The following is a 288,358-nucleotide window of genomic DNA, read 5'->3' as shown; positions in this document are numbered from 1 at the left end:
CTGTGAATAGGTCAAGGATTAAATATTATCAGCGTATTAATAGACTTGCCTGGAGAGAACAAGAAGAGTAAATGCATCATCAGTAAATGCAACTCATGGAATAAAAAAATGTTGAATTTCTAAAGCCTATTGCAAAGTACTTTGAGTACTCTCAGCTCTCAGCATAGCATACCTCTGGAAAAAAAGAAGCATAGATCTCCAGAGACTCCTCAGGTGAAATTATAGTGTGAGTTGAGACAACAAGCAGTCCATGAGAAGCCCTTTCTGCAGGTGAGTCTGCAGGCAGTGGGGGGCTGAAGCATCTTTGTTCCGTGGGAGGGTAGCAGTGAGTGCCCATGTGACTAGAAAGGCAAAAGGGAGGGTAAGAGAGAAGTCAGTGCCAGAGTCTATTTGCTTCTGGGATGTTTCTGGGTTTTGGTGGCAATAAATTAAACAGGGAGGCTCAGGGAAGGCCCTGTGGGAGGATTTCCACCAAAGCTGCATGGCCATTGATATCTCTGTGGCTTAAGAAATGATTTATATTGTACTATTTAGCCTTCCATGCTTTGTCACAAAAGAATGAAGGCAGCTCCAGCAAGTCACTGCCTGGTATCTGGTGACTGCAGAGCAGAGCACACATGGTTAACATCTGCAACCACCCTTGTTTGCATTCCAGATCCTAGGGGATGACTATGGTCAAAGCGTACTAAAGTTGCTGCTTTTATGTGTGACAACAACCTGTGCTTTCTTTTACAACTATATCATAAATTGGTTAATTGCTGCAATCAGCTAAACATGGAGAGTAGAGGGATGGGTTAACATTCAGGCATGCTGATCAGACACATGGCATTACATCTATCTACACAAATCCTCATGTCTTGCTCACCAGGTACAAATAGGTATTTGAAAGCTAAGCTTTATTCCACACTTGAAAATTGAGAATTTCAAGAAAAAATACTTGTTTAACCTGAATAGTGTCGCTTAATGCTGACACCAGAAAGTCAGAAACCTGCACATCAGCAGGTTTCTTTTGTAATCTCTTGAGGTTCTACTTCAGCTGTTCTCAGCCCAGCTTGAATGTCTATTTGTCTCATCACAAATGATTGCCGATTTACTGTCAAGGGTAAAATTACCTACTCTAAATCTCTGGTAATTACCTCACTTACAAAAAATGATGATGAAAAAGGCTAGTTTGGCTGTTGGGTTTTTTGTTTTTTTTTTTTTGTTCCTCCAGGATTTTACTGGGCTAACATCCCTCCATCCTAAATTGAGGTTAAGGCAAATTATATAAAGTAAAGCTGCATTAGTATAATGCTAAGAATTTGAACTGAGGTTGTGAAAGGGAAGAAATTCATTGGTAAATCTGGAATTCACACCTACCAGCCTTTTCTTACCACATTCTGTAAAAATAGAGACTTTACATAATAAAAATGCACTGTCCATAGGCTGGAGAACCATGAGCTATATCAGTACAAGAATACTGAAGTGTCATGGCCTATTCTTAAATCCTGAAATAATTCAGGTTCATATCTAGTAGCACACTGCCAGACAGTGTTCATGGTCCAGAAGCAGCACAGAGTTGTGGCTGCTCCCATTCAGCAGCATGGACATGGCCACTCAACCCATGGAGAAGAAAATGCAGCAGCGTGGGAGCAGGTGGTGCCACCTGACATCCCTCAGTGTGAAAGAACTTGCTCCTGTTTGCTTTACTTTCTAGAATAAACATATCTATTTAATATTGCCCAAGACAATACTTCATTTTTTGCACCAAATTTCACTTTCCTCCCTTCTGGTTTTTTTTTTTCCTTTGGATCAAGTCACATCTTCAGTGCACTCTTCTATTCTCCTTGTTAGGTCAAGAAACTTAACCAAGTCTAACTGTGCACAGATCAAGCACAGTTCCTCAAGGGAAAAGTACAATCTTTTAAAATTAAATGTAGGATTATGATGAAGGATTTGATTAACACAATCAATTAACACAAGTCTTCCTGCATGGAGTGAGACCTACCGCACCATGGAAAATTCTGATTAAGTTAGTCCTTTTATCATGGATGATCATACAGATGACCTATTGAGTTGATTTTTGTATGACAGCCCCTGCCTGTCAGCTGCTTTCTGTAGCGAAACATTTTGGCTACATAAAAATACAGTGATAGCACCTAAAATTGATGCCAGTCCCAGAGTTATTCACAGGGTTGGCCATAAATATCTCAGTGAACTGTGAACTGTGAACTGACTGAATTAGGAAATACCATAACTACACATGTTCACAGAGCAAGTCTGTTCAAAACGATTAAAGGGAGGAGAAAGCCAGGTAAACACTCTTTTATGAAAACTTAGAAAGATATCAAAGGGAGATGCGGTTGTTTTTCTGCTCCTTTTGTTTGAACAAAATGTGTTTGGCATCTATATTGCATGCGTTGGTTTGTTTGACGATTGTCTGCCATATGGCTCTCCTCTTTTTTTCCTGACTGCAGGATCCATGTTCTCCGAGCAGCATAAATCAGAATGACAGGTAAAGTAACAAGACTTTTGTCAAAAATATATGAACTGGTAGTGTTTTAAGATGTAGCATGTGTACTTTGTGGTTTGAAGAGAGACAAATTCATTTCCACCCTTTTCATTGCATTTCTGTGATCCATCCCTGCGTGGCAAACACTATTCTGCACCCAGGTCCAGATTTCAGGTTTTTTACTCCCACTCCTTCCAAAATGTGGGTCTTTTAGACACATGTCCAAAACCTCAACTTTCTACTCCATGTGAAAAAAGAGTGTGCAGTATTCACCAAAATCACACTCCTTCCTTCCCAGGTGAGGTTGGTTGTTTGTTTTTATCTGTGCATTTCCCACAGAATAAGCCAATTTTGCAGTTGCAGCCATTCCTCCTTAAGACAACAGCTTAAAATATTTACCTTAATGAAATCTGAACACCTGCCTTCAAGAACCTCAGTGCTTTATCTGAAGGAGATGCCTTCAGTCAGACCAATGGGAATTGCTCTGTTTCTAGTCATTTTTATCATCCAGATTCTCCCTTAAATAAAATGCCCTTCACAGTTTATCACCAGGTCTTGAGAAGGCTTACAAAAGGCCTCTGAAAAGAAACTAGAGCGCAACATCTGGAGGCTGCAGGGTCTGTTGTGCCCAGTCTCCTCCCTGGGCTGGAGGCAGCTGTGCAATGTGCTGACTCAGACCCACCATGCTTTCAAACGAGTAAAATATGACTAAAAAGTGCTAAAGTCAGTGTTCATTTATAATTAAAATTTGCCAGCTATATCTAAATGAGTTCAAAATACTGTTTCCACAGAACTCTATTTCTATAAACTGTGAATTTTTTTTCCAGCCCAGGAATGGTTTTAATAAACCATTTAATAAAAGAATAAAATTATTTGTCACAGTATTTCTTACAAAAGAAAATGATTAAATTGCTTCAGTACCTGACCTGATGCTTTTGACTTCTGAGTTCTTCCTGCACATCTGCCCCTTGCGTGATTTCCCTGTTGTATATAGACCATGGGGACCAATCTTCTATGCCCAGCACAGCTCCATTGCAATAAAAACTCTTCCCAACAGTCACCCTGCTCGTAGAGCTGCACAGTGACAGTGACAGCCCAGCACAGAAGGTTTGGTCCATGGGCTGTGCATAGCATCAGTGCAGCAATCAAAAACCAGATTTCAAGCTGAGAAATATTTCTGGGAAGATTCCAAAGAGGCTGCTGGCTACTATGCAAGGCAACAAATAGGCCTCGACGGTGTGACTGTCCTAGCCAGATGGTTTGTTGGCCACGTTCTGTAAAACTATTGGACTTCCTATTGACCTCCAGCAATACAAATCATTTTCTCTGTCTCATCATATTTACCATGTGCTAAATAGCATCAAAAGCACCAAAATGATTACAGAGGGAATCTCTATACTTTTGGTGTCACTTTATCACAGTTGGATGAAAATCCCAATGTAAACGTTTTCTTATGTGTCCGTGAATCTATGTTAAGAATATGGCTTTGGAGGAATAAAAATCATAATTCTGTTTTCTTTCAAGTGTGACAGACTTTTCTATAATTGTTCTTACTGCTAATACTGACCCAAAATTCGGGCCAGAGAAAAATATCAAGAGACTGGCCCATATGGTAAACATTTGCAGTTATGCTAGGCATTAAATGGATGGATGAGCAGATGAGAAAAGGATATCTGCAGATCCTGAACTGAAGAAGGCATAAAGCATGCCCTCTGAGTTGAGAGGAGGGAGAAACGCTACAACATGTGTGACTTGGGAGTGGGAGGCAAGGGCTGAAGTGGGACTTTCTCATCTACCTTTTGTTGTTCTGATGAAGAAGAGGGATCTAAGGGAGTATATGTGCAAGGAGGCAGGGCATCTGCATAGAAGAGCCATATCCTAGCTCTGCCTTCCAGAGTCCCTCCCTGTGTAGCAAGCCAGTAGGTTTTGAAGACACAAAAATGCTCCTGGGAGCCAAGTAGGCTTTCAGCTTCAGCTTCTCGTCTACTAGCTACTCTAATGGCCTTCCTAGCCTCCCCAGCTCCTGATTTGCTCCATTGTCCTCACAGACTCCCTTTGCCAGTTGTGAGATACCCACCCATTCTTATGAAACCATCACCGTATTTGCTTATATGATAGCTTGTAAAGATAACATAATGGAATAATAAATTCCCCTCTCCCATCACCTTTGTTTTTCTGATGTTAAATCATATGGTGAGTTGTGGCAGTGCACAATTTACCCTTTTAGGATATGAATCACAATCAAAGTAATTCAGTCCCTGAGCCCTGATTAGAGTGGGACCATTGCAGTGCTTGGCACCCAGCCCATGAATGTCTGAATCTCCCACATGTGCTTCCTCTATAAAGCTTCATATTTCTACACTCCTTCCAGAAGTCATATATTATTTACATCATCAGTGTTGCAAACGTACCAGAAGTGCACTACAGTTTTCTCTGGAGTTCAGCTTGCTTTTCATGTTCCCCAAGCCTTAAAGTACATTAAACATTCCTGCTTTGTCTTCTATCTCCATTTTACCAATTACACAGCCTCTTTATGCAGAGCAGTTCTCCTGCAAGCAGGTGAAGGTTTGTTTACTCACATAATGCAGGACAGCTTGTAAGCTAATAATTATGATTTTTAAAAAGCAGCTGTAATGGGACTGAAAAACAACAGAAGGGACTGTGTAGCAGTGTTTCCTTCTCCGAGCATTTGGGTGGGCCCACCTAGAAGTGAAGAACTGATAAAAAGGTGTGACCATAGGGAAGGAAAGCTGAAATGACTGTGTAGTTACGGCAGCTGGTAGAAGAAGTAGGGAGGAAGAGGAGAAGGAGGAAGACCACCTCACAGTATTCCCACCTGGACGTTTAGGCTGCAAACTGATCCTCCTGGAGCCACCTGGAGCCCTGGGAAATCACTTGCATGTCTTTTTAAGTCTTTGCTCTCAATTGGGTCCTTGGGTTGCTTCAGATATTGATCTGCTTTCAAGCTATGCTGGGCAAACATAAGTGGAAAAATATCGTTTGGGAGAAGAGTGGAATATTGCAGCAAGTAACATTTCTAGAGAGCGCATTAGAAACAGATGTTCCACTCAAAAGTATTTGTGGTCAGGGACTATGCCGAGAAACTAACTGCTATAAAGGGAAAAGCACAGAATTGCAGCACAATGGATACAAGAAAAAGTTACAGCAAGAGAGGAAAGGGGAAGGGAAAAAAAAAAGAAGATTGAAGAAGGATATATTGGGTCTCTTGCAATGACAGCTGTAATTTCAAGTTAGTTTCCAAGTCAGAAAAGGGCGGTATCCAGCTCCCATCTCTTCCACAAACGTGCTGCTGGACTTTGACCAAACCACGCAGGCTTCTGCTCGGTATTGACTAAGAACTTTAGGGCACTGCCACAGTGAGGGTTTTGTTTTCCTCTCTCACTGTACCTTGCGGAGGTAGCCCAGGCATGGTCAGCTCTAGGGTGGCTGGCAGAGAGTTGGGCAGAGCCATCTCTGCAGGACAGTACAGGGAATGAGAAGGAGGAGGAATGCGGTTCTCAGTCCCTCAAGTTCCTTCCCAGATCATCAGATTCTTCCCAATTTGAGGACTCCTTGCAAATGGCTGCTTCTCTGCCATTTTGAGGAGCTATAGGGGATGAATTCACTGATTGGCTTAGGTCATTCGCATAGCATGGTGATATAAGAGATGGAAAAGCATATGAATAGAAATGTACAAATACAGCAGCCAAAAATGGTAATGGCAGAAGAGCACAACAGAAATAACAGCCATACTGTCCTCATACAGATGTTCACGTGGCTCGATCCCCTGAGTGTGGTGAAGTAAAGCCTACGAGAAATGATGCAGACACTGAGCAGTCCCTCCCTGTTTCCAGCTTCTGGTTCTAGAGATAGAACGACTTCTGAGCAAGAGAGGGCCTCATTCTGGACATCATTTCAAACAGAAACCCCATTCTCTCTGAATTTACCCCCATCAGATTTTAAGTCTATTCATTATTTTGGTCTCTGTAATATCCTACGGCCGAGTTACACAACTTTGCCACAAGCTGGGTGATGAAGTGCTCATTTTTTAAACACCCAACTGATTATTTCATTAGCCCTTATTCCTACATTGTCAGGAATGATAATTAATCTCTTTCCTCAACTACTTATTACTATTCATGCTGTTATCAGGCTTCATCTCTTCCTCAAGCTGAAAATACTTGGCATATTTCACCTTTGCTCACACAAAAGCCCTCCATTCAGTGAGCCTGCTTATTCTTTTATCTGGTCCACATTCAGTTCTCCAGCTGTGGTGATGAGGTCACTGCAATAATATTCTGGGTGCAGATACATCATGAATTTATACAGCTTTTTCTTGGCTGTTTTCTCCCTATTCTTCTCATAGTACTTCCTAATAATCTCTTTGACCACCACTGAGCAATGAACTGATTTTCACAGGGACTTATCAGTAATGACTCCCAAATCTCTTTCCTGAACACCAGAAGCTAATTTAAAAACTGTCAGTCCATATGTGCTGCGAGGGTGCTATTTCCCCATATGCATCACTTTGCATTTATTGACATTGAATTTCTTCTGCCATTCCATTGCCCAATCACTAAACTTTGTGAGATCCTTCTGCAAAGGTGAAACTGAGAAAATTGATGGTGAAATCTGCCCAATTTCATGTTAAGCATATTTGTAATTTCATGAGAAGCAAAGTCTATATGTGAAGCATACAACTCAGAGAAAAACATACCTCTGACTGCCAGAAAGTCACGAGAAGTTCATCTTGTAGAGGATCTAATTTCTAGAAAAAAAAATTCTTCATTTAAATATGGCTCAGAGAGGTGTAGTTTTCCAGTTCAAACACCAAGTCTAAAAGACCTGTGATGTGACGTGAGAAAAGCTGGAGATTTTGCCATCAGGCGGTCAGCATCTGCTCATTGTCCCAGGGGGACAAACTATGCCTCTGCAACTCAGAGTGTATTGGCATCCCAGTCAGGATAGCTACATCCTGACAACACCAGGTCTGATAAGACTGAATTTGTACTTTACAGTGTGCTAACAATCTGACGTAGGGAGCACCGTATGTTTCATGGCTGGCATCCCCTCCTATGTAGGTGGCCGCTGCTCACATACAGCATTCCCCTGAAAATAGACATTGGTGATTATTTTCATTATTAGCATTCTGTAGTAGTATGCGAGCCAGCTGCACAGGCAGTCCACACCTTCAAGCAGTCAGCTGTGTCAGCAGAAGTCACTATTCACTTGCAAAAGGAGGAAAATATTCTCTCTGTGCAGCAAGAGAACTTAAGAGAACTTATTACCATTATAACAAGTGATTTTAAGTGTTCAAGGGGCAAAGCAGACCAGGGTACCAAGAAGTAACTTTAGAGCTATGGATCTCCCTTGGAAAAAGCTGGGATGTAAAAGTACAGAAAGATCTGTGAGAGATTTCATGACATCTCCTGTCCATCCCAGGCAAAATCATAGAATCATTAATGCTGGAAAAGATCTCTAAGATCATCTAATCTGACTGCCAGCCCAACCTTACCATGCCCACTGCCCATGTCCCTCATTCACATGGTTCTTCAACACCTCCGGGAATGGTGACTCCACCATCTCTGTGGGCAGCCTGTGCCACTGCCTTACCACTTTTTCTGGGAAGAAATGTTTCCTAATATACAAACTGAACCTCTCCTAGTGCAAAACAGACAAGTCCAATTGCCTTGACTTCAGGGAATTTAATTAAGCAAATGCAGAGCTGTGCTTCACACACACCATCTTTCTTATATCCTTATAAAATGTGACTTTGCTGCAGCCAGTATCATCACAATTCTGAAATCCCATGTGGAGCACTTTCCATGGAACTGCATGCAATTATTTATCCAGGTCTTCTTCTGCCACTGCAGAATGCAAGAGCACTGCCTTCGGCAGGAACAGTAGCAGGCATATACCAGGGAAGAGAAAAAAAAATGTGAATTAAATGCCACTCAATCTCAATCATATTTCCATCCCTCGTTGCCCATTGGAAAAAAAAAAAAAAAATGAGGAAAGAAATAAACTGCCTGAAAAGGAAAACCATTAACTAAGTTTCAAAGTCAAGCCAACTACTATTATCTATTTCAGGACTTCCTGCCTTGCTTATCTCCTTTTAATTAACCTACTTCTGACCTGGACCGTGTGTTTGCCTGGCACACGGAGTCCTGTTTTGCAGTTGCTATCAGTTAAATAAAAGAATCTGTAGTAGTGTTTGTGATCAGTGCCATTGCTACTGCATGTTTCCTGCAGGTAAGCTGAGGGTGCACACGAGTGAGGAGAGGGAGCAGATGTGGAACCAGAGAAATGCAGTGGGGAGCGGGTGGTATTACCAAAAATAATATGCATTGAAGAGGTTGATGAAAACAAAGTGGCTGATCAGCTTTCTGTCTCCTTGTTTGTACAGCTCAGATGTCTGGACACAATCCTGAAGCCAAAGGGAGCACAATCAGCAGTACTTCTATTTGTTCTTATCTTCTAAAGCACAGATTTGAAATCCTCTTGTGCACAGCGACAGACAGGCCACTGCCGGGTAACAATAAACTTGCTTCCTAAACTTAGTCCGTTCCTCGATTAAAAATCTGAAAATAAATCTGATAAAATTCTTGAACTCCAAGTAACACCTACTGGTCTCAAATGTTTGTTGTGCAAAATGCAGCATCCCACAGAAATATGTAGCTTGAACTGCCAAAGATTTTATCTCTGATGATTTCAGTAACAATTTGATGGTGGCCTGCACAACAAAAAGAGAGGAGTTAATCCACTTAGCCGACAAATCCCATTGTCCTGAAAGCACAGAGGATTGGGTTAGGGCAAAACTGAGCTTGAACAGTTCCCCTTCCAAAGCAGTAAATTACAACAAGAATGCTGTATAAATAGAAGAGTTGAAAGGTGGAAGGAAAACTGGATTCTGATGCCAGAAAACAAACAGGAACGGGGAGGATGAAATGCCTAAATCTAGACAAGAGGTTTGCCTTAGAAATTCTTATAGAAGTAAAAACCTTGTTAACAGAGGAAGGTTTAGATAAACAAACAGATAATTTCAAACCTGACTCTTCCCTAATTGTTTTCCTTTTTGTGTTCCAATAATTAATAAAAATGGTGGCTATTCAGTACAGGAACTCTATAGCAATATGAACTGAACACAGTCAAGTATGGACAGCTGCAGCAGTGATTCAGGAAGAGAAAAAAAAAAGATTAAAAAACAGGCAGTTTAGAAAAAAGACTTCCATGGAAGGTAACTCATGACTGAAAGAAGTCTCCCACTCTAGAAAAGAGTGATCCCAAGCAGCTTCTGAGGTGATGCTCTTGTACTGTTCCTCTTCTATCATAGATCTGCTGAAATACATTGTAGTCCCAAGCAGAGATTATCTGAGATTCTGTTGCCATCCTGTCACTTACTGTCAGATGGCAAATGCTGGCAAGTCTTCATCTTTTTCCTTGTGGCTGCTGAAAATGTTTTTCAGAGTTTCTCTGCCAGGTTGTACAGTACACTGCCCCATGTCTCAGCCCACAGTGAGGCTGGGCACCTAGCCCTGCAGGCACTCTCACAGGCACCTACACAGTGCATCTATGAATGTATACATGTATATGCACATCTGGCCACATGGGACAGGCACACCAATCACTCACACAAACAAACACAACCAGCACCACTGATCCCATAATGTCTAATCCTAAAGGAATCTTTCTCTGCATCTCATAGTGTCCTATACACAATGGGTATACCCCTAGGTATGCAAGATGCTTCAGAGACGGGTCAAAGGGGAAGAGTTTAAAACTAAAAGAGGAGAGATTTAGGTTAGATATTAGGGGTAAATTCTTTTTTTAAAGAGCAGTGATGCCCTGACCCAGGTTGCCCAGAGAAGCTGTGGTGCCCCATCCCTGGAGGCGCTCAAGGCCAAATTGTATGGGGCCCTGGGCAGCCTGAGCTGGTGGCGGGCAGCCCTGCCCACAGCAGGGGTTGGGGTGGGTGGGTTTGGAGGTCCCTTTCAACCCCAACCAGTTTTTCTCAGATCTGAAAGATGACGAATATAAGTTCCCAAGAGCAAGACATGGAAGACACCATACAGCACCACTAAAGATCTTTTAATCAAGCGCTTCCCTCCAGCACTGGTCATTTGCTTCTCAGAGTACTCTTTTGTCTCTATCTCTTCTAGGAAGGAATTTCTGCTTGTTGTCTTTTCCTGACCCACATCAGCCCCTGCCTGAAGTGGGCAAAACATCTGTGAGAACTAATAAATTTGTTGCCAAAAAAAAAAAAAAAGCTTAAAAATTACTGGGAGTGTTACATCCAAACAGTGTGTTTAGAAACATTTCACTTAGAAAATGACACCATTTCTAAATAAATAAATAAAAAAAAAAAATCTGAAGCATGAAAGATTAAAAGGATTAAACAGTCCCAAAATGACGTTGAAAAAATCTCCTTTCAGTACAAAAAAAAAAAAAAAAAAAAAAAAAAAAAAAAAAAAGTTGTTTCACGAAAGGATCCTTAGAAATACTTTTTTTGTCTCAGCATTGTGCAAGTGCTCTTCCATTCTCTTATTCCATTGCTATTCTGAAAAAGCTAATATTCACCTCTCTCTTCCATAGCACAAATTCAAAGCAGAGTACCTCTGCCTTCCCAGACAATACTGCACTCTTCCCTAAAAAGAATTTCTTTTAAATCTGAGTTGTCATGAATATGAAATCTATAAATAGGCAGTGAGGAAGGTGACTTGGGACAGCTGTGAGTTGTATAAAGGGTGATTTCCCTACTCCATGAGAATAACAAAATTGGTTTCCATTTATTTCACTCACAGCCATGAATCCAGATGTCTTTAATTTTTCAGAAAAGGAGCTGAAAAACATCCTTCAACAACAGGGAGGCAGGATTTCTTGGAGATAGTTATGCAGCCCTGTCTGGGGTACTCAACTGCAGATCAGAATGGAGAAGGGTGGGGAGAAGAGCAGACAGGAGCACAGACCAGTACTCCTAGACCTTGCTCAAATCATGAGAGCTGCAGCACAAACCCTCTGTCACAACCAGTGCCAGAATTAGCCACGTTAATAGAGATAACAAAGGTCAAGACGTGCATCTTGATGGAATTACCTTCCTACAACCAGCACAAAAGGTAGTTCAAGTCAAAATATAGAAAGCAGAAGGAAAGTATCGCTGCCACAGTGGTAGATATATCATTACCACTGGGTTATTTGTGATAATTCTGTTTGAATACCCAGATATGAGAGAAAGTGACAGATTTTGGGGGACCTGATAAACAAAAACCTGGACGTGTGCCAGCAGTGTGTGCTTGCAGCCCAGAAGGCCAACAGTATTCTGGGATGCAGCAAAATAGGGGCAGATATCAGGGAGAGGAAGGATTGTGATAGGGCTAGGGGGAATGGTTTTAAACTAGAAGAAAGAAGATTTAGGTTAGATGTTAGGCAGAAATTATTTCCCCAGAGGGCAGTAAGGCACTGGCACAGCTGCCCAGAGAAGCTGTGGTGCCCTATCTCTGGAGGCACTCAAGGCCAGGTTGGATGGGGCCCTGGGCAGCCTGAGCTGGTGGGGGGCAGCCCTGCCCATGGCAGGGGATTGGGGCTGGGTGGGCTTTGAGATCCCTCCAATTCAAACCATCAAACCCCCCCCCCCCCCCCTCCCACTTACCGTCAGCTGCAAAAGGAGGTTTAATTTGCATACATACAGAGCTTCCACTCAGACATCATATCCTCACTGTAATTCCAAATAAACATAACTTAAAACTGCAGCTAACAAGACTTTATGTTAAAAGCCTGATGAGTAATCCGTCACTTCACCTGTCTTCCCAAATTATGCATGTTTAGCCAAATAAAGTATTAACGTTCTACATTTTACATACAGCACTGCTGGATAAAATAATCCACTGTGACAAATGTTTCCAGAGGGAGGAAACAAAAAAAGACGTGTAAACTGTTAAGAAAGCTGATGTAATGCACAAGAAGTTCTCAGAGATTTCCCAGGCAGAAGGCTGAGATTTCTGAACACCTTGCTCATATTTTGTGAACACATTCATGAAGTGCATGAATTACTGAATTACATTACTGTTCACTTGTGGCAAAAAAGTGGCAGTGAGGGCCTCTGAAGTGTCCTCTGCACCCTTTCCTATTACAATGGGTTTCACACCACACTGAAAGAAGTGGCCAGAGATAGGGGAGAGCAACGTGGATAGAGCTGGAAACTGTGCTCCCACGAGAAGTATGGCGTGGAGCTGAAATAAGCTGCCTCGTGTAACTGCGACTTCTCACAAAAGCAGCCAGAGAATAAGCAGAACAACTGATTCAGAACAGACCAGCAGTGAGCACATTAAAAAGCAATGCCAGCTTGTGAAATACAACCAGAATAGCACTGAACGCTGTGACACAGTCAGGGAAACAGGCTCATTACCTAACGCATATGTTTGGAAACTGTTTCAGTAGATTTTCTGGTGATAGGTACAGTTTGTTCCTCCGACTCATTTAGCTAAGTATTTTCACTGATAAAGGAAACACATAAACCGGTTGGAGCAAAATGGTGACACGTTAGGCTGAAACTGTCACCAGATCTGTGAGCTCCTCCTGAGTTTGGCAGCCTGATTGCCCACTGAAGACCCAAAATGATCGTTGACTAGAGAAGTATTTTTCATATACTTCGACAGCGTCTTGCCCTTCTGTCACCTTTCAAGCTACGGCAGGGGAGATTCAGGCTGGACATTAGGAAGTATTACTTTTCAGAAAGGGTGGTCAGGCACTGCCCAGGGAGGTGGTGGAGTCACCGAGCCTGGGGGTGTTCAAGGAAAGGCTGGATGTTGTGTTGAGGGACATGGTTTAGTGGGAGCTATTGGGAATAGGTGAACGGTTGGACTGGATGATCTTTTAGGTCTTTTCCAACCTTGGTGATTCTATGATTCTATGATTCTATGATATTTACATATGAAATCTAAAAGCCTGTGAGAAACTATTTACAAGTGCCTGACAGCAAGGCACCAAGGGGAAGAGGGAGGCTCCTTGGGCAGGCTGTGCGTTTGTAAGTCCGCCTTAACCCTGGTTATGCCTTTTGCTTCCTGCCATGATGTAAGAGCTCATGCTCCATTGATTTTCCTCCAATGGTACCACCCATCCGTGTCCTGTCAGTAATCTCTGTCACTGTCTTGCTAACATGCCTGCAGGCAGTGCCTCAGGGTGTGCCATGCTCTGACTGCTCCTCGCTTCATCTTGGTAGACATGATGGACATTAACTTCTTACAAGCAAACTCTAGCTGACCACTAGGAACTCAGTGTTAAAAAGTCTGGTAAAATAAAAATCCGTGGAAAGTCAATGTACCCCTCATCCATTTTTCCAGTTTATTCTGACATGGTTACTGAGCCAGATCTAGTGATTTTGGAGTTTAACTTTTAGTTCCAAAGTCATCTAGAGCTAATTCTGTAGACTAAGCAATTTCTCTTCTTGTATTTCAGTGCTTTTGATGAATTTTTCTCCATTCATTTATTCAAGCTCCAGATAGGATTTCAGCATCCTGCAGCAAGGTAGCTCTGCTGTTCAGGTACAGATTGGAAAGACTACTGCTTTTCATCTGTTGTTCCCCACCTTTTGCACTAGAGGAACAATGTCTTCTAAGCAGCTATGAAAGTCTCCATTCCACTTCTCCACACCACTTATAAATCTACACTTATCAAAACTCGGTTGGTCCCCTCCCTTTCAGGTCAGAGAGTCTCCATTGGGCTCAAATTGGACAACCCCCCCCCCCCCGTAAAGCAGAAGTGACAGCTGTCCCTGAGGAGCAGGGTCATGGAGCAAGGTGCTGTGCCCTGCTCTCCTCTGCCTTGTGCACTCCGGAGCTAGTGCAGGCACTCTTTTAGACACCCAGATGTCCCTGACGCATTGCCAGAAGAAGTCAGTAGGTGGTCACCTGGTCTTTGCCCAAGGTCTACACCTTTCAATGCACAGTGATGGTGGCAGCCATTACCCAACCAGTCCGTTCCGAAACTTCAGTCATCCTCAGACATGTTTGTTTTGACTCCTCCAAAGTTTCCTCTCCCTTTAATAGACGGCAAATACGTTAACCAGCACAAACAGGGAGCGCATACCATCGGGTGGAGGGACAAAACAGATGGCACATGAGTCACTCCCATTTGCAAAGTCAGTGATGAAAAGCATTCTTTCTTTAGCATCCCACTGGATTCTTTTTTCAGAGGACAACTGAAGAGCTTCACTTGGTTCCGACAACATTCCAGGTGAGAAAAGCATCCACTCTCAAATCCTTTCTTTGTACATCAAAATTGGTTTCAGGAGAGGGCTTGGGACTGCAGCAAGACCCACATAAAAGTGCTGCTTAGCTGGAGCTGAATGATGCCTCAAAGACTCCAATTGCTGTGCTTTTCCCCTTGGCCACAAGCTCTCAGTACTCCTTTTGTATATTAAGCTTCCTTGTCAGCTTTTTCCCCCTGCTTTGCTATTTGCTTTTAATTCCCTGTGCCTTGCAGCACTAGGCATGTTCTTTGCTTTCTTTTTTCTTCTTTTTTTCCCCTCCCACCATCCTTCTTTGGGTGATGGATTTTTTATGCTAATCCACATCACTGAAATATCATGAATGGCACAAGTAGGAGTAGAAGGCATTGGTTGCGTTCTTTCCAGGAAAGATCCTCGGCCTATTGAAAATAATGATTATTTACACTGTATAAATTGGATTTCTGCCATGAACAATATTAGAAAGAAAAGGCAATGAGCAGTATTGCTCTGCTGCTGAGTGTTCATTGTGTTAAAACAAAAATAAACATAATATCAGATAGCTACCACCTGGAAACTACATTCCGTATTTGGGTGACAATACAGTCCCAATCTGCAAACACAGTTGCACATGATTACTTTTACACATTGCAAGAAATTTCCTTGGAATTCAGTGAGTGTAGCATTAATAGCTTTTACTCATGTTTGCAGATGACAGTCTTGATTGATGGGAATTAGCACAAGGTAATGATTATGAAAAAAGGAACTCAATTAATTTTCTCATAATTTGAGGAGGGGGTTTAGTTGTAAGCAAAGACATTCAATCAATTATTACGTTATTTTTAATTCAGCTGTCCAAATTTAGCATTCTCTAGATAACAAAAGAACTTTCAGTTCATATCTAGCAGGGATTTGCTATTTAAAAACAAACAAACAAAACAACAACAACAAAAACATAGATCAAAAATTACAATTTGGATTTCAAAGCAAAATTGCAGTTACTGCAAACCAAGATATTTCACAGTGATTTTCAAGTGTGATGCCTGCCAAAGTCCAGACATGCACAGAGAGACTTTCTGATTTTGTTCTTTCCTTTCTGCACTGACACAGTAAAATAGATAATATCCAAATTGTTTTCACTGAATTGCCTTCAATGATGTTGAAATTCCCTCATCTTCAAGAAAGAAAAATGAAACAATCCCTCCTTTGTGTCACTTTTTAAGCACTGGAAAAGTTTGTCAAAGTTTCAATGGCAACCAGCAGGAGAAACACTCAAACAATGTGAAGAAAAAAAAGAAAAAAAAAAGCTGCCTGTGTGGGCAGGGGTGACTGCTCAGCTCTCCTTTAACAGTCCCCGGTTGCAAACCAATATTTGGTGCTGTTAAAATGTCAGAGCAGTCAACGTTTGCTGGTTTTTAAGTTTACAAGAATTTCTTTGGAATAACTACGTAGTCAGAGCAACATTCAGGCAAATCCTGACTTCGGGGATTCTGATTCTTTGCATTGGAGCACCAATAATAATGAGGATCAGAAAACAAACAAACAAACAGTGCTTCCAGAATGCTCTAAGCAGCTTTAATAAAGAAAAATGCCTTTACCTTTACCTGAATTTCATAAATGCAAATACCGAATTGCACAAGCTCCACAGTTTGTCTTATAGTGACTGCAAATGAGACTGCAAATGCTTGAGACGTTACTGTCTCAAGCAGCTCTAGTGGAGGAGGCTTGGGATGGAGAAATCCTTTTTTTCTTTTAAAGCAATCGCTAATTCTGTGTGCCCCCATCTTTCCCCATCTCATATGTGGGATTTTGCAGGGATCTGATTTTCACACATTGCGCAAGCTTAAGCCGTTTGACTTGTTTCATGTTCAGAGTCTTCCACCACCATATTTCTTGGCATATGCAGCGTAGTGTATGGAAACCACACTGTATGTATGTCATGCATACAGATACTACGTACCAACAGGCAGAATGAAGGGGAAAAAAAAAAAAAAAGAAAAAAAAAGCACAAGAATTCAGTATGTTAATGAAGAAATAGTATAAATGTAGTCTCAATAAATAAATAAATAAATAAATAAATAAACAAATAAATAAATAAATAAATAAACCCATGCCGTTTCTTTATTTCTAGTGATGCAATCCAGCTCTTCATCTCCACAAAGCGGTATTTTCATGCCAACTTTGCTCTGGTAAATTGGCTTTGATCCTTGTCTCTGTTATCCTCTGGTGCACACAAACACAGTAGCTGGTTTCTATTGTGATCACAGTTCTCCACTGTGAGAGGAAGGGATTCATGGCCTCTGAGGCCTGGGCTGCTGCCAGGCCATGGATCTGTTGCCAGGAGCTTTGTAAGCTCTGTGTGGCCACCTTAGTGTCCTGCACTCACGTCAGCAGGCTCAGGCTAGGCTCATCTCAGAACAGCACTACAATTGCTAGATCGGAGGAAGGTTTTTCCGTGTGAAAATCCATGGTGCAGGAATAAAATTTTACCTGGATGACTTACAGATAGGTAACTACCAGTGCAGCTGTACCCTAAGCTCACTGGGAGTCTCTGCAGTGCTCTGGCACAGACAGACAGCTTTAATATACTTGTTCCAGTATATGCACCAAAGGCATTAACCAGACTGAACATATTGATATCAGCTATATGGTCTTTTCCCTAGACCACAAAAAAAGAAGTGTGACCACATGGTGAACATCTGTACTGCCTCTTTTGATGACTTTTCCTTCTAGATTCTTGAATGGGAAAAACTTAGTATTCATATTATCATTTGCATTTCCTCCATATGACCTAAGTATTAAAGAATCACGAGTTGCCACGTTACTCATTTTTTTCCACGGAGAATGATTTTAGACAATAAACCTTACCTCATCAGTAAGCATGAGAGGAATATTTGGACTTGGGCTGTTGGTAGATACACCCTGGGACAAAGATACAGCTCAGCATGGTTGATTCATGAGTGCATCTCTGTGTTTTGTCTCCTCACTCTATCACATCCTAGCTGCCCTAAATCACCATAATTAGCCCGTGACTGGAACACCTCTTAGCCCACATCTGCATAGCATCCTTTGGTTTCCAAGTTCCTCCCATGGCTCTGGGACAGCATTTTCTTGAAAAGAAGCTCTGGTTATGGACACCACCCTACTTTCCTGCTGACATCCCCTCTTGGATGTGTTTCATGTGGCCCCATGGTAACAGCTAGGCTTGTCCATACACAAATCCCCTGATCACCCTCAGCACTGAGGTCAGAGAGGTTTAAAGTTCACATAAATTTCAGCTGCAAAAGATTCATTTATTATTCAACAAATGCCTCCCATTGATAGGCTAATGCAGCATTCAGTTTACATATCCAATTCTTGTATTAGCTTTACAGTTCATTTTCAGTGTGAAATCAGGATCCACATCAAACATTTTAACTTGGAAAAAAAGTCTGTTGTTATCAGGATTTATTTCATTCTCTTAAGCTATGCAATGTGATGCAATACAGAACAGATCAAAGGATCACTGAACCCAGGACAAGACTATTACTGATTTAAACCACCTGGTAAAAATATTTGCTTCAATCCAAGGATTGCATCCCACAGATTGCTATAATAAAAATGTACAGCCTACAGGAACACAATGAAATATAACAGCAAACTCAAGCTGTTGAATGAACAGTATAGCCAACAGCTCCCAGAATGCTTCGTTGATTAGTCAACACCAATGCAGAAAAGCTTCATGTGGATTATTTATGGTTCACATAAAGATCAGATTATTATAACATTTTCCTATTCAGCCAGAGATAATAAAACACGTACTCCAAATCAATATTTATTATTTTAGTTTTCCTTCCTCCCTGCTGTTAAGCTTGACATCTTTCTCCTCCCCACTTATAGTCTGCCATTGTTAACTGAACCCCTTCACAACCTCTGAGATAAGTATCTGTAAGAGATCTATATATCACGATAGTAATAAACCAGTCCCTTGAGACACATTTAAACACAATTGAATATTGTCATGCTCTGAAGACAAGTTGTTCCCTTAGGAGTAAAACTACTGAACCTTGATTTCCTGCTCTTCAAACGTGCCCAGCTTTTCTATTCCACTCCAAACAATACCTCTCTGCTTCCAATACAGTAAGTTCACCACATGTCCCCTAAGCCATTTTACAGTATCCTTCATATCCTTGTAACATCTTGCCTTGCAGTACCTCCAGCAGCCTTCACATCTTTCAGGCTTTCTGTTGATCCCACTTGTTTCTCCTTAATGCCCATCTTGCCACTGGGGCAGGAGACAACCAACACAAGGTGAAGAATGGAAATATGTATTGGAGAGTTGGTCAGTCAGAAGGTGCCTGCTTCCTGGACGGTTAGGGGTGGCCAAAAATGACACAGAGCACTTAGTTGTCTAGACAAGTCATGAAGACAGCCTCTGTCATTTGCTCACCTTATAGGCTTTGTTCAAAACTTGAATGATAAATCAGGATTGCTAAAAACACTACTTTTATGTATACAATTTCCTTGATAAAAAAAAAAAAAGAAAAGAATAGAGAAATTATCTGGAGTATAGGAAAAGTCTAAGAATTAGACATCTAAGCCAAACAAGGCTGCAGTATGCACAGTTTCTTGTACTGCTCCTATAAACAAAGTTTAGCTGCCTAAATCTTACTGATTTATACTCTTTAGGCAAATATTGAACTAATATCGTGATTCATGTCCCTAGTCATTCTCCAAAGCAGCACTGTGTTCCTTCCACTGTGTTTTAGATTTGTGCAACAGAATGTTACTGCTTGATCCAAAACATGTTTTATGACTTGCTTCCTTTTTCTTTGGAGTAGTAGCAGAGGTTCTGGCAAGCCTGACTCCTTTTCAAAGGCTATCAGAACTCATATCCCTCTGTGAGTCAAAAGTAATGTCCTATACACATACTTTGGCCCTATCCTTTCTTTCACAACAGAATTTTCATCTTTGAGTTTTGGCATTCAGAAGGAAAAAGTGAGAAGATATCCTTAAAGTGACTTTGCTACTTATTGATCATTTTCCCTAGTTAACTCCATAATTTATATGCTAACAGCATGTTCAAGGCTGCCATTCAGATGCCTTCTAGCCTCTAGGTGAGCGCTGAAATTTTCCTCTGCACGTAGCAGTGCCTCAAATCCGCAAGGGCTCTGGCTGTTGTCAGGGGTCCTGAGTGTTGAAATGCAGACTGGTCTCACCACCCAAATCCAGGACAGCAACCCAGCCTGGAGAACGATGGCTTTCTGCCACCCCAGGAGAGCCACACCTCTGAATCGCATCATCTGATACACAGATAGATCTGCTTTAGCTTACTCTTTACTTCCATCTTGCCCAGAAGAGGTGTTCTTTATCAGTCAGCATGCCCACTGCATGGCCGTTCCCCTTCATGAGGAGGTTTCTCCATGCCTTCACACAGGAATATGTTTAAGTTGCCCAGAGTTCATAATCCTGCACCATCATCATTTCATTTCAGCTTCTGAGCTGGGGGATACATAGAGTATGTGCATACTCATCAGCAAAATAAAGGATGGAGGAAGAAAAAAGGCTGGACCAGATCGAAGCTTGCCTGCTCTGCAGCTTTCCTCAGTAAATCTCCATTATTTGGATAGAGACGATCCTTAGTTATTTGCATCTCCTATCATGGCATTAGTGTATGGCACATGTTTGGCTACTTATTTATTTATTTATTGAGCAAACTACAAGCTGCTTGCATTTGTCTGTCACTTCCTCTTTGCTAAGAAAATATGCTTACGTTACCAAGAAGAGAAAACGAAGAAACTGCACTTAACTTGACAGTGCATTTGAACAGTGAACCTCCCCCAAAAATCCTACAAGGAGTTTTTAAGTGATTTTTTCCAGTTACTGAAAATCCTATAAATTTCTTTCTTTACCTTCCAATACAAACAAATCCAAGCTTCATGCTCTGCAAGAACAAAATGTGAGAACACATATTGTGCAGACACATTGTACAATACTGCTAACATCTGTTGCTGTAATAAAAGAGAACAACATTCTAAGCAATAATAGAAATTATAAGAAAATGTTGAAAATGTGATTCTTTGTTGATTTCATTGTAACAGGCAACCTCCCATAACATACCTGAGATGTAAAAGGCCATTCCTTATCTTGAAGTACTGAAGTTCTAGCATCCTGAGCTCAGCAACAATTCTTATCTTCTTCATCTTCACTTTCACTATCCTTTATGTGTTTTAGAAATAGATTAAATTACTATCACAGAAGTATGCCCTTTTTTTTTTTTTTAGTAATAATACAGCGCTGCCTCAAAACTAGATAATACTTATTGCTCATGCAGGCCAGTAGGCTTTTCTTCTTTTATATCAGATTTGAGGAAAAAAACCCACTTTTTTTTATCTATTGCATGAATAGGTTGACTAGGTTTGTCAGAATAAAACAACAGCACTTGGATTAACAACCAAAAGATGTAAAAAGTCCTCAGAGGCAGTTGGTTAAGACACTAATAGTGGATATTTTCCTGAATTGGAATTATATTAGAATTTGCACTACTACTCCATTAGTTAATGCACTTAAATGCACTTCAATATGCCTAGAAAGCAAATTTGCATTCTGAATTTCTCATTCAATCTAAATTCAGAAATTGATATGTTCAGTCACTGTTTATGGGATACAAAGTCCCATTGGTCTGAATTACAAATAACAGTTATAAAAATCTTTGTCCTGAGGAATTTGCAGTTTACCAAATGAGGAAAATTTAAAAAAAATATTTTTTTTAATAAAAAAAAAAATATTTCATCTTACAAAAGATGAAATAATGCAAACAACAATATTTTTTCCTATTAATTGCATTTTACCAACAAAATATCACCACATTTCTAACGGGAACTTTCTAAATTACCATCACTACCATTCAAAAAAAAATGAAAATAAAACAAACAAAAAAAAAAACTCTCTGGTAATCAAAGACCATCATTAGCCCAGAAAGGTGAATTTGGCAGAGTCAGTCAGCTCTGCCTGGATTTAAGCTGACTCATTTTAGATGCCCCATTTTTCAAATGGAATGAGCTCAGTTACCAAGGGATAATAGACTCTTCATTGAAAACATTCTCAAATTCTCCCACCTGGGAGCTCTAAATGAATTCATACACAGTTTGTACTTCATATATATCAGCCAATGTGCATTATTCAACAAGAACGAAAAGCAATTTTCCAATGTCTGCGAGTTAAGAAGACTTAACGTGTCAATTTTTCTAACTCAGTACTTTACAATACAATTCCACTGCTGTATAAATCACTGATAAATAATAACCTCCTTGATAGTATCTTCACCTTCTATTAACCAAAATGTTCTTAACTTCAAATTGCAAAATTAGATAAAGAACTATTGCTCTGTCGTGTATTACATGCACTGTTCATCACTATTATTCAATAGTGATAGAAAACAACCTGACTGTTAGAGAATTTTCATCAACCTCTATACTGTACAATTTCAATGGGAAACAGAAGCAGATGAAGGTCTACAGATAAAGTTTATATTTAAAAAAAAATCCAGATACAACTACAACCTTTTTAGGCTAATAATTTGGAAAATAAGTTACTATTTAGAAGTGTAAATCAGTGGTAAGTATCTTTTTATACTATTACTGTTTACATTTCCATTACTGTTAGTAACTCTACATTTATTTCACATATGCTAACTATATATAGTGTAGGTATATTTGCAACAAACTGTGCTAAAAATGCCATATGCCAACCTAGAAAAAATAAGGCAAATAACACAGCTCCAACAACCCAAGTGCACAGTGAGTCTCTCAAATAGGCCTCTCACAAAAAAGCAATGGATAGTGTTTGCAGTCCTCCTCAAAGACCAGCAAATTCTTTGACTACAGAGGTGACAGAATACTTATTCACAACCTAGAGTGAGAATCGTCAGCCACAGTCACTGTCTTAGAGGACAAATTATAGCAATGCTTTCTAATGGTAATTTTCCCTATAGAACTCATCTAAGTAGTGGTCTACTAATAGTGATAATATGCTGAATGGCAGCACTCTTTCATTTGGCAGTTTTGGGTTTCTTTTTCAGTTTTAAAATATATAATTCTAAAGAAAATTTTAACATATGTAAGAAAGTATCACATAAAATTTGTCACTTACTTACATATACACAAAAAAATTCTTTTGATTCCTACTCATTCATTTTTCCTTTTTTACCAGTGAAATTATTCTGAGTTCAATCTTGCTCTTCATAATTCGTCTTTCAATTTGTGTCTCCAGCTTTGTAGCTTCTGTATTTTTTTCATCTTGGGTCACTATGAAGGCACACTGAGTCCCTGCTTTGGCAGAAAAAAAGTATTTCACAACAGTATTTCATTTCATATTCATATTCCATGGCCATTGTGGATGCCTATACTTGTTGACTCTATTCTATTTGGCATAATTTATCCAGCCATTCAATGTTAAGACCAGGCACAGTAGCACACCGATTGCCAAGATTATTTCCAAACTTGTGTTTCAAAGAGTAACCTCGGAGTACTCCAGCAAAATCTTTGTATGGCAGAAGTTAACTAGAATCCATTTCATCCCATTTGTCACAACAAAGTTGCTAACAGTGGTAGTTGGTACCTGTTGCAAATTCAGGGACTGACTCAAGAATTCCTACAATTTTTGAAAATTACAATGAAAGCTACTATGTTTGCCCAAGCTCAGCAAAATTCTGCTAGAATTCTGCTACCTTTGCAAGGGTTTGAAGTTCCCAGAATTCCTCTGTCTTAAAAAACAGAAATATTATTGCTCCCATAGAATACAGACAATCCATGCTTTGTATATGGAAGTTTCAAGGTAATATAAATATATACTCCATTATTCTAAATGGATCTTTCCCTGGTTTACATTCCAGTTTTCTAGTAAACTGCCAAGAACTCAGATGGACTCAGGAAAGATCACTGTTTTTCAGCAGTGATTATGACTGCTTTTAACCATAATTTGAGCACTGGAGGACAAGCAAAATAACATTTTCATTTGCCTCCTTATTACGCAATTTCAGAACCTGAGTTCCTTGCAGTGGTTGCTGGTTAGCTTCAAGTAGAGATGTGTCCACGCTCTAGAGAATTATGTCATATAACTTGTCCTCACAATACATCTTTGACTGAGAACTGGAGGGGATACTCATTCAATTTTTCTCCACTGATGCATCTTGCAAACAGTATCTATACAAACTGCATACTTAAATGGATGTGCTACAGCATTTCTCACAAGCTTCAGTGCTTCTGGCATTACACATGTTTAAGATGGTGCTAGCAGGTGGTAGATCTTTCTTGCACAACAATTTATCCTACAAAGTTCAGATAATTGTGATACTGAAGGAATTTAAACATCACAACCAGTTTTCTCTGTACAACTAATTCCAACATGAAGTCAATGACAGAAACATAGGAAACACAAAATGCACCTTGTTTTCATTTTCAGCACCTTTTAGATGTTTGAGTTATACTTTAAATGAATACGTGACATAAAAATGAGTAATTGTAAGGGACTTAATAAAAATTATCTTGGCAGATGTTATCACAAACATTACTGGTGCATTTAAGCATCTCATCCAAGTGGGCAACATCTTAAGGTGCTTCATCTCTAACTTTATCAAGCTTATCAGCACAGGTATTATGTTATCCCTTCATTAGTCATTGGATAAAGCCTCAAGCTATGGTGCCAAATTCTACACATATTTCTCAGAAACATGCCTCTTGGAAACATTTTCCAATAGTGAATAGAAGATTGCAACTGTCTTTGAAGTCACCAACCTAGGAATGTTTCCATGTAGCCTGTGCATTCATGCATGTTGCATGTGTTGAATCAAAAACACATTTGGCAGCTCCAATATTTACAGTTATTGGGACCTAATGTTTCTGTCTATTGCAAGGGAAACAGCAGAGGGCAGGTAGTTTGCACAGCAGTGGCTTCCCGAAACATCTATCCAAACTGCTATGCTTTGTACTGCTGGATTGCTTTTGATAATGATAGCAAAGAAGTGTACATGTCAAGTGATGTGTGTGTACTCTATGAGCTGCATCCCCAGTGTGCTCTGCCATGATGAAAGTTCAATTGCTACAAACACAAAGCAAGGGGGGCTGATGAGGGACAGGGAGATAGTATAATGTGGAGAAACCTGGACTGCCCAACCATTGCAAAGGGAGTACCTAGACCTGGCTGCCACAAGAGCTATCAGCAGAGGATTTCCCTGGGACAATCCAGGTGCTGGAAGAGTCCATGGGAGGTGCTATCACCAAATGTCCTTGCAGACAGAGCAAGGTGCAGGGGTATTATCAAAATGTATGTGAGAATGAGTGCAGTAGTGAGAGTCAGACTGTGGGCAGAGGGCTTGTGTGTTTGGAATAGCAGCAGCTGAAGGTACCAATACATATATATATATGTATATATATATATGTATAATATTTGGATTGGTATACGTGCAAGTGCATGTCCGTCTAGGGAACACCAATCCCAAGTCAGTGCATTTATGTTTAATTCACTAGCAAATGTCAAATGACATCTGTTGATAAGTAGAACACGGGGTCTGGGAAGCAGCTAGGAAGGAGACTTAGATCGGTCACATGCTGGATGCCAGAGACAGAGCTTTGAGATCTGGAATGACCACGAGTCTGGATAAGCTCTCAGAGAGACCAATATATGTGTGCATACCTAAGAGGAAGTCTGAGTGCCAGCAATTGGATTGGAGTAGCAGATCCATCTCTGCAACCACAGGAATGTCTTGCTCCCCAGGTTAGCAGTCAGAAAGAAATCAATGGCAGAGAGGCAAAGGCTGGACAGAGAACAGGATGCTGCAGTGAGCTCACATCCACCCATTCCCAGTCATCAGGCTGGAGCTCAGCACTCAGCAGTGCAAGGCCAAGGAGGCTGCAGGGAGGTGAGTCAGCAAGCCTACATGCACAGGGTTGTCCAGGTCCAGGTCACAAAGAGCACAACCTCAGCCTACGCAAACCTTCTTGTTCCAGTTACACCACATTCACAGATTTGCATGTATGCATAGCCCAGACTCTGGTACTGATTTCTTAATAAAATAGACTTTCACAGGTGACAACAAAGATGCAGATAACCTAAGTCTTCAAGTGCAGCTGATGTAAGAGGCTGACACAAGGAGCCAGAAAACAATTCTCCTTACAGTGCGTTGAGTCAGGGTGGTTTCAGGCTGTGGCAAGCAGCCTTGCTGAAGGCATTGCACCTCCGCACCTCTGCAGGTTGAGACACAGGACTCTTCCAGAAGCACCACAAGCTGCAAAATGGAACCAAGGGAGGAAGAATCACTTTATTTAATAATTGGCCTCCTTCCAAAACTGCAATCTGATGGAAGGACTCTGCTTCTAACTCAGGAGCAAAGAATCATAGAATCATAGAATACCCTGAGTTACAAAGGGCACACAAAGACCATCAAGTCCAACTTCAAACTCCACACAGGACCACCCAAATTCAAACCCTATGTCTGAGAGCACTGTTCAGACACTCCCAGAACTCCAGCACTGGTGGCCGTGCCCACAGCCCTGTGCAGCCCATCCCATGCCCACCACCCTGTGGTGCAGCCCCTTTCCCTGACCCCCAGCTGCCCTCCCCTGACGCAGCTCCATGCCGTTCCCTCGGGCCCTGTCGCTGTCACACAGAGCAGAGCTCAGCGCTGCCCTTCCACTCCCTGTGGGGAGCTGCAGCCACCATCAGGCCTCCCCTCAGCTCCTCTGCTCTGTGCTGAGCACAGCAAGGGACCTCAGCCGCTCCTAAGTCTTTCAGATTGTAACAGCCCTGACCTCTGTATTAGAGCACATTACAGTATCCAACGCACATCTAAGTCTAGGCATTAAAAAAAACTTAAACTGTACAAATATAATGAAGGATGTTAGGCTTTGAAATTCCAATTACGAGCGCTCAGGAGACAACAGAGCTGTGCTAGAAACATGCAATTTGTAATTGATTTGATTTGTTAGCTTCTTTTTCTGCTCTATGAGTATCTACAGACCTGCTGCAACTGTTCCATGAAATTTTTTTATTCAGATGAGTTTGATTAACACTGTTCCAAATTTTTGACAAAGTGAAATGATCATAAACAATGAAAATCTGAGTCGTGCCACTTAGCTGCAATTTGTCGGGGAATAATAAATCGTTTAACAGACTAGCAAAGCACTTACACATAGAGGTTGATTTCTACATCTATTTGTCTTTGCAGCTTGGAAATTGACTCTCACCCAATATTCACTCCAGTCTAACCATTGTTTGTATAGGCACAGCACGCAGACTAGTATTGAAATTTGTAAGCGTGTTCGCTCAGGCTGAATTCATTTAAAAACTCAGCGGCTGCTTGTGTACTTTTAATTGCATACTAAGAACTGGTAATGCAAGCAACAGAACAAAATCCGAAGAGAGTAGTCAGGCAGGTCATAAAAATTACTCTCCTTGTTCCAGCTCCAACAGACTAGATCAGGGCTGTCCCTGAGGGGATAAAAAATAAAAATAAAAAAAGAATAGAAAAAGAAAAACAGAAAAACTGTTCTCATTTACCCAACTTTTGAAGTCTCGACCAGTGAAACTTCTTTGCTTCACTCCCACTTTGTGCAGACCACTACTGAGTAAGTGGAACCATTTTCTTCCCCCAGAAAATGACAATACTTGAAAAGCAAGTGAAGGATGGCAGGGAGAAGTACTGCAGCAGAGATTTCTCTGAAGCTCACTGCAACGTGTCCCTTTTTATTCCTGAAGACTTGCTGCAGAGGAGAAGAGCAGTCAGGCTCCTTTACATATAATACTCCCCTTTCCTTCTGTCCCGTGTCAAGTGGAGGCTGAAAGGGGAATTTTTTTCCCTCAGGGTTCCTTAGGGTACCTGCTTCTTGTTCTCAGGAGCTCTGTGTTCTATGGGGTCAGGGTAGGCGTAGGATTTCTGTCCTAACATAGCAGAAGCAAAGAGAGACAGGTCCCCAGGTCTCCTCTCTACCTTAGGGTAGAGAGATAAATGGTGACTCACATCCAAATACAAAACTTCCTTGTTGAATTAGCTTTTTCCAATCCCAGCTTATCTCCCCAAAACGGTCTTCCTTTTTAAAATCAATTTCTATCCGATCAGACAGCTAAAATAGCTTCTTACAGTAGGTGTCTCTAGTCAATGACTGATTTGCATTAAGAAAGATTTGACAGCCAAGTGTGAGCAGGGAAGAATGACAGTTTAATTTTAGAAAAATTCCACATTCATCTGAGAAATGATTACTAAGCACTGAGTATATTCATACATAAATTATTTCTAAAAATGTGCACAGATATTGAAATGCTAAATGTTTTCTTGCAGTGGGAGCAGGAAAACTCTGATCAGACACCCTACATGGCTTAGGAAATCCTGGGGCAGTGGCCTTGTGTGGGATGGAAGCAGTCATTGAGAGGAGGTTCCTTTGCTCAGGATGCATAGACACGGCCCCGTCCTCTCGTTTGGGAGCAGCAAGCAGAAGTGATTATGGAAATAAATATTCACACTCCCAAGCAGGCAGGCTGTAACTTCTGCAGTGCCAAGAGCAGCTTCAGGGAGCACGGCATGGCCGTCACGGGGATGTGCCAGAGCACCAGGTGCCAGCTCCTGAAATACGTCCCACAGCTTGTCAGTAGAGCTCTGTCATCTCTATCCAGAAAAAGACTAATAGTGGGCTGAGGTTGGCGCTGACATATCACCATTTGCTGAAATAAGGATTTGGATTCATTGCTGAAGTTTGGCTTTATTTTCTACAGATATCTTTGTTTTCCTATAGAAAGTTCTTTTAACTGTCTTCTCATGGTCCAAGATGGGAAAAAGGAGTCTGAAATGTCCACACCCTACCAGGTCCAGTGTGCAAGGACCTGGCTGCACACTAAAATTGAATGCTCAGAGCCATGAGTGAAGGGGGAGAACAAGTCCAGAGGTTAGCAAGGTGTGTGAAGAAGCAGAAAGATGTTGTGGTCAAAGCAAGACCATTAGAGCATATACTTTTTTAATGTATCTCATTTTTCTGTGTCGAGAGGAGGATGTGTACATGCTGTTTATCCCACCATAACACACTCTGGATAATCAAACATCAGTCACTGGCTGTTACTTGTATTATATTAGCTAAATTTTATAGAAACTTTCCTCCAAGTAGGGAATAACTCCATACATCACTGCTCAGATTTGACAGAAACATTAAAGGCAATGTGTACTTGGATATATTGGTCCCAAATCATAGGAAGCAGAGGTCAGAAGATGTAAGCAATTGTTAACATTATTGCTTATGAAAAAATGAATTTTATGGCCTTGTAATGAAGATCTTACTGTCTTACATAAAGATCTGTCTCAAACAATCTAAACTTGTGTTATCTGACATTTTAATTAGCTCATTGCCTTGGAAACATCCTGTCTCCATGCATTATAAGTCCTGGAGCATTTGACACTCTAATGAACAAGACTGTTTTAGAAAGACAGAAAACTTTCATCAGTGTTGACTTCATTGCTGTACACAGAACTCCACTATTTGACATATTCATTCTGCACACTGCCTAATTCCTCCTACGTATAATAGGAAGCTCCATCCTGACTTTATTCTGAAAGAAGAAGGTTATTGTATAAGAAAACTACATCACAAACAGGATCAGATCTTTTTAGGGACTTCACTTCCTAGGAGACAATACAGAACACAAAATTGACTTTCCAGGGTGCTCCTATGAACACCAGCTGAATGACCACAAGTACTTTCACATGAGTTTCTCAATGGTCTTTGTACCCAATAATAAAGCAATGTTTTTCATGTACAGACTGGTCCAAAGTCTGAAAGATAATGATAATCTCAGCAGACTTTAAAGAGAGCAGATATCTCCAGCTCTATAAACACCTACTAATCTTCACCCTTCAGTGAAGTCCCCTTCACAGTCTCAGGAAGAACTTGGGAAAAGCAAAATGCCAAAAATCTGCCTTTTTTTTTTTAACTTAATTGACAATATTTTCAATGACTACGCATTGTCATAGCAGAGATACCATCCCTTGTTGCCCACTGCTGATGTGTTATTAAAAAGTCAGTTGTTATTGTGTACTGACCTGGACCAAACTCCAGAGCAGTGTGCTTCCATGATCTCAGTATGAGGCAAGTATGCCAATCATCCCTTTGCAAACATAGCACTGTCGCTGTTAGGGATTTCTTTGTCTGATGAAAGTAATCTAGCTAGCCCATTAGAAATTACACCACTGTAGTATGACACTGAACCATTTCGGTGCCCTCAAAAGTGCTTTGAAACTATGCAGGACTCAAGCATTTTCCACTCAGGAAAATAAGTTGTTTTATTCTGCCTCAGAGTAGGCAAATACTGTCAATTTTAAGGTATGTAATTTAAAGAGCAATTACACACAGATGTTCTTGTACATACACATACACAGTGGGGTCAAAATACTATAACAAAACATTTCAATAATGAAAGGATCATGTTGGCTTACACTGAAAGATGTATCTTTAATTTAGTAGTTACACATAAAGGAAAAAGATGATTAGAAATTTTATTCCTCACCTGAGCATATAAAAACAAGATAAGACTAGCTCAAGTCTAAGACCTACCAGTGAGTCTCACGATAAATCACAATGAAGTCTGGTCAGCAGAGGTAGACCAGGACTCCTTAGCAATTGATGGAGGTAGAGTCAGATGCATCATCCTTAACCCTAGCAGGACTGCCTGCAGCCACAGAGAGGACATTTCTAACTTCCTTACTGGAAATATAACACATCTCCAGCTCTGGTTCGAATTCTGATGGCCAGGAACAAGCAAGCCAAACACCCTCACATTCTATTACCAAGTCCCCAGCAGCATGGCAGTTTCACTTGGGCTACCCACTTACACATTGCATGGGCTACAAATCTAGTCCTGAACACTGTTTGTGGGCACCCCTTTAAATGATTGGCATTGTTGAACAAATCTTTCTTTTCTAGGCATGTCTGAGCAAAGCTACGTATTTTTCCAGTGCAAGGTGACATTCTGCTATTTGTATGTGACTCCTGGAGCCAGACCTGCAGGAGTCCCCACTGTGAGCATGAATGGCACCTGGCTGCATGGCAGCTGGGAAGAGAGCAGTGCTGCTCTCTCAATTACCCAGCTAAAACTCAAATATTTACTCCCAAGCTGAGCTGAGTTGCAGCTACTCTATACCAGCTGGTTATACCATTGAGCAAAGAAAGGAGGGAAATGGATTTCTTCCTGTTTTCCTTACTGGTCAAAAGATTAAAAGCAATATAGTGGTGTTGGTCCCTAGGTATCATCTGATTAATATCCTGTTAGCGAGCTGGCAAATCTCCAGATTCACTTCTTAGATGACAATGAGACTATTCTGCGAGCTTGAATGGACTTTATTAGCATAGCACAAATAATTCAGCACTTAGAATCCAAAGAGATTATAAGTAAATCTAGACATGTGCTGCTTATCACAGTTCCTTTTTGCTTTCCTTCTGGGTAGGCACAGAAGTGCGACACATCATATATTTCACTGCTGCCGTTAGGTCAGAAGAGCCTAACTTTTATAAGAAATGCATAATAAGGCAAAAAGCCCAGAAACTCAAAGAAATGCCTCTCTCCTAGCAACATCTGGGAATTTGTCCCTACTGCTTCTTGGTAAGGTAAGATGCGACACCAAGAAGTCTTTTCTGGAGATGCTGTGGTGCCCCATCCCTGGAGGTGCTCAAGGCCAGGTTGGATGGGGCCCTGGGCAGCCTGAGCCAGTGGGGGGCAGCTCTGCCTGTGTGTCAAGGGTTGGGGCTGGGTAATCTTTAAAATCCCTTCCAATCCAAACCATTCTGTGGTTTGATGATTCTATGATCCCCTTCCCAGGACTCTTGTCTCCTTATTAGCTGGGACTTCTTCAGCTGAAGGCTGTCAGCAGACCTCCTCCCTTGCCTGACTCTTCCACCTCATTTTACTTTAGTAACCACTCTGAATTCTCCAGCATCTCTTCTCCTTTGCTCTTCCAGATGTTTATGGCCAAGTTCACTTTAGAAACCAGCAGTATGAGGCTGGAGTAGGCTGTCCCAAAGGTATGTGAGATCACTTCGTTCATCCAAGGTTATTCATGTGTTTAGGAGCACAAGTACAACATGCATATCTTTTGCCTACTGTCTGTATCAGCCGCTGGTGTCAGCAGGGATTCTAAATGAGATAACTCCTCTCTGTCACCTCAAGCAGCAGTTGGTCCCCAAATAGTGCTCCCTGAGGGACCAATATGTCATAGAAGAAGATAAATGTTCTGAGGATGCTCACTAAAAATACCATGTGTTAATTCCCCAATTAAAAGTCTCAGGAGGAGAATAATGAGTGATCTGTTAGTAATTCTGGATGTTCACAGTTGTCTGATATTCCACATCTGGGAGCTAACTGCCCTTAGGTAGGAGCTAATTGGCCCCAGTTACCATAGTGCCTCACGGTCCTTAATGTATGTACCCTCACTCCTGCTCTTTAAAGCAAATAAGGACAGATTTCAATTTAGCAGAGTGGGAGCTGAGACTTTGAGAAGGCAGAGAGCTTATTTTACAGCATTACATTCTGCGAACTACAGGTTGAGGAAAAAATGAGTTTCCAGCAAGAGATCTATTTTGTAAGGCCCGATCTGGAGTACTGTGTCCACTGACCCCTAGTGCAAGCAAGATGAGTCCACAGGAGACCATAAAAATGCTTAGAGGCCTGGAGCACCTCTCTTACAGAGACAGGTTGAGGGAGCTGGTCTTGTACAGCCTGGAGAAAAGAGGGCTCTGGGGACACCTCATTTCAGCCTTCTAGAATGTGAGGGGAGCTTACAAGGATTGAGGATTGAGTTTTTGTGTGGGCGTATAGTGATAGGACAAGGGGGAATGTATTTAAACTAAAAGAAGGGAGATTTAGGTCAGATGTTAGGAGGAAATTCTTTCCCCGGAGGTCAGTGATGCCACAGGCTGCCCAGAGAAGCTCTGGTGCCCCATCCCTGGAGGCTCAAGGCCAGGTTGGATGGGGCTCTGGGCAGCTGAGCTGGTGGGGGGCAGCCCTGCCCACGGCAAGGGTTGGGGTGGGTGTGAGTCCACTCCAGCTCAAATCATTCTGTGATTCTGTGCTTCAATCTGCACAAAGGAGACTGGCCACAGAGAAAGGTACTTGTTTGGGTCACATCTGTTTATTTCCAAGGACAGTGAAAGTGCTGTCACAACTCAACAACATGCAGATCTCTGTCTGGCCCCTTTCAGCCAGCTCTGTACCCAAAATGTCTGTTGTGAGAGCCTTTTCTAGAGTGACAACCCAGTGATTCTTCTGTCTGCTCAGCTTTGCATTACTGCAGAATTCCTGCTGTCTCCCACACAAGTACTCAGGCACTCAGGACTCATTACCTCTCCCTCCAGGGCTTGCTCTTTTACTCTCACAGCCCGGTGTAATTCAGCTTTTGCAGGAGCATAAGAACTCTTTCTTATGGCTTTGGAGGCTTGGTGCCACCAGGGAGCTCTATTACTTGTAAGGCTTATCTTCAACAAAGCGTTCACCACTCACCCCCTAAAATGCAGCCAGGCTGTAACAGCACTGAGAAACCTAAGGTTTGTGGGCTTTTCTTTTCATATGCTCTCCTAGAATTGATTTCAGTGGGAGCTGGGTGCCTAATCTGCTTACGCATTTCTGAAAATCCTATTAAGTGCCTCTTAACTTTTTTAGGTGCCTAAATATACTCTTCTTAATTTGGCTGGAAGGGAGGTTTGCATTCATCATCAAGGTCTCCAGCAACCACCGCTCAGGAGGAGCCACCCCATCTCCTCCAGGAGCACAAATGGCATCTAAGCCACTGTGGAGATGCTGCAATAGTGTGAATGTGTCAGTTAAGCTGTGAATGTTGCTCATGCTGTTTTCTACGGGTCTTGTTATGACCTAGAAAAGCCCACTTGGCCTTTGCTGCTTAATTCTGTCTGTGCTAATTCTGCCTGCTAATCACAGTGCTCACAACAACCCCAGAATGTGCAAGATCTGGCCTGTGAGCATCCGTCAGCAACTCCCGTGTTCTCAGGGCTTCCCCTGCAAAGTGTCAGCTTGAACTTGCCATGCAACACATCCATGCTTCAGTCCCCTGCCTGTAATGTGGTAGTAATGGCAGTGGCCCTGTGCAATCCTTACAGATTAATTAATTACTATTTGCACAGGATGTTGACAGTTAAATTGTACTACTGATAAATCACTGGTATGGAAGGGAGTGAATGAATTCCCATACGAAATTCTGAGCAAGGTACAATTTGCTGATGCATATGAGTAGGGAGACAACCCAAATCCAGAAAAAAAGGAAAAGGGGGAAGATTTTGCTCGTCTTCCCATTGCTTTTGCCCCAGCAGGATTACATTTGTTCCTGGCAGGAGTGATGAGAATATTCCCACCTTGGGTCTGACGGACTTGTAAGGAAGATCCCCAAGCTGAATGGCCTCAGGGAGCAAATACTAACTAACAAACAGAGCTGGATGGGCTCTCTTCCTTGGGAGAGGAGCAGAGATTCCCTCAACACCACTTGGAAAAAAGAACTTGCATGAGGCCTAGGGCCAGAATATAACCTAATTAGGCCAGAAAGGGTGATTAGCTGTTTATTTTGAAGATGTTCAAGCCATGCATTCACATCATGCACTGCCCTAAGAGAATAAGGATGCTGTTTATAGTCCCAGATCTAAGGGATCAGCAGAGTTTATTTTCTCTTACAAATGAAGGCCTGTTGTACTCACATTCTTTCAAATGAGATCGGGTCTGTTTATTTTCACTCATCTGCAGGAAATGGGAATTTTTAAGTCTATTATTCTAAATCGTGGAAAGCAGTTTGTATTGCTTAACCCCAGACAAAGGCAAATTAGCCACAGCCTTCACACACTACCTCAAAATATTTAATATTCATACCATTAAGTGGCAAATGGATTTACAAAAACCCCGAGTGTAAATTCTTCTTCTTGAACCTTGCCCAGAAGGCATGAGAAACTTGATCACACCTCCCAGATGACCAGTATGGGATATCCCTGTATGGGATATGGAGCTGGTCAAGCCCGTCCTCTGACCTCTTGGTACTGATGCTGAGCCAAAGGGTTTGACACAATATTTGAAAGCTCACTGCCTCAACTGTATTGAATTAGCTGCTGATTTTTGAGGCCATCTGGGAGTGTGGTACTGGAAAAAGAAAATGCTGGTTGAAGAGTGGTGCCATGAAAAACCCTACATGCTGTGTCCATTCTTATCAATGACAAGACAAAGATGTCTTCACAATACTCACTGCACACTCTGCCAAAACCTACAGTGGGATCCTACTTCAGTGTTTTCAAATATTTGTTTTAGTTGGCTTCATATTTAATTAAATAACAGTCCCATTTTGCTGAAGGTTATTAACACGATTTGTTTGCACACTTTGATCTTTTATTTTTAATTCTCTCGCGTGTTCAGGAAGCCTTTGATAAGATTCTTCGCTGATAAAAGTGCTCAAGTTATAGCAAATGGACTATGAAGTGACAGTATGTCATAGAGTGGGTTTTAATTCCTTTGAAGTTAAGATTTTTAATGGTCAATTAAGTTATATTAATTGCATCTTCCTTATTTTAAACTTAAATCCAGACTGTTTTCTAACTACTTGAACTCAAAAACTCTACAGAACTGAGACAACTGCAATCACTGTGAATGTAAATTTTATATGTTGACTGTTTTTGTACTGGTGCACGAATGCAACACACATCAAATACTGTGATGAAGACAGAAATTACTTGCAACCAATTATAAAGATATGGAGGAGCAGAAGGTACAATGTGTTACATACGTTATGGGGCTGCCAGAAAAGGCTACTTAGGGATGTACAATAATAATTTAGTTTGTTGATCATCATAATCTCATGCTGGTCGTAACTGTCTGGCTGTTATTTTATGCTTCCCCAGCCTGTTTACTGAATCCATTCGCTGGTTTCCGTATTTGCTTATCGTTCACAAATTGTTTGAGGCAAAGTGAATTTTGCTGTTTGTCTTTAAAGAAGTGTTCCACGGTACATTTGGATCTGAGAGACAGGATGTCTCAGGAGCAGAGGCAAACAAACTGCGCACTTAGAGCAGCACAGAGGGTTATGAGTTTTATTCAACATACACACACGGGCATCCATTTTAGATAATCCCAGTAAGTGGAAAACAGAAACTCCCTAAGCAAGTGCACTATTACTTACTGACCCTTGAGAGATGGTGAACAATCAGAAAGGAGAGAGAAGGAACATGGTGGCGGTGGATTCAATAGGCAGTGCCAGCAGTGCATCCTCTGCTTCATCCCCTTCAGTGTTCTTTTCATCTCTCAGCCACCACAGCCTCTCTTCTTCTTTTATTCTCCCCAGAGTCTGCAGGTTTTTTTTGCATTTCCACACTGTACTCACGTGGCCGACATGTGATAAAGAGCCCAAGTGGAACACCTGCTTGCAAAACAAGTCTTTGAAAAAACAAGATAAACTACCAAGGTCAGCCCTCTCTACAAAACAATTTGTGGCTGTAGCCACAAATATCAGTTCCCTTAAATCTGTCAGAATACTTTGTTCCATCCCAGGATCATAATTTAGTCAGGGGCCTTTAGGTCCGCTACACAAGAAGGGGATGGGAAACTGTTCACCAAAAATAATTTCCAAGTCCCTCATGGACACAGCAAAAATTCTTCTTCAGGAAAAACAAACTCAGCTGAACTCTAGCTAAATTAACTGATATCCCTCATGATCCGCCAATTTTCATGATGGATTATGTGGAGGCTTTATGAAGTTCAAAAATAGCACTGTGCTCCTCCCTCCTCCCTGTCTGAGGGTCTGCCTGCTATCAGAAGATTGATCAGCCACAGGCAGAACTTCCCCACTACAATGAACATAATCCTCCAGTTCACTGGTTTAAGTGAGTCTTGAAGGATTACTTTTCAGTGTAATGAGGGGTTAGATGCTTCCCAAGATAGCTGGATGGCCTTAGTGAGTTTTAATGTAAGCCAGTGCACAAGACGTTACAGCACCATAGTCTTGTCACTTAGATATTTTTCACTTTTCTCATAAAAAAAGACCTCCTCGTTCCTAGGATCTGCTTTCTCAAACAGATCACAGAGAAAAGAGCTCTTAAGGAGTGGAAGTTTCTCTTGTTTGCTTTTTTCCAAATAACATCAATTGCTTTCTTCTTAAAAAAAAAAAAAATTGTGTTCCATTATCAAACATTCCCCACGATTGCTGGTGTGATTAAAGGTACCAAGGTATCATTTTCTCCGCAGGGTTTTCTTGGAGTGGAGAAGTGGCATTCCACAACTCATTTGCACGGCATACCTATGCATCCTGATGGCACCCTCTTACCTTCTCTCCATGTTTGAACAGTAAGAGAATTCATTCCACAACATGCCTCAAAAGAATTTTCACTGTCCAAATTCACATCCAGGTGAGACCTACCTAGTTTCCTTGCTCTCATGTTCTCATGGCCAGCCACCACCTTGTGTGGCACCCATGCTAGCAAAAATGAACAGTCATGGAAATAGAAGAGCAACTACCCAAGTTCTTGATAGCTGCATCTTCTGACATGGGAATGCCACTAACAGCCACTGCTTTTGGAGAAGCTGAGGACAAGCAATCCCCCATCACCCCCCCATCAAAAGCAGCTCCCTCATCCCCACCAACCACCTTATGGGAGAAGACCATGATGGAGTGGCATCAACATTCTGATCTCCTCCTCAAGTGATAATCTGCCTTTCACCTAAGGGATGAAAACAGGTGTTGGTTAAATAAACCAACACCTTTCCTGTAAAATATTGGCTGCTTCTGATGTCCCTTTTACAAGTCATCAGGGAGTCCAATAAAGTATTTTTCCCCTTTTCTCATAGGGGAAAAAAAAAGAAGAAAAAGAAAAAAAAAGGTGGCTAGTAGCCCACAAGGATAAGCATTCTTAATACCTACCTGAGATTATTAATTTCTAGCCTCACTCAAATCAGATACATCTCTATGGAATTTTCCTGTAGGCTTTTTGTGACATTTTGGAAAAATCCATGGGAGTATAGATTATTTCCCTCTTAATGCCCATAGGAATCTGTGTTAATTTGGCTATCAAAGCTGCTTGGATTTGAAAACAAATTAAACTACCCAGTCATTTATAAAATGCCCAAAAGAAATGGAAAAATAAAAAGCTTTTTTTACAGTTTATTTCTGTAAGAGAGAATGTAGCATTCTTCACTCCAGAGATTTCCCAATTCCCGCTCCCATCTTCTGTGTTTTATCTTCACTCCTCAGATTCACATTTTGAGGATCAAAATGAACCAATTTTATGGGAGGAGGTGACAATGGCAAGAGGGCACACTGTCAAGCAAGCACCAAGTCCTGCCATAGGCACAATTCAGGATGAAATGCTTACCACCATCGGATGGCCTGTCCAGAGGCTGCTAGGGAAGAGTGCTCTGCATGCACATCCCCCACAGCACTGATATCGACAGCATGGCAAGGAATCCCAAAGCCTCCTTATAACTGATGGCAGTCTAACTAATATAGCATAGGAGCCTACGCTGCTGTCCATCCCAGCCAAAAATAAAGGCTTAAAAGCAGGCCTTTCTCCCCAGTGACGTAGACTTCTTGCTCACATGAAAGTACTCACACTTGAAAAAATGAATCACCATCCTTTCTCAAGGCTGCTTTCATTTCTCAAGTTATTCCTTCCTTTCTTTGCACTTCAGCTGAGGTGATGCTCAACCTCTGGTTTGCAGGAGCAGTCCCCTCGATGACCATGGAGGCAAATGTTTATCACAGAATCATAGAATCATGGAATAATGAAGATTGGAAAGATCACTATAGTCCATATAGGATCATATAGTCCAACCAGCAGCCCATCACACCATGCCCACTGCTCACATCCCTCAGTGCCACTTCCACACAGTTCCTGAACACCTCCAGGGAACGGTGACTCCACCACCTCCATGAGCAGCCTGTGACACTGCCTCACTGTTCTTTCTGAGAAGAAATGTTCCGTAATATCCAACCTGAACTTCCCGTGGCACAGCTTCCCTGTATGACCACCTCCCTGGTCCTGCTGGGATGAAAGGGGAAGAAGCCATGCCTGTTGGCATCAGGAGGTACTAACAGAGTCCAATGGTCTTCTTACACAGAAGCTGAAGAAATTCACCCAAGGGGAAATCCTTTGCTATATTTTGTCTGCAAAGAAAATCCTTTAGCTCTGTGTAGTGGAAGTACCTGACAATGAAATCTGCCCAGCAAAGTTGATCCAGACCTGCTAGCTTTTCAGAAAGGGGCAGAAGTATATTTGATGCAACATTCATCTATTTGCACTTTGAAAATCCAGTTCCTAGGGAGTTACTTTCTCATTCTGTTTTATTAGTTTTCACTGTCTCCCAAGACCTATGCAGTTCAGCTCCATGGTAACTCAGGAACTTGCTCAGTTGCCTTACATATTGATGTATACAAGTAAAGTGGAGAACAAACACAGTGTTTGAGCATCCCTAAGATATATTTAAAATGTCTAAGAAGTGTGGCAAAGCAAGATTTATAGAAGATATAGAATAGTGCTGCCTTGTCTTATCAGTTGTTTCTTAGGAAATTCTACAAAGCCACTCCCGGCTTTACAACAACTAGGGTTGTGCTAAACTTTTGCCCATATTATCAAGCATCATGCATTTTACAGCAGTACCCAGCAGCCCAAAAGGAGATCCTGAAGTCCTACAGCTGGTGAGTACTGTACAGAGTAAAAGGAGGCAACACAGAATTGTAGGAGCTGGAATGGACCTCTAGAGATCATTGAGTCCTCCGTCCCTGTAAAGCAGGTTCACTGCAGCGGGCTGCAAAAGGTAGGCATTCCTGTCCTACAGAGGTCACAAAAACCAAGCAAAAAAACAAAACAAAACAAAACAATACAAACATGGTTAAAGGGGAGAAGAAAACAGAGGAAAAGGGACTTGCTCCACAGTGATGAGCTGAAGTCAGACCCCAGGCTCTCATTCTGATGCCCACACACTGTCTGGCAAGCACCATACATAACATAAACTACTCAGTAACTCAATGTATTTCTTTTTGGGATACACGATGTAATGTAGACGATATAGTGCTTAGCACAAGCTGTCGTTATGGAAGCGTTGTGAGGATTCATCAGTTAATGCCACAAAGACATGGTGTAGAGCACCTAAAACCATGACAGACTTCCGCTGCTTCTCAGTGTTGTTAGCTCAAAATATCACTGGGATTAATTTACTCAATCCCTCAGTGAAAATGACAGGAAAAATAGGAGAGACTATTGGAAAAGATATTCTCCCCTGTATTTTAGAACAGGAAATGAAGCTGCACGTTACCCTTTTAATATCTGCATGCAAACTTCCGAAGAGTAGAAAAGGAATCAGCTTCTACTCTTTAGGATGCACTGAGAGTCCTCCATGCTTTGAGAAGGGAGAAAGAAAAATCTCCCAGCGCAATAGCAGGAGGCTGAACACTTGCAGCAACATCTTCTGAGATCTTCTGACCTGGTTAATTTTCATACAACGGGCCTACTGTGAAAAGCCTACCTCTGAAAATTGCTAATGAGGAATCAACAATATCATGACACAGTAGCTGTTGTGCCAGAAAGATTTCCACCTTCTGTCATTTGGATTTAATGAACCCCTTATGTGTTTCAGTGCAAAACAACTCATACCACAAACAAGTTTAACAGTTGCCTTTTAACTTACAGGATAAGCCCTCACAGAAGCACATCTCCCCAAGGCAGCTGGCAAAACAGATGAGGTGAAGTACCTAACATCCAAACAGTGAGAATAAACACCAAAGAGCTTCTGAGGCCCATGAAAGCATTTTAATTGAAAATACCTACATCTGCCTCCAAGCACAAAACCTCTTCCAGTAGTGCTAAAGGATCAGCAATGTGTCAGGAAGAAAAATAAAAGACCATTGTGGCTGGCCACGCTACTGAACACAGTAAACACAGTGTCCCAGCTCCCACTGCTAGCAGAGGTCAGGCAAATGGAAATGTCTGACGCTGGTTTCAGGTCTGGAGGTGAGCATCTTCATTTGGCAGTTTCAGAGATCCCAGACAAGCTACATCTTTATCCTATTCTGACACTTCAGGGTTATTTAGGATCAGTTTTAACCCACAGTATGCAACTTCCTGGTATACATTCATGTATAATCCCAATGTAATTCTTGAAGTGAAAATGTTTGTCTCCTAATCATGCTTTAAAGTCTGTGTGGACCTCTAAGATGAAATTCTTTGGGCTTGCTGTTACTGTTCTGTATTGTGTTTGTTGTTGTTTTTCATTTTTAAGCATCGGAAGACAGTAAAAAGAAACAGGATTTCAAAATCAGCAGGATTACAAGAAAAGAAATTCACCTGAATGTGTATATTATATCCTTACACAAAATGTATAACTATACCTGCTAATACAGAAAATACGTTTAGTCAGGATCCAGACCCATCCTTCTATCTCATGCTTATAGCACTGATGAAGGAAAGGGTTCTTACTTCAGGAGACATCTGTTTTCTTCTTCTAAGTAGGAAACTAATTTTTAATTGGATATAGCTTACATAAAATGTTTGGCATTATTTAAAGCATTCTGAATTCTGCTTCTTGTTTTAGCTACCTGACTCATCAATATTTTGGTTTTGTAGCTAAGGAGAGCTACATTATGCAAAGGTGAAAATAAACAGTCATCTGATCTGTAAGTAAATAATTATACGGTAACGGTAGTGATCCATTATTTAAGGTTCCAAAACAATTTTCCCTTTAAACTCAATTTCATTAGAACACCTCAACACTTTCTCTGCACTACTCCATGGTTCGTTTCCAGTCAGAGGAAAATATTTGGAAGTGGTGGGTTTTTAGGAGGAGCTGCTTTTACAGAACATAAAATTAGCGATTTCTGGCATTTTATACCAAAGGTTTTGGCTATGTGTAGTTCATAAAACAGGCAAAAACAAACAGTTTTCCCACTGGCCATGCTGGCAATGAAGACAGGCAATATTTTTTTTGCCAAGAGGCTGAGGGAGGGTTTGTTACTAAAGTGATCTCTGCCCTTGGTTTTACTATATGAGAATTTTGGAAAAGGGTGTATCTACTGTACTATTGCTAATTCCATCGTGCTTTGATGGCTAGAGATATTATATATATCTGGGGACTTAAATGAATCAAATTTACATAGAAGTCTCCTATCTCTGTCCTTGTATCTCTCTAATGGAAAGTGAAGTCTTCAGCCTCCAACTATCACCCTGTAAACTGCCTCTAGCCTTTCCCCTTCTATGAATATTCTTGGCAGATGTTGGCGATGAATGCACTCAAGCAGGCTTTCAAATTCTGCTCCTTTTTTGGGAACTTGATATAAATTATGTTTGGTACCCTCTACTAATTCATTCAGTCTCCTTCAAATGATCTTCTGATCCCAAGTGTATTCAGGTAAAAAAAAGCCTTCCCTTTAAACATTAAGAATTCAGGACTTGGTTTGGTTTTGATTCAGAACAAAGCTAAAATACACAAACCTTTTCCTCCCAGAAGTTGCTTAAATACGAAAGCTGTAACCATCTATCATGGTGAAAATATTTGAATTGTATATTGTTTTGTTGTCTTTTATTTAAATTGAACAGCACAGTCTTACGAAACATTTATGTATCAATTAAATTATATACTTTCCACTGGAAAAAAATCCACTAGGACATCAGACTTTTTCCACACTATTTATGGAAGCATCTTGTTCCTGTATCTGCTTTTCCTGAGGTTTCTCTGCAGTCCAGACAAGAGCATTTCACAGATAGCACCAATCAGCTCTTTACCATGCAAATAAATTTGAGTTTTCTCTACATCAAATCATAGGCATGAGAGATTCAAGATAAGGTCTTGGATTCCAAGTGAGAGAGCATTTTAAGTGTGCTTAACTTCATTGTTAATGTGTATTTAAATGCTTCTCTGGGCTGGAGTTGTTATCAGTTTAGACCACAAATTAAACTCATTGAACAGTAAATTTCTGTAAAAATACCATCATGCAAAAAGCAAATGTACACACTCTGGAGTGTCATTTCCTATGACAGCTAGTTAGGATCTTCAGCTGATGGATAGTGAGCACATATGGACACAGGGGTAAAACTAGGGATGTTGTAGACTTTGCACTGCCTGCTTCCTGGATTTTCAGTACTAGTTTCACCATTATTAAGCAGTCTCATTGTCTTGAAGAGCAATAAATGTTCACAATTAAATCTGCTTTGCACTTATCTTGTTTGGGAAGTTCTTTACGGACCACAGTTTTTCTTCAGAAATGTTCCTGTGCAAATAGTGTTACCTGCAAGGTGAAATTATGGCTAGTGAGTAAACCAAATATATGTGCAAATAAATACATGACCTTCACTGAATAACTTATTTCTGAATAGTTTGGGACTTATCCATAGATTTGACCTTCTGCTGGCACAGAACCATAATTCATCACCTCAGTAACACAATGGCGAGTGAACAAGAGCATAGTCTCTTTTTTTTTTGCTGCTGAATGACATTTAACTACAAGGCCACAGCATGAGATCACAGTTCTGGCAAAGACCTAAAGATCCTATTCTTTGAAATCAGTGATGGCCAACTTTGAAGTTTGCTTTGTAACAGCATTTTTCAGACTTCATTTCTCCCATGCCAAGCAGAATATTAAGGAGATATTATTTGCACCTGTATTGACTCAAAGGATGAATGTTTCCTTCAAATTTCTACCTCTATATATTATCCTGGGTTCATTTCAGCATACCTCAAGATATCTAACTGAGACATCTTTTTCAGAAACTCACCTCCCAAGACATGTCCTCCGCCCTTCAAAACTCACTGTAGTCACAAACTCTCCTCTCCCTCTGCAGAGACCCGTTTTCAGTCTGTGACCTGCAGAGCCAGAGGCACTGTGAGCTAATTCTCAAGGAGTTTTTGAAAGATAAATGGAAAGAACAATTCCATAGTCAGTGGCTGAAATTCATTGTAGAAATGTTCCACCTTGCATTGGCAAGCTGAAAGAAAAGCCAACCAAAAAGGCCTGGGAAGACTTCACCTGATCACAGTCACTCTGATGGCTGAACACATGCATTTTGTTGTGACTTTAATGAGTTGTTAGCCAATTCTGGGCATTCTGAAGGCCAGAATACTTCAGCAGTCCTTAGTGAAATAGTGGCCTTTCTAGTAGTACCTTCTAAGCAAAACTCTCATCACAGTCAATTGCACTCGATTACTCAGAAATATCCACATGGCTTGTGTCTTATAAATAGGGTAAATCAAATAATAAAAATCATGAATACTTACATTTTGCCTCTGCTGAATTCTTCAAATTACTTAACTGCAAAGCTATTTACAAAATGAAGATGGAGAAAGGTGAAGACATTTAGAAATAACTCTCAAGCCAACATGGGCAGAAACAAGGTGGCAGGTGTCAGATCAGATAAATTAAATTATGATTGTATATTGTAGTGTTCATCATTAAAAATACAAACAATTTTAAGCTTAGGGTTATGCATTTGACCTTAATTTTTCTTTGACATCTAAAACTTCCAGAAAATGATGGCAGAAAATGAAATTAAAGACAACGCAGCAAAAAAGTTCTATTTTTATTACAACATAATAAAAATTGAAATACACCTTCGGCTGAAAAGCAGAAGTGCAATCAGTCTTCTAGTATGCAGGTAAAAATTAATACTTGTTACTTTGAGCTTGAAAGCAAAAATAATTAATTGTGTGAAGAAACACACATTACCTGTTATCTGATGCATTCAGATAGCTATATTTTCAGAGGTATCTATGTTTTTTATGTGAATCATGTCATTAAGGGAAAATCCTTACTTCTAAGCAAAAGCTGGTCAAGGAGCAAGTGAAACCAGAAGTGGCCTTCTGATCATCCATACCACTAAACTACTAGGTCATGCCTTGCAGGCTCTGTTGTGTATTGTTTCGATCTATTTCCAGCACAGATCCGCTGCTAAGGGACTATCTCCAAACATCATAAATACAGGCTGTTCCACAGAACTACACTGAGTGCTTCTTTGGTTTTCATTTACTAAACAATACAGACACAACACAGGCAACTTGCTTTTGCTTGCCTCAGTGAACTGCCCTTAGTTCTCTACTGTAGCATCACGTTACACCTTTGCTGTAGTGTTTTTTTAAGGACACATCAAGGAGTTTTCTTTAAAAAGCACCCAGAACTTAAGCTTGCAGACTTTGCTAATCCAGGTAACCCAGTAAAGATCATACAGTATAAGAGTGCTGTTAAACTCAGCGTGGATATGAATTCTGAAGGAGTGGTTAATTTTGTTTGGGAACAAAGAGACTCAGGAAAGCTTACAGTGGTTCTTGTTCTGTTTTGTTCTGTCCTATTTTGTTGTAAGCAAATGAAACTACAATAGCAACTAACTCCAACTAGCATCAAGAATGGAATGTCTTCAGCCCATTTCCTATGTTTGCACCATGCCACCCTTTAACTAACATGGTTTGGGAAGAGAAGATTTTTCTCTCTGATATCTAGAAAGCTGGCTTCTTTCTCAATCAAATTCTGCACATCTGAATACAAAGATCATTTTAATATAGTTTCAGAGATGAGGCTTCAATATTAAACATTACCAAGGTATTTTATCTCAGCATCTGACAAACAAGGAATATTAGAAAAGATCAAGCGGAGTATCTGAGCAGCAGAAGGGACTAGAAAGTTCATTAGATAAAAAGTCAACAGAAATTTAACTCCTAGTTCCAAAAAGTAGTAGGAAATTGCTTGCGTTTGTATTCCAGAAAGATTTTTCTCCAAATTTCTCTCCAGGTTAAGAAAAATAGACTTGGAAACAGCAACTTCTAAACCAAACTGAAAAAAGATTTATGTCCTTTTGCTGAAGTATTAGTTCTCAGTGGATATGTATGCATTCAATATTTTCTATAATATTACATAGTTTGCTGTTGCCGGAGTCTGTTCAGCTACTCTAAATATTTTTTGCTTAAGGATATATTTTATTTTCGTTGATGTGAAAACCTGAGCTGTGCAGCTTTCCAGGCTACAAATTCATGAGTGACAGTCAGGCATGACCGGAATTTCTCTCTCTCTTCAGTACACCTGGTAAGCAGAAATATGGGCACAGTGTCTTAAGTATAAGCAGAACGTGTGGATGTTAAAGTGTCATTTCAAAGACTACCAGCAAGTAGTACTACAATGGAATTTGTAAGTAGTTAAAAAAAAAACAAAACTTTGATGAGAAAATGAATTAATTTATTTTCAGCCAGTGAATGTGACACATTAAGAGGCCAGCAAAGCCAAGTTCATGAAATAGGATTCCTCTAGATGGAACTCTTGAATTTGAGAGATGACAGTCGTGTAACAAATGCATGGAAACATTCAGCAAAGATGAAATGCCACTTAGGAAATTATTCTCTTCCTCAGCCGATTATTTCTCCCACTGAAACACCTTCTCACAGGAAAATGGGCTTATCTCACCTACTCAGCCCATGGCACAATGAAACATGGCTCTTATGTGTAGAAGACTTGAATTTAAAGGACATGAATAATATAGTAAAATAAATAAAATGATGACTACAGTAGAGGTTTTGACAGGAGCAGAGAGATATCTGTGTAGTCCCTTCTAGAATAGGATTAAAGTTGCTAATCAAGAATTTTAGATTTTTCTCACCTCCTGTTATTGAACTTCCTGCCAACATTTGCAAACCTGCCTGGATTAGAAATAGGGTTTTTTTAATAAACTTTTTGCAATCTTTTAATCATTCTGTGACTGAAACATCTCCATAAAAAAACTTGAGAAGTGAAAGGGCAACAGAAAAACAAGTTCACTTAAACATATTCTTTGCAAAATACTATCAACTACAGACACAACAATAGAAGAGACAATATAATATTACTCAGCAGTTTTATCAGCAGCATCAAAAACAAATATGATACCTTCAAAAATAATTGCTAAAAATATATGGAAGAAAAAGAAAACATATATTTCCACATTGCTAAGTGGTATTCTTCAGCTTCTGAAAAACACAGAGAGACCAGCAGCAACACCTGGGCACCACCAATGTGTTCAACGAGAGCACAAAAGTAGATGCTAAGATGACAAAGAGCTTTGCAGGTTAAGATACTAGAGTCAAAGAACTTGCATGGCAAAATATAATGTGGGTCAATGGCTCCTCGCTACTCATACTGAAGAGCCAGGTATTGTCTGGATCTCAGGCCCTAGAACCCTCCATCAACACTGCAGCAAAACTAACCCTCATAACTGAGGTATCTACTGTTAAGCACAGCACATGGTGTGGAAATAACAGAGACACATTGGAAAGCAATGCAATACCAGGCATTAAATCTTGACTTCTACTGGTGATTGTGCAGTTCTTTGCATTTTTAGCTTCTCGTCTTGACTGCTTAAAAATGCTTTTCTTGGGGCTATCTTTGAAACATATTGAGAAATCTCGAGAAGGCAGAAAGCATAACATGCATGCCTTGCTGTGGGGTACACACAAGCATGTACTGTGCTCTCACAGCTATCTGCATTCTGCTGGCTGTTATTAGAGGCACCGGTTACCCTCTTAAACTTGTACTGCATGCGTAACACTTCTATTTTCCAAACATCACTTTTCCCATTGAATCTGTCACAGCAAGAGTTATGCTTTGCTTTGTTGTTTCTCTGATTACCCAGCACTGCACCTGCACGTGCCAGTAGCCAGACATCCTCTATGCATGGACCCTGCTCCCTGAGCTGCCTTTCCCCCTCTTCGGAGGGAGATAAAAAGGATCCCAAATCCTGCAGTCAATGACGCTCAATGTAACTACTGTTACTGCTACTGGGGAGCATGATCACAGACCCTGTCTTGCATCTTGGCACAGCAATTGATTCCAGTCCCAGCACAGCCTGCATCTGAACCACAGTGTGGGGTAGGCCTTGGGCAAAACAGGTCTGGCCCTGGGTGCTCCCTGGGTGCACCAAACCTGCAAGACCCACAAGCCCTCATTGCCATCCCACCTGCAGTACCAGATGATGGGAGTGGTGATAGTTTTCCTGAAGACGTTTTATAATTGCAATGTGTGTCTCATATACAGCAGTCAGAGGCCACAGTCAGGGGAAAGAGCTATAAATCTGTGAATAAGTAATGGAGGTTGGGCTATGAAATCCATAAATTAACACTGGAGCAATTCTCCTGGTGACAGCATTAACACCAGCACAGCACTCAGCTGTTTATCACTGTGAAATGGCTCCTGCTTCCTGCCACAAAGGCAATGCAGGGCTTGCTTGGACTCCTGTGTACTTTTCTTGCATTCACCTCTGGCTAATAAATAATTCATCACAGAGATTGTACAGTCGGAATATTGGGGCTCACTAATGCTTGCTTAAATGATATGACACCTCCTCATCTACCACTGACAACTCTGGTCACTCAGTCGGGCCTTCATCCTCACTGCATATCTGTGAAGTGCTGGAGAATAAAAGGCAAAAGGGACCACCTCAAGTCCAACTTTGCTTTCACAGAGGAAGCCCATACTTGCACATCAGGGAGCACAAGATCTGAGCAATATCCTGTACACCTGAGACTATCCCTGGAAGTGTTCAAGAAACATAGAGATGTGGTACTTTAAGGACATAGTTTTTTGGGCAGTATTTGTGGTAGGTGAATGGTTGGACTAGATGATCTCAGAGGTCTTTTCCAACCTTAATGATTCTGTGATTCTGCTCTATAAGTCTGTGAAGGGATTTATTGGTCTCAGTTAATGCCATGAGCATCTCCTGGCTGTTAAACAAGGACTAATTCAAATCTACAGAAGCCCTTCCAAACATCGTCTTCAGGGACTAACTTAAACACCCTTAAACACAGAAGCACTCAGCCACACTGCCCTAACTGTGCAAGCTCAGAACCCCACTGTGCAAGCTCAGAAGGTGCTGATACCAGATCTGTTGGGGAGTTGCCACCACATCCTGCTGGCACTGATGGAGTCACATCTAAAGTGGTAGTCACTATCTCACAGTCTCCCCTATCTCACAGCCTCACACCCAGAAACTGCTCACTGTGGCAATGGCTCCAAGCCTGTTCCCAACCCCTCTCTCCCAGGGACAACACATTTAATCTCACACAACTGCCCAGCTTGGCACAAAGGATTTCCTCAGGTTTTCCTGCCAAGGAGAAGCCCCAAGCACAGCATGGAGCAGAGGCCCCTGCACAGCTATTGGATCATAGAACCATAGAATCATTAAGATTGGAAAAGACCACTAAATCAACTAGTCCAACCATCCACCTACCACCAATGAACCATGTCCCTCAGTGTCACATCACACGGTTCTTGAACACTTCCAGGGATGGTGACTCCACCACCTCCCTGGGCAGCCTGTGCCACTGCCTCAATGCTATTTTGGAGTTTTTCCTGATATCCAACCTGAACTTACTCACCAGCACTTCCAAATTACAGCTTCTCTCCATCTGTATTTAGCTGTCCCTTGTGCATTTTATAGTACTTATCCTGATTATTGTGGAAATATGACACACTTTGCAGTTAGACACTTTGTTCCTGTGCCAAGGATGCTCTCAAGCTCATGTTGCTAGTAGCACCATTTTCTCTTCATGGCATAGATCCTTAAATGCAATAGTTACACATTACTTGAGCAGCACATATTTCTTCCTAAAATAACACATGTGTCTCTATAGACCTTCACTAAGCCTTTGATGCACTCCAGGCATCCTGCTTTTCAGTCTGTTATTCAAGAACACAACTAAAATAATTGGGCTTTCATACTTCCTAAGTTTTCACCTTTTTTTCCTGACTTCTAACAGGGTGAGTGGTCAGGTGAGATACAGAACTCAGAGGAAGCTGGAAGAAAAGAGAATACATCAGTATGCTAGGAATTAAGCTAGCTCTTTTTGCTTGCCTATGGAGAAGTGTGTGAAGCCTGCAGAGCAGTTGATCATAGATGATAGTACAATTCTGAAAATGAAAAGAAGGTGAATGAATGGAAAAAATAAGCCAAAGGGCACAGAGAAGTATAGTGCTCCTGAAGCAGAATTTCATTCTCCTGAAAAGAACAGGCAAAATCCCTGGAGATTCCTATCTTGAGCATACCAGAAGGGAAATCCACATCTACGGCAGGAGTGAAATGAAGATCCTTCACTGGGTGCTGCCTGGGCTCAGACAGATGCATCCTGGAAGGATGCACAACGTGCCCAGAGATGACCACTGAGATTTCAGTGGTGTCCACATGGAGCACTTCCTGTCTTCTTCCAAAATTCCTGTTGCTCACAGTGCACAAGTTAATCTACATCAAATCTTTGCTACATAATTAATTAGTTTGCTTGTCAGGGATATCTGAGTACAAGTGAGAGGCAATAGTGCTGACTGACCCCTCAGAACACATACATGGTCCATGTGGTGCCTTTGGCCTGGTCCAGTCCTCCAAGGGTACACCAGCAAGGCCCTCATCCAGCCATAGCCCCCAATATCCACATACTGTGCTGCTGAAATATGGTAAGAGCAGGCTGCAAACCAACCTTCCAGATTTGCTTCCAGATTTTCTGCTTATACATGTGGCACATGCACACTGTTTGAGGTCAAGGTCTAGGGAAGATGGGAACCTGCTCCTTTGACGGTACTACATTTATGCACATGTATTTGTAGGTGGGAAAAGCTACTCTGGAAAATCACAGATATCCTGAACTTGCAGTATGACATTTGTTAGGGCCCAGGAATGTCCTCCATGTGGGCAATGGGGTCCCAGGATAGGAGAAAGAAATACATCTTGTGATACAGACATTCTCATAATTTTGAAATGTTTTTCCACTGCTACCAGGGCTTAAGTGTCTCGAGGTTAAATGTTTATTAACCAAATAGAATAAAATCATTATATACGCTTTTAATGAAGTCAACATTTGAAGTATCATAACCTAAAGAGACAAAATTATTAAAGAATAAAAACACAAAATATCCACTAAACAATATCCAGGGTCTGAAATAAGATGTGCTAGTTGTAAGCAAATTGCATTGTGTAGCTGCACCAAACTCTCCATGCAAGTAGCCATGGGATATGCTCCCTACATAGTAAACTCCAGAAGAACATTTTTGCAGTATGTACGCTTGCAAGCCAATGGTAAGGGCAGCTGCCTAGACTTACCCTGAAGTGACCTTGTATGTGACCCATATAAAATTAGTAGGGTTGAACAGGTTTTTAAACCAGGAGAGCAGAACGTCTGCTTCTAGCTGTCAAAATGGCAAACTAAATCTAATGATCCTGTTTTGCCCTTCTCTGTAAGATAATCGAAGTGAGGAACTCATTTTGCTGAAGTCAGATTCGTTGGGTGTGGGGACCTTGGTGAGGCTATAGAATGATTCTTTGAGCAAAGACCTGAAGTGGAAAACGCTCCGTCCTAAAAAAAATAAGAGAATGACTCTAGAGACAGAGATTTGTTACATTAGGTGTAAATCAGATGTGATATTAAATCCATATGGTAAAGGTTAACGTGTAAGAAATATTGCATATTGATTGCAGCGTTTTAGAATTGGCCCATTTTTCATTAGCGTTTTTTGGCTTTGCTATAAGCACCAGAAATGATACAGAATGCCTAAGAATTACCTGTAGCTGTAAATGATAGTGCAAGTTTGACAAAGATAATAATGCTTTCCTTATTCTTGTAACAATAGTAAACAGCAGAGATCCTTAATAGCAGCATCAATTCCATCTCACAAGCAAGGAAAAATTAACATGAGTGAAAGAAACCGTGCAGATCTCCCAATAAAACCATAAAGTTGGTAGTAAAATGATCCAGCAGCAAAGGAAAAAGCAAAATCAATAGCAAAAAAAATGTGTTAATTAGTACCTTCTCCATTCTGCAGGATATATATCGGGCTCCAGTGCTTGCAAAAGCAGGAAAGCTTACGGTATCAGGGCAGCAGTCACTGAAACTCATCTCTCTATGACTGAGCAATTGTCCCCGATGGCCACTAAATTAAATAGTGGGAGACAGAGCTGATAATTTTTTTTTCCCCTGAGGACAGAAAGAGATTGTGAAATCAGATGTTTCCCTGGCACTGCTCTTGACAGAACTGTGACACCCCAGTTCCCCCTTATCTCTGTACAGTAACATCCCAAACTCTGCAAAACACATCCCCGATGAACAGCCCAGAGCTGGCTGAGACACCATACGCTCCCAGTCCCTGGGACTGCTGCAGGCTGGGCTTCCAACTGCTCTCAGCTTTTTGACATCAGTGCCTCCACATCCAGGAGCAGTGGCCCCCAGCTCTGGGAATTATTGCACTGGATTGTCCTCAGGCTCATACAGAAATGTCTCTGCTGATTTATGTCTGATTTGTGTTTTGCAGGCATGCCTGTTCACATGCCTGCAAATAGGACTATGATGGCAAAGCACACACAGCAAGGAAACACAGCGTGGTTGAGGCCAGAAGGCTCCATCTGGCTCAACCTCTACTCCAGCAGGGACACCCAGAGCAGAGTGCCAAGGACCAAATCCAGGTGGCTTTGTGTAGATCTCCAAGGAGGAGATCCCGCAGACTCTCCGGGTAGCCTGTGATCTGCACAGGGCAGAAGTGCTTCCTGCTATTTAAAAGTTATCAGTGAGTGAAACCACAACCTGCAGGTCCACCTGACCTGGACTTGTGCACAATGCTGTTAGCTGAATCCATGCACAAAACCAAAATCCAGTTGGCATTCAACAGGTAGTTCAAATGAGGATTTAAGTCACAGCACAACAGTGATCTCTCTTTTGTTCTTTATGTCTCTGCCAGCAACTCCAGTCAGACATTTTTACTTTATCCCGCTCCTGAACAATGCAGTTTTTATAAAACTGTTACATCCCAAGCTCTTTCCTTGGAGCTGGAAGAAAGTTTGCATCTGTGCTGCTGTCTGTCCATCAGCACTGAATTTCACCTGCTGGGTTTTGTTTTTTTTTTTTACCATTCTGATCACTGTGTGTCCTGAAGCCCTTCCATATCTCCCTGGACATCTTTCATTTGTACCACAATCATAAAATAGTGCCATCAGCCAGAGATGAAGTTATTTTGGCAAGTCATCCAAAATGTCTTCTCCTCACAAAAATCATTCTATCTAGCAGTCCCTCCTCTGTGAGCACACCACTCCAATTAATGGAGGTTAATTGTGTATGACAAGCAACCATTCATTGTATTCATCAAACTAATGAGGTTTCCTTTTTAGAGAATTTATTACTTGAAAAATACAATTTTGTTCACTCGGCTTTTAAATGCAGCAATGATGTGCACTTGAATTTGGGGAACTCGTTCATTCCAAGAGAAAATTACAAACTGTTCTTCAAAGAAAATGAGTATTTGTCCATTAGTTGAAATTTTAGATTTCTCTGAGCGAAAGAACAATGCAGCTACTTTCAAAGACATTAATTTACTAAGTGTTTTGTAGCATGGAGGTGATACTGCTATTGCACCGACTTGTTACAATGATTACACCATTTTTGTAAAAAGTATCCTAAGAAAGATCCCAAGAAAGCAATCTCTCTTCTCAAATCACCCTCAGTTTGGTATCATAGCACTAAAATTTAACTACTTCAAACAGCAAAGTGCTGTAAAACCAGTGGTGAGTACTTGTCAAGTTTCTTCTTAAAGTTTTCACAGTGAAAGTAAGTTGACTGATTAAACACTGTCCATTGAAATTAAGAGACTTACAGAACCACAAAATCATTTGAGTTGAAGGGATCTTTAAAGGCTATCTAGTCCATCTCTCTGCAATGAACAGGGACACCTACAGCTACATAAGGTTGCTCAGAGCCCCATCCAGCATGACCTGGAGTGTCTAAAGGGTCAGAGCATCCACCTCCTCTTTGGGAAACCTGTGCCAGCGCCTCACCACTAACAGCCAATCTAAATGTCCCCTCTTTCATTTCCCCTTGTCCTATCACAATAGACCTTGCTAAACAGTCTGTCCTCTTCTTTCTTACAGCCCCCTTTTAGATACTGACAGGCCATTCTCAGGTCTTCCCAGAGCCTTCTCTACCTCAGCCTGAACAGCCCTAGTTTTTTCTTTCAGCCTGATCTCATAGAATAGTTATTCCATGCCATGGATCATTTTTGTGGCCCTCCTCTGCATGCTCTCCAACAGGTCCACTTTTCTCCTGTACTGAGTGCTCCCCACCTGCTTGCACAAATGTTTGTGCTGATTGCTGTCTATTTACTGTCTGCCAAACAACCAAGCTACTCCCATTACTGAGGCTTTGTCTACCCAGGTATTATGCAAAGGCCTATAAAGACATTTCATCCCAGCAAATCCATAGTTTAAAAATAAGAAATAAAAAGGGAACACATTGGGAATAACTTTAATTCTTATGCACATGGTTTTATGGCATTTTCCTGCCACTTGTTCAGATTGCACTTGGTCTCACATCCAGGTCAAACTGTACCTGGTAGGTAAAATGCTCTAAGAAGTGAGGTTGTCCACAAGCATGTGAATGGAGCCCTCTGACAGCAGTCATAATTTTCTATAGATATGTTAAACTTACATGATGTCTTATGAGGGAATTACTGTATTACTTAGAGCAGTTTCAACCTGATGATAAAAGGAGATGCATGCAGCATGATGAAGTGAGAGAAATAGGAAAGACAATGGAAGAGGTCCAGCAGAAGACAGATAAAAGGCCCCAGATCCTCTGCTGTGCCAACAAACATTTGGAGTCACCTCCACAGGGCCAGACTCAATTTTCCAAGTAGTATGTCTTTAGCTTTTGGAAGGGTTTGTCTGTAAGAGATAATAACAAAGCAAGGAGGGGTAAAAGAATGGTAAATGAACCTTTATAAGAGCATCTCTTTTAAAGTCAGCAGTCACTTTTATCTGCAGGTTAATTTCTCACTTCAGCTGCATGTGAAGAAAAGATCACCAATAGCACAGGCATAAGTTATGAAACTATTTTACTGCATCTAATAAACTGAATGAGAAGGATTCAGAAACACATTTTGACTGAAGAAAGCAAATACTAGATTCAATTTAATCATTTTACTCCAGCAAAAACAACCATGGCCTTTTTCATCCTCTCTAATGTCTTCATGTCCCACATTTAGCTCCTTACTGTGAACAGGCAGAAGAGCCAGAATGTGTAACACACATGGGCAGATGCACTCTGTCAATTGAATGATACCACAGCACTTTTACCATGAAAGAAAAGTTCCAGTGTGCTGTTCCAGACTATTCCATTGCAGAATTAGCTCTAGATAGGATTCACTTCTCCCAGTTCCCTTCCTAAAGGACTGCCAGATAGTCACATATGCAGCCAGTAAAATGAACACACATTACTCCATCAGAATTTGCATTAACAGATTACATCCTGAAGGGACTACTTCCACACTGGGTAGTTTCTCAAAGCTAGCACTTCTGAACCAAACCTTTGTCAAGCACCTTGAATATGAAGTACCTTCTGGGTGGGTGGGATTGTGAGCATCTTATTAAGGTAAATTAAACAGCAAGAGTAGGAGAAACGTAAAATGTTCCCAAAATAGAAATATTTAGTAGAAGCAAATAAAAAGAAATGCTAAACAGAAAAAAGGAGAACTCTCAATCTCACTTGACGAGGTGATACTGCTTTAATCAGTAAATTGCAATCTTATTTCAGTACTGAAGATTGTAGTCATGAAGAGCATGAGAACAAACTGAATCATCGAACACTTGTTTAAAATGCTGCAACACCAGCAGGCTTATTGTAATATAATAGAGTAGCAGAGCAATTATACTGAGATTAATATTTATAGAACATAATCAGGTTTTCCATATTTAAAATATTATTCAATAATTTACAGTTCTGGAAAGCATCTTCAAAACTGAGCTATAGTTTGATATCAGTCTATGCTGAGAAGCACCAAAATCGTGACAGTAACTGGAACAATACCCATTGCCTCTCAGAGACCATGCATGGAGCAGTCTGCCCAAATCCCACACGTCAGCATTGAGGATTCTCCTTTCTGCTTTTAAGGTATAAAGGTGTTTTGAAAGGGGTTTGTAATACTGTCTGGGCAAGAAACACGTGTAATCAACAGAGGTCAAATGATAGAGAAATTCTCACCAAGAGAAGGCAGAGGGGGATATTTTTTCACAGACAACCCAAGAAGTTGTGATACTGACATGCTGACAATCCCTCTGAGGAAAATTAAGTGTGAATCTTCAGGGTGACAGGTCAGTGACACAAGGACACAGGGACACAAGGCTCCAGGTTCACTTCATTTTGAATGGCAAACTCTCTCAAGCTTTTACTTGACTGTAAAAAGCCCAACTGTACAAAGCCCAACAATGACCAGTCTGGGTCAAGATCCTATGGGATACTCCCCCATGAATTGTGTATAATAATGAATATTATTTCTGGCATGTATAGTATTAGCTTTAGAGCACTTTAAATGTAAGAAAGATATATGCCATGACTTCCTACCTGAGTCAAAACAAGAACAGAGTCCATGTCACAGAAGAAACACAGAGTTACAAGGCAGTAAATCCCTAACACTCACATTATACTGAATCAATGTCTTCTTTCTATCCATAGGGATTTATAGTATTATAGGGTGTTATTTGTTTGTACTGACAATTCTTTGTACCACATCTTCTGCTTTAATGAGCCCTGATTCAAATAGCTAAATATATGTATTTAATACTACTAACCAAGGTATTATTTTGCCTTATAAACATGTGGGAGAGTTTTCTGGTCTCCCTGTTTTCACGGTACATCCTGCTTATAGGCACTGCAGATCTGCTACCTGAATCTGCAGCACTCAGCACCTAGTCTCTCTGGTATTAGTAGAATCACAGAATCATAGAATCATTTGAGTTGGAAGGGGCTCTTAAAGGCCATCTGGTCCAACTCCCCTGCAATGAACAGGGACATTTACAGCTATATCAAGTTGCTCAGAGCCCCATCCAGCCTGAGCTTGAGTGTCCTTAGGGACAGAGCATCCATCACCTCTCTGGGCAACCTGTGCAGTGCCTCACCACCCTTCTTGTAAAAAAACTTGTTCTTTTTGTCCAATCTCCCCTCTTTCAGTTTGAAGCCATTTCTCCTTGTCCTATCACCATATACCCTGGTAAAGAGTCTGTCCCCTTCTTTCTTACAGCCCCCTTTAGATACTGAGAGGCCCTCTCAGGTCTCCCCAGAGCTTTCTCTTCTCCAGGCTGAACAGTCCCAGCTCTTTTAGCCTGTCCTTGTAGGAGAGGTGTTCCATCCCTTGGATCATTTTTGTGGCCCTCCTCTGGACACACCCCAACAGGTCCACATCTCTCCTGTACTGAGTGCTCCTCATCTGGACACAGTATTCCAAGTGAGTCCTCACCAGCACAGAGTAGAGGGACAGGATCACCTCTTTCACCCTGCTGGCCATGCATCTCTGGATGCAGCCCAGAATATGGTTGGCTTTCTGGGCTGTGAGGTCACATTGCTGGCTCAGGCCCAGCTTCCCATCCACCAGATAGAGATTCACAGACCGTGCACCTGGGACAACTCATCCTCCCACAGCACACAAAATCTACTTGGCACCACCCATGGGAGTCCAGGTTCAATCAGCATCTCTGCCCTCTGGCTAAGTTGGGAAAAAACATCAAGCCTCTCCTCCCTGGGCATGGTCTGTGGCGGCAGCAGCAGAGTAGAAGGCAGCCGAGCCTATTCATTGAGAATAACGACAGGCTGCAGCAAACACACAAATGGAGAAAACAGAATATTTGAGGTTGGATGAATTAAGTGCTTTGCATATACATCTTCTGGTTGCAGGAAATGTGAGTTTTCACATCTCAACAAACACACAGCTTTCTGCATCCATTTCTTGGTGTTCAAATTGTAATAAGGCCAAATTTCTTCCTTGTTCATTCATATCATCTGATGAGCTTCTTGGCAGTAGCTACCAGCATTGGACTTGATGTCATTTCATTAATGGGGACAACTTGCTGTATCAGTTCAAAACATAGCAAAAAAATATTCTAGATTTCATTTTAGAACAGAATACAGCATCTACCTTCTAATTCCCTTGTACAGTCTCTGTCAACTGCTCAGTGGTTTTGTGAAATCCTTGAAATAAAAGAGCATTTCCCTATGGTGACTTCGCCCAGACACACTGCTCTGCCAAGCCGACTGGGGTTGCTGCTGGAAAACATTTTTACCCTCTGCCTTTCCAAAACCAGCAGCCAACTATGTCAGTCCCATTTTGTATATGGCACAAGTAGAAGCTACAACCTGAACACTCTCAGTGTCATTTTTGTAAATTTCCTCCCAGTATCTTATTTCTCTTCACATTCATGGCCTTGCTGACAAGCTAGTAATTTGCAAAAGTACATTTTTCGTACCTTTAGCAAAGGGATTCTCATAAAAGTATTACCATAAGTGAATACTGCTAAAATATACTTCTAAGCATAATCCTGAATTGAAGATAAAGAGTTTATTTGATATTTGCAGTTTATTTGGTCATATTTTTGATAAATATTCATTCAAAATTGGGAGTTTTTGTTTGTTTGTTTATTGTTCCTCTATGTGGTGCAACTAATAATTAGTGAACATAGTGGTGATGGGTTGATGGTTGGATCAGATGATCTTAATGGTCTGTTCCAACCTTAATGATTCTATGATTCAATGAATTGTCAGTTCATGTGAAAGCACAGACATTTTTATAAAAGATGAACACATAGTAATCTAATTACAGGTCAAAACAAATGGGATTCAAGTGGTTATTTCAGCATCAGAAATAATAAAGAACAAATGGATGACAACATCATTTTTACCATGTGCAGAGGAATAAAAATATAGCTTGCACTCATCTCAGCTGTTATAGTAACCCATATTTCACATGTATTGTGAGTTTGGTTGTTTAAAGAAACAGCCTGATTTCTCCATTTTATAGCAGCTAGTTTGAAAAGAGAAGGTTCCTAATTTTCTTATGGGTGAAACTAGAGAAGAAATGGTAATTCTCTTGTCAGCAAAGGGACTGATTTGTGCCAGATCAGTGATCCGGTAATAGACATCAGCACTTACTCACATACATCGCTTGGCACACTTTTTAATTTTTAGATTTAATTCTTTCCCTTCTTTATTGTTTTGTGGGTTTGTTTTTTTTTCCTGTCTGAAAGAATCAGTCACATTTTGCATGTGAAGCTGGAGGGTACCTCAGCTGAAGGATATTTGTTTAGCAGCTCAGCTGGAAAATACATTCTCAAACGTAGACCCGTAACAAAAGATCAGCTCTTTGTGCCTTGTTGGAAGTAGTGCAAACCTCTACACACCTTTTGACTTGTATCTTGAAGAGAAATTGCCTGCAGTGCCTGATACTCTTTTGCACACATTATAAAGATGTATGAGGATGCAGAACCGAGAAAGCCCTGAACTTTATTTCTTCACATGAGGTATATGATGTAGGCAAGAAAAACAGCACTCCATGGAAATTCTGTGCAGAAAAAGTCTGTGTGCTCACAGTGGCTGTTTTCTTTCTTCCCTCCATCGCCACAGCTCAGTGATTAGCTGGTTTCTTTAAAAGTGCAAGACAGGATGGATTTGCAAAATTCCTGTGTATGACATACTTTATAGACAGTACTTTTGGCAGGGAGCAGCTTCCGTGCACTCCAAGGCTTCCTTTTCTCCTTTCTATGGGAATTTTTAATTTTAACATGAGAATACTGGCTATTCCAAGCATGAGAAAATTACATGGTGTCAGTCCTGGATATGATACAGAACGAATTTTTATGGAAAAGATTGCAGGCGAGTTAATGCATGCTGTCAGTCTGAATTCACTGTTGCCAGGTATTCACACCCTTTATCTAAATTGTATTAATTTTTGACTGTCCGCACTGCCAGCCTAGCAGATGACTGGCTTCATATAATAATCATATTCTCTTCTCATTAAAAGCACAATGGAAGTACCTTTAAGTAAACATACAAGTCACATGACAAGAAAGTGGTGTTCTTCCAGCAGCCTTCATTCTGCATGTTTCTGGCAGGTTTGTTCACCACGTTCCACCTCAAGTAATGCAGCAGCAACCACAAGGCCATGCAGGCATTTAATCTGCGAGTGCTGAGGGCACACAGCTTCCAGCTGTGAGCTCTGCACACATTCTCAGTCATCTGCTTCCACTACAAAGAGCTGTCATCTGAGACTCCTCAAAATCTAAGCTAGATTCATTATCAAGAACAGTGCTTTTTGACACTAAATAAAACAAACTCTTCACTTTATTGAATTACATGAAATACTGTGCGATAAAAAAAGAAGAATGATAATGGCTTTAAAACATATTCTCATCTCATCTGAAAACAACTACCAGGAGCAGACAAAAACTTCCAAACTATGGCATGTAAAAGTGCCCTCTGTCCAATGTATAATTTGTATGTATCTACATACAATGTATATATATATATATGTATACATTATACTATACTGGTATACATACTATACTAATGTATATATATCATCTCTCTTAGCACATGCAAGAGTGTCAAGGCCAGCAGGAGAGAAGGGGCAACAAGAACCAGTGTGAAGAAAGTGAGCAGTGCTATGAAGTGAAGTGTCAAAGACAGACAGACTCTGTATGTACTCTCACCCAGTGAGAATTGAGGAATACCTTTTGCTATTCAGTATGTTTTAATGATGCAAAATGACACATTCATAGAATCATAGAACAGCCTGGGTTGAAAACGACCTCGAAGATCATCCAGTTTCAACCCCCCTGTTATGTGCAGGGTCACCAACCAGCAGACCAGGCTGCCCAGAGCCACATCCAGCCTGGCCTTGAATACCTCCAGGGATGGGGCATCCACAGCCTCCTTGGGCAGCCTGCTCCAGTGCGTCATCACCCTCTGTGTGAAAAACTTCTACCTAATATCTAACCTAAACCTCCCTTACCTTAGTTTTAAACCATTCACCCTTGTCCTATCACTATCAATCCATGTAAACAGTTGTTTACAAGCTGTTCCCCTTCCTCTTCCCTTCAAGTATTGGAAGGCCTTCTCTTCTCCAAGCTAAACAAGCCCAATTCCCTCAATCTTTGTTCATAAACATAATCTTTGTTCATAAACATACATAAAAATACAAACCATCTTCTCCAGTGGTGTCTTCCAGACAAAGACAGACAAAGGTGCTTTGTTTGACTTTGCCATTGAATTTGTGATTGTTCACCTCATTAGATTCACACACAAATATGGAAAGCAATCATTTTTGTGAAATGTGCTCAGTGTGGTGATGTAAGAAGAAGTAATTAAAAATAAAAACGTAGTGAATAATATAAATGCTCCTGACACCAAATCTTAGGTAAATTTTGGTCCACAGAAGCACCCTACTGGAAGCATTGTTGTGCAGCTGCAAGAGAGCTACAGCCCCTGGTTTTGCTTCATAGTCCCAGGGGTATAGGTAAAAATAGACTTTTCAGAGGGAGCCAGGACAGGAAAGCTCTGAGGATAAGGAACTAAGCTGCCTTCACCTCTTCCCTTTTGCAGTGTTACAGTAATTTGTTCCTGCTGTTATCCTAAGGATGTGTCTATTGCCACTGTATGGTCCTTGACACAGCACAGTTTGAAAAAAGACACTGCAGTTACCAGGGGGAAAAGATGCCGAGTAATGAAGCAAAAGGATAGTCCTTGCTACCCATATACGTCCTTGTGCTTTATCTGCAGTATTTCTGGAACATCCAAGAACTTAGTCCTTTTGTGTTCCTTGAAAATTAAATAAAAATATATATAAACACTAAACACACAGGAAGCGTTCCTGGAAAGAAAGAGAGCTGCTAATAGATGGGCCCTGAATTAAGTGACAAAGCCACGGTAGGAGGAAGGCCTGTGGCAGTGCTGCAGCCACTACTGTACAGCAACACAGACCTTACTCTGTGCTAATTGCTTCTTGGGTGGGTTTGGCAGCCCAGGCTGATCTTGGAGCTGCTACCACTGAGCTGCAGGCAGTTGTGAGATGTAATTTAAGACTTACTGGAGCATCCTTCCAGTTCAGTGCTACAGTGGCTCTGACCTCAGTGCATGGTTTGGACAGGGCTGAATAATTACAGGAAGCATGTAATATTCTGTATTCTATATATTCTATATATATTTTTTCTATATATATATATATTCCATATTCTATATTCGTAATTGCTCTTAACATCACTTTCTAAATGGTTAGGCACAGGCTGCCATCAGAAATCACCAGCACAGTGGCATGGAAGAGTTCCTGATATGGGATGTGATACAGGGTGTGCTAATGATGCTGAGAAGCAAGAATTCCTCAGACACACAGCACGTCTGTAGGTACTGCCTGTGAACATAGCTCTTCTTTTGTCCTGAGATGTTAAACAGTGATATACTCAACAGCTCACTTTTCCACTGTATTGTTTTTATGGTCCTTAAAGGTCTGAATATGCCTTTCCATCTTTCCAGCAGTGTTTTTTCTTTATTGCTTGTATGAACTGTTCCATTTCATTATCCACTGGCATAGTAAATCTTGCTTGTTTTGACAGGGGCTGTTCTGTTACAATTACCTGCTGCCACTGCGGTTCAAGCAGAGGTTCTGCCAGCTGGACAGAGCTATAAAGCAACATGAGCAAATTCCCCAATGTTCAAGTTTTTGAAAATACAGGAAGCAATTATCTTTTTCCATATTTAGAAGAGTGCTTGTATTGTAATGAGACACTGCTAGCCTGAGGTCGAGGGCAGAAGGAGCCCTGAAGCTTCCAAAACTTCAGAGTTTGAATGTTTGACACTCTCCTTTTAAAACCCCTCTTAAAACCTCTTCATCTCATCTGGAAAATTCATAACATATAAGAACATGTGATGTTCAACCACAAAATAACATGGGGATAAACCGTACAAAACTTTTCAAGAGCAACGTTCCACATCACCAATACAAGGGGGGACTAAAAGTTCAAACACACATCACAGGCTGCAGAATTCACAGAATCAGGTGCCTGATATGCTGAGCACCTGTTCATCTCAGTAGGAATCAGGAAGGAAGAGAAATCAGGACTTAGTCAAACTACAGGTCTCGGTCCAAACACAGAGAGAAGAAAGGGGAAGAATACAGGAGATGATAGTCACCTGCAAACCACCAACAGGTGGACAAGGAGCTCCCTCACCTATTTGCACACTTGCTAGAAGGACACTGTGTAGCTGATGGTTGCTGCCAGATCTGTCCTGCCAGAGGAAAGATTCAGGTCATATGGGACATCTGGCATCTCCCTGGAGATTTGTTTGCACATTGTAATTATGGAAAAAATTATTATGGTCTCATTTTAAGAAATTGATAAATACAGCATAATATTTCAGAAAGCTATTTGACTCATTTGGAAGCCATCATAACTCCAAAAGACACCACCATTATGTGCCATTTCATCCAGAAAAATACATATACCTGTGGGACACTGCTCAAAATCAATAAAAGATCATCAAACAAACCAGAAAATGACTTTGAATTTCTTCACAGAAACTTGTCTGTTCTGTCTGGTATTGAAAGAGTCTGCTCAGGGAGGTGGTGGAGTCACCGTCCCTGGAGGTGTTGAAGAACCGTGTGGATGTGGCACTGAGGGACGTGGGCAGTGGGCATGGTGGGGATGAGTTGATGGTTGAACTTGGTGATCTCCATGATTTTTTCCAACCTTAATGATTCTATGGTTCTGTGATTACACCAGACTTCGTAACCAGGAGAGGCCACACTCTCACATGTGAGACAGTAGATTTGTAAAGGAAATTCAATTACAACATGATAACTAGAGCTGACCAAAATTTGATATATTTGGCATAGCATTTTTTTTGACAAATTTATCTTGTTTTCGTAAATTATCTTGTTTTCATAAATTATCCTTATCCAACTAAGCTTCTGGGTAGTAGGAATGTTTTTTGACTTTATTTGTAACTAGTTTCAAGTGAGCTAGTAGGTCTAGGAATAACCACCAGTGGTTGGGAAAAAAAAAAATCAAACAAAATTAACTCTTACAAGCTTATTCCCTCTAAAAGGTTATTTGTGGATCATAACTGCAACATCCTTTTTGCAATCACTACAATACAAATAGAAACATTTTCCTTCTCCAAAGACATGTCTGCTTCACAGAAACCTAGAGAAATTCCTGTAATTTTCCAACTATTACAGTTACAAAACACCTTAGTCTTGAAGATTATCATTAGATCCACCAGTTTTCTCTTGCATCTATACAATCTTAATAGTCAAGCTGTTTTTGTATCTTCTCACAAACTTTCAAATTAAACTCCTACATGCTTTCCTGCTTCACAATTGGGTGCTTTGGGACATCACTGCCATTTGCTCATTTAAGAGCATAACCATTATTCACATGAGGGAGAAATGCTTTGTCTTCAAACAGTAAACTCTACCTTATAAAACAAATTTCCATTACGCTCAATATTTAGTTTAAGCATTCAGTGCCACACAGTGAAATCTCAGACACACTCAATTTAATGGAAGAAATGATTTCCAGAAAGGAAAAGTGAAATTTCCAAGAGAAGTATGGGGTAATCTTTTGTTAATTAAAATGTTTTTGATGGTTCTTTTGTAGTCACGTACATCACTAACTGCCCCTTGCATCACTGACAAGTGAATACGGCTAACTGTTCTTAGGAGTAGTATATAATTACCACTTTATACAGAATAAATAATTGTTCAGGCAGAAAAAAAATAGCAAACTGTTCATTCTACAGACATTAAACTAAATTACCACTTTTTTCAATCTAGAGAGATGTCTTTTAGCTTCTCACGTATGGAACGTATGGAGCAATAATGAGAAATGAGACATAAGCATAAAGAGGCAACTTAATCCATATCTCCTGAAGGCAGTTAGCACCTATGGGTACTAATTGCCAGCATGCCTTTAGCAGTGTTCTAGTGACGCTCCACAGTTAGCAGATTCAATAATAACCAGTGCTACCTCTTTGAAAGGTACAGAGTATGCTCCAGCTCAAAGTTACCAGCCCACTTAGGTGGTCCTTACAGGGCAGCAAGATTGTGCAGGGGCAGACCAAACCTTCCTGCTTCCCTAGCACCACATGCTTGTTAACTGTAGTCAGTAATTGGCCTAAAATATTTAGATGTATTTTCTATCTAATACTTTCATGATGATAGTAATCTTCATAGAGCAGGCTACAATTTCCAAATGTATACATGCAATAACTGTCAACACTGCAGCAGCTGCTGCCCTTCCAGAGGGATTGATGCATGTGGTGGAGGGAAAGGCTTTTAGAAAGAAGGCTCAGTCCTTCTTCTTCCACATCTCTTTCTTGGAGATAAGGCCAGCATGGGTCTGCATGGTTCAGAGACTGAACTCAATCATCTGGTGGTAAGGATGAGAGATTAAATTAAGGACCCATATAGCTAATCCAATCACTATGCAAATTAGATCTGATCTAAATAAAGACTCTGTTTATACAAGAAAAACCACAACCAAAATCTTAGGCACTCCATTATTAGAACCTTTTCTTTTCAGCGTATGCCTGTGATCCAGAAATCCAAGTCCCCAAGCTTGAGTCCTGTCTGTGGATTTTTGGAGAATAAATATTTCTGATGGCTGATGAACCTTGTCTGATTCCTAACATAAGCAACATCCATAACCCCGAGTTCACAAAGGTCAGAGCAATGCTAGACTGCTGAAAGGAGTAAGGTAATGAAAGCAACAAGAAAAAAATCCACAAAATCGTAGCACTCGTAGCATACTCCGAAGATAAAAAATGGATTTTCTATTGTAGCATAAGAACTCTCATTATAATTTTCCTCTTTTTGTTTCTAATACTTATTAGTCGGAATATAGGAAGTTACACAAAGGTCTTTGTAAATCAAACAGTGCTGCATTTATGAGAGCTTATGATGCAGTGATGTCATTTTAATAATAATAAAAATGATTATAGTTTTACTTTGGAAAATTTTATATCTCAGTGTAAATTTGTAACTCTATAAGTAAATCTCTTTCCTAGAATGCAATTTGGTTTTCAAAAGAAATTACCAATTATTTTAGAATTCGAATCAGTTGCTGCTGAAATATTTGCAGTTTTTAAGTGCATGACTGTACACAGGATTTAATTTCATATGAGCATGTATCATAGGGAAACAATGCTCTACAGCCTGTTTTGTCTCTTTGGACTGCACTGTTAGGTATGGCTCCCTGCATCTCCATCCATGGTGAATGTGGATGGTGAAACCATGTAATCAAATCGCTGTACCAGGAGGGGTCCAGGTTCTCAACCAAGTCGACAATGTCATCACAAAATTAATTTGCCATCAAAACAATTCCCTTTGCATGAAATACAGCATTATCAATCAATTTCCCTGAAAAGTTAAACATATCTGGGAAACTGCATTCACTCTGGTATCTATAAGACGTACATCTCCTTGCCCTGGCTTAACTTCTATCACTTGAGCTCCAGGTGATACACCTTCCACTCATCTCTGAATTAACAATCCACAAGATGGATATTGGTTTCTGTTTTCTTATTGGCTTCTATCTCTTCTTCCTGGGATGAAAATTTATGATCTCTAAGTATTCTCTTTGATATTAGCCTTGAGAAGGGTAAGCACTCAAAGCCTGAATGAAGTCTGGCATGTGGGATTCTTTCCTCAGTCTGATACCTTTCCCATGATGTGGTTTTCCTTTACTGTTCTCTTCTGATTTAGCCCCTGGATAAGTTAATGGTAAATAAATAACTTGCAAGGCTTCCAATATTGTAAAGATACTGTAAATACTAATTGCACTTTCCTCACACTGTCCATCATTATTTCTTCATATGATAGCATACACATAAGACATCACCAAACGCACTAGACAAGGAAATCCCCAAATTTTGCAGATAAATGAGAAAAATAAAAACACTACCAACTTCCATAATTTCTACAAGCTTTCAGTGCTGCCAGGAATAGATTTGGAGATGATGTCACAACACATACATCACAAATATCCTTGTAAGCAAGGCTTGTAGCAATCTTCCTATCAAATAGCCAGACAGCATACATATACGAATATTTTTTTGACAGTATTTGGGCTGGAGGAAGAAAACAACATTTTTCTCATGCTTATCAAAAAGCAATTGGATTTTTAAGCATGAAGTTTCACCCACAAGGGCTTATTTGGGAGGTTTGATTCGTTCAGCTATTGCCACTGATACAAACAATTTATTCTGTGCATATTTCAGATTTTGTCTTTTCTCACTGTGAAATTAGATAGCCTAATATGAAATTTTAAATGATATGTTTTTATTTCTATTTAAACAGGGTCTCCCAGTGAAGTAACCTGTAATGCAGTTATGAAAAAAATTATTTCAGAAATGGCAATTCTCGGTTGAATTGATCTGCTCCCTTTATAGGCTGAGACACCAAGTGTTAGCCTTTAGTACTTCTTGCTTTCACAAGTACTGCATACACCTTTGGGAGACTAAACTGGAATGTCTTTATGAATCATTAGACTTCCAGAATTACAAGAAAACATATTAAGTGCATCCTAAATTCAAAATTTCTGCTGCTGATCATCCATAAGCTACAGGGAACACGCTCTTAATATGCAAGATGTATTTGCTAAGCTGGCATCTGACAAAGCAATATGTTTGACATAAAAATGCAGAGAAGCCCTCTGGTCACAGATTTTACAGTCTTCTGTCAGTTCAGATCTGGCAGTGTCCTAGCAGTAATTTTGACCAGAGGTTTCTTAAATATACATGAAGTTGATAGTGTCCATCAGTTTGGATCACAAGAGCCAAACTAACAAACTACTAACCCAAAAGTAGAATCATAGACTCTGCCAGTAGTGATTCCATCACCTCCCTGAGCAGCCTGCTCCAGTGCCTTATTACTCTTTCTGAGAAAAAAATGTTTCCTAACATCCAACATGAACCTCCCCTGGTGTAACTTGAGGCCATTCCCTCTCATCCTACCTCCATTACATGGGAGAAGAGGCCAATCCTCACCTTACCAAAAACTCCTTTCAGGTTGTAGAGTAATTATAGAGAGTGATAAGGTCTCCTCTGAGCCTCTTCTCCAGACTGAACAATCCCAGTACCCTTAGCTGCACTCCCTAAGACTTGTGCTCCAAGCGCTGCACTGCCTTTCTCTGGACACGCTCCAGGGCCTCAGTGTCTTTCTTGTACTGAAGGGCCAAAAACAGAATGCAGCACTTCAGCACTCAAGGTGCTGCCTCACCAGAGCAGAGTACAGGATGATCACCTCCCTGATCCTGATAGCTGCACTATTTCTGATACAAGCCAGGATGCCATTGGCCTTCTTAGCCACCTGGGCACACTGCTGGCTCATGTTCAGTCGAGTGGCCACCAACACCCCCAGATCCTTTCCCTCCATGCAGAACTGTGAACTGAATCTCCCAAACCCCTTTTCAATCAACTGGACCTCTGGGAGGAGAACATCTTAAGTCAATATAGCCAAATAGAAAATCCTCCCTCCAGACTGGGAGATGATGCTGTGCTCCATAATGGACCTGATTTAGTCAGAGCAGGTAAGCACCATTCTCTAATCACTGTAATGTAAATACTTTGTGGCATCACCTTAGAATGACTACTGAGAGAAAGGTAAAGGATTCAGGGCAACAAACTGTACAGTTCTTCCTACACTCTCATGCCAGATGACTGTCTAATCACCTTGGCCTGTGACCTCTTGTAGCATTTATCTCTACTGCTAACTAGCTGAACTAGACCACAACAACTATCCAAGCTTGCAGGTAGAAATGTAATTGCAAACACCCTGCTGCCACCTTGAAAAAACTCATAAACTGTATGTTGGTGCACTTCTAGGCCTCCAGCCAGTGCCTCACTAACAATGCTTCTTATGTTTAGAAACTACTCTCTTTTAATAGCCAAGTTAAGGTTGTATATATTACTCCTATAGCTTTCATTCTGTGACTTTTTAATGACTTGCCTGTTAAAATCTATAGACTTTAAATGCAACAAAGCCGTAGCTTACAAAAAAAAAATAATAATAAATAAATCCCCAAAGCCCTACTATTGTTACATTGTAATGGCTGAGTCAAAAAGAGTGATATTTCTTCCTAAAAGACTTCTCAAAAGGAAATGAGAAAACTCTGGAAACTTGAACTGCCCATTAAATATAAGTCCCAGTATTGGAAGCCCAGTTATCAGGAGAGACACTTACATAGTTTCTTGCAGATTGCAAGGTAAACTGAACAGTGAAAGAAATGAGAAGTAGGTATTAGAAGAAAGTAAGAAATGAGTTAAAGGTCAGAATGAGACATGCAGAATAAGATGTGAATATTGTATAGAAAGGATTTTAAAGTTCAAAGTTGTACCTTTGGTCAGCACTGAAACAGAGACACAGACTCAGAAATTGAGAGAAGCATTTTATATTTATGGGCCTAAGTAGAGAATAATGCTACACAATTTGGGACTGAAAAGAGGACAGAGAAAGTTAGAAATACTAAAAACCTGAAATTAAAGTCTGAAAGGCTGTAAATACTGCCATTAAAACACAGAACCAAAAAATGGCTCAATATAAATACAAGACTCGTTTGCATAATGGAAGACCAAGCTCTCCAATCCGAATCTCTTCATATTGCCAACTCTCACAAACTTCCAATCAACTTCAGGTCTTTAGAGCAAGAGCCATAACATGCAATAGAGGATGAAGATGTTTCTAAATGAAGTATAACACTTGACAAGGTCTGGAATGACATTTTGATGCCTCCAGAGATGCTGCAGAAATAACTGACTGGGCTTTTGGCAGAGGTAGAGTGCTCTTACCCAATGCAGCTCCATCATATAGAGTAGCAAATGGCTACAGATAATCATACTTGTGCTTTCTCTTCTTCCTAGCATGTCTTGCTTTACATTTTTCAGAGGAAAGGAAAATCCTGGATATAAAATTGAATTGAAGAGTTAGAGCAAGCCACTTAAATGCAAGGTCTTAAAGTAATAGTTAATCTGTGTTTTAAACTCTGTATTGTTTTTCACTGTGAGAAAAATATAAATGCCACCACACAGAATGGTCCCTACAAATGGCTCTCCACGGATCAGTATATGACCCTGTTATGCCAGAAACTAACTCTCTCAACAGAGGCAACACAATTCCTTTTAACAGGGTGTTTAAATTACAGAAAGGAAAGGTTTCTATAACAACCAGATTAAGAAAGCTGTGTTATTTATACCTGGTTACACTGAGCTAGAGGCAGAGGCAGCCACTTCTGTATGATGGTACAACCTGAGGTGCTGCTAGCTTGCACATTACTAAGAGTACACAAGTTGCCACATCAGTCCCCTTAGTCATGTACTTTACATGTCCAGCATCCCCAGTACGTGACTCTTTCTAATAGGAGTGTGTGCCAAAATAGGTTTTCAAACTGAACCATATAATTGACTTCCTTTCATGGTCTGTACTGTTTAACCATCGCTTTCGCTCAGATTACGTCACAAAAGTGAAAGTTGTTTTCTAGGATACTTCTTTCCTTTATGTCACTTTGGACTGAGTCCATCAAAATATAAAATCAGCTGATGAGACACAGATCATGAGAGGTTTTAGTTTTTAAACATTCTCACTATTAGGCAAATCGAAAGGACAAACTCAGCAGCCTGAGAGGACTAGATCATGAGTTTCAAAGATCTCATGTGCTTTTGTTTGGGATGGGAAAGCTAGTCATTTAAACAGAACACAGAATCACAGAATCATGGGGGTTGGAAGGGAACTCAAGACATCACCAAGTCCAACCCCCTGCTAAAGCAGGTACCCTACAATAGGTCACACAGGCAGGCATCTAGCTGGGTCTTGAATACCTCCATGGAAGGAGACTCCACAACCTCTCTGGGCAACCTGTTCCAGTACTCAATCATCTTTACATAAAGAAGTTCTTCTGCATGTCAGTAAGGAACTTCCTACTTTCAAGTTTTAGGCTATTACTGTCTGCCCCATCACATAACAGCAAGAAGAACCTGGCCTTCCACCTCCCTTTAGATATTTATAAATATTTATCAGATCTCCTCTCAGTCTTCTTTTCCCCAAGCTGAGCAGATACAGGTTACTCAGTTTTTCCTCACATGAGAGATGCTTCAGGCCCTTAAATATCTTTATGGCCTTCTTCTGGAGTCCTTCTAGGAGATCCCTGACTTTTTTGAACAGAGGAGTCCAGAACTAGACAGAGTAGTCTAAATGTGGCCTTACCAGGGCAGAGTAGAGGGGAAGGATCACCTCTCTCAACCTGCTGTCATGTTCTTTTTCATGCACCCCAGGATACCACTGGCCTTTCTGGCCACAAGGACACACTGCTGGCTCATAGCCAACCTGTTGTCCACCAGGACATCCAGGTCCTTCTTTGCAGAGCTTCTCTCCATCAGGTCAGCCCCTAACCTGCACTGATGCATGTGATTATTCCTCCCCAGGTGCTAGACTCTGCACTTGCTCCTGTTAAGCCTCATCACGTTCCTATCTGCCTAATTCTCCTGTCTGTCCAGGTCTGATTGAATGGCATCACAGTCTTCAAGTGTGTCAGACACTCCTCCCAGCTTTGTATCATCATCAAACTTTCTGAGAGTGGACTCTACCTCTTCATCCAGGTTGCTGATGAAGATGCTGAACAAGACTGGTCCCAGCACCAATCCTTGGGGAACACCACTAGTTACAGGCCCAAAAATTCAATCACAGAATCATAGAATCATAGAATGGTTTGGGTTGGAAGGGACCTTGAAGATCATCTGGTTCCAACCCCCCTGCTATAGGCAGGGACAGGTCACGTGCTCTTCAACATGTACAAAGGAACCTCTCCATGCCTATATGTTTTCTGTTTCCTACTGATTAAGGCTGAGAATAACTATAAAAGTGTTCAATATAAACTGAAATATCAACACATAAGGATAAGTATGTTGCCTAAACCAATAATTATGTTCTGTTTTATATAATCCCTGTGAAAAATAAACTTTCTGATTCAACAAAATGAAGCATCTGATTATCCAAATACATTGGTGACACAATCTGTTGGGTTTGTCTCTATTGTTTATACCCCCATGATCTTGATTCCTCTAATTAGCACCTTTGATTTCCAAATGGGTAGACCGTCTAATCTACCATCTAATCAATGATCATGTCAGCAGCTATTGACCATCCCAGATGCTGTAGTCAAGGAAGACAAAATCCTCTTCTTTGTGTGAAGATGAAATACCTTGTCCCTCTCCTTATTTTAATGCTTTTTCTTTTTTAAGTCCCTGAACTGTGCTCCTTTTTACTATACTCATCTTCAGTCCTGTTCTTATCAGAACATTCTTTTGGAATGTATCATTGTTTTTATAATATAATTACAAAGAACCTTTTATTGTACACTTCTACAGTTCTACAGTTCTCTATGCACTACTTTTCTAGATACTCCCTCAAGTTTATGGAGAAAATTTTCCATGTCACTCTTTCCAGTTGCTTCTAAATTCTTTTCTGCTATTCATTCTTTTTCATATAATAACCAGAGCTAAAATTTTCCAAATAAACTTACCACAGATTTATTTAGCATACCTTAATAAATCCATACCTTCTTCCACGCCACTCCTAGATTTGCAATTAAGCATTCACTCAAAACTTCATTTTTACTGATTAACTTTGAGCTCTGACATCTGTATAAGCAGTTCAGGCAATTCTTCCAAAATGTGATACCCAGCACCATTTTCATCTGATGCTAGGTGACCTAGCTTAGTTGCCTCAGTAGAGCTCTTCAGTCTCTTCCTGTGTTAAGTACCCCAAATAATCTGGTCATATTTCAAATGTTCTCACCTTACTGCTCATTCTTTTACAGACTCTGAATTATTTTAATCACTGAATACCTGTACTCAGCCTCAGGACAACCCCAATGTTCTCTGCCCAGTAAAAACAGCCTCCTTGTGTAATATTTCCTTATCTGTCTCACTATGTTTCTGTAATAACTTTCTCTTCCTCCATGACAAATAGCTTTTTTCACAGGTTCTTACAGATAACTTCTTCAGAAACATTTTTTTATTCATTTTTGTGGAAAATCTTGCATTTTCTATAATGCAAAAAAAAAAAAGAAAAAAAAACGCTTTTTTTTTTTTACCATAGTATGGCCTCTTAGATATCTCACACCTATTCATAATTATTTAATCCAATTTACCCAGCAGTGAAGCAAAGCTCACAAGGGCTGTAATCTCAAGATTGTCCAGAGCACTTACAATCTGTTCAGCTGTCTAATACCTTTCCAGTGTCTCATTTCACATTTGCACCGTGCTTCCCTTGAATAAAAGACAGCCTAGTGATGCAAGCAGAAGACTTGGAGTCAGCACTGGATTCTTGCTCCGGCTCTTTCCACTACTGGCAGTGTAATCTTAAGTAAGTTTTCCAGTCTTTCTGAATTTCCCTCCTTTCTTAAATGCAGATGGTACTTAGCAATGTCGCAGGAGTACAATCAACAGTTCTCTGTCTGAGTGCAGATTTCTGGGGGTTTGTTAGGTGTCTCAATCAGAGTATTAGAAGTCTGGGTACATGAGTACAGAGCGGGCAGGATGCCCTCCTCCTCTCTATGTTTCTGAATACTCCATCAGCTTTCCAATGTTTTCCTTTCTGGACTGGACAGAGAACACTCTGTGAGAAATGAGAACAGACTGGTTCTGCAGGGATAGAATGTAGGGTTTCAGACTGTCTGCATATGGAAGCAGACACATCTGGAAAAGCTACACATGAATTTTTATGAAGCTTGATTATTAACGTTTTGTAAAATGCTTTGAGATCTTTGGAAGGAAAATTTTACCACCTGCTAAGCATTAGTCTTCTATAAATATTTCCAAGCAGGGCAGAGTTGCCAAATGTTTTGGTTCGAGTTTAACCGTTCTAGTGCTGGGCCAGGATAATTCAAATCTTCTTACTGAACAAATGTCCTATACTACTGATTTTTTCTCTTTTCTGCCTCAGTAGTGTCCACTGTTTCCTGCCCTACGCTGTCCTTTAAATGGTCCTTGTAAACATAGGTATAAACACTTTTTTGTCAAAAGTGTATCTTCTTTCTCAAAGCCAGAACTATTACAGTCGTAATACTAACAGACTGGTATGCTGCAGATATTAGTTTCAAGGTCTTAACGTTCATAATAGCTGCACTGAGTGACATGGTCCAGGACAGTCACAGGCATGGTTGATGGTTGAACTAGATTATCTTACTGGTCTTTCCAACCTTAGTGATGGACCTATGATCCTATGATTCTATGGTAACATAATTACAGAGTCTGGATTTGTTCCTGTATTGTCATTTTAACACTACACTGTTTTTCAGCTTCATAAAATATTACATAGCACCCTAACCGCAGAAAATCAGAGACAAAACACAATTTGAATTTTGAATTTGTTTACTCAGTCAGTAGTTTGTAACAAAGCTCAAAGCAATAATTCTATTGGGTAAATTGTGGTTATAACTTTTTGACAGCTTCATTTAAAATACTAGTGGCCGGCACCAAAATTTGTGAAGCAATTTAGTCCCATTCAAATTGATGCAAGATCAATACGTAAATAGAAGTGAAAGACAGAGCTGTAGAAATGTGGAACTATTACTATATGAATACACATATATTTAAATTCATGTTTAAATAAATACACTGCAAAGGCACCAGCCAATGCCAGTCAGTTGTCCTACAGTGTAGAATGGCTTTGATCTCCATGGTCTACATACATATTTCCTTATTTCAGTACAACTCTCAACTTTCTTTCAGCCAAAGAAACATCTGAATGGCTGAGAACAAAGTTTTTCTCTCCTTTTCCACATGTTGGCACTTGAATCAGAAAATATTATTCTGATCTTGCGCTATATTTGCCTAGGACACAATTTTTCCTTCTCTCAATATGTCATGTGAAGGAATGAATTTGAAAGACTAAAAATTTTTTGGTCATTCGTGCTAAATTCCTGGCAACAATCTGTCAAACTATAAAGATCTCGATGGGTCGCTTTTCCATAAGTGTGCTAAGAAGAAAGGGATAAAAGATACAGAGAACTGGGTTAGGAAGCACTGCTATCTTCATGTTGCATGTCCCGTCCATTTGATTTGTAGTTCTATTCCATAGGCTTGCCAATGTGAAACAAGAAGCAGCAGCAAAGAAGCAGCTATCCAGAGCAAGCTATGAGTTGAATCTGATAGGGCAATCCCTCGCTAGTGCCTCTCCTGTGTCAGCTTCCCCTTGGAGGAAGGTCTTTTTTTTTTTCTTTCTGTTTTTTTTACTGAAGGAGTTGAAAATGAGCCAGGTATGCTTGCTGAGAGTACTCCTTTGGTATCACCATACAGAAAGCTGATTCATTTAAAGAGATGAAACAAAAGTTTTGTCAGATGATTAAACATGTACATAATCTTAGGTTTGAGATATTCCAACCTCAGAAAATAAATTATAGTTGTGATCTTTCAGTGTGTAGCACAATTCAGTTTTGTGTGCTTAAGATTTTGTAGGAGCAAGGCTTTTTCTGTGCTATCTCTCCTGCTCAAAATGTTTTCCAAAATATTTTGTCTATCCACCAGTAGAAGAATGACAAAGATACTTAAAATTGACCTTCAGTCAAAGAAAGAGAAAGGAGAAGATTAAATTTTTAGTCAATAATTAAGTTTAATCAATTCTTTTTATAAGATAAATTTAAAGAGTGATCTTCATGAGCAATGTTCAGCTATATTTAGGGCTACTGTGCCATTCATGCAATACAAAAAATCAAAGCATACTAGAGTAAAAGGTGAAATGAAAAATCAGAAAAGTGCATAACATAGTATTTAAGAAACAGCATTTAACAGTATTTAAGATGTTACCAGCTTCCTCTTATTTGAAGTGAGATGTTAAAAGAAAACAAACAGCAGAAGTTCTTTTGAAAATCTTATGACTTTAAACATAATTCTAATAAAACAAGGGTATGCTAAGTAGCAGCATAAGTGTCTGCTGAGGCTAACAGGTCTGCTGAGACCTATTTCATTTTCACATTTAAGATGGAATTCCCTAGTGCTGAAATGAATTTTATTACGATTTAATACAATTTTTTGCCTGCCCACAGAAAATTATTTCTGTAAATACTTTCAAAACTGGGGAACATGTTTCAGAGAAGAGTGATTATTACAAGTGCAATCCATAAACTTCGAAGTATGAGATCTGAGAACACTTTCTGCACCATAGCTGCTCGTAGCTGATAGTATCAGCTATAGGGCTCTTCACTGTGCCAGACTGAAACTTCCAGGAGCTCTGGAAAACAAGCAATAGCTGCTACAGAGAGCCAGGTTAAGCCATGGTGGTCAGTGAGAAATCAATCAGGGAATGAATCAGATTTCATTCGAAGTTCTTGGCTCTGCATGCTTTCAGAACAAAGCCCAAGACCAAAATGAAATGAACTAAGGATATAACTGCATCAAAGACTGCAACAGATAGTACAAATATCTGAGCCAAATTTAATTTGGCAACCTTTAAGCATAGTAAATCAACCAATGCGAAGCTTCAAGCCATCACATGCAACTAGTTTAGCACAGGTGCACACTCTCTGAAATTTGGTCATAGCTGCTTTAGTTTATCAGGTGCAAATTAAGGCATATAATCTTGCAACTGGGACATGCTGGGTGCTTAGGGACAAATAGACATCCATCCTCATTCCATCAATCCTGGTAGAAGCTCGTGTATCCAGTTGAAATTATCTGGGTGGCTTCAGCAATTGAAATAATAAGTCTTCATTAATCCACCTCATTTTCCATAATAGGTTAGGAAATGAGGGAGGTTGGTGTTATCATTAGTACATCCCGTCTGACAGACAAGAAAAGGTATAAAGATTCCTTGGAGAGATTAATGTTGTAGGCAAATTTGTGCCTGGCCTAGCTGCCAGAACCAGCTTTCTAAGACTGTCATCCTGGAAAAGAAAGGACACAACAAAGTGTTTGAGAAACTGGTGTCAACCCTACTGACAACACTTTCGAGAAAAGGAAGGAGTCGAAGAGGCCTACAAAAGTAACAAAACTTGAGATGTCTGTCCCTGACTGAAGAAGGGCAGTGGCAGGAGTGCTCTGCAAAGGGGGCAAACTATTGCTGCCCAGCTACCAGCAAAATGCTAGTGTGCTTTGAAAGAGAGCACATGGAGGCAGTGGACCCAGCAGATAAAAAGTTTTAAATGAAACCTATTTGTCAGCTGCAGGGATATGGGAAAGAGTACTTTAGTGTAATGGGGGACACTTGGCTACAGATAAGGGATTTGCAAGCTAGGCATAAACCTAGAAAAGTCTTGGTGGTTGAAGACATGCTTTCCAGAAGATTTAACAGCAGGGCAATGGCTTAACATCCAGGTTTAGGTTTTTCTATGAAACAGGCAGATAAAATCTGTTCTAACAAAAAAGTTGCTTAAAACTGTAATGAAAACTATTTACATACTGCACCCAGCGCATTATATTGCCTTTAATGATTATCACTGTAGAACTGGGGGAATCTCTTAGTATCAGATTGATACTTTAAGACATAAGAGCAGTCATTTTTAAGATGTTATTGAAAAATGATAAAATTGACAGAATAAACTCATTTAGGGATTGAAATTCTAAGCGGGTGACTAGAGATTTGCCCTGATCCTACATTATAATGATATTAAGGAAGTGGTTAGACTTGTCATGTGGTATAACAAAAATTTATTCCCAATGCAAAGGAGAAACAAATTTGCATGTCCTGACTGGAAACAGAAAATAGTTAGTCAACAGTCTCTTAACCCTCGATATGCACTTATATTCTCATTTTCCTGAGATAGTGTTGCTCAGAAACACAACAGCTTAGAAAGATTACATCCCAAGCTTGATTTGATATGGTGGGCCAGGTATACCTGATGTAGTAGTAGCTGACATTTATCAGGACTGTGTTCAACTGTTGGTTCAGTCTGAAATACTAAGTTTAGTCATATAACTGTGAACTCCCTTACCTTCAGACTCTGAAGACTAGCAGAAAATATGATAAAGAATATATAGAAATGGATGCCAATTCTGACACTGTTAAATAGCAGAGCAGTGACACAGCTTGTCACCTGCTAATATTTTTTTCTAACAGAAAACAAGAGTGCCTGCTCTATTAAGAACTCTTATCAAAGTCATGGCAACCAGCAGATACACTGCAAAATAGACAAAGGCTGGGAAATTAAAAGGAAAACAATCTAGAGTCCTAGGATCTATCACCATTTTGTAAAAACAAACAAACAAACAACTGTGAAGAATATCCAGAATGAAAAGAAATTATTGCAAAAAGCAATACTGTCACATGAATTATGGTGTGGTCAGATGAAGCTGACACACCAGGTGGATATGTGAGAGGACTAAGTGACACTTTCTCTAAAGGAGAACTACCAACATAACCTGTCTGAGAAATGTTGACAGCCAACAGCTGCAGCAGGTTGAGATGGTCTGGTTTCAGGACAAGGCACAGCTAGATCTAACAGACCTGCTGCTACCTCACAATGAGGATATTGATACTCTGGGAGAGATTTCCAGTTCCACGAATCAATGCGGAGTAACTTGGAGGTTAATTGAACATGCGTTTGTTCATTAAGTTATGTATCTGAAGTTCCCTATTATGTTAATGTTCAATTTCAGAATGCAGAGGGAAGTTGCAGAGAAACACATTTTCAAGAGGTTCTGGCTTGAACCTGTTTCTACATACAAGCCTGCAAAGTGCAGTGCTCTTGTTAAGAGAGCATTCTCTGAGTGAGGCAGATCCCTGTGAAATTCCTTGGTTCCTGCTCATCACAGAACAACCCAGACATGTGATAGATCTTTTTCATTTCTGTGAAAGGTGGAAGCCAGATCACAAAATAAACAAAACAAAACAAAAAAAAGCCTTTTCCCGTCACTTTTTAGAAAGCTACTCATTTTCTCTGTTCTTGTATATTTTACTACTCTAATGGAAAAGTTTGAAGTATCCTCTCTGAAAGATCATATGCAAACTGGCTGAACTTTTCAAAAGGGAAACCTAAGAACTTTCCTGGAGCTACTCACTGCCTCTCCAGTGCACCAGAGAGCATGTAATACCTCCTGTCCCAAGCCCAGCTGACCATCCAGTCTTGGCAGCAATAGCGTCAAACAGCCACATCCAACAGAGGTGTTTGATTTATTTGGCCGGCAAAGCACTGGCTGTAGCTACAGCAGAGACAACACTGTGTTTCCCTGTATGTATTCCTTTGCTGGTGTGTGTGCCCCTCACATTTGTGAGTTGTTATTCTTCTGCCTGAAGACCAGTACTCTGTGCCACATCTGCTCTGTGATTATCTTCACACCTCCAACCAAAGGCACAAAAGAACAAATAACACAACCACCATTCTACCCAGGAATATGAGTCAGAGCTTTTCCACTCATAGAATGACTTACCTGTTGTTCTGTCATTTACTGTAAATAAGTACTGCAGAGTTATTAGATACCAGTGCTTAGGTAGAATTTGTTTTTAGATAGCATCTCCTTGCCTTGAAAGCGAGAAAATACACTTAATATTTTTGCTCTTATTTGAAAGAATCAGTTGTTATGACTGAACTCGACGTTCCTGTCTACGAACTGCCTTCTGCCTTTTATCCAAGGCCAGAATGCCTTAGCACGAGCATACCCAAGGCCTGTGGGTCCAGAGCACAAAATGAACAACATGATATTTGTAAAGAGAACCTAAACAGCAAGGGAGACAAAAAGTGACAGCATGATAAGGACATCGGTGCATTTTCCTGTTCTGTGCTGGCCATGAAGATGCTTCCCTGTTCCTGAGCCCCAGCTTCAAACAGCACAGACACGGATGTCAGCAACAGTGATGGCCTTAATTAACCTAAAAAAAATCCACTCTAAGTGGGTAATTCAGACTCTGAGTGACAGGCAACACAACTAGCTGTTCACAAGGCTAGGGAAGACAAGAGATGTTAACTCTTTACCCATCATCAGAGCTTTAATTTTCCTTAAGTTCCTTTTGAAGAGGAGAATACACCCATCTAGAGTCCTTCTCTAAGGTGATCAAAGCATAAATTATACAGTTTTGTAAAAAAAAAAAAGCATAACCCTTGGCTCTTTCCCTCACTGAAAACATAATGACTCCCAAAGCTTTGTATTCATTAATTTACAGTAAAAATACAAAATCCAGAATTTAGATCTCCTAGACGCTGTTGTTTCAGGTGCGCAAAAGACACCACAAGCATCAGACAGTACTTCTGATTAGAAGTCATCATATGTAAAATACATAATAAGTAGGAGTAGGTATTCATTCTGACAGCAGTTCTTTAGAAAGCATTTACACATTTCTATGATCCTCATTTTTTCTCTGCTTCTATGACAACACATGGATCTTACACTGGTGAAGGAGCAGAGATGTGTTTGATGTTGCTGTACATTTGAAACTCAGAGGAAACTCGGGGCAAAGTCTTTTCTCCAGATGAGCACTGATAGCCAAAAAACCCAAAGCTGATCATACTGAACTCATGTATAAACATGGATAAACAATGAGCAAAGCATCAGCAGTGACAACATTTTAGTATAAGGTAATAGCAATTTGTTCACCTGTATGTCAGGCTCCGAACATCAGGATCATTGTTCCACTTCTTCCCACCTTCTGTTACATTCTCTATTAACATTTCAGTAGTTGAATCAAACAGGAGAGCAGTTCTAATAATAATTTCACACACAGCACACGAATACCTTTTGACATAGAAAAAGCATTTTATCTTTGTTAAAGTACTTTCACCTCCCAAACAAAAAGGCCCCAAGCTACACATAAAAATCTCTGATGATATTTAAACCACACGTAGCAGATTATCAGGGGAGGGTGGCTCAAATTTCTCTAAAATCAGGGAGCTCTTCCGCCCGTAATGGAAGAGGTCAGAGATGCCATGTGCTGGATTTAGAGAGGTGTCACAGAGATGGCTTGTTTTAGTTTCTTTGGTTTTGCAAAGCTTCACTTTCACTATGATCATTCAGCTATAGCCCAGATGTTCTAGGTTCTCAGCACAATGCTGTTGCAGTAGGTGCTTTCCCAGGTGAGAATGCTCAGGTTGGGTTTGCTCAGCAGGCTGCTGGAATTGCGCTCACAAATTAAGCCATAAGGAAATAGGGATACTTCTCCACCGTTTTTCTCCCTCTGTCAAACCTGAATAGAATTTCACAGGACACAGAAAGTCCACAACTTTGCCCACCAGGACTTCTCCGCTAAATTTCAAATATCTGTTGTGAAACGATCTGTGAATTGTATTTCTACAGAGAAAGATTTGCAAGAAACTTTCTGAATTGTAACTTGGTCAGGAAAATCAGGAAGTCATTACTAACTCCTTTCTTTACAGGTGGTTTTGTTCTTGAAACAGCCTGTATGTTTTTGAGTGAATAATCACACAACACTGGAACATGTCAGCAAGAGAAAGCATAGGAAAAAGAGAAGCATGTGGGAAGTAGCTAAGTGACCAGGCAGAACAGTGATTGTTCTCTGCAGCTGTACCCCGCATAAAAGGAATGCAGGCAGAGAGAACCAGAAGAAAATGGGGGAAAAAAAAGGGAAGATGAGGAAGATGGAACACTTGGCAAATAACTATTTACAGAATTAGTGTTCTTTTCTAAAGTATAAAATGTGGTAAGTTTGGCTTACCCTGAGGCTATAGGATAAGAAGTAAAGCTCTAACAGTGTCTTAGAAGTCTTCAACTGTAAGACTTGTCAACTGCTGGATTGTATTACTGCACATTAATAGAAATAGTGATTTGGGGAATGCAGTGAGAAAAAAATAGGCATCTCAAATCTAATAAATAGGGTTGGAAAAGAAAATGCTGGCAGAATGAGGACAAAATAAAGGAGAAAGCTGGAAATGAAAAATGAAACATGGAGAAGAAACTAGAAGGCTGGGAATATATATAAGAAATGCCCTAATGGGTTCATCCAGCTGTACTTACCTGGCAAGGGACAGACTGAGATCAAAAACAAAGTCTTTCTTACTGGGTAAGACTTATTCTTCACATTCCAGGTATGCTGACTTGCATTTCCCCAAATGTTGAGAAGTTGACTACAGAATTTGTAATGAATGACTGCATTTACACCTTTAAAATACAGAGCAAACAGGGCAGTGGTAGAGGGAGATACAGATTAGGAAGCGTGTGAAAGCCTGATCACTATTGCAGTCATTTCCCCTTCCACAGCCTCAGCACCTACATTTTGTGCTCTTTAGAGACTGGAGGGGCTGGGACAGCTCAAACCTACACTCTGGGTGCGCCAGAGTTTCATACAGTGGCAAAATGACACATCCTGCCTTGTTTTCTTGCCTGTCCTAATGTTGTCTAGTATTTTAGCAGCTTTTATCAGCTGTCACTGCACCCTGCAGCAATGGCTTCAGAGAACTGTCAGGGTGACTCTAAGGGCTCTTCCTGGAACTGTAACTGCCAGTTCCAAATCAGTTCAGCATCATGCACAGATGCCATACATTAGGATCTCCTTTACATGCAGTATTCCTTTCTTCTTACCAACACCAAGGATCCTATTGGCTCTCTCCTTCATGAGTCCCTTCTGGAGTTCTATTAGGAGACGTGTAAGCCTAAAGAGCTTAATACATTGTATACAGTGTAGTGGGAGGGTGAGAAATGCAAGAGAAAAGAAAAGATGGTAGGAAAACATTAGGTTTTATTATTATTATCTATTTCCATGTTAGTATGTGGCATTCTGAGATTGTCTGCATAATGTGAATTGAACTCATTTATCAGTGTATAGGTGCACAACTCTACCATATAGTCTCAAGTTACTGTTTGTGGTAATAATGCAAAGATAGAAAGCATTCTGACTTGCTTCCATTACTTGTTTTTATCCCTCGTATACCCTGTAAGAACTTTTTAATTTGAAAAAGTTGCTGTAAAAGGATCAGGAGATTTCCTTCATAATTCATATTACTTAATCCACACCTGCCAATAAGAAAAGGCTGCAACTCTAGAGAAAAAAATTAAGCGTGTGTCCTTAAGCTCTCCACTAATCCAATCAGTATTGTTCACAGGTACACAGTATACAATGAACAGAAAAATGGAATGGCAAGGAACAGCTAAAAAAGAGACCCTCTTAAAGAAGGCTTTATGTCATTTCAAAGTTTGTCTCTCTCTTTTGAAGCTGCCAGTTGCTCTTACATCCATCTGTTTCACCACTAGAAATTGATTTTGAAGGGCGACTAGTCAATTATGAGTATAGTCTAATTACAGGTAAGGAACATGACTTCTTTCCTTACCGTTCCTTGACCAAGACCTGCCTGATTACTTGACCTGGCATTCTCTACCAGCTGGGTCAGTAAAGGTGCAGTGTTCATCATGTTTGAAAACCAATGAAAAAGAATGCCTCATTCTAAAAGAAATGTTAGTTCATAGCTGGTTGCCTGAGGAAATGATGTTTATGCTCTGCCATGTTCACATACAAGTACACACATCTGTATCTCTTCCGAGAACTTTTGAACCTGGGGGCCAATTTCAATGGAACTAGATAGGGGCAAGATACAGAGGAAAGCTCAAACTGTTTTTTGAAGATCGGGGGCTGCTGAAAAGAGAGCTCTGATTACATCTTCAGTACAGAAGGAAAGGAACAAAAATCCACTTCTCTTTAAACAGTGAAGAGTTCACACAGTGGAGAAACTTTAAAAAAAATGCAGTTGGAGATTGATCTTCATAGACAAACAAAATTCACCTACTTTCATGTGAAACCCATCCTCTTTCATTCAGGTGTGCAAACACTGTTCTGTGTGCTACACCTGAATTTTGCAAATACAGAGTGCTCTAGCATACGCGAGATTTCTATGCTGATTTAATATAGAGTGCTGTAAGTTTTCAGACTTCTTCAAGGTTGGCTAATGACCTTGTACAGTACTTTTGGAAAATACTTTTTTACAGTGATTCAAACTGTGCAAGTCTGTCTTGATCCAAACATCGCTGCTTTTTACTGCAACCAAAATACACTTTTATTGCCCCAAATATGGACTATTTTCAGGCCGTAGAATTTGCACACCTTCACAACACGGTACAGGTTGTCAGAAATCTGGTAGGCCTCTAACATTCTGTTTTATGACCTAAGAACAGTTCATACTCATCTTCTGCATCAGTATTATCCTCCAGTTCAGAATGTGACTGACAAGCAGCCCAAACATGCAGTGGATTGGGGAGGGCTAGTGGGATCTGCAAAACATTTCCTTCCTTCACATAGGCAGTGTCTTTTTTTTTCTTACAAAGTCCTTTTCCTACCCCTGAAACAGCTGATGATCTAAACTGTTTTCAGACCAACAATAATCCTTACAAATGAATCATTCCACATCACAAGTGTAAATATTTCTCTATTTGTATTTCGGATATTATTTTGTTATGAGATCTTAGACATGCCAATTTCAAAATTTAACCTGTGACTTTTAAATTAAACCCAGAATCTACCAAGGAGATGTATTGAGCATATAGGTGAAAATTAATAATGCCTGCCTGTGAAAGGAAAGACTACTTCCAGACTTGTGGATGAAATTCATCCTCACAAACATATCTGCATATATATTGCTTGATGGTTATGCTGTTGGGAATTGGCTGCTGATAAACCTGGCAAACTAACGCTCATATTTTTTCAAGCTCATTCAATCTGAACATGAGATTAGTCACAACATAGTTCTCAAAAGTTTTAGCAATTTTTGACTTATGGGTGTATACTCTCTGCTTCTGTTTGTTCTGGTACAACTTTTGACAATGCAGATCTGCATATAGATCCTAGTTCAGACAAATTCTTGTTGTGCAACATAAATGGATGGCAACATTCATTTCACTCCTCCTTGCACTGAATGTGGACAACAGATACATTTGTAAGCTTTGGTGTTCACTTCTTGCCAGCCTAAGCAACGAATGCTACAGCTACAGCTGTTGAAAGAAGTGTTTGAACTTTACTCCAGAATGTAAGAAGGAAGGAAGGAAGGAAGGAAGGAAGGAAGGAAGGAAGGAAGGAAGGAAGGAAGGAAGGAAGGAAGGAAGGAAGGAAGGAAGGAAGGAAGGAAGGAAGGAAGGAAGGAAGGAAGGAAGGAAGGAAGGAAGGAAGGAAGGAAGGAAGGAAGGAAGGAAGGAATTGGAAGTTAGGCCCATCAGATAAAAAAAGAAACTACTATGCTCCATCCTGGAAGGTAGGAGAACCCTGTAAGCAGGCTTGATGCTAGAGAATGAAGCACTTCTCCTAAAGAAAGTTAATTCTTTGTTCGTTGACTTCTAAGAAACTGCCTTCTCCTGATGGCAGCTTAAACTCACTTTCTTCTCCCTGTTCACTGAGACTGATTGTTAACAGAAAAATTGTTTACAGGCAGGTCCCCCCAAAACACAGCCAACTGCCTTCCGAATTTCTCAAAGTGTTTGTTCCATAAGAATATTTCAGTGCAAAGCTGCCCGTGCTCTGTATTCCTTGGTTTTGGCTTCATCTGTCACATCCAGATGTGATGTCCAGCACCTGGCATTCAAAGGGAGGTGAGACACTGTGAAGCGACACTGCTAGAGTGGGGAAAGCATTTGCCTCAGTGATGGAATGTATCTGGTACAGTCGTTTTTCTTCCTTGTGTGTCTTTGTATCAGTTTTTCCCGCTAGCTTCTAATGATGAATCTGCGTGTTATCAGATGACAATTAATTTTCCATACATAGGTGAATACTCACCCACATTCGGAAACTTATTACTGAGAGGCCTGAGTGGTACTCAGCCTGCTCATCTCACAAAAGGAAAAAAAATGGCTGCTCAGGTTACCCTGCGTGAAATTTATAGAACTGCAGAACCATAGAATATCCTGAGCTGGAAGGAAGCCACAACAATCATCAAGTCCAACTACCAGCTCCATATAGGACCACTGAAAATCAAACCCTATGTCTGAGAGCACTGCTCCCAGAACTCCAGCGCTGGTGGCCGTGCCCACAGCCCTGTGCAGCCCGTTCCATGGTGAGACCCCGTGGTGCAGCCCCTTTCCCTGACCCCCAGCTGCCCTCCCCTGACGCAGCTCCATGCCGTTCCCTTGGCCCTGTCGCTGTCACACAGAGCAGAGCTCAGCGCTGCCCCTCCGCTCCCTGTGAGGAGCTGCAGCCGCCATCAGGCCTCCCCTCAGCTCCTCTGCTCTGCGCTGAGCGCACCCATGGAACAGACGATCTAACCGTGTTGGCTTTTTATTGGCATTCCAAAGTGATGCTGTTTCAATGTTTTTAAACGCTTGCATGGCACAGAGTGTAACCTCATGGGAACATCTCTCACCTTACACGTTACCACTGCGCAGATTATAGGCTTAATTATTTTTGACAATTTTCTTCATTTTTTCCTTCTCAATTTGTACGGAGATAGGAACAGGACATTCTTGACAAAGTGTCCATCAGACAATTCTGCTTTGACAGGCTCTTCTTTCTTTTTTTTTTTTTTTCTGTGTTTAAGGAACAACTGTGTAACTTACCTTTGTGTTGACGAGTTTTAAGAAGTTGTGTGTGTGTATGAAACTACTACAGCAGAAATGAGGGATGCTCTGAAAGTAATGCCTCCTATTTTATTACATTGGCCCACAGCGTCAGAGGCAGATGCTGTGGTATGGCAGGAGATGTCAAACCTTCCCACCGACATTCCGTTCCATGTTGTTGCCATACGACAGATAGCAGCAGAAGGGCAGTCCTGACACAGTGGCATCTGATGTGGAAGAGCATACGAAGCAAAGGTGTGTCACTGAATTCCTCCTGCGGAAAAAATGGCACCTACTGACATTCATTGATGCTGAATGTTGATGGAGACCAAGCAGTAGATGTGAGCACAGTGAGGTGGTGAGTGGTGCGTTTCAGCAGTGCTGACAGCAACAGAGGCACCTCTGCAGATTGTTACAAGCGTGGCATGCAGGCTCATGTCTATGTCTGTTGAAAACGCATAGCTAGTGGTGTTGAAAAACAGTGTTTTGTAGCTGAGAATTCGCTCTATTAAGTAGTGCCGTTGTGTTCTTGGTATATGTAGTAGTTTCCATGCAAATAAATGAGACATGACCTTTGCAGAAACCTGCATACTTTGGAAACTGCAACAGTTCCCAGCTAATTCCTACAGGACACAACACTCTTCCACAAGGCTTCTAACTCAAAGCTCAAAAAGCACACCCGTGTGACTCGCAGCTATCTTCTGCGGGTAGTTTTGCGTGTGTGTGTAACGTAAAAAGCACAGAATGAAACCTGGCAGGTTAAGCACTCGATGTTTTGACATTCATGGGATGTCTCAGACATTCCTTTGAGTGGTTTTACGAGGAAACGACCCGTCACCTGCCCAACTGGATGCGCATCAGAGCACTCTCAGAAGGCTCCTTTAATTGGCTGTGGGAGTGCTGTTTCACCAGCAACAAAGCTGTTTCAAACACCGCTCCAGATACAACAGCCTCTCAAAGCCAACATCCTGCTAGGAGAAAATTCACTCTACCCGCTCCCAGACAAAGCTGCGGAGCTTGGGCACAGGGACCGTCGCCGCAGGTAGGGCTGCAGGCACCAGACAGCAGCGTGCAGCTGACTGAGGAGAAAACCTCCCCTCCCGCGTCTGCCCACGCACCGCCCGGAGGAGCCGCGGGACGCTCCCAACACCTGCGCCCGGCTCAGCCCGCCCCACCGCGGGCGCTCGCAACCACCCCGCGGAGCCCCCTCCCCGCGCCATGACGTCATCGCACGCCGCGCCTGCGCACAGCGCGCCGACCGACCCTCCCCGACCCCTCGGCGGGGGAGGGGGCGTGGCCCCGCGAGCGGCGCGGGCGGGGAGAAAGGGAGCGGAAACCAACGCGGGCCCCCCGCGTGCGTGCGTGTGTGCGTGCCGCGCCTGCTCGGCCGCGCGCTCGCACCCGGGGCGCCCGCCCCCGCCGCGGCCTTTGCGTGACGGCGGCGGGGAGCGCGCGCGCGCGCGCCCCCGCCCTCCCGTGCGGCCAGCGCCTATCGCGGCCGCCGCCGCCGCCTCTCCTCCTCGCGGCTGGGAGCGGAACCGACGGCCGCGCCGGCACCTCCCCGCCCCTCCCCCTCCTACTATTATCCTCCCGCACGGTGCGCGCTCCCCTAGCCAACCCCCTCTCCTCCCGCTCCCCCCCCCTCCCCGGTGCCTCGGGAGCGCGCCCGCTCGGCGAGGGAGGGATCGAGCCGGCGCTGCCGCCCGCCGCCGCCGCCTATCCCCTCCATGGAGCTCGCGCCGCCCCGCTGAGCCGGAGCCGCCCGCCAGCCCGCCGCTGCCGCCGGGGAGTAACCGGGGGAGGGAGGGGGGGGTGGGGGGAGGAAGGTGGGGTCGCGGGGTGCGTGACACGCGCGGCGGCCCGAGAAGCGGAGAGCCCCGGCGGTGGTAGCGGCCGTCGGTTGCGGCCGTCGGTTGCGGCTGTTGGCGCTGAGCGGCGGGGGAGCGCGCCGCGCGGTGGGGAGCGTGCCCGCGGCCCCCCCGCTTCCTTCTCCTCCTCCTCCTCCTCCTCCCCCCGCAACCGGGGCCGCCGCCTGACGGGCGGACCATGGCCGACGACGACGTGCTGTTCGAGGACGTGTACGAGCTGTGCGAGGTGATCGGCAAGTGAGTCCCGCGGGGAGGGGGAGGGGGGAGGGAAAGGAGAAGGGAAGGGGGGGAGAGCAGAGCCCCCCAACCCCAACGCGGGGATGCTGTGCTCGGCACCCACCTGAGTCGCGGTGCGGGCGGTCCCGGCGCGCTGCCCGCCGCCCTGAGCTTGGGGATAGGGGGTTGAGAGGGGGGAGGGGGGAGCAGCTCCGGTGCTTCCTCAGCCACCATGATCCCCGCCCGGCCGCCGCGCAGCCTGGCGCTGCCCAGCCCTCCTGTTCTCCTCCCCATCCCCGGCACACCCATCGTTGGTTGCCTACTGGGGAAGGATCGCCGTGGATCCACCTATCGCTCGGGTGGCCGTACCAGGTGTTGGCTCTTCCCGAGCCTTGGCGCACAATGAGCGGCGTGTTACTGGCGGTGCCCCTGGCACCCCGTGCTCGCGCGGATCTCTGCCTTTCCTCCGCTCTCCGGCGGTGCGTGAGGCTGGGGGAGAACTTGGCTTCTCCGGTGTCCTTATGCAACTGTTACTGCGTGCTCGTGTCAAACCTCGGAGGTCGCCGGCATTCCCCGTCTGCCTGTTTTGGGCCACGCTCCTGTAGGCTGCACGGAGATGACAGCTCTGTGCGTTACCACACCAAGAAAACGCAGAGCATCCCCCAAATCAGATGGCGCTGAGCGGGAGCTGAGCTCCCCGCTTTGTATTTTCGTGACTGCCCGGTTTCAAAATCCTTTTTTGTTTATTCGTTGTGTTCCACACGCCTCCTATGGTTGTGCTTGGCTTGCGTGAAAGATGTAGCAGTGTTGCTGCTTCCCAATTGTCTGTGTGTGTCTGACTGAGCAGCTGAGATTGCTGTGGGAGCCTTAGCGTGGCACTGCTCTGGGTGCCTGCAGCTCTTTCTTCCTGAGGATGAATTCTACAAGAGCGGCGTTCCCTGTGTTTTGATTATAAACAAAGAGTTTATCCGCATGTATTCTCCCTCCCGCCCCCCACCAGTGTGCTTTTCAGTCTCTATCTGCTGCTGCCCGCTTTCAGAGCTCAGGCTAAAAATATTCTGGAATTAATCTTTCCTGAGGATTATACTAAAATGCTTGTCTTGGACTTAGCAGGTTACTTTGTTGTCAGCTGAAGTTTCAGTACTCTGCTCTGTCATTTCACATGGTATTACCACCTTTCCCCAGCCACAAACAACTTTTAAAAATAGGAAGCTTAGAGGGCCTTGCTTGCTGTCATAAGCTGAAAGCTCTTGTCGGTTGTTCATGAGGAGCTTATGTAGCTGAGAAACAAAACTGTGATGAAACGTGTTTTGAAGATGATTTTTGGCATGCTCCTTTCATAAGTGGTTTTATGCTAACCGCTGCAGTTCACACACTGCTTCCTCAGAGCTGGGTACCTTTAGAAAGAAGGTGAAGTGCTTCTGCTTGGCAGGACTGCGTGTGCCTTTAGAGGATGGCTCATTCACAGCCATCCAGATGTTGGTGCAGCTCCGATGACTTTTGGTGTTGTGATATGAGAATTTTGAAGGGATCCAAGGTTCAAAACCTGTGAATTGTGAAGCTTCCTTAGCTGGTACCTGAGATTTAATTATTCTGGATGTGTTGTGATGTAACTTGATCTAACAGACAAAGCGTTGGGTTGTAGGAGCATGGTGCTGCTAAGAGCACTGTAACAGAACAGGGTGGATCACTGAAGATAGCAGTGGTGGTGGGAAAGGGTTTGTATGCGGATGTTGTGTCCCTCCTCTAAACAATAAACTGTACAGTTGTATAAGTAGCATTCCTGTTTCTTTGCAGTGCTACACAGGTGAATTCTGAGGAATCGGGGATGCAGCATCTTTATTTAGCTTTCAGATTTTTGATAGCACCTCGCTCATCTTCAGGCAACCTGGAGAAAGACTCTGTAAATCTGCTTTGAATTGCTACGTATGCATCTGGCTAAACGTCTTTCAGTGAAACATCAACTAAACGCCTGCACCTTCCTGTGATTTATTATTGATTGATTGAGTAATCTGGTTCTAGCAAATAGCACATCCGGCCCTGATTTGTGTTTTAGGTTCATGAAATATTAAAGTATATGATTTATCTTTCCTAAATGGGTAGTTACCACTGTCGTTTAAAGTAGTAAAAGGTATTTCCAGAAAAGGTGTGGGAAAGAGATTTTTGAACTGTAAAATAACTGAATATTTTGTCTGACTTTGTAAGAGAAATCTCAAAGTTCCCATACAGTCTACTTGAGAAGTAAGTCCTCTGTGGGAGTTTCCTTACTGGTAGTATGTGTTCCTATTTGTTGAAGCTTACTCTGAACTTTTGAATAAACTTTAAACAATTTTAAATATGATAAACTGATAAGACTTATTTTGTATAAACACAGTGATAATAGCTTTTTGCTGGAGTGTGGAACAGTAGCTGTAATAGTATATGAAAGAATTGATTGGAATGACAGAGTGATGAATTGTTTATTATGTGGCATTTAATGTGTTTGAGTTCTGCAAGCATACATTTTTCATTCTGAATAGATAGAGGATAAAAGAAAAGCCAGGAGGGATTGAGAGAATTTCTAATCCGTGTTTCCTTTAGAAAAAAATTGAGGGCAATTTACATTTGCATACCCTTCCAGTATTCCAATTTCTTTGCTGAATGCTGTGGAGAGATAAAAATTGAGTAATAAATCCAATGTCTTGTTAAACTTTTTAAAGTGGCATCTGTGACGCTAATGTTAGTCATGTGGTTTTACTTTACCAAATGTGTGATGTTCTGGGTTGCTGTCTTATATTCAGAGTTGGCTGGCACAAGCATGCTTCAGTGCAAGAATTCACTGGGGGCTTCTAGCTTGGCCTTCAAAAACACAGTAGTATATCTGGGAGTAAAAGACACAAGCCTGCCTTGTTTATTTTTTATTCAAACTTGTTTCCAGTTAGCTTTGAAGGGATTTTCCCTGCGTTGATGAGAAGTACATAAGCTAAAATATTTAAGGCTTCCATTGTGTTGATCAGAGCATGCATTTGATTAACAGGCTGCAGATAGTGGTGACAGGTGTACTTCTTTTTCATTGAAATTTGCATTCAGAGAACATTGAGTGGTTCTCAAAACTCTGTGTTGGTGTAGGGCTGAAGCACCTTGGGTGAGAATTGTTCTTATAACTGAAGCTCTGTGTAAATGTAACAGAAGTCTTCATTATACTGAAGACAATGTCTGTCTTTAAGCTAGAACAGACAAAGTTGATATTGAACTTAGAAGTCCAAAACATGACTTTTATGACAGATACCTGCTTCTGAGAGGACTTTATCTCACATTGATGGGTTTTGCTTACTGCACCTATTAAGACTCACGTTGGTTAATGTTAGCTTTAGAGGGGTGCTGTAAAAACTGTCTGATCTGCCTAATAATAGGATTGTGTGTTGCTTCAGTATAGTTTCCTACGTTTATATGTATCTCCAAATTTTGAAGTTAGAAATACAATGTGATAATGTTGATAAGAGTTTCTGTTTATGTATGTGTGCATTGGTCACAACTGAAATCCTTAAGTCTTCATCTTGATAGTCACGTGAATTAGTTTTTTATCTAGCACAAGTGGGCTGTAAATTTGTACAGTTATTGTGTGTAGTAGTGGTACAGTTGCTGGCATTTTTAGTACCCAAAAATAATGTAATAGTTGATGCTAGTGCTGCGGTAGTTTCAGGATGTTCTCTGCAGTATGTCTAGGTTCAAGTTAGTTGTTCTCTGCATTACATGCTGAGGATTTCAGTTTTTCATCCCTCCCTCTTCTGTGCTGGGCTTCTCTGCTTGGGCTCTTCTCTCTGGTGAGGAGGAGGAGTTTTGAGTGTCTACGGTCTGAAGGAGTTCCTCTCTTCTCCATACTGGCAGTGCTGGAACATGGATGATGTGAGGGAAGGGAGGGTGGGATGACGATGTCTTGAGGCAAGTGGTGGGATTTTAATACAGGGTTGGTTTTTTTTGTTTTTTTGGTGTTTGTTTTTTTTTTGCATTAAATTATGGGGGCCTGTTTCCCATTCTGAGGGGATGGGAGGAGAGTGATTGTGGTTTATCTTGAGCTGTTATCTTGAAATGGACATGCTTTAAACTTATATCCCAGTCAGGATGATTAAGAAAGTGAGGAGAGATCTCATGGACTCCGTGTCCAAGAAATGGAAGTATGGTGACAGCAAAACTCTCTCGAATGATTCTTATTGCTTCAGTGATACAGTACATCAGCATTGCCTCTGTTTTCTCTGCATGGCAGTGAGAATAATACTTTTGTCTCAAATGTGCTTTTTCTCTAGTGCACTGTTGAGGTTTTGCATCTTGTGTAAAACCAAAGGATGTAACTGCTGAGCATAATTTTGACAAAGCAAAGAAAAGCATGAAACAATTGCAGTGTGTTCTCACTGTTCAGAAAGAGGGAGAAGGAAGGGAACTTTTCAGAGTTATGGAATGCTGTCCGATTTAGCTTTTTAATTCCTTAGTGCTGTTTGATGGAGTGGCGGCATTGGTGGACAAGGGAAAGGACGACTGATGTCATTTGCCTGGACTTGAGCAAGGCCTTTGACGTGGTCCCCCACCACATCCTTATCTCCAAATTGGAGGGATATGGATTTGATGGGTGGACTACTCAATGGATAAGAAATTTGTTAAAAGGCTGCAGATAGAGAGTGGTCATCAATGGCTCTATGTCCTGGTGGAGGCCAGTAATGACCAGTGTCCCTCAGGGGTCTGTCTTGTGACTGGTGCTCTTTAACATCTTTATCAATGACATCGACGCTGGAATTGAGTGCACCCTCAGCAAGTTTGGCAGCACCAAGCTGAGTGGTACAGTTGACACGATAGAAGGAAGGGATGCCATTCAGAGGGACCTCAACAGGCTTGAAAGGTGGGCCCCGGTGAACCTGATGAGGTTCAACACAGCAAAGCACAAGGTTTTGCACTTGGGCCAGAGGAATCCCAGGCATCTGTACAGACTGGTCCTTGAGAGCAGTCCTGCAGAGAAAGACCTGGGTGTCCTCATGGATGAAAAGCTTAACATGAGCCAGCAGTGTGCCCTTGCAGCTCAGAAAGTAAATGGTATCCTGGGCTCCATCAGAAGAGGGGTGGCCAGCAGGGACAGGGAGGTGATTTTCCCTCTCTGCTCTGGTCTTGTGAGGCCCTGTCTGGAATAGTGCATCCAAGTGTGGAGCCCCCAGTACAAGAAGGACAGAAAGCTGTTGGAGAGGGTCCAGAAGAGAGCTATGAAGGTGATCAGGGGGCTGGAGCACCTCCCCTACGAAAACAGACTGGGGGAGCTGGGCTTGTTCAGCCTGGAGAAGAGAAGGCTGCAGGGTGACCTCATTGCAGCCTTCCAGTACCTATAGGGAGCCTACAAACAAAAAAGGAGAAGGAATCAACTCTTTGAAAGGGTAGATAACAGCAGGACAAGGGGAAATGGTTTTAAGTTGAGGGAGGGGAGATTTAGGTTGGATGTCAGGGGGAAGTTCTTTACTATGAGAGTGGTGAGGTGCTGGCACAGGCTGCCCAAGGAAGTGGTGGATGCCCCGTCCCTGCAGGTGTTCAAGGCCAGATTGGATGGGGCCCTGGGCAGCCTGGTCTAGTATTGAATGGGGAGGTTGGTGGCCCTGCATGTGGCAGGGGGGTTGGAGATTCATGATCCTTGAGGTCCCTTCCAACCCTGGCCATTCTGTGATTCTGTTTGAAATACTGGTGTTCTAATATATGTCCAGCTGTTTTCTGTGTTAAAGTGTTAAACAGGTTAAAATGAATGTGTGGTTTAAGTGCGAGGTTATAATGTGTGTTGCTCTAGAAAACTACCATACACAGTTGCTGAACTATCTACTTACCTAAGGTATTGTGCTACAGATTTTAACTGTAATACTGACCTGGTTCTGCTTATGAAAGTCTATCCAACTGTAGCTGAACACAGGGTGGAATTAAAATATGTGGTTGCAGAGTTAAGCATTTGAATTGGTACTCTCGTCCATTTTCTGGTGTTGTTTTGATAAGCAGCTTCTTTCCTCACATGCATCCTTATGGTGTAGACAAGCTGTGATAACTGGGAAGTAGAGTCGTTTTTAGGAGGGGAATTTCGTAAAGGAAAGTATACTGAGATTGTGCAGGGGCTTTGCAGATATGTTTTTGTGCTTTAACACCCAAGAGGTGGAAGCTTTGAATGTAGGAGCAGAGGAGCAACAGCGTGCAGAGTAGTCCTGAGTAATTTTAGGCGGTGAGTTACTTGACATATGACTTACTGGCTCCCAAAATTCTGTAGAAGCTGTCTTGGAGAAGTCATGGGACAAGAAACTGTCTTGATTTGGAGATCTGCTCAGTTAATTGCTTAGTCTTTTTATTAGCATAGCTCTGTTGCCTTCTAGAATGGGGCCTAGCTTTTAGAATCCTAGCAATCCCCGACTGTCTTTTCAGTTAAAATGCAATGGTTTGTTTTAATGAGTGATAGAGAAATACTAGGAGAGGAAAAATCTGTATTTTATGTCAACAGCCACTTATGTACTTAGTCCTCTGTTTGATACACTGGCCTTTTTATAGTCTCTTATGTAGATGTCATGACAATGAATGGTAATTGAGCAGTATTAACTGCTTATTATGTATTAACTGCTTATTATATTGTGGTGTTTTCAAAGATCACTTTTCAGAAGGCTGTAGTCATATTAAATATGTCATCTAAGGAATGGTGACTTCAGAATTGAAAGGGGTTAGTGTTAAAACTAGGTATTTCGTTCCAAATTATATAGTTAATTTTAAAAGTAAATCTTAGGAATTCTCCTGAGAGTGAATCTGTTTTTTAATAAACAGTGTGAAGATGTAGATACACTACGTATGGTGTATGCATGGATAAAGTTCACGGCCCTAGTAATTTCAGAAGTTGGCCTGATCTTTTAAGATACTGTACAAGTCAGATAATATAGCCACCTACAGAACCCCAAGAAACACTTTGTTTTTCTTTGTCTTTATCAGGTAAGTATATAAAAAAATACCTAGGTAAGGACACCCTAAGCACAGGACAGGAAAGCCTTCCTTTCAAAGTCGCTGTAAACTGAAATGTGTTTCAGAGTGTAGGATCACTGACTTGTTTTAATAAACTTCCGCTGTATTTGTAGCAAAGCGTTGCTTCCTGGGAGATGCCCAGTGGTGTCCCATTCTGTCTCCCCTGTCAAAAACAGGAAGGCACAGCAGGTTTGTCATGATAGTGCAAGCCCCATTTTTATCCACAACTTCAGTTTTTATTATAAACATGGCCAAATGAGGTTTGAAATAATTGTTGGAGCTTGACAATGAAGATGTTTGAATTATAATGAGGGTTTAACTTTTTTTTTCCTTCAATTTATACAAGAAGCAGATGTATCCTTTCAGAGAAGCAGCTAGAAAACCATTGCAGGATCAATGCAGGACTGAGAGAATCAAGGACTACTTCCTAATGTAGTTTCACATGACAGAGGTGACCCCCACCCCCACTTGGTTAAGATATGCCTTGTTTTACTTTCACATCTTTGTGCTGGAATAGGGTAGGAAGGTGTAGCTAGTGATTTACTACACACCTCCTGTCTTTTACTGCAGTGTTCCAGGTACAAGTAGGACTGTACTTTTTTTCCAGGCAGAGGACCTGTCAGTATTTTTGTCGTCAATGCTTTGTCAGTTTTGTATTTTGACTCAGTCTTTTCAGAAACTAGTAGTTGAAATTTTGCCATGTGAAGGCATTTGATGCATGATTCTTACGCACTCAGAACAGTCACTGTATGTGCCTTAAGTTCTGAAGAAATCATAGTCTTCTAAATAGCATTAGGTTAGTTTTTCACATGGCTCCTGCACCTGTTTCTTTGGCTTTTTGATGGCATGTTAACTGAAGGTAATCCAGTTTCCTTTTTGACAGCCATCCCTCTGTTCTTTGAATAGTGTGCCTGTAGGCAATTGCTCCTCACTTTTAACATTGAGAAAATTTCTAAGACTATTTGAATTAATACAACTCTGAAGAGTTTGCCTCTGAACAGAATGTTCAGAAGTGAAATACCAGGTATATGAGTACCTATTCTGGCTTAATAGGTGTTCTGTGTTTCAGTTCAGTATTTTAGGAAGTGCTTAGAGCTAAGCTGAAAAACTGCTTGTCTCATCAGTATCAGTTCTAATGTAGCTGAGATTGAGTAACTCTTGTTGTTTTAAAGTGTGTCTTCCTAGGGAACATGTGGTTCTTCATTGTTAATTCATGGTTAATGGTTCTTCATGTGGTTAATTTGGAACTTTGCTTAAACTCACTGTTGCCAGGGTTTGGAAGGTAGTTCACATTTGGATATTTTTGACCCAAAGAGCTCTAGAGGTAAAGAAAAAAACTGTTTGTGTTGTGAGGCTGAGGCTTCTCAAGTGCAGTGGCTTTTAAGATATTCACTGAGTACCTTTGTATGTGAAATCTGCCTTTAGTCATGTATCTTCTTACATGGGTATGTAAAGCATCCATTTTTATTTTGCGCCTTCAGGATTTAGTATGGGCTCTATCAGTATTTAAGCTGTTGTAATGAGGAGGGGAAAAAATGCTTTTACAAAGGTGGTCCCCAGTTGATAACATTCTGTCATCACATTTGGATGTTCTAGCTAAAAAGAATGTAGGTTATTCTATCATTTTCATCCTCCTCTAAGATAATTCTGCAGTTGCAGCTGCAAATTGAACTGTTAGCTGGCTTCTTATCTTGGGATGATTTTTTGTTTGTTTTGGCCTCAAATGTTGTTCCTTATTCTGAATGGAGGGAAATAGTTCTGAACAGCAGAAAAGCACTGACTTGTTTTAGTGATCCTTACAAGTGTGTATGTGAAGAACCATTATCTCTCTCCCCCACAGCATAGATAAGGGAAAGATGATACAGAAGGTGGGAGTGAGGATAGCTTAGGAAGAAGACAAATGTAGGGAGTGCTATCTTTTAGAGATAGAATCTTTCCTGAATTGGTACTGATCTGACCTAGTAACTTTTCTTGGAATGGAGGTTTGCCAGGGATAAACTTGAATCCGACAGAACCAGATAGGAAGAGTTTGGATGGGTTTACAGCAAACATCTTTGGGCCCTTGGGTGAGGCACTGTAGGAGTATATGAGTGCGATTTCTCTGATGCGAGTTGGATTAAATTTCCTGTTGCTGGGAGTCTTGCTCTCTTCATGTGCTTCCATTCCCTGCTGCATGATCCCCTCTTCCTCTGTGCCAGCTTTAGCACCCGTCTGATCTGTATAAGCCAGATGTACTATGAAGTTAGGTCATTTGTTGGGTGAGTTATTTTTCTGTCGGCTTTACTTGCTCAAACTGACCCACAGTGCAGTAGCTCAAGGTAGAAGATGTAGGAACAGGTGTGCAGCATTTCTTCCTTCCCCCCACCCTTGACATCAGTGAATACTAAGTTAGGCCACATCATTAAATACTTCAGTGTACATCTCATATTTTTGTTTTTTGAATACTTGAATTAACTCCTTGATGCATATTAGCTTATGATATGGGTAGTTTTATAGATGCTCTTCAAGTGTTGTGTTTTGTTGGGTCCTTTAGGACTGAAGTATTAGCAGTTAGAGACATAACTTGCACTCTGAACCCTAAGTGTGCCCAGTGTTTGCAATTCCTTTTAATTTTATTTAGAAAAACAAACAAACAAACAAACCTGTTGTTTCTGGTTCTGATATGCTTATGTTTGAAAGAACTCATAACATGGGTAGAAAAAATCAAGGAATTTAAAACTAAGTTTTCTTGACCTACCTTTTTTCAGATTTGGTTTTGCTATAAAGCTAAACTTAAAATATATTGTATTGAACAAAAACTTGGTCTGATTAAAATACTTGCCTGCAAGGGAGGGAATTCTGTGTTACAACATCTAGATCAAATTTAGATTGAAAAGTACCAACTTCTGCTTACAGAAAACATTGTTTTCCCTTCTTTGTACCCCAAACTTTACTTTGTTCCTGCAAGCATCCTCATTCCAAAGCTTTGGTGCTTATAGAAATGAAAGCAACAAAGGGGGCTTTGAAAACTGAAGGTCAGACAGAGTTGTTCTGCTCAGTTACAGCTATTAGATTGTTTTGCTTTTTCCTTCTTGGAAGGAATGGTTATCTTTTGGCAGGATTTCAGGGCTCTTCAGCTCTTAAGGTTCAACTGTCTTTAAAAGCATAAAGTAAACAGGGTGCTTAAAAATGTCAGGAGCTTTTTCTCTAATCTTAGATCTCAAGTGTGTCAGGTTTTTTATCAGTTGCAGGCACTTCTGATTGGAAAGTATTCAATACTTCCTAGCTGCCATTGAGACAGAGTACTTTCTGAACTCTTGCAGATATATTTTCTTTTTCAGTTTCTTGATTTCTTACTTGCTTGAAGTTTTCAGAGATCTTAATTATCTGTTGCTCTGCCCATTAGGAATGTTTTGAAGTAGATTGTTGGCTGTAAAGTTGGCTTCCATGTGTTATGTTCAAAATACAGTTCTCTTAGAGTAGGAACTGGGAATCAGATTTCTTCCCTTTTTTGCCTAGTGAGCGTGATTGTGATGGATGTTCCTTTTCCTTTCTCAGTGATCTGGTGAATTTAAAATTATTCCATAGTAAGTCATCTGGGAGTGCTGATAATGTCTTTGTCTCCCACATCTTCAAGCCTGGCGAATGCTTCTTCAGGCACTGTGTTGGAGGGAAGGATTTTTCAGTGGTGCAGTCTGGTTGGAGGCCCATAGCTAGCAGTGTTCCCCAGGGATCGGTACTGGGTCTGGTCCTATTCAGTGTCTTCATCTGTTACTTGAATGAAGGGATAGAGTGCACCCTCAGCAAGCTTGCTGATGTTAGAAAGCTGCAGGCCAGGCTGGAGGGTTGGGCAAAGAGGAACCTTATGAGGAAAGGCTGAGAGATCTGGGACTGTTCTGCTTGGAGGAGACTGAGAGGGAATCTTATCAATGCTTATAAATACCTGAAGGGTGGGAGGCAAGCGGTTGGGGCCAGGCTCTCTTCAGTGGTGCTCAGTGATGGAGCAAAGGGCAATGGGCACAGACTGGAATGCAGGAAGTTCCACGTGAACGTGAGCAAGAAGCTGTTTACTGTGCGGATGGCAGAGCACTGGAACAGGCTGCCCTGTGGAGGCTCCTTCTTTGGGGATATTCGAAACCTGTCTGGACTCCTTCCTGTGTAACCTACAGTAGGGAACCTGCTTGAGCAGGAGGGTGGAGCAGGAGGGTCCAACCCCTTGGATTCTGTGATTCTTTGACTTGAATGTGTACCTCCCAATTTCCAAGTGAATTTTCTAACCATTTTTGATATGTTTTTTTAATATGCTTGGCTCCTTATGTCTTAGAATTAAATAGCAAACTCGGATGCATGGAGTTCAGCAGAGAGATGAGATCAGGAAACTTCTGTGATTCTTTTCCTGGTTGTGTGGTTTTTTTTTTTTTTTTTGTTTTTTTTTGTTTGTTTGTTTTTGTTTGTTTTTTTTTTTTTTTTAAGAATAGATCTTAATTTCCTATATTGCTTATGTGTTTTTCGAAAGCTTCAGATCTTGCAGAAAGCTTTGAGTTGAGAACTCTCTTCCTGATGCTGACCTGCCAGTCTGTCAGCAGTTGTTACTGTTGCAAAGCCAAGGAAAAACGCAATTATACCTCCCTGCACTGTGGTTCGGATACATTACATGGCTGGAGCATTCAGAGATGGGTGGTGACTTCTGGGATTATTGATGCATCGTAGACTTAAGTGTGAATATTTTTGTCGAAGCTATTTAAAAATGCTTTTTCTGTTACTTGCTAAAAACTGCTCTAAGATGTTGCATTTAAGGAGAGGGAAGGAAATCCTAACTGTAGCTTATAATTGTACTTTCTAATGGATTTTCCAATTTTTTGTCAACTGGAAAAAAAAGAAGTAACCTAAAATATTTGAACAAGGCTGTAAGAATTATTCAGAAGTTTTCTTTTTCATTTAACTTCTCTTCCCCTCAGTTGGTAGCTTGAGACTTTGCTGCCATCTCTAGTTTCTTGAGGAAATTCATCTTGATTGCTCTTCACTCCTACATTTTGATCAGTACTCGTAAAGTAAGAAACTTAAGCCGGTTTTCATGAGTGACCATTGTTGGAAAAGATTATTTTTTTCCTTTAGAAAATTGGAAGGGGTTTCTCTAATGAGAAATATCTTGTGCTCTTCCCTGCCTTGTCTTCATATACAACAGTAGTTACTGAGCAAAATTTTAGCTCTTTAAAGATATCTGCTAAAAATTCATGTCTTAATCCTGTTCTATACCTTAACTTTTTAATTGTAGTCTATTTTCTGTATCTTTAGTTTGCTTTTGGACATGAACATATTATCTAGTGCTGACTTTTAAATGTATTTTTATTTTAAAAATCTGGTTTGTTCTTCTTTCCCCTACTCCTTTGAGTGCTATCAGAATATTTGGGAGACAGAGACTGTATAAAACAGAATTTTACTTATAATTTGAGTGTCATTATACCTTAATGTTTTAATAGTGTCTCTGCCTGTTTTCATTTGTTTAGCAATTCATGTTTTTATTACAAAACTCTTTGTTAGCTGTTAAGGGTTCTTTCAGTTTGTTGGCTTGTTTGTTTTCCCTCTACTTTGCCTTATATCTCTTTGCATCAATCCTTTTATATGTTATTTCAGTGTATGTGCTGGGAGACACTAAGATCCTGTTTAGTTTTCTTCAGACCTGCTGGCTTCCTAGCAGACTGTAGGATGTCTGCCAATCAAAATGTTGCTCCCATGGAAACTGCAGTTTGCTGCAAAACTGAACTGCAAACTTAGCTTCAGTTTTAAATTTCTTGCATCAAGACTAAAAAGAAACAGATTTTAAAGAATTGCAATTACTTATTGGAATGCTGTAATAGAAGTACTATCTTAGCATATAGCTGAATCACACTCGGGAAGTGAGCCTTCTGCTAAGAAAGCCAGAAGAAATGAGGACACTGGAAAACATGAAATTATACAACTGTACATACTTTGTAATGCTGTAATTCTTCATTGCTGCTGTTCTTTTCCTTCACTGTCATCTTTGTTTGTTCATCACATCTTTCTTCCCTTTATCTTCTCTTCAGTGTTTGTGCTTTGCAGCCTGTTCATGATGTGGCTAGGCCAGTGAGGGTAAATATGAGTAAGGTATGAATTTCAGAATCCATCAACAACTTTTCATGCTGAGTAGTCTAACATCTTTATTCCTTCCTGCAATGCAAGACTGATAGATTCCTTTCTGTGTGTTCAAGCAGCAGCATCCTTTCTCATCCAGTCAGGTAATAGCAGTCATCTGCTCTTGTTATCCCATGCAATCAGTTAGTTGAATGCAGTTTGTTGGTAATTACCTCAAGTGATCATTCTCTGGTAGCTGAAAACAAATTATTAAATGCAAAATCTAGAAAAACAAAAGCCCAGAACTGCCTATTAGTCTGTTAATCATTTCTTCTGTAAAAAGTAAAGGTGTCAGGAAGTGAATTAAAGAACTTCAGTTTTCAAAGCAAAATGAGTTTAATGGACTGCTTTCGTGGCAGTCATCTTTTTATCAGTTTGCTTAACTGCACTTAGATATGTGGGTTATTGTCTGCTGTTTTCCCCTCCTCTTTATCTAGTGAGGATGTATCAAGCTGTAACCCAGTATGTAGTTTAGGAGCGTGCTGTATACAGTAAGTACAAACTTGCTTCAGTCTTTCCTATAGACCGCGAATATTAATAGGAAAAAAAATAATCTTTTTCACATCTTTCACCTTCATCGAATTGCTGCGGATGTGGGGATATAAGCGACTTGAAAAAAAAAGAAAGTTTATGTTTTTCCTTTCTGCTACTTTTACTAAGCTGCTGCTGTTCTGCAGATTAACTCTTGAGATCTCAGGAATGGAAACTTGCGTGCCTACTGCCTGTGTTCAAGGTCCTCTTGCTTCCAGAAATGCAAACCTGCAAGGGGAAGGAAGGTTGCATCTCCAAAATCTGAAAAAGTAGCATGTCTTCTGTAGTGTTGTATTTGTTCAGAGGAAAAGCTTTACAATAAGCTCATTTGAAGGACTGTGATACTGCCCTGTTAGTAAATCAGCTTACATGCTATTTGGAAATGTGTTGTTTATAAACTATAACAAAGTAGGCTGCTCTTTAAAGATGTGCAAAAACCTTTTGAACAGCATTCTTTGGAGCGGTTCGAATGTGCTAAGTCTAAGTTCACATTTCGCCAAGTGCTAATTAAGTGTTTTTCTTCTTCAGAGTTAAGACCCTAAAAAGCATGCAGAAGTCTATGTTCTTGTCTGCTTTAATGGATATGAGCTAAAATGTTATGGTCAGTTTATTGCTCAGAAAACTGGCGTATTTAATGCATACAATGGGAATGAGAAAATGGTTAGATATGATATAATTTGAAAGCCTTTCATTTTCTTTATGGGTAGATATTGATTATTTCTTTTCACTTATAAATATTTTTAATTGTTTCAGGTGTTTTTTATATTCTCCCTGGTCCTATTTCTCATTAAAGTATAATTTGTCAGAAAGGAGTGTGGCTTAGTATTAGCAGGCTAGTAATTGGTAATGTAGGTATGCCAATATTTATGGTGGTGTTTTTGACTGTTGGCTGTTTTTTGTTTGTTTGTTTTTGGTTTTGTTTTGTTTGTTTGTTTTTAATACGAATTTAGTGCCATTCAGAATGGACTAAAGAAATAATGCTTTGCTTCCTAATATCAAGTTGGGAATGAGTTGCTCATTAAAATTGAGTAGCACATTCTCCTCCATTAAAATGAGTTAAAATGTTTTTCTCCAATTTACTTCTTGTCACAGTCAGGGTTTTGGGTATTATGATCTTGGATATGCTTGTGAGAGATTGGATTTGTTGATGACAGATGGAATACAACTGACCAGAAGGGGCAAGAATCTTATGGGAAGCAAGCTAGCTGGACTGATCACCAGAGCTTTAAAGTAGATTTGATGGGGGAAGGGAAGAATTTTTAAGTGACAGAATGTTTGAGGAATGCTGTCACTTTATGGAGTAGCAGGGATAAATCTCAGATTTTTTACAAAGGATCTTAGAAGCACTCATTGACAAAGGTTATGTGGTCAGTGTTCCTGGAGGAACTGGAAACCATGGTCCAATTAGAAAGCTCTGATTTAATTGCTGTTACAGAAATGTAGTGGGACAAGTAGCATGGCTGGAACATAATGATCAAGGACTATGAAGAGAAAATTTTCACTCAGAGGGTGATAAGGTGCTGGCATGGCACCAGAGAAGTAGTAGATGTTCCATCCCTTGAGGTGCTCAAAGCCATCAGGCTGGATGGAGCCCTGGGCAACATTATCTGGCACCTGATGTGGTAGTTGGTAACCCTGCCTGTGGCATAGATCCTGGAAGTAGCTGGTCCTAAGGGTCCCTTCTAATCCAAGCATTTCTGTGATGTTATGGTTCTGTGACAGAGTCTAGAGTAGTAGAACATGCTGGCATTAAAACTTTGCAGTTGTCATAAAAGGAGTTTATTTAAATTACAGTCCATGTTGATCACATAAATAGTTTATAATGCTTATAGAGCATATGAAAATCTCACATTCTGTGAAACGGCCGTTATTTCCTTATGAAGGAAGTTCACAGCAAATAGTGGAAGATGTTCAAAATACATTAATGATGCAGATCAAATTGATTTAGCTTTTTCAGAAAAGCATTGCAAATAATTATTTCTACAGATGTTTATAGTTTTAGTAACATATATTTATATGTAACAAACTTTAAAAATGAAATTGTCAGCTAGTGTTCTTTCAGATGTCTTCCTTCTATCTTGTGGTTTATTTGTCACTTCTTGTCATCATTTTACAGTTTTATACCTATACTAGACCGAAAGGAACAGAATTAAAAATTGGGATTAAAAGGAGTTTCATCTCTCCTTCCTTCCCACCCTTCCCTCTTTTAAGTTCTCCACTGCATTATTCTTCAGGGCTTCTGGCCAGTTTTGCAGGTACAGTGCATTTACTCTTCAAACCTTCATTTTAACCTGGATGGAAATCGGGGAGCACTGTGTGAACAGACATGTATCTTCATTTAAACACTTAATCCAGAAAAACAGTTGATAACAAAGAAAATTGGTTTTTTTTTTGTTTTTTTTTTTTGTTTTTTTTTTTTTTTAAGAAGGAGCAGATGATAACTTTTTTTTTTTTTTTCTCCCCAACCTCTCAGAGATTCATTTTCTACTTCTCAGCAGAATATGTGGTTGTGATATGACGTACTTTGGAGCTGGAATATACTAATGTGGGAAGGGAATCACGGTTTTGGCTCCTTTTCAGTGACGCTACCTTATTGATGTGCAGAATGTGTGTGATGTATGGATTCTGGTTTGTCACAGAGGAGTGTCGTATAATAAATGGATTAATCTGCCCCTCGAGTGTCCCATGTGCAGAATTTTATGTGAACCAGGCAACTGTCTTCTCTGAGTGATTTAAAAAAAAAAATAAAATAAAATCCAGAAAGAGGAGAGGAAGGTAAAAAGAGTAAAAAGAGTAGGAGTTCACTAGCAAGTTTGGATATGCATATTTAAAAAACAAAAAAAAAAAAACAAAAAAAAAACCAACTTATTTTTAATTTGGCATAGTCTTTTGGCTTTTACTTGAAGCCGCATTCAGACTCTGCATAATGAAGCAATGTTTTAAAGCTTTATTACAGACAGATTCTTGTGGCAAGGACAAGACTGTAAGAGTGGAGTTTTTCTAGCCAAATAAAGGGAATCCTTTTTTCTTACAGCAGGCAACGAGCAGTCAAGATGGAAACGGAGAATTTTGGAAATGTTTGTCAACCATTTAAAAGTAAAAATAAGAGAAATAGAAGAAAGATGTAGCTACCTTAGACATAGGGTTAAACTGTGACATCCCTGACCTATAGCAAATTAGAGCCATATATTCCATATATTAGAGCACACTCATCATGGAGTATATGATTTGATTTTGGCCATAATAGGAGCTGGTTTTGGCTGTAGCAGTTGGTGTTGAGTAAGATTTCCATAATAAATGGGGAGACTGTTTATTCTTGGGGGGAAGAAATGCCCTTGGCTGAGAGGAGGTAGTGTTTATTCTCCAGTCATGGTCTTCAGAGAGCAGAAAATCAGCAAGATATCTGAGATACGCAGAGGACTATTTTATTTCTTTCAATTGCACATTAACTTAAAAATAAAGAGAGGAGATTTTGTTCAATTTGTAGTGTGCATTTGTGCTAAGAATAAGAAAATGAAATTTTCATGAGTTTCTTTTGTGGGGGCTACCTCGGGTTCTAGTTCTAGATCTACCAACTGCTTTTCAAAAGAATGAAGAGAGGAAAAGATAATATGACCATCTTTTTGCCCATTTCTTATGAGCATACCACTGCATATTCATGTAGTGGTAAATTAAACTTTTTTTTTTTTTTTTTTTTTAACGAAGTAGGCTAGGTTTAGAATGGATGCTTTGACCAAGTGATTGAAGAAAACTTTACTGAGCTGCAGCAAGATCCTTGTTCTTATCAGTACATTAAGTACGGAAATATGGCCTAAGCTTACCCAATAGTATTTTACAAGAAGCTGATAACTATCTGAGAGGAAAAAGTGTTTATTCATTTGTTTATTTTTAAAGCATGTACATAGCATAATTTTTTCATTTTGGGAGAGTTTTCTACAGGCTGCCTGCCATTAAATCCTGCCTTTCGGCATTCAAGCTTACTGCAGCTGTGAATGTTCAAGCAGTGTAGCCTTTGAACTTTTTTGAATTTTTGCAGCTGTAATGAAGTTACATCTCTGCAAAAGACAGTTTCAGATTTGTCATTCACTACCATGTCTGAAGAAGGATTTTACCGCTCATCAAGAACTCAAAGTCAAGACTGAGCCTGTCTGCTTTCAAACTTGAGACTGATGGATCTACTGTAATATCTGCAAACCTTTTTTATTTAGAATGCTACAGAATCACAGAATTGTAGGGGTTGGAAGGGACCTCCAGAGATCATTGAGTCCAACCCCCCTGCCAAAGCAGGTTCCCTACAGCAGGTCGCACAGGTAGGCATCCAGGCAGGTCTTGAACATCTCCAGAGAAGGAGACTCCACCACCTCCCTGGGCAGCCTGTTCCAGTGCTCCGTCACCCTCACCATAAGAAGGTATTGCACACATTTGTGCAGAACTTCCTATGCTGCAATTTCTGGCCGTTTCCCTTTGTCCTGTCTCCACACACTGGAGAAAAGAGCCTGGCCTTGCCACTCTGCGCCCCACACTTCAGATATTTATAGACCTGGGTCAGGTCTCCTCTCAGCCTTCTTTTCCCAAGGCTGAACAGACCCAGTTCACTCAGCCTTTCTTCATAGGAGAGATGCTCCAGGCCCTTCACCATCTTTGTGGCCCTCCGCTGGACTCTTTCCAAGAGATCCCTGTCTTTTTTGTACTGGGGAGCCCAGAACTGGACGCAGTACTCCAGATGAGGCCTTACCAGGGCAGAGTAGAGGGGGAGGATCACCTCCCTCGACCTGCTGGCCACGCTCTTTTTAATGCACCCCAGGATGCCATTGGCCCTCTTGGCCACAAAGGCACACTGCTGGCCAACCTGTCGCCCACCTGGATGCCCAGGACCCTCTCCGCAGAGCTCCTCTCCAGCAGCTCATCCCCCAGCCTGTACCGGTGCATGCAATTATTTCTCCCCAGATGCAAGACTCTACACTTGCTTTTGTTAAACCTCATCTGGTTTCCTACTGCCCGCCTCTCCAGCCTGTCCAGGTCTCGCTGAATGGCAGCACAGCCTTCAGGCATGTCAGCCAATCTTCCCAACTTCGTATCATCAGTAAACTTGTTGAGGGTGGCCACTATCCCCTCATCAAGGTCAATGATGAAGATGTTGAACAAGACCGGACCCAGCACCGACCCCTGAGGAACACTGCTAGTTACAGGTCTCCAACCAGACTTTGTGCCACCAATGACAACCTTCAGGATTTTAAGTTTTGTATGAATTTACATCAATTTCTGGGACTTTTTTTTTTTTTTTTTCACTCAAGCTTCTCTTAAAGATTAAAGACTGTCAGACACTTGATATCAGGAAATGGTACCTATATTCAGAGAACATGCATGAAATATTCTCATGCTGTTGCTTGATTAAGGTATGTAACTTCCCTTTGTTTTTGTTGTTCACTTCTTTATCCAACAATGCAAAGGTACAGTGCTACAAGTAGTGGGAGATTTAGGTTATATTCTTTCCTCTGAAGAGAACTGCAGTGTAAGAATTGGAGCTTGTAATACTACTTATGCATCTTCTTCAGTGCTGCTGTAATGAAGATTACATAGGCCTTTGAAGAAGAAATGTCAGTGAAATCTAGGATTTTATTCTACTCAGAGAAATCATTATCATATGCTTCTGGCTGTTTGTATACACTTGAGCCGAGCAAAGTGATCTTCCTGCTCTACTCTGCCCTGGTGAGGCTGCGTTTAGGCTACTCTGTCCAGTGCTGGACTCCCCAGTTCAGAAAAGACAGGGATCTCTTATAGGGGGTCCAGCGGAAGGCCACAAACATGATTAAGGGCCTGGAGCATCTCCCGTATGAGGAAAGGCTGAGTAACCTGGGTCTGTTCAGTTTGAGGAAAGGAAGATTGAGAGGGGATCTGATAAATGTTTATAAATATCTAAAGGGAGGTGGGAGGCAAATCCACGAGGCCAGGCTTTTCTCAGTGGTGTGTAGCGATAGGACAAGAAGTAATGGCCTAGAACTTGAATGTAGGAGGTTCTGTACTAACGTGTGGAAGAATTTCTTTATGATGAGGATGATTGAGTACTGGAACAGGCTGCTCAGAGAGGTTGTAGAGTCTCCTACAGAGATATTCAAGACCTATCTGGATGCCTGCCTTTGGGACCTATTATAGGGTACCTGCTTCAGCAGGGGGTTGGACTCCATGATCTCTGGAGTTCTAACCTCTGTGATTCTATGAGTTCATGAAGGCTATTTTATGGGGTTTTCTTTCTTCCCCTTTGGAGATTCAGATTGCTTAATCAGTTTTTCAGATGAATTGTCTCATATGCGATAATATAAAACACTATTTCTAGCTCATGTAAAAAGTCATGTCACAATTAAAGTAGTAATGGTAAAATCGAAGAATTTTGTTAATGATCTTAAAGATAGCTCTAATGTATTTAGAAGAAATCTTAAGAAAAAGACTATGGAGTAAATGTTCACATTTAAACAACACAAACTTCTGAAGTTCTTAGAATTCTGTGATGTTGACTGTAGTTACAATCTGTTCCACGTGCACAATTTCTATAAAGGTCGATAAATATAAAACAAAATAAAGACTATAAATAAGAGCAGACACATATTCTAGAGGACACGAAGTAATGTGAAATGTAACGCAACCTCATTTCCTCTCTAAGATTTGCAGTATTATAGCATTTTATGGGAAAGTATGAGAGCTGCCACTAGCATGTATAAGGTTAATACATCAGAAAAATAAGATTTCTAAATTCTTGTAATAAATTTATATAATTTTGTTTTGTTTTGTTCTCTGTGTGTATTTGGTAAGAGAAGTACCTCAAACCTTAGAAATTGCGTAACAAACTGTGGGAACTTAGATATTTTGTTTAAAAAACAAACAAACAAAAAAAAGCCCTAAATTCTAGTTTAAAAGAAATACATAACTTTTCAGGCTTACTTTTTTCTTTTTGTTTCTGGCAGGATGGAAGCACGAATTGCTGAAATCCTAGCCAAGTAGATTTTAGCATGTTGCAGCAAGTGTGTTTGCAGTTGCTGCAGGATGAGAAAGAGAAGAACAGAAGTTGGAATTGGAAGCTACTGAGAAAGATTCCGGCCAGGACTGAACGTGGTAGGAGGAGAGGAGGAAGAAAATGAGTAGGCTGATAGGAAGGAAGGAATACGGAATTGTGGTTGATGGATGAAATTGGATAGTCAACCAGATAAGGAGAATTTGTGATTGCCAGCCTGCAAGGACAGAGAAAACAGGTTGAGGGGCAGAGAAAGGAGCAAGTGGAAATAAATTTATGGGTTAATGACGGTGTTCCAAAAGTTGAAAGGAAGAACATCCCAGCTGAGCTGAAGGTTGTGGAAAAGAAACAGATGGTACCTGAGAAGGTCTGGGGGAGGAGGAATAGAAGTGAGATGAGAATCGTGAAAGGCACGGTTAGGATTAGTATGGGAATAGTTGAACATGAGAGAGACCATTTTTTCAGAGTAATGTGGGCAGAAGGGTGCGTAGATTGGTTCCCAAGTGGAAATGAAATGCTGGCAAGGTTGCTGCTGTGAGTTCTTTCTCCAATATTCTGTTGCTGTTAAGTGGAATGCTTTTTAGTTGATTTATTGCAGAATCAGAGAATTGTAGAGGTTGCAAGGAACCTCTAGAGGTCATCAAGTCCAACCCTACTGCAAAGCAGGCTCCCTTCAGCAGGCTGCACAGGTAGGCATCCAGGCAGGTCTTGAGTATCTCTACAGAAGGAAAATCCACAACCTCCCTGGGCAGTCTGTTCCAGTCCTCTGTCACCTCACTGTGAAGAAGTTCCTTCACATATTGGTGCAGAACTTCTTACGCTCACGTTTATGGCTGTTTCCCTTTGTCCTGTTCCCACAGACTGCTGAAAAGTGGTCAGCCATGTCTCTTTGACTCTTTGACTTAATGTACTTATAAACATTTCTTCACTTACATGTAGTTTAGCCGCATGTGGAGATGATGTGTTGAACTAAATAATTAACAAAAACATTGAGTTCAGACACTCTACTGAGCTGAATGATACCTGTGGGTGGTAATGGTGTTTTTCAGCCATCTCCAGTTATATATTTCTTAATCCTGTGTTTAAACTGATAAAATTACTCTTCCTACATCTCCATTCTTGGTCTTCCTTCCCCCTCATTCCCAGTGCTTATGGCACAGCTCATTTTGTTTTAACTGATCTGCTTTAGTTTAAATGTTTCAGATACACAATGTCTTTGTTAACTTGCTCAATCAGAGTAAAGCAGGTTAGGGAAAAACTGCATGAAAAGTCAAGGTGGGGGATGAAAGTGTCCTGAAACTCTGACAGCTGACTGTGAACTCCTTCTATGATCTAGTGACCCATCTGGTGGATGAGGGAAAGGCTGTTGATGTAGTCTACCTAGACTTCAGCAAGGCCTTTTACACTGTCTCCCACAGTATTCTCTTGCAGAAACTGACACCCTGTGGCTTGTATGGGTATGCTGCATAAGGAACTGGCTGGAAGGCCAGGCCCAGAGAGTGGTAGTGAATGGAGCTAGATGCAGCTGGTGACCGGTCACGAGTGTTGTTCTCCAGGGGTCGGTGCTGGGGCCTGTCCTCTTCAATCTTTATTGATGACCTGGATGAGGGCATTGAATGCACCCTCAGTAAGTTTGTGGATGACACCAAGTTGGCTGGAAGTGTCGATCTGCCTGGGTATAGTGAGGCCCTACAGAGGGATCTGGACAGGCTGGAGAGCTGGGCTGAAGCCAACAGGATGAGGTTCAACAAGGCCAAATGCCGGGTCCTGCACTTTGGCCACAACAACCCCAGGCAACGCTACAGGCTTGGGGCAGAGTGACTGGAAAACTGCATAGAGGAAATGGACCTGGGTGTATTGATTGATGCTCGGCTGAACATGAGCCAGCAGTGTGCCTGGGTGGCCAAGAAGGCCATGGCATCCTGGCTTGCATCGGGAATGGTGTTGCCAGCAGGAACAGGGAAGTGATTGTCCTCTGTACTCAGCTCTGGTGAGGGTGCACCTCGAGTACTGTGTCCAGTTTTGGGCCCCTCACTGCAAGAAAGACACTGAGGTCCTGGAGCGGGTTCAAAGAAGGGCAACAAAGCTGGTGAGGGGTCTGGAGCACAGGCCATATGAAGAGCAGCTGAAGGAGCTGGGATTGTTCAGTCTGGAGAAGAGGAGGCTCAGGGGAGACCTCATTGCTCTCCATAACTACCTGAAGGGAGTTGTAGTGAGCTGGGGGTCGGCCTCTTCTCTCATGTAACTGGTGATAGAACTAGAGGGAATGGCTTCAAGCTGCACCAGGGGAGATTTAGGCTGGATGTTAGGAAGTACTGCTTTTCTGAAAGGCAGTGGAATGGGCTGCCCAGGGAGGTGGTGGAGTCACTGACCCTGGGGGTGTTCAAGGAATGTTTGGATTTTGTGTTGAGGGACATGGTTTAGTGATAACTATTGGTGATAGGTGGATGGTTGGACTGGGTGATCTTGTAGGTCTTTTCCAACCTTGGTGATTCTGTGAAAAAGTTGTAGCTAGATTTAATAATTCTGTACTAACTTGAATGCTCTGATACTGCATATACACATCTTACTACAACTACATTGTGAATACATACAAATTCAGTACTTGGTAAAAGAAGTTGTGGGTGCCCCATCCCCGGGGGATTTCAAGTCTAGGTTGTTTGGGACGCTGGACATCCTGATCTGATGGGTGGCAGCCCTGCCCATGGCAGGGGGAGAGGAACTAGGTCATCGTTACTATGCCTTCCAACCCAAGTCATTCTGTGGTTCTGTGATTTTATTTTTTATATAAACTCCATAATGCAGTGCTAAGGTTGCACAAATTTTTGTCAGTAAATAATATTAATATATTTATCTGATGGTATGGCCTAGCTTAAATATGTTTTTTGGATGGATTTTGGTGACTTGCTCCCAGTTGACAGAGGTATTGTTTTCATATTGCAGAGAATAGAAACTTTTTAACTCTTGATAGACTTTTTAAATCTTAAGGACATGACAGACTGATTTTTAGGCCTCCTAAAGATGAATGCTTCATATGCAGTGTTAACATGATTCTGAGTTGTGGATTTCTTTCAGCTAGATTCTGTTATCTCTGGCTTTCTTCTGAAGGACTTAGGCTTTCCTGAGATTCTTTGTATTTTGTTCTTTGTTAATGTTTCCATCTAATGCATGTATGTTATTGGTTTAAACAAAACATACTGTTTTGCAGATTTAAAGTTAGACAGGAAATGCAAGTGTGAATCTTTCCACCTTTCCTGTGATGCACAGAGTGAATACTATAGAAATCTGCCATCTAGACTTGAATGAGTTTTATAGAAGTCAGCTTATGGTTGTTAAGCTGGCAGTGGAGTAAAAACCAATTATTTGCTGTATAACATTCTGTCCTTGAGAAAGGGTAGGATTGTACAAGCTTGACTAGAGATAGAATTTGGCCTGCAGAGCTGCTGGTGTTGATGGCACATTGCAAACAAAGAGCACTGAGAATCACAGAGTATCCTGAGTTGCAGGGGTGGGCAAGTATCATGAAGTCCAACTTACAGCTCCATGCAGGACTACCCAAAATTCAAACCATGTTTCTGAAAGCGCTGTCCTAAGAGACTGCTATATAGAAATACTCATTTTACAAGTATAAGCCTGGAAATTGCCTACAACTTAAATGCTACTTTTCTATAAAAATAACCTTCTGTATAAATATAAAAACTAAAAAAAAAAAAAAAATTAGCCACTACTCGTGGTTTTTTTATACCAGCTTAGAAGAAAATAAACATTGTGATTTTTACACGTCCTTCTTTAAAGATGCAAAATACTGTAATACCACCCTGCTTTCCATACGTCTGCTGAATTTTGTAATGATCTTATATATCACTGAAAAAGAAGGTTCCAGTGTATGGATATAGTCAGAGGACGTTTTTTGTGTCAAGCAGTTAGTTGTTTATATTCAGCTAACAAGTGGAACTAGTGCTCTGTTCTTCCTCCCCAGCAACTTTTTCTGTCTTTTACGATGCTAGAAAGAAGCAGGTGGTTGTCAACTCTGTCTCAGACTAATAAGGCTGGCAGTGCTTAGTGTATTATATAGTATTGCTGCATTACAAACTTTCTTGCTGCTGACTTGTTTGAACGTCTGAACATTTATGTGTGAGAAGAAAGAGGAATGTATCTCTTTATTGCAGTGGTAGTTCTCTTTCCCCCCTGGTGACCCATCAGTCCACAGGCAGTAGGATGGACAAATAAAATCTATGTTCCGTTGTTTGTTTGGCAAAACAAACTAAAAAACCCACTAAAGACTCAAGTCAGTAAGATTCGGGAATGAATGAGTTATTTATGCTGTGTATGCTCACTACGTATGTTCTGTTAGGCCTCTGCAAATGGAGTAAAATGGATTTCATAGAATATTTTGGATTACAGGACTCTAGGGAAATCTTCCATCAGATCTGCTCAAAGCAGATTGCACAGGGTTGTTCTTTCCAGTTGGATCCAGAAAAGAATAGAGAGCCATAATCTCCCTAGGCAGTCTGTTCTAGTGCTTAATTATTTTCCTAGCCTAAAAATACTATGTTCATATGAAACCTGTCTTGTTTCTATTTATGATTACTATGGCATAGTCTTCCAGCGAAGACCCTGGCTCTGTCTTCTCTATAAAATACTAGGTGTTGAAAGATTATTGCTAGGCACCTCATTAAGCATTCTTTTCTCTAAACTATGTGATCTCATTTTATCAACTTTCCTCGTAGGCCAAATATTTGAAATTTCATCTGATGCTAGATTTGTCCATTACCTTCAACAAGCTTTGGTCATTACTTGTAGTTGCTACATCTCCATCTTTTTTTCTATGAAAAATATCTTTGTAGTTTTTGGAGAGCAGTAGATACTGTCCACTTACACTTCAGTAAAGCTTTTGACAATGTCTCATAAAATTTATCATAGACAAGCTGATAAAGCATGGACCAGTGAGCAGATGGGGAGGTAGGCTTGAAAACTGGCTGAAAGGTCTGGTCCAGAGTGGTGATTAGAAGTGCATAGTCTAGCTGGGGGACAGTCTGGTGGCAAACCTGAGGGGTCAGTGCTGGCTGCAGTCCTGTACAGCATCCTTATTGACGAGCTAGGTGATGAGGCAGAGTGTGCCCTCAGCAAGTCTGCAGATAACGCAGAAGTGTGAGGAGTGGCTGATAGGCCAAAATGTTGTGCTGCCATCCAGAGGGATCTGGACAAGCTGGAGAAATGGGAAGACAGGAACCTCATGAAGTTCATGCAAGGGGAATCCTGCGTGCGGGGAGGAATAACACTGGGTGTCAGCACATGCTGGTGGCTGCTCAGCTGGAAAGCAGCTTAGCAGAGAAGGAAATTGAATGTGAGCCAGCAATATGCCATTGTGGCATAGAATACTGTCTTTGGCTACATCAGTCAAGGTGTTTTCGGGAACTAGAGGGTGGTGATTCTTCCCATCTATTCAGTCCTAGTGACACCATCCAGTCAGTGCTGGGTCCACTTCTGTGCTCCCCAGTAGAAGAGAGACATGGTGCTTCTAGAGAGAGGCTAGTGATTGGCCACAAAGATGAAGAAGGGTCTAGTGTGTCTTCACATGAGAAAAGGCTGTGGGAGCTGGGCCTGCAGGACTGAGGTTGGATCAGGCCCTGGGCTACCTGATGTAGCTGCAGTTGTTCTTGTTTATTGCAGGGGAGTTGGACTAGATGATTTTTAAAGGTCCCTTCCAACTCTCAGAATTCTATGATTCTATGACTGTTCAGCGTGGAGAAGAGAAAACTCTGAGAGATCTCGCTAATGAGTGCAAATATTTATAAGGAGGGTATAAAGAAGACAGAGGTAGGGCTTTTTCAGTGGTGTCCAGTGGCAGTGGGCACAAACTCGGACATAAGAGGCTCCATCTGGCCATCTGGAAGCACTTATTTACTGTACAGGTGACAGAGCATAGGCAGAGGTTGCCTGGAGAGATTGTGGTGTCTCTTCCTTGGAGGTCTTAAAAAGTCGCAAGGACGTGGACCTGAGCAACCTGCTTTGGGTGTCCCTGCTGGAGCAGGGCCTGGAGTGGATGACCTCTATGAGTCCCTTTTAACCTCACCTATCTTATAGTTTTGTGAAGATGATTTTGAGAAATAATGTATGGTCTTTCTCATTTTCACTAGAAGCTCAGTGCCAATTTCTTCAGCAGGCATTTTCAGTTGGATTTTCAGTTTGAGGCAAGCCACATTTTCCAAGTCACAGCTGCTTTTAATGTAGCTGAGAGGAAATAATCTATTTGTAAAAATTCTAGTGATGAGTGTCACATCTTTACATTCTTAGTTTTACTGTGATCAAGTTTGCTGTAACGTATGTAGGTCGCTCTGAAAGTAATGCCTTGTATTTATTTCTGTGGAAACAACAGATATGAAGAGTACGGTAACACGGTCTGCTAGAGCAAATTCTCAGCTAAGACTGTTTTTCAACAGTCACCACCATTAGCTATGCATCTTTGCCAGCAGTGAACAAGAGCTGCATGCTGTGTTCATAAAGATCTGTGTGGCCATCCAGAACATGGCTCGTCTTTCACCTCACTGTTGTAACTGCTGAAATGCACCACCCACAGCTTCAGTGTGCTGACATCTACTGTTTGATCTCCATAAACATTCAGCAAGCACTGATGAATGTCAGTGGATGCTGTTTTTTCTGCATGGAGGAATTCATTGACACAGCTTTGCTTCATACATACTTCCATGTCAGAATGCCCCTCTGCTGCCATCTTTCTCATGGCAACAAAATGTAATAGAATACTTGGTGAGAAGGTTCAACTTCTGCTGCTGTACCACCACTGTCTGCCTCTGATGTTGTGGGTGAAGAGGCATTACTTTTGGAGCAGCCCTTGTACCTTTATGTTTTATTGTCTTAAACTGGATTTGTTTTCTGTTAAGTACTGAGAGTTTTATCAGACAGCATTCCAGGCCTCATATCCTTTAAGAAGTGAAAACAAATATTCCAAAACACTTTGGAAAAAATTGTGAATTACTCATTTATGCCTCATTCCCTATGTATTTATGAATATGCTTTCTCCCACAGTGTGGTGCTATTGCATTTAGTTCTGTAAACCTAGTAACATAATGGAAACAAAAAATTCTTTAAAAGGATGTAAGATAATAGCATTGCATCTGGGACGGATGTATTTTTTCCCTTCTGAATGCAACATTCAAATTTGATTTGTTGTAATGGAAGCAGTCAGCACTGACAAGGCTTGAATGGCGTGATGTGCCTAATTATTGTTGTAAACCGAATTGTTGTTTCAGTGGCTTCACAACCTCTTGTCTTACCTTGTAAAGAAAAGCAAGAAGTGGGATGTTTTCCTTTGCATTTGTTGCAGAGCAAATGAGCATGAGTGTTCCTGATATGGTTTCTTGAACTTCTATACAGAAAAAAGAAAGTAAATGGGTAAAACACCTCACTACTGTAGTTCTTTTTTTCCATTTCAGTCTCAGTTAAATTAATCTGGGCAGTTGACTGTGTCATGAGATCACCTTTACTAACCCAGAAAGGGTTAGCTTATATCCTCCAAAAGCTGAATTTAAAACTTCTATTTATTTTAAGTGTGAAGTTGATTTTGCCTTTTTTCCCCCACAAATGTTTGTGGAATTGAAGCAGAAGTCTTAAACCTCTGGGATGTTACATTGAGACAGGGTAAACTCAAATCATTATTAATCCAGCTAAATGTGTCTAGTTGGTTCCAGCTCTTGAATTGGTATCAGCTCTGGTACTTTTTCTTTTTTTTATTCAAGCTTTTGTGTTTCCTGGGAGGAGGTTGTTCCATAATTCTTTGATTTTTAAACTAATGTGGCCATGAGTCATGCTACTAAGCCTTTCTTTCCTTTACATGGCATTCTCTCCAACTGTCTTCCTTCTGCCTCCTTCCAACTGCATTCACCAAGTTCAGCTTCTTTTTTAATCTTTTCATCCCATTCTTATTTTTGTCCCCCCACGTTGTATCTTTTTGCCTGCAATGACACCAGTACAGCAGTCATGTTTACTCTTCTCTTTTTTTAGCTACCTGCATCTGTGATTTTTAAGTCTCTCGTCTGTTCTGGAGATGCAGTGCCAAAGACCAAAATTAGCTTATTTAAATCTAGTTACAAAAAGGTATTAGTTCTTGAATTTGTCCTACTGACTCAGGACTCGTATACAGGGTTTTACTTGAAGGTGATGTACTGAATAACTTATTTGCTGTGATTGTTTGCTTTGTTTGAATTCATGGCATCCCTTAATGTAACGTGCTCTATACTTATTAAAGGTGTGAAGGGCTTCAAGAATGGTGTTGGCAGCAAACTTAACAGGGTGTTGCTTAAGCTTTAAAATGTTTTGAACAAACTGAGGCTTCATGCAGTTATTTTAAGTTATTGATCTTAAATAAACAAATCTTCAAGTAACTGTTAAATAGGCTAATAAGATTTATCTGGCCTTCACCATGTTTCTGCTATAAATAGATCTAAAGCCAGTTCTTGGCAGCAGGCTGCTTAACAGGCTTGTGTGTGGCTTTACAGCTACAGCTGTGTGTGTCTGGGAGACCCACCTGGAGAATAAGCTCCATTTTTAAATGGGCCTTTTTTATTTTTTTCAATGGTGAAAGTGAGCAACAAGTAAAATTCAGAGTACAAATAAGACAACTGGAAAGAATGTTCTTAACGTTTGCTACAGTAGAGCTGGAGATCTGATAAATTGTATATGTATGGAAACAGAGTGAATTTCAAAATGAAGACAGCATGACACTGTTTCTCTCACTTAAATGTCTGGTAGGCATTTGTTGAATGATTAAGTCTTTAAGGAACATTTGTATAGATTCATTTCTGAATCAGCTGAGTATACGTGCATATACAAAAGAATTCCAGAATATCAAAACTATTCTGTATTATTCACTATTCAAATATATATATATAGGCATTTGAGATGACATACTATACACGTTTATGCAAAGCAACATGTCTTGTTTTCTGTATGGTACACTGACAAACAGAGGGCGGAATTTCATGGGAGGCAAAGCAGCTTTTTGATGAACAGTGCCAAGATTTATGCTATGTTTAACAGCCAGCAGTATTGAAATCTACCAGTTATATACTGTCTGCAAGCTGTTTTTGCTTTGGTACCTGTTACTGGAATTAGTTGTAGTAGCCACTTGCTTACATGTACTGATATATTAGAACATTGTGCATGTTTCTCCTTTTCAACCTAATCACAGAGAATTTCAACTTCAAAACAAAATTACTGAAACTAACAGCTGGGAATCTAATGGCATCTCATGTTAGTGGGGTGAAAAATGACAGCATTGTATGGCAGCATGTAGTAACTTGAAAGAACTGTTTTTTATCTGTGTTGTGCGTATTTTCACTGAGCTTAAGGAGATGGCTATAGTTTATATGCCAGCCAATACAAAATTGAACGAAGAAATGAGTTTCAATAATATTTGGAGAGACCATTATTTGGATGTTTTATTTTTCTTTTGGCATTAGATAAATGAGTGTGATGATTTCATACTGACAGCTAGCTAATCTTCACTGTCCTGGTCTCTTGCTCCAGCTCCTCAAAGGTAGAGGGGGAGAAAATGTGATGGAAAAAAGGTTCACAGGTCGAGATAAGGACAAGGGAGATCACTCACCAATTACTGTCAGAGGCAAAACAGACTCTACGCAAGGAGGTTAATGTAATTTCCTGGCTGTTACTAACAGCCTAGAGCAGTGAATAACTAAAAGCAAACTAAGAATACCTCCCTTCTCATCTACCCTCTTCTACCTCTTTCCCCTGGGTGATGTGGGGGAATGGGGAGCTAGGTCTGTGGCCAGTCCATATTGCTTTCTCTCTGCCTGTCCCCTACATGGGTCCCTCTCATGGGATGCTATCCTTCCCTAACTGATCCATGTGGGCTCCTGAGAGGCTGCAGCTCTCCCAGCACTGCCCCAGCATGGCTGTGTACCACAAGGCCCTTCAAGTACTGCTCCACATGGTTCCCCATGGGTGCCAGCCTTCCTGCCCCATCATAGGCTGCAGCTCTGGCCCAAGCTGCTCCTACAGGATCTCTCCATGGGCTGTTCCTCCTTCAGGCCTCATCCATTGCTGCCCTGTGGGCTCCCCCATGGCTGCATCTGGAGATCTCTATGGTGCTCATGGGCTCTACTGGGGTGGCCTTCTCCTCTGTAGACCTCTCCTGGACTACAAAGAGCTTCTGCTGTGTTCCAGGAGCACCTCCTGCAGTGGCCATGGTTGCAGGGCAACTTCTCTCTCATTTCTCATTCCTCTCTCCCAGCTTCTGTTGCACAGCAGTTTCTCCCTTCCTTAAATCTCCTCTCCCAGAGCACACCAAGCATAACTCGTGGCTCAGCTCTGGCAGCGGTGGGTCCCTTTTGGAGCAGCTCTGCTCTGATATGGAATACTGCTGGGCTCTACTCACAGAGGCCATCCCTGCTACCAAAACCTTGCCTCGTAAGCCCAGTATAGTGAGAAATAAAAATGCAAGCTTCCCAGACTTGGCTCTACCTTGATAACAGCATGCACAGTATTCTAGAGTTGCATTATGTAGTATGTCCTCTATATGCACCTAAATATAATTAGTAGCATATTTCATGCTGTTTTTTCTGGAAAATGTCTGATAAGAATTTGTTGGAAGGTTTGTCATAGGACACTAGAAAGGGAAAAAAAAATGTTTATCACTGCTTCCTTGTACTGTCATAGGAATTGTATGTACCTGAAGTTGAACCTTGTTAGGTACTTCATTAGGGTTGAATTTTTCTAAGAAACATAGAATTTTGTTTTCCGGGTTTCTTTCTGTTTGCTTTCTGGGTTTCCCCAGAACTGATGTATTTTGTATTGAGTAGCAGTATTCCTTGCTTGTGGAAGCTCTGCAGTGTTTCCATTAATGAAATAACATTGACTAAGCATGGTGACTATAAGGAATATTTGTAGAATATAGTTGTGTATATTTAGTTTTAAATAATAGGATCACCAAGGTTGGAAAAGACCTTTAAGATCATCCAGTCCAGCTGTCCACCTATCACCCCTAGTTCTCACTGAACCATGTCCCTACACAATTCTTAAACACTTCCGGGGACTGTGACTCCACCACCTCTTTGGACATTCCAGTGCCTTATTTATCTTAAACTACTGTGAATACTTCAAGGAGCTTCATTTTGTCGTGGCCCTTAGGAGTAGTGTATTGTTTTCTGTTAAATATACAGACTGTGATTATCTAAATTCCTCTTCTAGAGCTGTGTGCAAATGATTTAACATGTCAGTGCCACTGATTGGTGACTAAAACTGGACCAGAGCAGAGTGCCCAATTTAGTGTCATTTGATGTAATCATTCCTGTCTATGAAATTGTGAATGTTAATGTGAGCAATTTAATTCTGCTTAGGAGGGAAAGCTATTGGTTGCCCAGAATTTCTGCATGCTGTAACAAGCGTTTTGGCCTACATATCATGTATGATTAGAGAATTTAATGTTTGAAAAACTGCTTCTTCATGCTAAAATATTGTGATATGTTCTAACAAAATTGGCATGCAATCAGTAAAATGCTTGTTGTTGGGAGATTACAATTACGTTGAACTCTGCTGTCAGAACTCAATAGAGGTATTGTGTAGGAAAGCTTTTTTAAACCTGTGAAAGCAGGGCTACGTAACTTCTGCCTACAAATACTAATCTTTCATAGATGTTATCATCTAAGCATATTATACTATTGTTACAAATACTTGTTCAGTTTCCTTAATATCAGCAACAATAGGGCTACCATTCAACTTAGATATTCAGGCACTTAGTAAGCTAAGTTGTGCCACTTCTGGATCATAACTTGCTTTACTCCCACAGTTAAAATAAGTTTAAGTAATTAGGTAATCACCTTGAGTAAATTGGTTTACCCTCTGTTCGAATAGAATTCTGTATGGTCTTTTCTAAATACATAGAAACAAATAAAGCATATGTAAAGCTTATTTACAGATAACTTTTATACTGAAAATATGAAACCTTTCTATGAGTTTCATCAGTTTCACTAAAAACTATGCTGGCTGGCTTACCAGTAAGATGAGAAGTGCAATGTGTAGCAAACTTGAAATACTGATTTTACTGAAACAAGGTTATGTTTTATATTTCCAGCGTTTTAACATTACTATGTTACTAGTATTGTCTGTAAATATCTGTTCAGCGTAAGGTTGATCAGCTATTCAGTACATTACCCTGGCTCTTTTGTGAGAATTGGTAACGGTAGATTGCTGTTTGCTCTGGAGCCAGGATTGAGCTTTATGCTGACTTTCTTGGTTTACTGTACTGTATTTGAGTCAAATCCCAGCTGAAACACCTGCTCTACTGGTAGCAGATTCTTACAGGTCCTGATGCAGACAGAGGGGAAAGAAAAGCAGATTAATTCTATAACTTGAACAGCTATCTCTAGGACCAAAACTGAGGCAAACTTCTGTAGTGGGATTTGGTTAGCTATATACTAACTTTCTCATTTTTTTTGAAAATTTCTTTTTGTACTGGTTGCAATTGTAGTGCCATTATTCACTAACAGTGAGAGTACAGTGAGCCGGTAAAAGAAATGATCATGTTATATCTACCTCTGATACAGTGGAGTATCTGATACAGTGAATGCAAGTACATTTCATACAACATGCATGCATTTTGCCCTCTAGATTGTCAAACTATACATACTGTGTTTCAGGGCATCTATCTGTGATCTTTAATAAATACCTATCAGATAGGTATCAGATAGATATATCAGATACATTCAGATATGAAATCCAGTTGTTTCAATTGCATAACTGTTAGCTTTGTCCATGATTCGGTTTTGGATTGTTTCCACTGCCTCTCAGAAGAGCACTTCTGTAGAGCTGGCTGGCTGTAACCAATGCAGATAGGAGCCAGGTGCTATTGCTTAGGCTTGACTCTAGGAATTGGTCTTTCACTCTCTTACTTGGCTGTGAAGGTATTAGCTGCACAGTTCAAAGGTCTATTGCTGACTCCTTATGTCTGAATGTACCGAATTATAAGCTGAAAGAAATGTTCTAATTAGTGCTTGCAATTACAAATGTAGTGTTTCTAACTGTGTAGTAGAGCTGTAACAAGTAGGTATGGATATTTTAAATAGTTTTTTTTTTTTTTTTTCCATGTAATCTGAACTACAGAATAGTGTGATTGCAGAGGGAGATGGTAGAAAGCCAGTCAGAATTAATTTAAAAAATAGTAACAAAGAAGAACATGTACAGAAGCTGGAGTACAGAAAAGCAGGTATGATCTCTTGAGGTCTGGTAGCAGTGGAAGCATGAAAGAGTGCAACAGTATTACTGAATGCAGATTACAGGGTGCTTCTCTGGATAGAGAACCCTGGAAGACTTTTGCAAAAGCACTGAAATGTTACAGTGAACATAGTGTACCCCCTATGAATTCTCTGGAAAAAAAAAAAAAGAGAAAACTGGGAAATGAATTAGGTGATGTAAATGAATATGAGGTAGTCCACATTGACTTCTCCGGTCATTTCTTTAAATTAATTAATCAATGGAAAACTGTGTAGTATTTGTGTTTTTATTACATATTACAATTTTTCATTTGTCTGATATTTTTTTTTTAATATGGTGGTGGTAGTGGGGATTTCGTTGTGTTGTTGTTATTATTATTTGTTTGTATTTTTGAGGGGGAATAAGGGAATGTTTTGTTTTCCAAGTGTCTGCCTCAAAGTAGTATAACTTATTATTTTCAAGCCACAGCGGTATATAATGTACTTTAGCTTCTAATGTTGTTTGAGAGAAGGACTCATACACATGTTTTTATTAGAAGTGTGTGAGCAATGCAACTTCTCTGTACTTCCTCAAAACATTTTTTTTTAAGACTCCAAGATTTATCAGTCTAATGTATGAAAATCAGTATGCACTTCCCTGAAAACCAATGTGCAAGAAGCATACATCACTGTAGATCTTTCTGTTTGTAGTGTAAGTTGTTTAAACGATGATGTATTTTGCTGAATTTCCAATGCGATTTTTAGAGATGATTAGTTCTTTTACTTTTTTTTTTTTTTTAATCAGAAGACCTACAGTGTGAGCGTCTGTATCATTTTGAGATCACAAGTGCTCTTTTGATTTAAGTCTCCTAATCATCCAACTGTAATGTGTTTTGATGCATTTCACATGGTACAGTGATCTTGAAATGTGACAACTGATCTCTTCTTGAATGAAACTGAACTGAAAAGTGAGCTCTGAAGCTGTGCCTAGTGCTCTCCAACAACTTGCTTAATGGATATTTAGTCCATGGGACCAAAGTACAGCTAGTTCAGAGCAGAACTTCTAAGACACTTCAAACATGAAGATCTAGGTTCCCAATACTCTTTCACTCTACCATTCTATTCCAATTGTACTCTGCCTCTTGCTAACGTAGTCTTAGGTACATAATTTGAAAGGATTTTTTGACAGTGAAGTGTTGCAGAATGTTCAGCTTGTCCTATAATTTGACAAATGGTTTCATCCCTTGGGTTGTCTTTCTTTTCTTGATAAATATCTATTGGATGAAACTATCAATATTGATTTACTGAAACATTTTAGAGCACGTGATTGCAGCGGTAATAAAGTATGTAGGTTGTAGGGCTGGGTAGTAGTTTGATTGCTTTAGTTACCTGAATACTAACATTTAAAGATAAGCTGTTCTGAATAGAACAGGTAAGGGCAAGGATAGATAGTTTCAACCACTATTACCCTTACTGTGCCTCTGGTTTCCCAGTAGGAAAAGCACATGGGTTGGACTTGGTTAGCTTGGATTGATTGAAAACTAACTCATCATATTTTGGTTGCATATCAAATTATAAAAGGAAAGACAAATCTGTGTGTTATCTTGCATTACTAGTTTGTTCTATAACTGAAGTGAAACTGATCTGTGGAGTGTGTTTGTTTAGGTCAGGGGGGAGAGTTCAACACGTGGCAATCTTACATGGAGGCAATGCAGCTGCACTCCGGGTTCTTTGTATTACAGTGGGTTAAGTTTGTGGGCTGTGCTGGGCTCTCTAGGTTAGCTGCTGCTAACTTCTGAAGCATAGTGTGTTAATGAAAGCGAGGAATCTTCAGGCAGCTTATAAAAATAAACCAGTATATATAGCTAGTCTGCTGAAGGCCAGATCTGACAGTAAGGACAGGTTTTGGCCCTGGGAAATGCTGGCACAGATGGCCCATCACAGGGATATTACAAGTGGTTCTAGTGATACTTTGGCTCAGCTGTAGTATATTGTACTTTTTGTTCAACATTCTGGCACATGTATCTGGAAATGAAAGTGACACCCAAGAGTGAAGAAATCGGTCACTTCTGCGTAAAAATGTTGGTCCACTTTTACCAATCTTAAGCAAAAAATTTCAAATGGATTCTCGTTTTCCTGGGATTTTAGAGTTGATGTAGCTCAGTGCTCTGTCATGAGCTAGCCAAACTACACGTTCAGAAAGAATTTTATTCTGCTTACTTTGAAGTTCATTTTGGCAAGCAGAAATGCAGCAAATTTTTCCTGGGAAGTTAGCATCTGGCAAACTTGGTCAGGACAATAGCTTACTGTGGTTCTTCCAGAGAAGCTGTTCTGTGCTCCTTTGTGTGTGCACACAACTGAATTTTGCCAGGATGACAGATAGTGTTGAAGACACTGCAGAACATGAGAGAAGAGCTTTTGATTTGTGATGTTCTAGCTGTTGGCTGAGATGTGTTGAGGTCTACGTAAACCTGATTACAAACACAAATCATGGAATCGTAGAATGGCTTGGGTTGAAAAGGACCACAATGATTATGTAGTTTCAACCCCCCTGCTATGTGCAGGGTCGCCAACCACCAGACCAGGCTGCCCAGAGCCACATCCAGCCTGACCTTGAATGCCTTCAGGGATGGGGCATCCACAACCTTCTTGGGCAACCTGTTCCAGGGTGTCACCACCCTCTGTGTGAAAAACTTCCCACCAGTATCCCATTACATGCTGTTGCCATGTGACAGACGGCAGCAGAGGGGCAGTCTGACGAAATGGAGTCTGACACAATAGCATCTGACTTGGAAGTACATATGAAGCAAAGGTGGATCACTGAATTTCTCCATGCAGAAAAAATGACATTCACTGTCATTCACTGATGCTTGCAGGAATGCTTATGGAGATTGGAGAGCAAGCAGTGAATGTGGTCACACGAGGTGGTCGGTGGTGCATTTCAGCAGTGGTGACAGCAGCAGTGGGTCACTTCTGCTGGTGCAGACTTGCTATGTTTTTGAAGGCATGCAGATTGTTATGAGCACTGCTTGCAGGCTTATGTTCATCACTGGCAAAAATACATAGCTAATGGTAGTGATTATTTTTAAAAACTGTTTTGTAGCAGCGAATTTGCTCTGTCAGTGTTATCGTGTTCTTTATATTTACTGTAGTTTTCATAGACTAAAAAGGAAGCATTGCTTTCAGAGTGATCTACTGTATGGGAGCTGCTGAATCACAGCCTGAACCTCTGATTGATCACCTGAGGCGAGCACTGAGTCAGCCACAGGAGCACAGGTGAAAGCAATTCACCTGCGCTGCCGGAAGGGGTGGAACCTGATTCCACCTCTCCTAGACCCATTTAAGAGCTGGCTACGAGTGTGAAAGGATCTCTTCTGGAGATCCCTCCTCTGGAGTTTTGCAGCGAGCCCAGGATGCAGGTAGGCTTTCTATCTATTCTCTTTCTGTTATTATAATCTGCTTTGCCAAACTCTCTTGTTTATTTCTTAATTATAACATCTTTATATTCATTGACTATACAGTTACATATAGTGTAATGTTGCTGGTCTTTTTTTCTACCAATTTCCTTTAATTTTTGATGAAGAGAAGAGACGTTACATAACTGCTTGGAGATTGATCTGAATTAAATAAGAACTTGCAGTCACTTTAACCCTCAGTATGTACAGAATGTTCAGTTAGCTCAGGCATTTCAGTACATAAATTCATATAATGAAGTATTTATGTTAAAATAGTTAAATATTCAGGTCAGGGAATACATAAAGAAACTGGGCATACCAGTCTTGATGGGGCCCACCCACAAGTGCTTTGAGAGGTGGCTGATACTACCTCACAGATGCAAGACCACTCTTGTTGATCTTTGATTACAGTGTTCATGGAATCCATTTCCATGAACGCAAAGAAAATCAGGAGCAGACAGCATGGATTCACCAAGCAGAAGTAACACTTGACTATCTTGATAAAACTGTAAGATGAAATGACTGGCCTGATAGATAAAGGAGAAAGCAGTGGATATTGTCTTTCCTCTTCAGTGAAGCTTTTGACATCATCTTCCATAAGATTGTCGTAGTCAAGCTGAGGAAGTACAGGCTGGATGAGCAAACAGCGAGGTAGACTGAAAACTGTCTAAACAGCTTGGTCCGGAGTGTAGTTGTGAGGGCATTCCTGGGCAGGTCCAGTTCTGCACACTCTTAATACAAAAGAGATATGGAACTGCTAGAGAGAGTTCAGCAAAGGACCACAAAGGTGATGGTGGGGAACAGTGCATCTATCCTTTAAGGAAAAGCTGTGAGAGCTGGGACTTTTCAGCCCAGAGAGGGTAAGGTTTATGAGAAATCGCATCAGTGTCTGTAAGTGCTTGAAGGAACAGTGCAAAAAGCATGGAGGCACTCTTCAGTGATGCCCAGTGTCAGGACAAGAAGTAATGGTTGCAAACAGGAGGATCCCTCTGAATGTAAGGAAGTGATTTCTTTTCTTCTTTTTTTACCTCCTTTGAGGGTGTTTGAACACTGACGCAATGTAGACTCTCTCCTTGGAGATCTTTAAAACCCATCTGGACGTGGTCCTGGGCAACCTCCCCTTGGTGTCTCTGCTTGAGCAGGGTTGGATCAGATGACCTCCAGAGGTCCCCTCTGACCTCAACCATTCTGTGACTCTGTAAATACATGAAAAGCCAGACTTGTTTTGTAAATGTAAAAACAAACAAAACAAAAAAACCTACGTGTCAGTAGTGGAAGGGAGATAGTTGTAGAGGCAAGGAGGTGCTAAAAGCTGCAGATTCATGCTGAACCTGGAACTTATTTTTAAAGTCTTTTTACAAAAATCTCATGTATGAAAATAAACTTCTTGGTAAACTGGTTCAGTTTTTCTGTTTTAAAGCACCAGAAGCAACAGAGCTGACATTCTCCAGAGAGGAAATGGATATTTTGTAAGTGTTAATCCTGTTTGAACTAGATGATAATTGTTTGAACTATGTAGATTTACAGCCTTGTCAGTTGTTTTGTGTTATCTTGTTTAACCTTGTTGCTTACAGAACTGTGAACAAAATGTACTAGTCAGAGACAGTTGGTGGAGAAGGAGAACAGTCATGTGCTAGATGAGTATGGCCATGACTGTAGCCCATGGCCAGTCTTAATCTCTCAACATGTTCCTGCCTTGAGGAGATACTATTGTCCTTTTGCAATACCAGTGTATGAGAATGAGTTGAAGGGCTGTCGGATGTAATGTATAGGCATCGATTCAGTATGGCCAGCAGTTGATTTTTAAATAGCCTATTCTGTGTTTGGAAGAAACAGTCGTAGAAGAGGTCTAGAGGTTTCTGACAGCTGGCAGTAGAATCACAGAATCTTTTGAGTTGGAAGGGGCCCTTAAAGGCCACTTAGTCCAACTCCCACAGCAATGAACAGTGACACCTACAGCTACATCAGGTTGCTCAGAGCCCCATCCAGCCTGACCCTGAGTGTCTCCAGGTACTTGGCATTCACCACCTTTCTGGGCAACCTGTGCCAGTGCCTCACCACCTGTGTTGTAAAAAAAAGAACTTCTTCATTGTATTGAATCTAAAATCTTCCCTGTTCTACTTTGAAGCCATCTCTTCGTGTCCTATCACCACAGACCTGCTAAAGAATCTATGGCCTACAGCTCCCCTTTAGGTATTGAAAGGCTGCTCTCAGTCTCCCCAGAGCCTTTTCTTCTGCAGGCTGAACAGCCCTAGCTCCCTTAACCTGTCCTCGTAGGGGAGGTGTTCCATCCATTAGATCATTTTTGTGGCCCTCCTCTGGATACACTCCAACAGGTCCATGTCTCTCATGTATTATAGGACTTCCCGTCTGAACGCAGTACTCCAGGTGAGGTCTCACCAGCGCAGAGTAGAAAGGCATAGGCAAGATCACCTCCCTCTCCCTGTTGGCCACGCTTCTTTTGATGCAGCCCAGGATGCAGTTGGTTTCTGGACTGTGAGGGCACACTGTTGGCTTATGTCCAGCTTGCCATCCATCTACTCCCCAAGTCCTTTTTGACATATATGTAACAGTTCCTGCTATATCCTGTCCAATGTACAGTATTATGTCTAGTTGCTTTTGGGAAGTAAATTACTGTAAATTTCAACCTGTCTTGAAAGACTTCTGTTTGGATGGTGTATGGTTTTTTTTTTGTTTTTTTTTTTTTTTTTTTTTTGTGTGTGTGTGCCTTGCATTGAATTTTGTAGACTATTTAGCTTGGTTATCCAGTTGCAGTTGTAATGTTTAACGACATGGTATGGCCTATGTTGATCTTATGATGCAAAGATAGATACCATGTTTAAGGCAAGCAATCAGCTTGAAATCTGAAATAATGCATTTCCAGTAATTGCAGTCAATTGCCTGTCATACTTTTTTTCTGACTGTTTAGTTTTTATGAAGAACTTTTTAATTATGCCACAATTATATAGAATATATAGGGAAAAATGTACAAAAACTGCAGTTCTTGCCTATAGTAAGTACCTCCTTTAATAGGGTAAAAAAAAGCCAGCTACTGAAGGAACTTTGTCTACAGCTTTCTATAGCATATAGTAATTTTGTGTTCTGTGAGGTGAATAACAGAACTGTTCTGAGTTCTGTCAACCTTCAGGGCCATACAGAGATCAAGAATTTTAAGAGCTTGCTATGAAGTTCTCCTAATATTGAGTAGGCTCAAGCAGATTGTAATCTGTTGTAGACAGCTCTGTTTGTTTTCGGAGCTTTCAACATGATGTGCAAAACATAATAAGAGTAGAAAGTTCTGAGACAAGGAGCATCATCCACTAGTATTTTTTTTGGTCACTAAACTTCTGCTATCCATAATTCTCCGTCTAGTTTGTGAAAAGCATAAGAACTAGCTTTTTCTCTGCTGGTGAATCTCATAGGGATGCTTAAATTCTGAAAGAGAAACTCCAGAAACTGTTTTCTCAGCTTAGAGTTGTCTTATTTGGTCTCAGTAGAGCAATTGGGCACTTAATTCAGTCATATGGTGTTGTTCTAAAATATTCTTTTTTAAGAGGTATACAACAAATTGTGTGAATTCTGCTGTATCATGTTATTAGATAACAAACTTAAATAGCTCTGTATTTCACTCTTCCTCCTTGTGAAGGATGAAGAGATAGAAGAGCAGTGTCCCCTTGCAGATTTCTTCCAAAAGTTTGCCTGGAAAGAGGGAACGTGAATACCGAGGTATCATTGCATACCTGTAGTGTTCTGGTGTGGATAGGCAGGCATATCAGTGTAAAAACTGGTTTTCAGTATTTTCAAGTATTTGACATATCTTTGCTGAAAGACTTTCAGAAACGAGAATTCTGTACTAAGGTAATTATTACTTTTTGAGTTTTGCTTCTAGACTTAAATAGCTGTCAGCTGTTGAAGATTGTCTGTGTTCTATATGTATTCTGCAGTTTCACTTCCAGTCTCTCTAGGGGAATTTGTGTTGTTTGTTTGTTTTTTTTTTTAAAACTTAGATTCAGTACATGGTATTCATAGATAAATATCTGATGCACAGCAAAATATGAAAATGCTTGTGTAGGATTGTCTTTGGTAAGACTCTAATCTGCAGTTATACCTTCCTCAGTAGGTGGATAAGGTGGACAGGGGAACACGAAGGAGAGGACTTTACATTCTAATCAAAAATCCAAATACAATACATTCTTCTTAAATATGATCCATGAATATATACTTCAGGGGGAAAAAAAATGATGGGCTCATTCTATTGCTGTTTAGCTTGTAGTTTGTAGAATTTTTCTTGTACCATCGATAATCATGAAAATGACCCAGTAGTAATTTCCAGGGAATTGTTAATATCAGTAACATGTTGAGCTTGCAGGGTTTTTTTTTTAATTTTTTTTTTTTTTAACTTTCTTGTAGAAACAAGTAAACAAATTTGCTTATTCTTCTGCTGTTACTAATCCTTAAATTTCTGGCTTATGGGTTTTTCAGTAGGAAAACTAAAGGAAAAGGTTTTACCAGTTGATACAGTGACAGGAGCTATCAAAATCAGTTGTGTTAATTTTTTTTTTTCTCCTCTTTGTGAAGCCAAATTTTGAGGTGCTGTGTAGTCAAGAGCACTTCTCTGTCTTTTAGCAAACTATGATCTGTGGCACATAAATTTTGCTCAGGTATAACTTGGGTACAAAGTGGATTAAATTGTGTGATCAGCAATTTCATTGCAGATGTGTATACTTCTGATTGTTTTCATATGTAGTGTCAGTTTTTAAATCAGTGGGGCTTGTTGTCTTGGTTTCAACTGGGACATGAGTTAATAGCACACCAATGTTTGGTTGTTGCTGAGAAATGGGAGTGTGCCCAGGGCCAGGCTTGATGGGGCAGAGCTGCTGCCAGTCATGGCGTGGAGCTGGAACAGATGCCTGGATTAGGGCAGGGGTTATTCCATACCACATGGCACCATGGGGAAATTCTGTACAGCTCTGGGGGTTGGGTGGGGGCAGCCTGCTGCTCAGGGATTGCTGAGGATTGGTTGATGGTTGATGAGACCTTGCGCTGTCAAGATACATATTTTTCTGTTTTCATTTTCCTTCTCTGTCATAGTAAATAGTTCTCATCTAATCTAGTTTCCAGTTCTCTCTATCATTCCACCTGGGAGGAATGAGTGAATGGCTGTGTGGTGCTGAGCTGCTGAAGGGTTAAATCACAACAAATGGTTTCACCTCATTGTCAACCCAGTACACCAAACGTTTTTGTTCTGGTGCTACAATAATAAAATATGTAACTTCAGTGTCACAACAATATATACCTCAGGCATCTGCATTTTATGAAAGAGTGTATACAGCTTATATCTTTCATATCATAAATTATAATTTTTATATGAAATGATCATTTTATTAAGCTTAAACTTATTACATTCTGAAGGTAATTTGGTAACTTTCTGTTGTGTTCTTGAGTTAATTTTGCATACTTGGGCTATGCAGAAAAAGAAGTCCAGTAGAATTAACTGGAGAAGGATATCCTGAGAACTATCTAACGATGGTTCAGTAATTCGGTTTCAGATGCACTTAATTTTCAGAGAGGAAAATTAGGTTTCAAAAGTCCTCACAGAAGATTTGACTTAAACATATTATTTGAAATTGCTTTGGTGTAGCACGTTTTTAACTGTGTGTATGTGTGTATCTAGATAGATAGATCTATGTAAAATTGATAATGTATCTACCTATCTCAGCTGAATGGGAAGGGTTAGATTCAGCTTGATATCCTTGAAAGTGTTGTTTTGAATAAGTATTTCAACTCGTGTAGTGTGTTTGCCTGGATATTGGGAATAGCAATTCTTCATATCATGCAGTAATCACTGCTCTAAATATGTTCTCTTGCATTGTTCATTTTAACGTAGAACTTAGTTTAGTATTATCAATTAATAAAGTTTCCATCTGCAATAATGTTTCTGAGCTTTCATGAATCTGTAATTTTTAATAAGATTATCTGTATATGGCAGAGACATGAACATAAGATGGAAGATAAAATATTCAGCTGAGAAATAAGCAAAACTCTTTCTGACAGTTATATAAACAAGTGTATGTTGCATCTTGACTAAAATGAAAGCAACCTGATTAAAATTCTGGTCTAGTTATTGCATTGTAAGATGTCAAGGCCACTTCCCAACATTAGTTTTTACTTCTTTGTATTTGTCATCATTCTTTTACATTTATACTTAACCAGATGTGCTAGTAAGCTACAAAAAGTTTATCTCCTGCTGTAGGTTACTGTACTAGAATTGTGATTTCACTTTTGGTCTTGCTCTGTCCTTTCAGGATGCCGAGTTTCACTATCTTGTGGTTCCTGCAGCAAAAGCTGCTCTCAATGTTAATGAGGTCGTCTTTGTTTGTAATCTTCAATAGGCTTCAATAGACTATCTGTCCTCACTGGTTCCTTGATTACCCGTGTTAGGAAGTTACCATCACCATACTTCTTCTGGACAGCACACACCCTGCTGTTTTGTCCCACCAGCAGATATTGAGGTATTTAATGTACATGGTTAGGACCAGGGTCTGCAAATACGATGCTGCTTCCAGTTATCTGAAGAAGGCCTCCTCTACTTTTTCCTGACCAGGTAGTCTGTGACAGGCACCCACCACAATGCTGCCCATGTTGGTTGCATGTTAATCCTGAGCTGTAAGGACTCACCTATCTTTCATCTATCCCAAGGCAGAACTCCATACAAAGAGGTCAACTCCCTTGGTCCTGGCCTGATCTTCCTAGTGAGCTCGTTACCCATCTTTTGCAGCACTGTAGTTGAGTGAGCCAGCCAGCTGCACTTCTATGAACCAAGTGAGGCTCTGAATTGTGACAGACGTGTAACTCTTCGTGTTTATTTACCATGTGTTGTGAGTTGTTGTACAGACACTTCAGGCACCTAGTTGTTGAGATTCCTTAGGAACAGCATGCGAACCATTAATTGTACAACCCCTTACTCAGTATGACTTAAAACTTGTAGACAGGTTTTTGAGGGGAGTAAATATAATCATAAGCTTTCATTAAAGATTTGGAATTTTTTTGTTATTTTTATTTTCACTTATACATGTTTCACACAAAGTATTGAGCGTCAGCTATTTTCATACTTTTACATCTTTACAGGTGGGGCTTTTATTTGAAAACCCTGCCAAAATGAAGACACTTTCTGTGGTTCAGCATACCTTACGTATTGTCTGTGATATACAGCACTTTCCTTATTTTTCTCTCTAAACTATTTTGACTAGAGAAGGAAAAAAATGAAGAAAAAGAAGTATGGTCATTTGGTTTTCTTTTCCTGTTGCACTGAACAGTATAGTGCTCTGGTAGGATTCTGTAGTACATGGTCATGTCCAAAAACAATTGGCAGTTTTAAATACTAGTTTTGTTCAAATGTGTAACCTCACTGTTTGAATACTGTAGATTTGTTACAACTCTGAGAGTGTGTGTCATTCAAACCATAGTACTGGCTACATTCTCTGTTTTCGATTGCTTTTTGAAAAGACTGAAGCAGGTGTGCGTGTATGTTCCTCTTCCACATGTATGTTACCTAGAACAAAGCTGAATGCTGCATTTCTACCGCAGGGTCTCTTCTGGTGACAGCAATAGCTTGTGCCAGCCAGGCAAGCTAAACTTTGATTTGGGAATCCTTCAGAGAGGCAGCAGCAACTTTCTTACTGAACAGTCTCTTACTTCTTTCTTCGTGGCTTCTGGCAGTGTCAGTGGATTTGTATTTTTTTTTCTGTTATTGTCAATTTTCTTAGGACTACCAGTGCACAAGTGGTTTGATGCTTTGAGATAGCAATGTAAGACATTACTTTTATCCTGCAGTCCAAAGCATGGACCACTGCAGTTGAATTGACTTTTAGGTCAGTGTGAATTTAGAAGGGCATAACTTAATGAACCCTTAGACTTTTTGCTTGTTGATGTGATGATAGGTAATAAACTGAGATGTACTCATGGACCCAAGGTATTTCTTATCTACCCTGTTTCACTGTTCAGTCCTTGAGAAAATAAGTTAAGGACAGCTGAAAACTGTTGAAATGCAAGACTCTCTTCCTGGTGTGGATAGTGAGTTCAATTTCTTATCCTTGGCAGTGTCCCAAAGGTCAGATAATCACTTGTAGGAGTGTGGGAATTCTCATGATGTGTGTACCTTCAGTGATTATGTAGAATTGCAGTCAGTGCTTTGATTCCTGCTAATTTCATAGTTCCATGAATACTTTGTTTTTTAAAAGCAATATTAAAAATTTTGTCCTCTCACGATGGGTTGTTAACATCCCCATGAAGATCATAGCAGTGCTGGGTCTAAACGTTAGTACAGTTGAGTCTCTGAACAGGCATGGAAATTGATGCAGACGACTTTTCCTTTGTTTGTAATGAAAAAAAGAAGTAAATTAAATGTGATTTTAAATCATGTGTTCACATTTGGCTTCCTCTAGAAGGTTGTGAACAGTTCTATTAAGTGTTTATTAAGTAGAAAAATAATCCTGTAACTTTTTTCAAAAAAAATTATGAAAGGATGATATATTACATTTTGTTGTGGGCATATTAATAGTTGTCTTGTTGGTGATTGTAGTTAATGCAGAAATAATTGTGCTGCAGATAATGAAATATTTTGTTTAGTCTTGAAATGACAAGATTGTGCTAAGGAGTAATATAGAAATTAGCGTGTGAAGATAACTGAGTTTAGAATTCATGAAAAATTGTTGTACAGGAAATTGGTATCTCATGTTAAAATACCTCAGATATTTTTTACACTTACAAAAAACAGCAGTATCTTTCTAGCCATATAGCAATATGCCTTCCTCATATCTTAGTAAGATGAATAGCCTCACTTTGTTTTTGAAAGTTTTTCTTGTAACTGTTTTGGCTTTGTCCATCTTTATACATCTTTATTTTTTGAACTTAGTAAAAGATGACTGCTCTAAACAAGCTACTAAAAAGCAATTTGATTCAAGTTTAGAGAGAGGTTGGTTGAACTACTACAGTTGGAATAGACTCATCTACATAGGTTGCTCTGAAAATAATGCCTCCTGTTTATTTCCATGGAAACAACAACAGATACAAAGAGAGCAATAACACACTTTTGATAGAGAAGATTCTTAGCTGCAAGTGTCACCACCATAAACTATGCATATTTGCCAGCAATGAACAAGAACCTACATGCCACACTTGTTAAAATCTGCATGGCCTGTCTTTCATGTCACTGCCATGTATCCTGTGCTGAAATGTGTCACCCATTGCCTTGTGCTCACATTTATTTGGTTTGGTCTCCATAAATGTTCAGCAAGTGTCAGTGAATGTCAGTGCGTGTAATGTCCCCATACAGGAATTCATTGACACACCTGTGTTTCAGCTGCACTTACACATCAGATGCCACTGTGTCAGACTGCCCCTCTGCTGCCATCTGTCACATAGCAACTAAATGTAATGGGATATTGGCAGGAAGGTTCAACGTCTTCTGCCAACATCTGCCTTTGGCATTGAAGACTAATGTAATAAAATTGGAGGCATTACTTTTGGAGCAGCCCTTGTACTTTCACAGCTGCATCTAGGTTGCTGAAATACTCTGAGAGAAAAAAGGATCTTCAAACAGTAGTTTATATGTGTTAAATATACAGAAACACATTTACTAAGAGCTATTGTCCAGAAATCCAACAAATCCAGATGGAGGGGGAGAAGTACATTTTCTCATCTACTCTGTGTCAGATTTTTCATTCCAGTACATTGTTGAAAGCTTTGGATTTCAAGAGGTAAGAGATCATTTATTTCTCCTCTGAAGTGAGAATTCAACAATGTTCTATAAACCTCATAACCAGGAAGTTTTTTCCCAATGCTCAGGTGAATGTTCTTAATAAATCCCATTAATCCTTCTGTAATTTAAAATGTTATGTATCACTCTAACGATTGGTGATTTGAGTCGTAAATCAGATTTCTGAAATATTGGAAATCTTCCAACATGTTTAAAAGAAAACCTCAAACGTATGTTTTCCTTCAGTTCATATATGATCTTGATGACAATTTATGAAATTTAAAGCTAATCTGCATTCTGAGACAGGAAAGACAGACTTTCTTTTCAGGGTACTTTTTTGTACACATTTATCCTAACAGATGAACGTTTGGCAATTCAAGGGCCAAAACTAAAGTGGGGGAGGGGGGGAACGGAAATTTCTGTGTGGATCAAAATTCTTAGGAAAATTTCCTGTCGCTGATTAGTGTCACATGAAAGAACTTACTCTTTTAGAAACCCTATTTCTCTCATTGACCTCAGTAACTTCTATTTATTGGTTCCAAAGTGTCTTATGAGTTGGTATGCATACAGAAATAACTTTGAGGCCATAATTTTTAAGGGATGGCTTGAGTATACAGAGAATTTTTTTTTAAAGTAGTTTTGATTGAACTTGCTTTCAAAGTTCTGGTTAGATTCAGGTATTCTTCTGTAGGTTTCTAGTATCTGTGTGTTTAAAAACATGTTTTGTTTGGCCATTACCTCTGAAGTCTTCAGACATTACTTTGAAGATTTGTGTGGTTGGCTTTTTTTTTTTTTTTTTTGTCTTGTGAAGGAATATCCCTGATAATGGAATATTGTGAAATTACAGCTAAAAAATGCTTTTGTGAGTTCCAAGAAAATGATCCAAAAAAACCTTTTTAATTACAAACTTTGTCAAATCCTGGCAATGATTGCTCGTCTACTGTTGTCAAAGAAAAGCAAAGAAAAAGAAAAAGCTTGTGGAAAGTCTTCCTCAAATTTACACGTACTGATTTGTTTTTTGACTTGACTGTTGTTTAGTGGTTAATAAATGGGATGGGAGTTTTATTCTTAATCAGATAATGGGGAAGAAAGAGGCGACTGAAGAATTTCAAATTCTGGACTTGTCAATATAATGCCATACAAAGGTGATACACTGTAAGAGTCGTTTTTTATTACATATACGTAACAGCAGTATATAAAGGAGAACATTTCCTTCAAAACTGTCCAGTTTCTCCACTACTTCTATAGTGGCCCGTGCAAGTTTATGGTACATTCCTCTGTTAGGCACGTGTCCTGATTGTTTACAAACAACCGAAGAGAACAATTCATATTTACTAAGTGGCCGTATGATTTAGGTGTGGGGAAAGCAGGTGCAGGATATACTGAGCACAGCATTTACAGCAGAGAAGGAAGCATCATATGCCACATGCAAGCTTTTGCCAAGATCTCATTTGGAATATTATAGTTCTGGTTACTTCTGTTAAGAATAATTAGAACCCGAACAGATGCAGCAGGGAAGAGATTCTGAAATGAGAGGATGTGTCATAAAAAAGTATATCTTGTTAGGTGTGGCAGGCTCAATGAGTGAAGGAGAAGAGGGGGTAGTATGTAAGCTCACTTTTGTTATAACTAGTATACGTATAGTGGCCCTCAAAAATCTAAGCGTGGAAATTTAAAGTAGATCCTGAGTACACAAGAGAGGTAAGCCTTTTTCCTCTTGGAGCAGTTAATGCACGTGAGCTCACCTGAGGGCATTATTTTATGGAAGAATTTCTGGCAACAGTGGTTGTTGATACAGTCTGATTCTTTCTCGTCATTCTCCATGCTGTTTTCTCAAAAGCATTTGTATTGCAAGAAAAAGCATGCATAATTGAGCCAACTATGTGTGTACATTGTATATGTATGTGTGTATATAGTTGGCTTAATTTGTGTAAGACTTAGATAATTCCTTTGGTTCATTGCACAATTGCACATATGCTGTGTTGGTACAGGTGGCTTGGAAGAGTTTGGGAAGAAATTGTTATATTACATGATATTAGATTCACTTTTAGTGGCAGCATGGCTTCAGCAACCTGTGTCCATTTGTTCCTGTTTTTGACTTTGTCTCCAGCTCTTCATGTAACCATGACTTAAAGGTAAATCAAGGAACTACTGTGGATGGAAAGTGACGCAGGAAGGGGGGGGGGGGGAAAAAAAGTGGTTTATGTGGAATATTTCAGTGGTTGGTTTTTTTTTTGTTTTTTTTTTCTTTGATCTGATTGCATGTAACCACAGCACAGCTCTTTCAGGACAACATACACCTAGAAGTATTGACAGCCTTCATCTGTTCATTAGGAATCAAATCTAGTATTTTTAACGTGCTCTTTTGTTACTGTAAATGAAGTGTTCCTCTTAATGCTGCTGCTTGTTGTTGTTGTTGTTGTATTTCTTCTTATTGTTCAATTATTTCATATTTAGTTAAGATTTCTAAGTGTTTTCCCAGATTTTTTTCACTGCCTCCTGATCTTGTGGATGAGATCTTTCTTCATGGGGAAAAAAAGAAAGGGGAAAAAAGGTTTGGTCACCTATTAAAGGGTCATATTAGAAGAATAACATTTAGATTTTTGTAACACTTTTAACAGGATACTCATGATCTGTCTGCTGGTGTTTCTTATTTTCCTGTGAAGGGTTATAGAATCTTAGAGCATAACAATACAATTTGAAGAATTTTGTATTGCAGTCAGTATTTCTAGTGGGAAGTTAGTTACAGTGAGCAAAGTTTTCTTTATTGCCCCCCACCTTCCATCTCTGCTGTTCAAGAAACAGACTTTGTGCTTAAAGTACTAGTCTTCACCTGTCCTACATCACATCTTCCATGTGGTATGTTCTCACTTACATTAAAGTGAACCACGGAGAGCAATGAGAATCAAGTTTCTTGAATTCTTTACCAGTACAGCGACAAGATATTTTATCTCAGTTTAACAAACCAATTTTCATTCTTCTTTCTCATCAACGGTTTTTTTTAATAATAAAAAAAAAAAACCACTATTTTCTGAAACACTCATATCTCAGTGAAGAGAATATCTCATACCTGGTTTGTGTGTGCTTCTGCATACATGCCCTAGAAATAATTTGGACTTTGTTCTTTCGTGTAAGTCATCAGCAGGACACTTCATCAGTCTTATTGAAAACTAAGGCTGCCAGCACAGCTTTTGAAGCTTTTGTACTGATTTAGGAAAGCATAAGTATTGTTCAGCGTCTTAATCTTGCAGGAAAAATAAATTACTAGTGAATCTTTGGAAACAGATTATCAAGGGAGAAATCTAATAGTAGAATCTGTAGAGCCAAGAACATGAACTCATTAAGAAGGCTACTTAGGAATTACTTGGAAGTCTTGACCTTTCTCTTGCTAATGACTGTGAATGAGTTAACAAATAGGATATATAGACCTGATCACGAGCTCTTACAAGAGCTGTTTTCACTATTGCTTCTGTTTGAAACACTTATCATACTTCTGTACCATTCGTACATAGACTTGAAATTACATTCTGCAGTTTTGCTCTGAAACCCCTTCCATCTTCTGTAGATATCATGTAGCTTCTCCTGCTCAGGCATGCCCATCTCAAAGCTTCCCAGCAGCTGGTGTCTGATCACGTTCCAAAAAACTTCTAGGCTTTAACAAAATGCACTTGCTCTAAAAATTGTGACTACAGCTACAGCTTTTAGAGCACCTCTTCTAAGACCATGAAAGTGATTTCCATGTATAATAATTATTGAAAATGGAATTTATTCTTATATATGCTGGGTTGAGAAATTATTTGTAACTGGTTGTTTTCAGGGAGTGAGGTAGGTTCTGCTGCTTAAAAAGTAAAGAGGGAAAAGACAGGAAAATTGTAGCTTAGCTTCTGATAGCAGTAAGTAGGTGTTCAGACAAAACTTACTGAGCATGTTCCTTCAGAGGTCCCCTCCAGCCTAAGTTGTTCTGTGATTCTGTAAGTAAAATAAGGAAGAATTTACAAGGATAATTCCACATTTACTGGTAACTGTGGAATTCTGAAAATAAAGGTTGCTGTATTCTCTGTGAGCATGAAGTATTTTCTGAATTGCTTGTGCACAAACAATGTTATTTGTGTCTAGTGCTGAAACTTTTACTTCACACTGGTAGTTGTTCTACCAAGCATCTGACTTCTGTGTTCCTCCTTTTCATTCCCTTCAGCATCCCAGTCAGTATAAAAAAAAAAAAAGTTCAATACAAACTATACATGTACCTCAGATATTGAAATGTAGAATGACTGATATATTAATTTGACTGATATATTAATTTTTTTTTTTTTTTTTTTGCCTGTTAAGGAAGAAAATTTAGGCCGCAAGCATTGTTTCTTGTGATACAGACTACAGGTCTGTTAAGGATAGGTTATCCCCCTTGCAGCTTGGCAATAGAAAAAAGACATGATAGCAAAACAGATCCCTTTCTGCCAGTGATTTGCTTTTGTAGTAACAAAAACATGTAAATAAGCTTCTGAATTACACAAAGGAAACTTAAAATGGAAAGAAAATATTTTTTCAGTTTTACATAAATTCTAAGTGTGCCCTAAGGTGTTCTTGGGATTGCTTCACCTGCACAAGCACTGGAGGTACTGGTTTTGTAGTTTCCTATAGAAGGAAATAAATGGTTAATAAAAAGAGAGAGGAGATACTGGAAGCTGCTACTGTCTGTCTATTAGTTTCTTCTGTGGGGTGGCTGTGCCAGCATTTTGGTGCTGAATGTAATTGTGTGGTAGTGTTCTAAATTTGATTTTTATTTTCTCCATTTCCATGTCAGGTAAGACTTCAAGAGGACTGAAAATGTGTGTTCTAGTGACCCTGCGGTGAAGCAAACACTGCTGTTTAGGTAGTAGGTCATCAGGAGAACCATGCCTGGGTTCCACACTAACAGCCACTTTTGGTGAGGAGTTGCACTGAGCTCTGCAGTAGAAAGAAAGAGCTGTAAGTTAGCTCTGCATATCTACTCAGCTCCCGTGTTGTGCTACACTGAGCCTGTTTCCTTCAGTGTGTTCCCCACTCCACAGCCTCTACCCCAGCTGAGGTATTTCTATGCTGTGTAGCAGTGCTTCAAGTTGCTAGTTTTCTTGACACTGGTTTTCATTGATGTTATTATTCCTTATAAATTTGCTTAAGCCTTTGAAATAGACGGAGTTTGAATATGTTTAAGCTTTAATACTAATTTCTTTAAATCATGGTTTATCATTTAGCTAATATTCTTGAAATTCTTAAGTACCGTTATTTCGAAAATGCTTACAATTTCCAAATTTTTAATTGACTTTAGTTCCTCTGTTTATAAAGACCTCTGTTTCCAACCCTACAGCTTCTTTCAGCAGACTTTCTCCAGTTTGTGATTTACAGAATCACTGCAGAGAGTCTGCATCATACTCAAATGTTATGTATGCATCAAGATTCAATACTTCTGAAGGAGTTTAAAAGATTCTGTCTCATTAAAATGATTTTGAGGTGATGAAGACTTGTTTTTGTTTGTTTCTACATACTTTATAACCACATCTTTGGTACTCTTGTCTATTCTTTTTTCTTTATAATTCTGTTGAATTAATATTAGGGAACACCTAGATGCTGTATTCTTACTGAGCCAAGATTCAATGAACTGCTATCTTGTGCTTTGTTCTTTTGCATGTTTTATTGCAAGTCTTGAGTTGAACGCAGACTTGTTTTCTAAGATACCTTCTGGTCATGCAAACTCATGATAGAAATGTTGCCATTTGGGAACTCGGTTTTGTAACTTGTGCTAGGAAATCTATTTTTCTAACAAACTACTGGATCTTCAACCTGATTGTTCTCCACGCTGCTGTCAAAATAGTGAAATATTTCAGAATGAAACAAAAGATGTCTATGCAACATGGCTGGTGATGACTTTCTAAAAGCGGTTGCCCTCTAAGCCAATGTGCTCATTTACAGAAAGCATCGATCCCCATTTCAGGCTGTAGTTGCATGTGTAGACAAGTTCATTCAGCGGTACAGTGGCTAACTGCAGATTTAATTACTCTTGAAAATATTTACATTCAAAGTGAAAATTAAAGGAAAAATATATAATATAAATGGATAAGGATGAATGAAGTGAGGAAGAGATACTGTTGTTTTAATTTGCATATTTCCCATGCTTGTTAACTTGGGTACAGCTGTTTTTAAAGTTTTCACCACATTAGTTCAAATCGGTGTTGTCTTCTGCTTAGGTAAGCAAGTGCTTAGCCTTTTAAACAAGGAAAAAAAAAAAAGAGAAAAGAAAAATTTGAGGTGCATATGTCTTTCCTTACGTGATTTTATCTTTGTATGCTTACACTCAATGCAACAAGCTGACATAGATCATTTCATGAAAAATCAGTCTTTCATTTAGAATATTAAATGAAGGTCAAATATAACTTGAAGACTTGTATTGCAGGTTTTAGGTTCTTAGTATTAAGCTTTCTTAAGAAGAGAAAAGCTTTAGGTTCTTACATGACAGTTCATTTTTTAAAGGAATACTCTATCCATTGGGAGAGGTTTTGTTTGCTATTGGTTTTACAGAGAAAATGTTCTATTATTTATTGCTATTGAAACTGAATTCGGGAGCCAAAATGCATTTCTTTGAAGTAAGTCCCTAAAAAACTGCGATTTGCTTCAGAGACATGTTAAGTAAATCATGGATGATCTGATATGTAAATGACTTAATTTCAGAGTTTGGGGTTTTAAATCATAGATGTTTTCAAAGTGTCTTCATAGCGTGGGATCCTGGTCATGAGTAGGGACCAGGCTGTAGTTACCAGCTGCAATTACTTTACCTTTGTTAGGAATCAGCATGCTATATTTTCTCATATATTCTCATTCTCACACACTAATGTGTATTTGGAGGAAAAGGAAAAGGGAAAGGAAGCAAACAGGCAAACCAATAAGATTTATTTATCAAAATCATAGTTTGAAAAACAGTGGCTTATGATCTTTATCCTTGAAGGCTTAATGGTGTGTGCCAAATATGAAAGTATTTAAAATGAAGGAGATAGAAAGAAAGGCTTTGGTTTAAAATTTTTAGGACTTTAGTGTAATCCAAATGTTATACTCTTGAAGGAAAGAGTAATTAATAGTTGTTTGTCTTCATGTATGTGCCCTGTTGTTACAAAAAGTAATTGTATATCACCAGATGTAGTTGCACTGGATTTAAGGTTACATCAGAACATGTCATGCTAACCTGAAATTTAGGAAACAAACCTGGTATAGGATATTTTTTCAGCATTCCTATTTGCTTTCTTATGGCCTACATGTAATCAGTAATCTCCTTAGAAATATATTGTGATACTTTGATTTCCTTCTGCAGTAGAGAACAGATGTCTCTGCCAGCTTTATTTAAGAAAATATATTTTGGTTTTTGGTATACATTGCAGTGGAGAGTCAAAATATTGCAGGTGTTGCTGCCAATGTTGACAAAATATCAGTCCAAGAAAACCATCTATTCCTTATTACTTGTGTATTTTAATGATTCTCAGACTTTGAACTGGTGTAGTCTGTTCTGTGCGTGCTACCTGCAATGAAAGGTTTTGGAAGTTATAGGAGGAAATGGAAAGATGGCTCTTTGTCATTTGTGTACGTCAGTAGGTACACATTGTAAGGGTAACAGAGGAATGAAGTATAAAGCACCTTACATCATACTTTGATTTTGGATGATTTAGGATTAGAGGATTAAGCTGTGTTATTCCACTTAACCCAGTTCCTCTCTTTTAATAAACAAACATTTGTTATGATATATGATCTGATCTACCTTTAACAGTTTTGATGGTCTACATCTGGAGTTAAATTTTGCTTCTTTTCCTTCCCCTTTTTTGCATAATTTCTGTGTTTGAAATCTGTATAATTTGAACTGCAGTAATAAACTAACCTATAGAAATTATCCTTTAGCCAGAATGTGACATGTCTTCCCATAGCAGACATAACTGATGAATAGTTACTTTTATGATTTGAGATACCAAGTGTTTTAGTCCTTTTCTTGACTGAAGGGAAAGAGCATGATTTTTAATGCTGAGAAAATTTAGCCTGGCAGACGTTTGTTACTTAGCTTCCAAGTTGGAAGCTATTGTATTAGGAAAAATGGGTTTTCGTTTTCTTGCTCAAATTATACAGTTTCGCTGTGGGCACTGTACCTTTATTTGTGTAACTGTTTCATTGCAACTACAAAGAAGATCATAGAATCATAAAATGATTTGGGTTGGAAGGGACCTTTAAGATCATCTAGTTCCTATCCCCAGCTATATAGGCAGGGACACCTCCCTCTAGCCCAGACTGCTCAAAGCTCCATCCAGCTTGGCCCTGAATGCCTCTAGGGTGGGGGGCATCCACAACCTCTCTGGGCAACCTGTTCCAGTGTCTCACCATCATCACTCTAAAAAATTTCTTCCTAATGTCTAGTCTAAAGCTACCCTCTTCCAGTTTAAATCCATTTCTCCTTGTGCTGTTACTACATGCCCTTCTAAAAAGTCCCTCCTTAGCTTTGCTATAGGTCCCCTTCAGGTACTGGAAGGCCACTGTAAGGTCCCTCCAGAGCCTTCTCTTCCTCAGGTTGAAGCGCCTCATCTCTCTCGGCCTGTCTTCATTGGGCTCTTTGAACATTTTCATGGCCTTCCTCTGCACCCATTCCAGCAGCTTGATGTCTTGTGGTTTGGGCTCCAGAACTGGATGCAGTATTCCAGGTGGTTCTCATGAGAGCAGAGTAGAAGGACAGAATCACCTCGCCTGGACTAACTGGTCATGCTTCTCTTGATGCAACTCAGGATGCGGTTGGCATTCTGGGCTACAAGAGCAAGTTTCTGGCTCATGCTGAATCTTTCACACTCCCCAGTCTATCTTCTCAGGGCTACTCTCTGGCCATTCTCTGCCCAACCTATATATGTGCTTGGTATTGCCCTGACCTACTTGCAGGACCTTGTCCTTGGTCTTGTTGAACTTCATGTGGTTGGCTTGGGTCCACCTCTCAAGCCTGTCGAGGTCCCTCTGAATGGCATCCCTTCCCTTTAGCATGTCAACTGCACCACTCACTTTAATGTCGTCTTCAAACTTGCTGAGGGTACACTCAATTGCACTGTCCATATCACCTACAAGGATGTTAAATAACACCAGTCCCAGCACCAATCCCTGAGGAAGGCCACTCGTCACTGATCTCCACTTGGACACTGAGCTGTTGACCGCAACTCTTTGAGTGCAACCATCCAGCCAATTCTTTATCCAGCAATTGGTCCATTTATCAAATCCATTTTTCTCCAGTTTGGCAATTAGGATGTCATGCAAGACAGCATCAAATGTTTTGCACAATTCCAAGTGGATGATGTCAGTTGCTCTTCCTTTATCTACTGACGCTGTAACTCCATCATGAGAGTCCACCGAGTTTATTAGGTACGACTTGCCCTCAGTGAAGCCATACTGGTTACCGCCAATCATCTTATCTTTATTTTCCATGTGCTAAGAGCCTTCAGGAGGATCTACTCCTTGATCTAGCCAGGCACAGAGATGAGATTAACTGGCCTGTAGTTCCTTTCTTGAAAATGGGGGCTATGTTTTCCCTTTTCCAGTCAGTGAGAGCTTCACCAGACTGCTGTGACTTTTCAAACATGATGGATAGCAGCTTCACAACTTCATCCACCATAGAATTTTTTCATACTAAGATGTCATAAACTAACTGCAACCATAATTTATTTTTAAATTCCTTTATGTTGTCATGTGGAAGCAATGGTGTCTGCTTAAATCATAAGGGTACCTATCATTAATGCATTAAATATCCAAGTGATAACAAATTATTTAAAATGTGAAACTTCAAGCCTTTATTGTTCTGCTTCTGTCATGGGATGTGTTCATCTAACATGTAGTCATAATGTGTATGCTATTCGAGGCTGTTTGTGACTCGAATATGAGAGAGCCAGTTTTGAAAAAGGTGGAAATCTGAAGCTTGTAAATACGTCGATCTTCAGATTACATTTAAAAATCTTTTGATTTCTAAGAGATATTCTAAATTGCTGTGAGCACCATTGAGTTCTTGTCTTCTGTGCTTTGTAGCGGCTTTGATTTACTTGTGACTCTGATATTTATCATACTAGGTAGAGAGGACTGTTTAAGAAGTATAGCTAAGTTTAAATATGGCTGTAAAAAAATAAGACTGGAATGACTACTTTTGTCCTCTCTGTTAGAGAGTTGTATAAAATGTTTATTTTTTTTGTTCAAGACTTGATTTATAGAATGCATATTCAAGTGGATAGGCAAGTTCTCCAGTTCAGACTTGAGGAAACCAGGAAAACTAGAAATACCTTAGTCAATAGGAAGGAAAATTTATATTCATAGTGTTTCTGTAGTTGCATCAGTGAACAGAAGGTCAGGGTCTACCTGCAAGTAAGAGTATGGTGCTCTCATGAGGCTTTTCTCCACTCCAGTAATCTACCATACTGTGTCAGATTAGAATAAATGCTACATTTAGTAGCTTCAGAAAATTTTTGTATGTAAAACTAATGAGGATGAGAAAAAAAATCTAAATACATTTAATGTCTAGCAATTTATTGTAATTGTGACTGAAAAGTATGGCTGATATTATTCCAAAGCTGTAGTTTAGACTTTAAAATGTTTTCAAATTATCATAATATAAATGTCTTTTGGTTTGTTTGTTTGTTTTTTTACTATTTATAAGAAAAATTACTTTGAGATTCTTAAAGAGTAGACACAGTAACAAGGTAACACTGATCTGTATGAATTACTTTTTGATGCATAGGGGGATTCAAGTCAATAACTTTATTCCTAAGATAGCAGGTGAAATTAGTCGAGCCTTAGAGATGTAAATGGATTTGTGTGTTTAGAGTCTTAATTGAGTATGTTTTAAAAATACTTGTGGCAACCATTGGTTACTAAATAAAGAACAGCAGTGGGTTATGGGTACAAAGAAGAAAACAGTCATCAGGTTTGGGGATTTCATTGTACATTAGGAGCCAGAAAAGGAGCAAGAAACTAGGTTTTTTTTTTCCATAGACGTTGTGTCTAAGTGCATCAACATAATTCACACACATGTAATTGTGGTAAGAAATATCATCCTTAATTGTGAATGTTTACATTCTGATCTAGTATGAGTATTCTGTGTCAGAAATCATCCTATGTCAGGAAATACTTGCAAATATGTTTTTTAAAAAGTGTGCAAAATGTATTTTAGCTATGGGAGTACAGGCTTTTTAAAGGGTAAAAAAAAAAAAAAGTTCATTCCTAGCATCATCTGGTATGTGATGGACTACCAAAAGCCATTTATAAGTAAGTCTGTACTTAAGTACAATCCCTTCTTAGGGGTACCATTGCTCTAACCTGTGTATTGGCACATGTCATGTCAGTTTTGAGCAGTTGTTTGTTAATTGAGTGCAATAATAACATCTGAACAAATTTTGATAAACCTTTGTGTGATTTTTGTAGCTCTAAGGATGAGAGGAAAATCATAAGCTTTTGTGGAATTGTGAAGTATTGTAATAGAAGTTGTTCATATTTAGCAGTGCCAAACATGCTTTAAAATAAGTAGCGTGTGTAAAGCAGAGAAATCAGGGCAGTGTGGCTTAGCAATATTGTTTGTTTTATCATTGTTGGTAAAGAACCTGCTTTCAGTTGTTTCAAATAATTGTGATTTCTAAACTCAAGCTTAGGACTGAAAGCTAGATACTGAGTCAAATTCTGAAGTCATCCCTGTAGAATTTTCTTTTTGGAAATCAGCAAGATGAATACAGACTGCAAAATGTGATCCATTAGAGTATAAAGCAAGCATAATACTCAAGTAAGAAATGGTTTAGAAAGCCTGCAATTCACATTATAATTGTTTACATCTTTCCCTATGTGAGCTGTGCATCAAAGTGAGTTCCCTTTAAAATGTAATAAGAATGCCATACATTACACACTGTTTCCAAGAGTTTTGCCTTTCTTGGTTGCATAAGAAAATATGTTTGAGCTTCCTTTACTGTAGTAAACTTAAAGCTCATTTAGTGTTCTTCAGCTTGTAGTTAAAATTATGTTTTATGGTTAATGGGCAGCATGGATGAGAGGTACAAGATTCTGTTTAAATACTGTATTCTATATTATGGTGGAATTTAAATTTTGTGCAAAAGTAATGACATTCTAGCTCACTGCATTGAAGAAAGTGGATTATTTATTGCTTTTTTTGTGCATTTGTTTCAGGGGTCCATTCAGTGTTGTGCGGCGATGCATCAACAGGGAAACAGGGCAACAGTTTGCTGTAAAGATTGTCGATGTAGCAAAATTCACTTCAAGTCCTGGATTAAGCACAGAAGGTAAGAACAAGAAATGGAGCAAATTGTAAGCAAGCTGCTTTTTGGTTTGCCATTTTTATACTAATTATAACAAATTCGATGTCAAGCTTAATGTCTAGTTTGATTTGAAGTAATTCTCATGTTCTGTTTCAAATTTACCTGAGAATTTCATTCAAATTGAGATAATGTTACTGCTAGCATCTTTTTCCTAGCACTTCTCAAACAGAACATAAGCTACATGTTCCATAATACTTTAGTGCATTCTAGGGTATTCTGGTACAGATTTCTAAAAACAATAAATTCTGTCTCTATTCTAGTCTTCATCTCAACTGTATTTTAACAACTGTTGAGACTTAGGACACATTTCCACCTTTACAGGAGTATATCTTTTCCTAACAAATTCAGCCTTTTGGTGCCATTAAGAAATGGCACCAAAAGGGAGAAGTAGTACAAAAAAGCTCAAGAGCTGATTATGAAGAAAGAATAAGCCAACAGTAATTGTAATTTCACTGAAGAAATGCAGGAAGCTGTTCATGTTCACGTTTTCTCCTTGGGATTATGCTTATGTTTGTTTTTTCCATTCCATGCATTTTATACTGATATAGTTATTATTCAAGCTGGCAAGTCATTGATTTAGTTGATGATAAACAGTTTCTGTGTTTAGTGTGTCATTTAGGGTTTTTTTGTGGGTTTTTGTTAGTTTGATTCTAGGTGAATTTTTTGGGGGGCAGGTGGGTTGTTACTAAGGTTTTTGAATTATTATGCATTAGTTTTATAATATTAAGATACATAAGTTATATAAGTGAACCTGGAACGAGTATTGTATCAGATAAACAGATAAGAGGAATCGCAGACTCCTTCCATCATGTGTATTTCCTTTTCTTTTCTTGTGGACTCGTATTCAGTCCAGGTTTGGGGCTTGTATTTCAAAAGCATATTATTTTTTCTTTTGAATACATTAAGCCTATTTTAGGTACGGCATTCCTTCAACACGCTGGGGGAGAGCCATGACTTGCAGCCAGCGTAGTGATACTTAGATAAAATAAAAATTATATAACTGAGCAGGAGGAAGTAGTATTTGTAAATTGCATTGAAGTGTATGCTGCAGTTGAATGATAACATGGAACAAGCTGTAATTCAGAGTTGTTCTCTGCAAGATCATTTTGAGGTTTATCTCTTTACAACTTTGCCATGCACAGTCTTTCTCTGATACACAGGAGTGGGAGAATGGGACAACTGTCAATCATAAGCCAAGGAAAATACCTGAAGAAGATGACTTGTAAAGTCAACTTCACTCAGTCTGCTATGCTCTAAAACTTCCTTATCTTCAGGTTATATTTGATTTTGATCCTGCAAGTCCAGGGAACAACCCCTCAAAGAGGCTTGGAACTCCTTTGTTTTCATTACAGAGAAGTCTGAAGGAAGGGCTATTTTGACATGGATGGCTCCATTCAGTAACAGTCTATATTAGGCAGCAAGTATGGAGATTCTGAGCTTGTGAGGAAGTTAAACACGGTACATATTTTACAAGAAAGACTGATTGTTGGTCTAAATACTTATTTCTTACATTAGCGAACCTGCCTTACCACAATAACAAAAGCAATCAAGCTTTGAAAAATCAAGTACTATAGACTAATCTGTGTTTATCAATCAGTGCTAAATGAGCATTTGTGGTATGGGATAGAGCTTGCAAGGCAAACTTTTATCCAGTGTAACATTATTTCCATGAGTTTTCTGTAAGACTTTTAACATGTAGGATGCCTATGGACACAGATCTTAAGTGTATGCGCATCTTTGCAATGGATTATTAATAGAAGAAAAAAAAATTCCATGTGACAACTCCTGACAGCTAACAAGTTTAATTTAGGTTAATTCTATTGAATTTAACTATTAGTATTCGTGGTCTTGAACACTGTGTATCTTCAACCTCTGTAGTGATGTAATTTAACCGTATTAATGAAGTCAGTTGACATTTAATCACTGTTCAAGTGGCTGCATGATCTACTGGGTTAGTGCTGGCTATTTTACATGCTGAAGGATTTTACTACAACTCATGATGCTTTCATAGAAATGAAAACACACAAAATGTGAAGTTTGAATATTTTTAGAAATAAATGAGAATGCCTTATACTGTTCTATTTAGAGGATTCGTATGGGAGAAGACCTGATACTTTGTAAGCTATTTTAATCACTGAGATATCATAAAAAACAGTGTAAATTTCTTTCCAAACACAACTCGTATTTGATATACACAAAACCTAGAAATGTGTTTAAAAAAAAAAAAAAAAGCATTTTTCTTATATCTGAATTTGTTACAGCTGACATTAGTTTCCTTTTGACTGTTCATACATTCTACTGCTCCTTGTATCCCATGAATTTTCTTTTTATTTTCCTCTGCATGACTTGGATGTCTTGCTTTTAATTAGGTGTTCTAAAGTCAAGTTGGAGAAATAACTAGCAGTGTACTCCTAGGGTTAACATAAGGTCCAGTCTTGTTTAATATCCTTATTAATGGCATGGATGATGAGACAGGATGTGCCCTCAGCAAGTCTGCAGATGGCGCTAAAGCGGGAGGAGTGACTGATATACCAGAGGGTAGTGCTGCCATCCAGAGGGAGCTAGACAGGCTGGAGAAAGGGGAAGACAGGAACCTTCTGAAATCCAAGCAAGGGGATGTGCAAAGTCCTGCCATTGGGGTGAAACAAGACTGGCATCAGCTGAAAAGCAGTGTGCCAGAAAAGGACCTGGGATTCCACATGGCCGTGAACATAAACCAGCAATGTGTCCTTGCTGTAAAGAGGACATTACATTAGATAAAGAATTGACTGTTCAACTTTTTTCTTATTCCCTTTAGGTGTTAAATTATTTTTTCAGTGCTTTATAGACTGCTTGATGAGTAGTTTAAGCATGAATTATAAATGTACAGCAAACTGTAGTTTTTAAGTCTAGAAGACTCTTCATTGGTAAGTAATCAAACTCATCAAAGTAATCTCCCCTCCAAAATAAACCATAAGCTTAAATTTCATAGCATATCTGTTAAAAGAAAATGTATCATGCTGAGTCTAACATCCTGAGAGATACTGCTGCAGCTCCACATTTGTAGCTCCATCCCACACTGAAATTGTGTTCCTAGCAGGCATGCATGTTACACAAGAGAAAAAGCTCTCCCACAAGCACTGGTCTCATGTTCCTCTGCATAGTTGAGCAAAATACACCTGTATAGGGTTGTTCCATCCTAGCAGCTGGACTCAGACACAGGTGCTGGTGCTTTCACACCCAGAGCTGTCCCTTGGAGACACACCAACCCTGTTGCTCTCAGAGCCCTTCACCTACACGTCAGCTTGTCTTACTTGGTCTCTGCTGGTGATGTTGTGCTCACTCACGCAATTGTTTGCTCCAGATGCTGGCACCACAGAGCCACATGCACATAGGTTTACATGGGGGAAAACAGCTGAAGATGTAGATTAATGACGAGACAGGGCAGACTGCAATGATTGTGCACAGGGCTTTCTTACATGTGAATGGGCTCTTTTATTATGTTCCTCTTTTATCACACTTCTTTCTCCCTAAATCTCAATTTGACTACCTTTGATCTTTCTCTGAATAAATCAAAACATGTCATGTAATATCAGATTGCTCTTCCCCTGCATCTCATAATGTGTCTTAACACACGTTGGCAGCAGCCTCCTTATTCTAAATGATGATCTGGAGTGCTGCTCTGGGTGAATTCCTGTAATGGGTTTCATGTTGGGCCAACAAGGCTGAAACTCTCCTGGGACTGCTCTGTGAGGAACTCTGTTATCCTGTCCTCTGTGACCTTATTAGAGGTTTCTGCCTGCTCTTGTGCCCCTGTGCTCTTCTGGTCTTGTGAGCAGGTGATTCTCCTGTGATGAGCCTAGGAGAAGCTGAGCAGGGCATTATTTGGGCTTCCTTCACCCCACACACCATTGTATCTGTGCTTCTGTGGGTGTGTAAACAAAGTTTTATCGTGTAAGCTAACAACATTCTTCTTGTTTGAGACCCTAGTTTAATTATAGTTTAGTTATGTTTGTCTTCTTGCTCAAAATGCAAGAAAAATCTAGACTGGAATGGAAGAAAGAAAGATATGACTACTTTGGCATTCATATAGTAGTAAGTAATGCCTGGAGCTTTTTCAGGTATGATAAGGCAAATGATAAAGGTGCATTTATTAACCCTCTTTGCATAACAAATTCAGAATTTGAATTAATGTAAAAAAATTCTGGAAATATGCTTTAAAAATATGCTCTCAAATCTTCATTCTTAAACAGTGCCGTCTTTAATCTCTGTACAAAATACATGAGGTATATTCAGTTTCTGTTCTGAAAAATGAAAATGCTTTCCAAAACACTTCTGTCTTTGTACACAGCCTGTACTCATCTAACTAATTGTGATGCTTGCCAATAGTTGTCCAGAAATAGGCTTCTAACTGTGCTTGCCATAATACAGGCTGGTTACAAGCATAGGGAAGCTAATAAGTGTCAGCTGTATTTTCAAATATTTTCTGTTTGCATGCAAGCATGTGTTCTGTTCAGGTTTGACACAGTCAACATAATATAAGAGTAATTGCAGCTGAGATGCAATTTCTGTTGTTAATTCATTGATCCAGTATGACCCTTCTTTGACTCTTACGTTAGTTATTGTTATTTTCTGAAACTGAAAATGTCACAGAATCACTAAGGTTGGAAAAGATCTACAAGATTACCCAGTCCAACCATCACCAATAGTTCTCGCTAAACCACATCGCTCAACGCAGTGTCCAAGCATTTCTTGAATGCCTCCAGGGTCTGTGATTCCACCACCTCCCTGGGCAGCCCATTCCAGTGCCTGACCACTCTTTCAGAGAAGAAATGTCACTGCAATGTGGTAAATAATTGTCCCTGTTCACCATCGCTATTCTAGAAATGCGTTAATGTTAGAATGATAAACCTGTGTTCTGCCAGTAAAGCAGGAAGCTCTGGCAAAAATTCAGTCTTTAAGTTTTGTGATTTTTGCCTGCTATAGTTTATATCCGGTGAAAATCTTGTCTGAAGTCTTTTTTCCAGAAGAGCGATGTCAGGGCTTGTGATCTACAGTCTCCTATTCTTTTGTACTTTTCATAGTTCATGTGAAAGTTTGGATGGGATCCTCATCATCTTTGTTAATTTTCCAGCAAATGATCTACATTCTATTTAGGGCTATTCTGCATGTACTGATACTTTTCCTAGATTATGTATAAACAATGTTTTGACCAATAGGCAGTGGAAATTTGCAGAAGCAAAGAAGCATTAGCAAATGCTGATGGACCTTCTAAGTAATAGCTTATAAAATAGAGGCGTCTTTTTGATGTGTAAGATAAGATGTGTACTTCTATTCATGATAATATCCATACATGTTGTGCTGTGGTTGAAAGTTGTATCAATATTTGTAAATAGGAGCTCTTAATTTTGTACATCAGTTGGCTGAATGTGCACTTGTGACTTACAGTAAGAAGTTTGCTAAAACTAAAACATATAGCAGAATCTTTCTACCAGCTATTTGGTCTTCCATCTGAAAAATTAAAGGAAAATAATGGTAACAGTAAAGACCGGTGACAGGCTGTTTTGATCCATGCTGCAGTTACAAAAAGTGAACACTGATTTTTGTGGAAACTTCCAGTCTAGCCATCTGTATCATAAAATATTTATAATTAATGCATAAAGTATGTAGAAGTTGAAATCTCCATAGTATGTCATTGTGTGGAAGAACAGGAAAACTCTGAGAAGAAAGCTGACAATTTCTGAAGCTTGGGGAATTTTCAGTATGCCAATTGTGAGAAATAATTTAGATAAAATTAGCGCATGTTGAATTGCACAAATGTACAGGTATCCATCTTGTGTCATTTGGTGGCTTTAGTCCACTTGTAAATTGCCAATCAATAGCTATATTCTCCAGGATAAGGGATGCTCTGTGGGAAAAATGTCTTATATTCTTTTTAGCATAGAAAATCTTTTCAATAGAAGGAAAGCAATGTTTAAGAGGAACAATCAAGTTATCTTGATACAAAAGCGGATAGAAATATTTGTCGCTTAGAATCTACCTTGTAAGACAGTTTATGAAGGATAGTTTCTAACAGAGGAGAGAATCAATGATTTTTAGCTTCTCAATGAAGAGTTGAATTTCAATTTCAAACAAATCAAAGACTTGAAGATTCTGAAGAGAATGATGAACTTAATTCTGTTTCTTAAAGACTTTCTGCTTTTTATCTGCAACTGTAATCATATTGTCAGAGTAAAATACTATCATGTCAGCTGTCTTCCAGTATATTAATAATTTTAATAGGAAGTGAGATACAAGCATTACATATACAGCTAAATTTAAGATTAAAAATAAAATTTAATTAATGCACATTATATGAATTCAGTTTTATCTTGTATGCTGCATTGAATTTCAACATAATTCTAGATTTAAATACTGCTACATGTATAGTAAGTGACACTAGAAACTTAACTGGAAAACTGTCATTCTCCCTTTGCAGTAGTGGAATAGAAAGTATATGTTTTTAAAACACTTTGTTCATTTAAGTACCTACAAGATAAAAGGATAAGAATATTAAATTTTATCTAACTAAGCATTGCAAGATGCATTTTCATAGGGTTATGGCATAGCAATTTTTTTTATGCCGAAGGCTGGAGGAGATTTCCATTTTTACAGTTCAGTGTATTACAGTTTTAGCACTCTGAAACAGGACTTACTGGTGTGTCTTTTTCCAGCTGCAAGCCATTTATTTTAATGAAGGCACTTATCAGGGACACCTGGATAGCTTACTTATATAGGTTGTATACTGTGTGCTTGATTTCTTAATATGAGTCCAACCTAGAAATACACACAGTGACAGTTAAGTAAATTGGTAGAGTAAATAAAAGTACTGTGATGTATAGTTGGTTTACTTAAAAATCTATGGCAGAGATTTTTCTTGGAGATGGAATTTTAAAATCACTTTGTACACAAATATGATTCAAGGCATGCTTCTTGGTTGGGGAGAAGATGTATGTAGTTTGCCTAAAATATTCAGTAGTCAAAGTTTTTCTTTTTTGAAGTTGTTCTAGAAGAAAAATCCTGATTGCAAATGAGATTGATGCAAAAAGGTGATGTTTTGTTCATTCACAACACTTTAAAATTTGTTAAATTGTATAATGAAGGATTTATTTTTAATACTTTGCACAACTGAGGAATTTAAGATATATTCCACATTCCTCAGAAAGCTACTGACAAATTCAGCAATATGAAATCTAAGCCTCTTTATTTCTTCTGTTTGCTAGGAAGACTGACAAATTAAAGTTGTTAAAAGGTACATTGTTTGATCTACTGTGAGAGAACCAATTTTTGTAGATTTCTTAGTATCTGTCATCTTTAATGTTGCTTGTTGTATACTGACAATTAACAGTTGCAGAAGCTGGTGTAAATATTGCTTTAGTTTGTAATGTCATAAATAGTGAAGATGGCTTATGAAGTACTGTGTTGCTTAAATTTCCACAAATATATTGTCTTTTGCCGAATCAAGCATGCATTTGAGTCCAGTGTTACCGCCATATGGAACTGTATTAAAATATGTATGTATTTCACATCCATGTTTCCAGATCTCTGCAGGTTGCCATCACTGTATTCTCTTTTGTCCTCTTAGTTGTTTTTGAAAATCTGTGACAAACTGGAGCTTCTGTTTCTGGCACGGGGTTGGACGAGTGGCGTTGACGTATTTGGAGAGAAGCTTTTCATCTCTGCTGCTGTAGTTTTGCGCTATTCTTATAGTGCTATGTATCAATAGAGCACCTACCATTTCTTTCTCTCAGAAGCTTATCTTTTAGGAAGAAAAACAGGGGAAGAAACTGTTAAGCCCTGGAAATACAGCATGCTAACATCTAGGATTATTAGGTGCCAGTTAACGTCTATGCTGTGTGTGGGTGAGTCTCACTGCTTTGCGTCTCCTCCCTCACCACCTCAGAAAGGCTGGCTGAGCTGATTTCACAGCTCCTTGCTGCTGAGGGGGGAGGGAAAGTCCTGTTTTTTCAACCCAGATTCCTTGCTGTACGTTCCTACTACTTCATTTGCAATGGCTTTGGTACTTTTCTGACCTGAACAGAACAGTTTTCATTCAAGATGGGGAAAAATGTGAGAAGAGCTCTTGTACCCTAAGTCTCATCATCTTTAATTTCTTTTTAATTGGCTTGCTTCCTTGTTTAAAATGTTGTTACGTTTTAAGAATCACCTTGTTAAGGGAAAAGCATATGTGAATGTTGTTTGAATATTCTGCCGGGGATTTTGATACTGACTTCAGAGAAAAATATTTCTGTATGTTATATGTCTAGAGTCTGAGGCAATAAACCAGTCTAGGATACTTGCAAAATAAATGAGAGGTTCACTTCTAGTGATTATCAGTGGCTCTGTTTAACACAGGAATGCAAACTGGGGTTGGAGTATGAAGTGTAGAAGCACTTGTAACTAGCAATGGTTGCTCCACAGTTCTTTCCTGAACAGCTCGTAAGCATTGTCTGGTTTTCATTTTTGTCTTAAATAACAAGCAAGGAAAATAACTGGAGAGACTGCAGGCAGAAGGTAGCATTAACAAGGAATTTCTCAGTTTGGCCGCATTTTGTTTATGGATGTGAAGTTATCCATGTGACTGGCTTTTCTCAAGGGCACTGCCTGGTTTTCTAAGGTGATTCATTTGGTTTAGGTTTACTGTTTTTGGATCATCAGTAACAACACATACAATCAGCTCCAGCCCTTGCTCTCTCTCCTCCTGTACCTTTTTAATAATCTCCTTGCTTGTTTTGCTCTAGACTTGTTCAGTTTTGTTTTGTTTTTGGTTGGAATTTTGGAGTCTTTACTGCCTTCTCTTGAATATTTTTCCAGAGAGGAGAGGTGAAGTCCTTTGGTTCAGAGATGCTACAAGTCATGAGCTTAATTTTGGTCTGTTGTGGAGCCATCTATAGATGGCTGTGGCCAGCCATGGGCAGGCCCTGGTCTCTGCCCATAGAGGCTATTGCTGCAGGACCCTGCCATCAGCACCTGGATACTTAGGCCTAGTGCAGCCCAACTAGGGGCAACCTAGTGCACGCCCCACTACATTCCGAGGGATTTCACTCTTTCTCTTTTCAGTCTTTGCTAATCTTGCTTTTCACTGTCCTATTTTAAGACGTGGGCATGTGTTGCTGTCAGGTAATGCTGGAGTAAATTAATTAAAGGGAAGTACAGCTGGAGTTCAGCCCAGAGTTACTGCTGTATTCCTTTCACATTCCTTCACCGTTTACAGCATAGTAGAAATGTCTACCTTGAATCCGTTTTATTTAATAATTTCATTCTGTGGAGCATAAGTCATAACAACTTTTGGTGAATTTTTGGCTGTTAAAACAGTCGGGGCTACTCACTGCTTCAGGGCATGGTAATCAGGGTTGAAAATGCTGGTCTGAAGACTAAGGGCACGCATATACATGCCAAGATATGCAACAATGTGAGGGGAAAAAATACTTACTATTCTATGACTTTTAATATAAAAATATCATGCATATTGAAAACTTCTACATCTTAGGTATTCCAAGCAGTGCCAACTAGTGTTAACATTAGTATCTTTAATGATGAGGTTGTTTATAAAATCAGATATATTCTGCTTTAGTGTTTAGAAATATTGCAGAAAAGAGCTTTAGAGCTGGTTTTGATACAGTGACAACTTTTAGGAAGGCATATCCATTGTTTACAGTCACTAGTACATTGTGGCAATCATGAATGAATAAACCAGTGAAACTTAAATTAAAATGCTATCAGGAAAAAAAGAAAAACTGTTTTAGTGATGCTGTGAGGGTTTTTGTTTTGCAACTTGCTGAGCAAGCGCACTGGTAGCATGGACCTCAAGGAGTTTAAGTTGGGTTATTGTCCCTAGACAATATCTAAATCAAAAATCTAGAATGATCTAGTGCCTACTTTCTGTTTTGGTTTTTGGACTTCTCTGTAGGCATTGAGAATTATGTATTGCGTTCTGATGCAGTTATGTGGTTCTATAACGTGACAGCCATTGTAACATCACGGAAAACAAAAACAAAAAAAAGGACTGGCTTTGGTTGTGTAGAATAACTTACGTTGTTCATTATCAAAATACAAATTGTTGCTTTCATTTGCTCTGTAGGTTATTGCACAAAGGCTGTATCAGAAGAATGATATGAGGCCAGGTGGCTTGTTTGAGTTGTTAAAGCAGTGTAATGTATTCCAGCCATCTGAACAGTTTTCAAAAAGGATGGCATAGTTCATGTAATCAGACTTCAAGAAAGCTTATAAAAACAATCAAACTGTTCTAGGTGTTTTTTCTTAAGCCTGATGACTGCACAGGTCCCTGCTGGCTCTTCTTGCAACTCCCTGGCTTGTTAGATCTTCAAAGATTATAGAAAACTATTTTTTTCCCTCTTTTATCAGATACTATGCTGATAATTTATATTAACGTCCAAGACCACTGTTCAGCAGATTTTAATTACTTACTCCTCTCAGTCCAACTCAAAGATAAGTTTTTGCTGAAGGTCTTGTAACTTAGAGCGATGAGTGTACTGCAGATGTCTTAAAGTAATGAGGGATGTGTGTATACAAAAAGCAGAAGCAGATTTTTGAACTTTCTTGTAATTTGAATATTTAAATACATTTTCAGTCTAGAGATGAAACAGGTTTCATTCATATGGCATTTTTGTCACATGAATATTATCTGCGTTGTGAGAATTGGAAGATGAATTTGCAGTTAAAAGCGAAACAAAGAAAATAGTCTAAGGGAGAAATTGTTAAATTTCTACAGTGCTTACATTCTCATCTATACAGAGTAAGTTAAAGCTGGGTGCTCACATTGAAATCCATGGGCCATTGTAACTGTCTTCAAAGTTTAATCTGGCATATAACTTTTTCAACTTCAGGCACATATTTTTGCAAAACCTCTAGAAAATTCTTATGATAGGGACATTGTTGTCTGTTGCTATCATTCTTTGATTATAATATTCATTGCTAGCAGCACATTGTACTTTTGTCTGTGACTGTACTTAAGACAGTAAAAGCATCACTTGACAAGTACTGCTTGTGGTAAGAAAAAATTTAAATGGATTCCAGTTTCGTTATTTTCTGTGGCACTTGGAGAAGTGAAGGTGAAGGATGATTTAATTTAATGAATCACATTTCAAGAAAATTGCAAGATGGAAAGCTTTAGGTTCAGATTCAGTGCTAATGGTTCAAAGGTTTAAAAAAATGTTGAGAGCTTCAATGTTTTTCTATCTTAAGAATGTTATAATGCAGTTCTTGTATTATAAAATCATTTTACCTAGTAATTACAAACAGACTTTCCAAATTTGTCATAGTGTGTGACAAAACATGGGATATGTATAAGCTGTATGAATGTCTGTATACTCTGAGGCTCTATTTCCCTAATTAGTTGTTAATGGATGAAGATTTTCTTACAGCAAGATGATTGAAGCAGCCAAATACTGTTTTTCTTTTGGTAAATGCAGGCTGAGTACTGGGTGTAGCTAGTAAGAAGTCCTGTAATAGGTACAGTTGGATGTGTAAGAAGGGATGTGGATATGTAAAACATGCACAGTGACTTTGTATCTGTCGAGCTTTGTGAGTTCTGTCTTTGCATCATTCCAGAGCTGACCCTTTTGCGAAGTATCAGCATCAGTTTCTTGCCACTCTGTTTCTGGGACTGTTTATTAGCATATCCACAGCTTGTGTTTAGCTGGGCTAGAATCAGGGTCACTGTGACTTTTAAGTGACTTTGCATGGACCTAGCACAAGTCCATCACTGTTTATTAATTCAGGTATTGACGGGAAGATACTGTACTGCATCATCGTGCTCTGAAGCAGCATAGCTGTTTTGCATGTAAGCTAATAAATTCTGCTGGACTTGATCTGGCTTTTAATATTGTTGCACTTGCATATAAAACCTGAATAACAACATGTGGATTTTTAAATTTGATTTTTATTGCTAATCACAGATAATCATCCCCACTCTAGAGGTTAGGAGTAGTGAGAACTCCTATCCCTACCTCGGTGTCTACTGGTTCCTCTGTCTACTGCAGTGCTCTGGAAAATTCAAGTGGTTGTACAGCATGAGACCAGAACAACTTGTTTCACCAGGAGAGATTACTGAGGGAGGGAATGTCAGACTATTAACTAGTATTTACTTCCTTTGGGGAAGGATAAGGAGTGCATCTTGTGCAACTGTGCTTCAGATTATTTTCAGGATCTGGACAGTACTATACTCAGCCTGTGAGTCATGTGTTGACATGTTTAAACAGAGTTTTTATTTTGTTGTGTAGGCAGGAAAAGTGGACTATAGAACCTGTGGAGTGGGTCAGTGGTCTCTTAATTCAGGCAGCCTATGCAAGTATTGTGTTTTACATCTCTAAGTACCTTGTTATGTCAATGAAGTTCTTTATCCTAGTGATATTTAAAGGAGACAGATTTTTAAACTTTTTTTTTTTTCAGCTTGTAGGGAAATGAAATTTGGTTCTTTCTTTTAACTCTAATAGCTGTTTCTTTAAGTCCTCTTATAGACCTCTGTTTTGCAGAGTATACAGATCATGATTAATTGCTCTATTTTGGTAGCCTCTAAAAGATAGGAGTGGGTGTATCTTTTGACCACTTGATCTTGATACAAGCTTCTGGTTGCTCTTGCACATAAGAGCAAAATAAGTGGACAGAATTTAAAATATCCTGTTCTAGCCTTATTTAATCATCTCTACCATTTGGATACTAAAGAAAGAAAGCAGCTATCATGCTGAACATGCAGAAATGAGATAGGGCAGGTTAGTTGGAAGAAATTTGAGTCAGGCCTTTCCTTTACACACAAATAACGTTCATTCTGTTCTATGAGTGTGAGCACTTAAAATAACCTTTGCTCTGTCAAAAGGGGAGACTAATCCATTATCCCCATCTAGTTATTTCAAGGTGTTATAGATTGATGTCGTTCCCTCAAAATACCCTGCAACAGTGAAGGAAGCTGCTGTAAATTATTACTTTGGGATTCTTGAGTTTCAGACATGTTGGAAGATTCTCAGAAATTAGTCAAAAAGCAGTGCAGGTGTGCTTCCAAGTCTGTATCTCCTGCTTTCTGATAGAATTCCAGGTTGCACTGGTAGAATTAGCTGACTGAACTGTTTGTTTTGTTTTGTTTTTAACTCATTTTGGCCAAGTAAGAGTTCCAGGTATTTTTTTTTATCTTCACTCATCACCAGAAAATAAAAGAAATGCAGTACTGTGTTCTTAATTCTTTGGTGAAATGAAGGTAATAAACTCTTCATATGTGGACTGATGAAGAATTGTCCCTTGAGTGTCATTATACTCATGTGTATGTTTTGAAAGAAAATACTTTTCAGATGGCCTTTAATTGAAATAGCATTTAAATTACTTTTAAAAATTGTCATTGGATAGATTCCTCGTGTGGATATGTTACACCTGGCAGTTGTACAATACAAGACAAGTTAAAACCTTATTCCTAGAGGAGGTGTGATATGACAAAATTTGAGCTCGGTGGCACCAGTTTAAATACTAGTATTTAATTATTGTGGAATAAAAAGGAGAGTGATGTTTGAAGGGGACAGATTTCAGAGGCTTGAAAAGGCTATTGCAACTACACAAGTGTCAAAAGGAAAGTGGGGATGGAGGAAGGGAAAAAGTACTGTGCTTAATAGGAAGTACATAGAAGTATTTCGTGAACATGTGGAAGTAACAAGTTCAGATGACATTTTGTTATTTTCTTGGTACAAAATCCTGAAAAAGCTGGTAAATAATACATTCTGTAGTGTTGTCTTTTTGATTACTGTACTGATGTGCTCACTTCTTAAAAAAAAAAAAAAGCCCATAACTTCTGGTAATAATCATAAAAGGAAGCACATGCAAATCGGAGCAAAACAAAACCGACTTTTTCTGATTTCACAGAATTGCAGAATGTCAGGGTTTGGAAGGAACCTCATAAGATCACCTAGTCCAATCCCCCTGCCTCAGCAGGAATGCCTTGGTTAGATCACACAGGAATGTGTTCAGGCAGGCTTTCAATGTCTACAGAGAAGGAGACCCCACAACCTCTCTGGGCAGCCCATTCCACTGCTCTGTTGCCCTCACCAAGAAGTTTTTTTTTCTTGTATTTATGTGGAACCTCTTGTGTTCCAACTTGCACCCATTGCCCCTTGTTCTATCATTGGATGTCACTGAGAAGAGCCTGACTCCATCTTTCTGGCACTCACCCTTTACATATTTATAATTTAGATTACTGCTGCTTTGAAGGAGTTTACTGGTTTCTGACATTGGTGTGTTAATGAACGCAAGTAAAGTTTTTCTTAAGGCATTTTTTCTTCAGGGCTAATACACCAGTCTACAGGACCTCCTAGTTAGTGAGAATTTATATCATCCTAAAAAATGGTCAGATAGTTATCTATCTCAGCATCTTTCTCCTCAGTGCCTTGTTGATTCTGTTCATAGAGTTTAATATGGAATGAGCTTTTGGTACTTAGCCTGGTTCAGCAACATACAGTGCAATTTGCATTAAATTACCTGAGAAATACTTCAAAGTAACCTGTCCTGCATGTTTTGCTACCACAACTAAAATGCTGTCCTTATCTGAGCTACCTGGCATTGTAGAATCAATTCCATCAGAGCAGATTGATATTTTCAATTCAGCTTTTCCTTGGTTGTCTGGACTCTAATGCTATACCAGTTCATTTCTGATATCAGTGAGCAACTGATTTAGTGTTGCTTATACAGAGCCCAGGAGTTCTAGGCCAAAGAAGCTTTAATCCAAACAAGCAACTAATTTTTGTCTGTATGGCAGGCATCCAGGACAACTGATTGTGTTTTCTGAGTGACTCTGGACTCTCTGTTTCTGGATGATAGTGTTCAGTAGCAGCAGTCTCATGGCTTCTTTAACTTTTCTTAGAAATTAGGACAGTTTGTCTGCATTAGCTCAGTCTGGTAAGGATAGATTTCCTTTGTGTATTCCAGATTCCAGACTTCTTGTAAAATTGAGATTCTTTGTTATTATTAGGGTAAATTTCCATGTTACTGTGTTCAGGTAAAAACTAAGCTACAGAAGAAAACTCATTTCAAACAAAAGGAAGGCTGGAAGTATTAGGATTGTAAGCAAGTAACTTTTAATTACAAACGATTAACTAACATTCTTTTTGTGATAATGCTGTCTTTGAGGGCACTTATTTAATGTAAACGTTGTTCTCTCTTCTGAAAACTCATTTAAAGGACCGCATAGTCTAACCTTTAGCTAACCTGAATTGCCTGGAAGAATTTTGGTCAAAATATTGAAGAGTTGTCAAAGTTTGCTGTAGAAAGTTTTAGCACAGTCTCAAATATTGTTAGGAGCTGGAGCTTGATGATCCTTGAGGTTCTGTCCAATCCAGGCTCTTCTAAGATTCTATCTCCTGTACCTATATTGCCTAACCAAAGGCTGAAGAGAACACTTAAACACATCCATGCACATGCACACTCCTGAAGCAAAAAAAAAAAATAAAATAAAAAATTGTGGGAGTGATTGGGATGAGAACACATAGTCTGGTGTAAACTTGGAACAGCAGAAATCCCAGTGATTTCAACAAACTATTTGCAAGCGCTACGTTTTTAGATCATTTTGCTGAACTTCAAAACAGTAAGTACATCGCTGTTAAGTTCTGTGGATTACTGGGGAAACTTCTGGCTTACAGCAGCAATGCTGTGTTTAAATTTGTTACAGTTGTGTAATGCAGTTATCACAGCATGCAGCACAAGAGGCAACCTGTGTAATCATCAGCTTGGAATGACTTGTTAAGCTTGCAGGAGAGAAGGTTCTGCTACATCTTGCTTAGCCCTGGCTGCATCTTAATTATTTAAAATGGAATACATTTGTTTTTATTCTTAAGTCTGAATTCATTGTTAACCAGATTAGCAGCGTTAGACTGGGTGAACAGAAAGCTCTATACAGCTAAATAAATGCTGATACCGTCTGTGTTCAGTTGCTGTGACTTACCAGATCAAAGTAAGAACTATGTCGCCACCTAGTGAGCAATCTGTAAGCAGTCATGCTGACTTGAAGCTGTAAAATTGGCGAATTGCGGGGAAGAAAGAGAAGTAGGACTTGATTATGAAATTATCAGCTTTTTTAGACAGGCTATCTAAAAAAATCTGTCAGTACAGAAGGCCATTGTAACTTTGCGGTTGAGCATTTTGTCACTTCAAACGTGTAGCATTCTTTTACCAGATGTGCACTTTGTGTTTTAACTATGTTTTTTTCCTCTTCTTACGAAATTTCAGAGCACATTCTGACCGAACAGCTGCTGCACACCCTTACACTTAGCTCTGTTAAAAAATTCATTGTGTTTTCATGAAGTGTTTAAAATTGCTGTTTGCAATGTAACAGCGTGGTCTATGGTAATTGGAAAGGTGTTGTGTTTCAGATCTTTATGCGGTGCTGCATACCTGGTAGCAACATGAGATTTAGTGTAATATAGTTATCAGCAGTAAATGCACTTTCATTGTGTGATTGATCATATCTTAGTCAGTGACTAATTTCCTTTCATTAATTATTGAAAGCAGAATAAGGATAGGAAAACGAAAACGTTTTAGCTGATTTTACAGAAGAGTTTTCTAACCATCTTCAGAAATCCTCCACTTCTGTTTGAATGTCCAAACTTCTGACAGAGAGAACCCTCCTTCCTCTGTTTTAAATTAATTTATGGGTTTTATAAAACTAATTCTGATTATCACAGTCCTACTTGCGTTTTGATGCACTGTTGAAGCTGCTGCTGAGCAGCCAAGAGAACCACTAACACTGTTTTGGAATATAGACTGTTAACCTAAAAAACATACAAACAAAACAGAAAAATTATTAAGGAAATCCTGCTGTTCCTGTCTTCTTCCTCTGTTCTCCTACCTCATTAAACCTGCTGTGATAGAGTAACACTTGAGGACATAGAATGTGTAAAATTTCAAATGAAAGATATGAGCTTATTCTTGTTTGAGAAAGATTATAGTGTGCTTTTTGTAAAAATTGCTAGGAATGATTATTTAATTAATTGAAACAAATGTGTTTAATTATCTGTAATAGGCAGCTGTTAATACTCTTTCATACATTCTTAAACACTTTCTTATTAGTTCAAGTTGATTCATTATTCAAATACATCATCTTCTACATGAAGCATTGCTTATATTCCAATAAAAATGAGGAAATGAATAAAAGAAGGGAAATTTTGTTTTCATGGACGCAAACCAACTTACCATGTCTGTTAGATATGTGATTCTAGACAAGTCTGGTGGCTGTACTGGAAGTTATGAGAGAGAAGTGGTTTTTGAGAACCAATTTTGTGTTCTTCATAGCTGATGGAGTGTGAACTGGAGGAGAACTGGCTTCTTAAGTGTCCGACAATATCCAGCTCAACATGAAAGTCCGTTATTACGTTTATATTTACATCTAAACACTGAGAAAGAATAGAATAGAAAAAAGTTATTCTGAATTTAATAAGCATCTGTAAAGTTTGATTTCACAAAACTGAGATTTCTAAAAGTTTCTGCATAGAAGAAGTGCAATCTGGTTTCTAAGTATTAAATGTTAACTGCATTTTCTTTTTGTCCCTTCTCCCACCTCACCTCCACCCCCTTTTTTTTTTTCATAGTAGCCTTAAGAGAAAAATATTGAAGATTGATCATCTACATTGTCATTGAAATTGTTGATTGCCAGGTTTTTTGTATCAAGAGCCATTTGTGAGCTATGTTTATTTCTTTTTTTTATGTGTTTGAAAGCTGATAGATTATAGATTACAAAGTATAGGATTTGATGTTTATGCAGCAAAAGGTGTGTTTGTATGCTTATTCTTACATTTTGCATCTGTACTGTCCGCGCTTCAGAGAACAAACTTTGAGATATGATTAGTCTGACCTTGTGGCCTGAATGACTGGAGTGCATCGAGCACATTTCTGAAGTACATAAGTTAGTTTAGTTGTGTCTTGCTGGAGTGGACATCAACTTCTCTGGGATGCATACCAAAGGATAGTAGGTGCAATGACTTGAAGATGTGAAGAGTATATTCCTGACCCAAAATAAAAATGAGTTGTGCTTGTGGTTAACCAGCTCACAAACTGTGGTGTTACTATCTGCAGTTTACAGCCATGAAAAGTTTTGAAATCTTCACTGAATTACAGTGACGTTAATTCATGGATTTTATAGGTGGTCAAAACAGGAATAAATTTTCTGATGAAAAAATAAATAAACTTATTTCCTTTTAAAACTTAGTAATGCCATATCTGTTATAATTATATACAATCACATTCTCAGTGTATGAAATATATAGAAGTGCTTTAAGCAAGCAGTTTACTCATAGTTAAACAAAGCACTAAAGATACATAAAAACGCATTTCATGGTGTTGGCAGAGAAGTTTTTAAAGCTTATGCTTTTCTTGCTGTAAGATATGTTTGTTTGGCTAAAATTAGTTTACTAGTGAAAGATAATGTTCAAAACATAAGCTGGTATGCCATTAGTAAATGGTACATGCCACCCCATGCCCCTTAAAGCTGACTTAATCTGTTGGCGGATTCTTGAGGTGACCTGAAGCTCTTTTGGGTGTTAGGAGGAAGGCATGTTTTGGCTCAGGATGAGCAGGAAAAATACCTAGAGGTTCAGAAAACTTCACAGGAAATAAACAGTATTCTATATGATGATCAGAATACTAAGATACTGATAATAAGGCAACTCACAAGATAATAGTGTGATTTTTCTGGGGACATCTTAGGTCACATGTTTGCAGCCCAAACTTCAGCTTGGTTTTAGATTCTCTTCAGAGCTGAACAATATCTGCAGTTTCTTGGGATTTCAGTTACCACTTGAGGAATGTGTGGAGTTGAAATTTTAACTCAACATTCGATAAAGGAATGAGCAGGCGATGTAGGTTAAGTGAAAAGAATGAGATGTACTCGCCATCTCTGACTTTCTTCCTCCTTTCCCTTCTTAAGTATAGCATCTTTTGACATTAGGGTCAGAGTCCAGATGGACCTCAGAATACGTCACCCCTTTTCTGACTTGTGGCTTCTCTGAATCAATGTGGTGTGTGTTGGCCTGTCTCTGTACCTAATTTTCTTCCTCTCTAATAGGTCCTTTGTTAAACAACTTCCTGCTGTTTTTAAAATAGGGCTTTGTTCTGTTTTTAGCCCCAAGCCCCTGTAGTCATACCAAAGCTTTGTTCTGTGACCTGTGTTTATTTGCTTTCATGCTCAGAAACCGTATTTTCCACATTCTGCTTCTCCTTTCTCTGTTGCTGTTGCTCAGACAGTAAGCAGTTGTTTCACTGGTGGCGTATTGCACAGATGAATGAGGTAAATCGCAGCATGTGTTATTTTCTTCCTCACAGTTCTCCTTTCCTTCTAAATATATGTATAGGTACCACAATAAATTAATAGAGTAAGCAGTCAAAATAAACTATTTTGAACACAATTCTTGCCTATAAATAAATCAGAAGTTTCTGCGGTTTGCTGTTGGATTTTCATTTTCTGTATAAAAATAGGTATCAGATACCATGGTGAAGTGTGGTACTGCTAACATCCTTAGACACTAAGAGACAAAATAGAATTGCCATATTTTCTGGAGATTATAGTCATCCGCAGAATCACTGTTCTCTTAAAACATCCTTCAGTATGTTTACCTGTGTTCCTGTTTAGGAAAGGCTGGATGTGTAATTCAGTGAAAGATGAGAGGAGCCTCACTCTCTAGAAAAGGAGCTGGTAATTGTTTAGTGTCAGATGCCTAAGAGTGATGGAACACAACTGTACAGAATGGTGTTAGTAATTCCTCTGCATCACTGTGATGTATAAACTGAGATAATGAGTATCTTCAGATAATGAAAGACATGAAGACTGCTGCTTTCTTAGATAATAGAACTTCACCTCTGTGTACATGAATTTCTTTATTGAAACATCATTTGGATCACTGGAACAGTTTCTTATCAAGAAACTGTCTTCATATTTTCCCATAAATACATTTGTAGGTGTTTCTCCAAGGAAACATTGTATGAAAAGTGAACAGAAAAGTAAAGTATCTGCTTCAGACTACAGACTGATATTTTCCTTTCTTCCATATAATCATCATGACTTCATTTAAGATTTTGGTAGTTTTCTAGAATACTGATGGTAAGTTAAAAAGAAGAAAAAAATGCTTCAGGAAGATTAAATAACACAGATATCAAATATTTTTCATTAAAGAGGAAAGAAAAATAATTCTGTGTGGTTTGTTGGATTTTTTTTCTTTCGATAATAGAAGGATTTATTTGCGCTCAAAGGAAGTAAAGGTGTTGTTAGATCAAAAACAAAATCTCTCAAGTGTAGAGAGATATTACAATGGTTTTTGCTCTTTATTCTCCACTGTTTTTGCTTTTCTTATTTACAGCAGAGATGCAAGCTATCGAATGCTGATTAAGATTTATGTCAGTGTAATTTCATACATTGTGATTTTCTTTTTTAATCATGAAAGAAATGCAGGAAATTTAAATATAAGAAAACACATTTTTCAGTTTAACAGTAATCAGACTTCAGTACAAGTTGCAAGCTGTAGAGCCTGCATTCTTGGACGTGTTCAAAACCCAGCTGGACAAGCCTTGCTTTAAGCAAAGGGATTGGACTCGAGATCTCCAAATTTTAATAGTTCTTACTGTAATGTGTTGAAAGAGTTTGTCTTATGTATTTTGAGATAATTTCATAGTGATACAGGGTATTTAGGATAAAAACAGCATATATACAGCATGTGTATGCATATTATGTGTCTATATACATATATGTGTTTATATGTCTTTAAAGTGAACTTATCGCAGTACAATTCTTCAGGTTATGATCTAGATCTTTAACCGGTCAATTCAGGAAAGATGATTAAGTTTTTGTTTGTTTGTTTTACCAATTGAGGTCTATGTGAGTTGTTTAACTAAAAACATTTTGAAGGAGAACAATTAAATATAATCTCAAATGTGTTATTAATAAAGATTAAATAATATATTATAAATTTCAGAGGTGTACATTTTTCCAAACATTATATTCTGATAGTTAAATTTTCATTTTTTTATTTAGTAATCAACAGCTTGAATATACAGCTAACATACTAATTTATTATCTTCCACAGATCTAAAGAGAGAAGCCAGTATTTGTCACATGCTGAAGCATCCTCATATTGTTGAACTGCTGGAGACATACAGCTCAGATGGAATGCTTTATATGGTTTTTGAGTTGTAAGTTTCTCTCTTTGCTTCCTTTGTTGTCATTTACTAAACAGAGTCCTTAAAGTATGTCTGCTTCCACCTGCTTGTTTTGTAGCTGAGAAGTACTGAGTGCTGTGAAAATATTCTTTTCAGACATATGCAAGTGGTAGCAAACAAAACCAAAAACAAAAAATCACTGTCTTGATGTCTGAGTGGCCAGTACTAGTTTGCTGAGTGGCTTTGTAAGGACAGTCCTGCTGTTCATTTTTGGCTGCAACGTCCCTAGTATGGTACACAAGAAAATGAGTTAAAAATGATTGAATCTAATGAAACCAGACATGCAGAATGCTAACTTGTGCATCTTCCATGTTCAGATTTCCTTCTCTTCTTTGTACCTTCCAACTCTTATTCTGCTTTTCCCCTTTTATGTATTACCAGTCTGTGGGCATATGGGATAATACCGCCTCAATTTCTCTTCTTGCCTTCAGTTTTGTGATGTATTTGACCTTCATATGTTGGAGCAAGCCATGTCCTGCTCCATGTGTTAGGTTGAATTGGAATGTTCCCTAGATAAAGAATTTGATTTGAGATATGCGCTTTAAGAATAATTTGAACGTGTTAGTTTTACTGCTAAGGGACAAAGCAAGTTAGGTGGGAAGAGCAAAAAATCGACGTAAAGCTAAAAGTTGTTGCTTGAACTCTTCTGCTATCTTTTCAGGTAAGTTTATAGACACTGGATTTTTTTGAAATAGTTGTTTTTTCTTTCCTCTCTGTAAGTTTAGTTTCAATTAGTTTTTTTGTTTCGTGTTTTATGTTGTAAATCACAAAACGTGGAGCAAGAGGCTTTCATTATCCTATTATGAAATAATGTACACCTTGAGAAGACATGCTCTGACAATTAACAGGATTTTAAAATGGAAAATAGGTTTTGCTTCTGTTTACCATGCTAGGAGCTTAGAGTGATAGAAAATGAGATAGTAGGAGCACCTGTTCTAAAAATGTAGGAAGGAATGAAAGAGTTGTGGGCACAATGTGTTTTATGTTGGAGGGATTGCTTTGGTACTGTGATTTGGCACAAGACTATGTTTTTAGTGAAGTAAGGCTGTATTGTCCAAATTTGATAGACTGGCATACTGTGTAATTATGACCTTAATAAGAAATTTGTAGTTAGTAAGAAGCGTTTATGTATTTGTGCATGACTTACTTTCCCTCATATTGCTTCCTGTTCATTCTGCTGTTACTATAACAAGCTTAACTACTTTTCAACTAAGTTCTGTCTGATGTAAAAAGGTGTGTTTTATTGATGGCTAGTTATTCTGAAATGACAAAGAAGAGGATGACAACACTGCACTACAGAGGAGACAGCCCAGGCAATGACAGGTTGTTTGTGGACTGGCAGATTCTTTGCATGCAAATTATTTCAGGACCAGTGCATAAATCAAATGCAATAATCAAATCTAAAACTTTGTCCCATCAGTTGCACATAAATGATGCATAGGTCTACTTACTGCTTCGTAAACTGTGAGCTACGTGGAGTAGCTGCTAAAATGACCCTGAGCATCTGTGAAATCCATAGTTATGAAAACGTACAAGTTAAATAAGCAGGCATGTTGTGTGGCTAATGGAAGTGAGAAATGGTACTGCTTGGGCAAAAACAATACTGTCTGTGCCCAATTTTAAAAACTTTTGTTAAAATAAGTGGATATTTAAAAAGTCACGATTCATAGAAGAATTATAGAATGTGGGCAGTAGCAATTAAGTTTAACAGCAACAAAGTTTTAACAGCATTTATAGACAAATTCAAGTGCTCTTTGGAGTGGAGTCATCACATGTCACCAGTAGGTCTCCAGGTAAAACTGTAATAAATCACAAATAAGCAGCTGACCATAATAGATGTGCAAAGTAAGAATCAGACGCTATCCCAAAAAATCTTACTATTAAGGTAAAATTATTAAAGTGCTTAATGTTATTAAAATTAAATCCCCATTAAAAGAGGGAGAATGTGCCTGTGCCAGATGGTTTCCCAGACACCTGTCTGTTGCTCCCCAGAAGAGCAGTGAACTCTCCCTTCTGATGGAGATACCTTGCTTGCTCTAGAGAGGCCTTACACCTAACACTTGGCCGGCTCTAGTCCTTACCATACAGTGCAATTTTCTTTCCCATTTTGTGGTGCTATTTGCTGACAGTTCTGTAGCAAGTGATCCACGGTGAATCCCAAGATAACTCTGATTTTTTACCTAATATAAGTGTGTAGTCAATGGAAGTACATGAAACATTTTATAGCACCAAGAGCCGTGAAAGTAATCTTCAAGTTATGATTTATGGAATCGGGAAAATAGAAAATCTATTTTGTTTCATATTTTTTCTAATAATGTAATATTTCAGGCAGTGCTGTCTCTGTCACATAATAATATTTGCTGTGTAGTTTGTGCACATGGCAATAAACACTACTTGTATTTGGAATGTAACTATCGCTTTGGCTTTTGTATTCTGTTGCTTATTAGTTTCTCTAATGACCATTGCTCTTTATCAACAAGAATACTTTGATAAGGGTCATCTGCCTTCAGTATTTCTAAAACAATGGAAATTCTCCATTTGAAATGTTTGAAAACCATGTTCTAGATTTACAAATACGTTGTCTGAGGTTTTTTTTCAGTGTAATCAGTGTATGTGAACTGGTAGTACTTTTCATACTGGAAAGCTCAGATGTGATATTCCAGAATGAATTCCAGATATTTAATATCTAGCCATTTAAGTGAGGCACTGGCATGGGTTGCCCAGATATGGGTTGGAAGCCTCATCCCTGGAGACTTTCAAGGCCAGACTGGATGGGGCTCTGAGCAAAGTGATGGAGATGTCTCTGCTCATTGCAGGGAGGTTGGACTAGATGGCCTGTAAGTGTCTCTTCCAACTCTAATGATTCTGTGATTCTATAACTTACATAATATTCTCCTACCACTGTGCATAGGTGTTCTGCTTTTCATAGTGTACTCTAAGATTTGTCACTTGGGGTGTTAATCTCATATAACTTTGCAGTTAGGCTGGATATATAGTTACATACATACAAATATGCAGTTTCATCTAGCTAACATACGTAAAAATGCTCGGGTTTTAAAATCTCAAATTCATAAAAGGAGTGATTTTAAATGCTTACAGTTACGTGAGTTTATGATAACCATATGCTAATAGCATTTAAATTATGATTGCTAACATTGAATCATGCGGCTTTGTCAAAGCATTAAGAAAAAAAGGAAGGAATGCTATCTATTCCGCTTTGTTATGGTACTGTGAAATAGAACAGCTCCTTAGCTTACAGAGTGAAAACTTGTTTTCAGTATTTCACTTCATCTTGTTAGGATTGCTGTTCTAGTTTTATTTTTAAGTGTAGTCTCACCTATAGTCCTTTATCTTTTATGCGGCTTTACTGTAACTTTATTTTTCCTTACTTTCGTAATACTTGATCTAGGATAAAAACAAGGCTTGAATATTAACTTTTAAAAGAAAAAAAAATAAAGGAAGTTCTACATTTTTACATGTCAGAACAGGTTTCTGAGATTACAGAAAGAAAAATAAAGTTTCTCAGAATCACAGAATGGTCCAGGTTGGAAGGCACCTCAAGGATCATGAATCTCCAACCCCCTGCCACATGCAGGGCCACCAACCTCCCCATTCAATACCAGACCAGGCTGCCCATCCAACCTGGCCTTGAACACCTCCAGGGACAGGGCACCCACAACCTCTCTGGGCAGCCTGTGCCAGCACCTCACCACTCTCTCTGTAAAGAACTTCCCCCTGACATCCAACCTAAATCTTCCCTCCCTCAACTTAAAACCATTTCCCCTTGTCCTGCTGTTATCTACCCTTTCAAAGAGTTGAAGGAGTTTCACATGCTTCTAAATCTAAAGTTCAGGCCAAATGCTGAAAATACCCAGTGAAATGAAATATTTTCAAATTCATTGCACTTAAAGAAGTCATTAATTTAGAGATTCTCTGTGCCATAGCTTTATTGTTGAACAATTAAGTCTGAGGCATCTCTACAAACTACACATGCAGGTTTTCCCTGAGGGCAGAAAAGGAGCCCAAAGTGACTAACCATCAATACAAATGCCTTAAGGCAGTCAAATTGCACAGAGTATTCTGGGCATGAAACCCTTTGACCTAAGGACAGGTATTTTTGACATTAAATTTGTTCAGTAGGATTTTTTTTTACTTAGTGATGTGGTGCACATTTTTTAGTATATTGTAGCTTGGTTTCTTTTGAACACAAAGGTTAGTCATTTACCTGATCTGGGTATGCAGTTTCGTTTTCATCACAGATGATCTTTGAAGTAGTTGCTGATTACAGTTGAAGAAGCAATAGGAGACTGTGAAGATAGCTTAGGCTTGAGGAAAGCTGTATCAGTTCTTAATCTCACCTTTGCTTGATATTTGTTGATTTCATTCATTTGATGGACAGAAGTTAACAGAAAACCAGCACTTCAGAGTTCAGATCCCAAAACAATAGTCTGTGCAGGTTTTCCTGGTGACAAGGCAAGCCTTAAAAGTCAGAGGATATTTATCTTGGATGGATTTTTGGTTCTTTTCTAGTAAGTAACAGAATTTGGCAGAGAAACTGCAGCAGTGTCTCAATGCACCAAATTTTCGTTGAAATTTCAGCACTTATTGTAACTTTAATTATTTCAGGCTATTTATTTTTAAGTTGCGTTATGTTAGTAAAACTTCAGAAGACTCACCTGCTACACTGTGATATATGAATTGAATGTTACTGAGGGAGTACTTTGTTATTTGTCCTTTATTTGTTATTCTTACTGGAATAACTATAAATATAGTTGCAGGCTGTATTAGGACACCTGCAAATGCAAAGCTATCGTAGTTAAATATTAAGATACAGAATTCTGAAGTATTCTATGTGTTCCTCAGAGTGCCTCAGCCTCAGAATAGATTTTGGCATTGAACATGGCTCAGGAGTAAACTTGCTGGGCAGGCTGCAACTCTTTGTTGGTTTTGCGAAGCATACTAGGAAAGCACTGTGAGTGTATACTAGCACTGATCAAAGCTATGAAAGAAACATAAACATTCATCCAAACCATGCCTGAACCCCGTTAAAACTATGGAATAATCAACAGGAAGGTATGGGAAGTTGAGGGACGTTGTTGGTACTGTTACCTGAAACAATTCAGATGTGTTATTCTGGGAAGATGTCTGTTAGCTCACTGTTCAGAGCTGCTGTAGCTTTCCCTTTCGGTGTGAATACCAGAGATTGTCCGAGTTGGTTTACATAGCTCCGTGAGTGCCCTCTACTGGTACTGACTGGTTCTCTTTCAGATTGTGTGTGCTGTAGTTTCATCACGAACATTTTCAGCATCTTCAGCTTCTGTCTTCAACATATATTTATCGTTTTGTCTCTATTTTAATGGGCTTTAATTGAGACCAGTTTTTTATTTTCACTGTACTGCTGCAGTGTTCACATGCCTAGTGCTGATGTGCATTAAAATGCCTTAAGGTTTCCTGAATTTTCAGTTCATCAAATATCTCAGGAGCTTACTGTGTCACATATGTCCTTCAGCTTGTGCAGCAAAAAAGTAGTTTGTAGTATTGCTGAGTTTTAGTCTGCTAATTGACTGTATTTTCTGTGGGTTTGTTTGTTTCATAACTGAGGCTGACTCCTGCTTTTGCAACCTCAAGTACGTATTTTCATAAGGTTTTCAGATAAAGTTCAACAACATTGGGGTGATACAAGCTCTATCTTTATATGTAGAAACATTTATTCTGAAAATTAAGTCTGTCGCTTTAAAACATTACCACTGATGGTCTGGTAGCCATTTTGAGTATCACTGTAATTTAAACTAAATGAAAAAAAAAAAAAAATGGGGGGGAGGGGGAGGGGAGAGGAAAGTGGGGAAAAACTGCCACCAACAATTAAAAGCTGTAAATGAAGCATTCTGGTATGTATTCATAGGAGGTAGAAATATATGTTAAAAGACCATTCTGATTGTAAGCACCTGGTTTAAAAGAAGTTAGTGTAAAGGAGCAGCAGTCTTGACTCTGTCTCTGCAACTACTCATAGCTAACAGCCTTGTGTGCTGCTGCATCTTTAATGATCAGTAGTTCCCAGCAGGTTGGAGTGACACTAGTCTTCTGAAACATTTTGCTGCTTTACAAAAATAACACCTCCTAATTGTGGTTAATTGTGCATTTCATATGCTTTGTAGCACAAGGCGTTGCTCAGGTTTCAGTTTTATTTCCCATCTGGCTGGAATAAATTCTCGGAAGAGAGGGCTGACAAAGAGGCTGATATGAGGTGTTTTCTTTTCTGTGAGTGAAATACTGTTTTACAGTATCCTCATTGAACCTGACCCTGTTACTGCTATATGATACTATGCATAGCACTGCACAGTATATTTATTATCTGAGTGATATTAGGTAGCTGTGTATACACACAAGCTTTTTGAAATTCAGCAAGAAAGGAAAAACTACTAGAGAGGAATATATTGATGCAGCAGTGTGCAATCATTGTTTGGTGATCAGTTTGTGGAGCTTGTTAGCTCTGAAGATGATATCACATGCTGAAATAACTGGCTAAGAAAATGCTTCTGCCTACTTAAAAAGCCACCAGTCCGTACTGTAGTTAGTACTCTACTCTAGTCTGAGGACTATCTTGTGGACATATTTGGGAATTTAAGCTTCTGCATGCTACTTGTGTAGCATGAAGCATTGCATTGCAGGTGTGCATCAGAGCAAAAATACTGTTATGTTGGCATTCTAGATAGCTTTCTGGAACAGCTTTGATAATATGGCTTCGTAGATGCTCTGTGAGTTCAGCTTCTTTTTTTTTCCTCCTTGAGTCTTTGGTGGAGAGAAAAAAGTAAAGGAGGACTGAATTCTGGGTAGTGCTGTGTGGAGATTGAAGCTGCAGTCAGTGATCTTTATGGGTCCCTCTCCTTCAGAAACCTATGATTGTATGACTGGAAATGACCAATGTTACATTTTGCATTCTTGCAAGTACCAAGTTCAGTGTAAACTGCAGTACATGATTTGATTATTCATGTTAACTTTTGTTACTCTTTCTTTGCCCCATCAAGTAATGAACGTTCCAAGATAGGCATCTGCTATCTTTTACTTAGAAGTAAAAGAAAAGGAAGACTGTTATGCTACATCAAGCTGCTTTGGTTTTAGAGGAACTGATAGTCTGATTTTAGCTGAGGAACTGTAAAAATAATATACTTGAAACTACAATTGTTACACTGCTCAGTTTGGGAAGTTAGATTATCAGAAAGACTACAGACAGTTGTCAAAGTTGGTAATACAGTATGTGTGGTGTCACAGTTTTCAAGTACCTTCGCAGAGGCTGTGAGGTATAACATAACTTGATTCTTAATTATCCTTATGAGAATGATAACTGGGAAGACTGTACCACATTTTTGGAATGTTTTTGAAAGTCACCATTTAAAATACAGTTTGACTAAGAATTTGTGTAAACACAGTCTTTCTTTGGAGTTGCTCTCATGATGCTTTTAGGAATGCAGTTAACGTACTGTAATGCTTTAATTGTTAACTTTCCGAGCCACCTTGTATCTCCCCTTTTATCTCCTCCACTTGTTCAGTGATCAGTTTAAGCAACAGGAGAAACTGTTTAATTTTGCTAATGAAGATTTGAGTGACCTGAGGGAAATGAAAAAATTAACCTGTGGCAAGCAATACTGTATTAGATAATCTTTCAAATGCCATTTTATTTAATAAAACATTGCATATGCATCCAGAATTTTTAATGTAAGGTTTATGTTAGTGGAATCGATTGATTTTTAAGCATTTTTCTGTAACTGATTGTAGTTATATGTCTTAAACACTTTTCCCTATTTCTACCTGCAGTATGGATGGAGCAGATCTGTGTTTTGAAATTGTGAAGAGAGCAGATGCTGGATTTGTGTACAGCGAGGCTGTAGCCAGGTATGTATTCTAATTTTAATTAATCCCACAGGATGAATGGAAGAAGATGGACTATATTGTTGCAAATCTAATAGTTAAAAGTGGGAATACTATAAATAATCCTGTTTCCAAACCTGAATGTTTATTACAATAATTAGCATAATAAAAGAATTTCAGAACTTTTTGTCTTCACTAATTTTATATTTGGGTGAGAATATTGAATAAAATAGTGTTTTACATCCAATATCTAATTCTCTGTCTTTTGTCTTTTTATGAATCTCTCCTATGTTGGCATTTGGTGACTTGGCCTAACAGGTGTGACTTCTACTGGTTGTGCTAGTGGGACCCTCTTCTTTTTTATATGTTTTCATGCATAGTCAGTTCAACTTTTCACTTACCAGATGAGCTAATATCAAAGGGAGTATAAAATTGTAGGACAGCAAAGCCTCATGTCCTAATGACATGAAAATTGAAATCAAAGCACGTGGGATTCACGTATTTGCTTTTCTAGACACTTCAGATTTTTAGCATCATAGAATGCGGAAAGTGATCTATTTAAACTTCCTGCTAGAGGCAGAGTCAGCTCTACATTTGGGTCATGAATTTTGTCCATTTGGTTCTAGAAAGACTCCAAGGACAGGCATTCCACTGCGTCCCTGGACAACTTGATCCAGTGTGAGCGTAATGGTGTCTCTGTAACCACCCAGAATCTATTGGTTCAGTGTATGGCAGTTCAATGTATGACTTCTGTGTCTCAGTTAAGGGTTTGGCTCCATCTTCTCCATACCTCCTCTTAGGTATGGAAAAACTATTACAAGGTTCTTGCCTAAGTTTTGCCTTCTCCAGAGTAAACATCTTGTTTTCTTCAGCCTCTTGTAGAGCATGTGCTCCAACCTCCTGTGCATTTTGATATCTGTTGAACTTACTCTAAATTTATCAGTGTAATGAAATTTTTCCTTGAAGTGTTTGTTATGCTTTTACTCAGTAAGTTCAACATACTGTGGGATATGATAGGCTGACAGGGCACACTACTGACTCACTTGAATCCTCCTGTCATTCAAGACCCATGACTCCCTTTCCAGCAAAGCTGCAACTCAGCCAGTACCACTGGAGCCTGTATCCAGCATACCTTTGAAGTGGTTACTCAGTCCCAGGTGCAGGATGTTGCATTCATCCTAGTTGAATTCTCTGAGATTCCTTTTGGCCCTTTCCTCTTGCTTATGTCTTTCTAAGGGCAGCTCTGCCCTCTGTATTTATTACACCTGCACTTTGGTGTCATTCACAAACTTGATGAGCATACATTCTCTTTTCTCAAGATCATTATGGAATCACAGAATCACAGAATTGTAGGGGTTGAAAGGGACCTCTGCAGGTCAAATCCAACCCACTTGCTAAAGCAGATTCCCTACAGCAAGTGGCACAGGATCCAGATGGGTCTTGAATATCTCCAAAGAAGTAAACTCCACAATGTGGGCAGCCTATTCTAGTGCTGCATCACTCTGTCAGTAAAGAGGTTCTTCCTTGTGTTTGTATGGAACTTCCTGTGTACCAGTTTCTGCCTGTTGCCCCTGGTTCTGTTGTTGCTCGCCACCAAAAAGAGTCCACCCCTATCAATTTTGCTCCTGCACTTAAGATATTTCTAAACAGTTATAAGATCCCCTCTCAGTCTTCATTTCCCTAGGCTGAACAGTCCCTGCTCTCTCAGCCTTTCTTCATAAGGGAAATGCTCCAGCACCTGATCATCTTAGTTGCCTTCCACTGAACTCTCTCAAGAAGTTCCCTGTCTTTTTTAAACTGGGGAGCCATGAGCTGAACACAGCACTCCAGATGTGGCCGCATCAAGGCAGAGCAGACAGGAAGGATCACTTCCCTTGACCTGCTGGCCATGCTCTCTTTAATACACACCAGGATACCATTGGCCTTCTTGGCCACAAGGGCATGCTGCTGGCTCATGGCCAGCCTCTTGTCCACCTGGACATCCTTTTTCTCAGAGCTCTTCTCCAGCAGATGATGGTCTCTAATGTGATGAGACACAATGTAATATATATGAGTAAAACAATTGAGAAAGTATCCTAGAAATTTACTGGGAGTTATCTACTTCAGCCAACCTGTTAATATCAGGGTCATGTTCAGTTGGGTTTTTACTGTCTCCAAGGATGGAGGCTTGACAACCTCTTGGCAACCTTCAGTGTTCAATCTCCTTTAGGGGACACATAGGAGAAATAAATTAGTCTTCAATCTTGCTTTATCAGGCAAGTCAAGATCTTGGTTCTGTCCCATTGTAGGTAAATCAGGCACCGATACCACTTTTTTTCCTTATCTTGTTTTGTTATGACCCTTGAATCTTTCATCATCTAAAACAGAATTATTGAACGTTTGAAACATTTATATAATGGAAAATGTAGATTTTTCTTTCCTAATGTTCCCTTGTGTTCAATCAGAATAATCCTCAAATTTTAGGTTTTGTTATTCATTAGACATAAACTCCTGTCTGCTGAACTTGTATACAGTTTAGTTGATTGATAAGTTTTATGTGGTTAGACTCTTTAAATGTAGTTATATCTGCATAATAATTTTTCCTGCAGGATTGTCATTTATCATGTCTTTGTTTTTTACAGTCATTACATGAGACAGATATTGGAAGCTCTACGTTACTGTCATGATAATAATATAATTCACAGGGATGTGAAGGTAAGATATGGGATTTTTTTCCATTGCTGAATTAATACAAAGTACTAAACGTTGGTAGTTTCTCTACAGGAGAGGAAAAGGGGACCTATATAACAGAAAACTATTTAATGAGCATGTGTTTATTTTTATTGTACTGTATGAGATTATCACTTATCACTAATTCTGTCAGTATAGAACATTTGGGAAGTCTTTGTTCACAGATTACACATGCATTTGATTGCAATTACTTTGGAAGTCATTTTGATTTCTGCTTCCTGAGTATTCATATGTGTTTGTACTTATTTTCTTGTTACGAAAACCTGTGTATAAATTAATTGCATAAATAAAACTGGAGTTTTTAGAGTAATTACATCATTTTGACAGCACAGATGAAGCTATCAAATCATCTAGACCAAAATTCTTTAGATAAGTGTATCCTTAAATGCTAGAATACTGGCAGTACTACCCACAGTTTACAAACAGTCTTTAATATTAGTTACTATGAGAACAAGTTTTGGAGGAGAAACACAGGCTGTAGGGGCACTTTAAAATGCTTACAACTTTAGGAACACTTTAATAACACTGTATATATTATGTAACATTTGTGTGATTGTTTGTGGAAGTAATTTATCCCAAAGCGTTATGGTATAAGTAGTTGGGAGTTTAAACCTAAGAATTTTGGTTTGTCTCTCTTCAGTTTGAATACATGCTATTTGTTCATTTTGTTGTCCTCTTAATCGCTGATAGGTTTTCTGATCTTGTTCTAGTGTGAAGGTTCTGAATCCTTTTAGTTGTTTGCTTATAATAGCATGTGAGTTTTAGAATGAACACCATAGTTACGTGGCTTTGTCTTCCTGGGAGCTGCATTACTTGTCATTGGAGGATGTCCTTGAACAAAAGCATATTTCAGTTTCAGTGGCCTTATTCCTCAGAAAAATGTAGATATGTTTTTACAGCTTATCCAGTCTTTGAAAATTTTAAAATCACTGTTTTTATTAAATGCCATCCTTAGAAATAAAGCTACTCAATTACATGAGTGTTTAATCTTGATAAAAGCTGAGCAGAAATATTTTAACTATAAAGCTCATGTGTAGATCATTAAGTTAACTGCAGCGTCTCAGCTCTAGATGTCACTGTAGGCAGTGTTTTGAAAGGAAGTAGGGTAAGTGAATGATTTCTGAATTATATGAATGAATGAAAGTGAAGTAATAAGGATCTGTAAGGTCGATACAGTCATTCTATGATTCTGTGATTCTGCATTTTTTCCTCTTTTCTGTGTTATTTTAAACTGCAGAATGTTTGATCTTGATCTGATTCACAGGAAAATGTGTACCTTTTAGTCCCTATTAAATTAAGTGTCTTGTAGGCATTTTTGTGCTCACTTGGCTCTCAACTAATAAGAAGTCAGATTAGGAATACTTCAGTCTGCTGTTGTCTGATGCCAGAAACTTCATCTGTTTTTCTTAAGCAACAAGATGAACCAAAGCTGACTGCAGCCTATGATAAACTTACATCTCCCATGTCAGAATCAAAACATGAAAACTTTCACAATATGGCCTCTGCTTGCCTTTATTTCCTTCTCTTACGAGAGGTCTTGAGTTTCTTTATCTTTTGTCCCTAACATTACTTGAAAGTTTGGTAATCTCTGACCTTTGCCTTATCTTTTGGTTAATGTGGTTCTGCTGCTGGGTGCTACATTTTCAGAAGCAGTTTTGCTGAGAAGTGCTGCTTGCTGAGAATTTAGACTGCTTGACATGCCACAGAGCTCAACGGCTACATAGTTGTATACCTTTTGATCTGGAAGTTCGTATGTTCCAGTCACTTGCTCAGCCATTCAGAAAACCTGCATCTTCTGAGCTGGCCATTGCAGCTCATTTTGAAGGGGTTAACAAAGGTCTTTTAAACCCTTTGTTGTGCATGTTTGCCCTAGTATTTTATGTTCCTGCTATAGAAATCAAGTATTTAATTTTTGATTGTATAATTCACAATTCACCTGAAAACTTCCAAGTTAACACCAGGATGACTAAAAAGCACAAGAAGTTTAGCACATGAGCTGCGTTTTCCTGAAGTGCTTGTTTCTTTATCTTTTCCACACGCCTCTCTGTTTTGAGAGGTTTTTCCTCTGTGAACTGTTGAACCAACATATTACTTTAGTTGCAGATTCTCAAATTGCCCATACTGCACAAAGGGTTTTTCTACTCTTTAATATGGAATAAGCCAACTAATGCAATTCAGAAATGTAAAGGAGATGTCACTTTAAACAGGTTCTATAGGAAAATACTAAAAGTATGTATTATTTTGGGGTACTAAGAAGAATTGGTGAAATGGGATTTTACCACAAACTTATATTTAATCAGTAGTTCCCAAAATTTCATCCATTTTCTTCCCTTTTTGGTAACTGCAGCACTAGGGAACCAATTGGTCTAGAAAAGCAGAATAATAATTACTTAAGCCTGTACTGTCACCAAAAATTCAGTGTTGAAGTTTACATCTTTAGACACCTTGCTGTGCTGAGGTTCCCTAAGTGTAAGGAAGGACAGAAGTTAGGGTTCTTATTTTGAGCTGTGCAAAAACAAAAGCACCCTGACAGTAAACTTGTCATGCAAATGTCTACTGCTACTGATCTAAACACAGTAGTCTGAGAAAATTTAAACTGCTTTGGTTTAGTCATGGTTTAGGTGTCTTGTCCTTGGTTTTTGCACAGTATGATGCACACCCACACAAACCAGCCTTCATGCTCAAGAGCTCTTTCCTTTAGCATTCTGCAGTGTTAGACTCTGAAGCTGCCCACTTAAGGTTTTTCTGTAGATCATTTGTTAAGCATCACAAGAGAATTCTGTAGAATAAGCAAATGATGGTTTCTGTTTTCACAAGTAGCACTGTATTTAATAAAATACTATGTTCCTGTGATTTTTCTGTCTTTTTCACTTACCTCTTTATTGAACTTCTGCAGAATACAAAGCAGGTGTCAAATGATATGAAGTCTTGGGGTGTCTTTTACAGGAGGCCTAATATTTTGTATCTAACACCATATGCCAGTTTTGGGTCAATGTAGTGTTTCTGTAATGGAGCTCAGTAGTAGGGTCAGAAAGACAGAATTGCTTGCTACACTTTATTGTGCAGCTTGCAGCAAGTGATTGGGCTTGTTTAAAAAAAAAAAAACTGAACGTCTAAAGAAATAGCTAATATTCTGTAACACTTTCTGCATTCATTGGACAGCTTCCCTTGATCTCATTTGGAAGAATAGGGAAAAGACCACGCTACAAGAATAAATTCAAAACCACTCCTGTTTTGTACTCCTTTCATTCTGTTCATGGTTCTTAAATGTTTATTTTGAGTATAAGTTGTATACCAGTAAATAATAACCATTTATGCCTACCTAAGTAAACTATAAAATTTGCCTCGCAGAGTTAAATTAGGAATGTGGAAATTCTGTGATTTTTTTTTTTTTATATTTATGTTAAATAGTACCAGAGGTTAAAAATAAGTGCATGTATGCATTTCATCCTTTTTTCCCTCACTTCATGTGCATTCGGATATCCCACAATTTTGTATGACTCATGTGTTTTACTCACTCTTCTGCAAGTGGTCTGGGTTTAAATACTAATGTGAAGAAGGTACCTTCTGGAGTAACGTGTGTTAATTCAAATTTGATGTGGTCTAATCATGTAACACTTCAGGGCAATTACATGTTGGACTTCAGTGCTGGGCCGTCTGCCAGGTTAAACAGCTATTTGCTCACAGTGGGATGGGAGAGAGAGAATTCAAAAAGGTGAAAGTGCAAGAACTGATGGGTAGAGATATGGACAGTTTAATAAGGGAGAAGAATAATAATGATACAAGAAGTGATGCACAGTGCAGTTGCTCACCACCAGCTAGCCAGTGCTTAGACTCAGAGCTGAGCTTCTGAGGGAAAAAAAAGGGTTAATCTTGAGTGTATTTTGTAGTTCTCTGTGCCTTCTTCCTTAAGCCTTTGACAAATGATTAATCTATTTTAGAGAGAAAAAAATCTATGCTTTTCCTTTTTTTTTTTTTTTCTTTTTTTTTTCTTTTTTTTTTTTGGTAAAGAAAGCCCAGAAAACCTGGGAATAATGGTGACAGATGAGAACTATGTCCTCTATTTCACACTAGTTTCTTCCCAGATCAGTTAGAAAGAAAACACTGTCCATCCAGCAAACATAAATGTATTTTTCTTTACATGGGTAAAGTGGCAATGCGCAGTTCTCTGTGTGAATTACATGAATTCATTTATTATGACTGCTGTTGATTTTTAAAGCAAGACTGTTTAAAAAAAATACAAGTAATGTTACCATTTTATTTAAATATTTCCCATTTGATATAAAAGTCTCATTGTAGCAAGTCAAAATGAGCTGGCTGTTAGTAATATTCTCTTAACATCTTTCCATCATACTTTGTACTGGTGAGGTGTCTTCAATGAAAATATCAGCTCTGCGTTGCTGTTTTTCAGGTGTGGATTTTTTTAAACAGACTGTACAGACTTTTCTTAAATGTTTTATCTAGCAGAAGGGTTGTAACTGGATCTATGCTACTCCTAGAAACACACAGACAAGTAAGGAAGTTTTTAATTTCTACTAGATAGTTTATCTTTGAACAGTCACAGTCTTCTTCTGGAAGCAATACATAAAATATGGGCCTGAAAATATGGTACGGAAGAAAGCAGGCAGTTAAAATTATCTGGATGACAAGAATGTTTCTTTTCACTGTTCTGTAAATCATATGGTTTTGTCCAATGTGGGTGTTTTTTTGTATTTTACTCAGGTGTCTGGTGAGGGAATAGTATGATAACAAAACAGTTAGAAAAAATAGAAAAAAACAAGCAGTAGCAAAAGAAGCTGCAGTCTTTGCAGTAAATTCACCTATTTCTACCTTCATGTTGTAACACGTGTGAAATGTTTGCCCCCTCCTTGCCCGAGCATCGTATGTGATAGCTGTTACCGTTACGCACAACACAACGAGCCATATAAAGACACAAAAATATTTAGCGAACTTTGGCTGACGAAACTTCTGAAGTCCACGTTTGTACAAGTTTTTTGTGACTGCTTGGGAGTGTCGTGCATCATTGTTTTTCTTCAGCGTTGCATACTGACTTAAAGCGATTGTACACAACATGGTGATTGTAACGTACGTGCAGACGTGCATAACGATAGTTCCGAGGTGATACGCTACTCTGCATACATCAGAGCCATATGTCCATTGGTGCCCTTTTGCAAAATAGCCAGCCACAAAAGGCATGGTGCTACATACGAGTAAATTAGCAATGATGAGATTTACCAGATAAATATGCTGTGTTCTTTTTGTGGATGCTTGTCTTGAAAACACCCAAGCAGCGAGAATATTTCCAAAACTGCCAGTAATAAATAGGAAACAGTAGATGACTGGGAGAGCTACAGTAGTAGCTATCGATGGGTGAAGAATGCATGTTGAATTTCTCATTTATGCCAAATCTTCTTGAATGGATGATGAGAGCTGAAACACAATTAAAGGAATTATTCTTCTGTAATGTGCATCTAATATATCTTTTTTTTTTTCTTCGTATTTTGAACTTTTTAACTTTTACTTTTTCTTCTCTGCTTTTCATTGTTACCAATTCGTAGTTGTTCTCTGTGGTTATCATTTTCAGTTTGCATGAGCTTACTGTTTAGATGTTCTTTTACTGACAGATTTTTGGCAGTAAAAAATACAAAGCTGACTTATGTTAAAAAAAAAAAAAATAATAATGTGCTTAGAATCTAATAAAATAAATGAGGAAACAGAAAGTTGAAGGTAGGGTCTGAAAGTAACTTCTGTGGTCTTAAGTTATTTCTCAGTCTTCTAGAACACTTGTAACCTACTTTGGAAACCACTCTGGACTATTTCAAGTTAAATAAGCAAAATAAATACAAAGCATTTCAGTATTTGCAGAAATGCACAGGAGTATCTCTTACCTACATTTAAGTAAGAATTAAACTGTACATGATTCTGGAAGCTAGTTGGATGCTTTTTTTTTTCTTTTTTCTTTCTTTTTTTTTTCTTTTTTTTTTTTTTTTTTTGGCTGATGATGGTATCTAACTTACTTAGGGCTCTAATCTTAGGTATACGTTATGCATAAATGATGTAGCCGTGAGCATGTAAATGATTGCTGAAAACTGATATATTTCCAAATTTAGTTTGCAATTTATTCTGTATTTCTAGACTGTAAGCAAGAAATCAGTTCTAGTTGGTGTTTAAAGCCCTGTAGAATGACTGCATATAAAAATGAGTCTTTGACTTACTAACGTATGGTGAAGAGAGATTATCGTTTTGCACAGGTAAAAGTTCAGTAAAGTGCAACTTAGCTTTAATTGCATATAAAAGTACATGGGGAAAAAAAAATAACATTTCAAAGTCACAGATTGATTAAAAAAAAAAAATTTAAACAGTCATAAGCAAATGAATTCAAATTCTAAAGAGCATTCTTTGTAACTATAACAAAATACCCAGGCACCAAGTAGATTACATTATAAAATAATTGTAAAACTTCTATTTAAAAATATGCTATAAGCCATGACTGGCAATTTGTAAATTAAACCAAATTTTTTTGCAGTTGTTGAATCTTTACCTAAGTCCCATATAGATCATTGAACCAAAGTATATTAAATTATTTTATTACAGTGAGTTACATTCACAAAATAATGTTTGGACTCGATCCTCTAGACACCTAACAATTATTTTTATGTGAATGTTTTGAAGCAAAGAAGTAGCACTTTTAAACTTACCTATGCAAACTGCAGGCGTCTTCCTTTGGAGAGGGAATTTTTGTCCAATGTCCTTTTTATCTTTACACCGATGCAGTGAAAAAGATGATATTTAAATCTGGAAAACACAGTTAAGAAAAATGCCTTTGTGGCATAAGTAGGTTTTCAGAATGTGCCTTTTCTTTTACAGTGTCAAAAGGCAGCTAGACGCTTAAAGTTCAAACCAAAAGATGTTTTCTGTGCAAAAAGTCTTTGAAATTAGGCCAGGATATGCCTCCATTAGAGATTTTAAAAGAATGCAAGATAAATGTGGAAGAATGATTCTAACAGTCCTTTGGCCATGTAATTATTTCAGAGAAATACTTAAAATACTTTTAAGGCGTGGAGCTCTTGTTACTATCACGCTCTTTGAGACTGCCCACTTCCCAGAATGGAAAAAAATGAAGTTCGTATTTTGTAGGTGAGAACTTTAACTGCAGTTTAATTGCTCTTCAGATCCCAGAATTTTCACAGAGCTGTCCATCTGTTCTTGAACTCCACATGCAACAACGATCATGACATATCCATGTCTGCCCTCCTGTCAGTGACCAAATGAACACATCACGTATGTCCTGTCAGATGATGCATTCTGTGCAAGCAGTTTATAGCTGATGCATTCTCAGCTTTCTAACCATTCAGGGGAAACTGACTTGGCTTGTTTCCAAGAAATAGGAAGTTTAATGTAAGTCATCCAGAAGGCTGATAGCCAGGACAGTTTCCTTCCTGAAGAAGTTTGATCACAGATCAGTCAAATTCTGCTTAAGTCTGCAGAACATAAAACTTCTGGATTTACCTCTGTGTGATACATCTGTGGTTGTCAGATATGGCTTTTCAGAAGCAGTAAGTTCCTTTATGAGAACAGAGGAGGTGCCGTATTTTATGCACTTTTAGTATTGTTGTGTAAGTTTTGCTTTGTATTTAAGGACTCACAGTGAAAACACACTTTATGGATTTCAATGGATTTAATTATTCAGTCTTATTACTGATTTTATTTGTGTTGCTGTAAAATGATAGACATGTATTCTGTCCACCTTTTTAGGTTAGACAATTCATGTCATTTAAAAGTAAATTTAAGTGAAGGAAGCTTGCTTGGAATATTAGTAAGTAGCTTGTAGTGCTGTGGTTCCTTTGCATGCATTTTAATTTTTATTCTGTGTTAAGCTTTACCTTCTTTTTCTTCTTTTTCTGTTTGAATAAATAACTATATTAAAATCTGCTCTAATAGAAGGATTCTTATAGTAATTAAATGTCTAATAGTCTCTTACAGAGTCTTAGAAATCCACGTTTCTGTATTGTTCCATCCAGTTTTAGACACAAGAGTACATATCCTGAAAATTTGCTAAGTGGAGACCATGGTTTTATGCCAAAAAATGGTGTGAGCAATTTCAGTTAGCAGTTAGTTTTGTTGTTATTCAACTGGTTATTACATCTAGCCTGTTGTATTTGTAGTTCAATTACCATAATTCTTTCTATGTGAGGAAATTATGCTACCTTTTTTCTGAATTACTGTATAATGGCTTAATATACTGAATTATAATCTATCAGACTTCATTTTGTAACTGATTAGTGAGATGGGCAACAAATGAATGGGACATTGAGTAAACAAAAAAAAAGAAAGTAATTGGTTCCAAGCACTCTCACAATTCTTGTACACTATTTCCATTTGTCTGACCTACAAATGGCTTATTTTATCTAATGCATATTTGATGATATGCAAACAGTACACATGCATCTCTTAGGCAATTCACTCTTAAGTTCTTAATAATGATCTTCATGTATTCTCTTCCCCTCACTTATTTCTATTTCTAGCCCCCTTAAACCATGATTATTATACTTGTTTCTAGATTTTATACACTAACAAACAGTGTGTGCTGCCTTTTTTCATTGTATGCAAACCTATTTTGTGGCTCAAAATCACAAAGACAAGAAAATTCACAGTGGGGAAGCCATTTCGGTTAGCCATTTATAACTTGTACCTAACTGTGTTATATAGTACAGCCATAGGCAATAGTGATCCACACAAAACCACCTGGCCACTACCTCTCCCCTCCACCTGCTAGAGATGATAGAAGACAGCCCAGTTAACCTCATATCTTGTGCCTGTCTCAACTTGTGTAAATATCTGGGCTGTTCCTGTCAGGCAACAGAGTGTAATGTGGATTGGCAGCAGCTGCTCCTTACAGGATGGAAGAGGGCAGCAGTCCATTTACCTGTGGCTGCTGTGGCAGTCCTGATTCTCTATCCCATGGAAGGCCCAGGAGATGCACTTAACCTTGTTGCTTGATGGAAGAAAGGCAACTTTTAGGATAGGGTGCACAAAAGTGGATGCCCCTAGATAGGGCCACTATGGATGCTAAGGCTGAACTATACTAAATAAATGTGTAACATGTTAAATATGCATCAATCTTTAACATGAGATTTAATTTCCAGTACTTGGAATTTGATCTATTGTATAGGTGTCCAATATGCTATTGTAATATTTTTGTAGCCCTCTTTTTAATGTTCAAATAAAAATGCAAAAAGAATAAGCAAAGTTTTGTTGATTATGTATGTGAAATATATTACATATTTTATATGCAGCCCCATATAATTCCTCTTCACTCAGTGCAGCCAGGCAAGCCAAAAAGTTAGAAACTCCTTACTGTATGGCATTTATTACCAGGATAAGTCTCTAAAATGCATTGACTACTGCAAACATGCAATTCATGTCTTCCTTCGTATAGCTTAGTTAGAACTTTGACTTCTGATTCCAGTTTTTTTATTTGTTTAATCATCAGAATTGAAAGTTTATTGGCTGTATAAACTTCTAAGAGAGATGCAGTTCATTTTCAGTTGCATGTGTAGATCCGGGAGAGTTGTTGCAGGCTGTCAGGTGAAGTCTCTGGTGACTGGAAAAAGGGAAATGTCACTCCCATTTTTACAAAGGGTAGAAAAGTCATCTAGTGAGTCTCAGTGTCATCTACCTGGACTTCTGCAAGACCGTTGACAGGGTCCCACACCACATCCTTATCTCTAAATTGGAAATATAGTGATTTGAAGAGTGGATTACTCAGTGGCTAAATATTTGGTTGGATGGTTGCAGCAAGAGATTGTGGTCAACAGGTCTATGTCTAAGTGGAGGCCAGTGATGAATTGTCTGGATGAGGAGCTGCGAGATATGGTTTAGTAGCTTGTGGTAGCAGTGGTAATGAGAACACGGTTGGACTAGATGATCTTATAGGTTGTTGTTTCCAACCTTGTGATTCTATGATTCTATGAATGGTGTCCCTCAGGGGTATATCTTGGGACCTGTGCTCTTCAACATCTTTATCAACAACCTAGACAATGGGATTGAGTGCACCTTGAGCAAGTTTGCAGGTGACACCAAGCTGAGCGGTGTAGTTCATAACAGAAGGGAGGGATGCTATCCAGAGAGACCTGGACGAACTTGAAATGTGGGCCCACGTTGAACTGAAAGAGGTTCAACTAGTCCAAGTGCAGGGTGCTGCATCTTAGTATGGGCAATTCCAGATACGTATACAGTGTGGAGGAAGAACTCGCTGAAAGCAGTCGTGTGGAGAAGGACTCTGGGATCCTGGTGAACAAAAAGCTAGGCATGAGCCAGCAATGTGTTCTTGCAGCCCACAAGGCCAACTGTGTCCTGGGCTGCAGGGGTGGCCAGCAGGGAGGGGGGGAGGGGGGGAAGTGATTGTCCCCCTCTGCTCTACCCTCATAAGGTCCCACCTGGAGTGCAGCATCAAGGCCTGGGGCCTTCAGCACGAGAAGGATGTGTAGCTGTTGGTGTGGGTACAGGGGAGGCCATGAAGATGATGGGAGGGCTGGAGCACCTAACCTGCAAAGAAAGACTGAGGAAGCTGGAGAAGGGTCTGGGGAGACTTCGTCGTATATATTTATATACCTCGGTAGATGTATTTCTGAGAGCAGCTCTGAAAATAATGCCTCTTATTGTATTAGTCCACAAGGTCAAAGGCAGATGTTGGTTGTATAGCAGTAGGGGTTGAACCTTCCTGCCAGTATCCCATTCCATTTTGCTGCCATGTGACAGACGGCAGGAAAGGGGCAGTCTGACACAATGGCGTCTGAAATGGAAGTGCAGATGAAGCAAAGGTGTGTCACTGAATTCCTCCATGCTGACAAAATTGTACCCATTGAAGTTCATTGATGCTTGCTGAATATTTATGGAGGTTGAACGGTAGATGTGAACAGGGTGAGATAGTGGGTGGTGTGTTTCAGCAGTGGTGACAGAGATGTGAGAAATCCAGTCACATTCTTGACAGCCATGCAGATTTTTTCAAGCATGATATTCAGGGTCTTGTTCATTGCTGGCAAAAAAATGCATAGCTAATGGTGATAACTATTTTGAAAAATAGTGTTTTGTAGCTGCTAATTTTCTCTATCAAGTAGTGTTACTGTGCACTGTGCTCTTTTTCCCTCATAGTTTCCATGGAAATAAATAGGAGGCATTACTTTTGGAGCAGCATATTTAATATTGTGAGAAATACTGACCAAATCAAAGTTCTCTAAGTTCATGTTTAAATCTACTCAGCTTGAGCTGAGTACTATGCTGAATCAGTGGATATAAAAGAGATGGCAGATTTTAATTTGGTCTTTGTTAGACTGGTTTTGTTTTTTTGCTGTGCATTGATGATTTATTTTCAGCAGCTTTAGAATTGCCGTTATAATTCAGCAGAATAGGTCCAAAATTGTAGATCTTATACTGTTTGATGAATTGTGAGAATTTGCAATATAACTCCGGTTTTTCTAGGATCCTTTGTGATATAGAAAAGGGATAATATTGCACCCATACCTTCAGCTATTTGGCTGTCATTAAATAAGCACGTTTATGTGCTCTGGGTAGTTGTTTTGCGTAGAGAATCGCTAATTAAACAATACCTTTTAAACTGGAAAGCATAAAGTTACAGTTGACAGTACTTAAAAAAATCATCTTTCGATACTTTTAGATTTCAGGACTTCAGTGCTAAAAACTTCAGATTTTTTTCCCTGATGAAGTACTCTGTGCAGCCTCCAGAGGTCTCTTTTACTATTCCTGATTTTCAAAAATCGGTGACTGTTTACTGGGCATGATAATTTTTACTTTGATTTTTCAAAAACAGTTTTTAACATGTGAACTGTACTGATCATTGTAGATAAAGAGGAAGCTTTCTCTGTGGTTTTCTCTCACTGTGCTGTAACTCATGTATTTTCAAGTTAATTGTTTATAAGAGCTTTTTAGCTTTCGTATGAGGCTCTTAAGCTTTTGAGAAAGTGCAGAAGTACTAAAGCAAAAATAAAAATCTGAAGCATGGTGATAAAGGCAAAACTGATGCAGAAAAGGTAGATTTTCTTGACTGCAAATTGGAAAGCTTTGTCTCCAAAATGAATTTCTTGCTGATAAGGAACATTGTTACGTCCCCTGTCAAGTGTTTTCATCAGACTTTTAATGTGTTGTTGACAATACACATGTAGAAATTTTTTTGTGTGTGAGAAACAGTGGGTATGTTTTCATTTTAAAAGCACACAGTCATCTGTATCTGTGGTTTGAGATATTCCGAAGTAGCTGACCTTGCTTTTTAATAGGTGCAAAGATGTACTAACCATCTCTGTATGCAAATTTAAAGGAACCAGTACTCATCATTTACAGCAAAAAGCAAGATAATCCCTGAGGGCAGCATGAAGCACAGTGTACCTTTCTGGTGTACTTTAAGTAATTGATTCAGCTTGCAAAAATACAAGCTTAGAAGTAAACCGTCACATTTTTTCATCTTCATTTTTATCTCATTTTCAGTTGTTTGATACACAGCTATTTCTCTTCTATTTATGTTCTTATATCTATGCTTAACACTCTTAACAATGGAGTCTGAATGTTAAGGTTTCTTTCATCTTCATTCTTTCCCCTCAACTATTCCCACCCTCATGAAGTCTGAACAGCTTCTGTACATGGATTTTTCCTATCTATTAATATTTACAAGCTGTGAGTGCTAACAGCTCTGTAGCACCTTCTCTGTTTTCTTGGATTCCCTTGGCAGGGTGCCCTCAGTAATAGGGAATATTTCTGAGATGGAAAAAAGGCTGGCCAAAGAGTCTCAGCCTTACAGAGAATGTGTTGAAAATACATTTAAAACATTGGTTTATTTTAACTTGTATGCTTTATTTATGCTGTGCAACTAAACTCCTTCTACCCACCCTGATTCTGTGTGTGATTTCAGAGTGAGTATTAAACTAAGGTGTTCACATATATATTTTTTCCAGTATAAGGAATAATATGACTCTTACTTATTTATCAGTAATGTATGATTCAGTAATGTGAGTTATATTTCTCTCTTGTGGTTTCGTTGATGGATATTGTGAAAGAGGTTGTTCAATTAAGGTTTCAGATTTGGGCTATAATTTTCTTACCTAGCAGAAGATGCCAAGTTGTAAGTCCCAAAGGTAATAAGAGTGAGTTTCAATATAGAAATAAAAATCGGTTATTCAAGTCAGATACAATTGAATGTGCTAATAATTAAAGTTATTAGCTTGTTTCTGGCACGCAGTTTTGTTTTGTGGCTTATGCTATTCAGCTTATGTGGCTTATGCTATTCAGCTACAAAGTCTCTAAAGTGTGTGTGGTACAAATACAACATCACAATCAGATTTGCAGTTTGCCATGAGAAAAAGGAGAATCAAGAGGATGGATTATTTAGCATCTAATTAATCACCCTGTGATTACACAATCATATTAATCACCCTGGATTATTTAGCAAGTCTCTTTTAGAATTTTATGTTGAAATTCAGTTGAAGTTTCAATACGTTACTGTATTTGGCCCTCCTATCACTTAGGAAGCATTGCTAAGATGAGAAGTAACAAACATAGTAACACTACTGAATTGACTAATGATGGGATCACCTGAAATGTCACATTGTAATTTTCAGCAGATCTCCCAGGAGCTTCCAAATTCTTTGCACTTGACTATAATGTCTTGCAGTGCCATCTATATACCCTCAGAAGCTGGTAAAATTGATTTCAGAAAAAAAGAAAAAAAAAAAAAAAAGATTAAATATTAAAACATAGTAAAAGTGCCTGTGTTTGGAATTTGTTTAGCCGTAATTCTTTCCTACATGACAGTACTGTCTAGTTTCAGATCCTGTTCTGAGCCAGTTGATGCTTCAGGCCTTTGACATCTTGAAGCACTGATTTGCACACTTGTGAAAATCTGTCATCTGCTTATTTTGTTGTTTTTTTTGTTGTTGTTGTTGCTGTTGTTGTAACTGCTATTCCTTTAATATCAGACTCTGACAAAGAGCATACAATTAGTTATTCCTGTTTCCCCTTTTACACACCGTACCTGGTGTTACGGACCTGATGCGTCCTCTTTCAGTTTCTGAGCTCAAGCATTTACTTGTTTTATGTATTCTGCATAGAAACTGTACCATATAAATTATGGAATATCGTAGTGATGGCTTCTCAGTTTTTTTCTCCTAGTTTTAATAGTGACTTTGCTGCTTTATTGCTGTTGAACAGAGTTTGGTATCATATCCCTTTTTTAGGATTGACTACCTTGAATATTTGTGTATTGCTTAAAAACTTTGTCATCTCCTTAGTCTCATTCATTCGAGATAGCACTCAACAGAGTTGATAAATGAATCTATTTGGATATTCTTAGGTAATGTTCTGAAGGAAAAAATATATATATTTATTTTTAAAGCTTTATTTCCACTTTTTAACTAGTTCCAAAATAAGAAATATCATCTAATATTCTAATTTCTTTAGGACCTTTTGTGAATGATCTTGCTAGAGTCCATGTACAACATTATCCCCTTTGTCCTGATGCTTCTCAAGTCTACTAAAGGAGAGCTCCTTTGCTGGCTCCTCTGTAACAGCGCTGCTAGAGCTGATAGGTGGTAGATGTTTTTTCTCAAACAAATTTATTCACTTTTCCCTGGGCACCTTATCTACCCAAGCTTGCCTAATTTTACATGTTTTTGTAGGTGCTGCAATTGCCTAATATAAACACTAAACTGTAGCTTCTGAATCTCATTCAAGTTTTGAATCACATATGCTTTTCATTCCTTATGCACAGAGGTTAATTAAAGTGAAGTAGTATGTAATGTAATATGTGGTCCCGGGGACTGTATTACTCTTTAATGTTTTGTTTTATTTTTTAAATCATCTGTTGATATTATACATGGCTTCTGGTGCTCCTTCTCTACAATCTGTAAAGCGTGTACAGTTTATAACTAGCTTCTATAAAATCAGAATATTTTGCTGTATAATTAAAAATCTTCACATTTTGTGACAGATTAGGTATAAAGCCATGTGATCTATTAGAGAATTGGTAATCATATTTAATATTGAAGTCTTTCAGTTAACCTGAGCAATATTGGTTGTTATGTGTTAAGTGTAATAGAATCTTCTTTTGCAGTGATAGTGCCTAACATCTACTATCTAATTAGTTCATCTTTCTGGATTCTTGTGCTAGACATGTAAATTACTCTCAGTATAAGTGTCTGTTTGCATGTCTTTTGGTCTTAACAAGCTCCACTTTCAGCTCACCTGTTTTAAACAACCTTACAGTTCAAAATTTTACTTTGCGCCTGAATCCATAAACCTGTAAATAGACTAGATGACTGATCCTGACCAAAGAACAGAGCTGATGCTTCCAGTGTTCACAATCGCTAACTTTTCCGTTCTGCGTATGCTCAGTTTTTTCCTTGTTGAAATACTTTGTGTAGCTGAAGTCACCAAATTTGTTGCTCAGAGTTTGAAGGAAATCCTAATTAGCTGAAAATACCCATATGTCATCTCTCCTTCACAAATTTCTAACCAATTTCTAACCAGTGCTTAACTTTACCTCAAGTACTCAACCTTGACATTCATTAAAACATTGAAAATATAATAAAGGGCTTGAATAATAAAGGAGGCTTGATTATTTTGGTTTTTATATTTAATGAAGCAAATCTCCAGTAATTATAACTGAATCAATGGCAGCTGTGTTCTTCACCTCATTTTTGAGCCAGATATGTTGCTAAATTCTCAAATATTTCCTTGCAAAAATTCTGTAAATACAGTTCAGTGCTGATCTCTTTGAAACCTGTTAAAGCAGACAGTACATAAAGGCTTTAATGATTCATGTAGCTCTTTTGAATAGGACACACTACTTCTGCAAAATGCATCTGTTTACGAATTGCTCATATTAATATCTGTATACAAGACTCCTTACACAGGCTTAAACCACTTTGTGGACATCTCCCCAAAGACTTAGTGTTCTAGGTTAGTCCCACAGAAGGTGCCTGAGATAACTTGAAGGAAGTTTCCTGTTTTGTTTTCTTGGATAAACAAAAGGGAAATACTTCTGAAAAGTTTCTTCTCATTTTCACAAACAGAAGTAAGACTTCTCATTTTGTAATGGGAAGAATGAAACGAGGTTAGTATCCATCAGTTATTGTATTTGGCGCATCTTAAGCTGATGTCCGAAAGTGACACTGAGAGAAGCTGTTATCTGTTTACTTGATTAAGTCAGACTTCTTCTTTACAGAACTTGAATGCGGAGTGGTAGTAGAAAATCTCTCTTGCATATATTGTCCAAGTTTTATTTCTGAAGTACTTTCCAGAGTCACACTTGAATCTCCGTGAATTCTTCTACAAATAAGTTGGAAGACAGTCTTACGGACGCTACTGGACATTAGGAAATACATAACTGGATCTAAGCAGCTGTTAAAAGATGAAAATATGAGCATAACTTCATTGCATGTGTGAATTATTCCCTTCCAGTAACAGGATGGATCTTTTAACTGTGATGTAATGTAGACAAATCGAAACATGTGGTATGGAACAAAACATATGGTGAAAATAATGAGTACAATGAAGGAATTCCTTGCTGTCTGGGTATATTTTACTGCATTGGGAAAATTAGCTCTTTTCCTTGAAATTTTCAGTAGGTTCTTGGCAATTTTAACATAGGAAAGTATCAAAAGGAGAAAAACTGTCCAAAAAATGATGACAATAATATAATTTAAAATTGCTTCTGTCATTGCGTTCTTCTTATGCCGATAATGAAAGCACAAGGTAGAATTGCTGACCTCACTTGTGAAGAGAGATGATACAACTACTAATGAAAATCCTGTTAGTGCAACTGCCCACACAATGCAACAAATATGTATACTTCGGGTAGTATTTAACATCTTAGGTCGTTTCACAGACTTATTTATTTTTACGTAACGATCTAGGCTAATTAGTCCTAACAGTACTATGCTAATGTACATGTTCATGTAGAATAGAGTTCCTACAATTTTGCATAAAATCCATCCAAACATCCATGTGTTGTTGAAAATGTGGTACAGTATTCGGAAGGGAAGGCAGAAGATCAGCAAAAGGTCTGCGATGGCTACGTTTAGCAAGTAAACTTGGATGGAATTCCTTTTCTGGTGAACGCACAGGAATGCAAACAGGGCTATAATATTTCCAACCAATCCAACGACAAAAATAACGGAGTAAAAAAGTATGAGAGCAAGTGACAATGCATGGTCTTCTAAGTCACAGCTTCCATTGGGCAGAATTTCTGATGCATTCGTGGGTAGATCACTTTGGTTACCCCCAAAAGCTTTCGTGTATGGAAGAGTGGTCAGTAAATCAGCTGAAGGTGTAGCCATTTGTGAGGATTTTCTTAGCTGTTCTGTCAGGATATGAAGAAAAATTGTAAATATTATGTCATCACAGGAACACTGTTACACTTCATTGTCTACAAAGCATTTATGTAATATAAATAGCACTGAGTCAGCACTATTATATTAGTTTCTTTTTTATTATTTGTATCATTGGTATTGGTAAGGTATTTTTTTCCTTTTGTGGAATGTTTGTAAATCAGGATTATGCAAGGAAACTGATATTAGCTTGAAAATTACATTGCTTCAGTAACAGATGTTTTCATATCTTCCCTTGTTTTCATAAAGTTTTTAACGTAACTGAGAGTATATTTTTCACCAGTAAGGTATAATCTGGGAGATAAAAATCAGCTTTGACTAATGAAAGGAAATCAAAAGCAAACTCTTAATCAATATAGCAGAACAACAGTTAGCTGTTTAGAGAGGTAGTTAACAACCAATTATTAGCAGTACATTTTTCTCCCTAAGTTTATATGCCATGGTGTTAAAAGATTATGTAAATAAGTTTATTTCAATTTTTTTTAGAGAGACAAGCTAATATTCCCCTAATCTGAAAAGAAAATCATTTTTGGTGTTCTAAATGTAGATCTCCAGCAACAATAAGAAGGAGGAAAAAAAAACATTCCAGGTCTTAAAAATGTCTGATATGAGTAAGGTGGTGAAAATTGCACATTTTAGATAAGAGGCTTAGTAAAAAATGATGTACATACAGAATCTGAATTATTGAGAGGATATTAATAATAAAGTATTATAGCATCTCATGTTGGATGATCTTAAAGTTACATTAGATGTGGGCACTATGTTCCAGTTTTACAAGTACAGCTGTCTTTTCATATTAGCCACTTAGTATGGTATGGGCTAAAGTAATTACGAAAATTGTGTCTGATTAAAGAAATACGGTACCTTCAAATGCACATTGAAACCTCTCAGCTATATTAAATGTTATGTTTATGTTGATTTTTTTGTAAAAGATGTTTGACATCATGAATTGCATAATCTGTAACATTTAGGTGAATGAGGGCAGGAAAAAAATCAGTAACACTGCAGATACTTCAGAAACACAACTAAGAAACTAGCCTAAGTTTTGTCATCTGTAAGTAGAAATGCATACTTAAACTGAGAAATACGTAATTACATGCCAATTGATTACAAAGGTCATTAGCACCTTCGAAATTAAAATAAATTGTAATAAGAATTTGTTTTACTAAGTATAAAAGAAGCCACTTACCATTTGTGTTTTAAGAACTTCTGCTGATTTTGAAAACCACTGCTGAAGAGAGGGAGGAGTAACGTGTATGCATGTCCTCTTATTAGAAAGCTGGAGTACCAGCTTCTCTATGAAAGCTTGAGAATCAGCTGACGCAGTGCAATTAGCTACAAGGGGAAGTTTTAACTAGTGTTGCAACTACTTTTTAAAGATATTTTGAAGTAGCAAAAGCCAACTTACTGGAAAGATTGACTTTGGTGTTAACTTGGACTTTGCTGGTTATATCATAAACTGAATAGGAGATTGGGATTTTTTTCATAGAAACTTTGTTTCTTGTGACCAACCTCAGCGTTTTCCTTTTTGGTAAACAATTTTCTTGGTACACTACATCTTGATACTGGCATGAAAGTAGTATCACTTCTTCAAGATTTGTGCACAGAGTGAAGCCACACTTGAAGTGGCACATTTTTGTTACCCTGGTGCAGCTTTCATCCACCTTGCTCAAAGTGAGAAATCTGAGGTTGATTTTTTTTTTTCGCTTAAACTAGCAGCTGTGATACATAGGTCACTCTGAAAGTAATGCCTCCTGTTTATTTGCATGAAAAAACACATCAAAGAAGACAATAACACTATTTGATAGAAAAAATTCCCAGCTACAAAACACTATTTTTCAACATTCTCACAACCATTCGATATGCATTTTTTGCCAGCAATGGCCAAGATCCTGCATGCCACACTTGGGAAAATCTGCACCCGCTGGTGGCTGTCACCACTGCTGAAACCACACACTGCCTCACTGTGCTCACACCCACTGTTTGGTCTCCATAAATGTTCAGCAAAAGTCAATGAGTGTCAGTGGGTACAATTTTTTCCGCATGCAGAAATTCACCTTTGCTTCATCTTCGCTTCCATGTCAGATGTCAGTGTGTCAGGCTGCCCCTCTGCTGCCATCTGTCACATGGCAACAAAATGGAGCTGAATGGATCTGAAAGGAGGTTCAGCCTTTACCATCATCCCTCCCACATCCAGCTCTGATGTCATGGGCCAACAAAATATAACAGGAGGCATTACTTTTGGAACAGCTTAACAGTTTCAATAAGGCAGAAACAAAATACTCAGAGGTAATTCCACCTGGTAATACTATTTAAAACAGGATATAAGAGATTTAAAATTTACGTTTTTTAAATGCAAATTTAAAAATTGGTTCTAGAAGTCCCACTATGAGTTAGCACAAATGTTATAACTGAGGAATATTATCCTGACGGTATTTTCCTTAGTAGTTGAAATGAGTGTCCGTGTTAACATTCTTAACTTATCATCCGTCTGGGAATCAAGCTTGTTTGAGACTCTGCAAATTTCTTTTGGACTTTTAAAAGGGGTTGAGGTTGATGTTACAATGTTGTCATAATTTCATCCTGATATTTAGTAGGGCCAGAAGCATTAGGAAGATTTAGATTTGTTCATGTATTTTCTATCAGGTATTTACAGTCATGTCACAAAATCTGAGTGCTTAGCTATAACAGCAAATGAATGTTAAGGAAGCATCAAAGGTAACAGTTCATGACCTCGGTGAATACGTAGCTTAGACTTTGTGTAAGATAAGGTTTCGTAGACTTCTAATACATAATGATAATTACAACTTTCAAAAGTCTGAGTATTAGCTGTAGGTATTTTACAAAATGGTCATCAACCTAAATTAAAACCATTAAGTACAGCTAGTGCAGAAGGAAATTGTTTATGGATTCCTCCACAGCTTAATTGGTTGATCATGCAGGGAGGTTGTAATTTTCCTGTTCCAGATTTGAGCACTTTAGTTATGTTAACCCCCAAAACCTTAGATCATCTCTGTAGTGAGCAGCTGAGTTCTTCCAGGTTCTTTGCTGCTGGAGGACAAGTGTAAAAGAAAACTAAACTTAAGGCAGCACATGGTTACCTTCTTAGAGAACAAGGACAAATCTGAAGATACAGGGTAACCTATTTAAAGTTCCTTGTTTTGCAGTGTAAGCAGTAACATTTTCTCAAGTAGTAGAAGTAGACAGATTTGACATCCTTTTAAGTAACAGAGCTGACTGTGCAAATGGAGTACTATATTTCATTTTTAAGTAGGCTCTCACATCAGTCACCACTCCTCCAAATAATGCTATTATTGTATTTTTATATATTGCATCTTAATATAATTAGTGGAAAAAATATGGATGACTTTGCATGGAATGATTTAGCTTTAAACCTAATGCTTTAAACCTAAGCAGTTTATCCTGTAACTCAATAGAAATATCACAGCAGTGTTGTTTCTATGCAGCTGGGAAGTGATCTCCTACTGTGGTTGGGGCTGAAAGTATTAAGAATAAGATCACACGCACTGTGTCATAGGGCAGGATGTATCTACTGAAGAACTAGAACAGTATAAAGCATACAAGTGAAATAAAGAGTGAAAATAAAAACTAATACTAAGAAAGAAAATTTCAACATTCATTATCTCCATGTTGTTGTGATTTTACTTTGTGTTCCTTGTGAGTTCTGTTAAGTCCTGAAATGCTTTTGCTATACCTAGGGCAAGTAAAAAGGAAGCCAATGGAGAAGGAATCATAGAATCATAGAATCACAAGGTTGGAAAGGATCTACAGATCATCTAGTCCAACCATCCTCCCATTACCAGTGCTACTACAAGATACTCAACCATGAAGAGGTTTAGTGAGAGGATCTCATTCCAAAAAATATTACAAATCAAGAATTTCTTTTAAAAAAATAATGACTTCTGTTTGCAAATTTTTGAAAGTAAATCCTAAGGTGCCAATTGTACTTTTCAAATAATATAATAATTTGCTTTTTCATTGTTGTTTTCAGCCACACTGTGTACTGCTTGCCTCAAAAGAGAATTCAGCCCCGGTAAAGCTTGGTGGCTTCGGGGTAGCAATTCAATTAGGAGAATCTGGGCTAGTTGCTGGAGGTAAGAAATTGTCCTTCAAACTTATATAATATTACAGAAGTTTTACTGCAGAGTTCTGTGCTTCCAACGTAGCCTGGGCTGCAAAACAAGGACTCAAAAATAATCTCGTTCTAAATACTTTGTTAACAATATATGTACGCAAGTATTTGAACTGCAACTGTGTGTACTGTAGTTGGTAATACATTAACTGTAGTGTACTACACTGCGTGTACATATACTGAATTGTAAAACTGTCTAAATGTTTCTCAGCAACAGCTTACACTGTTTTGGTCAAAATGAAATTGAAAAATGCAAATTTTTTTTTCATTTTGATACAGTCCTTGGCAGTGTTAGTCCATGCTTGGCAAAGCACACAACATAAAATGCCATCAAGATTGAAATGTGTGTCAAAGCAATTGACTAAAGATTTAGTACAGCATCCTTAATGCTCCCATATGTTTTTTAGGCAATTTCTGTCAGAGTACTATACTCTGATTAATAGCAAAATCTTACTAGCTTTCACATGTGATTCTTTCTATGTTTTACTGTTTCATTGTAATTATTGCATAAGACACCAATATCTTGATAATGTATATTTTTTGACTGTGTGTTTTGTTTTCTGTGAATTTTATTTCCTCTAGCTACCTTCCATATTGTTCCAGACAATAGGGTTATGCTCTAATCAGCCTGCACAGATGAAGATCCAATCAGTTTTCTGGTGTTTTCATTGCCAGAGTAGGAGACTACAGCAAAAGATTTCATTAACTTTGGGTGGTTTTTTTTTCTTCAAAAGGGAGTAACTTCCTTTCAGTATGTCTCAGTATCTTCTTCAAAAACTCACATTTTCTTATCTAAATATTTAAAATATCTTTGTCAATTCAGCTTTCATATGATTTTTTTTTTTAAATAAAGAGCAAATCCAGTTTAAGCATACCAACATCTTCCACACTCTTCCAATAATTACCAATACCAGAATAGTTCTTATTACCTGCAGTCCTAGATAAGTCTTTTTCTAAGAAAATACATTTAGAGGCTGTTGGTTTTTTTTTCCTAAATGAGCTAATTTCTTTCTTTGTTTTTCCTATTTCTCAAATGATACTTCAACCATTGCTTTTTTTCAGTGATAGCTCCTACCATTTTGTTTACGATTCCCTCATTTTTCTTCTTCGTTCTCACTGAGCAACTTTTTCATTTTTTTTTTTAGTCTCAGCTACTCTTTTGGAGCTAATCAGCTACATCGAACTTACTTTCAGACTCCTAGCTGTCTTAACAGAAACCTGAAATTCAGTTTAGAAAAATGTCCTGAATTTTGCTCAGAATTCATCAAGTCCTTTCCTTCCTTTTCTGCAACCATTCATCATTCATGTACTCAACTGTCTTATAGTTGTCAGTGCTGGCCTGGTCCTTCCTTTCCCATGTAAATGTTTTCATTCCTTTATAGTTCAGCTTGCAGTACTTAAAGAAGCTTTTTTTTTTTTTTCCCCCTTAAGCCTCATCAGTATAATATTTCTCTGTGTGCTTATCTTTTATGCCTGATTTGTCTGAATCTCTTCCTTATCAGTCTGCCTTCATATTATTTTTTCCTCTCTCTCAACTGTCATTTCAGTTCGTAGTCTTTTCACTAGTACTTGTTATCTTCACCTTCAAATTCATCTAACTTTCAGGGCTACCTAGAGAATTTGCACTTCATTTATATCCATATAATATTTTAATTCTACTACATGTTTCAAGTTTTCTCCTTAACAGACTGCTTATCTCTTTTTTCTGATCTTCCATTCCAGTCTTTGGACTTCAAACTACATCTGGCAGTTCTTTTCCTTTCCAGAGTACCAGGCACTTCCCTATACAGCACTTGAAAGATTTTATTTCTGCAACTGCATAGTAATGTCCTATATGTATTATGGAAAGATTAATGGTTAAAAAGATTAATTTACGGGGCTATAGGTTTCTTGTAACAAATTGTTTATCAGTGTAATAGTTTAGGTTACTGTTATGCCCTACATACAAATTCTGTTTTGTAGTAAGTATAATAAAAAATTAGATGCTACTCATTTGTTCATTTTCTCCTGAATGAAGTAGAAACCTTCCTCATAGAGAGTCTTGTAAAAAGTGTAATAGCCAATCTATTTATGTTCACGTTCTTTTTCTAATTTTTAGTTTAAAAATAAAATTGCTTCTCCTTAACATATTCAATTATTTCCCCTCCAGCATGGCAATTCCCACGTTCACTGGTTATTTTCAGCCCTATCACATCAAAAAATAAATTCTTACTTAAACAAAAGCTATTATGAGATTAAACTTCCCATACTGTCCTTAAAAACCACAATACTCCTAAGCTGTTTTGGTTTTCATTGTACTGTAAAACTTTTACGGTACTGTCTTATACATGCTGGAAATGCAATGTTTGCTTACCTTTCTGTATCCAATATGTATTACTACAGTATCTTAGAAGGATATATTCTATAAATTCCTACATAGATGATCCTGATGTTCAAGAAGAGAAATGCTTGGAGTAGTTTGTCTTTCAAGACAGAATAAGATAGATTTCCTTTAAAAAAAGCACATCTGCATTGAAAGTAGCATGGCTCTAGTAAAGTTCAACTTCCCTTTCTCTTGCATACTAAACCCAGCCACTCTACAAAGCTCTTCTATTTCAGTCGTGGTCACTCTGTTTGCTAGTATTTTTGCCTAAAATAGGAGCTGCTATATCTAAAATATTCAGAGGTTACCATTGCTTTAATTTTTTTGTTTCTTACTTTCATGCATTTGCATTTGTGCCTTTTTTTTTACTTACCTTTTTATATTGATGCACCTGTGCCTGATGAGATTGTGTGTAGCCAGGACAACACACAATAAGACGGAATTTGCTCCCTTGGTTTCTGCCAGGCATACCTTCTAGGGTCAGCTTTTGCTTTATTTATGAGTGTGGAATTTTTTTAACTTAACCAAACACAGCTTCCTCCAGTATACATAAATCTTGGGGAAAAAAAATAAGAAAAACAAACATTTGAGGATTTTTCTAATAAAGTAAGTTCTGGGAATTGAAAGTAGACTAGTCTCAATCTTTTAACCTATGTGAAAGATAAAGTTGTGCTGTTTAGAAGTATAATTACTGTGTTCTTTCAAGCAGAGGGTTGTTTTACAGAAGTCTAAATTTATCTCCCAGTAACAAGATAAGACATCATATAGATGTCATTAATTAAAATATCTAGAATAGATTTTAGGAACATTATAATTAAACCGCTAACAATCCAATGGAGTTTATTTTTAAGAGAGCTTAATTATTACTAAGCATGAAAAAATTGATGTAGCTGGAACTCAGTTTCCATAAGACCAAAAGGAAAAATACTGTTCTACTGTGTATTGCCATAAGCTGCAGTGCGATGAACAGAAACTGTCATCTTCTGAGCTATAGGAAATTGTTTTCATGAATTATCAGTTTCTGAAGGCCACTTTTTCTTGAAGTTCTTATGATCAGCTGTAGAAAAAATTGCTGAAGTTTATTCATTTGAAGCATTCAAGTAGATGCTTAAAGATGGAAGTCTGCTGTATACACAATAGTTAAAGATGTGTAAGTGTAAATGTAAGATTTGTAAGGAATTTGTAAGTGAAACTCTTCTAAGTAACAGGTTGTTGACATTAAGCAGTCCATGTTTTCATAGCTATCATGCAGTTGTAGTATTGGAACCTGAGACGTCAGTGTTTCAATAGAGTAATCTCATAATTTCTGCCTTGAACATTTTTTCTTTCAGAATATGACGTAAATTATCACAATATTTTCTTAAGTAAATGTGATGATGTCCAACTTAGCAGATATTATCTTAGTCTCAGATTTATTAGCTAGTATATGGTATGAAAGTCTGAAGAAACTTCAGTGGTGCCCATGCCAGGAAAAAGGCAATGAGCACTAACTTGAATATAGGAGGCTCCATCTGAACATGAGTATATCTGTATTGTCTAGGTAATGGGCCACTGGCACAGGTTGTCCAGTGAGGCTGTGGAATTTCATGTATGGAAATCTCCAAAAGCCACCTGGATGGGGATATGAGCAACCTGCTGTGGGTGTCCCTGCTTGATTTGGGGTTGGAGCAGATGGACACAAAGAGCTCTTCCAGACAGTGAATAAAAAGCTCTTGAATCCACAAGTGCTATTTCCTTCACTTAGCACAAAATAACTGTGTATGGACCTAAATGGCACGAGGTTCTGTGCTAGCTGTTAAGTCTTCTTTAGCAATGAATAGTTGACCTATTTTACTTTTTCTCTTAGCAGCAAAATGTCACTGCTGATCCATTCCAGTATTTATTTTTGATTACTATTAGTTAGCTCTCCTAAATTTCTTCAGAATTCTTAATTCTTAAGTTCAATTAATAACTTTAAAATTTATTAATAGAAGTACAGCATACAAATACCAAGTGTTCTTGGTTCTCTGTAAGCTGGCCTTCTACTCCAAAAGTTACTACTAAAATGACAAAGGAAGGCATTACTGTAAATTCCCCTGCAAATAAGACCATGGAATTTTGGGAAATAATGTGAAGAAAGTAGTGTGAAATAATTTTCTCGGTGATTTTCTGAATACCAGTTTAAAATTGTATTTTTTTTATTTTTTTTTTCATCATCAGTGTCTGAGTTATGCAGCAAATCTTTTTTCTAAGGACAAGTATATGTTTCTAAACTGAGGTCGTATACTAGTATTTTTTCTCTCAAATTAAAGTGTTTCATTCCTCTGCAAAGCAAGAACACTATTTCACTGTTTTTCTATTTTTAATGAAAGCTATTCAGTCTCTTCAAAGCTTTGCCTCTGATAGAATTTGTTTTATTTAAAAGCTACAATTGAAGTTTACTGTCTCAGAAATTCCTCTTCACATCTGGGTTGATTTGAGAGAACTTAGAGGAGGCTAATGTGTTTAAAAGTCAGCTTAGATTTACTTCCTTCATGATAGTTTTATGCCTGCAAAGGCCAGTGAATCAGTTATTATAATTTTTCTGGACATCATGTGATCTTTGCTTGTTCATTTTCCCAACACTAATGTCGGGTGCCCAATTATCTGATAATACATCTTTTAAAATACATTTTCTTCTGACAGTCTTCTGTGCTGAGGCTGAATTGCCTTGTTTTTTAATTTTCCCCATCTTTTCCATGCACCTGCTTTAAACATCTCTATTGTCTGGAGTAATGTGGAAAGGAATTAAAAGTAATAAAGTATGATCTATCTAATGTTGTGTGTGATTCTTCGATTCCTTCCACATTATTCTGGACATCCCAGCCTTTTAGAAACTTCTTAATTTAAGAACATATTCTTATTACACTATTGTGAGAGGTCAGATGGTGATGTTTATTAGTACCTCACATTTTTTTCCTAAAAATTATTTGTTCCAGTTGTTTCCTTATACATCGTTCAGATACTACTGCTGTTGAAAGACTCTTCTTCTGATATCTTGGTCATCAATCCCCTGCCTTAGGGATGACAAAATCTGATTGGGTCTCTCTATATGCTCTTCTTCTTGTGGAAAGCATAACCCTATTGTCTGGAATAATATGGAAAGAGTCATAGAAACTAAAATTATCAAAGGTAAGTCAAAATTTATCTTTAGTGCTTGTGAATGATATCAAATTGACAACATCTGAAGACTGAGGCTCTTTATCCACAGGAAAAAAAAAAAAAAAATCAACTGAATTAGCAGTTTTACAAATTTCCACAATGCCAATATGCCTCAAAACTGGTAGATTAAAAAAAACTGGTGTGCAGAAGTAAGATATGTACTGGCTGTGCCTGTTCAGGCAGTAAGCAAACAAGCTTTATGCAAATAAGCTTCTTTTTCATGGGGAGTTGTTAGAATATATTCATGGGTTTTCTTATGTCTAGAATAAAGGAAAGTATATTTAAATAAAGAGAAAATGACATTGCTTACTGTTCTGTCTCACTTTGTTTCCAAAAAGATGGAAAGCTGCTGCAAAAACACACACACAAAAAAAGCACAATTTTCTAAAATCTTTTTACACAAACTTTCTACTTGGTAACTATCAGCACAAGTAGTATTTGTTTTAAAGAGTATTTAGGAGCCATGATTTTTGCAAACTTTGTTGTCTCTAAATTTTGTTTATCCTGTTACTGTCCTGTAGTTGCAAAACAAGATCATATCTATTTGAGTTCATACATGCACTTGAATTTGCTGAGCAAAGTGTGCTAATACTTGCCCAGATACATTTCTAAAATAACCTCAAAATCACCATTTCCTCTTCTGATGAAACCAGCAGTAAATTGTCGTGAGGATGGCAGCTGCCCCAGAAATGACCTTAGCTTTTTTAATAGTTTCTAAAATATCTTCTCACATATATTTTTTCATTTTACAAGAGAATATTGTGATTTAGTAGTACTGATTTTTCAGTATTCTTTTAAGTAGCATCATGTTAAATCTGGTTACAGCGAAGTCTCTTGGGTTCTTGCAAAGATGTGTAAGATGTTGCTTGTTACTTTACTAGTCTGATGATTCTGCTTAACATCAAGCTGTGCATTAAAATTAATTTGTATGATATACTGGTTTTGCACCAGGGAAGCAAAGATCCTGTTCTTCTACCTGAGGTCTGAAATTCTTAACTTCCGAGGGAGGAAAAAGTAGATTTAGGATGATCTCTTATCTCTAACTTCTAAGTTTGTTGGAGTTTGTTTGTAAGAGCTGTTGGGTATTAAGTAACGTGTAGCTTCACATTCTAGTGGCATACTGTGAATGGGCATCAGATAAAGATCAGAAAAAAAATAGGAAACTTGGGATACCAAAAGGTTGTAATTTGTCCAGTGTCGCATAGAAAATAGAAAATGGATCTCAACAAGCTGTTGCACTTCTCTTGTTTTGTTAGAAAAATATATGGAAAAAATCATAATATGGTGAATAATGAACAGTGCTGACAGTGGATGGGAACAGCATAAAAATGCTTGCATGTTATGTTTTGTCTGCAGTTTTGATATGTGTAAATTTGCGAGCTGTTTGCTTCTTGTTCATATGCAGTAGTTCAGTAAGTACTTTCGTATTTCTTAGCACTGTAGTCAGGAAGAGAAGTAAAGGAGAAAGGAAGTTTATCTGCTGTCAAGACACCACTTTCAAACTTTAGGGAAGATGATTAATGCTCAGTTTGAAATAAGTATCCTGCTCTGCATATATTTATGAGTACATTTGAATAATGAAGGATTTTTCTTGCTAATGAATTTCTGCAAAGTAATTTTAACTTGAAACATTTTACTAAGGAGAAAAGGAAGCCAAAAACATGCACTTTTGATAGTATCTTGACAGTTCAAATTACTTATTTTATGCAGCCCATGATTAATTCAGGCAAAATGATGCTTAATATTTGAGAACGGAAAATGAACAGATGAAAAGGAGCAGGCTGTTTCTTTGATTCACATTAAGAGATTCAACTTATTTTTCCCCATTTCATCAGCATTCTGTGCATCAAAAATAGCATAACCCAGCATGGTGGGTTGGCCTCAGCTAAGGGCCAATTTCCCTTAGGTCCATCATTTCTGCCTCTCTTTCCTCTGCTCACTTTTCCCCATCTCAAGCGTGGGAGCTTCCTATAGGCTGCAGTCTTCCCAAATAAGCTTGCTACTGCGTGGGTCCTCGTTGGTTTTCTGTTCCACTGTGATCTTTTTCACAGGCTGAAAAGGAAACTTTACCACAACACCTGGAGAACATCCTCCCCTTCTCCTTCTCTGACCTTGGTGGCCGCAGGGCTGTTTCGCACATGTTTTCCCTTATTCATTACACTGTTGTGCAGCATATCTTCTTGAATGTGCTTTTCCAGAGGCTCTGCCAACTTGGCTTGGCTTCAGCCAGCAGATTCTCCATTTGGAGCTGGCTGCAGGCAGCCACATCCAGCATGGGGGCAACTCTGCTGCTTCTCTCATAAGCCATTCCTGCCATCCTCTGCTGCTAGGGCCTCACATCAGCACCCAGTAATGTATTATATTGCTCACATAGCATGTGTTCCTGCAAAATAGGCAGCATGGGAGAAAATGTAAGGCCAGTAGCTGTTTGCCAAGGACACATTTCCTCAGAACAACTCGTTCTGTTGTTAGGCCTTCTGTCAGTAGGCCTGTTGTACAAATGCCGTCAGACAGACAGAAACATTGGCTATGTATTCAGGTTCACTTCTCTGATAGTACGCAGTCATTTTTTTTATATGTGTTCATCCCTGCAACTGGTACTTCCTTGTAACAGAAAAGTGGTCCCGTGCTGAGATTGCATGCGCGTTAAATCAACTTAGATATCGCTTAGAATTTAGGCTTATTTTATTGGCTACTTGATCCAGACAGCTCTATCTCTGAAGATTAGATCTCTAGTTCTGAAGATTAATGCCTCTTTCAAATAGGTTTGTTTGTCCTTGTGGTATCTTTCTGTTTTGTTTTGAATAATCACTTTTCTCTTGACTTCCTAGATTCACAACAGCTGTATATATATATATATATATATATATATATATATATTTTTTTTTTCCCCATTAATAAAAAAAAAGGATTTTAACAACAGCTTTATTACCACTAGTGTTTGCTTTTTTGCACTGTGTAAGACTGGTTACACCTGCTCCGCAATTGCAGATGGATATATCTGAACCCAAATGCCAGGAAGTTTACTACTGAAATAAACAAGACTTGGGTAAGCCAGGCTGCCTTGCGGTCTTGCATGATGCCTTTGATATACAAAATTTTCAGACTGTGGTATGCATACCACTAACATCACATGAGTATCTGCTATATGCAGATAATTTCTTTCAACAGGCTGCTATTGCTTTCTTTGTACATAAGTTACCTCATATAGAGGTTGAAATTCTGATACATCAATGATGGAATATTAGGGAAAAGACTTAGGAAACTCTTGTAGCTAGATAATTATAGGCTCATGGAAAGAAAGAATATAGAGTTCTCAGCATATTTAAGCATCTTAAGCATACTGTTTTTCCTTTTCATTCCCTTCCCTGTCCCCAAGTATCCAAAAGAGAGAGACTTTGGATCATCCAGACAGATAATTTTTCTCCTTCATTAGTGAACTTCAAGAATTGTCTTAGAAGTTTATCAGTTAGGCTAGTACATTGTGTATTACTAGTAAGAATTTTTTTGTTGTTGTTTCATTTCTGTTAGTACATGGTCAAACCACTGTTGTCCAAAGACTGTCTTGTTCATCAGCATCAGTGATGACCTAATCATTCAAAATGTAATGCCTGCACCTTTGCAAATATTTTGCTGTGAAAACAAATATATTTTGCTGTGAAAACAAACGTTTCAGAATGGGAAATATTTATGAGGAGAGATAAAATGTTTATTGCTTTTCTTTGTTTTAATGTGTAATATAACAATTGAATGATGTCATTCTAATCAGTTTATCCACTCAAAAGATTAGTTGGTATTAAATATGTTTTGCTTTTTTTTCTATGGTGGACATTCAAAATCAAAAATCAGAAGTGGCTTGGTACTTTTACTGTGTGGCAATCATTGAAAGCACTAGTTGGAACACATTAGCATTATCTTTTTATCTGTAGGAAGATCCTGTCTGCTGCAAATAAATTAACAGCATCTTTCATTCATGTTGAAAATGTCAGTAGACTGGCTAAAGTCTGGGCAGATTAGCACTGCTAAAGGAAGTATGGCCTTGCCTGGTGGAGGCAGCTTTTCCAAATAAGCTGTGTAGGTTAGAATTATACATTTTCTGTAGATGTGCCCTCTGGATAAGTAATTCCTGTTTCCAAGATTGTCCAACAGAAATTTTTACATTTATATGCCATGTTCCACTTGAGACTTTTAGTGCTTTTATATAGATGTCGTTTCACATTTTCTGAGATAGCATAGACTGTTATTCAATTTGTAAATGAGTAAATTAAATGAAAGAGAACTTAGCAATGAATCTCACTGGGTAAATTCAGTAAATACTTAAGGAAAAAAGAATAAGATGTTGACCTCTGAAAAAAGCTTAATAAAACTGTTCTAGTTTAATGTTATTGATTTCCATATTTGGCACATATTGTTTTCACTCTGCTTTTGTTTTGGTTTTTTTTTTCCCTTTAGGACGTGTAGGAACACCTCATTTTATGGCCCCAGAAGTGGTGAAAAGGGAACCTTATGGGAAGCCTGTAGATGTTTGGGGTTGTGGTGTCATCCTTTTTATCCTGCTAAGTGGTTGTTTACCTTTTTATGGAACCAAGGAAAGATTGTTTGAAGGCATTATTAAAGGAAAATACAAGGTAAATGACAGTATGTCTGAATCCTTTTCCAGTGAGATGAATTCTGTTTATAAAATTTGGGAAGTTGATTTTTGTGTTTAACCTGGCTTAAATTTGAAGCTTGTAAAAAGCTGCCTGTTTTACACAGGGGGAGATGGTTCTCCCTCTTCATTCTGTCTTGTTTGTACTGTTTTGTATCACTGCTAGGAATTAGAATACAGGAATATTTACGCATAGAAAATAGTAAGTGAGTGTAACAGTTTGCTCTTAGTTGTACCTTGAACTCAGTAGCACTACATAAAGTTTAGTTGTGAAGTACAATATAGTATATGGTACCTTCCTTTAACAGATCACTTACATTTTTAGCAAAATCAAAGAACTACTGTAAAGGCTGACGATCATATTGCTTTGATTTAAAATGAGATGAATGTTACTATGAACACATAGTCATTTTTCTTTTTAGTTCAGAATGTAATAAAGTGAAACTGACCATTCAAAAGGAGCCACTTGCAGCTGAAAGCATATTCGCATATATGCAAAAAAAAAAAGCATGCTTCACAATGTAGTCATCTTAGAGCCATTATGGAGAAAATATTAAAACTTCAACTTCACTGTTTTTGCTGCTTTGTATACAGTCATGCAGTTCTGCTCTGCTTTGCACAAAAGGTCATTCATAATCCGTGCATTAGCAGAGAAGGAATGGAAATTCCTAAGGCTGCCTGACAATCTGTAATGGGTTGCAGGAAGTTGTGGGTTTTTTTAGTAGTCTGCTAAAATGTGACAACTGTGGCACTGCACTTGGTCTAGAGCACAATGTTCATTCTTTAAATGTTTTATGCCTAGAGATTTCTTAGTGGTACTGGTTTTTGAATTTCATAGACATGCAGACATTCCAGTTTTACTCTGTGAAAGATTTCTTTATGTAATCTGTCAAACAGCTAAAACTTTTTGGAAACTTACAAGTGTTTTTTTTTTCTTTATTAAAAAAAAGTCTTGGCTGGAACATTGTGTCTTCTCAGTTCCTTTCCTCTTCCTGTTTCCACATTTATATGCCTGTTCAGTGAAAACAGTGCAAGGATTTCAAAACCGGCTTGCTACAAATTTGCAGTTATCTTCATTTCATTAGAGCTGAGAAAAGAAATTACAAATGACAATTATAAATGTGCATTTCACGGGCAGATAATGATTCAGAGTGCTCCAACTTAAAGCAGTATCTTTTTGTTAAAGTCTGTTTTTAAATAAAGTTGACTTCTTTAAATGAGCAGAATAAATTATTGAAAAAGGCTGGTTATTATGTTGAAATTTTGTTTCATAAAACAGCAATGTTCTGTATAAATAAAACTCTTTATAAATTAAAGAAATAGCTTAAAGATAGGATCCTTTAGCACAGAAAGAATTTTCCTATTTTAGTATGGTTTTGTTGGGTTTCCATCTTGTCATGTCATAAATAGTTGGACACAAGCCTCACAGTATGAATATATGTTCTAAATTTTCCTTCACATTTTTTCATAATACCAACCACTGTTAAATATCTATTATCTACTTTACACAAATAAGCAATTCTGTTCTAAATTCTGATGACTAATTTAATTTCTTTTTTTCTTGCTTGTAATCAGATGAATCCTCGGCAGTGGAGCCATATTTCTGAAAGTGCCAAAGATCTGGTACGCCGCATGCTTATGCTGGATCCAGCAGAAAGGATAACAGTATATGAAGCACTGAATCATCCCTGGTTGAAGGTAGTAAAACCAATTGTTTACATATCAGTTCCTTCTTAAAGGGATAAAAAGATTTGTTTGTTTAAACTTTTCGAAGTAGACATGACATTGTATAAGATAGAAGATTTAAATTCTTTGTGAGATTAGAGCCTGAGTTTTTTGTAATGTCTAACCTTGAACCCTTGTTTAGCCAGAAGAGCAAATTTACTTAGGCATCATGGACATAAGAGCATAAGAGCATATATAGTAGGACTAGATGAAGCTTGAAGAAAGTAACTGTACGTCTTTCTGTGGCTCTCGAAGTCCAGAGGAGTGATTTCTGATCTCTTCATAGGTCCATTCCATCTAAATCTCTTCCCTATTATGCAACAAGTAGCTATGCAGTGTAATACACTACTTAACTGCTTAATTTCTTAATTAGGTTCATGAAGTGTCCCACTGAGTAAAAAAAGTAGTGATAGGTTGCTGAAATCTGCTGTAACTATATGAAATTACATGGCATCTGGTAATCAAATTATTTTTCAGTGGTGGCAGAATTTACAACACAATTTGAGCCAGAGCACTGTGTTTTCTTTGGTAGAACCTGATTAATTCATTATTTATCTTTTTTATCCTCCATTTTTTTTCTGTAGTGTGGGCCCAAGATAAATGTAATAGAGCATTCATTTCAAAAAGCTGGGATTCTGGTGTAACACAAGTAACACTCCTTTAATTGAGTCTGTAGTAAACATAGGTGATCTGTGTTTGCCTGCATTTTGACTTTTTCTCATATGAGCTTACCTACGTTTAGATGCCAAAGCAAATGTTTTGTGCAAATGGGCAGATTCTGCTTATATTACAATTTTTGTGTCTGTGGTCTTGTTGCTGATCTTGCCATTAACTGTTGAAAAACAGGAGTAAAAATTTAGTTTGAGACAGTCTTATTTCCAGGCTTAGACTAGCATTCTGTGAGTCCATTCTCTTTTACTTTTGCCTAAGATAAATTGCCTTCCCTGTTGACTCAGAATTTTCTTCTAGCCCTTTCTATAGACAGAGCCAAATACAACATGAAACAGAGCCATCTGACACCATATAGAGATTGAATTACTTCTGCCATTGATTTCACTCTGATTCAGGAGATCCATATGATAAACATTTGCATTAAATTAACAAGTGTATGTGGCTTCTGTGATGTTTTGGGGAAAGAGAGTACTCAGGTGCTGCAAGTTCTCATCCCACTGTATACCATTTACTTGTAAATTTTTGATCTGCATCTACAGTGGAGAATTCAGTGGAGTGTAAGGTAGCACCTGGTGTCACCAGCCATTGAGCTGTCACTTTCTGTTCTGTTATGCAGAAACCCCAACTCACAAGCTGTCTTCAGGTATCAGGAACCCTTTACAAAAGTGTCTGCACATGTTGCTTCACTGGCACTGTACTACCAGGAAGCAGAGCTTCTTCAGACTTGCCAGCTTCAAAGTTCAGTGCTAGCCACAAACCAACTTACAGCATAAGAGTAAAGCAGAAGTCTAGAGTCTTACTGCAAAGTGAGAAACAAAATCATAAAACAAAAGTATCCCTGGCCCCAAGTTAAGGATTATTTCAAAATTCTTTGATACCTGTCAGTTTTTTGAAGTTATTTTTACCTTAGATTGCCTTGAGTCCTTATTCTCCTTATGATACTTAGTAGCTGATACATTTTTTGCCTAGTTTCTTAATGTTGAGTTAATATTAAGAACTTATATTTAATCTTTGTTTTCTTTTGCTGTGTTTTAAGGAGAGAGATCGCTATGCATACAAGATTCATCTTCCAGAGACAGTAGAACAATTGAGAAAATTCAATGCAAGACGAAAACTAAAGGTAAAGCGAATGTCGTATTAACATAGTTACATAATTTGAATTTTAAGTAGTGTTAGTAATTTTAAAAGCACTGAGAGAAATCTATGCTCTGAGGTCAGCAAAAGTACAGAAGTGAAACTGATATTCACAATCGCCTACCACAGAGATGTCTTGTTAAAGGTGTTCATCCCTTCTGTCTTTGTTCAGAGTTTTCAAACTGAACTCCAGCACAAATTGTCTGCTGTCAACCAAGTTGTGTATGAGGTCTTCCTTTTACATTGATATGGTAATTCAATGTAATATGAATTACTACGAGGGAGAGAATTGTACAGTGGCTTGTGGTATTGCTGTTAAGTTTATGGTAAAAGGAATATAATAATGTTCACTACTTTTCTTTGAGGAGACCAAAAATGTCGTCTTCAGTTCTATGCACAAGATTGTGTCTCATCCAAAAAGAAAAGAATGTTAACATTTTATAGCCAAAAACAATATGATTTCCTGTCAAAACAATAACTATCCCTATCTTAGGAAGCTTAACAGAAATGTTTTTAAATCCACTGAAAGTCTGATATACCTTTAACAGGAGCATACAATACCACTTTTTGTGAGTTGTTTTTAAATGTGTAATAAATGCAGAATCAGATGTATAGAGTAGGTGCTTTGCATTAATTTAATCTAGCTACAAAGCAATTAATGATTAAGGTGACATAGTTGCTGTGGTTTCTGATAGATAGCACTTTGTCTTAGGTGGTTTGTGTGTCCACGTAATGCTTTAATTAGAATGTTAGCTCCATTACATTTTAGAATATGACCAATTTCCTTATTCCAGACACAGTCTCAGATCTTTTACAGATGTCTTTTTGGGGGAGCCACTATTTTTAGTCTCTAGAGAGCCTTGAAAGCGCTACTTGTATTCTACCATTTTCTCCAATCCACCACTGTTCTGCAGAGTGTTTTCTGAAATTGCTATTTTGTTTGCATACTGCCACACCTGTAAGACATTAAAAATTGAGTGTTTAAGCTCTAGTTTTCTTAAATATGTAAATATACTTCGGAGCAGATGACCATTTCTCTAGCTTTTTAACTTCCCATCTAACTACTCATTTTTGCTGTCCAAGATTAGATGTAGATACATCATGGATGTCAAATAATGCTGCAGTGTCTGATTATGACAGTTTCTCAAATAGCGATGTATTGCTTGGCTTCAAAGAGTAAATTTTTATACTTGCTAATCCATCCAATCTAGGAAAGACAAAGATGATAAAGTTTTTTCTCTGTTGGAAGAGAATGTTTTTTCTTGACAACTGCATCTTTTAGAAATTTCAGACAGAATTTCAGAAATTTTCTCCCATTTGTATGGGCACAACATGTATCCAGGGTTTCCTTGCTAGAGTTTCCATCCCACTTCCTGTCACCCTTACTTTTTACTGTAGCCTCTGTGTGGCATTTTTTATCTCTATCAAATTAGATAGGATTAATTGATATAGATTATATAGATAGATATATAGATATTATATAGATAGATATAATATATAGATATGATAGATTAATTGATTATCTATTTTTAATGTTATGTATTTGATTCTGGAATATGTTGATCTGTAGGAAAAAAAATATTTTTTTACTTTTTTCCTAACTAGTGTCACTGTTTTTTTTTATAAGCTTGTGTCCTTCTTTTACCATTTTTGTACCAAATGTTCTGCTTCAGAGGTGAACACAAAATTAAAAAAATTTTTAGTGACAGCTGATGCAAATTACATAGGTCACTCCAAAAGTAATGCCTCCTGTTTATTTCCATGGAAACTACAACAGATAGAAGAAGTACAGTAACTGATAAATTCTCAGCTACACAACACTGATTACCAACACAGTCATCACCATTAACTGCATTTTTGCCAACAATGAACAAGAACGTGCATGCCATGCTTACAAAAATCTGCACCAGCAGAAGTGACACCCTGTTTCACTGGTGCTCTGAGGGTGTCATTGCTAGGAAAACATTGCCCACTTGGTCTATCTTTAATCGGCCTGAACAGGAAGTCAGAAAGTGCCAAATCTGGACTACACGATGGGTGTGGTTTTACAGTCTGGCCACGATGAACAATGTGCTCCACAGTGTTCAAACTGGTATGCAGCCTGGCATTATCATGTTGCTTCTTCTCTGGCCTGACTCTGGAAACTCAAGCCTTCAACTTAGTGTCATGATGTAGCAGAGTTGATGTTTTGTCCAGATTCCAAGAAATCCGGAAGTATTACCTCTTTCCTATCCCATAAGACAATGCACATCACTTTACCTGCTGAAAACTACATCTTCATCTTATTCTTCGATGGGAAATTTGCATGTTGCCCTTCCATGGACGGCTGTTTTTACTCTGGCACATAGCACTGGCATCACGTCATGACTGGAAATGATGCTATCCAGGAAACAGTCAACCTCTGCCTTGAATTGGGTCAGTGCATCCTGACAAACTTGCACACAGTGTTTTTCTGTTCCTGTGTCAGCATTCATGGGACCCACCTGCTGCAAACTGTGGTATTTCAGTTTTGCCACCATCATTTCCAATACACTGAAGCTGATATTCAGCTCCGTACACAGTTCCCTGCTTGTAATCCACTCATTTGCACAGATGAGCTGATCAAGACTCTCTTCATCCTGTGATGAGACTGCTGTGCATGGCCACGTGGAATGTAACCTGTCTTCCACATCACTGTCACCACTGCTGAAACACACCACCCACTGTCTCACTGTGCCCACAACCACTGTTTGGTCTCCATAATAAATGTTCAGCAAGTATCAATGAATGTCTGTGGATACCATTTTTTCAGCATGGAGGAATTCAGTGACACACCTTTGCTTCATTCTCATTTCCACGTCAGACGCCATTGTGTCAGACTGCCCCTCTGCTGCTATCTGCCACATGGCAACAAAATGGAGTGGAATATTGGCAGGAAAGTTCAACATCTACTGCCATACCACCATCATCCACCTCTGGCATCATGGGCCAACTTAATAAAACTGGAGACATTACTTTTGGGGCAGCCCTCATAGAAATTAATAACAGAATTGAATATTAGCTCCATATAGTTAAATTACTTGCTGTCTAATATTTGGAGCTGAAACTGTAAAACATGTCAAGATTATCTGTAAGCAGGCAGAGTTGTAACTTTTCTGGGCATTAAAGGTTTCTGTGTTGTTCATGACTTTTCTCTAATTGTTGGGCATATTTAAAATTTCTACAGTAAGTGCAGTTAATTTAGTGTATTTAATGGAAACCTGCACAGTACCTGTTGTTTCTAACAAAAATGTTCTGCCAATCACAGTGCTCAACGATACAATCTAAAAAGATTTTTCCATGGCTGCAACCCCATGAATAGCAATGATAAATAAACTTGGAAGAATGTTATTATTTCAAAAGGTTTAATTATAAAAGGTGTCTATTTGGGGGAAGAAAATCCTATATTTCTTTGCTTACTGAAAGTAAGTTTTATACCTCAGACTATCCTGAATTGTGTTTTGTGTAGATTCACTAGGATTTCTGGAGATTTTAAGGACTTTTGTTGAATTCTTTTCTGTTTTCCATAGCTTACAGGGTTGTCCTTCATTATGTCCTCCCAGCATGAATATGATCCATTACATATTTATAAGGACATGGATCTAAAAAATTTTAAAAAGCAGTGCATGTTATAAACCATGCGCTGATTTGCTGCTGATAAATTTGCTGATAAATCTTACCCATTGCATGGACATGTATATATTGTCATGGAACCTGACTCATTTGATTAAATTTTTAATTATCTCAACTTGCAATTTTGAATTGTGCTGAAGAAACTAGCACTTGATCTAAGCAAAATTATTTTTTTCTTCAAGCTTTTTAGTTGGTTATTTAGCAACATTGCAAACTAGTTTAACTTCAGCCTTCCACAATGGAAGACTATTGCTTCTACTGAGAGACTTGGCGCTGAGTTAGGGCTTATCAAAGTGTTTTCCAAAAAAGAACTGTTGTCATGAAATCCCTCACAAAGAATATAGTTACTGATGTCCATGAAAGTAGTGTACAACCAGCTCTTAAATATGGTTACTGATAATAGCAAATCAGATGAATACTATGAAATTTGTGTACTCTTCACCAGGAAGGTCAACACACAAGAAAGCTTGGGAAGTTCAGTGACCAAGCATGTATGGAAATGTTTTATGAAAGTACTTTGTGTAATTTAGATTTTGTGGGTATTTTTATTTAGGGGGCAGTACTAGCAGCTGTGTCAAGCCACAAATTCAACTCCTTCTATGGTGATCCCCCTGAAGAGTTGCCAGACTTCTCTGAAGATCCTACCTCCTCAGGTATTGTAACAGAAAGTGTATTTACTCCAGTCAATCTGTCCTAATTCTTTACTGACTAGAATACCAAGCGTTGACCAATTTCTTACAATTTCATGAAGTTTGACATTAAGTTTACCCTTAAACGGGAAAACGTGAGTAGTTTTCAGTTATAATCATAGACTTGTAGCATGGCTTAAGTTGGAAAGGACCTTAAAGATCACCTAGTTCCAACTCTCCCGCTGCTGGCAGGGTTTCCATCCACTAGATCATCAGGCTACCCATGGCCTTGTCCACCAGGCTCTGGCATTATTTTTGACATTATGAGCCTGACCCCCCTGGTCTTCAGTAGCAAAGGGGAGCAATAAACGTTATGAGCATACAGCTGAGCGTTTGGCAGTACAGTGGTACTGCTTCCACCAGTACTTTTGTCCTTGACCCATACCTGTATATTTTAATCATCACTCAATCCCTAAATTGGCAACCCTGTCATAAATATGTATCTTAATTTTGCCAAAACATTATGCATAAAGTCTATAATCCCAAAGTAGGGATTTGTCTGTCTGTTCTAAAATTAGGATTTAGAATCAACAAAAATGAGCTTTTTAAGGAAAATGTAAAGCAATATGACTCTCTTTTATTTTTCTAAACAACTAAATAATAATGGCAGAATATTTAAGTTATAAATGCTTATAACTATAAAGCTTACTTTACCAGTAGGTATTTCAGGAACTTAATTACTTGTGCAAAACTTCTGTGTTACAGTGAATTCTCTTTCCCAGTATTTTCATAAGTGACAAAATTACTGAGCGACTGCAAATGTTATGTAATACTTTTCTGCTTTTTTTATTGAAGAATGTCATTTTTAGGAAATACTTCAACGTTATTAATACATAAATTCAGCAATATTTTTGTTGAAATTCTGAAATTTTATTTCTTGCAATTCAAATTCGAGTACTTAAGTACAAAGATTTGCTTAGAGCTGCTTACTGATCATAACATTCATCTCAGACTGTGGGTAATTAATGTCTCATCACTTCAGGCAGTGAGCTTTTAAATACTCGGTGAACTTGTAGGTAAAGATATATATGTGGTTTTAAAGAGAATAAGTTCATTTGACTTCACCGTAATTTCTTTCAGTGCTTTAATATTAGTTTCCAGCTACTTCCTCCATTTCAATAGAACAACTACCAACATGTTTAGCAGTAGACTAAACGCTGCAGTTCCTCTTCCCTGTTTCAGTCTCACATCAACAGGACATGTGTTTTCCTCATAGGGTGATGTAATTGCAGATATTGGTGTACAGCAGAGGCACACAGTCTATTTTTTCTGCTCACAGAACATATCGATCTAGTACATACATACATTCTATAGAATATTTGTGCTCTATCGTTACCTTGTCTTCACCTCTGAAATAACTGAAGCAATAGATTGTATTTCTTAGAAAAATGTTTTAGTTCTTTAAAACACTGTTGATCTCACTGATGGGAGATCACAGTGATCAGGAAACTGTACTTAGTGAGTGCTTTCTGTGATATTTCCCTGACTGCATTAGTTGATAAAATACATAGTATGAAACACTGAGCCTTCCAAGAAGAGTTACTGCAAGTCTGAACTGCTGAAATTGCCAGATATGGAAATCTATGTTGTTTCCTCTTCAGATTTGCAGTAGTGATGTTTTCAAATTTTTTTGGCACATGAAAATAGTAGGGTCTTGTAATCTTTCTAAGCTGAAACAGTTCCTAGAAATTCGATATAAAACTCTCAATTTGTAGTAGAAAATTGGCTGTCTTCAGATAATTGAAGTTTCCTTCCTAACATCCCATGGTGATATTTCAAATAATGAACTCTAATGAATAGCATTTAATATTTTAAGTGTTGTTGTCTATTTAGTCCTCCCATAAAATTCTGCGGAGCATGCCATTCAAATTAAATGATTTGTCAGGAATGAGCAAACTCCTACTAAGATAAAGATGCAGAAATGTAAATGCTTATTGTTATGCAAATTGTATATCCTATGCTCTTCCAGGCTTTTCTAAACACAGAAACAGAAAATTTCCATTTTGATTTCCATGTTAGGGTAGAGTTGTCCTCCCTCAGAGCACAATGAACATGAGACTGTTGGATGCTTTGAGCCTTTAGCACCACAGCCATAGTCTTGATATTTTGTGTAGTTGCAGAAAATATTCTTACTGGAGAGCTTTGCAGTGAGGATCAACCAATTTCATAAATAAGTAGATGAGCATGGACAGAGATAAATTTCATTTAAAATCAATCAGGTATTTTTCTGCATGAGTCTTCTTCCTTTCTTGACTATGGGATCTTTTAATAATTCTTGATTCCTGCAGCTGTTAATTATTACGTGTTTGTTCTGGGTGATCTATTTCCTCTTTCATCAGCAATCGTCCTCTGGAGGACTTAATCCTGTTAGCACTCTGTAGGCAGTGTGGCAGAAGTCAATCTTACAGAATTTTGAGAGAATCTAAAGGCTCTAAAAGTGCTTTGAAAAATTAGGCAAATATGTAATAATTAAATAATTATAAATTATTTTTAAAATTTAAACTAAAATAATATTTCTGAAGCTCTCTGTTCAGTAACTTCTTTAGTAAAGCCTCTGAACAGCTCAAATGATGAGACAAGCGTATTGCAAATGTATTTTGTTAGAAGTTGAAACATTTGACTTGCAGAACATTGTAAAATGCCACTTTCCCAAGTGAGTAACAATTTTGGATATTTTTAATATGCTAAAATAAATATAAACCGGAAGTAAACAATTAGCAATTGTAAACAATTAGTTGTAAAGGCTAAATATGACACACGAAAAAAACTGACCCAGTAGAGGGTATTTAAAGTGGACCATGGACCATGAAATTAATGAGGGAATGGAGAAATTTGCAGTCTGTAATCAAAAGTAATCAATTTCCATTCTGCCTATCTTCCCCATCCTTCTCCCTTTCAACGCCCTCCCTTCCAGGCCCTCCTATCACTTGATTGCATAATACATAAGGCAGAGAAGACAGAGGTTGTCCTCTCAAATCGTATGATAACTATTTGTTCTGTGGTGGAAGAGACCGGATATATAATTTTCAAGTGTTTCTCAGGCTAAAGAATGAGCCTCACCAGTACAAAAACTTGGGATTTTTCTGAATTTTACTTCATCAGTTGCCCATTTTGTGGCAGACCAAGGAAACGCTGTGGAATTGTTTGAAGTTTTGAGTTGGGAATTTGAATTTAGGAAGGCCATTTAGTTCACTCTGGAGTCTTAGGTACATTCAGGATGTTAAGGTTTTGGTGCATACAGTAAGCGAAGCCCATCAAATGAAGATTTTTCTTATAACTTTGTTTTTCCCACTACCTTTTTGTAGCCACATTTTCAGATCTACTGAGTCACTGTAGGAATTAACCCGATGGATAGTCTTTGGAAAACTGCATAATTGAATTCTAGATTAAAACAGATCTTGCCTTTTAGTTAAAAAACTTTTCTCTATAGTACATGCTTTTATTTCTTGGTTTGTGGTATTGGTATTCTGTACGTGACTAACAGTTTCAAAGTAGCTTATGAAGTTCTTGTAAGGCATTTTATATTGCTGTGTTTTAATTTAACCACACATAAAGTAGAGCAGCATATTAGATGCAAGACATACTGACCAAATTCTTAGCTGTGTGGTTAGCTTAGGCAACCAAATAGCGCTGCTGCAGTACTTCTGAGCATTTATGCACTCTCTGAGCTCTGCAGTAAATGTGTAATATGAGGAACACAGAAGCAGTGCTTTATTATTGCATCGTAAGCAGGTATTTTAAGTCTGCATTAGTGTTTCTGGCATGTTTCTTCAAATTGCAAAGGAAACATTTTATATGACATTTCTTTATAAATGCATTTTTATATTTTATGTTATTGCTTTATGTAAATAGTAAAGTTCATGCCTTTTTTCTTATTAGACTCTTTTGTTATCAAAAAATAAAAGCCCAATCTGACAGGCTTTCCCCGTGGAATCAAACAGCAAACATACAGCCATGTTGTCAGATCGATTTTAAACATCCATGGAACTAGTTTAATCCACAAATATTTTTGAGGAATTTAGATACTGTAAAATATGAGCAGTGTAAACTCTTAGCTTAAAAACTCTCAGTCTCAGCTATATGAGGAAGAAAGATACTATTATGCAAATAGTACCACTGATTTTCTAAATATTTGCAAAGCATCTTGTGCAGTGTTTTAAAGTATATGGGAAAAGGTAATGAATTGTATTCACCCTATAATTTACTGTTACTATTGCTCAGCTAGTTGTGCAAGTATGATTGACTATTGGTGTTCAGATCCTAAGTTGGAGTATTTCCAATGCTTCATTATTATCTTTGTTTTTTCAGCTATTTGTCTTTGTTGTGGTGTGTTTAGGTACAAAAATGAAGTATCAATATAGCAAGTCAGCACTGATTAAAATCACTAATAAAGTGTGTATATTTCCAAATGGTTCTTGTAATTAAATCATCACTGAAACTTTTGTTAAATTATTTCAGTATAACATTGCTAAGTTCTAATTAGTAAATATAAGTGTGTTAAGTACAAGTTACATTTCACTGACAGTATAATAGTTTATCATTTCATTTGCTATGATCCTCTTACTTAAAATCATTTTTATCTGGGAGTTTTTGAAATCGTGTAACAGTGTCGGAAAAAAATCTGCTATTATAGATGCTTAACACTGAATAATATATGTGCTACTTTTCCAATGCCAAGTGCTTGTTTTCCTCCTATCCCACTCTACAAGTCCCACTTGCTCCACTCATGGAAACTGTGTTATTAAAAAAATTAAAAGAAATGGGGGAGGTATTGACAGTTTATTCATACTGTTTTGTGGCTAAAGTAGTATGCCAGGCTGCAGCTTTATGAATTGCTTGTTCTGAAATCTTCATGCTGTTTGTTGTTTGTTCAAATGCTGCCTTCCTACTAGGACTTCTAGCAGCAGAAAGTAGGTATCCCTTTGTTTTCCTTTAAAGCATAGCATTCAGCTATAGTGTGTGTCTTTGCATGTTTAAAAATCAGCTTTTTTTCTCTTCATTTTACTGTTTTCAGTTTTAATACTGCCTGCTCGAGAAAAATAGCCTGTATATTGTGCTTAAAACTATATGTAACTTTCAAAATGTAATTAACCTGAAATATCATTTTCCAGGGAATTCTGAGTGCTGTAGGTTAGAGGCAGTATTAAAATTAACTGGGATTTTTGCCTAATTGTTTTTTATATTTGCAACACGATCAAAATAAAAGTTAAATTTTCATTACATTAATACAAAATGAAGTTGTTTGGTTTTGCATTTTAGTTCCCAAATTAATGTTTTCATGGGTTAACGACTTTTTTCTCTTGAACACTAAACATACGCTGTAGCATTAGTTCTATATTATTTTCTTGCTGTACCTTTGCATGAACTTTCTTGATCATTCTGTGTTGACAGTGGTATGTGACATATGCATATGCATTGTATATGTATGCATATACAGCCAATTTAAATAACTATACAATCTGTGACTCCTTAATGAAGAAATATTACAGAGACATAGGGTGGATGTTCTGCTGCAAGTTAGCTGCACACTTTGTGCAGACTGGAAGCACAAGCACTTCTAAACTTGCAGAATGTGCTAGACAGAAGAACAAGTGTGAAATGTTAGACATTGAAATGTTTGTGGTTTGTATCACAAAACCAACAAACGCGGCATCTGAAAAGATAAGCTATAAAAGTGTTTCACCTGACAGCCCTACCATCCTACTTTGAGGCAGCAAGGCACATGTCTATGTTTCCATCTCTGATCAAAGTCAGATTGTTGTTTATTTGATTCTTTTGATCTTAGAGATCGTGGAGCTTGTTCCTTTACTTCCTACTGCCCTCTCTCAGAATCCTCATACATAACATCCCCGTAACATAAGAATGAGAACTTGGTAGATTTTTATATTAAATTTCAGAAACTATTATTTGTATGTAGTTCTAATAAAAAAAGAAGCTGTCGTATAAAGCCTCAGCCAATGATTTTGTTTTGAAGTGTACCACCTTCAGTAAATTTAATGAATAAAAGGCTTTGCTGCCCTCTTACTGGTCAGAAGAGCAGTTCCATACATTTTTGTAATGAGGAAGAAAGTACCTAAAGAAGTAGAAGTGAAGGAGACTCATTTGTTAAAGTTGTTCTTTGTTTAGCTGCATGTAAGTATGCAGTTTGTGAGGTTTGGGTCTGTTCTGACCCTAGGCTTTTTTCTGTCACACTTGTGGCTGGTTTTTGGGAGAGAGAAGCAGGGAAAAGGGATTGGCAATCTTTTGTAAAAGTCCCAAATACAGAAGAAGAAAGTCAGAGATGCATGAACTCATAGTGCCCCTGTCTGTGCAGAATAAAGCAAGGGTCTATTTCTTTTCATTTTCTCCAAAGTTTACTTGCCTTTCTTTCCTTCTGTGTATTCCTGAGATATATATCATTACTCCCATAAAAGCTTCCCAGTAACATGCATAGAATTGTGTGCATGTAGGGTTGTATTTGTAAATGTACAGAGTACCTAAACTTGGCTCTTTGGTTTCAATATAGGAAGCAACAAGTCACTGAACACTAGATAGGTGAAATCAGAGGAGTCCTTATCTGCCCTTATATTTCATTTGACTGTTGGCTATATATGTGAAACGCGGATTTCCTACCTTATTTTAAACTTATTTTAAACAGTAGGCATATATATGCATGCTTCAGCTGTCTTCTGTCCTTACAGAGATGGTTGCTCTGGAATGAGTGAGCAGCAAAGAGCAGCAACTTAACTATGTGAAGTTAGAGTCATCTGAGCTCCAGTGATTCATGCAGATGTGGTATAAAGTAATGAAGAGCATCTGATCCTCAGTTGGCTTTCCATTAATCTAAAGAGTTACACCTGTAGTCGATAGGTCCTGTCATTTGTAAAATATTCTTTTCTTGCCTTTAATGAAAACAGAATATGTTTAGTATTTGCTTTATAGGACCAAGAGGAAACACAGGGGTTCTTTCTTGTACACTGCTAACTTCTGTCCGATGCTACTGAGACAAATGTGGGTTTTTATGTAAAGCACAGGCATAGAATTTATAATTATGCTGCTGTTGAGCCTAAACATTCATGTATTGCTGAAATAGACAACCTTCCGTGTGTGTCTGAGCATGATTTGAAAATATGTCTCTCTCTTGTCATCTGAGAGGCACGCATCATTTCTGCAACATTTTGATGTTTTTCTTATTACCTACTACATTAAACATTTATGCCTTGCACTTTTAGTTTATTCTAATCAGATGCCAACAGAACAAAGCTAATGGAGGCACAGATTTGTACTGTCATCACTAAATAGGTAGTATAAGTGTACAAGTTTCACTGGAGTCTTAATGTGCATCATAATGTGACAAAAGAACCTTTGAATGACTTGTTAATTTAATTTTTTTTTAGTACATGAAGCTTGAATCTCACATTGCAGAGTTCATAAGCATGATGTTACTTCATCAGATGAGTTCTGTCAGAATCTCATATTTACACGATCGTTTTTTTTCTGAAAATATCTGCACTCAATAATAATACACAGATTATATTCTTGGGTTTTTTATGAGATAGTATCTTGTGTCTTCATTCAGTCTTCCTGAAACCTAAGAGTTTCTAGGAAAAAAGACATTTTTGTTGTCTTTACTGTATGTGCTAGCCTCAGATTTCTTCATAAGCAAAGTGCCTTCTAAAATGCGTGTGCTTAGAGATCCAGGATAGTTCTTTAATGTCATTTCCACTGACTGCACACAAGAAGGCAGCTGAGATGAAGTGGGAGAAAGTCGCTCGTGTTGACTGTAGATTAAATGGCATAAGGACAGAATCATGATATATAGGGAAACTACAGATAACAGCTAATCTTTGATTAGTCATTTAAAAGCCACTGTAAAATCTCCAAAGTACATTTACCTATATATAACATATAAAGTAGTTGAAAAGCTGTTCCAAATTAAGAGAAAGAGAATGAACTGAATGAAAATGAGTAGGTGATGTGGGGAACTTAGAATAGTACTATACAGTTCTACAGATCCCAGGGGATTGAATCTTGTCAATGTGACTTTAATAAAAATGTACTATTATTATAGTGGTTATTACAACATCTTCTACAGAGTCATTTTCTGGAATACTAATTGCAGGAGGCTTGGAAAAAGGTCACGATTGTATAGTTCTGTATTTAGAGAAGGTCAGGCTTCCTCTCACAAGTTTACATTGCTCACAGGAGGGTTTATGACTAAGCAAGATTTAAATAAACGTCTAATCATCAATATTAAATGAAAATTAGATTCCTCTTTTTCCTGTCTATTTTTCAGCAAGATTTAAGTCTTTTTACCTAAACAATCTTTTAGTCACAGAATCAGGGCCACATAAAAAGAAGCTTGTAATTCACTGTGCTGCCTATTGCAGAAGACAGGAAGTCATTTCTACCCACCGTATCTTCTGGGCCTCAGAATAACAAACTTTTGGGGGTGTTTTGTGGTGGAGACGTTCTATTGCAGAATATGGAGACTGTTTCTTAGATTAGTATTTTCAAGATTTTTTTTTAATGTTCAAGGGAAGGATTAAGGAACTGCTTTCTGTCTCTATAGATAGTTCCTCCAGCAAAATCACCTGTTCCAGGCTAGAATAGCTAGCTCCAAGGACGTGGTAACAACATTATATTTTACCAAAGCTTCTTCTGCTTGTAACTTGATGAACCATGATGATCTAGCCACCAGTGATGACCAGCTCTGCCTGAGAACTACAAATACTCTGCGGGTAGAATTCAGTTTAAGACTGTATCTGAATGATTATCTCCATAAATTAGGGAAATACCTGTGATGACTGTGACCACACACTGAACGAAAAAAATGATCCAAGTTATCTTCTTGTAAAGCAAATAGTTCTGACAAATATTAGAACTGCCTAAGTGCACAGAAAAGTACTCAATCTAAACTCCTGTCCTCCTAAGCTCCTTTTTTTAAGCAATGTAGTATTATACTTAGGAAGTCACTCTGTTAACTAAAAAGAGTTCAGTGTACTACTAATGACTGCAGAAGACTATTTTCAGCGTTCTGGATGTTTTGTTTCTTTGTTTGTCTTTAATGTGAGAAGCCATAGCTTTCAGCCTTTCGGAGGTGTCAACACAGAGGGAACTGTGAATAGTCTCAGCTGTCGTTTCTTATGTAGCCTTATGGGAGTACAAAAAAAGTGAAGGTAAATGCATGGCCCAAGATACCATCTTTTGTGCACACTGAGAACACAATCCAGTTACAGTAGATTTCACTACACAGTCTTCTCACATAAACACATTTGGTGCAGGTTTTGTTTCTGCACCAGTAAGAGAAGAGTCTTTTACTTTTGTCACTGTCCTTACAACCTTTCCTGCACGATCATTTGTGTCTATATCTTTATAGTAACTTGATGTGCAGGGTAAGGCTCTTCTCACCTAATTAACTTAGGCATGTACAGTGGCAGTAATCAGCACTTTATAGCAAACCTTACAGTCTTTAAAAGAAAGTCAAGTTGATTAATTTCTTTTTTTTTTTCTTGGTTTCCTAATTTATTTTTTTTTATAATTTTTATCATGTAGAGTCTGTAATTGGTATAAATCATTTCAAATCTAACCTTTAGATTTTGTAAATGTGTAACAACTCACTTAAGTCTTTCATCGTCTATGGTGATGCTGAAGTGGCTACATTTTCAATGATGAAAAGAGATGAAATGCTAATTCTAGAGGATATTAGCTGTAATCATGAATATTACATTGCATTTACAGGTTGGGTGGGTTTTTTTGAGTGCATTTAACCTTTATTGATTGCTTTTTCCCAAATGCTAGAAAGTAATTTAAATATAGTAGTATCTGAATCTTTTTTGGAATGAATGTTCCACAAAAAATGATGAATTTTATTTTATTTTATTTAGTATCTGAATTTAAAGTTCTTCTGAATTGTTAGGCCTTTAACTAAGTGTCTATAACAGAGCTAGATGTTCAGAAAAATGCCTGTAGAAATATTCTGTCACTATTTTAAACAATAATACGCTGTCAGTCCATTACTGCTATGCCATTTTCTCAGGCAAATGCATACTGTGATTTGTAAACATGTGACAATGTTGAAAGGTACAGTGGTAGATACTGTAGATACACCACAAGATTGTAGGAAACAAACAAACAAACAAAAAACTACTGAAACTGTGATTTTGAGAGATTAGCAAAGTCACTATCAAAACTTGACATCAAATTTGTTAAGGATATTCTTGGAAACTTTTTACTACAGCCATCTAGTCAATGCAATCAGTGGGCAGGAAAAAACAAGAGCTCAATGTTTAGCGTTCTGGAATTTCCAGATATTCAAAAGGCTTTTCAGATGCAATATTAAAAAGTAACTTCTATTTCTTTCAGAAAGGCCACATTTGTGGAATGTGATTCCGTATTATCACATTCTAGGTCAAATAATACTGTCATATAAACAATATGATGGTCCAGAATATTCAGTCATTTGCAATTGAAAAGGACAGCTTCTAGCATACTTCCCATTGTTCTGGTTTTGGCTCTAGTTCTTGTGATTATGAGCACTTTCAAGAAGTATTTTGAGACTCTGAAATATCTGAGAGTTTGAATTGTATCTTCTCTAAGTTTTCCTTAAAGTCAACACTCCAAATAGATGGAAAGGGCTTTGAGCCTGGAAAGGAAAATTTTGCTAGAAAATAGTTTCTAGAAAATCTGAACTTGGCAAGAATAGAAATAAAAAGAAATTGTTATAATAAGAAATTGTTATAAATAGCTTTCTGCTAACCAGGTCCTAGAAACTCAAGTACTTTCCTTTAGGCGTGCACATCTCCTATAACACCTCTAACACCTCATTTCTCCTTTCACCCTTCCCCATTAAAAATCATCCCATCTTCATATGACTCAAAACAATCCACTGGTCTCAAAATACAGCAATTGTTTTATCTGGGTCTGAGGTACTGAAGTAAATAGAACAAAGTGAACAAAAAACTGAGCTAACGTTACTGACTTTTTTTTTTTCTACTCCAGAGGACACAGCAGTCAGGTCTTTCTCTTCCTTCCTTTATACAAATGCTGATCTTAAAATAGATTTGTGAAAGCATTGTTGTTGTGGGTTTTTTTTTTCAACTTTCTAACCAGTTTGTAATAAGTATTTGAGTTGGGCCAATAATCAAAAAACTGAAAAAAGGAAAGGCTGGAGTAAGAATGTTTGGGCAGGCAGTTGCACAGATAATCCAAGTGTCTTCATAAGACATTGTTGGAAGCCATCCTAAATAGAACCAAACAAAGCTTAATAAAAGAAGGTTTTAACCTCTCTTCAGTTAAACTAATTTTTAAGAATAATTGCACTATGAGTGGGTACTGTTGTTGTACTAAAGTTTATTTGGTGTGTTTTCCTATAAAGCTCTGACTGTCAAGATTATGTGAGTTTCCCTTTCAGAACTTCAGTTTACTGTGAGTCTTTGCTCTATTGATTTTTTTTCCCTCCTGTTTATTGCCCCCTAGGAGCAGTCTCACAGGTGCTGGACAGCCTGGAGGAAATTCATGCACTTACAGATTGCAGTGAAAAAGACTTAGATTTTCTTCACAGTGTTTTCCAGGATCAACATCTTCACACGCTACTAGATGTAAGTTTTCTTGCATAAGCAGTTTCTGTATCTGTTGTTCATTGGACAGTATTTTGTTTGCTGTCACATGCAGAAATCCAGTTTATATTTCTTAATAGTTTTTAACCAAGTAGACCTAGGAAGTAAACATATCATACTACCTCTGAAAATGTGTGAATTTGTGAAACCATAAAATTTTGAGGTAGAACTATTTCCTCAAATTCAACTATTGACTGCAACAAGCACCATCAGCTTCACTGCAAGGTTATAGTTCATCCCTCATGTTCAGTTCCAAGACCTTCTTGGAAGGACAAATTCAGAAACTTACCAAGTTTTCATTGGCTTCTGTGTCTATGCAGTGTTGGGATCTAAAATAAAGGTCAAACAGCAGCTGAAAAAACTTTCCCAGATTTGATTCCAGAGTATATTGTGCATATTTATATGAACATTTTATGTTAAAGACTTATGTTGAAGGACTTGTTTTCAGACAAAGCTAAATGTTTTCTAAAGCAACCTACACATTACACTGAGAAAACACTCAGATGAAGGAAACAAATCCATAGAGGCCTAGGCTGTGCGCGTAAGCAAGTACTGCAGTACAAAATTAGCAAATCTGTAGAGCAAAAAAGTTTACTCTGAGGACCCAAAGTCAACAATCCTGTGTGCTTGGAGGGCTTTCTTTCTAAACTGGTTGGACTGCAGTTCTTTGGACTGCACCTAAACTGCTGGGTGGTCAGCACTTTCTATTTTAATCATTTGGAAGTAAATGTGCTCTACTAACACTTGTGAAAGTTGAAGAATGGTAGGTTGGCGTAATCAGAGGATCCATTCAAAGCGTATTCCTCAGTCAATGCAAAATGTTCATATAATGATGAAGATGACGACTGTTTTGTTACTTTGTCTTAAATTTTACAGCTTAGAAACCTCAGTGAATATCATGAATTTGCTTTTTACACCACGAGACACAAATATAAGAGTCATTCCAGCTATTATAATAGGCAGGTAGATGGTTATGGTAGAAACTGAAAAGGGTTTCTGAAAAACTGTTGAATGCTTTAGTTCCAATAAACAACTTTGCAGGGATATGATCCAAATATAATTGGTGCCTTATTTCTTTTGGTGTCCAAACACTGTGAATGTAGTAGGTGATTTGTATACTTGTTACGAATTGTTTAGTTGTTGGTGATTGTTGGACCATCTCTACCCAGAGCATCCTTAAAATTTACAGGATAAAAATCTGCACATGCTTCCATCTGGAAGAGTCCCAACCTGCATGAACTAGTATGCATGAGAACATAAGACTTATGATAAAGCTTTTTCAAAACACAGCTGCTCCTATAAGACTCAAGGAACTGCGGCTAGCTAGTTCTTAAGTGATGAGGGCATTGCTGTAGCACAAGAATACACATCTAATCTTTGCTCTAGATAACTGTTTATGCAGTTTAAATTAAAAAATTGGTTAAAAATATATGAAGCATGCAGGAATAAGGGATTAGGAGCTCATGATTTTCCTGAATTGTGTCTCCAACTGTTTGTCTTACAATTTGCATTACAGTGTGAATGTTTTTATCCCAGAATGAGTTTGTTTAGCTTGTGTTCCTGAAGCTTAAATTGTTACTTTTTTTATATATCATGTTGCAGTATAGAAAGTTGATTAGTTAATATTAAGGTGAAAAAGCTAAAATCTGGATAGAATAACATGAGGGAATAATAAGAACCTAGATACTTGTGTCACTCATGCAGGAATGAAATTTGTTGTGGGGTGCACCAATCAGAACAAAGAGTAATGGTTTTAAACTAAAATAAGATTGATTTAGATTACATATAATAAAGAAATTCTCCACTATAAGGATGGAACATTGGAACAGGTTGTCCATAGAAGCTACAAATGCGCTGAAGTTGTTAGCACTAGGTTGGATGGGGCCCTGGGCAACCTGATTTAGTGGAAGGTGTTCCTGCTTGGACAGTCCAAGTGTCCCTGTTTGGAATTAGATTATTTTTAAGGTCCCTCTGAACCAAAACCGTTCTAAATGATTCTATGATTATATATATTATATAATTTCTTGGTTTTTTTTTAAACCACCTGGCCTTAGTGGAAGTATTTTGCTGAGTGATAGGTCTTCTAGGCATTAACTCAAGCTTCTGTGACTTTTTTGCTTTTTTTCTGTTCTTTACAGTAGCAGTTGCATGTGAAAGACTGAAGCAAGACAGTCTTTGAGACTATTCAAAAAACAACTTGCAAGAGAAGGTTATGTTTCAGTAACTAGAGGGAACTTTGACTTCTCCTTATATGTTAACACTATGCCAGTTTCTCTCTGAACTCTGAAAAATTCATCAGTTGTATCTGAATAAAGTTCTGTTTGGGAAACAGTTTATTCCTTTCAAAATATTTGAGGTTAACAAGGCCAACAGAACAAGTCACCTGCAAAGGATCATATTCCAGTATGTGGGAATTTTGTATACCGTCATGAAGTTGTGGCTGTCACTTTGCATTAAAAACTGCTGTTCCTCTTTCTTGGCCTTTTACCACAGTTAGATTAGTTCTCATGTTCCTACTCTTTCTCAAGAGTTATTCTTAGTTTTAAATTAGGGGCATGATGATAGATCATTCCTTCAGCTGAAATACCTTCTTTTGCTGCTGAACTAACTCTTTTTTTTTTCTGGGAAAAAATAATAATAATGATAATAATCTTTGTATTAAGTGCATAAGTTTGATTGTTTGCTTTTTTTGTTAATAATCCACAAGCAGATGATGTCAGTAATTCATTAACTTAGGTGCATTTCTGAAAGCTGTAGAAAGCAGGACTGAAAGCCATAGAAAAGAGGATTCTTATCATCCCACTGATTGTTTTTCATTGATTAATTTTTATCTACTTTGATTAACTGACATAAGATTCTTTCAATCTGGGTGCCAAAGCAGTTCAAAACAAAGGAGAAAAAGGTGGCATCTGCTTACAAAGTAATATATGTGCACTCTAGGCCCAGTCCTCCCATATAACAGCATATCCTCATGTGATCTTATTAAACATTTCCATTGCATGATTTTTACACAGTTCTGAGTAGAACATTTTTGGGTTTGTTTGGTTTTGGTTATTTATGTACAAAAGTTAACAGTTCATTATTAAAATCTTAATTATGTTCACAGGGGAGAGTAAAAAGAAAAAGAGACCTTCTAGATATAAGTGTATTTATTAGCATATGTATACATATAAATAGTTTAATACTTGTTATTTCTTATAAAGTAAAAGAGTAGCTTTGGATTGGACAGGTATTTTTTCACACTCCTTTTAGAAATCTGATGATCATAATTGTGGTGAATGCTGTATGACATTCTTGTTTGAAACTTAGAAATTTCTGGTTTTAGGACAATATAAGTCTGTTGTTTTTTTTCATTTTGGTATCCAGTTTAGGTCATAAAGGACATAATGAAGTGAAGTGTATAAATAAGTTCATGAAGAAAAGAAGTTAAATTGGAATAGTAGAACAGCCTTTTATTATCACTGACAGATTTTTTAAAACTTAGAAAATTATTTAAGTTTTTCTAATTGACTTTCATGTATAAGATCCCAGGATGATCTGCTGTATTTTGTCAGCAGTTCTGGTCAAGAAATTAGAAATGAATGTGAGGAGATTGCTGATTTTGGCGGCTTTTGTGTTTGACTATTTTTGTATCATGACAAAAAAAAAAAAAATTATTAATGATCATTTGTTTTGAAAAGTATACTGGGCTTCAAGGCCAATCTTCCCCAGTGGGGAAGATCTTAACAAACTGTGTTTTCTGTCTATTAATATATGAAAGGAAACCAGGTTTGCTAAAAAGCAAAACTAAAGGCTGCTATCTTTCTCTTGTTGAGTCAAGTAGTTTGGTCACCTCTCCAGGGACAGTTTCTGTGGGTGATTCTGAATGCAGATGTCGTTTGATTTACAAGTGAGATTTTTGCTCAGTGGGAGAACAATATCAGCTTTTGTGTGACTGGGGCCTCTGTGCTGCTAGCTTTGTCTGTGTCTTGCTGTCTTCAGTCAGATAGTGCTCTAGGCTGGTACATTTTGGCTGCTAATTTAAGAAGTTGCATTATTTTCATAGATGAATATTTAAGGTAAGTGTTATTTCTGTAAATGTGTCTGTGATGAAAGCATGATGAGTTTTGAAGAAATTTTATTTTACCTTCTGCTGGTGTAATGTGTTACACACATACAGCTTTACTTAAATGTAATGATACTGCTGATTTTTGGAATAGTTATATGAAACATACATTTATGTGTAGCCACTTCGTCCCCTTAGAGATGCATTTTTATTCACAGTGGATATATTTAAGGCATACTGATTTTTCAAGAGAATCTCTTTTTTTGTGTCTGTTATCCTTTGTTGCTAATGGTAATGTACCAAAGGAACATGCATACATGCACATTTCAGAATTCCCTTAATATTTATTTTGAACTCAAGTCATCTGAAGAGATTCAGTCCTGATGTCCAGACTTTTAAGGAAACATACTTTCGCTTCTGCTAAAAAGAATGCTGTTGGGTTCTCAGTTTAGCTTCTTACATCGTTGGCTAAAACTTCCAACTGTGTTTATTTTGTTTTGTTCTATTTACCCTCACAATGTTGGATGTTGGCAGGATGTTTGAATGTCTCTTATTAAAGTATATTAAAGTGCCTCAATGTGATTGACACTCCAGTTCTCTATTTGAAAATTCTTCTTGTATTTGTCCACCCCTTTGCTATTTTCTGAGCAAAGTGTGTTAATTTGAAAATTCTGTTATACACTTCATAAAAGCAAAGCAAAAGGCATTTTTATTTTCAGACTGAGTCTAGAAAGCTTAAATATTTTCATTTATTGGCTCATTTTTCTGTGTTTTCATTTAAATATGGCTTTCTATGTGAAGCACACAATGTGGTTCGAGGTTTTTGGATCATGATTTGTACTTACTCTCTTGAATACTGATTACACTAAAACTAGTAACTGGAACATGTTTTAGTGAAATATGAATACACTTCTGTCCCACATGTAAAGCAGAAAGTGTATTTGTACTAGATAACTTGCCAAACTCGCTCTATGCTTATGGGAAATAAACCTTTCTCATTCTTTAATCACCTTGATTTCCTATTTTTAATTATATTGTAATTGATACATTTGTTAGACAAGAGCAAATGGAAAATATTTGATTAAAGAAAGAAAGAAACTGTTGGCAGGAGAACACCTTGCTATTTGGGGAAGCAGATCTGGCTTTTATCCCAGTCCAGCAGAGGCAGCATGCTCAGCCCCAGGGAGTGGGAGGGACTGTCTCTCACACTGCAATGGAAACTCATTTCCCAAGTAGAATAGCAGGAGCAGCAACCAAGCCTTAGGGAGAACTGCTGGAAGAATTCTCTCAGCAGGTGGACTGAATCCTCATCACCAGCAGAGTGTGTTTTTTCTCTAAAAGGTAAATTGTCCAAAAAAATTGCCATATTTGAAAGAGAACTAGAAGCAGAGACAATTCTAGAATGTCTTCTGCATTGTTTTGTTCTCTAAAATATCTTCCATTTTCAGCTTCCTTCATATATTTGAATTTTACTTTCTGTGTTCCCAGGGTACGTAGATCATTCTCCTAGTCAGCATTATCTTGTTGTTTTCTTGCTCTTCTTGTTTCTCTGTTTTACAGATTTATAGAGATAATTTGTCTTATAGGTAGTCTCCAGAGCAGAAACTAGTTCTGCTCTAGCTTTGTTAATAAATGCAATACTGATGTGTGATGAGGTCTCTTAAACACAAGACTAATGCAAATAAGAGTTAAAATAACTTTTATCTTGATTATAATATTTTATTTTATTTTATTTAGAAATGTGTGTAACCATCACTTTACAACTGCAAAATTCTGGGTTGGGTAGCATGGCACTGCAGCAGTTGTTGTGTTGCACTTAACCTGTCTTCTTTCTAACTGAAGTTCTGTCACTTCTGAATATTTATAGGCATAGTACTGATATGGTGAATCACCAAGAGAAATACAGCTTAAAAAATGCGTATGTAGAACGCGGATAGCACTTTTTAGCCCGTTCCTCTTGACCTAATGTCATGTCCTCAGTGTTGAGTGTGTCATTGTGTCTGCACATCTGTGTGCATGTGCAACCAGCATTGTCTTATTCCAAAAGAATTCACTTGCAGATCTTTTTTAGTATATAGAATCCAAAAAATCCTGTGATTACAGAGTGTTTTTATGGTGTTGTGCCCACATCTGTCAAAGAACTCTAAAGGGTTCTTTAAAATAAATTCCTAATAAATTAATTAATTAATAGATTAATTAATAATTTAAAATAAATTCCTAATGCTTGTGGAATATTTAGTTAACATCACTGATCTGTTTTAAGGTATGGAGGATCATTGTCATATTTGACTTTGCACATTCTCTTCCATTCTTTTTTTGTTGGGTGTAGTTCAGATTTGTTTCAATTTTTTTTTTAAGCGTAAGGGCTATCCTTTTTTTTTCCTGATAAAACTTAGTATTTCCAGACAGTCTTACTTCTCTGAGAACCTGGGGCTTACTTTGACAACTGTCAAAAATAAATAAATGCTACAGCGTCTAGGATATGGTCTGCAAACGTTTGGTAGTACCTCCAATTTCTTCAGACTTATATTTCAGTCTGCACTTTGTCTGCAGTTAAGTCTCAGATACCCAAGGGCAATGCAGTAACATCCCAGTAAAATATGCTTCTGCTTTTGAAGTCTGTCAGGCCTCCTTGCAACCCCCTTCCAGTCATTCAAGTAGTTGGCTGGTACACACTGACTGTTCTCTGTGCAAAAGAGCTCACTGCACTGTTTTTTTATTCTCAGTGCATCATGACAAAAGACTTACGTGGATAAGGAGAAACAAAAATGGCTGTAACCTCAACGCTGAGACCTCCCACTGCAGAATACACTCAGTGTCACCCAGTTAGGCTTATCTGTATCTGTACTTCATGCTATAGATCTCTAGACCATTTTGGAATGTGGGGGTAAGATAAGGATAAAGGTTATTCTGTAGAGAATATCAAAATGTCTTCTAATAGCCCTTTCTGTGATGAGGGATTGGTTTTCCTTAGTGTTTATTTTTATTAGCTGCTTGGTATCATCTTTAAGATGTGTTTTGTCTTCTTTGTTCTTGAAATGAGCATCAATTTAAATACCTGATGCAGCAAAAAAAATTGAATGTCTATGTTACTGAAATATTGTGACCGTGAAGTTGCAAATATGTTCAAGTACAATGTGAAATTATGCTCTAAAAATAAAAAAAATAAAAAATAAAAACAGGAAGTGATTTTCAGTTACAGGATTTTTTTTTTCTTTTTTTCCCCAGTGTTTTGGGTTGTTTTTTTTTAGGAAAATAGGGACAACAGGTGAACACATGAAAATAGAATTGGAAGGAGTTTCCGCTGATGGCTTTGCTGTCATATTGTTAAAAAATTCAGTAAAGGATATTCCTTCCTTCCTTACAGTAGCGCATTCCAATGCTTCATTGACTTTCTAAACATAATTTTTTTCTTGCATCCCTGGTACACATTAAGAATTTTTTTTCTTATTTTATTATCAGTGGAATTGAAGAACTGATCATTGACATTTCCTTGATTGGGAAACTGGCAGCATGTTTTGATTGTTTTGCACTCCTCCTTCAGTACTTTCTGTTAGATAAGAATTCATTGAGTATGTTCTCATAATCATGTTTTCTAAATTTTCATGGCTTTATTGCTCTCCACTCAGATCTTTTGTTTGATTGTTTTATATCCACTTGGAAGAGTAATGCTCAAAAAAAAAACTAATGTAGGAGGGTATCATTTGATACTTTTTTAAACAACATAATAACCACCCATGTCTGTTTGGTGTTTTCTTTTTATTGGCACTACAGAATTTCATTGTGTTGATTTTCACATTGCTGTGCTCATTCTGTTGGTACTTAGTGAAAGCAGAATCTTTGGCTCACCTTAAATTAATTTCTTTCAGTCGTTGGTGTAGTTAAATCTAATGGTGATTGTAGGTTTTTGTTTATTTAATTATACACTTGGTTGGGGTTTTTTGCCAGTATGGCTTAAAAGTGTTGCATGCGTTTATTTAAGATCATTCAATGCATGCGTTTATTTAAGATCATTCAATCCCTGGCTTTGCTAACGCACTTTCCAATTTAAGAAAACATATGCTTAGCTATATAATATAATGTCAGATTTTGCAACCTATCCAATAGGTTGCAATGTATCCATGTACAGTCTGGCATAGCTCTTAGAAACAGCTGTCATTTCTTGAGAGCTGCTGCCTTCCACAGTCAGTGGAGTTTTTGTGATGATCATTAATGTAAATTTTCTTGAGGTCTGAGACAAATTACTAGACTGGAGCCCTACTTTACTTTGTCAGTGGATTAATCTTCACGATAAAGCACAGAAATCTAATGCTGTTAGATACTGGAGTCCAGATTCATTATGCATGATGATAGCTTAGGTAGTCAGTGGAGAAAAGGAGGCACTTCAGATTTTAGAGGCACTTGAAATTAAACACAAGGAAATAAAATGTGATTTTGAGGGGTAAGATAATTGATTACAATCAGTACTTGTATGACACTACTTAAAAAAGGAGAAAAACACAGCAATGTTAAGCGAATCAACAAGAACACATTTAAAGATGACTGTGGGGCAAAAAAAAAAAAAAAAAAAGAAAGAAAAAAAGGTCTGTTCCTAAATCTTTTACCTCTGAATTTGCATAATAATACATGTAAAAAGAAACAAAACACAGTGGTTTCTGTTAAAGAGAAGTAAGTGCTGATAGAGCTCATACAAGTCGGATATTATTGGACATCTCTCTCTTCCCGTCAAAAGTTAAGTTCTTGATTCAAAACAAGTGATGCGCAAGTGTGGAGTGGTGCCCAAAAAAAGAGAAGCAGTCTAGAATAGAAATCGAAATTGCATAGGGATGATTGAGTTTGCATGCCACTGTTTTCTCTTACCTATTGTTACAGGCAAAGGCATAAGAAAATTTGCTTTTTTGTATTTTATTTTTTTTTACATAGATAGCAGCAACTGTAACTGTCTAAAAGTAACAGATTATGAATATGTGATAACAGTAGATTTCAAAATGAGTGGAAGTTGGGCAACATTTTGCAGATAAAAGTTCTTCAAAAAGAAGTTTCACAATGTGTATTTTAGTTTTATCATATAAACAATGAAAAATTAAGTGAAATTCAGTATTCTCTTTGCTACTATAAGAATTGTTGTTGCATAGAAGATTATTTGTGTTGCATGAATATGTAGGGAGAAATCGAGTATGTCCAAATGGTATAAGCACTGTCAGGGTTAGTGGAAGAATGAGTGCCTGAAATTGCAAGCTGCAGTCATAGCAACTGTCAGGTCTGTGACATGACATATGCTGAAGCCAATCTATCTGTCTGTACAGAGTTGATGGACTGCTTCAGACTGTCTTATTCTGTGGATAATGTTTCAAGGAACTTGTCATAGCCAATATTTCACTATGTGGAATCTTCTGTTCCCTGCATTTCACTGTGCAAGGTTCTTGAATGTAAAGGTTGATTGTACTCCTATCCTGCCATAAATGTGTAAATAAATGTATCACAGAGATAGAATTCAAAGTGAACATTATTTCATTCAGAAGGTCACCGACTTCTTTCATCTTGTGGCCTCGGGGATAAGTGGTGTGCTACTACAGGCATCTGTGAAAGGTAGCAAATGGCAGCAGGGCTGCTTGTTAATAAATGTTGCTGTATGAGGGGCAGCACCTCAACTGGACAATTCTTAGATGATACAAAAACCTAGACATGATGAGAAACATTCCTGTAACATCACCAGGTGGCATATGGCTTTATCATTCAGAAAGGAAAAGTCAAATACATAAGGACATGTGTTCTAATAATTGTTTTTAGATGCTTCTGTTCAGGGTTTTATATTTTAGGTTGGCAGCCCACTGTCTGCCTGTTTGAATTATAACCAACTCTTCACAAAATGTGTATTTCTCTTGAAAGACTGTGGGTTTTTTTAATATTCCAGCAGTTCAATAGGTCGTGTTTTAAGAACAGTTTCTCCTTTACATCAAAGAAACTTCCAATTCTGGATAGATAAAATATTTACTGATTTTTCTGTATGGTCAAACATTGATTGCGTTTGAAATTAAACCATGCAGTGGGATTAAATTTCCAGTCCTTCATTTCTGAGTGTAACATTAAATGGGGATTGTTTGGACAGTATTCTGACTTCTGTTACAGAAAAGGGTTAAAAAGAAATCTCTGCACATCTGAAAAAGTAGTCAGAAGAGAAGAATTTGTTGTTTTGTCTTGTCTGCCTGATTGTGGATTAGGCTTCTGCGCTGTCTGCTTTTTAATATCAGAAGAAACAGACTCCTGCTTTACAGACAGAAGACAAATGTCTTGACTCCTAAGGAGAAAGCTGGTAAACTTACAGTGACAGTACTTCTTGACCGGTTGTAGATATGCATAGCATTTGTTTTCTAGAATGCGAAATTAAAAGTAAAGCTTGTCTTTTTAAGAAGCAATTTTATTCTGTTAATTATAGCGTCAGTGTATGTTTTCATATCAAGATTTGTGTTAGTATTAGTTGTGCTTGTTAAACTTTAGAGCAGGCTCTTAATTTTGATAGTTTTCTGGGTAGCAAGTGCTGAAAACTCAGATTGAGGAGTGAGACTGAGATGCCAAGTATTCAAAATCCTGGGAATTCTTAAGGTTACATTTGCTGTGGCATTTTACCATTATTTTCTTTGATTTCTATTTCATACCATACAGTATGTTCTATACAAGAGTACTGCATGCTCAACAAGTATTAAAATAGTAAAGAGGAAGGGTAAAACTTGAGTTAACTTTGCCTCTTTTTCCTCGTTTAAGTTGTTAGAGCAGACTAAGTGCTAATTTCAGTTTTTTTCTTGGGATTTTTCGTTGTGTTTTCTGTTATTTTTATATCAGAAGAATTGGAAGAAATGGAGTGTCGACAGTAAGATAATCAGAACTGAAAACCAAGTTTTAATGCGGTCTTCTCTATATAATTAATCAATGTTTTAACTGCCCTCTGGCAAGGCTTGTCACTTTCCTGTGACCATAGAGAAAAGATTAATTGTCTAAAGATGTGGAACCTCATCCCCTTTGCCTGACACTAAATGATTTATTTCTCAGCCTTTCATCCTCCTTTTTCACAACATACAGTCTACAACAGAATTTATCCCAGCAAGTGACAGCAAAACTATTAGAAGCAACAAAACAAATTAGAAGCAACAAAATAAATCCCTTTCATAGGTTAGTTGTGAAGCAGGGTAACATCCTTTTGCCATTCTTGGACTTCTGGTGTTTTAAAAGATACGTCTTTATTGGACGTCTTCATTTTTACTGTGACTTAAGAGTTAATGTTAATTTTTTTTCTTTTTGTACAATCTTGAGCATCCTAGTTTAAATTCTTTTAAGCGTACACAAGAAATGCATAAAGATGTGAACCTGAACAGGAAGAATTGTTCATGGATTACTGACATATGTATTTTCATGCTAACTTTACTGTAATTTCGTTTCTCTTAAGATGCACGTGTGACTAAAAAAAGTCACACATTAAAGAAAAGTACCTAGTTAGAAAAGTTCACTGAATAATCATGCTGCATGTCATGCATTTTCAGCAACTCATCCTGCAATTCAATCAGTACACAGCTGAAAGTTGATGTTTTCTTAACAGGTGTATAAATATGAAACCTAGTAATTTGAGGTTGCTGGAGTGTTGGTGGCTTTTATTTTCTTATTTAGGAAAAGGTAAATACAAATAATTGTGCATACAACTGAATTTTCTCTTAAGCTATCAGATAACAGGAAGTTTTCCTTCCAAGAACTTCAGCAATGGTCAAGATTACAGAGTATAGCAGTAGAAGGTGAAATTGTTTATGTGGAAGAAACTCATTTATCCTGACTTTGCATTTCTTTCCACAAGACAGAGGTATAGCTGTCCTCTGAGCAATGTTTTTGGGGGGAAGTGACATCATTCACTGTTTCTGTATTTCTTTATGTATGTTCAACACTTGTATTGGACCACAGGGAAAAGGATAATGTTAGTTGCTTTTATATGCATTGCAATTTATCTGACTTCTAAAACTTAATGGTGTTTTATGTGACAAAGCCACATGAAGGCATTTCTGTAGCTTGACAATTTTGGGCATTGAAGGTCTGTCATCTGCCAGCCAATGAGGCTTTAAGGTCTGAGAGAAAAGCTGCACGTTTTGATCATCTTAACATTGAGCACTCAAGAACTCCTTGTTGAGCACTGTAAATGCTGGGGTTCTTATCTAGTCTGTATGATGAGTGTTTCCACAAACTGTTTTCCATATTTGAGTAATGTCCTCTGAAGATATCTGCCAAATTCTGAGTAGATCTGTACAATCACATTAATCAAGGCCTTTAGTAGTTGAATTATGATTATTTCTAAGAATGAGAGATTTCCCAGCTTTCCTAGGCAATCTGTCCTAGAATATCACCACCCTCACTATGAAAGAAATGTCTCTAATATCCTGAAAATAGATGTATCTTATATCTCATCTAAGAAAAACAATTGTAAATTGATTAACCAGAAATGATTAAAGGTGTAACCATTTTTATATTGTAGCAATTGTAAACCAAAAGTTTCTACTTGGAGAATAGTACTCTTTTGAGAATATTTTTCTTGGAACAGTTACTTTTTCTCTCTTTCAGAGACTTAGATTTTTGTAACTTTCTGTCTTCAGAAGTATTTTCCCATACTTTGAGCTTTATTTAAGATACTGTTTACAGTGTTTGATGCTTGATTTATTGAGAGAAGTAGAATATGTAGTTTAATTTGATTTTATAGTGGAATGCATGGTGTATTTATTCAGGATTCATAGATCTCTTGGTTGAAGAGTACATAGTTTTCATAAATCTGCTCCAAAAGCATGGGAGGTTTGCAGAATCCCTTAACCTCCCGAACTTTCCCATGTCATCGTACAAACTCTGGGTGTATGGCAATGTTCAAATCAGGAAATGTTTAAAAATGAAAAGTCAAAACCCTAAGCTGTTACATTTTATATACAGAACAGCTGTGGAACTTGCCGCTCAGCTATCATCTTTATCACGGTAACATAAACCGGATATTATTATGTCATCATTACTTTATATAAAGTAGCATATGATTTCAATAGTTTGTTTTCTTGTTCTTACAGCTTTATGACAAAATAAACACAAAATCTTCACCACAGATCAGGAATCCTCCAAGTGATGCTGTACAGAGAGCCAAAGAGGTAATAGTTTGAATATATGTATTTTACCTAGAAAGTTTTATTGTATTTAACATGGGATGGTCTTTATTAAGATATGTATTCGGCCTCATAATCTGAATTATTCTGGGATTCTACCACTGCTTGCTTAAGTTACATAACATGTTGCATAAACTTGTAGAATTCCATTTATCTATAAGGATTATATATATGTATTATTCAATTTCATCATTTAACTTTTGCTGCAGCATTATGAGTATTAAAGTGGAATAGTCATTAGGTAAATTCAGTATCTTTTACATTCAATATAAATCTCTTCAGGAAAAGTCTGATATGACTTCTACACAAAAATTAGATATATTACTAGGCATCAGCTTCTTTAAATCAGGAAAAAAAGAAGAGTAGCATGAATAATTCCATGAAGTGCAAACCTAGAGGTGCAATAAAATTGGCCCATTATTACAAAAGATATATAAACTACAGATTTTCTTACACCTGGCAAATAATATTTTGGCAACAAGCAAAAAAAAGAAATAGTTGTATTGTCGGTAGAAGCAAGTGTAGCTGTGGGGAGTAATGCCATAGAAAAAATGTTTACAGTGTTATTAAAATGGAATGGACAGAAAGACCTTAAAACAGTGAAATAACTGAAGTCACAGTGATGAAAACCACAAAGTTCTGTAGAATATTTCCCAGCGGTTAATCCTGGGAGCTGCTCCCATAAGCAGAAAGCTCTGCTTTTGTTGTTCAAGCAGTTACATGTTGAACATCAAGGAGACAGTACTGATTTGCAGGCAAAGGAGTTATAACTTACTAACTCTCTCTTTCTTCACCCCGTGATAAACTGAAGTATGGCCCAGATTTTATAAAAAGCATGAGCTTGAAGCTGGGATAGCATGCACTTCTTGTCTTTGGACATTTAATTTGTGGAGAGAACATTTTTATCACTATGTTTAATTCCGCTTTTAAGGCGATTGTTTTAAAAAGCTGAGATCATGTATGAGAGTAACAATTGGTGGTAGGCGATGTATGTGACCTGTAGCTTAGCACTTTACTTCTGTCTCTGTGTTTAGCTGCTGAAATACCATCAGTTGAAAAAAAAAAAAAAAAAGAGCAGCTGTTTGCATCACATTTCTTTAATGTCTCAGAAAATAAGGAAATTGAAATAAGGAAATCGATGTTTTGTTCCTTTGTGATGACAGTCTCAAATGCCCTTTTCTGTCAAAAATATTTTTAATAATCTTTCAGAGATTACTGAAAGGGTCAATTACTATGAGTGTCTTTTGTATGTATTTTGCAGGTATTGGAAGAAATTTCATGTTACCCAGAAAACAATGATGCAAAGGAGCTAAAGCGTATTTTAACACAACCTCATTTCATGGTAAGCAAATACTACTCTTTGCCTTTAATTTTTTTAGAAAATATTTTTTTATTGAAAAACTTTAGTTCACTAAGTAAGTTCTCCCTAAAATTTGCAGGTGACAAACTGTATACAGTGCAATATACCTACTAATAAATGATTCTAATCTGCTGACCTAGCAAAATAGCTACTACTACTAGCTACTAGTACTACTGTTGGTCTCCACTACTGTGGGACCACAGCGTATTGAGACTATTGTTTATAACTGTCACAAAGATAATCAGCAGATTTTAGGAATGCTTTTCCAGAAAGCCAGTTCTCATCAGAGCAGGCTGATTGAAATATTTTGCTCTCATTGCTTCTGTTTTAAGGAGAGTAAGCAACAAAAAGAATCTCAAAGTTGTGCTGATAACAGTAGTTACATATTAATGATTTTAGATATTTTCACTGTCTTTTTATAGTGACAATACAGGAGGGTTTATTTTTTTCTCCTACACAGCATCAGGCAGTTATTTGTCTAGTGTAAAATTATTTGACTACTTATGCTGCTAAACACTTCCATAGGTCAGTGAAAAGGCCTAAGGTCTGCAGTATGGAGTAATCCTACTTCTGGTGAAGTGTCATGGTCTTTTCTGGGGGATCTGGGAAGTATGTTGAGGCAGGAGTGAATCTTTTTGGATATCCATAGGCAGAGTAGGGATTCTCCTTTTTCTTTTTCCCAAAATCTTGTTAGGATAAAGGTATGTTCTAACATGGTAGATTGTGAAGTCACTGCAAAGTCAAAGTTCATTTAACATCATTTTACAGTAAATGAATAGCTTGTACAATCGAAGTGAATTGACATTACATATCAGCTTCTCTTGTGTCTGCCTGACTTGTGTGCGGCTATTGGCCTAAGTTGAGGGATGTCCTTGCATTATAGCAAGTTAGTGAAGGTCAGTATTTTGAAAGCAGTTAAAGGATTTCTTTTGTTTATTATGTGGATAAAATTCATGAATTCCAAACTCAGTGTTTTCCTCAACCTGCTGTACACTGTTGTCCATTTAAAACAATGCATTGTGACTTTCCCTAACACAAGGATTATACACAGGGAGCTTTGTGGAATTTGCTCACCTGAAAGCTGAATTACTCTAAGTCTGAAGGATATATTTAATTTCCAAGAAAGAATGATCTGAAACCAACCTCATATTCAGGTAGAAGATGAAAACTGGAGAGCTGCATGTCCCAGTACCTTCTTTTGATGGCCAGAGTAGCTTTGGGTGCAGATTTTATTATTTTAGCTTAGCTCAGGAGTATTTTTTTTGAAATGAATCTCCTCATTTTCCCTTACAGTACTTTGCTTGTGCAAAGCTCAGAGCAAGCAAGCTAGACTCCTTGCAGGTAAAAACCTGAGGAGATGTACATCAGAAACTAGACAGTATAATCTAGCAGCTGATGGGCACTCAGGGCACAGGGCAAGGTGGAAGGTGTTGGTCTCTGCAACATGCTGATATGTTGCTGCCTCAAGATGATACCTATCCTAAAGTCTATAGCAAATCTGGGTCAACATTTAATAGGAATACCTGCTAGAAACAGAAAATGCAACAAGGTAGAATGGCGCTCAGCAATATTGACAGACAAATAAAAATTTTAAAACTACCGCAAACTGAACTGTCTGGTACTTAGCTTCTGTAAATGGAACATGACTGATGAAAGGAAATAACTGTGTATTGTGTATGTATAACAGTACTGTCAGTTTACAATCAGTGTGTTTGCCAAGCATTATAAAGAGCAATACTCTGGTTAGTGAGTTATTGAGTTCTGATGCACAGAAACAAGAGCAACAAGACAAGTAGGAACATGTGTATTAACATGGTAACAGTATTTTACAATTATTTTTATTGTTATCTAATGTGTACATAATTAGAAGATAATGAGAGATAAGCCATCCCATTTGCTTATAACTTAAATGTGTTTATAGTTTAGTTTATGTGTAGAGCTTTATAACTCTATGTATATAGCCAGTAAAGTGTGGATTTTTCATACTCTTATTGGGATAGAGATGTTCATGTTCACAGAATCACAGAGTCACCGAGGTTGGAAAAGACCTTCAAGATCATCCAGTCCAACCATCCACCTATCACCAATAGCTCTCACTAGACCATGTCCTTGAACACCTCCAGGGTCGGTGATTCTACCACCTCCCTGGGCAGCCCATTCCACTGCCTGACCACTCTTTCAGAAAAGCAGTATTTCCTAATGTCCAATGCCTAAATGCCTAAATCTCCCCTGGCGCAGCTTGAAGCCATTTCCTCTAGTTCTGTCACTGGTTACATGACAGAAGAGGCCGACCCCCAGCACACTACAACTCCCTTCAGGTAGTTATGGAGAGCAATGAGGTCTCCTCTGAGCCTCTTCTTCTCCAGACTGAACAATCCCAGCTCCTTCAGCCTCTCCTCATAAGCCCTGTGCTCCAGACCCCTCACCAGCTTTGTCGCCCATCTTTGAACCCGCTCCAGGACCTCAATGTCTTGCAGCGAGGGGCCCAAAACCAAACACAGTACTCGAGGTGCGCCCTCAAGTTCATTGATTTTCTTGGCTTTTCAGTGTTATTTTATTCTTATGTGTCTTATGGATAAGGTTGCCATATTTAAGTATCTGGTGATTGTGAATTTGTTTAAATCTTTGTTGGAACATTCAGAAGTCATCTAGTATAATTCTGAACCTTAAAAAAGTTCAAATTACCATATTTTAGTTTCATATTAAAGACATATCACTGCTAAAAATATAAAGCAAGGTAAATGAAGCAAATGTAAGGTCACAAATTGCATAAGAAATGCAGTATTAAAGGCTGGAGAACACAAATGCAGGAAAGTGCATGAAGTTGAACAAGTAGTTTTCTCATCTTATTTGGGGCAACTGTGAACAGCTTCCAGATAATAGAATTTGACTAGTATTTAGGAACGTTTACTTGTAAGTTAAATCAAATTCTGAATTTATTTAGCTAAAGTGGTTTGACTTAGATTTATAGTTCAGACCTCTTAACAGAAAATGTTAATAAACTAGTACAGACGGAAACAGAGGAGTTCTTGAGAAAATTGTTACAAGTTTCAACTTAGTGGTAGACTAAATAAATTAATAAATAAAATGCTTGTACAGTTGAATACTTAACTGAAGTAGTATTTATGTAGATGGTCTTAAAACACTGGAAAAATAGGCAAGAATGTGGGCAGAGCATTACTAGTTAAGGAAATTCTGCTCCACCATTACAATGTTGAATTCCCAACTACAGTTTGACTTGAGGAAAGTTAGCTTAAACTGTTAGTGAAGTTATCTTTTATGACATGATGAGCATTTGAAGCACTGTCTCGGGAGCACATTAAGAGTATAACAGAGGCCATGAAAATCCCATTTCTGCCTTGGGTTCCACTTAAGAAATACATCTTGTGGGGATGTTTTTTCAATCACTATTTCAGTCTATTTTGCTTAAACATTGTAATTGAAGATGAAGAGGTTGCAGAGTCAGATTTGCCTGCCAAAAAGCCTTGCAAGACTGATGAGTTTTGCAAGAGCATTTAAATGAGAGTTAGCAAGATGTTAGCTACAATACTGTTAGACCTATCTGCAGTAGTCGCTAATATCTCTACAGTACATTGTGAGGCTTTATCAGTCCTTCTCTGAGAAGCCCAGCCTTTTTGGTACAGAGATGGGATCTTTCTCTGTTTGGTCCTTGATGAGTAAATACAAGCATAGTAAAAACATGTTCACATACAAATTGTATTTATTTTTTGGATAGAAGCAATTTAGCTATAATATACTCCTCATTAAGAGTTGAATGCAGGTGTGAAATGAAGATGTTCCAGGGGTCTTAAAGATACCCTGGAGAAAAGTAAAATGACATATCATAAAAAGCTGGGTGCTGTTGAATACTGTTTTGCAAAAGGTTGTTATGCTTTGTCCAACTTCATCTTATATTAATATGTTATGCTTTTAACTGCCATGCAGGCTTCTTGTCTTTGCCCTAAGTTGTTATGCTTACACAGTCAGTTGTATCAAATACATCTAATAACATGTAGTCATTTACGTGCTGTACCATTCTTTGTATTGGGAAAGAGTAAAACTAATGAGGTTGTATTTGGCCATTTTGTTCTTTTATACTGTTATTTTCATCCAGTGCAGCTGTGCTGGGTCTGTGCTCCAGCAGAAGGGGAGAGTATGGAAGTGGTTATATAGTGACTAATGAACAAAAAACACAGTATTTCATTGTTTCATTCAGTAATGATTCATAGACTGTCCGTATTATAATGAAGTACCGTGGAAACTGCATACCTTTTTGTTTTTCTAAAGTGATTATTATGGAATAATTTGCTTAAAAAGATATCTTTCTAATTCTGTGTCTATGCACATAAATAAAGGTAAGCTTAATTCTGATACCTTGCAGGTATTGGAAAGATAAGGGAAAAGGAAATAACCTCATTCTTGCTGAGGCATCTACAGTAGAAAATTATGTTTACTCATGCAGATTTTGAAGGTTCGGTATGTGTACATGGATTTTCAGTCTGTTTAACTTACACTCACTTCATAGAAAAGTCACTGTATAGAAAATGAGGCATAAATACCTTGAGTTTTACCTCTTATTTCTGGAGAGTTTCCAAAGTATTTATAAGAAATGAGTGGGGAGCATCAGAGATGGTGGAAAATGATGCTCTTGTGGTTACTGTGATCTCCTCTAGGCCTTACTTCAAACTCATGATGTAGTGGCACATGAAGTTTACAGTGATGAAGCGCTGAGAGTTACACCTCCTCCCACCTCTCCATACTTAAACGGAGATTCTCCAGAAAGCGCCAACGGCGACATGGATATGGAGAATGTAACGCGAGTTCGGCTGGTGCAGTTCCAGAAGAACACAGATGAACCAATGGTATGGGGAGAACCTCAGTATTCTGCTTCACTGTGTGCTGATAAAGATTGACGTTATATTGATTTCAGTAAAAGTTTCTGCACTTTGCAGTTGGAAGTATAGTTGAAATAGTTCAGCACCATTGTGTATATTTACCTCCCTATCTGTATCCTTCCGCTCAAATGCTGCAGCAGCTCCCCTGTAGCTGTTTTTGTTTAAAAACAAACTTGTGGTTATATCAGATTAGGTTCTGCCATGTAAAGCTGTGCACTTGAATACAGAATTACATCTTTAACAAATCAGAATCTTAGACAATGATTTATTAAATTATTGCATCTTCATCTTATAAATAGCATCTGTTTTCATTCCTCATATTTAAGGGAGAGGCAAAGTTTATTACCTTATAATATGCATCCTGTCTTCAAGCTTTTTAGGAACAGTGACTGTTCTTATCCACTCAAGAGTCACGCTGCTGAATGTTTTATGTTAGGAGTATAATACACTTCTTCTCCTAGGGAATCACTTTAAAAATGAATGAGCTGAACCATTGCATTGTGGCAAGAATTATGCACGGAGGAATGATTCACCGGCAAGGTAATTATGTGGCAAAATTGTTATTTTGATCATTTTGTTTTAATTGTGTTACACCATATATTCCTCATTTTGATCACTACTATTCCATGGTATTATGGACTTCTGTCTACATGGAACCCATTAACTGCCTTCATCTCCTTTTCTTTGTATATGTCAGCCCTTTATGTTTCACATAAGCTTTAATTGGGGGAATGTGATTATAGCTCAGTGAGAGATTGAACTGCCACTAATTTTTCAAGCCATACTTACTTAATCGTCTTTAGAAAAAATCCTTAGACTATTTACAGTACTTTCCCATGCAAAAATGGACAAACCTTGTTCTACTAAAAAATTAACCTTCTCCATGTATTTTCAAGCATTTCTTTTGATGTTGAGGCTCAAAAAAAAACCAACAAAAAGTGAAGCAAAAAAAAAAAAATCCTTAGTTTAGGAAGTTGGCTTCTAACTGTTCTTAGGTAGTAATGATCCTGTGCAAGGTGTCATTTCATGTGACTGTTCCATAATGGGAGTAATAGAAACATTTTAAAACCTGCCAAAAAAATCCAACTGTGCCAATTAGAACTCTGTTCACTTCTTTAAAATTACACAGTGTCTTTTACTTCTGAGACTTCGGGAAATTTAACCTATTTCATACTTGCTTCGTCTAACTGAGGTAGCTCTTCTGCATGTAGGTTTAAGTGGAAATGAACCATATTTCAATGTTTCTGTAATATTCTCATGTTTTAGTGTTTCTAGTTTTGTTAGTGCTCTAGCTGCCTCTTAGTTTCACCACATCATTTAATTGCCTGTACATAGAACATTTTTACTGAATAGAACAATGCAAATTATGATAGTGATCTTGAGTACAACATGTGTTTGAATCCTACTGAAAAGGTCTGTGGCTTTCATTTGTTTCTAATTTTATTGTTTTTCTGTCTCCACTTGCTATATGGAGAAGTGCCAGGCGATTACTAGATAACAGATCTATGGAGAGTATTACAGGAGCCATATTATTCCAGGCCTAGCACTATTAAGCACAAATCACACAATTTCCAGTCACAAAATAGGAACTGCTGTGAAGTCTGCCTCCATCTGTATATCAGATGTATGTAGCCCTGTCAATTATAGCTGTCCTTATTCAAAAGATGAGGAGGTTGAATTAGGAAGATAAGTTTATGAAGATGCTATTGACTTTCGCCTCCCAGGGAATTCAATTTGATGAAAGTGAAACACCAATTTCAGTTATTAAAAATTGTCTTTTAATTTACTTGTCTGTTTTAGGATAAGTAAATGAATTGTATCTCAGATCTCAAGCTTTTGACTATATCTTGGTTTTCTCCATTGTATCTGTGCTTTGACTTACCTCAGTTGTCCATTCAATTTTACCTGTGGTTTCTCATAAGACCCCTCATGCTCTGAATACTGTTTTCAGGGGCAGCCTGAAACACCGACATTTTTTTCCTGCTGTTTGGTTTGGGCTCATACATGTTAAAAAGTGAATTAATTTTTAAAGTACATTTAAGAAAAGATCTTAATATTGCATTAAAAATGTAGGATTTCCAAAGAAGAGAGACGACTTTATTGGCTGCCTGTTTAACCCCAATAGAAAAACAGCAGTTGTACACATGTTCAAGCTGCATTCTTGAAGTGACTTAATGTGAAATTTACCCAAGCAGGATTATGCTGACATGCCTGGCAAGGCTTATTGAATTCCAACAAAATGCAGGTGATGGCTTGGTGAAAACACAATGATTTGTTCACTGCCCTCCAAGCTCCAGTTTCCTTTTGACTACAAAACGTTTCTGATTAGGGACTCCCAGAATTTGTTCTGTCTTCTCCCTACTAGGATAGGATTTCTTATATTTCTCTGCAGAGCAAAAGTATATACTTCCTAAAATTGTATTCATTTTGACTTACAAAGACAAGACATTTAATCCAGAAATACATCCATTCTGTGTTACCACAAATGCATCATACATTTGGATAGCTTAGGTCCTGAGTAAACATAGCACAGACAGTAGAAAAGGTACCGAAATTAGGTGGATAAGCATAGCTACCATGGGAACTACTAATGATATGGAATTATTAAAAATCATCAAGTATACTCCTTTCTAACAAGAATATATTTTAGAAGTAAGACGTTTCTGCAAATACTGTGGAAGTTTTCCAGGAGAACTGCTAGAAAATCACATAGGCTTGAACTACTCAAATCTAAAATTGTCATCCAAAAGAGCCTCCTACTTAGCTTCTAATCCTGAAGATAATCTGGTGCTGCCTTCCTGATTTATCTTTTGTGGTGTCTCAGAGCCTTGTGGCATGCCATTCCCATCTCATCTTCAGGTCAGTTTGTGACCTGTCTTACAGCTGAGTGGATGTTTGTTTCATCATCTTAGCTTGTAGGTAGTCATACTTACAAGGCATTCACATTCAAGTTATGGTGAAGAGTATCTGCAGAAAATGCATTCTGTAGCTGTGGCAAATGTAAATCGGAGACATGAAAAACAGCCTGACTGATAAAATTAAGGCAGTGTCCAGAAGCCAGACTACACTAAACAGTAGTCTGATGTTTTATTTCTATATACTGTATAAGGCACCTGAACACCTCATGCTGGCATTTGACTGCAGACTCAAGGACAGATTCTAATGCATCATTACCAGCATTCTTTTATGAATCTAGCAAAAATATATATATATATATGTATATATATATATACACATATATATATAAACATTGCTTCATATTTATGCCTTTTATTTATGCCTTTGTATGAATGTTACAGTTCTTAGTTTGTGTAAGTAATTGTGTTGATTGTGTGCTTTGTTAATTCTTCAGGTACATTACATGTAGGGGATGAAATCCGAGAAATAAACGGCATCAGTGTGGCAAATCAAACAGTAGAACAACTACAAAAAATGCTTGTAAGTGTCTGATATCTTTACCTTGTTCTTTATAAAAACATTTGTAATATTTTTACAAAACTTTGCAAAATTGTACTGCGACATCCCCTTTTTCTTCTATCTTTGATAGTCTACTTGTATGTGTAGTGCAAAATCTTTCTACATTCAGTTGTTCTAAGTTTTAAAGAGTTTCAACTTACAACTCTTGTAATACATAGTTACTGGTGTTACAAATATATATACATATATATATATATACACCAAGCTCAAACAGTCTGGCTTTTTGGAGGGAAATGGCATCTTATCTTAGTCAGTTTGATATTCTGATTTTTTGCTTGCAACCCTAAACTTGGGGTCTTGGATGGTAATTACTATTCCTTTTGTTGTTCTTGGGACCTAACAGACAAGCCTAAGCAAGTCCAGGGAAATAGTATGTTGTAAACACACAAGAAGCCAGCCAGAGAGAAAGGGAAAAACTTCAGGAAGTGATCTCCTTACCTTTCTGCTCAGATCAAGTCCTGCGTTTGTCAGCCATATGGTGGCACTTAGATTTCAACTGTCCTTTCAGAAACTATATCTGTGCAAATATGATGCCACACTGTACTGCTGTTCTGCAGTTACTGTTTGTCATGAATATGTAGCAATTATAACTGTAGCAAATGCAAACCAACAGACCCCATCTTCTATTTTGACATAAGACTATTTACGTTTCTACTTTTATTGAAGTGACATGCAGCTTTTTCAGAAACAGTGAATATGTTTTCACTATTTAGCATGTGCAATTAGAGAGAAGAAAATGTCACTTTTGTAGCAAGTACTGTGTAGATCACAAGCATGTATATACAAAGGAAGCACTGATATGGAAGAAGCCTACACATCTGTGAATTTCTCAGCTTAAAATATGGATGTATGTAGAGATTCAAAAACTGGTCAGGTGAACAATCTGATACTGCATGTTCATCCTTTAGATCAGTGAGAGATTATCTAAACATTCACTTGTAAGTGAAATTACAAATTTGCCCTAGCATTTCAGCTTCCCTGAATATTTCCTTTAGGAGAGCATACAACTGCTCTTAAATTAACTATAATGCTTTCCTATCAAATATTAGCGATTTGGAGATTCTGTATTAGGCATCTTAGTCTTTAATGAAGTGCTTTTCTTTTTGCAGAGGGAAATGCGTGGAAGTATCACCTTTAAGATAGTGCCAAGTTATCGCACACAGTCTTCATCCTGTGAGGTAATGAATTTAATGAACCATCCTGATTCTTCCTCAGTCCTGTAACTAACTGCCTGCTGATGGCTGAATGTTACTGCTTTCTGGGAAATTGTTTCTGCCTGTCCTGTTAGATCACGCACACCAATTTTACAACAAAGATAACGGAACATGAGTAGGTCTCACCTACCTACTCAGCCTTGCCTTCGTATTCATCTCATCAGCACCTTAAATAACTCTTTACAGCCTACTTAAATTAAAAAAAAAAAAAGAGTGGGCATCCTCAACTGATATATTTAGGAAGCCCTTTTAAGAATTATATTTTAAACACATTATCCAGGAAGTCTATTAAAGTTCCTAAGCTGAGGAGCTATCCTCCCTTTTCAAGCATGAAACATTATTTTGCTACTTTGGGCTGTTAAGGGTTAATTGAATAATCTGTTTCCGTATTACCCTGTTGAGGTAAATTTGTGATGGTTGTCTGTAACAGTTACATGTGGCTAAATACTATGTTTCCATGCAAAAATGGTATTTGTCATTACAGAAGAAAAACAGATTTGGAGTTCAGTTCCTGTTGAACTAGAAACTTAGTGTTACGGTTCTTGCACAGTAGCACTGTCGAATTCCCTCTTTCTTGCTCACTGAGTTATGTTCCAGTTTACAAACATAGGAAATTAAATTCTAGAAAATGATTGCTTGAGAGGTACTGTTCTAATTTAAATATGTAGATGGCATATGTACTGTGTAGATAATGCCAGTCTTTCTGTCCCACATGCTTAACTGCACAAAATTCCCAAATTAAAATTCCAGGAGTGAAAATACAAACCTTGTTGAAGTCAAACTTAGCTTAATTGGAGCTCTGGTTTCACACTTTTTGCTTTTGAGTCTCAGCAGATGCCAGAACATACCGAAGCTATTGTGATTGTCAGAACAATCTGTTTGGAAAAAAATATATGCTGCTTTTGGTTGCCTTATGTACTTCTAATGGAAGTCAACAAGAACGAGAAGCTTTTAGAGACAGAAGGTCCAACAAATTTTCACCTGTCAGCTATAAATATGAAAACAGAAGTTTTTCATGAAACACAAAGGCTTTTAAAAAAACTCAAATAGAAATTCTAGAGTGTGCTGATGCATTTATGTATTGAGTTCTGTACTGTAAGTAGTAGTTATAATAAAAGATAACCCTCTTCCTCTTATTTTAACACAAAAACTGGTGAAACTGTGTATCTCCTTGGAAATATAATAATTTGGAGAAAATTAAATGCCACATACAACTTTAATACTATTAGGTGATATTTTAGTAGCAGTAGGTCATGTCTTTTTCTTAGCTTTCTGTTCTTAGGTTCTTCATGACTGTGTTTTTCACAGAAGACTCTTACCTTTCTTTGCTTCCTTTGAACAAAACACTGGAACTGGGAATGTGTGATCAAAGACAGAAGAAAAACAAACAAAAAACCCAAAATGTATATTTATCATAATTCATGGCAATTTGCTTTCAGTTAATCAAGTGCCTAAGTTTGGTCATATCTATAACTCTGACTGGTGTTCCAGCTGTTACAAGTATTCATAAAAAGACAGCATTTCAAATTATGCTATTAAATCACATTTGGTCCTTTGGTACAGAGAGAATTTCTTTCAGAGAATTTTTCAGAATTGTGATTCAAATGAGGAATCAAATTATTTGCCACTGATACAGGCTTAAAATGGATGCTCAATTATATTCTTAGGACATGGAATACTTGCTTCTAACACTCAAGCTTGTATGCACTCTAGCAAGATGATTTGCTTCTATGCACTCTAGCAAAATAAATTCAGAACTAGCTAAGCTATTTTTGGCTGTATTTCAGGTATTTCTAGAAATTTATATTGGCTTTCTTTTCCTGCCCACCTTCATACAGAGATGGTTGCTGATGTAATGCAGTTTTACTAGAAGAGAAATGTAAAACAGAATCAGTAGTTGTTTTTTGTTTTTTTTTTAAAGGTAATTTTTATGATAGTAACATCATTGGGGTAAAAAAAAACTCCTTGATAATCTTGAATAAACAGAATTAAATATTAGTACAATCAGACATAATGTGCCTATTTGCACTTACCTAAAAGCTGTTAATATCCCTTTATAATACAAAGATATATAGGTGTTAGTTTTGAGGAAAGCTATTTTTTAAATGTTTCTTAACATCCTTCTTGCCATGTTTTTCTTCTTTTGTGAGCTTTTAAGAGAAGTGTTGCAGTGGTATTTTCTAAATATTGTACCATTTTTCATATTTAGATAAGTCTTGACCCCGTAGTTTGTAAAGTATTTCAGTGTCTCTAGGCAATTTTCAAAATTTCAACTGACTAATTTCAAGTTGTTCAGGAGTAAACTTTGCTTGAAAACATACCATTTGTGAGTTTCACCTTTAGAAAATCTTGATCCAGTCATTCTACTGTGAAAATACCTGCTTAGTCATTGCTTTGGTACATGGAACACATGACTCAGATATCTAGATAACACAGTGGCCCGGATGTTGTTTTGTCTGCTTCCACTACAAACTTATTTTTGCATAAGAACAAACTTCAGTAATAATTTAGAACAGTTGTGTATGCTGATTATACATTTCAGCTAGTACTTTATCCCACTAAGAAGCCTTTAGTTCTAGCTACATTTGAATTCTCACTTTGTACTGACAGAATGTCCTAATTTCTTATGTTGTTGGATATGTAAGAATGGTAAGAGAAGTGGTGGGGTTTTTTTCTTAAAAAAAAAAAAAACCTTTCCTTTGTTTCTTGTGAAACACTTAAACTGTTTCATTACAAAGAAAAGCCTTTATATATATGAGATTTTTAAAATCCACTGGTAATCATAGATTTATGTACTTAGCCTTGGAATGTTGCCATTAGGGCTAAGATCATAAGACTTTTTGTGGTCTTAAATCGTTTTATAATCTCAAACTTACAGAAAAATTGCTTGAGCAAAACTGGAGTTGAAATACATTTGGAGATTTTTTGAAAAGGATCTGGAAGTGGTGTTATTAGTGAGGCTGTTCATGTACATGTTCGTGGAGCAGCCTGACCACAGAGGGGGTGAGTCTCCTTTACTGGAGATAACTCAAAACACATGATTACCTGTGGAACCTGTTAAAGGGAATCTGATTGAGCAGGAAGATGGGACTAGAGGATCTCAAAACATTCCTTCCAATCCTGCTGATGTTGTGAGTCTGTGTGTCCAATCTGATTGGGCCACATCTAATAGATGTAATTGATCTCCTCTGTAGGACTGTGTCTCAGACGTGTTGATTTGTCATTCAGAATCCATCCATTAGAACAAGCAGTCAATGCAAAAGTAATTTTGCCATCATTCGGAAATGACTGCAGATGTTTTTTCTAAGACTTCAGCTGTGATGCATGAAGTGAATAGGGATGATATTGAAATCTACCATTTTATTATTTAGCTTGCGGCTAGATAAGATTGGGAATTCTAGATGTTCAAGGAGTACTGAAATATTGTATCATTTTCACACTACTCAGAATCATTTAATCTTCTGAGTGCATTTCTGACTAGAGGATCTAGTCAGACCAGAGGACCTACTCAGAAAAAGATTCTGACTAGGAGAACCAGTGATTTGTCTAGTTCAGTGGAGGAACAAACTCAGAATCAGAGATGAAATATTCCAATCCAGGTCTAAGCAGTCGTAACTTTCTACAAGGATCTCCCTACCCACTGCTTTTAGTTTTTTGCTTAAATTTTGAGGTTTTTTTGAAGAAGAAGAGTAGGTCCCTAGGAAATTAGGAACCTAAATGTATTTGAAAAGTTGTCTGAATTAGCTAAATATTTTAAAATTATGCATATGCTTCTTGACAAACTTGATATAGTTGCAGTTTCTTATGATTGGTACTGAAATCACCGATAGCACTGAAAATGTTTATTTTCCTCGATATGTTTTGACAAGCATATGCTTTGAATAGCGTTCTGTCTTCTGTTGAGAATTGTTGGAGGAATAAAAACAAAATATTCTCAAACCAAGAAATTTCCTTTAAAGGGAGAAGCCTTCAAGAATGTCCAGAAATAGCATCATTACTCTAAACATGTTTTTCTCCAAAAGACTTGGGTGCTTAAATCACTTTCCAAACCTTTCCCAGCCAAACCATTACTGGACTAATAGATGATAACGAAGTAGTTTTAAAAATGAAGCAGCAACAACAACAACAAAAACAATAACAGACATAAATTTCATCCTTCCATCTCTCTTTGAAAATGAGAGAAGTTGGTAGGGCTTGAATTGCTGAGCAAGCAGAAGATCTATTTATGAAAGAAGGGACTTGCTGCTTTTTTGCCAAGAGGTATCTCTTACCTGCTGTTTGATAATAAAGGTGGTACCAATGTGCAATTCCCTAAAAAATGAACAGTGATTCTTTTGAGCAAATATAATTGGTTATTGCAGTAATTAGTACTTTATTTGGAACTTGTGCTGGAGTAATTTTTCTAAGTATAATAAGAACCGATTCCCTCCAGTTTATTATGTGTCGCAAACAACTTTTAGTGCCAAATGAGTTTTTTGTTCTCACATGTTTAGCAGAAGTACACAGACCTAAATGATCTTACAGTTATATTACTTTCAGATAGCTGTATATGAACTTTATGAAATCACATGCAGTGAGCCCAAAAAAAGTGCATGTTCTAGATAAGTTTGTTGTACATCAAGAATACAGACAGAAGAAGTAAAGTATTGCTTGCCATTTTAATTTTTTTGTCCGTGTGCTTTAAAATAGCTGAGTGCTATCACGTAATTAGTAGAAGTTGGAGACTGTATTAGTGGACCGTCACCTGATTAATGCTATTGCATAATAGTTCAGCTCCAATTCTGCTTTTTAATCTGTTCACAAAAGGCACTCATATTGATAAAATGTGGCAGGGTGACTTTGTGTTCTTTGAAAACTGTTTTACCTCTTTTATCTACTATCCTTGGTGTTACACGAAGTTACCAGTCATTCCTCAATTGACCCTTGTTATGGAATATTATATTCCAAAGTTCTTTTGGAGCTAAAGTAGGTTATAATTTTTGTCCCAACATTTTAGTGAATTATTTGATTTTTTGAAGACATAGCTAGTTAAACTCAATTGTCTGATATTATGGAATTAAGGACTTTATGATCAAAATGACATGTGAAGAAGATTGCTCAGCGATCTCTTCTCTCTGCAAGACCCAGGAAGCCCTGTGATTCCTTCTGTAGAACTTCTGCATCTGCTTTCTCCTCACTGAAGTGTAGGATCATAGTGGTAGCATGAGTCAAGAAAGGTGGCTTTTTTAAATGATATATTTTTGCAAAGTTTAATGTTTTCAAGCTCATAAGAATGTTGGAGGCAAAAAAAGAAAAAAAAAGCTTAATATGCTGTAAAATGGATGAGAAGACAGGAGAGTGTGTCCAACTTCCTGTTCCTGTGTTAGCAGCAGTGTCTTTAAGACACTATAGAGAGTTATATCTAAAGGAGTAGAAGGTGATCAACACTGACCTCCATATAGCTGAAAAAAAAGATTTAGAAGTTTCTTTAAAATGAAATATGTTCCTTGTTGCAGTTCAAGTATGCAGCATATAACCTTAGGTAACTGCCTTTAGCAAAAGTAACAATATGATTAATGGCCTTCAGCGTTGTCACCCACAGAATACGTAAGTGTGCTCTGATACTAAAAAGCTGCCAAAGCAGCATAAAAATAATTATTACATAAGACGCATGAAAACGTGAATCTCAAACTATGAACAAACTTCAGATTTACACAGTAGTGTGGAAACTTTCACAGACAAAGCAGCTAAACAAATGGTTATAAGGCTGTGGATGTAACTGTTCTTTTAAAAATTTATCTGTGTTCCTGTGATAGTGTTGTGTTGTTAATGAACCTTGTGTCTTATTTCAGAGAGATTCCCCCTCTACATCCAGACAGTCCCCAGCTAATGGCCATAGCAGCACTAACAATTCTGTTTCGGTAAGATTTCCAGTTCCACACAGAGAAAGTGTGAAAGTTTTGTTGGTGCTCATCTGCCATTACTGTTATACTTATCGTGTGGTCAGTGGAAAATTTTGTCCTTCTGATAGAACCAACGTTATTACTTATGTAACCCCCATTTTCGTTTTCTGGGAGGTTTTTTTCCAACATATTCTTTTCATTAAAGGCCTTACAGTGAGTTAAATGTTAATAACTGTAATGTGACACTTGGGTTAGCCTTAAATCATAGTTGGCAATATCCTCAAAGCTAAGAAAAGGTTTCAAGTGGAAGTCTTATTTCCATCCCAAACTTCAGAAGCAGTGTTTGAAGAAAAAGTAACTGTGCAGTTGATACATCAAGACCTGTTAGATTCCATAAGCTTTGTGTTTTGAGCGACCTCTGGAACGTGTACTGGTTTCCGCTATCTGAGTTAACGAATTGGTGTGCCCTCTGCTGTTGTGGTACGTGCACATACTTTGTGAAAGACAAGCCTTGGCTGGATATGAAAAGCAAAAGGCTTTAAATTGCACTACGAACCAAGCTACTACCATCACATCTTTAACACAAAGTACTTCCTGTTTCATACGTATTCAGGTAGAAGGGTACTGTTATCTCCTGTTCTTCTAATGTATAGTGGTGTTGAAATTTGTGTTGTTTACCATTTGTCATTGTTCAGACCAATGTAGTAACTGTACCTGCAAGTTCCCTTAGTAAGAGTGCTGTCAATATCATAAGTCATGGAACTAGCTAAAAAAAAAATTTTTAATTGAGTAACTAGTCCTTTAATTAATAATAAAGTTACAGCATTACACCTGAGAAATGATTTGCCACAAGGTAAAGTACTTGTTAATTAATATAATGAGAAATAATTGTGTGGATAAAAAAAATTAAGAAATTTTTGTGAATTAAATAAAAATATAACCACTAGTTATAATCTTACTCTTTGGTGCAATTTATTCTTAACCATAAAATTTATTTTAACCATTAATTTATTATAGCCATATTTTGTCTTTTAAAAACAATATGAAATATTAAGTGGGAAAGGCATTCATATAATTAGCCTCTTTCACTTGACAGTGCTTTTGTGTTGAAGATGCTGAATTGTATATTAAAAAGCACATTCTCTATCTGCTTAAACTATTTACCTGCTTTCTTCAGCTTGCTGCTAAACAGCCTGAGTTTGATTTTTCTTTAAGAAAAAGGTTTTCCTAAAAACGGGCCAATGCTTTATACTTTTGTCTGACTTACCACTTTACTGTAATGTAGTATGAATCACTAACAAATGGTGTTGTATGCTCTTAACAAGTAAAATGAAAATTTCTTTTCCTGGGTTGGCTTTATTCTGCAGGACTTGCCATCGACAACACAACCAAAAGGACGACAGGTGAATAGTATCCTCCATGGGAATGTATAAATTTAGTTGCTAGTGAACATCCCTGCTTATCTTTTTCCCCTCACATTCTGTATGTGCTGAACTAAAACATATTAGCTTTGAAAATTTGTGTTTGTATTTTTTTGTTTGTTTGTTTCATTTTTATTTTTAACTAACTCATTTGTTTGTGGCTAATTCAAAAAAGCATTTTTTTCATGTGTCTGTATATGCAAGTTATAAACTCATTTTAAATGTAATATGATATGTTGTGTAGGCAAGATGTGACATGCAGATTTTCATCTTAGAAAAGGCTCAGTGTTGTGTTTTAGCTGAAATGAAGGGCAAGTGCATAATAATCTAAAGCACAAAGTTTCTATGTCTTGAGTGGATTTATTATTAGATATTAACATTATCAAAGCTTTTCAAAGAAATACATGAAGGACAGTTTGTATTAAGAACTGGTAAGTCTGAAGATAATATATTTTCAGTCCTAAAGCACAAATTCACAGACCAGAAAAAAGATCTTCCATCCAAAGGATGTGGATTCAACCTATTATTTATGTAATAGTTTTTATTGCAGTTCCATTCAGAAGAGTCAGTGGACCCCATAAGCTGTTGTCTTTGAGAATCTTTTTGTGTGGTTTTCTAGTTATGTTGTCTGGAATACTTATTGAAAGAATATATTTTTCACACTTCATTTCCCATTTTTAAAGCTTACAGCTATCTGGTTCTTTCAGCTTTCAGTTGTCTTCTGAAATTTCAGACTGCGTGAATGTAGGGAAAGCTCCTTGGAGGACCTTTCAAGCCATTGTGTTAGGTTTTGTTTTTCCTCTCAGGTAATTTTCCCAGGAGAGGAGAGTTTGTTCAAAACAGTATCAGAATAATGTTGTCCCTTATACTTGTACCATTCATAGTTTCCCTTTTCTTCAAGTTTCTTTTCCCTCTGCACCAGTGTATTTCTCTGGTAGCTTGTCATTCCTGATATAGCAAGGGCTAGGATAACAGATAAACCGGCATAAATAAGGAAATGTGTGATGTTTCATGAGCAACCAGTCTTTGGATGGAGACTTAGTAGATAATGGCCCAAACTGCAGCAGGAACTTGAAAAGCAGGGAAAAGTTTCTACACAGTAAAAATGCTGCTCATCTTTCTAGACCTATATTAGATTAAATTGAGGTAAAACATGGAAATAGTTCAATACTGATAACTTCTTAGAAAGCCAATAACTAAGAGAACTTTGTTTTTAAATATCCATTTTTTCTTGTGGAAAAAAAGAGCTTGGGTTGCTGATCTAAAGTCATACACTCAATACATAGTATAACAAAGGTCAGACTGAAAGCATTAGAAGTGGAGTTTTGTTTTAATGTTCCCATCCGTTGCTCTCTAAACAGATAAAAATTCAGGCTGGTCGTCGTAAGTCGATGTATGTTGGTTAGCAGACTAGGTTACTACAGAATTTAGCTTTTTTGAGTGCTGTGAGTAGTGTCATAGCTGCAAATTTCTGAGCAAAGATTTAGAAGTGCTGCAGTTTAAATGAAGGATAATACATTGCAATATAAAACTATTTTCTTTTAATCTGGTCAATTGTTAGTAAGAAAATCAGCAGTAGAGTATACATGACTGCCAGAGTCCCTGCAGGGTGAAGTTTGTTCATGAACTCTAGAAATTATCCAATTACCTATTTTGGGCATGATGTTAATTCTGATTTTAAGATCCTCAGACACATTAGGGCTATAATTTTTCAGTGATTGAAACCTCACTAACACACAAAGCAGGGATCTGTACACTATTTTAAAACGTGAAGTCCAAATTCCTTCTGTTAATATTCCTTGGAGAATAACTCATTCCAGTCATTATTATTGTGACAGTACAGGAGAGATGTGGGCTGTTGAAGCACATCCAGAAGAGGGCTACAAAAATGACCCAAGGGATGGAACAGCTCTGCTACAAGGACAGGCTGAGAAAGCTGGGGCTGTTCAGCCTGGAGAAAAGAACACTCCACAGAGAACTGAGAGCGTCCTTTCAGTATCTAAAAGGGGGCTATAGGAAGAAAGGGGGCAGACTCTTACACAGGATCTGTGGTGATAGGACAAGGGGAAATGGTTTCAGAATAAAGAAGGTGGACTTAGATTGGACACAAGGAAGAAATTTCTTTACAGTAAGGGTGATGAGACACTGGCACAGGTTGCCCAGAAATGTGCTGGATGCCCCATCCCTGGAGACATCCAAGGTCAGGCTGGATGGGGCTCTGAACAACCTGATATAGCTGCAGGTGTCCCTGTTCATTGCAGGGAACTTGGACTAGATGGCCTTTAAGGGTATCCTTGAACTCAAAAGATTCTATGATTCTGTGATTTATAGACTAGACTTTTACTGAAATCCCTGTATGGAGTATTCCCAGATTCCACCCAAGTGACTAAATGTGATAGGCCCAACACTAGATTCCTATTTAATTTTTAAAAATGTGGTCATGATTTTTCAGTGTAAATTCTAATGATCAGTAATGTAGCCTAAACCCTTTGTATTATCCAATAATATTTCTCATCAGACACATTCTAAAACATATCTTGGAACTTCAGTTGCAGATTGAAGCACAGTTCAAATTATAAGCTGCTGGCTTTCAGTCTAAAATGATTTACGATAATTAATATTGAGTTGAGGGACCCTGTCCATTTATTATAGATCTGCATAAAGTTTTCAGAAGCATACTTTCATTTTTGCTGTTTGAATTTTACAGTGCATAGAAGACATGAGCTTGCAGAATAATATCATATGTCTCCAGTGTTGGCTGGTTTTTTTTTTGCTTCATTTTCAACTATCACTTATGCTTTTGCCCTTCTGTTTCTTCCTTTGCTTGTTGCAAACAGTGTGTATAGTGTACATGCACCAATTTTCACCTACTTCTCTTAATACTATACCAGTAATAATATGGCAGCATCTTTTATAAACTCTCCTTTATAGATATATGTAAGAGCACAGTTTGAATATGATCCAGCAAAGGATGACCTCATTCCTTGCAAAGAAGCTGGCATCAGATTCCGAGTTGGTGATATTATCCAAATCATTAGCAAAGACGATCACAACTGGTGGCAGGGTAAACTGGAGAACTCCAAAAACGGTACTGCAGGTCTTATTCCCTCTCCTGAACTTCAAGAATGGTATGACTTACATTTTCTATTAAAAAGAATGTAATTTTGCTTGTATTTTTTGTCCTTCGTGTTTGCCATTGTTATATAGCTAATTTTGGTGCAGTCTTTCCTTTTTTAAAAAAAAAAGAAAAGTCTATATTTCTTCTGTTCCTGTGGTGTTGATTTTTTTTTTCTCACATCTGCATAACAGTAAGAGTTGCATGTAATATCATATGTTTACACCTGTTTTACAAACATTACTTGTGCTTTCTGGTGCACTTTGGGAAACTAGAACTGAAGACTAAATACAAATCATTTATATAAGCCGGTCAGATCTGTTTCCCCTTCAGGTTCTAAACACTTCTCACTGGTACTGCTTAAGTGCAAGTGGTGCTGGAATAAGGTGGTAGCTAACTGTCAAGAATTAAAGGAGTTTGAGGTTTTTCTCCTCTTTCCCTTTTACATGTGAAAGCCAAATAGTAGAAAGAAACCACAGTGCAGAAACTTAGGAAGGACAGATTAAATGAACACCAGTGGCACCCATTTCATCAAAAACAGTGCAGAGCATTTAAACTACCCCTTGCAGAACCTATTTAGCAAATGTTTTAAATTTATCAGGACAAGCTCTGGCAAGTAAGTTCTAGAGCATGAATGTTAGGACCATAACTCAGGGAAATTTATTGGTGTGGAAAATCTACCTCAAAATGTTTCACACAAGATCTGCTGTGTAAAGAATTAGTGTGCTCTGAACAGCACCTGTAACACCTCTGCTGTCTAAGGGAAATTCTGTGACAATAAAAACAGGGGCAGGTAGCCATTTTGTTGCATCTCTTGCAAGCCCTAACATATGGGAGAGACTGGTATACACTGGAATAGAAATATATGCAGTACTTCATCCTAAAGGTCAACCTCAAGACATTTCCTCAACACATTTGTGTTGAGCTTTAAAACACAGCAGCCCCTCTAGACTTTGCTCTTCCACTATGGTCTACTGCCAGTCTACAGTCATTTTAGTAGCTACCATTCCTCCCATGCTCCACTGATATGTGAGCTTTTTTGATCAACCATTAAGAACAGTATTTATTTCAAAATATGTCTGTATATAAATGCATTTAAGTCATAAAAAAAAGTTTGGGAAAGTCTCACTGTGTTCCTGTGCTATTAAACAGCCTTTTTTTTTTCTAATTCATCATGCATGACATTTTTAAAATACGGTTATTACAAGTTATTACAACTTTTTTTTTTTTTTTCTACTCCATATGCTAGGCGGGTTGCTTGTATTGCCATGGAGAAGACCAAACAGGAACAACAGGCCAGCTGTACATGGTTTGGAAAGAAAAAAAAGCAGTACAAAGATAAATATTTGGCAAAGCACAATGCAGGTAGGAAAAAAAAGCAAATATGTTTATAAAGAGGTTAAAATCTTTACAATCTAAGCCTTGCCATTAAATGTTCAGCTGGCACTATTAACCTAATCAGTGACTTGCAAAAATGGAAATTAAATTTTAATTATGCCAACAATACTGCTTGTACTTCGCTGTTTAAACTGTATAGCTGAGGCAGTTAGAAGCATGCTGAAGCAGTTAGAAGCGTGCTCTAAGAAAACAAATTCATCATCATATATCCTACAATGATTTTACAGTTGTTTTTGTTTGTTTGTTTGTTTTTATGTTTTAACAAGCACTAGAAACCAACAAGATATGAATTTTACAATCAGATACACTACTGTGTACTACAGAAAACTTCACTAGCATTCCTGTTAGTGTGTGTTTGTAGTTGTAGATTATGTATGTGAAAACATCATGAAAGGACACTTTTCTTGAACTCTTATAGCTGCGAGCATAAGAGTCACTGTGTAGTCAGGCTGTTATTTTACAGCTAACAAATCTGACAAACTGGAAGTCTTGCAGTGATTTCTGCCTGAATCCTGATTTTTGAATTTCTGTCTAGACTGCTGAAAAATTGAGTTGTTGTGAAACAGCATAGATAGAATGTGATACAGATAGAAATCTGTATTTTTGCTTTTTTCTTTATCTGTACAATCTGTGTGTAGAATCAGAGCTCATAGTATTTCTGTACTATGGAACTTACATTAGGAGTTACTTGAAATATGATCTATGAAAGTCAAAGATCAATAATTATCATATGTACTCTTAATTCATAGTCACATTTAAGTTATTCACAGTCAAATATAAAATTACCTGTTATTCTGAAACCTGTTTTGCATTGTCTCTAAATATTTAATTAATGATGGAAGTAGAGATTGAAAGCTTAACTGGTTTACTTTTTTTTGCTGGCTTCCCATCGTGGTTGTTTTAATGTTTCTGCTTCACTGAGTAACACTAAACCATGTCTTACTAATTATGACCTTATTAGAAACTATTGCAAGTGAACTGGATTTTATCACTTACACTCTTTGACAACGCTCACTTCAAATTCTTACCACTTGTTCCCATCGTACATTTCCACAGCATGCTACTCTCTTCAGTTGTGCCAGTATAACTGTGCACGGTCATGCTGTTAACTGGACTAGCTGAAGAACAACCTAACAAAAAAGCTAACAAAAAACACTTTTTCTTTAGAACAGACAAGTTTCACAGTACAGTTCACAAATGCAACTATGTAGTTAATAATGTCAGTGTGACTTCTCGTAGCGTGCTGCAAAGGGATGAGTATGTCTGCGGTATTAGCTCAATACACTGAGCTAATTTTGTTCCTGAAGACTTTGTATCAATTAAATCCTCATCAAAGGAGGGTAATATATTTACATCACTGTTTTGATGAGGGGGGGGGCTTTTTGGACAAGGTTGACAAACATTTGATTGCATGATTTGATGGCCTTAGTGCTTGCCCATGGTAGTGCTTTTGGAGACTTTTCAGAGTTTGCCAAAAATTAGAAATATAAACATATGAAATATAATTAGAAATATGAACATTTGAAGAGGTCATAATTATTTTAAAATGTTCTTGCCCTTCCCCCTGAGAAGTCAAAAAGTTAATCAAACTGGGGTTAGTATTTCAGTTAGCAATTTTTATTGGTCGTTGTATCCTTCAGGTACTAAAATTGATGCCAACAACATTCCAGGGATTTTAAAAGTATGTAGATATTAAGAGGATCACTGAAATGATGTGATACTTTTGTGAATTTATTAGGTTTAATGAACTTAGTACTGAATTTACCTTCTTTAAAATATCACATATGGTATTGTTAGTGAGAAATACTGCAACATTACTTTTTGCAGATTTTATGTGTGTGTGTTTCAGAATTTAAAACATTTCAGAAAGTATATTCTCCTTCATAAGAAAAATGAGTCATCCAATTTTTCTTTCCTCCATACTTGATAATAGAACAGTGTGTCCTTCAAGAGATATCTTCTTGATCATTCCTCTTAGCATTGTAAAACCTGTTCGGAACCAAAAGCTACAGAAAAAAAAAATCATTTCAAGATTCATTAGCATTTCTATAAATGCTCCAGAGATTATCTCTAGGGATATACTGCAGTGATATTTACATTTTTTTAAAATTTTTCTGAAATGATATTGCAGGACTTCATAAAAGAACACTCTTCAGAACATGCTAGAACTATGCGTCATATTATGCATAATGTAGAAAATTGCCAAGCTTTTATAAAATATGTTTATCATTTCTTAATGTGATTTATTTGCCTCGTGTTTAGACTACTGCATGGTAAAGTTTATTTTGTGCATATACTTTTTATTTTACTAATATATTACAAGCCATATCTCAATGACCCCTGTACATTTTTCATGCTGTCTTACTCCCAATGGCCTCTGTGCATGTAAGTAACCTGTCAAGTGACAATGCCTCTTTATTTGCTTCTTACTGTTTCCTTTCAAGAACTCCTTTTTTTTTTATTAGCTAGTAACACAGGAGCATTAAAAGTTCAGTCTTTAAATGTATCCCGTATTCCTCGTATCTTGTGTATATTTAAAAATATTCATTTTCTTTTGTGCTTGAAAACCCTACAATCATTAGGTAACTCCATGTAGACTGAGACGTATCTTCTTCATGCTACTAATTTTGTGATGAAGGCATTAATATGTACCATTTCTGTTGTTTGCTCCTGTTGTCTGTATCTAACATAACATGGTTTTGTTCAAGAAGAAAATAAAGGATTGACTTTTTTTCATGGGAGAAGACACCTTTCTCAGCAGATAGTTAGAATGGTAGAACCAGAGTGGTTAGAACGGTAAAACTGTTTAGCATGTTGTAGATCTTTGTCTTTCTGATATGAAATGAATTTAGTCAATTTAGACAGTGCAAAGTTGCAAAAATGAAGCATTCCATATTTGTAGTTTGTGGAGAGGAAGAAAAACACGACTAACTTCTTGCTTGTTTTATCTTGTAATATTTGGGGAAAGGTTGAAAGAGGTTTTTCTTCATCATGAAGTGCAAAATGCTTCAAAGGAACTTAGGAAGTTTTCAAATGCGTATCTTTTCAAGTCCTGAAAGAGTCAAATATGTCAATTGACTAATTTGTAGTTTAACTAAATTAAAGTAATTGTACTTTTTTCTGGGGTAGAAACAGTGCCATTGGACTTAACATCTGCCCTATAAAAAGAAATATATTAAGAAAACCCTTTGGTGCTTTGACTTTAGTACAAAACATGTGCTTTCTGGTAGGCTCTACAGTCAGAATGTCTCCAGACCATTAAAGTTGGTGACAACTGGAGAAAGCAAAAACAATCTCTTTCCCCTGCCTACTTACAATAGGGGTTTTGGACCATGAGAAGCAAGAGAAAAATGAGGAATATATCCAGATTTTTGCTTTAAAAAAAAAAAAAAAAAGATGGACAGGTTGTAGTTCAAGTGAATACACCACCTTGGGACTTGGAAAAACTCAAAAATGTCATACTTAAGATGCAGTCTCTCCCTTCTATTTACAGTGCATTCAAGTACAGAACTGTAAACTCTTGCATGTTACTCTGTTCCTAACTGCTGATTGCTTTAATCTTTAAAAATACAGTCAACTGCCTCCTGTTTTTTGGTTTTTTTTTTAATCAAAATTCTGCAAAAACAACCACAGATCTTGTTGGACAGAGTAAGAAGGTGTTTTTATGAACAAAACTTGATTTGTCAATCATTACATATCTTGGCAATTCACAATAGATTGATAGGCATGACGGAATTAATTCACTGCAGTTGAAATCATTTCTGAAATAATACTTTTACAATTTTTCCCTAAATATGACGGAGGTTCTTTTATGTAATGTCATCACTTTTTGTTCTATCAAAAGTTTTAAAAGCATGTCAATTTAACTAGCACGTGTGTTGAAAGAGAACTCTAATTACAAGTAATGTGGTAGTTGTTTTGAAGAGGAAATATCACAAAGAATTAACCCTCAAAAATCATGATTACTCAAAGATCTTGTTAAACATAAGTATGAAAGTATCCCTATCTTCAGTGTAAATAGATGTTCTCATACTGTATTCGTGTTGGTCACTGTCTACAGATTTTCTTTAGTATTGCTACTTCTTAGGAATGCAAATGTGAATAGCATGCCATTTTAGCTGATTTTTGTGGTCTGCTGAATACTGCATGAAAGGACATGCAAATTTTCCTGAGCATTTCAGTAGTTGTGTTATTGCTTTTTAACAGTTTTCTTAATGGACAGTTTTCTTAAAATTACATATGAAATGGTTTTATTTTCCATAACATATTGCTTTGTATTGTGAATCTAACACTTGCTAAAATGACAATTTGTAGCATAATTAATTATCATCCTTAATATGCCTTTTTTTCTTATCCCTCTGGGGGTTTCTTTTGTGTTTTAGTGTTTGATCAATTAGATCTCGTCACATATGAAGAAGTAGTAAAACTGCCAGCATTCAAAAGGAAAACACTAGTCTTACTAGGTAATTCCGAGTTATTATTCTGAATATAACAGCATATTTTTTAACCCCTTGTGGTGGAAGACTAATAAATGATTTTTTTTGTGTTGTGGATTAGGTGCACATGGCGTTGGAAGACGACACATAAAAAACACACTCATCACAAAACATCCGGACAGATTTGCTTACCCCATTCCTCGTAAGTAGCAATGTTCAATGTAGTGCATAACTGTATGTAGCGTCCTTGACAGCAGTCCCATGGTTGTACTACACGTCTCCAGTTTTACTGAGGTGAATCTTTTGTTAAGGAAGAGTGAATGGTGAAAGGGCTGGGAATATTTCTTGCTTTGTTTTTTCAAAGAGTGTAGTAAGTAACACTATTTCTACACTGAATGTCTCTTAGTATTCACAAAATTTATTAAGAAGGAAGACAAAAACATTGCTCATTTTCCTGTGTTAACTTAACAGTTAAGAGTGAAACAGCCGTGTAGCTAAAAAGTCTGTATAATTCCCATGAGAAGAAAAATCTATTCAATTTAGAGGAAAACTTTAAGGTATACCTTATCTAAGCGTCTTAAATTAATTTTCACAGCCTAGCATTGAGTACTGTTATATTAAAATAACTCTCAAATTCCCAGAGATGACAATAAGAAAAAGAAAATGCAGTTTACTTCACAGCTCACCGAATGGGTTGTTACCAAGAACACAGGGGCATTTTTCCTTCACAGCAGTCTCAGCCAGTCCCATCGCAGGAACTGTATATTGTACTACGTTATTTGTTGGAGATACAGCCTTTTCCCTCAAGCCTAGGCATTCTAAAACATGCCCATCCAGCAGCTAAAGCTGCCCACTCTTGTCTTGTTTTAGGCTGACTTCAGAAACTATAGGAAATCAGGAAATGTGTATTCCATTACAAAGATCTGAAGCAAAACGTAATAAATGTTTTAAATGTACCTTTCACCCAGGTTCTCTCAAGTACTATGTGTATTGTTCTGAGGAGGCAGAAGCTGAAATATCTACTTTGTCTTCAAATTCAGTTATAAAATGGGCTCACATATGCTCTGAAGGCCATACCTTGGATTGCCTGCATTAGGTTCCTGCCCTGTGGAAGCATTTAAATTGTTTCACTGATCATATAAGAAAACTGAAGAGACTAGCTGCAAATCAAAGTGCAGTCCATGTGCTTAAGCATCATTCTACTGTTTTGATAACTGCTGTAGACATCATTTTAACCTTCAGCCCCTCTTCAGAAGGTGTGTTAGCTCCTGTGTCATACCTGATTGGACTGCATGGATGCATCAGATTTAAGGCACATTTAGGATATTTAACACAGTACTCGTGTTTATGGACCTAATGCTCGTGTTTAGGGGACCTCAATTAATCCCTTATTTTAGCTATCTGAAATAAATCATGTAAAATACATCACAGACTTTAATTATGATGGCGACATCACCTGTGTTTCAGCTGACTGTGGGTAGTTGAATTCATTCTTTTCAGCTCTCAGGGACAGATTCTTACTGCATTTTCTTCTTTTGAAAAACCATGGTAAGAGTAGGTAACTCCTGAGGTGGGCTGTATATTGTATGTAGTATTTAGCAGCATGCATTATGAAAAAATTATCTAGCCACTGAAAACTTGATCTCAAAGGTCAAAAAGAGACGTCACACTGGTGGTTTAAGGATTAGTAGGCCATATGTCACTTACTACATAGATTTGAAGAAGCAGTATATTTGAAAAATAAGTCACTGTTAACTAGTTTTGTCTGTCTTGACCACAGTCAGGCCTTCATGCAGTTTTTATACTTTCACACTCTGAAGGAAACCACATAAAAATATAAGTGTTAAAAAAAAAAAAAGTTTTAACAAATGCAGACAATTAAAGAGGAAAGTTCTAGTAGACCTATGACAGCAGTGAGTAGAATAGTGATACTAAAGGTTTTATGTAGTCCATTGTTCTTGAATTCCTTAAAATAATAACTGATCTATAATACTAATTTTCAACTTCAGAAGAAACTACCAGTACTGTTAGCAAAATACATTGCTAAGTAATCCTCAGAATAGCAATAGACATATTTAAAAACGGAAAATGAGTTCAATCTTTTTAATACTTGAAAATTATGATAAGGTTGGATCCTATGAGATTAGATTGCGAAGAAATGTGATGTTTCATATGTAGTATTACCAACATAAACATGAGTGGAAAACTGAAAGTAAATCAGTTTGTCAGAGAATATTAGAAGTAGAGATAAGTGAATGTAACTGTGCCTGTTTGGGAAAAGAGAAGCAGATGGCCTACAGAATCACAGAATGGTTGAGGTCCCTATATGTGGAGGTCGTGTGTTCCAACCCCTGCTCCAGCAGGGACACCCAGAGCAGGATGCCCAGGCCCACATCCAGATAGATCTCCAAGGAAGAGACTCCACAAACTTTCTGGGCAAACCATGCCAGTGCTCCATCACCTACACAATAATTGCTTCCCGATGTCCAGATAGAGCCTCCTGCATTCCAGTTTGTTCCTCTTGTACTGGGCACCAGTGCAAAAAAAAATTGGCTGTGTGTTTTTAGCACCTTCCCTTTGATATTTGTACTCACTAATGAGAAGTCCCCGAGCCTTCTCTTCTCATTCCAGCTCTCTAAGCCTTGAGATGCTGCAGTGACCTTTCACTGAACTCCTTCCATGTCCATGCCTCTCTTGTCCTGGAGAAGCCCAGAGCTGGACTCAGCACTCATGTGGCCCCACCAGTGCTCAGTTATAGGAGAGGGTTCACCCCCTTGTACTTGCTGTCAATATTTTGCCTAATGCAATCCAGGATACTGTTAGGCTTTTTAGCAGCAGGAACACACCATAGGTTCGTGTTCAACTTTTTCCAGCTTGTTGAGATCCCTCTGGGTGCCAGCATAGGCACTGACTGTCCTATCACCCACTCCTCCTAATTTTGTGTAATCTCTCACTTTGGTGAAGGTGCATTCTGCCCCATAATACAGACCATTAAAGAAAAAGGATTTGACCTCGTATTGCTTCTGGGGTAAAAAGGGGCCCCTACAGCCTAGGGGATTTTAAGGGAATGGTTTAGAAACTAGAAGAGCAGTAAGATCAGGCCTATTAACCATAGATGAAGAACAAACTGTAGAATAGTCTTGAAAGCAACTAATAAGAATCTTACCATCTTCACCGAACAGAGGTTAATTACAACTTTCTGTTCTTCCTTTCTTTTTTTTTTTTTCTCTTTTCCACATCCCTCAGTCACCTGCTTTCCCCAACATATCCCTCAGCCTTCCACTTTTCCTAGACCTTGTTACTCTGACTCCCACCAGCTCACACTTCATTGTTCTACATATGAATTAGCAGGCTACATCATTCAGTGAATAAATATTGATAAACCACTAGATATGCCACGTGTAAGCCTAGTACTGCTTTTGTGTTAAAAAATATGTTTTATTTTCAGACACAACCCGACCTCCAAAGAAAGATGAAGAAAATGGAAAAAATTACTACTTTGTATCACATGACCAAATGATGCAGGATATATCAAACAATGAATATTTGGAATATGGCAGCCATGAGGATGCAATGTATGGGACAAAACTGGAAACAATACGGAAGATCCATGAGCAGGGACTAATTGCAATACTTGATGTAGAACCTCAGGTAACTTATAATAAGTAGATGAAAAAGGGACTTACCACAAATCCTTCACTATTATTTTATTGAGATGTATTTATTTTCATCAGTGATTGTATACTAGATAAGATTAGACATGACCAAATCAGTGTCATTACTTTAGAAACTCCTTTCTATCTTAAAAGTATTATACTTTACAAAAGAGAGAAGGACAGAAAATCAGGCTCTCAAGAAACAAAAATTCGTTCATTCATTGTATAAAATCTTCAGTGAAAAATTCTGGTGTATTTCCTTTGCAGCATCTGTGTAATTGTGACTTTTAATTCACAGTGATGTACTTGTATGTTTTGTTAAGTGGAACTACATGAATATGGACATAAGTGATGTTTATATTATACATGCCTATCAAAGGAAGTAGGACAGAAGAAATTAAAACTGTGACCAGTGCTAACTATTTATTTTTGCTTGCTGATTTCTTCTTTGATTCAAAAATTCATTTAAGAACAGAAACAACTAAATTATTTAGCACAGTTCATATAGTGTGCTGATGTAGTACCATTCTGAAAAATGAAACTCTGCATTGAACAGTTTTTGGAGGAAGCATTTATCACAAGCTTAAACGGAGCAGCTGTTAAAAGTGAGATCTCTTGATAAATCTTTTCAACTTGGATTGTTCAGAAGCAGTACATACCTCAGGAGCCATTTTAATCTTGATTAGAATGTATTTACATTTGGTGACAGCCCAACTAATTCACATTTGATAACATCTGCTTTTCCTGCACTTCTGCCAACAAAGGACAAGCCTCTTTCTTTACCAGCTTCCTCATGCATCTGTCTCAGCTCCTTTATGCCACCATGTCCGTTGATAATAGATTAATAATAATTGATAATAGATTAATAATAATAATTAATAATTGGCAATCTTAACACCACTTGCCTGTTTTCCTTTGGTATTTGTATTTATGTGAGTTTCCATGTCATTCATATGTGGTGTTTGTCTCTTTTGTTTTGAGGAGCTTGATGGACATACTGAAAGTAGTGCCTCCTATTTATTTCCATGGACAATCCAACAGATACAAAGAGCACAATAACACTATTTGATGGAGCAAATTCTCAGCTACAAAACACTTTTTTCAACATAGTCACCAGCACTAGCTCTGCATTTTCACCGTTGATGAACAAAAGCCTCCATGCTGCATTTATAAAAATCTGCATGGCCGTCTGGAACATGGCTTGTCTTTCTCATCACTGTTATCACTGCTGAAATGCACCACTCATCACTTCACTGTGCTCAGAACCACCATTTAGTATCCGTAAATGTCCAGCAAGCATCAATGAGTGCCACTGGGTTTTATCAGACCATCCCTCTGCTGCCATCTGTCTCACAGCAACAAAATGTAATAGAATATTGCTGAGAAGGTTCAGCCTCTACTGCCATCCCACCAAAATCTGCCTCTGATGTTGTGAGCCCAAGAATAAAATAGGAGACATTGCTTTCAGAGCAGCTCCCATGTATGGGTTTCAAGCACCAGAAATTAAAACCTCATTAGGCTGGGAAAAAGGAAGGATTGCTTTTTAAAAAGAAAGCTGATGACCTTTAGTGTTCTTTAGCTTTCTTGTCCACGTATTTGAGTTGAGCTAAGGTATGTTTAGTTGCTATTCTACACTTCAATCTGTAGCTTGAAGCAAAGTTTCACTTATGGCAGCAAAGTTACAACTAAGCCAAGGTTTCGATAAGAACACTCATCTTTTGCATAGTTCAGGTGCACACTGCAGTGTTTACAGCATTAATGCTATGCTCACTACTGCTCTTAACTTTTTAAAGACCACCCGTATTTTCATTTCCTTCAGAAAATAAGATAAATAAATATTGAATACAGCTTGCTTTTCTTCCCTTATTTATGGCATCACTTTCTTCTTTCTTTTCTCTTTTTTTTTTTTCCCAAACATGGTGTTAACCATTCCTTTTAAATGTAAGCAGAATTCTGCACTCTTTCAGGCTATGGGAAGAACCTCTGTGAACCTGCAGAAGCTTTCATTGTCTTAAAATTTACTTTAAATGTATGCTTGAGTAAATGTATTGCTTGAGTACCAAAAAACGTAAAATAACACAAAAAGTGTCTGCATTACTAAGGTTGTGACTCCAGATCAGTGAAAAACAAATAATTGCTAATATAAGTCATGATTTTCTGTCTTCTGCTTATGTAACTGTTTTGACATTGACTCTTGGGGGATTCTTCTCAAGATTTTTTTTTCTTTCACCCTAGGCATTGAAGGTCCTGAGAACTGCAGAGTTTGCTCCTTTTGTTGTTTTTATTGCTGCACCTACGATTACCCCAGGCATTAATGAGGTATGGCATCTTACAAATTAATGTCTTATCAGAGACAAAATTAAGGATGGAATTCTAAGATGCAGATCTGAGTTTCTTTGTCTGTAGCTGGAGAGGTAGAAGGACAGTTGAAGGGCAGCATTATTAAGTCAGTTGAGATATGTTCATTCTTTAACAACTGATATTTCTAATTCAGAATATGAATTTCAACTTAAAGGACCCACATGATGTATTCTAAATATATATATATTCTTTTCTTTATTCCCTGCTCTACCCAAAGGTTCATTTCCAAATCCTTGACAAATCATCAGCACAAATTACTCAGTTAACCAAAGTTACTCAATTCTGAGTTGCACTGCTAGCGCTGGACTGCAATTGGCATGAACTACAGAATAGATTTGCAGTGTCATCCCACCTTTATCTTGTAGTATTTTTTTCTGACCAGCAAATATATATCAGAAATAAGCTTCTTAATTTCAAAAATCATTCTCTTAAGAATTGGACATAGGCTTTTACCAAAGGGTTATTTGCTTGTGGAATAATGTTAACTTTGTGCAAGTATACATCCTGAATTTCCTACTTAGTTTATGTAGAGTTTCACAGCTGCTACTGATTTCAAAGAGGCTATACTGCAATTCTGCTTTTAACTCACAACAGGACGAACAATATTTGTACAAATTCTTGATTTGCTCAGCCTTCTTAAACTCCATTACTAAGGTATTTAATTAATTGGATTTAAGGATGAATTTGTTCCAAACCTCCCAGATGTTCCTTTATTACACAAAAATAAAGTCAGAAACTTTGTCTCGACAGCTGTTTTTATAGAAATGTAATTACAGTATCACAAATACAAAACTACAGGAAAACTACAGCATCACTCTAGAGGCTTGCATGAAATAAGGAACAAGACAAAAATATTTAAATGCATGTAATCATCCTTCAGGGTAAGAGGAGAGCAATAACACTGGCCTTAAGCTGCAGTTTTACTGGCAGCTGATGCATTCTCCTAGTTCACTGTTGCTGAAGGGAATGGTTCTTTCTAGTTTGTTTCTGGACTGGTACTGCCCATCTGCATTGGCTGCAGCACATAGCAGATCCTTTAGTGAGCTGCTGTTCACTGCTCTAAATTTGGGTGATTGTCAGTTTGCAAGCAGCTCAAAAAGGCTCTGACAATCACCAGTGCCAGAACAAACGGTGAAAGCATGTAGCCAAGAAAAGAGATGAGAGGGGGAAGAAGGATCTTTTCACTTCCACAGCAGTGAAATATATCATATAATGTCTTGTTACATTACCTGATGAATGTCACTATGTATAAACTGTCTCAGGACATGACAATTAACAATACTGGTGAAGTGACAGTTTCTCTAACTGCTAATGTTGGCATATGCTATAGATCAATATGGTTTTGCAAGAACACTACAAATCTGTATTCCACACAGAATGCCTTTGTGCAAGCAAATGGCATAGCATCACTTTAAAAATATATATATTCTTAGGATGTGTATGTAAATCATTGCACTTATTGTAGTGCTAGACCAGGTATGCTGTAGAATTATGTAATTACTTCATTCTGTTACTCTGTATTTGGTCTATATATGGTCTTCTGCTGCCTCACTCACTCGCCAGCACTATTTACCTGTTAGTCTTCTAGCAGTAGGATACAATACAGAGAGATTCGAGGCAGTCAATATGTCAAAGAAAATGTTCTCCATGACGTACTGGGAAGAGGATAGAAACGTACCGTTTATAGTAGTGGTGGGGAAATACATTTCTTTGCCTTGGACACATTAATAAAAGTAAGATACTGCATTCTAAATATTTGCATTCATGCCCTAAGAAGTGTGTCTTTTTTTTAAGTTCTTGTGACTGAAGTCACTGTGCACACAGAGATCCTCAGGCATACGAACTGCTGGACTGGGGCCACATTTAGATGACATCCTAATTTATGAATCATTTAAACTTAAGGAAAGGGAGGGGGGCAGGAGATGGTAGTAGCAAGAGACTTTACCAAAATATAGCGTCCTATTTTCCAAGATTTTCTCTGCTGCATGAAGAGAGAGATGCAAGTTCTGTCTGCGCATTAACAGCCTGTGTGGCAGCAAACAAGATTTCTGAGTGTGTTTTGTATTTCTCATTCATTCTTACTTTTGAAAAGTGTCATGTGCATATTGAGTATCCCTTTCTGCTTATCCTCTTATCCTGCTTTATTTATTTTACATACGCCTTTTGAGAACACTTCTGTAAATGACTGTCCTTTTTTCCCCTTATGCTTTCTTGAATTTCATCTTTGCTTTTTTTTTTTTCATTTTCCTGCACTCGTACTAATTGTACATAGCTGCCAAAATGGTGCAGAAAATTGCCTGTAAGTACCAGCTAGGGGCTGAGAAGGTAGTTCCAGTTATTTTAGTAGTTTTAGAATGTAGATTTGCTCGTTCACGTTCAACATTACTTTTTGCTATTGGGATAAAAATTTAATACAATAAAGGCTTTAGATAACTGTGCTGTAATAGCTGTAGTATGAATTATTTGCTAAGAAGAATCAAGAAGATAAAGTTTCTACTATTAGAGCTGTACATCTGAACATTGTGATAAAAGTCAAAGCAAAGACCTGGTCTTAAAGGTAATTATCTTGAGATGCTTTAGCCTACTACAGAACGCATAAAATACTTCAGTAATCAAGGATCACACAATAGGAATTAATTAGGAAGCAAAATATTATGCTTAATTACTGAATGTGGGATTACGTTATAAGCAATTCTTCAAAGCACAAGACCTATTTGAATTATATAGGAAATCTCAGAGTCTACCCACCTATTTCATCACAAAGAAGATTTAAATGATGTCATTAGTTTGGTAAAAGAGAAAGAGCAGAGAGCATATCATGGAACAGCTGAGTAGTTCCTCCCTCCTCTAGTTGTTTTCTATCTTCCTGTTCAGCAGCAAAGAGGAATTATTAACAGGCTCCAGTCTTTTTATTCAGTTATTCTTATTCACTGAGCAATGTGTAACTTCTTTCTCCTTTCCAATAGCTAAAATATATTTTTTTCTGAAGAAAATTTTCTCAATTTCTATTGAAATTGAGGAATTTTCGTCTCTTTGAACAAGATTAGCAAATTCTTTGTAAGTTGTTCACAGCTTTACAAGGAAATACAAGTAATTTGTTAACCTGTGCTTTGACTCATAAAATGGCAACTATTGTCCTCTTTAGTTCTAAGGGAAAAAAAAAACAACAACCCTCAAAGAGAGAGGAGGCTGAAAACATCACTGGCAGCCATTACGCATGTGTGAGGGATGCCATGGATGACAGTCATGTTTCACTCCTTTCTGTCCCTGGTTTGCCGGAGATTCAAATAGGATTATGAAAGCAGACTGAAGACTAATAATAGGGAAGAAAAATCTCTTCCAGATAATGAACACCCTCCAACTGGTCCCGTATGTCATACGGGAGAACTGACAGTAGAAGAAGAGGCAGACATTCTGCTCCCTTCTGTGAAATTAATGAAGTTGTAGCCACTTGTTCGTCTGTCTTCAGCTATCTAAACATTTTGGTAAATATCTTGGCACTATTGAGAGCACAGCGATTATTCTTCTTGAGAATATTCTAGGATTTTCACTGTCAAGACTTAATTAAGAAATTTTAAGGAAATTGACAAGAACAGCACGCTGCTTTTTTCTACAGAAGTGCCAAGCTTTGCTATAGGTGCATGATGCTCCATAAAAGGAGCATGCCCTATATAGAAGTCTGTGGGAGAAATATTTGGCTGACCTTGAATGAGGTCTTAAGTGATTATCAGATGGAGGCCACATTCACACCCCAACTGGGGCTGCAGCTTCAGAAAGAAGCAGAACTGTAACTTGGCTCAGAAGACATCCTCCGGAAGCGGTTGGTTTCATGGTGTCAGGGAAGGAGAACTGTCTCAACACAGGTTATTCCCAGAGGATCTGAAAGCCGCCATTTCACAGCAAAATGTTGCTGTAGCTACAAATGCTTGGGAAGTTCCAACAAAACACACACACACACAAAAAAGCAAGGTGTGGAATGGGTATCTCATATTAGGTGGATACAATTCCATTCCCAAAATAATTTCTTGTGAAGCCAGCCATAGGCACTGTTTCTATACTTCTTACAGCCAAGAACTGTTTCAACTGGCTGTTCAACTGGCTGTATCCCAGTTGACTGAGCAAGTAGGGTGACAATATAGGATGACTAGAACAGCAGGAGTCTGTGCTGTTCATACAGGGCTTAATTCCATTTTGACTCCAAACATGGGAAGGTAAGGAATTCATGTGGCAATTTCAAAGTTCCTAAAAGCAGGAAATTATTCTTTTAATTTAGTAGGGAATTTGCAGGAAGGGAATTCAGGTGTATAACACGATCACTGCAGGACCCTAGAGAAAAGCCTTCTGCATTCTCTCAGAAATGCAGGCCCAGCTAGCAAGCCCACTATGATAGCACTGCTAGCTACAGAGAATTAGGCATTGCACGTACCAAACTGGCAGGAGCTAATCCCTTAAGAAATGGACACAAAACCAGGGGAAGTACTGACCCTGAGGTGGCTGACCCTTCTCAAGTGTGAACTGTGGGATTGGGTCTTCAGTACAACATGCTGAGAGATGCCAGATGTGATATAGGAAATACTGAAATAGGAACTGCTGGGCAACATGGAGTGAGAATTTCCTCATCCGCAAATGGTGGTTGAAGAAAGTAAACCCAGAAGACTGATGTTGAACAGTGAATTGTTACCAAAACTGGGAATGGCTGATACTTGACAAAATACCCTATCCTGTTTCTTGTGCTCTTACCTGGACATAGGCCACGTAGCTTGAATTTGTGCACTTTGTTTGTTTAACTCACATATGGTCTCTTTAGCTCCATATTGTGCTGCTTCTATTAGCTTTCATCCTTGCCTTTTTAGTTCTAGACTTGTCTTTTGTCTCAAGTAACGTCAGTAAATGACTTGTGTTTGAATGTCAGCTTCAAGACAGAAATTGCGTGATTTCTTACTTGTAATTTCCAGAGAATTAGGCAGGGTCTCTAGAGCACTTACGCTTTTTTGACTGCTTTCTTTGTAAGCAACAGCTAGAAAACTGTCATAAAGTAGAGGAAACGATCCAACTTACCTCTCCCATTTCCTTTTCTCATCATTGACTAGGATGAATCTCTTCAGCGCCTGCAAAAGGAGTCTGAAATCTTACAGAGAACATATGCACACTACTTTGACCTAACAATTATCAACAATGAAATTGATGAAACAATCAGGCACCTGGAGGAAGCCATTGAGCTCGTTTGTACAGCGTCGCAGTGGGTGCCGGTCTCCTGGGTCTATTAGGCCACTCGTGAGATCATTGGAAAAGCCTGGCGTTACTGGGAACCACCTCATACATGGAAAACCTCTTCGTTATTGACCTTGTGTCAGCAGGTCTTGGCCCCTAGAGACTACCTAGATGTAGTGTGACCTAAATTTATAATTATTGTCATGTCCTAATAGATAGGAGGAGGGGAAAGAAAAAAAAAATTAAACACTAATTTAAAGAGACAGTATCTTTTTTTTTTAATCATTTCTCCTAAACTTTAATAAAGTGTATCTTTAAATGTATGTATTATTCAGTCCTTTGGAATGTTATATTTTTGGAAATCATAGCTTTTTATTTCAAGGGCCCCTAAAAACTGCACAAAATAGATGCTGCTTTCTATAATCTATTTTAATAGTAATAATAATATGATTCTGTTACCTTAACTTGGGGGTGGAACACTACATTCTTTTTAGAGTCTGATCTTATGGATCGGAATACTTTCCTTTATTTATTTGAAATAATTAGTCTAGTGGTTACGAAACAAATTCATAAATTTTAAAGGCCTTTCTTCGCTTTTTTTTTTTTTTTTTTTTTTTTTTTTTTAGGGTAGCATTTTTAAGTACTTTTGTGTAACATCCAGCTAATGTGATACTGTCTCTTTGAAGAACTCTGTAAAACTTCTTTTAGAAATTTGAAATTGGGTCTTGACTCTTAATGCATGTGGACAGTCGCAAGCGTTCATGCCGTTGGTGTATCTGTGTTGAAAAAAAAAACTGTAATCTACAGCAAAGTACATTCCGTTCATGGGAAAATGTACCCAAGGGAATAAAGTGAAATATTATTCTGACTAAGTTGTAAACCTATGCACATCCCTTGCATTTTGGGCAACTTTATAAAAAAAAAAAGAAAAAAAAAGAAAACTGATTTTTATTAATAATAATCATGTAGTGAAATGTGTTTGTAATTTTGTCTCAATTTAATTTGTTGTAAGGTGGGAGGGGGCAATTACTGGTTTCACCATTTCAGATCTGTGTTGTCTGAGAGTATTAACGTTTTAATTAAGTTTAAGCAGAGAAATGCTGATTTTTAATATGTATGTAATTGTTTAAAAATGCACACATTTTAAAAGAAAATACTGTGCAATGAAGAAACCAGTTTAGGCATTGCGATAAACTTGACTATTCCAAAAGACTCATCTAAAACAGCCCTGTAAATTCCTTCAAAATGGTAATTGACGCTACAGTCTGACCAAGTTTTTTTATTTTAAATATACTTCCTTTTATGTGTTCAACAACCAAATGCTTTTGGGTCCTTCATTTCATCGCAGGGAGTTCCAAGAACAAATCAGTGCCTCTTGCAGCGAGAAAAGGTTTCTTGAAGCCTGTTCAGTGAAGGTCCTGGCAAAGGAGCACTGGGGCTCTCGTTAGCCTTTCCGAGCACAGCTTAGAATCAGAGCAGAGCCAAGGAAGAAAAAAGTAATTAAATGTGCTGAGCTTATGTTTTGTTTCCCTTCTTCATGCCCTCACCAGCCCAGATGGTTTACGTTTTTCCTGAAAATGCTTAACAGAAGCAAGCATTTCAGCTTCTTTCTAGGTGTCAGAAACGTTCCTTACCATGGTTTGTGTTAAAAGCTCTGTTGGCTGTGCTGTTTTACAGTATGAAGTTCAGCATTTATGTTAAAATTACACAGCGTTCTCAAAGGATTTGTCCTTAAGTTGAACTATGAGCTGTATTTATCCATAGGCTGTTTCAGTTGTGTGGGACCACATTTCCTGTAATCAGAATTTTTCTGTCATCAGAAAATATTCTCACTTTTTCATCAGGGCAATAATCATCAAGTGCAAAAGCTGCTCATTTTCTTCTGCCTATTGCTGCAGGTCAGGTGGGCAAATCTATTCTTCTTGTAAAGCTCCAGCCAAAACCAGGCAGCATGTTTCCTTTGTGCAGCCCTCACAGCACAGCTGGCAGCGTGCAAGACAGCAGGGAGCTCCATCCATAGCTTTACTCTGATGCAGAGCTCATTTATGCCATGACTGGAGCCCTAGTCCCAAAACGAGTACCGTAACCACATCCCTTGAGTGTACAGCGTGTGGAGGACTGGAAGCAAAACGATGAGAAATGGTCTGTGTAGGCCAGGCATAAGGAAGCCAGACAAGAGGGAACCAATCAGACTGATAGCAGCTGCTCACCTGTTCGGAATTTAGCCCCTCTAAAAGGTACAAGCTGTGTACTGTGTTGAGCATAAAAAATAATTTTTGAAGTAGTCTTGTTGTGTCATTTTAGTTCTGGATGCATCCTAGGAGGTGTTCTTGTAGGTCAACTGTTGCAGTGCTAGAACTGCCCGCTAACTCAGCTCGTCCAGGTGATGGCAACCACTTCTTATCCCAGTGAAGTACAAAGACGAGAAGACCTACTGAAAGCCGTGCGGTGGAGAAATACAAACTTACCTGGTAAGCACTGGTATTCTACTTCAGTGACACATTCTTCATCTCAGCTGCTTATGACACTAAACAAGTAAGGTAAATGTGATAATTGGGATTCAGCTCACCATAAATGTTTTGACTGCAAACTTTTGGCTCTGTTCATGTGAATTTCTTGAAGATTCTGTATATCCAGTCTGTAAGGAAAGAAAACTCATAAAGCCCCTGAGGGTGCTTCTGCCTTACGTAGATGACATGAGTAGTGATTGAATAGAATTAGTATACTTTTCTTCTCCTAAGTGGAGCTACTATTCAATTAATATTACATTGTAAAAAGACTACCTTGGAAATCTTTGTGTCTTCAGTTCCCACTGTATAGCCTTTTATCAAGAAACAAAAACTAGAATCACAGAATCACAGAATGGCCAGGGTTGGAAGGGACCTCAAGGATCATGAATCTCCAACCCCCCTGCCACATGCAGGGCCACCAACCTCCCCATTTAATACCAGACCAGGCTGCCCAGGGCTCCATCCAACCTGGCCTTGAACACCTCCAGGGATGGGGCATCCACAACCTCTCTGGGCAGCCTGTGCCAGCACCTCACCCCTTTCAGAGCAAAGAACTTCTCCCTGACATCCAACCTAAATCTTCCCTCTTCAACTTAAAACCATTTCCCCTTGTCCTGCCATTATCTACCCTTGTAAAGAGTTGATTCCCCTCCTGTTTGTAGGCTCCCTTTAGGTACTGGAAGGCTGCAGTGAGGTCACCCTGCAGCCTTTTCTTCTCCAAGCTGAACAAGCTCCCTCAGCCTGTCTTTGTAGGGATGTGCTCCAGTCCCCTGATTATCTTTGTGGCTTTCCTCTGGACCCTCTCTAACCAGTTCCTTGTCTTTCTCGTACTGGGGGCCCCAGACCTGGACACAGTAAGGCACATCAGATAGCATTGCTGCTTCACCAGAGACTGTTTTCCTTGTAGGAACATTAGACAGCAAGAGATTCACTTAGGATGCACCCAGGCAGCCCAGCCATACAGCCCCTGAGCTCCTTGGGGCAGTTTCAGCACCATTATAGACAACGTAGAGCAAGTCCACAGTGCCTCAGTTTGCCCCACCCACACCTCCCAGCTTCCTGCCCAAACCCTGTTGGTGCATCTGGGTTATTTGTGTGGTAAACAGAAGACAAAAAGCTGCTACAAATTCAGCAGGAAGTTTTGCTCATATAGGGAAGACTCATGAAGGTGCAGAACTGATGTTAGAATCTCTTTTTCCATCTCCCAACCAGAGAAGGGCCTCCTAGTGCTGTAAATATCACTGCATAATTTAGAGTGCCTCTTGGACTTCTCTGAATTTATGCTGCCTGTGACTTCAGGAACAGCCCTGGGATTGGAAAGAAAGAAGTATTTCTGTCTGCCCCTTTTATACTTTATTGTTGTACAGGAGCTCATAGATTTGTAAAGAAAATTTGATCTTACCAGTATGCTTCCTCAATCTGACCAATGCCTATGATGTCAGGGTCTTAAGTTGGTCCGATGAATGTTCATTAACCTCAACACAGTGAAAGTACACTAGGTTATTTAATGTCTCAGAGTGGTATGATTATTTTATTGAAATGGTAACTTAATTTAGATGATACTGGCCACTGCCATGCAGCCTCTAGCATCTAGCTGTTGAAAATCAGAGGGGCATTTTTGATCTCACCAATAAAACTTTATTGTTCCATCTTTTTATTTAATTTTGGTCAAGAAAGATGCAGCGCTACCAGGTTCTGAGTGAAAAGATCTCTACTTGCTTCAGAAACATCACAAACAAGGTTACCCACTTGATTCTGAAAGGACAAACAGAAGGTGAGACGTAAGAGCCTAAGCAGCGTTCAGAGGGGTTGGATGTTTTGTAACTGGATACTGGAGCCACTAGGCTCACATACAAACTGAAGTCAGTATTTCTTCCTTTCTTGTTCTTAGCTCTAAGGAAATTATTTCAGAATGTCATCATTTGGAAAAGTACATAAATAATTAGTTCGTATCTGGGAGATAGAAGTGTTTCCTTTAACTGAGACCTCAGGTAATATTCTAGACAGTGAAGAAATTGATCACTTCTCATGTTGTTTTACCCTTTCAAAGAAAAAATAAAACTGTGTGTGTATATGCACATCCATGCATTCTGTTGTATGGGAATATTAGATACAAGCAAAATAAATTTGGCCACATCTCTGTTCTTATGATTGATACATGGCTTGAACCTGTACCTGTGTAGTGGAAGTTAACTGAGCTGGTAGCGGTTTGCTTTGAAGCATAATTCATCTAGAAGCTGAAACATGAGTGTTTTCCTCCGCGTCCAGCCGTCCAGATGGAGATGTCTCTTCCAGTTCTTCACAAAATGTCTGTGGTAGTGGGGCAAGCCTTGAGAAAAGCAAAGGCACAATGTGGATTGTGCTGAATGTCAGTCAGTGAAACAAGGAATGAGCCAAATTTTAGAAGAGCAGGGACAACTCAACCCATGCCCAGATCTGCTATTGCACTGATGCACTGAATGTGTGGAGGAAGTTCATGCAGATGCAGGACAGCAGAATTGGGTTATTCTGGAGTTCATCTCGGGGTAAGTGAGAGGAGGGAGTGAGTGGCTTCACATTCACAAACAACACATTTTCCTAACATTCTTCATCTTTGTAATATTCACTATCGTTATTACAAAAGGCATTTGATGATTAATCTCTGTATTAACTAGAGGGAGGTGGGGAGAGCTTGAGTAGTAAATTTGTAGAATATTTAATATAAAAAAATGGAGATGTTACAGTGTGCAGCAGTTTTGCAGCACATAAAACTGAATCCTAAACAATCCATCCTAGAAATTAAGGTGTTGTGTTTGTTTTTTTTGTTTTTCTTTTCTTTTTTTCCTTTTTAAACTCACTCCGTTTTCATTAAATTCAATGTCTTAGATGTCTAATCATCTCCTCACTCCGCCTTACACCCGTTTGTGTATACTGGATTAACAAAACATGTAACAAAAACAACAGCTCTGTCAAAAATATTTACATTGTCCATTAAGCAAAAGAAGATAAATTCCACTGTGTTGTTTTCTGATGAAAATTTCCAAAATTTCTTCTTTTCATTTGACATTAGAAAAAAAGATGCATACACGTGAACACTACAATGCATAAAAAACATATTTGTCTCAAAAGCTCGTAAGCTAGTCATGATGACTGTCCTGAAGTATTTTTCACTTATCAAAACAAGTGTTTCAGTAAAGCCATTGTGGTATTTTCCTGAATGTTGCAAGAGGAAAAGGAGAGAGATCCCAGGAAAATGCCTTATTTTTTTGGAGTAGCTTCTGCCCACATCTGCCTCCAAATGGTTTCATTGCTGGAGTCAGAGGGTTCTGCTGTGCCCCTATTATGATCTGTGATTATATGATCTGTGATTTTAAATCTGCAAGACCAGAGGCAAAGTGAAGAAAGCTTTTGGTTTCTTCTGTGTGTTACTCAGCTCGGTGTTTTTTCCCTGTCTGTAATTTAGAGTGCTCCACCAGTGGGATATTTATCCATCAAAGGCAATGGAGGGACTCCCAGGCATTCCAAGAAGCTTTGAATTTCATTCCAGTTTTCCAGGTTTTCGTCATTCAAACAATTAGTTTAGAAAAGGGAGATCACTGAGGGTGATCCAGACAGCATCAGAGTCTGTCTACCTAGAGTTACACAAACTCTACTCTTGGTTGCGTATGGAACCAGAAATGTAGAAAGGTTCTTGTTGCTGCTCAGAATGGACTAAATAGGGCTAAACCCAATGGGCTCAGG

The 288,358-nt window shown here is 38.2% G+C and overlaps 3 protein-coding genes across 7 annotated transcripts; 1 reads left to right on the top strand and 2 right to left on the bottom strand.

The window, feature by feature from the left end:
• Nucleotides 1-87,989: 87,989 nt before the first annotated feature.
• CASK (calcium/calmodulin dependent serine protein kinase) lies at nucleotides 87,990-282,184 on the top strand (the record flags this gene model as incomplete). 5 transcript variants are annotated; one of them, XM_079549780.1, is made up of 26 exons in its annotated part: nucleotides 87,990-88,048; nucleotides 147,323-147,435; nucleotides 168,549-168,654; nucleotides 176,494-176,571; nucleotides 179,169-179,241; nucleotides 200,686-200,788; nucleotides 210,821-210,996; nucleotides 212,592-212,714; nucleotides 214,450-214,533; nucleotides 218,752-218,851; nucleotides 230,345-230,466; nucleotides 243,610-243,687; nucleotides 244,964-245,044; nucleotides 249,736-249,924; nucleotides 250,419-250,497; nucleotides 253,310-253,395; nucleotides 254,544-254,612; nucleotides 260,480-260,548; nucleotides 261,898-261,933; nucleotides 264,883-265,079; nucleotides 266,316-266,431; nucleotides 270,847-270,927; nucleotides 271,022-271,102; nucleotides 274,349-274,551; nucleotides 276,792-276,875; nucleotides 282,008-282,184. In XM_079549780.1, the coding sequence occupies 26 exons, from the start codon at nucleotides 87,990-87,992 to the stop codon at nucleotides 282,182-282,184; spliced, it is 2,763 nt and encodes a 920-aa protein (XP_079405906.1). The 5 variants fall into 5 exon arrangements, with proteins under 5 accessions (XP_079405906.1, XP_079405907.1, XP_079405905.1 ...); XM_079549781.1 differs by having other exon boundaries at nucleotides 218,752-218,866; nucleotides 270,862-270,927; XM_079549779.1 differs by having other exon boundaries at nucleotides 218,752-218,866.
• GPR82 (G protein-coupled receptor 82) lies at nucleotides 183,685-184,674 on the bottom strand (the record flags this gene model as incomplete). The annotated part of the gene is made up of 1 exon (XM_079548657.1): nucleotides 183,685-184,674. One exon carries the CDS (start codon nucleotides 184,672-184,674, stop codon nucleotides 183,685-183,687), a length of 990 nt encoding a protein of 329 aa, XP_079404783.1.
• Nucleotides 195,477-196,622, bottom strand: GPR34 (G protein-coupled receptor 34; the record flags this gene model as incomplete). Its single annotated transcript, XM_079547878.1, has 1 exon — nucleotides 195,477-196,622. The coding sequence occupies one exon, from the start codon at nucleotides 196,620-196,622 to the stop codon at nucleotides 195,477-195,479; it is 1,146 nt and encodes a 381-aa protein (XP_079404004.1).
• Nucleotides 282,185-288,358: the final 6,174 nt, after the last annotated feature.

The sequence above is a fragment of the Tetrao urogallus genome (genome assembly GCF_951394365.1).
Source record: "Tetrao urogallus genome assembly, chromosome: 1".
NCBI classification, from domain to species: domain Eukaryota; kingdom Metazoa; phylum Chordata; class Aves; order Galliformes; family Phasianidae; genus Tetrao; species Tetrao urogallus.
Note: the sequence above shows the minus strand (reverse complement) of the source record. Positions and strands in the feature narration are given on the sequence as shown.